Source organism: Sminthopsis crassicaudata, chromosome 2 (genome assembly GCF_048593235.1).
Source record: "Sminthopsis crassicaudata isolate SCR6 chromosome 2, ASM4859323v1, whole genome shotgun sequence".
NCBI classification, from domain to species: Eukaryota; Metazoa; Chordata; class Mammalia; order Dasyuromorphia; family Dasyuridae; genus Sminthopsis; species Sminthopsis crassicaudata.
The window spans coordinates 206,154,924-206,443,281 of NC_133618.1; the positions used below are offsets into that span (position 1 = coordinate 206,154,924).

At 35.2% G+C, this 288,358-nt stretch overlaps 7 protein-coding genes across 13 annotated transcripts; 3 read left to right on the top strand and 4 right to left on the bottom strand.

Moving 5' to 3' along the window:
- Window positions 1–5,138: 5,138 nt before the first annotated feature.
- On the bottom strand, window positions 5,139–7,000 carry LOC141555330 (vacuolar ATPase assembly integral membrane protein VMA21-like). 2 transcript variants are annotated; one of them, XM_074288107.1, is made up of 2 exons: window positions 6,861–7,000; window positions 5,139–6,228 (listed from the first exon to the last, which is right to left on the bottom strand). In XM_074288107.1, the coding sequence occupies exon 2, from the start codon at window positions 6,136–6,138 to the stop codon at window positions 5,845–5,847; it is 294 nt and encodes a 97-aa protein (XP_074144208.1). In that variant the 5' UTR covers window positions 6,139–6,228; window positions 6,861–7,000; the 3' UTR covers window positions 5,139–5,844. The 2 variants fall into 2 exon arrangements, with proteins under 2 accessions (XP_074144208.1, XP_074144207.1); XM_074288106.1 differs by lacking the exon at window positions 6,861–7,000 and adding an exon at window positions 6,463–6,682.
- Window positions 6,667–185,301, top strand: LOC141552709 (uncharacterized). The gene is made up of 3 exons (XM_074284734.1): window positions 6,667–6,679; window positions 6,868–8,953; window positions 185,012–185,301. The coding sequence occupies exons 1-2, from the start codon at window positions 6,667–6,669 to the stop codon at window positions 7,647–7,649; spliced, it is 795 nt and encodes a 264-aa protein (XP_074140835.1). The 3' UTR covers window positions 7,650–8,953; window positions 185,012–185,301.
- On the bottom strand, window positions 31,606–59,548 carry ITGB1BP1 (integrin subunit beta 1 binding protein 1). Of its 3 annotated transcripts, XM_074288103.1 has the most exons (8): window positions 59,344–59,548; window positions 55,218–55,358; window positions 53,412–53,513; window positions 49,093–49,171; window positions 38,313–38,449; window positions 33,628–33,720; window positions 32,299–32,448; window positions 31,606–32,022 (listed from the first exon to the last, which is right to left on the bottom strand). In XM_074288103.1, exons 3-8 carry the CDS (start codon window positions 53,481–53,483, stop codon window positions 31,951–31,953), a joined length of 603 nt encoding a protein of 200 aa, XP_074144204.1. In that variant the 5' UTR covers window positions 53,484–53,513; window positions 55,218–55,358; window positions 59,344–59,548; the 3' UTR covers window positions 31,606–31,950. The 3 variants fall into 3 exon arrangements, with proteins under 3 accessions (XP_074144204.1, XP_074144205.1, XP_074144206.1); XM_074288104.1 differs by lacking the exon at window positions 53,412–53,513 and having other exon boundaries at window positions 59,344–59,545; XM_074288105.1 differs by lacking the exons at window positions 49,093–49,171; window positions 53,412–53,513 and having other exon boundaries at window positions 59,344–59,545.
- Window positions 59,603–143,232, top strand: CPSF3 (cleavage and polyadenylation specific factor 3). 2 transcript variants are annotated; one of them, XM_074288101.1, is made up of 18 exons: window positions 59,603–59,813; window positions 64,239–64,302; window positions 65,699–65,796; window positions 69,605–69,733; window positions 74,362–74,539; window positions 75,556–75,645; window positions 77,347–77,497; window positions 84,569–84,744; window positions 86,256–86,414; window positions 87,388–87,534; window positions 92,141–92,293; window positions 94,906–95,014; window positions 96,367–96,465; window positions 99,964–100,058; window positions 102,158–102,245; window positions 104,315–104,384; window positions 107,208–107,304; window positions 108,035–108,208. In XM_074288101.1, exons 1-18 carry the CDS (start codon window positions 59,764–59,766, stop codon window positions 108,134–108,136), a joined length of 2,055 nt encoding a protein of 684 aa, XP_074144202.1. In that variant the 5' UTR covers window positions 59,603–59,763; the 3' UTR covers window positions 108,137–108,208. The 2 variants fall into 2 exon arrangements, 1 of the variants encoding a protein (XP_074144202.1); XR_012486158.1 differs by lacking the exons at window positions 102,158–102,245; window positions 104,315–104,384; window positions 107,208–107,304; window positions 108,035–108,208 and adding an exon at window positions 143,220–143,232 and having other exon boundaries at window positions 59,617–59,813; window positions 99,964–100,805.
- On the top strand, window positions 121,133–129,741 carry IAH1 (isoamyl acetate hydrolyzing esterase 1 (putative)). The gene is made up of 6 exons (XM_074288102.1): window positions 121,133–121,319; window positions 123,836–123,888; window positions 125,409–125,557; window positions 126,867–127,028; window positions 128,488–128,609; window positions 129,511–129,741. The coding sequence occupies exons 1-6, from the start codon at window positions 121,233–121,235 to the stop codon at window positions 129,691–129,693; spliced, it is 756 nt and encodes a 251-aa protein (XP_074144203.1). The 5' UTR covers window positions 121,133–121,232; the 3' UTR covers window positions 129,694–129,741.
- Window positions 129,818–173,804, bottom strand: ADAM17 (ADAM metallopeptidase domain 17). The gene is made up of 19 exons (XM_074288100.1): window positions 173,478–173,804; window positions 164,056–164,188; window positions 162,044–162,174; window positions 161,181–161,269; window positions 159,176–159,344; window positions 156,550–156,677; window positions 154,958–155,047; window positions 151,286–151,399; window positions 148,140–148,284; window positions 147,915–148,003; window positions 144,668–144,820; window positions 140,845–141,044; window positions 139,665–139,768; window positions 137,585–137,719; window positions 136,707–136,837; window positions 134,654–134,732; window positions 133,746–133,834; window positions 132,288–132,338; window positions 129,818–131,461 (listed from the first exon to the last, which is right to left on the bottom strand). Exons 1-19 carry the CDS (start codon window positions 173,572–173,574, stop codon window positions 131,117–131,119), a joined length of 2,472 nt encoding a protein of 823 aa, XP_074144201.1. The 5' UTR covers window positions 173,575–173,804; the 3' UTR covers window positions 129,818–131,116.
- A 28,807-nt stretch (window positions 185,302–214,108) lies between the features above and the next one.
- Window positions 214,109–245,693, bottom strand: YWHAQ (tyrosine 3-monooxygenase/tryptophan 5-monooxygenase activation protein theta). 3 transcript variants are annotated; one of them, XM_074288108.1, is made up of 6 exons: window positions 245,363–245,693; window positions 243,924–244,349; window positions 220,289–220,412; window positions 219,519–219,682; window positions 218,954–219,049; window positions 214,109–215,234 (listed from the first exon to the last, which is right to left on the bottom strand). In XM_074288108.1, the coding sequence occupies exons 2-6, from the start codon at window positions 244,215–244,217 to the stop codon at window positions 215,175–215,177; spliced, it is 738 nt and encodes a 245-aa protein (XP_074144209.1). In that variant the 5' UTR covers window positions 244,218–244,349; window positions 245,363–245,693; the 3' UTR covers window positions 214,109–215,174. The 3 variants fall into 3 exon arrangements, with proteins under 3 accessions (XP_074144209.1, XP_074144211.1, XP_074144210.1); XM_074288110.1 differs by having other exon boundaries at window positions 245,271–245,382; XM_074288109.1 differs by lacking the exon at window positions 245,363–245,693 and having other exon boundaries at window positions 243,924–244,350.
- Between the last annotated feature and the right edge of the window lie 42,665 nt (window positions 245,694–288,358).

The window sequence follows — 288,358 nt, forward strand, 5'->3', positions numbered from 1 at the left end:
GATCTGACTTCCAGGGAGGAGGGGCAAACATCTGGAGGACTCAACAACAACCCTGGGGGCAAATAGTCAGGGGAGGTGGCTTCAGGAACCTCAGGCCTGTGTATGGAGGTCTCACAGCTGAGTGGGATCTTGGACTGTGGCTATGGCTGAGAAGCAGTAAGGGTGGCAGAGGTTAGGAATGCTTCTGGCTGTGGGCACTTGCAGGAAAATGGAATTCCTGGTTTCAGTTTCTGGGCAGAAGAGAGAAATGAAGTTTGCAGCTGTCAGAGGGTCCAAAAGGCGCAAGAGCATTTTGGGGGCTTCATTATTGGGGACTCTAGCCACATCTTGGTGGGGGATAATAGTGAAGAAGTGCCTGAGATTGGGCCCTTGGACAGAGCTCAGAAAATAACCATAAGAATGGTTGAGGTTTAGGGCATCACTCCCCACACCTAGACACTAGAGCTGATTACAACAAGAAGTTCCTAAAAATGAAACAAAATAATGAAAAAGCAAAGGGGGAAGAAACCAACTATAAACAGCTACTATGGAAATAGAGAAGATCTGGTTTCTTATTCAGAGGAAGATAATGAAGTTTTAAAAACCACTTCTAATTCAAGGAGAACTGTCATAAACCCCAAAAGAATTCTTGGAAGGACTTTGAAAATCAAAGCATAGAGATTCTGAAAAAATTAAAGGGAAAAAAGTCATCAAAGAAAATCAAGGAAATTCTGAGAAGACAGTCAATCAATTAGACAGATCCAAAAACTTATAAGATCCTTGAAAATTAGAATTAAGCAAGGGGAAGGTAATGACATTATATAACAACAAGAAATAATAAAATCAAAGGAATGAAAAAATAGAAGAGATCATGAAATATCTTATTAAAAAACAACTGATCTTAAGAATAGATCAAAAAGAGACAGTATGAGAATTGTTGGATTACTTGTAAATTACAATCAGAAAAAGTCTTGATATATTACAAGAAGTTTAAAAAAAGTGGCCTGAAGTTTTACAACAAGAAAATGAATAAGAAAAAAATCCAACAACAATCCACCAACCACTACCTGAAAAAGATCCCAGGATGAAAACTTACAGGAATATCAGTCAAAACTCCAAGGATAAAAAGAAAATAATTCAAGCAAGAAGAAAAAACAATTTACCACAGAGCTGCAATTGGGGTCACACTGGAGCTAGCAGTTTTTACATTAAAATATCATAGGTCTTGAAACATGATTTCAAAGATTTCAAAGCAAGAGCTGAAATTGCAACCAAAAAAAATTTACCCAGCAAAGTTGAGTATAATCCCAAACAAACAAAAAAAGGGATATTCAATGAAGTAAAAGGGTTTTTAGATATTTGTGAGAAAAAGACTAGAACTCAATGAAAAATTTGACATATAAGATTCAGGAGAAATATCAAGCAAATATTAAAAACCACTTATAAGGGACTCAATTAGGTTGAACTGTTTACTTAGACATGAAAATATTATCAGTACTCTTGAGACTATCCTCATTACTTGAGTTGTTTGAAAAAAAGTCTTGGGCTGAGCTGATTAAAATGAGTTTATTCTAAAAGATAAAACTGGGGAGAGGCAAAAAATGAGCAATTATCTCATACAAATGAATCATGAAAGAAGAATTGATATCGAAGAAGCAAATGGGGACCAAGATATAAAGGGAGATGTCAAAAGAAAATTAGAGCCATTAGAGCATATATTATCTATGAAACTCATGGATAGAACAACTTATGAATAAATAAAAGATAGCTTTATACATTTGTGTAAAATGGATAACTTAGATTATTTTAAATCAAGAAGTTCTTGTATAAATAACAACATTATAAAGACTGGCATTTTTTTTTAAAAATTACCATCTATGATCTAAGGAATGACAGATGAAGCATGCTACTTACCTTGTGGTATTAAGGTGATAAGACAGGATATGACATGTTTTTTGGGAAAAGGCCATGTGGTTACTTGTTTTGCCTGAAAATACGTATTTGTTTTTACAAGTTTCATTTTGTTTTGTTTCAAATGGGTGAGTTGACAAGATAAATGCTTAATTGAATTTTTTAAAGTTCATAAATGTTTTTTGATTTAGTGCAAATTGCTTCTTCTCTCTGGGCACTCATTTAAGAAATACTCAAAAGTATGCTGGAGCCATCTTGCTAGCAAACTCTCAAGAATAGTTAGTTAAATTTTCATTGTATTTATTTACCCCTTGGAAATTTGCAAATGCTAATAAAGCAAAGCTTGATCTACTGTTCTGTTGTCTACAATTTGAAAAATAGAGAAAAAACTGATGGAACAATTTTCTTTCAAACCAAAAAGTTTTATTAAAATGTTTTCCATGAGGCACATAGATTGTGCAAAAGCTCTTTAGTCCTGTTTGCCACTGACCATCTGTAGAGTGCAGAACAGCCATGCAATAGGAGGCTCTGGCAGCTAGATGGCACAGTGAATAGTGCCAGTAACACTCATCTTCCTAAGTTCAAATTTGACCTGGATACTTACTTACTAGCTCTATGACCTTTGACAAGTCACTTAACCCCGTTTGCCTCAGTTTTCTCATTTATAAAATGATCCGGAGAAGGAAATGGAGTCTTGAGAGTTAGATATGACTGAAAACAACTGAACAAGAGGCTCTTCCATTGAAAAAGCAGTTGCACTATATACCAAGATAAGATCAAAATGGGTCCATGATTTAGGCATAAAGAATGAGATCATAAACAGATTAGAGGAACAGAGAATAGTCTACCTCTCAGACCTGTGGAGGAGGAAGGAATTTATGACCAGAGGAGAATTAGAGATCATTATTGATCACAAAATAGAAGATTTTGATTACATCAAACTAAAAAGTTTCTGTACAAACAATACTAATGCAAACAAGATTAGAAGGGAAGTAACAAATTGGGAAAATATTTTTAAAAGTAAAGGTTCTGACAAAGGTCTCATTTCCAAAATAGATAGAGAACTGACCCTGATTTATAGGAAACCAAACCATTCTCCAATTGATAAATGGTCAAGGGATATGAACAGACAATTCTCAGATGATGAAATTGAAACTATTTCCACTCATATGAAAAAGTGTTCCAAATCACTACTGATCAGAGAAATGCAAATTAAGACAACTCTGAGATACCACTACACACCTGTCAGATTGGCTAAGATGACAGGAACAAATAATGATGAATGTTGGAGGGGATGTGGGAAAACTGGGACACTTATACATTGTTGGTGGAGTTGTGAAAGAATCCAGCCATTCTGGAGAGCAATTTGGAACTATGCCCCAAAAGTTGTCAAACTGTGCATACCCTTTGACCCAGCATTGCTGTTATTGGGATTATATCCCAAAGAAATACTAAAGAGTGGAAAGGGACCTGTATGTGCCAAAATGTTTGTGGCAGCTCTTTTTATTGTGGCTAGAAACTGGAAGTTGAACGGATGTCCATCAATTGGAGAATGGTTGGGTAAATTGTGGTATATGAAGGTTATGGAATATTATTGTCCTGTAAGAAATGACCAGCAGGAGGAATACAGAGAGGCTTGGAGAGACTTAAATCAACTGTTGCTGAGTGAAATGAGCAGAACCAGAAGATCACTGTACACTTCAACTACAATACTGTATGAGGATGTATTCTGATGGAAGTGGAAATCTTCAACATAAAGAAGATCCAACTCACTTCCAGTTGATCAATGATGGACAGAAATAACTACACCCAGAGATGGAACACTGGGAAGTGAATGTAAATTGTTAGCACTACTGTCTATCTACCCAGGTTACTTATACCTTCGGAAGCTAATAATTAATGTGCAACAAGAAAAAGGTATTTACACACATATATTGTATCTAGGTTATATTGTAACACATGTAAAATGTATGGGATTACCTGCCATGGGGGGGGGGGGAGGGAGTGGAGAGAGGGAGGGGATAATTTGGAAAAATGAATAAAAAGAAAAAAAAAGAAAAAGCAGTTGCTTGGAAAATAAGATGATTTTGTATTTTTTATACAATTTTCAGGACCTCATTCTAACACTAGTGACTATGGAGGGGTTTGTTTCTATTTACCTACTAGTATGAATACAAATAGGGCAGAATTCATATTAGATGAACCCCTAAGAACTGCAAAGATTTAGATTAATCTCACAGTGGAAACTCATTTTACAAATAGGAAAAAGACACCTAAAAGCAATACCACCCCAATTACCAAGAACAATAGAAGGCTAGAAATTATGTAAAAAAGAAATTTAATAACTTATGTAGGTGATAAGAGCTCCAATTAAGCTAAAACAACTGATGTGAGGACTTCCAGAAGACAACCCTACACCAACCCTTTGCCTAAAAAGCTTTTGCAGGAGGAAGTCTAGGCTCTGCACTTTCACTTAGAAGCTGTCTGCATTGGCAGACCACACTGAAGGGGAAAAAAAGGGGCTGATAAATTCAGAAACTCCTATTTTATTACTTCTCAATCATATAAACTTCAATTCTTTCATTTGGTTTTTATCCTTAATCATGTCTTTTCATTCCCTTAGTCTATTTTTAAGTTATTTTAAATTCCATATAGAAAAACCAAGAACAAAGCAAAATTGAGTAGGTTCTCTTGCCTCCATATCTCAGAATTTTTACTACAAAGAAGCTGATACTGAAAACTGATTTCTAGTAAAAAGATTCATAGTGAGACTGACCTATAATAAAGTGACTTATATAAATATCCACCAGAAAAACTTAGAAATCAGAGGCAGTTTAAATATTCATTTGCTTAAATCAAGAATTTCTCTAAAATCAGGAAATGGCCACAAACACTGGACACTGCTGACTTCATTCAAATGGTTAGAAATAACACTAGACCAAGGTAGGACATCATTTTAAAATCTTCATATCCCCAGCAAAAACCACCCATGATTCCACTGGCACTTCAGAAATAGTTGCTTAACAGAACTTCTCATCCACAAGATAGTGGATTTTCAAAGACTGGTTTCTTGGGGATCTAAAATTACCTCATCCCAGAAAAATAGGATAGTTTTACTTGCTACATGGTGACTATGCAAACTATGGAATCATGCTGAATTAAAACTTGTTATTTCTCTTTCAACAGTCAATTCACTAGAGAAATAGGACCTCACTTTAACATATATACTCTTCAAAAAATCAAAAATGTTTCAATATGAATGCATGGGATTTATTCATTTTTGCTTAAACATTCAGAAAAACTTAGCACTGTTGAATAAATCTTAATGTGCAACATTTCCGGGAAAGATTTATTTCAGTGTCTAAAACCTGAGCACATTTTCATGTATCTACGTGAAATGAAAACAAAAAAACAGTCTAATGACCTGAGCAGTTTTTACTCATTTCCAGTATAAAGTGCAGTTTAATTTGCTAGTTAAGACCCGCATGTATCCTGAACAATTTTGCATGTAATACAGCAAAACATTGAGAAATCTATTTTTGTTTTAAAAGATTAATTTCAGTTTCTAAATCCTAAGCACTTATCTACATGAAAAGAAAATCAAAAGACAATCTATTGGCCTAAACAGTTTTTACATTTACATTTCCAGTGTAGAATGCAGTTTAATAGGCTTGATAACACCTGCAGGTATCATGGAAAATTTTACATATAATATAATTTTACATATAATACAACAAAACAACAAAATATTTTTTCTTCTTGAAAAGGTGGAATTTTTTGCCCATTAATTCCAACTAGCTGACTTTCTAAAGGTTTTTGAACCAGCACGAGTGACTGAGGAGCATGAGTCCTCAGTTGGAGAGCTTCCGCGTCTTCCTCAATCATAGCCTAACCCTAAATGCTCCCTGCACCCGTTTCCTTATTCTAACTATTATGGAGCCGGGCGCCGCTGCATCAGTCCTGTTTGCCTTCCCGCCACTGGCGGGAGCCTTCATTCCAGGCAAAGTACACGAAGAGGGCAAGTATCAGGTGGACAGACACGACGGCAACGATAGCTGCGTAGAAGTAGCTGTCTCTGTTGGACATTCCCAAAGTACCTTCGAACACGTAAGACTTGGACGAGAAATACAACCCAATGGGCAAGGTGATCATCAGAGCCGAGAAAACCAGGAGAGTCTTCAGGGTGGAAGTGAAAGAGCCCTCGTACCTCCGCTCGCTCAGCATGGCCTCCTTCTCCAGCTGTTCCATCCAGGTCTTTGAGGAAGGGCGCGAGGGGCTGTCAGTGACCGTGACTGAGACGGCCCACGCTCTGGCCGGTTCCCTCAGGGTCCACGAAGGCTAGGGATTAATGAGATTTTGAGGGTCAACCTATAGGTTCCCCCCCAAGCCCTGCCCCCAGTTAAAAGCCGGCCTCCGGACAGGGCCAGAAGGAAAATTAACAAGATTCCTCCCGGCCCACCCTTACCCCCACAGTGCCTCCCTGAGCTGCCTCACCCCTTAGACACCAAGACGCAACCACCGGGGGCGACCACCCCGACTGAGGAAGGCACGAGCCCCAGCTCGGCTACTTACACAGGGAGAGGCCGCTTCCTCTCCGTACCTCGGTTTCTTTTTCTGTAAAAATGAGAAGGTTGGGCCGGCCGGCTCCGGGGAGGCCTCTCCCAGCTCTGAATCAGGCGGCCACCGCCCTGATCCATAAAGAAAGGCAGTGCCCATTCTCCTAATTCGCCACTAGTATCTTCACCCCTTCATCACCTCTCTTTGCCGCTAGTCGCCATGGCAACCAAAGGCCTACTCACCCCCCCTCCCCCACCCTGAGCCAAGCCGCCGAGTCACGGCTCCAACCCAACTGAGGCTGGCACGTGGCTGCGGAGCTGGGCGCGGGAAAGCGAAGGTTCGTACAGAGTTGCGAACAGGCCAACTGAGGAAAGAAAAGAGGAACGGGGGGGACATGAAAAGTGGGTACTCACCTCACAGCCACCGGACTAGGAAGTGAAGTGTGGAGGCTCCTGGGTAGAACTCTTTTCGGGAGCAGAAAACCGGCTTTCTCCAGCAGAGGCAGCCACTCCCACTTCGCTTTTTTAAATTTCCCTTCCTTCCTTTCCCCGCTCGGCCGGGATTCCGTCACCAGTCCCACCCCGCAGGGACAGAACGCCTCTACTAGCCCCGCCCCGCGCGCTCCCCGGCTCCAAAGGAAGCCTCGAAACCTCCAGAGGTCGGGCCCGCACCGGAAGTTAGGTTGGGAGTGCTTCGGCGCGGGGCCGGCGACGCCGGAAGTGGTGCTGGTCGTCCTGCGGCAGGCGTGTCCGGGGTGCGTCTCCCGGTGTAGTGGCTTTGTCATGGCGCAGGCGACCTGTCGGCTCCCCACTTTCCTCATCCTTTCTCCTAACCCCAGAGATTATGGTCGAGGAGAGCTACAGATTGCTGATTCCGCCGCTGTAAGGAACCCGGGAAGGGAGAGCTGCGCGCCGCAGAGGCCAGGTTGGGAGGCCGCTGAAGCCCGCAGGGGCGGCCTCTGGCTGCGGGATTCAGCCGGGCTCCTACCGCTGGCGTCTGTGCGCTCAAGCTGTATTCCTTTAAATGTGTCTCCCCACCCCTATTTACTGCTACTCTCGGCGCCTTCTTCTGGAGTCCTTTCCTGGCCCCCTTCTTTCCTCCCCCTGGAGTCAGTGACCTTCCCTTCCCGCCCGCGCCCCTGTTTTGCATCGCTCCGGTGCACCGAGATCACTGGGTGGTTGTCGCCTCAGTCTCCTCTCTGAGGGCATATCTAATCTACTGTTCCGGTAGGTGGGAGAAACCCTTAACGTGCCTGTGATCTTCGAATAAAGGAAATGTCGGCCAAAGACTTCTCTAGAGTCTCCCTCACTCAGACAAGTTGGCTGACCTTTAATTCCCTTCTTAAAGCAAATATGTTCTAATTGCCCATCGCACAGGGTTGGCCTCTTAGGACTTGATTCTTTTGGAAAATCCGGAGAAAGAATTTACATGGAAAGAACTTACGTAAATATGCAAACAGTTATCACCTCACGCGTCCTTAAGTTTCTGGTAGGCATAGTTATATTACACTGAGCGGGTGACCGGAGCTCCAACGAGGGAAGCACAAGGAATGTTATTTGTGTGGCTTGGTGCTAGCCTTTGCCTTTATCCATAGGGAAATTGCAGTGTTGTTAGGAGAGATACAATACAAAACTAATGCTAGGTAAAATATGGTATGGAAGGGGGAAATGCCCGAAGTGCCAGAAGAAATTGTAGGTGAAATCCCATCTTGTTGGAAGGAGAAAAGCAGAAAGGAAAGTAAGGCAGCGATATAGCTAAAGTCAGGAAGACCTCAATTCAGAGGTAACATCAGACAGCTATGGGATTCCGGGCGTTTCACTTAACTTCTTATTTTCTCCTCTGTAAAATATGGATAATAATGCCAACTACTTCACAGTGTTAATGAAAATAAAGTTAGATCATGTTTGTAAAGTGTTTTGCAAACTCTGGGCATATGTACATGCCAGATATTAGTGGCACCTGCAGTAGCCTTGAAGAAAAATCAGCAATGGGAGTTTATTTCATACCTAGAGGTAAAATATGAAGCAGGAAAATGTAGGGAGAATAGGGAATTATAGAGGGAACTGAGGATGAATTATGGCTGGAAAAGTAAGTGGATCCAGTGTTTGAGGGGAAGGGGGCATTATACATTTACTCTGCAGTTCATAGAGATCACTTTTTTTAAAAGGGGAAAGAGGAAAAAACTGGGACAGTAGATGCTGGAACTCTGTCTTTCCAGAAATCAGCAGGAGTCAGGATCACTAAACGTCTTTATTCTAGATCTTTACCTTCGCCTCCAACGCCAGGTCACGAGTGCAAGTGAGCAAGTGAGCATGAGTTCCACCACCTAAGTTTCTCTTGCTCCTCCCACACAAGTCACTTCCCTCTCTTTGTCTCACCAATCAAGTCAGCACAGAACAGCTGGGGAGGGTCAACCTTAAACAAGTTAATAGGGAACCGTCCAATTGGCAATTAGTCTCACATGCTTCATCATCCAAGTGCATTGCTCAGTTCTAGCCCTTTACAAGTAGACTCAGATCTCTCCCAGAATCTTGGGACCACTATCTCATTGAATGTTGACTGCTGTTCTTAGAAGAAATTTTTTTTTTTAATTTTTATTTTATTTTATAATTATAACAATTTTTTTTGACAGTACATATGCATGGGTAATTTTTTACAACATTATCCCTTGCACTTATTCTATTCAGATTTTTTCCCTTCCTCCCCCAACCCCCTCCCCCAGATGGCAAGCAGTCTTATATATGTTAAATATATACAGTATATTCTAGATACAATATATGTGTGTAGAACCGAATTTTTTTTGTTGCACAGGAAGAATTGGATTCAGAAGGTAAAAATAACAGTTTACATTCATTTCCCAGTGTTCCTTTTCTGGATGTAGCTGGTTCTGTCTATCATTAATCAATTGGAATTGGATTAGCTCTTCTCTATGTTGAAGAAATCCACTTCCATCAGCATACATCCTCGTATAGTATCATTGTTGAAGTGTATAATGATCTTCTGGTTCTGCTCGTTTCACTCAGCATCAGTTGATGTAAGTCTCTCCAAGCCTCTCTGTATTTCTCCTGTTGGTCATTTCTTATAGAACAATAATATTCCATAACATTCATATACCATAGTTTACCCAACCATTCTCCAATTGATGGACATCCATTCATCTTCCAGCTTCTAGCCACTATGAAAAGGGCTGCCACAAACATTTTGGCACATACAGGTCCCTTTCCCTTCTTTAGTAGTTCCTTGGGGTATAAGCCCAGTAGTAGTATGGCTGGGTCAAAGGGTATGCACATTTTGATAACTTTTTGGGCATAATTCCAGATTGCTCTCCAGAATGGTTGGATTCTTTCACAACTCCACCAACAATGCATCAGTGTCCCAGTTTTCCCACAGCCCCTCCAACATTCATCGTTATTTGTTCCTGTCATCTTAGCCAATCTGACAGGTGTGTAATGATACCTCAGAGCTGTCTTAATTTGCATTTCTCTGATCAGTAGTGATTTGGAACACTCTTTCATATGAGTGGAAATAGTTTTAATTTCATCATCTGAAAATTGTCTGTCATATCCTTTGACCATTTATCAATTGGAGAATGGCTTGATTTCTTATAAATTAAAGTCAATTCTCTGTATATTTTGGAGATGAGGCCTTTATCAGAACCTTTAACTGTAAAAATTTTTTCCCAATTTGTTACTTCCCTTCTAATCTTGTTTGCATTAGTTTTGTTTGTGCAGAAACTTTTTAATTTGGTGTAATCAAAATGTTCTATTTTGTGATCAATAATGTTCTCTAGTTCTCCCTGGGACCCGAACTCCTTCCTCCTCCACAAGTCTGAGAGGTAAACCATCCCATGTTCCTCCAATTTATTTATGATTTCGTTCTTTATGCCTAAATCTTGGACCCATTTTGATCTAATCTTAGTATGTGGTGTTAAATGTGGGTCCATGCCTAGTTTCTGCCATACTAATTTCCAGTTTTCCCAGCAGTTTTTGTCAAATAATGAATTCTTATCCCAAAATTTGGGATCTTTGGGTTTGTCAAAGATTAGATTGCTATTTTTATTCACTATCTTGCCCTGTGAACCTAACCTATGCCACTGATCAACTAGTCTATTTCTTAGCCAATACCAAATGGTTTTGGTGACTGTTGCTTTATAATATAGCTTTAAATCAGGTACACTTAGACCACCTTCCTCTGACTTTTTTTCATTAGTTCCCTTGCAATTCTCGACCTTTTATTCTTCCATATGAATTTTGTTGTTATTTTTTCTAGGTCATTAAAATAGTTTCTTAGGAGTCTGATTGGTATAGCGCTAAATAGATAGATTAGTTTGGGGAGTATTGTCATCTTTATTGTATTCGCTCGGCCTATCCAAGAACACTGAATGTCTTTCCAATTATTTAAATCTGACTTTATTTTTGTGGCAAGTGTTTTGTAATTTTGCTCATATAATTCCTGACTCTCCTTTGGTAGATATATTCCCAAATATTTTATACTATCGACTGTTATTCTGAATGGAATTTCTCTTTGTATCTCTTGTTGTTGGATTGTGTTGGTAATGTATAAAAATCCTGAGGATTTATGTGGATTTATTTTGTATCCTGCGACTTTGCTAAAATTCTGAATTATTTCTAATAGCTTTTTAGCAGAGTCTTTGGGGTTCTCTAAGTGACAATTTGATTTCTTCATTTCCTACTCTAATTCCTTGGATCTCTTTCTCGGCTCTTATTGCCAAGGCTAGAGTTTCTAGTACTATATTGAATAGTAATGGTGATAGTGGGCAACCTTGTTTCACTCCTGATCTTACAGGGAAAGGTTCTAGTTTATCACCATTACATATGATGTTTACTGAAGGTTTTAAATATATGCTCCTTATTATTTTAAGGAATAGTCCATTTATTCCTATACTCTCAAGCGTTTTTAGTAGGAATGGATGTTGGATTTTATCAAATGCCTTTTCTGCATCTATTGAGATGATCATATGGTTTTTATTAATTTGATTATTAATATGGTCAATTATACTAATAGTTTTCCTAATATTAAACCAGCCCTGCATTCCTGGTATAAATCCCACTTGGTCATAGTGTATTATCCTGGGGATGATTTTCTGAAGTCTATTTGCTAATATCTTATTTAAGATTTTAGCATCAATATTCATTAAGGAGATTGGTCTATAGTTTTCTTTCTCAGTTTTCGATCTACCTGGTTTAGGTATCAGTACCATGTCTGTGTCATAGAAGGAATTTGGTAGGACTCCTTCAATCCCTATTTTTTCAAATAGTTTACATAGCATTGGAGTTAGTTGTTCTTTAAATGTTTGGTAGAATTCACCTGTAAATCCATCTGGTCCTGGGGACTTTTTCTTAGGAAGTTGGTTAATACCTTGTTCTATTTCTTTTTCTGAGATGGGACTATTTAGACTACTTACTTCTTCCTCTGTTAATCTGGGCAAGCTATATTTTTGAAGGTATTCTTCCATTTCATTTAAGTTATCGAATATATCGGCATAAAGTTGAGCAAAGTAGCTCCTAACTATTGTTCTAATTTCCTCTTCATTAGTGGTGAGTTCACCCTTTTCATTTTCAAGGCTATCAATTTGCTTTTTCTCTTTCCTTTTTTTAATCAGGTTTACTAAGGGTTTGTCTATTTTGTTGGTTTTTTCATAAAACCAACTCTTAGTTTTATTAATTAATTCAATAGTTTTTTTACTTTCAATTTTATTAATCTCACCTTTTATTTTTTGAATTTCAAGTTTTGTGTTTGTCTGGGGGTTTTTAATTTGTTCCTTTTCTAGCAATTTTAGTTGTAAGCCCAATTCGTTGGCTCTCTCTTTCTCTATTTTATGCAAGTAGGCCTGTAGAGATATACAACTTCCCCTTATTACTGCTTTGGCTGTATCCCACACATTTTGGTATGATGTCTCATTATTGTCATTTTCTTGGGTGAAGTTATTAATTATGTCTATGATTTGCTGTTTTACCCAATCATTCTTTAGTATAAGATTATTTAGTTTCCAATTATTTTTTGGTCTATTTTCCCCTGGCTTTTTATTAAATGTTATTTTGATTGAATTATGGTCTGAAAAGGATGCATTTACTATTTCTGCCTTACTGCATTTGATTTTGAGGTTTTTATGCCCTAGTATATGATCAATTTTTGTATAGGTTCCATGAACTGCTGAGAAGAAAGTATATTCCTTTCTGTCTCCATTTAGCTTTCGCCAAAGATCTATCATATCAAACTTTTCTAGTATTCTATTTACCTCTTTGACTTCTTTCTTATTTATTTTGTGGTTTGATTTATCTAATTCTGAGAGTGCAAGGTTGAGATCTCCCACTATTATAGTTTTGCTATCTATTTCCTCTTGCAGCTCTCTTAAGTTCTCTTTTAAGAATTTAGATGCTGCACCACTTGGTGCATACATGTTTAATATTGATACTGCTTCACTATTGATGCTGCCCTTTAGCAGGATATAATGCCCTTCCTTATCTCTTTTAATTAGATCAATTTTTGTTTTTGCTTGATCTGAGATGAGGATGGCTACCCCTGCTTTTTTGGTTTTGCCTGAAGCATAATAGATTCTGCTCCACCCTTTTACTTTTAGTTTGAATGTCTCACCCTGTTTCAGGTGTGTTTCCTGTAAACAACATATAGTAGGATTCTGACTTTTAATCCAGTCTGCTAACTGCTTCCTCTTTATGAGGCAGTTTGCCCCATTCACATTTATGGTTAGAAGGACTAATTCTATATTGCTTGCCATCCTATTAACCCCTGCTTATGCTTTTCCCCTTTCCTTCCCTTTTACCCTCCTATCCAGTATTAAACTGGTGAATTCCACTTGCTTTTCACAGCCCTCCCTTTTTAGGATCCCTCCCCCACCTTAAAGATCCTCCCCTTATTTTACCCCTTTTCCTCGAAATTACTGTATTCCCTTCCTCTTAGCTTACTCCTTCCCTTTCACTTTTCAATGAAGTGGAAGAAGTTTCACCATAAATCGAATATGTCTATTGATACACGCTATGTTCATCTCCCTCCTTTCTTTCTCTCAGATATAATAGGTTACCTTTGCCTCTTCATGAGATGTAGTACCACCACTTTATACTTTTTTATGATATAATCTCCTTTCCACCTCTAGTTTCTAAGACAAATTGTACATATGTTCTTTACATATTTTTTTGACAGAAGTATAGTTCTCAAGATTTCTTTTTACCTTTTTTAGAAGTCTCTTGAGTTCTGTATTTGAAGATCAAACCTTTTATGTAGGTCTGGTTTTTTCATCAAAAATAGATGGAATTCATTTATTTCGTTAAATGTCCATCTTCTTCCCTGGAAAACGATGCTCATTCTTGCTGGGTAAGTTATTCTTGGCTGCATACCAAGTTCCTTAGCCTTTCGGAATATCATGTTCCAGGCCCTGCGTTCTTTTAATGTGGACGCTGCTAGATCCTTGGTTATCCTTATTGTGGATCCTCCATATCTGAATTGTTTTTTTCTAGCAGCTTCCAATATCTTTTCCTTTGTCTGATGGTTCTTGAACTTGGCCACTATATTTCTTGGCGTTTTGATTTTAGGGTCCCTTTCAGTAGGTGATCGATGAATTTTTTCAATGTCTATTTTACCCTCTGTTTCCAGAATGTCTGGGCAGTTCTCTTTGATAATTTCCTCAAAAATAGTGTCCAAGCTCTTTTTTTCCTCACATTTTTCAGGGAGTCCGATTATTCTCAAATTGTCTCTCCTGGATCTGTTTTCCAGGTCTGTTGTCTTTCTGGTAAGGTACTTGACATTCTTTTCAATTGTTTCATTTCTCTGGTTTTGCTTGACTACCTCTTGGTTTCTCCTTGAGTCATTCATTTCTACTTGTTCCAGTCTAATTTTCAATGATGTATTTTCTTCACCCACTTTTTTTATATCTCTTTGTAATTGTCCAATTGCGTTTTTATCTTCTATGGAATTTTTTTCCATTTTATCCATTTTATTTTTTAGAGAGCTGATTTCTTTTTCCAGCTCACTAATCCTGTTTTCCTTGGAGTTGTTTACCTTGTCCAGCTCACTAATCTTGTTTCTCAATGATTTCATTTCTTTATCCACTCTTTCTTTGAATGCATGGGATGACTTCTCCAGGCTCTCTTGCCAAGCTTCCCTTTCCTTTTCCCATTTCTCTTCCAGCTCTCTTGTGAGAGCCTTTTTGATTTCCTCTATGAGGTTCTTTTGTATTGAGGAACAGCTTATATCCCTCCCAGGGGATACATCTGGGGACAGTCTGTTCCTAGTCTCCTCAGTATTTGAAGTCTGCTCCCTCTCCACACAGAAGCTGTCAATGGTTAGAGCCCTTTTGAATTTTTTGTTCATTTTGTCAGAGTAGGAATCAAAGAAAACAAACTGACAAGAGAAACAATTGGTCTGTTTTGCGGGGGATGGGGCTGGATGCTATTAATGGGCTTCCTCTACAGACTGGGGGTAGGGCAGCAGAGAGCCATTAACAGAACAGCAATGACTGTATTGAGTCTGCTGCTCTGAGGCTCCCGAGAACGCACGGAGTCAGTCCAGGTGGGGGTTGGGGGTGGTCGGGCTCTGAGAGACGCTGGCTTTCTGAGGTTTTAATCTTTACCTCCGGTGTTTACACCCTCTCCACTGCTCCTGGCTTGCTGCCAAGACCGAGCATCCACACTGGGGCAAAAGCCCTTTCACAGAAACGGCAGAGATCACACCCCTCCCCCTCCGGTCTGAGCTGTGTGAGCTGTCTGTCTTGCTCTGGCTGCCTGCCCTCAGTCTGCGCCCAGTCTGATTGACCCTCCCCAGAGCAAACACAGACCTTTTCTGGCGACTTTCAAGGATGTCTTCTCTTGGTGATTATTTGTGGATTTCTTTCTGGGTCAAGCATTAAGTCAGAGGCTTGTCATGAAGTAAGTTCTGAGAGAAAACGAGGAGCTCAAGCAGCTGTCTGCCTCCATGCCGCCATCTTGGCCGGAAGTCCTTAGGACAAATTTTATATCTCTAAATGGCCACATGAATAAAATAGAGAAAGATCAATGAATTGGACATGCAACTAAAAAAGCTAGAAAAAGAACAAATTAAACCCCCCATAATTAAATACCAAATTAGAAATTCTGAAACTCAAAGGAGAGATTAATAAATTGAAACTAAGAAAACTATTGAAGTAATAAGCTCAAAAGTTGGTTTTATGAAAAAAAAAGTCAAAATAGATAAACTTTGGCTAATTTGGTTAGAAAAAGGAAAAACAAATCACCATCAAAAATGAAAAGGGTGAACTTATTACCAATGAAAAAGAAATTAAAATAAGAGCTATTTTGCCCAACTGCAAGGCAGCAAGTTTAACAATCTAACCAAAATGGATGTATATTTACATAAACATAAATTGTCCAGATTAAAAGAAGAGAAATAAAAAGTAGTCCCATTTTGGAAAAAGAAATTGAACAAGCCAACTCTCTTAAGAAATTATCTCCAGGTCCACATGGATTCACAAGTGAATTTTACCAAACATTTGAAGAACAATTCCAATAGACCAATTTCTTAATGAATATTGATGCAAATTTTTGAAATAAAACATTAGCAAGAAGATTACAATTTATCAGCAGAATAGTACACTTATGACCAAATGAGATTTACATCAGGAATGCAGAGCTGGTTCAATATCAGGAAAACTATTACCACAATCGGCCACATCAATAACAAAATCAACAAAAATCATATAATCTCAATAGATTTAGAAAAAGCATTTGACAAAATATAGCACCCATTCCTTTTAAATACACTCGAGCATAGGGGATAAAAGAAGATTTTCTTAAAATAATTAGTATGGGGGCAGCTAGGTGGCTCAGTGGATAGAGCACCAGCCTGGAGTTCAAATCTGGTGTCAGACACTTAACACTTCCTAGCTGTGTGACCCTGGGCAAGTCACTTAATCCCAGCCTCAGGAAAAAAAAAATAATTAGTATCTTTCTAAAACCAATAGTAAGCATTATTTGTAATGAAGAGAAACTGGATGCATTCCCAGTAAGGTAATGGGTGATACAGGAATGCCCATTATCACCACTACAACATTGTATTAGAAATGTTGGCTTTAGTAATAAGAAAAGAAAAAAAAAATTAAAGGAATTAAAATAGGCAGTGAGGAAATAAAAACTATCACTTTTTGTAGATAATATGATAATATACTTAGAGAATCCTAGAAAATCATCCAAAAATCTGAATGTTAGCTGCTTCTAAATCCATACATTCAGAAGCCGGGGCTTACTTCAGATGATCCAGGTTTAAATAGTACAACAAAGTTTTTTTCATTGTTTCTATAATTGCATTTTACATTAAATCAGCTACAAAGCAAATAACTTTGCTTGTAATTGACCAGTTTTGACAAAGGAGATTTACATGTCACCAGAATAATCAAGAAAATCTAAACATTAAACATCTTGTCCCATTTAACAGAGGCATGAGCTAACCCAATACTCTCTTAGTCTGCAGGAGCCAGAACACGGCAATCAGAAACAATTGCTCAGGTGGACAGACGATGCAGAAAGAATAATTTCAGATATTTCATATACTTATCTGCTTCCTAAATAGCTTTTCTTGGACAATATGCTTTATTCTTAGGACAACTCAATAACAGAGGGTTCTGTTTCTGTGGTTCGAAATCTAGAGGTTATGACCCTTTTTAATAGTCACTTAAATTTGGTTCTTCATTTTTGAAATTTCAGAGAATTTCAGTTTATAAAACATTTGCTGTCTCTATCCTTACCTAAATCCTGTACCTGATATGTTTGATAGAATTCACTTGTAAATTTGTCCGGCATAGTGCTTTTTCCTACAAAATTCATTTATGGCTTGTACTTCAAAATTATTGGACAGATATTTTAAAAATAAAAAAGATAGTTTCACTTTCTGTATCATCAATACAAATTATGCAAATTTATGTGAAAAATCCAATAAATCTTTAAATAATTTTTTATATCGGCAATATATACTTCAAGCCTGAATTTCCATGACTGATAAATTTGGAGGCCAATTATATACATCTCTATGTAGTTTTTAGAGAAAATAGTCTGATCTTGTTGCTTTTTAAAAATTTACTGTTCCATTTAATTAGAAAATGTTTACACTCCATCTTTTGTCTTATTACCTTGTCGAATAATTTTCTCTTTTGGAGGATGTCATGCATATATTATAATTTGACCCATAAATATGTTAAAACTATAAGATATTCATACTTGCATCTATTATAATAAACTCAGAGATGTTCCAATATCAATCTATTACTTAATACCTTTAGTTTTGAACTTAGAAAACTTCTTAATTATGGAATTTTTCCATAAAGGAAAAAAGAACATAGTTACATCATAAGAAGGGGGAAATTCCCTTAACTGTTTGATTCCAGACATGAATTACATCTGACAGTCCATCTAGTAGTCACAGATTGTTAAAGGCAGCTCTTAAGATTAACCAAGTGGGGAATTTTCCTTTTCACAAGGAAATAGTATGGTGGGGAAATAGAAGATTCCTACTTAGGTCATTCCCCATAACTTTTCCCAGACATAAACATCCACTTTTCCACTTTTTAGCAGACCTCAGACTGCTGTACTACTATTGGCTTTATGATCATTCAAATAACTATCCTGGTAATCAAAGCTCAAACAACAGTAAATTTATAGTGCCAGAAATTTTTACCTAAAATAGCAAAATTTCACTAACCATAACTTATAGCTTGAATATCTTTCCTGATATTTCCCTAACAAACAGCATTTCATTTATCCTCTACTTATAAATTAAAATTACCCAAATTCTGCAGTTTCAAACATACAATAAATACTTGATTTTTGATTCATCATTAATATCTCTAAATCACCTTATACACTCATAATAACCAAGATTTTCAAATGGAAATTTGTGATTATAGTAAATATTGTTATTACTTGTTTTTTATAATGAAATATATCTCATTAAATATCTTAACAGTTTTCAAATATCCAGTTTTTTAATCATATCCTTTTAAAAGCCCAATTCATGTATAATATCATCCAGATTAAAAATTGCTTTGTCTAACAGTATTTCTGTTTTATAGTAGTATTCTTATTTTTCCTTAAAATAGATTCTATAGACTGGTACCTCAAACTTACTAAGATGTCTCAGAAGGGGATGAATTCTTGGAAAAGTCTCAGGAGTTCTTTCTTGAAATATTAAAATGACTAATTGTCAAACTCCTTAATGATTAATCTCAAAATCTCCAGAATCTGTTGAGATGTTTTTAGCAGTTCTAATCTAACTTTATTTCTATAGTCTCAGTTTAGCCAGTGTTGGGAGCACAGAAAAAGTCTCAGGCTTTTCTTCTTTTCTCATAACCTAATCTCCCATGGAAAGACTAAGGTAAGAATTAGGTTAATCTTTCCCCGTGTTCTAACTACATCCCTTAGAAATTCTTCTGACTGACTACATTTTCAATCTTTTAAGGTAACAAAATCTAGTTCACTGCACAAACATGGCATAAACGTTCTGTAAACACAACACAGACAAAATGAAAAGACAAATTTAAATAAAGCACACAGTTAAAATACTAGTTTCAACTGGTTCCAGCCACATAACTAATTCTTACACAAATAAAATTTACCATGTGCAAAAATTAAAAACTACAGTTCATAACCAGACATGCATTTTTTTTTATTATATATATATATATATATATATTTTATAATATTATCCCTTGTATTCATTTTTCCAAATTACCCCCCCTCCCTCTATTCCCTCCCCCCGACGACAGGCAATACCATACATTTTACATGTGTTACAATATAGTCTAGGTACAATACATGTGTGCGAATATCATTTTCTTGTTGCACAATAAACATTAGAATCCGAAGGTACATGCAACCTGGGCAGACAGATATTAGTGCTAACAATTTTCATTCCCCTCCCAGTGTTTCTTCTCTGGGTGTAGCTACCTCTGTCCATCATTGATCAACTGGAAGTGAGTTGGATCTTCTTTATGTTGAAGATTTCCACTTCCATCAGAATACATCCTCATACAGTATTGTTGTTGAAGTGTACAGTGATCTTCTGGTTCTGCTCATTTCACTCAGCATCAGTTGATTTAAGTCTCTCCAGGCCTCTCTATATTCCTCCTGCTGGTCATTTCTTACCGAGCAATAATATTCCATAACCTTCATATACCACAATTTACCCAACCATTCTCCAACTGATGGACATCCATTCATCTTCCAGTTTCTAGCTACAACAAAAAGAGCTGCCACAAACATTTTGGCACATATATGTCTCTTTCCGCTCTTTAGTATTTCTTTGGGATATAATCCCAGTAGTAGCGCTGCTGGGTCAAAGGGTATGCACAGTTTGATAACTTTTTGGGCATAATTCCAGATTGCTCTCCAGAATGGCCAGATTCTTTCACAACTCCACCAGCAATGTACCAGTGTCCCAATTTCCCCACATCCCCTCCAACATTTGTCATTATTTGTTCCTGTCATCTTAGCCAATCTGACAGGTGTGTAGTGGTATCTCAGAGTGGTCTTAATTTGCATTTCTCTGATCAGTAGTGATTTGGAACACTCTTTCATGTGAGTGGATATAGTTTCAATTTCTTCCTCTGAGAATTGTCTGTTCATATCCTTTGACCATTTATCAATTGGAGAATGGTTCGGTTTCTTATAAATTATGGTCAGTTCTCTATATATTTTGGAAATGAGACCTTTGTCAGAACCTTTGTTTTTAAAAATATTTTCCCAATTTGTTACTTCCCTTCTAATCTTGTTTGCATTAGTATTATTTGTACAGAAACTTTTTAGTTTGATGTAATCAAAATCTTCTATTTTGTGATCAATAATGATCTCTAGTTCTCCTCTGGTCATAAATTCCTTCCTCCTCCACAAGTCTGAGAGGTAGATTATCCTCTGTTCCTCTAATCTATTTATTATCTCCCTCTTTATGCCTAAATCATGGACCCATTTTGATCTTATCTTGGTATATGGTGTTAAGTGTGGATCCATATCTAATTTCTGCCATACTAATTTCCAGTTTTCCCAACAGTTTTTTCCGAATAATGAATTTTTATCCCTAATGTTGGAATCTTTGGGTTTGTCAAAGATTAGATTGCTATAGATGTACCCTTTTTTGTCCTTTGTATCTAATCTGTTCCACTGATCTACCGGTCTATTTCGTAGCCAATACCAAATGGTTTTGGTGACTGCTGCTATATAATATAGCTTTAGATCAGGTACACTTAGACCACCTTCCTCTGAGTTTGTTTTCATTAGTTCCCTTGCAATTCTTGACCTTTTATTCTTCCATATGAATTTTGTTGTTATTTTTTCTAGGTCATTAAAATAGTTTCTTGGGAGTCTGATTGGTATAGCACTAAATAAATAGATTAGTTTGGGGAGTATTGTCATCTTTATTATATTCGCTCGGCCTATCCAAGAGCACTGAATGTCTTTCCAATTATTTAAATCTGATTTTATTTTTGTGGCAAGTGTTTTGTAATTTTTCTCATATAATTCCTGACTTTTCTTTGGTAGATGGATTCCCAAATATTTTATACTCTCAACATTTGTTTGGAATGGAATTTCTCTTTGTATCTCTTGCTGTTGCATTTTGTTAGTGATATATAAAAATGCCGAGGATTTATGTGGATTTATTTTGTATCCTGCCACTTTGCTGAAATTTTGAATTATTTCTAGTAGCTTTTTAGCAGAGTCTTTGGGGTTCTCTAAGTATACCATCATGTCATCTGCAAAAAGTGATAGTTTAATTTCCTCATTTCCTACTCTAATTCCTTGAATCTCTTTCTCGGCTCTTATTGCAGAGGCTAGCGTTTCTAGTACTATATTGAATAGTAATGGTGATAGTGGGCAACCTTGTTTCACTCCTGATCTTACTGGGAAAGGTTGCAGTTTATTTCTATTGCATATTATGCTTACTGACGGTCTTAAATATATACTCCTGATTATTCTAAGGAATAATCCATTTATTCCTATACTCTCAAGAGTTTTTAGTAGGAATGGATGTTGGATTTTGTCAAATGCTTTTTCTGCATCTATTGAGATGATCATATGGTTCTTATTAATTTGATTATTAATATGGTCAATTATATTAATAGTTTTCCTAATATTAAACCAGCCCTGCATTCCTGGAATAAATCCTACTTGATCATAGTGTATTATCTTGGAGATGATTTTCTGAAGTCTTTTTGCTAATATCTTATTTAAGATTTTAGCATCAATATTCATTAAGGAGATTGGTCTATAATTTTCTTTCTCAGTTTTCGATCTACCAGGTTTAGGTATCAGTACCATGTCTGTGTCATAAAAGGAGTTTGGTAGGACTCCTTCATCCCCTATTTTTTCAAATAATTTATATAACATTGGGGCTAATTGTTCTTTAAATGTTTGGTAGAATTCACATGTGAATCCATCTGGCCCTGGGGATTTTTTCCTGGGGAGTTGATTAATAGCTTGTTCTATTTCTTTTTCTGAAATGGGACTATTTAAGCAATTTATCTCCTCCTCTGTTAATCTAGGGAGCCTATATTTTTGGAGAAAGTCATCCATTTCACTTAAGTTATCAAATTTATTGGCATAAAGTTGGGCAAAGTAACTCTTTATTATTTCTCTAATTTCCTCTTCATTGGTGGAAAGATCCCCCTTTTCATTTGTAAGACTATCAATTTGATTTTCCTCTTTCTTTTTTTTGATCAAATTTACCAAAGGTTTATCTATTTTATTGGCTTTTTCATAAAACCAACTCTTGGTTTTATTTATTAATTCAATAGTTTTTTTACTTTCAATTTTATTGATTTCTCCTTTTAATTTTTGTATTTCGAGTTTAATTTTTGGTTGGGGGTCAGACATGCATTTGTAAAAGAGAAAAGCCCACATTCCATAGATGGACGTGATGAGGTCTAGAATTGGGGTACTTAAATGAAATTAGGGTTTGATTGAGAACTAATGGCAGGTTCTGGGTATGGGGAGTCAAATGGAACTCCCCTGCAACCCTTTTGGATTTAGTGCAAGGATATGGAGTTAAATGAGGTCTGGTGGCAGCGCAAGAGTCCCTTGTAAAGGAATTTACAGACCCGAAAACCTAGACTGATATAATAGGTTTATTTTGGGGTTTGGAAGTAAGGTTACAATCTAGTTAGTAAAAGGTGAAGGTGGGGATAACAAGGCACCGGAAACAGTGTTCGAGTGGGCAGAGATCCTTGGCGTGCCAGGCATGAGACTGCTATGTTTGGAACCTCTGCAAAGAGAGGATTCCAGCTTGGCTCTTTTATAATGAGAGATTTAGCTAAAGGGGCTGTGGGTAGAATCCCAAATTGGCTCAGATTCTATGGGGGCTGGGAGAGCCTGGATCTTCTATTGGAATTCAAAGGGATGCTTTTGACCAGAATTTGTGAATCAAAGGTCCTAGTTTCTTGAATTGATAATGCATCAGCTAGGAGGGGTTGGGAATCAAAAAGGAATAAATCAATCTGAAAGGACTAATTTTTTAAAGGGAGCACAACCCACATCATTCCCCTCTCAAGCAGATAAAACTTAAATTCATTTAAGAAAAAAAGACTTTGGGCAGAGTCTCTTATTGAGGCAGAATTGAAGATTTTCTCCAAGGATCTTCAGAATTCCGGGGTCCCCGCTTCATTCCCTCCTCAAGCATTTACCTCAAATGCATGTGGGGGAAAAAGGGGCAATGATCTCCTCTTAACTGCTTCAAGCTGGCAAGGGTCATAGAGATTTGGGGGGGGGGTTCATGCCAGGAAGAGAAAGGTCACTGAATTGAGGTGAGCTTGGAGATATGTCTTTACCTATGACTGCTACTCCCTAGACAGGGGTGGGGCCATGTCCTTCAGGTCTTTCTCTTCCAGCAAAATTTGGGGGCTTAGATGAGCTACCCTGCCCTCAAGTTCCAGTACGGAATCACAAGAGGAGCCCTCACTATTTCATTCACAAATCCTGGTCAAAAGCACCCTTTTGAATTCCAAGAGGATATATCGGAGCCTGTCCCAGCCTCTATCGGATCTGAGCCAACTTGGGACTTCATCCACCGGCCCCTTTAGCTAAATCTCTCATTATAAAAGAGCCAAGCTGGAATCCTCTCTTTGCAGAGGTTCCAAACATAGCAGTCTCATGCCTGGCACGCCAAGGATCTCTGCCCACTCGAACACTGTTTCCGGTGCCTTGTTATCTCTACCTTCACCTTTTACTAACTAGACTGTAACCTTACTTCCAAACCCCAAAATAAACCTCATATCAATTTAGGTTTTTGGTTCTGTAAATTCCTTTACAAGGGACTCTTGCGCTGCCACCAAACCTCATTTAACTCCATATCCTTGCACCAAATCCAAAGGGGTTGCAGGGGAGTTCCATTTGACTCCCCATACCCAGAACCTGCCACTAGACCTCAATTAAACCCTAATTACATTTAAGTACCCCAATTCTAAACCTCATCAGGACATGCATTTACAAAAGAAAAAAGACACAATGTCAATTTGTGTGCAAAAACAGGCCCAACCAAAATGATCTGGATTAAGAAAAGGAGTCTGGAACTTTCCTCCCAAAGAAAGCCAAGCTCAATCAAGAGTCAGCCAGAGGATTTGAGCAGGAAAGGGCTATGGAGCTCAGACTGTGACCAGGGAGCTCAGACTTCGAAGAAACAAATCTTCCTGGTTCCTAGTCCACCCCTACTGGTACTGAAAGGTCCTTTGGGTCCAGTTCTGTCTCAGTTCTTCCTTCTGACAATGACAACTAAACTGGAACTGTCTTCTAACCTGTGAGCATCTGAACACACACCAACTAGGCTGGAGAGAGAAGAGTCAGGTCAACAGAAGTTTAATTTCAGAATAAGGAAAATGACATTTGCAGGCAGAAGCCCACTTCCTAAAGGGAGAATTTAATACTGCTCATGCTGGGAGCACTTATATGCCACAAGAGGTTGACCCACAACAATCATTCTTGGCTCTTGAGATAGTTCTCATGGCTAGCATTTCTTGGGATGATATAGGTATTCTTGGGTCTCAGGAGAGCAGCCATTGCCTTAAGTTTTAGGGGGCCATGGCCACCTTTCAAGGCATAGAACCAGAATTCTGTGATGGGAACAGGTTTGTACTACTTATCAATAATAGGGAAGAGGTATAGTGAACATATGATGGATGGTTCTGGGAAATAAGGGAAGTTAAATCCCTCAGTGAACACCTGGTGCTGATCTAAGCAATACACTTTGCCAGAGGGTGCTATCCAGAGTGTAAAGGATTATTGTTATGCCAGCCCCAGGAAACAGCCTGCTTGCTAGATCTTAGCTGTGGAAAACATATTTACAAAATATTTTGATAATTACCATAAAAAGAAATAGTAAAGTTGAAGTGGAAAGGTTCTGGTCAAAGAATTGGAGATGCAGGTGGGGTTATCTAGTGAGCTATTGGAAATGTAAAGCAAGCTTTCAGTATGAGGTGGAGATACAGCTTTGGAAAGCAGTAAATCAATTTATTTATTGAGCACCTACTATGTGTCAGGTGTCCACTTAAAGGTAATTACAGAAGTAGTGGGAATAGGTGAGTTGCTCTAGAGAGACTATAGAACAAGGGTTCGTAACTATTTTCATGACATGGATTCCCTGAGCAGACTAGTGAAATCTAGAGATTCCTCAAGCTAATGTTCTTAAGTACAAAACTTAAAAATAAAAAAAAATTAAAAAACCACAAGATTACTAAGAAAAGCAATTATATTGAAATATAGTCATCAAAATATTTTGTAAACCAGGTTCACAAACTCCATGTGAAAAAACCATAGGAGGAATGTCTACCCTTCCAACCATTGAGAGGAAGAGGATTCAGAAAAAAAAAAAAAAAACTAGAAAGAGTTATTGGAGAGGAAGAACTATCAAAGTTTAGTGTCTTGGAAGCCAAGGGAGAGGAGAATATCAAATTAAATCAGACAGTATTAAGAATCTCTCAAATGCTGAGTTTCTTATATTAAAATAGGACTGTATCCTTAAGCAATTTGGTGGCAATTTGGGAGAAGAGGAGAAAGGATACAATTTATATGGAAAAATTATATGAAAAGATAAGAGGTGATGGACGTCAGGAAGAAAACCAAAGTACTATAGGATAATTTGTAGAAAGAGTATGCTTTCATGTGGGTGAGTAAGGCCAGACTAGAAGATTGAGATGGGATATAAACTTATTTATGAAGGAAGAATTTAACAAGTAGAAATGAGAAGAGAACATATTCTAAGCATTAGAGACAACTTGTATAATGTGTGGAGGTAGAAAATGACTTATTAAATTTGAGTAGTCTAGTCTGATCAGAACATGGAGACTAATGTGAAACAAGGCTAGAAAGGGAGGTTAGAACTAATTTGCCAAGGACATGGAAGCTAAACTGATAAGGTTATATATAGTGAGCCATTGAAAATTTGAACTGGGAGAGGTGATCTAGTCAGTCAATAAACATTTTTTAAGCTCTGAGTTAGGCATTCTAAGTATTGGAGATACAAGGAAAAGCAAAAGACAGTTGCTATGCCCAAGGACCTCACAAGTTAATGTAGAAAAAACATATAACCACTATGTACAAAGAAAATAACCCAGATAAATTGGCAATAACAGACAAGGCAATAGAATTAAAATGGAATGGGAAAGGCTTCCTATAAAAGGTCAGATTTTATCTGGTACTTTATTAAGAAAGCAGAGAAGAAGAGGGAGAGGATTCCCAAGTATGAGGAAAAACTAGTGAAAATTCTGAGTCTCAAGATGTGTTCCTTGTTGAAGAAACAAAAAGTCGTCCACTGTCACTGAATCAGAATATATAGGGGGTGAGGAAGAGGGAAAGAATTAGATGTAAGAAGAGTAAAACTGTTGCTCCAAAGAGCATAAATGGAGGGATTAACTTTAGAATGAAGAAAGCAATTCCCTAAAAGAAAGGGAAAAAAAAAACAAAAAAACTTTAGAATGAAAGAAGGATTATTGTGGTCTGTCTATAATTTTATCATCTCCACTTTATATTCATAAATGGTCTTATTTATGGTCAAACCTATATGGTCTGATGGTTTTCTCTACTTTTTCCAATGTAAACCTAAATTTTACAATAAGAAACTTATGATCTGAGCCATAGTCAGCTCCAGGTCTTGTTTTAATTGACTGAATAGAACTTCTCATTTAGCTGCAAAATATATAGAGAGTCGATCTGATTTTTGTATTGACCATATGTTTTTTTGGGTAAAAATACTGGAATAGTTTGTCATTTCCTGCTCCAGTGGATCATCTTTTCTTAGCACTCTCCACTATGACTTGTCTATCTTAGTTAACCCTGCATGACATAACTCACAGCTTCATTGAGTGACACAAACCCTTTCACCAGAACAAGGCAATAATGGGGGTGGAGGGAGGGAGGAAATTGATATTGGACATCATTACTATAAATCAGAAGTAAATTGTTAAATATAAAAGTTCTCTTCTTAGGGAGGCAAATAAAGGTAGGTTTGTTTTATTTATTTTTTTTTTTTTTCTAAAAGCAACAAGAGATCATTTCTATAGTGCCCATTTTGTCTTTGTCTTTTATTGCTCATGGACCCTTTTAACAGTCTGGTAATTCTATAGACTCCTCTGAATAACTTTTTAAAATATATAACAAAAATACATAGAACTATAAAGGAATATAATAATTGAAATACAATTATCAATTTTTTGAAGTTACTTTTACTCTTATAATGTACTTTAATTACATAAACACAAAGAGGAAAAAACACCATGAAGAAAATTGCATCATATATGATATATCATATCGTTTGCTAGAGATAACAGAGACTTTAAAAAAAAAAATAAGTCCTTCAAACTGAATTAATACACAGTAGCATCCATGTAAAGTCCATAGAGGATGGCAGTGGAAAAATAAGATTCAGTATTAAGAAACAAATGAAACCAAGAACTTGTACATTACTCAAACTTCTTTCTCTTTTTCATGATTATTTTATCAGAGAAGAAAGTTTGAAGGGACTAAATTTGGCAAACACCAAATAATATTACAAATGAATTTGACCATAACTTGATAGCTCAGTTCTATTAGAGCATTAACTAGTTACAGGAAAGACAAGTCAGTACTGTTAGAAAGAAAAAGATGAGAAGAGCTGGTATGATACAGATGAAGCAGCTCAGTTTGGACCTATGGAAATAAGCTGACAAAATGATGGGAAATGGCTAGAGGAAAAGACATCAATGTGGACTGACTCCTTTTCTTACAGAAACTTTTTGAGTATAAAATTAGAAGCCCAAAAGAGCCAAGAAACCCACCTTAGCCAGTGAGTATTTAATCTCTTTGCTAAGTGAAGAAATTTCGCAGTAAAGGAAGATATTAGTTTACACTATAAATTTAAATTCATTTGCAAAACCTTATGAAGAAGTCTGGTGAAAAATTGTGAACATTTCTAATATTTTAACATTTCTGATTCTAATGTCATAATTTTCTGGAAAAAAAAAAAAGACATATGGATTAGCTCTTTTCAGCAATCAGATGATTCAGGGCAATTCTAAAAGATTTGTGATGAAGAAAGCCGTCTCCATCCAGAAGGCAGACTAAGGGACTGAATGTGGATCACAATATAATATTTTTACCTTTTTATTGTTGTTTGCTTGGTTTTTAAATTTTTCTTTCTCATTTTTTTCTTTTTCAAATGATTTTTCTTGTGCATCATGATAAATGTGGAAATATGTTTATATTGCATATGTTCAACATATATTGGATTATGTATTGTTTATGGAAGGGAGTAGGAAGAAAGGAGAAAAATTTGGAACACAAGATTTTGCAAGGGTGAATGTTGAAAACTACTTTTGCATATATTTTGAAAATAAAAACATTTTTTCTACATGTATATTTTATTTTTTACATGTATATTCACTTTTCAAATATACATTTCTTTATGAATCATTTTGGGACAGAAAAATCAGAACAAAAGGGAAAAACCATGACAAGAAAAAAAAAAAAAGTAAACATAAGATGTTGATTTACATTCAATCTCCATAGTTTTCTTTCTGGATGCACATGGTGTTTTCCATCCAAAGTTTATAGAGATTGCCTTGGATCACTGAAAAACCAAGTTTTTCATAGTTGATCATGGCAAGTCTTGCTGTTACTATGTACAATGTATTCCTGGTTCTGCTTAAGACTATTTTTTAATAACATCATGACATCACAGGTGATGACTTCCATGTGTATTAGATTTAAGTGAGATAGAATTGCACAGTCATCTTAAGTCCACTGGCAAGACAGAAATGAAGATGCAAAACTCAATTTAGCCAGATCATCCTAAAAACATTAAGAAGTGAGAACAAAGATGAAAAATAGCAGTTGATCCTTCAACGTTTCTATAATATCACAAATCTCCAGAATGTCTGGATGTATTCACAACTCCACCAACAATGCTATCAGTGTCCCAGTTTTCCCACATCCCCTCCAACATTCCGCATTATCTTTTCTTGTCATCTTAGCTAATCTGACAGGTGTGTAGTGGTATCTCAGAGTTGTCTTAATTTGCATTTCTCTGATTAATAATGAGATAAGTTATCTCTTTTAACATTAGTATTCTTGTTGAGCTCCACAGTTCTGAATCACATAGAACAGCATATTCACTGAATAAAGTATATAAAATTAAAAGAGGCAACTCAGTCATGTGTGTTGGTTGTTTTTAGACTACCATATTGTCACTAGTAACTCATGCATAAGAAATACTATCCAGAAAAAAGGTGCAGTGAGAAAGAAAACCTAGGAAACTATGAAAGACTTCTAAGATGGCCTCTAATATATTAGGTAGATCCTTAATAAAGGATATCTGGAAAGGTAGGGATAAAAATCCTCTAATCAGAAAGAGATCTGTACTATGGGAGAAAGTACCTCAATGAGATGACAGATTCATCTAAATATATTTATTGCTCTAGACAGGTTTGAGTCCTGACTTGGCCACTTAGTTTTTGACAGCAACCTTATCGGTAGACTGTCCTGTATAATGGGAAGTGGGAGGAAGCTCCATGGACCAAATGACCTGTAAGGTCATTATTTGTCTTTCCTTTTTGCAGAGGACCATATCAGGAAAGTGATCTAAGTGGCATGCAGGTGAATTGGATTTAAATGAAGGAGGCTGTGCAAGATCACCTGCCTCACTTTCTTAAGGCTAGGTTGCAATTAAGGCAAAGAATCAATTCTTTCTCTTAGTCCAAAAAAAATCTAAATAAATGAGTAAATGAATGAATCTGGGAGAAGACAGAGTTTCTGGCCAACGCAGAAATGACTACTATTTACATTCAATCTGAGTCAATCAGGTCGCAAACAATCATCAAGACCTATTAGTAATCAATTAGATTCAGATTTGTTTTGGCTTAAGGCCCAGTCCTTAAGAAAAAAATCTACCCAAGATATCTTGGGAGGGTTCAGAAGTACAAAAGAGGAAGAAAAAATTCTAATTACCATCATTATTTCAGCAACTTTTAAATGAATTCAGGTGTCAGGGATCATCATTGTTCTTTTAAAAAAATGTGTTCTATTAATAATTCCCTAGTAAAATTTCATTCTCCCTGTAGAAGGATGAGTAGCTAAAAATCAGTAACTAGAAAGAGTGATGATTTTTTTGTTGGTATTAATAGTTATAACAAGATTAGGAATGGTAATATAAATATAATCTAAATATAAAACTTGGGTTCAGATTTTTTTTTCCATTTATTTGTATGTCAACTTAAAAATATAAATTCGCTGCTCTAGTGTTCATGTTGATGCTATTAAGGTTTGGGATAGCTCTCATTGTCTGACCTGGTTATTGAAATAGCAAAAGAGAATTGTATTAAGATGTTTTTAACAGAGGTTTTTTTGTTTGTTTGGGTTTTTTTGTTTGTTTTTTTTTTAATAGAGAAGAGAATCTCTGAACTGGAGAAGCAAATCCACTAGAAGTTGCTCTGAAGCCCCACTCATTCCAGCATTGTTAAGAGATCTCCAGAAGACCACAGGACTGCTCAGAGAATATTTCTGAGCTTGGACAAGTCATATGACATAAAAAAAGTAACCACAACACTTTTGTTATCATTATCCTCTCCACAAACAATTCCTAATTCACTTGCTCCTAAACCTGTAGTGATTCAAATTTCAAATCCTCCTTTTCAGTCTCCTGCTTTGGCATTTGCTCCACTACTGATAACAATGCCTCACAATTCCTTTGTTTATAGAATTCAACCATTGTCCTCCACTCCAAAGTACAGTTATCTGTCTAGATGTTTGTGTGCCGCGACATTGCCTTTTATCACCATAACAGGATTGGCAGTTTGTCAAAATTGCATGAATCATTTTCATAAATTCAGAAGGCTTTTTGAAACATTCTTTGGTCCCTTGATTTACACATCTCACAGGGCATGTTTTACCAAGAGGTCCCTACTGTTCTTGATTGGTGAGAGTCACATTAGATATTTGATATTTTGAGTTAATGTTTAATCAAACAGAACGTAAATTTGATATGTTATGCCCATTTCCCTCTTCTCTCATGTCACCTTTGTGCCTCAATAAGGGAACTGATTGCCCATGGCAGACTGCCTTCCACCTATCCCTATCAATTTGATATGACTCCATAAGAGTGGTGATTATAACTCCTATATATTAGACTCTGGAGCTGTGAGCTGCAGTGTTAGTTCACTTGCTTAACCATAGAAAGTTAATTAGAGGCTCTCCATTTTTGTTTTTCCTTATCAGGATGATCAAGCCCATAGTGGGAGAGGTGAATTAATTATATGGAAAGCCCTCCAATTTATTTTTGTTCCTCTGGACTATTTTCTCTTGTGCAATACAAGCAGGTGACCATCTTGTGACTAGATAAGAGCAGATATTCCTTGCTTCACTTGTGACCCTACTGATAAACCATTTTTGCTTATGCCTTACATGTCAACCAATGAGATTCTGTATTTCACCATTCCTTTTTTCCATATTTTGAGTTTCAAACTTTATAAATACAAGTTTAAGGTCCACTTCATTAGAGACCCTTTAATCAAGTGTCATTGGCTCAGAGCTCTGCCTCGGTATTATATTGCAGGATGTACAATTTTAACCTCCACACAAACCTCCCTCCTGTTTTACCATATCATTTCAATAATAAATAGCTCTAGAATACATTCAACTTTGACAAGGTAAGCTAGGTTGCAATGTTTATTATACATTAAAATGTTTTTACACAGAATACTTTCTGGTCCTAAGCTGGGAGTAAAATTCAGCAAGCAGGCTTTTTATTATCCAAGGAGAAAGTTCATTTCAATGACAGCCATAACACTCAATTGGATTTTAGAAATGCTTTGGAGAGCTTAGAAAATTTTACATTTGCAGGGTTGAAATGATCAGTATTTTGAAAATGCATTTTCTTCTTTATGTACAGGAATGAGGATTCTTTATTCTTCAGGGGAGATAAAAGTTCACCTCCTGTTTCATTCTGAATGCTGGGTTCTTTCAAATGAAGTTATATATCTTCCATTCTAGCAGGAACTCATGATTTCTCAGATGTTAATACAGAATCAAAAGCTGTGGCTAAAACTTTGCAAATAGCTTGTGCTTGTTCCTGTGTTATGTAAAATCATAAAAAGACAAAAACTATGTTATCAAAAAGCATTCATTAGTTTAAAAAATATATACTGAGGATTATGATCTAATACAATAAAATTCTCAAAGGATTTCAGAAATGGATAGTTAACCCAGTCTCCAGAATTGTGCTTTCATGCCAGGCCTTGAAAAGCTACCAAAAAGTTTAGTTTTGCTTCTTGGTTTGGATTAGCTATTAAAAAATTGGGGATAAGAGCGAGGCATAGGGAGGAGGTAAAATCAGCCAAAACCTTACCAGACTATTACACTGGTACACCCACAGACTATACTCTTCATAGTTTGTATCTGTGGTCTTGAGTGCCAGTAAGCTTTTTCCTGCTCCTAGACCGTCATCATAACACACCATCCGGATGATTAAATACAGAGCATGTCTGTGTAAAACGTCCTGCAAAAGTGAGGGGGAAATCTAAAATGATCAAGGCTGTTATAAAAGTTGGCTGTGAAGGTACATGAAACTAAGTTTCACACAATCGCTCAACATAATAGACACATTTTGGCAAAGGGAAATTGTAATGCTTTTAAAAACCTTAAAATACCACCCTCAACTGGTCAATCTTTGTAGTTCACTTTAAACATATCAATAGATCACATCCCTATGAGCTCTGGGAAAATCAATCTAACTTTACTTCACGATGTATACTGATAATAAAAATGAAATAACCATCCTAAAAGGTTCCTTCCCTACTAAAGGCACAGCCATCTTTCTCATCTTGGTGAAAATACTCCAGGGATCCCTGTGAGTACAGTTGCTGATATGACTAGTCCCCTCTACCTAGAGAATGGCCCCTATTACTAACTCCTTCAAAGGCATCAGACAAGAAGGGAAAGTTTTCCTGATGTTCTTACCTAGTTTTAACAAATCTCCCTTAGCCCTACCAGAGCACTTTCCTTTGTACCTCTTTAATGCACTTCTAACACACAGCAATGGATATTTGTACATTTTGTTCCTCTCCCTAAAGTGTAAGCATTAAAAGGGCAGGGAACTGTGCATTATCTACACCAATAAAATCAATATTTTCAAGGAGGAGAGCTTTCTTTTAACAAGAAACAAAACTCATTGTCCTTAACACACTTATTGTGCTATTTGTTTCTAGCAATTGAAAAACTGACAAAAGCTTATTGCAAATTTGTTATTTTTATTTTACTAATGATAATAGCATGTTAATTTTAAAAAAATGATACTAGAAAGAAACACATATCTGTGTAAGACCTTCAATCCACAGAAGGTATGTACTGAGAAATTAGAACAGATCACTTGCATGTGGACACAGATCCCTCATAATGATCCCATGGCCCTTGAAAGGATATTACAAAATGGAGCAAATGAATCCAAAGAAATATTTTCCTACTACCAGGCAGAGAAATATCTGTTTAACAGGAATTTTTAGGTGTTTAGGTATTTTTAATTTATTTTATTTTTTTTTTTTAGTTTAATTTAGGTGTTTAACATGTTTGTTGAGTGAATGACGGAACATCTAAACATGTGATGGAACATCTAAACACAACAAGGTCTCTGGTAATTTTTTTCCTTTCAAAATATTTTTAAAAGCCATGATAAACTCACATATTGATCAGATGTTGATACTTTAATGCCATATTTAGAAACTCCCATGATAAACTCTTCTTCCAGAGGAACAAATGGTAACTTTCCATCTTGCTTTGAGTTCAAAGGAAAAACAAAAAGAAAAATAGTCACACTCAAAGTTCTACATGAAAAGTCCTGAGTCTCTAAGCTTCATTCCCCTCGTACAGTACTTAAAAGACCATCATGAAATAGTCTTGCAATCCAAATCCCAGAGAAAGCAGGATGTACAGTGAAAGTTTCCTGTGAATCAAAAATCTTAACTCATTTCACACTTAATATTTTTGTTAATTTGTTCTCTATTATTCCCAGATCTGTGGGGATAAAAGTTCATATTCCCACATTCTTTGTATCTATGATTTTTATCCACTGTTTTTTATTTCAACACTGTCTTTATTTTAACCGTTTTAATTATAAGAATGATTTATGCTCATGGAACCTTATGAATTTTATGGTGAATTAATTTTTTGGTCTAGTGGATTAAAAACCTTTCTGAAAAGAACTCTCAAAGGCTATGATTAACAATGAAATAATCAGAAAGTATGGTCAAACTTTGCCTCATATCAACAAAATTATATAAATTTCTATAAATTATATTAAATTTAAATTATAAATTTAAATCTGATATATTCAGTTCAGGTTGACAAATTGTTCACCTGAAAAAAGTTATTTTATCCTCCAAATTTATTTTTACAAACAAATATTCACCAATTCTTTGTTTTAATTTATCAAGAACAAGACAACAAATTTTTATTTTAGCTTCATCATTTTTCCTTCAGATTTATTTGTTACATTAGAGCAATGTTTAACGTCTTTTCTTTTTTGGGGGTGATTCTCTTTTCTATAATAATGGGGCATAATTCTCTGAAACAATTTCTATATTGATAACATCCAGCATCATTTCCATAAACCAGGAGTGGACTGTTTGATAACGAGTGTTACAGAAAAATTAGCTAAATCACATACACTGACTTCACTTTTTGATTTCAAAGTTTCACAAAACCTAAATTTCCCCAGGAAGAAGGTAGGGTTCCCATTGATCACAGCCAATATTTGACTTCTTAGTCACTAAAATTCTTTTGTATTTTTATGTAATAAAGCAACTTTTAAAAAGAATATAAAAAATACCTTTTATGTTACTGATATTTTAGGACACTAGCAGAAAAAATTCACATTGATGTAAGCAATTTAGAATATTTCATAGAAACATTTTTTTATACAAAAATTTTTACAGCAAGCATCTCTGATAAAAATCTCATATTCAAGTCAGGAATTATATGAGAAAAATTACAAAACACTTGCCACAAAAATAAAATCAGATTTAAATAATTGGAAAGACATTCAGTGCTCTTGGATAGGCCGAGCGAATACAATAAAGATGACAATACTCCCCAAACTAATCTATCTATTTAGCGCTATACCAATCAGACTCCCAAGAATCTATTTTAATGACCTAGAAAAAATAACAACAAAATTCATATGGAAGAATAAAAGGTCGAGAATTGCAAGGGAACTAATGAAAAAAAAAGTCAGAGGAAGGTGGTCTAAGTGTACCTGATTTAAAGCTATATTATATAGCAGCAGTCACCAAAACCATTTGGTATTGGCTAAGAAATAGACTGGTCGATCAGTGGGACAGATTAGATACAAAGGACAAAAAAAGGGTACATCTATAGCAATCTAATCTTTGACAAACCCAAAGATTCCAACATTAGGGATAAAAATTCATTATTTGGAAAAAACTGTTGGGAAAACTGGAAATTAGTATGGCAGAAATTAGATATGGATCCACACTTAACACCATATACCAAGATAAGATCAAAATGGGTCCATGACTTAGGCATAAAGAATGAGATCATAAATAGATTAGAGGAACAGAAGATAGTCTACCTTGTGGAGGAGGAAGGAATTTATGACCAGAGGAGACTAGAGATCATTATTGATCACAAAATAGAAGATTTTGACTACATCAAACTAAAAAGTTTCTGTACAAACAATACTAATGCAAACAAGATTAGAAGGGAAGTAACAAATTGGGAAAATATTTTTAAAGTTAAAGGTTCTGACAAAGGTCTCATTTCCAAAATATATAGAGAACTGACCCTAATTTATAAGAAATCAAACCATTCTCCAATTGATAAATGGTTAAAGGATATGAACAGACAATTCTCAGATGATGAAATTGAAACTATATCCACTCATATGAAAGAGTGTTCCAAATCACTACTGATTAGAGAAATGCAAATTAAGACAACTCTGAGATACCACTATACACCTGTCAGATTGGCTAAGATGACAGGAACAAATAATGATGAATGTTGGAGGGGATGTGGGAAAATTGGGACACTGATACATTGTTGGTGGAGTTGTGAAAGAATCCAGCCATTCTGGAGAGCAATTTGGAACTATGCCCCAAAAGTTGTCAAACTGTGCATACCCTTTGACCCAGCATTGCTGTTATTGGGATTATATCCCAAAGAAATACTAAAGAGTGGAAAGGGACCTGTATGTGCCAAAATGTTTGTGGCAGCTCTTTTTATTGTGGCTAGAAACTGGAAGTTGAACGGATGTCCATCAATTGGAGAATGGTTGGGTAAATTGTGGTATATGAAGGTTATGGAATATTATTGTCCTGTAAGAAATGACCAGCAGGAGGAATACAGAGAGGCTTGGAGAGACTTAAATCAACTGTTGCTGAGTGAAATGAGCAGAACCAGAAGATCACTGTACACTTCAACTACAATACTGTATGAGGATGTATTCTGATGGAAGTGGAAATCTTCAACATAAAGAAGATCCAACTCACTTCCAGTTGATCAATGATGGACAGAAATAACTACACCCAGAGATGGAACACTGGGAAGTGAATGTAAATTGTTAGCACTACTGTCTATCTACCCAGGTTACTTATACCTTCGGAATCTAATACTTAATGTGCAACAAGAAAATGGTATTTACACACATATATTGTATCTAGGTTTTACTGTAACATATGTAAAATGTATGGGATTGCCTGTCATCGGGGGGAGGAAATGCAGGGAGGGGGGGATAATTTGGAAAAATGAATACAAGGGATAATATTATTAAAAAAAATTACTCATGCATATATACTGTGAAAAAAATTCCAAAAAAAAAAATAATAATAAAAATCTCAATTCAAACATATTGAGAATGTAGTCAAATTTATAAGAAATTAAGTTATTCCCCAACTGAAAAACAGTCAAGGATGTGAACAGGTAGCTTTCACATGAAGTAATTAAAGCTATATACAATTTATGAAAAAAATGTTCTACATCACTATTTGTTAGGATTTTACTAGGTGCTAAGTCGGTTGTCTGATATTTAACAATTCTCTAGTTCAGAGTTCACACCTTTAAAAGTTTACACCTTTAAACTTCTGAAAGGAATTTACACCTTTAAAAGGAGTTAGCTCATTGGCCCCTTAAGGAGTACCCACAAGCACATTCTTTAGGAGGATATAAAGAGCCAGGATTCAGGAAGAAGGGTCATTCAAGATTCTACTGTGGTGCTGACTGGGGACACTTGGACAAGAGCAGATTCACAAGTCTAAAGGAAAGCCTGCTCATGAACTTCCGGGAGATTCACATCTAGGATTGAATTCTGGGAAGCCCACAATCCTACACTCTTGGATCAATATGGAAATAAATGGCTAAAGAAATCATAATCAGAAGTATCTCTTTCTATTGAGGTAACAGATTAATTCAGTTTCATAGATTATTTAAAAACTGATTTGCTTTACCATTGGCATATATTATATTTTCTTTTCCACTCACTTTCACTAATTGATATGTCAATAGCATTTTGGCTAAGTTTTAAGGAAATGAAAATTGTGATCAATTACCAAGACAAGAAATTTTATTTTTATATTAACAAGAATTTATTTTCTCTTTCCTCTCTCCTCCCTACTCCATTAAAAAAAAAACCCAAAAAACAAAAACAAGACACTTGTACAAATATGCACAGTTAAGAAAAAATAAGTCGGAACACTGGGAAATGAGTGTAAACTCATTTTTGCATTTTTGCTTTTTGGTTTTTTGCATTTTTGTTTTTCTTCCCAGGTTATTTTTACCTTCTGAATCCAATTCTTCCTGGGCAACAACAAATTCTTTAGGAAAAGAAAAATACTGCCAAGTAGGCAATGGTCAAAAAGTTACTGGTTACTAATAACTTAAAAAAAAAAAAAAAATGCTAGATGAGCAACTAGGTGATTCAGTGGACAGAGCACCAGTCCTCAAGTCAGGAGGATCTGAGTTCAAATCCGTGCCACTTACTAGCAGTGTGACCCTGGGCAACTCACCTAACGCCAATTGCTTCTCAGGTCCTCCTGACTTCAGGACTGGCGCTCTATCCACTGCATCATCTAGCTGCCCCAACCCCAATTGCTTCTCAAAAAATAAAACAAAACAAGAAAAGAGGAAAAAAAAACAAACAAAAAAACATTGGGGCCATGGTTTGAGAATTAACCCATAGAACTGACATTCCAAGAATACACCCCTTTCCCAAAGCCAAGAATTCATTATCTAAGATTACACAAAAACAAGGAGTTGAGATGTCAAGACCAACCATATGTATTACAAGTTGTGCCTCTAACACTAACAGCATATATATATATATATATATATATATATTTTTTTTTTTTTTTTTACCTGCGCCACATCAATGTAATTTATGAGATCCAGTGGCCCTTCAAGACTTTTCCCATCAGTGAGCTTCAGTTTCTCAATGGCACCAACATACTTAATTCGAAATTCTGCACAGGTATCAGAATTACTGTTGCTTTGGCCTATTAAGTGAAAATAATAAACATCAGTTAATTTTTAAAATGCTTATTAGCAGTAAGAACACTTGCTCTAAGTTTTCCTTCATTTTAGTCCCCTACTACTAGCTAATTGCTAGATATTCCCACCTAGTTATCTTGGGATCATTTAAAATTCAATCCATGCAAAATAGAATTCATTATTTTCCCCTCAAACCTGCCCCTCCTCCAAACTTCCTTCTTTTTATTGAGGATACCAGTGTCCTATGCATGGTTCTCATCATCTCGCACCTGCACTAATCATAATAGCTTCTCTCTCAGTCTCTCTCTAGGGTTCTCCAATTCACCTTCCCCAAAGCTGAGAAAATCATCAAAGGCTTTAACCTTGTTATTAAGTTGCTCACAAATCTTCAGGCTCCCACTGCCTCAGATAAAATACTAACTCCTCTGCCTGGCATTTCAAATCCTCTTTAACTGAGCCCCAATCTCCCTTCTAGACTTACTTTGGTATCACTTAATGCATATTGCATTCCAGACAAACCAGACAGTCAGTCCCTGAGCCTTCATAGAGAACAAGTGGTCTGACCAGCCTCTTTGAGCACTACTCTTTTTTTTTTTTTTTTTTAATTTTTTATTTTATTTTATAATTATAACATTTTTTGACAGTACATATGCATGGGTAATTTTTTACAACATTATCCCTTGCACTTACTTCTATTCAGATTTTTTCCCTTCCTCCCCCAACCCCCTCCCCCAGATGGCAAGCAGTCTTATATATGTTAAATATATTACAGTATAATTTAGATACAATATATGTGTGTAGAACCGAATTTTTTGTTGCACAGGAAGAATTGGATTCAGAAGGTAAAAATAACAGTTTACATTCATTTCCCAGTGTTCCTTTTCTGGATGTAGCTGGTTCTGTCCATCATTAATCAATTGGAATTGGATTAGCTCTTCTCTATGTTGAAGAAATCCACTTCCATCAGCATACATCCTCGTACAGTATCATTGTTGAAGTGTATAATGATCTTCTGGTTCAGCTCGTTTCACTCAGCATCAGTTGATGTAAGTCTCTCCAAGCCTCTCTGTATTTCTCCTGTTGGTCATTTCTTATAGAACAATAATATTCCATAACATTCATATACCATAGTTTACCCAACCATTCTCCAATTGATGGACATCCATTCATCTTCCAGCTTCTAGCCACTATGAAAAGGGCTGCCACAAACATTTTGGCACATACAGGACCCTTTCCCTTCTCTAGTAGTTCCTTGGGGTATAAGCCCAGTAGTAGTATGGCTGGGTCAAAGGGTATGCACATTTTGATAACTTTTTGGGCATAATTCCAGATTGCTCTCCAGAATGGTTGGATTCTTTCACAACTCCACCAACAATGCATCAGTGTCCCAGTTTTCCCACAGCCCCTCTAACATTCATCGTTATTTGTTCCTGTCATCTTAGCCAATCTGACAGGTGTGTAATGATACCTCAGAGCTGTCTTAATTTGCATTTCTCTGATCAATAGTGATTTGGAACACTCTTTCATATGAGTGGAAATAGTTTTAATTTCATCATCTTAAAATTGTCTGTTCATATCCTTTGACCATTTATCAATTGGAGAATGGCTTGATTTCTTATAAATTAAAGTCAATTCTCTGTATATTTTGGAGATGAGGCCTTTATCAGAACCTTTAACTGTAAAAATGTTTTCCCAATTTGTTACTTCCCTTCTAATCTTGTTTGCATTAGTTTTGTTTGTGCAGAAACTTTTTAATTTGGTGTAATCAAAATGTTCTATTTTGTGATCAATAATGTTCTCTAGTTCTCCCTGGGACCCGAACTCCTTCCTCCTCCACAAGTCTGAGAGGTAAACCATCCCATGTTCCTCCAATTTATTTATGATTTCGTTCTTTATGCCTAAATCTTGGACCCATTTTGATCTAATCTTAGTATGTGGTGTTAAATGTGGGTCCATGCCTAGTTTCTGCCATACTAATTTCCAGTTTTCCCAGCAGTTTTTGTCAAATAATGAATTCTTATCCCAAAATTTGGGATCTTTGGGTTTGTCAAAGATTAGATTGCTATTTTTATTCACTATCTTGCCCTGTGAACCTAACGTATGCCACTGATCAACTAGTCTATTTCTTAGCCAATACCAAATGGTTTTGGTGATTGTTGCTTTATAATATAGCTTTAAATCAGGTACACTTAGACCACCTTCCTCTGACTTTTTTTTTATTAGTTCCCTTGCAATTCTCGACCTTTTATTCTTCCATATGAATTTTGTTGTTATTTTTTCTAGGTCATTAAAATAGTTTCTTAGGAGTCTGATTGGTATAGCGCTAAATAGATAGATTAGTTTGGGGAGTATTGTCATCTTTATTGTATTCGCTCGGCCTATCCAAGAACACTGAATGTCTTTCCAATTATTTAAATCTGACTTTATTTTTGTGGCAAGTGTTTTGTAATTTTGCTCATATAATTCCTGACTCTCCTTTGGTAGATATATTCCCAAATATTTTATACTATCGACTGTTATTTTGAATGGAATTTCTCTTTGTATCTCTTGTTGTTGGATTGTGTTGGTAATGTATAAAAATCCTGAGGATTTATGTGGATTTATTTTGTATCCTGCGACTTTGCTAAAATTCTGAATTATTTCTAATAGCTTTTTAGCAGAGTCTTTGGGGTTCTCTAAGTATACCATCATGTCATCTGCGAAAAGTGACAATTTGATTTCTTCATTTCCTACTCTAATTCCTTGGATCTCTTTCTCGTCTCTTATTGCCAAGGCTAGAGTTTCTAGTACTATATTGAATAGTAATGGTGACAGTGGGCAACCTTGTTTCACTCCTGATCTTACAGGGAAAGGTTCTAGTTTATCACCATTACATATGATGTTTACTGAAGGTTTTAAATATATGCTCCTTATTATTTTAAGGAATAGTCCATTTATTCCTATACTCTCAAGCGTTTTTAGTAGGAATGGATGTTGGATTTTATCAAATGCCTTTTCTGCATCTATTGAGATGATCATATGGTTTTTATTAATTTGATTATTAATATGGTCAATTATATTAATAGTTTTCCTAATATTAAACCAGCCCTGCATTCCTGGTATAAATCCCACTTGGTCATAGTGTATTATCCTGGGGATGATTTTCTGAAGTCTATTTGCTAATATCTTATTTAAGATTTTAGCATCAATATTCATTAAGGAAATTGGTCTATAGTTTTCTTTCTCAGTTTTCGATCTACCTGGTTTAGGTATCAGTACCATGTCTGTGTCATAGAAGGAATTTGGTAGGACTCCTTCAATCCCTATTTTTTCAAATAGTTTACATAGCATTGGAGTTAGTTGTTCTTTAAATGTTTGGTAGAATTCACCTGTAAATCCATCTGGTCCTGGGGACTTTTTCTTAGGAAGTTGGTTAATAGCTTGGTCTATTTCTTTTTCTGAGATGGGACTATTTAGACTACTTACTTCTTCCTCTGTTAATCTGGGCAAGCTATATTTTTGAAGGTATTCTTCCATTTCATTTAAGTTATCGAATTTATCGGCATAAAGTTGAGCAAAGTAGCTCCTAACTATTGTTCTAATTTCCTCTTCATTAGTGGTGAGTTCACCCTTTTCATTTTCAAGACTATCAATTTGCTTTTTCTCTTTCCTTTTTTTAATCAGGTTTACTAAGGGTTTGTCTATTTTGTTGGTTTTTTCATAAAACCAACTCTTAGTTTTATTAATTAATTCAATAGTTTTTTTACTTTCAATTTTATTAATCTCACCTTTTATTTTTTGAATTTCAAGTTTTGTGTTTGTCTGGGGGTTTTTAATTTGTTCCTTTTCTAGCAATTTTAGTTGTAAACCCAATTCGTTGGCCCTCTCTTTCTCTATTTTATGCAAGTAGGCCTGTAGAGATATAAAACTTCCCCTTATTACTGCTTTGGCTGTATCCCACACATTTTGGTATGATGTCTCATTATTGTCATTTTCTTGGGTGAAGTTATTAATTATGTCTATGATTTGCTGTTTTACCCAATCATTCTTTAGTATAAGATTATTTAGTTTCCAATTATTTTTTGGTCTATTTTCCCCTGGCTTTTTATTAAATGTTATTTTGATTGAATTATGGTCTGAAAAGGATGCATTTACTATTTCTGCCTTACTGCATTTGATTTTGAGGTTTTTATGCCCTAGTATATGATCAATTTTTGTATAGGTTCCGTGAACTGCTGAGAAGAAAGTATATTCCTTTCTGTCTCCATTTAGCTTTCGCCAAAGATCTATCATATCAAACTTTTCTAGTATTCTATTTACCTCTTTGACTTCTTTCTTATTTATTTTGTGGTTTGATTTATCTAATTCTGAGAGTGCAAGGTTGAGATCTCCCACTATTATAGTTTTGCTATCTATTTCCTCTTGCAGCTCTCTTAAGTTCTCTTTTAAGAATTTAGATGCTGCACCACTTGGTGCATACATGTTTAATATTGATATTGCTTCACTATTGATGCTTCCCTTTAGCAGGATATAATGCCCTTCCTTATCTCTTTTAATTAGATCAATTTTTGTTTTTGTTTGATCTGAGATGAGGATGGCTACTCCTGCTTTTTTGGTTTTGCCTGAAGCATAGTAGATTCTGCTCCACCCTTTTACTTTTAGTTTGAATGTCTCATCCTGTTTCAGGTGTGTTTCCTGTAAACAACATATAGTAGGATTCTGACTTTTAATCCAGTCTGCTAACTGCTTCCTCTTTATGAGGCAGTTTGCCCCATTCACATTTATGGTTAGAAGGACTAATTCTATATTGCTTGCCATCCTATTAACCCCTGCTTATGCTTTTCCCCTTTCCTTCCCTTTTACCCTCCTATCCAGTATTCAACTGGTAAACACCACTTGCTTTTCACAGCCCTCCCTTTTTAGGATCCCTCCCCCACCTTAAAGATCCTCCCCTTATTTTACCCCTTTTCCTCGAAATTACTGTATTCCCTTCCCCTTAGCTTACTCCTTCCCTTTCACTTTTCAATGAAGTGGAAGAAGTTTCACCATAAATCGAATATGTCTATTGATACACGCTATGTTCATCTCCCTCCTTTCTTTCTCTCAGATATAATAGGTTACCTTTGCCTCTTCATGAGATGTAGTACCACCACTTTATACTTTTTTATGATATAATCTCCTTTCCACCTCTAGTTTCTAAGACAAATTGTACATATGTTCTTTACATATTTTTTTGACAGAAGTATAGTTCTCAAGATTTCTTTTTACCTTTTTTAGAAGTCTCTTGAGTTCTGTATTTGAAGATCAAACCTTTTATGTAGGTCTGGTTTTTTCATCAAAAATAGATGGAATTCATTTATTTCGTTAAATGTCCATCTTCTTCCCTGGAAAACGATGCTCATTCTTGCTGGGTAAGTTATTCTTGGCTGCATACCAAGTTCCTTAGCCTTTCGGAATATCATGTTCCAGGCCCTGCGTTCTTTTAATGTGGACGCTGCTAGATCCTGGGTTATCCTTATTGTGGATCCTCCATATCTGAATTGTTTTTTTCTAGCAGCTTCCAATATCTTTTCCTTTGTCTGATGGTTCTTGAACTTGGCCACTATATTTCTTGGCGTTTTGATTTTAGGGTCCCTTTCAGTAGGTGATCGATGAATTTTTTCAATGTCTATTTTACCCTCTGTTTCCAGAATGTCTGGGCAGTTCTCTTTGATAATTTCCTCAAAAATAGTGTCCAAGCTCTTTTTTTCCTCACATTTTTCAGGGAGTCCGATTATTCTCAAATTGTCTCTCCTGGATCTGTTTTCCAGGTCTGTTGTCTTTCTGGTAAGGTACTTGACAGTCTTTTCAATTGTTTCATTTCTCTGGTTTTGCTTGACTCCCTCTTGGTTTCTCCTTGAGTCATTCATTTCTACTTGTTCCAGTCTAATTTTCAATGATGTATTTTCTTCACTCACTTTTTTTATATCTCTTTGTAATTGTCCAATTGAGTTTTTATCTTCTATGGAATTTTTTTCCATTTTATCCATTTTATTTTTTAGAGAGCTGATTTCTTTTTCCAGCTCTCTAATCCTGTTTTCCTTGGAGTTGTTTACCTTTTCCAGCTCACTAATCCTGTTTTCCTTGGAGTTGTTTACCTTTTCCAGCTCACTAATCTTGTTTCTCAATGATTTGATTTCTATATCCACTCTGTCTTTGAATGCATGGGATGACTTCTCCAGGCTCTCTTGCCAAGCTTCCCTTTCCTTTTCCCATTTCTCTTCCAGCTCTCTTGTGAGAGCCTTTTTGATTTCCTCTATGAGGTTCTTCTGTATTGAGGAGCAGCTTATATCCCTCCCAGGGGATACATCTGGGGACAGTCTGTTCCTAGTCTCCTCAGCATTTGAAGTCTGCTCCCTCTCCACACAGAAGCTGTCAATGGTTAGAGCCCTTTTGAATTTTTTGTTCATTTTGTCAGAGTAGGAATCAAAGAAAACAAACTGACAAGAGAAACAATTGGTCTGTTTTGCGGGGGATAGGGCTGGATGGGATTAATGGGCTTCCTCTACAGACTGGAGGTAGGGCAGCAGAGAGCCACTAACAGAACAGCAATGACTGTACTGAGTCTGCTGCTCTGAGGCTCTGAGAACGCACCAAGTCAGTCCAGGTGGGGGTTGGGGGTGGCCAGGCTCTGAGAGACGCTGGCTTTCTGGGGTTTTAATCTTCACCTCCGGTGTTTACACCCTCTCCACCGCTCCTGGCTTGCTGCCAAGACGGAGCATCCACACTGGGGCAAAAGCCCTTTCACAGAAACGGCAGAGATCACACCCCTCCCCCTCCGGTCTGAGCTGTGTGAGCTGCCTGTCTTGCTCTGGCTGTCTGCCCTCAGTCTGCGCCCAGTCTGGTTGACCCTCCCCCGAACAAACACAGACCTTTTCTGGCGACTTTCAAGGATGTCTTTTCTTGGTGATAATTTGTGGGTTTCTTTCTGGGTCAAGCATTAAGTCAGAGGCTTGTCATGAAGTAAGTTCTGAGAGAAAACGAGGAGCTCAAACAGCTGTCTGCCTCCACACCGCCATCTTGGCCGGTATAAAACCTTGAGCACTACTCTTGATCTCTGTTTACAGGGGAGGCTCAGTCCAGGTGCCACCTCTTGTGGAAGGCCAGACCTGATTGTCCAATTGCTGATGCTCTCCCCTCTCCCAAAATTATGTTATTTACATTCCGCCCCTGCCCTTGCCCCAAACACATAAACTCCTTAAGGACAGGGACTGATCTAACTTAGTTGTTGCAACAACAGCTCCTAGTGCACCCTGAGCTTCATAGGCCCTTTATAAATAGAGGAATTCATTCACTGCCTCACCCTTAGTAGGCACTTCAGAAATGTGTGCTGAATAGAAATGGGAATTCTCAGTTTCATTTCATTCCTCCCTTCCCAAACAAAAACTAATTTATCACCATAACTTCATAGATAATCAGAAGGAAAAAAATTCTTTAAATGCAGGAATAGATTTAAATACTACTGAGCCAATTTATTTGTTAGTGACTCTTCTTGTGTTATCCTAAATAAAGATCACAAGAAGATAAATTAACTAAGGCCCTAAAATATATCTTCTATTTCAAAATTTAAAAAGAGAAGGAAAAAACTAACAAACTTTTAAAATAGTGACAAATTTAAATATCAGTCTTCTTCCCATACTTTACTACATTTAACGAGGTATAGATTTGGGGTACCCAAATGAAATTGAGGACTAGTGGCAGGTTTGGGGTTCAGGGAATCAAATGGAGCTCCCCTGCAACCTCTCAGGATTCGGCACAAGGATAGGGAGTTAAATGAGGTCTAGTAGCAAACAAGCAGTTCTCTGTAAAGGAATTTATAGACTGGAAAACCTAGATTGATAAAAGAGATTTATTATGGGGATTGGAAGTAAGGTTTAAGTCTAGTTAGTAAAAGGTATTAGGTAAAGAGAGGAGGGCACCAGAAACAGTGCACCCTTGGTGTGCCAGGCATAAGGCTGCTATGTTTGGAATCTCAGCAAAGAGAGGATTTTAGTCTGGCTCCTTTTATAATGAGAGATTTAGCTAAAGGGGCCAGTGGGTGAAGTCCCAAGTTGGCTCAGATCCCCTGGGGGCTGGGACAAGCTGGATCTCTCACTGGAATTCAAAGGGGTGCTTTTGAACAGGATTTGTGAATCAAAGGTCCTAACTTCTTGAATTGATAATGCATCAGCTAGGAGGGGTTGGGAATCAGAAAGGTATGAATCAATCTGAAAGGACTAGTTTCTTAAAGGGACCATGACCCGCTTCACATAGACTTAAAATTTTCTTTCCTGTAGTCAGAAACCACTATGATTTAAAAAAAAAAAAAAAAGAAAGAAAGAAAGAAATCTTTCTGATGTATCAGGATGTGAAATCCCATAAGAAAGCAAAGAACTTTTAGTTTTAGGCAGAACCACCTGGATCAATCCACCCAATCTTTTTGTGTCTCGATTTCTTCCTATATGAAAGTTGAACTAGATTGCCTTCCATATGCATGTACCTATAGTTTCTATTAAATGTCTACTTCTAACCATTTTGATTCACTGTGTGAACACTTTTGCTTTGTACTTACACAGAAAAACTATATTGTTAAAAAAATTTTTTTTAAAGACAACTGTTAGGGAAACAATGGAATTTAAGCAGAAAAATTCCTCTGAGATCCAGACCTTTGATAGAGTCCACAGTCAACAATGCTAATGGAAGGAGTTGAATGTGCTTTTCTCAAGTACTCACCTGAGATTTATTTAGGAGACTATGAAGTAGGGGGAAAAGGAAAATCAACATTTTGATCAACCACATTGTCCAATTAATAAATGGAAAAGGGAGATCAACAGTCAGTTTTTTTGATGATCAAAGCTATTATAATCATTTTTAAAAAATGCACTAATCACTATATTGGAAAAATGCAAGTTAAAACAATTTTGGGCTATTATCTCATACCTATCATAATGGCTGAAGTGATTTAATGGAAAAATGATAACTGTTGGAGAGAATGTGGAATAATGGGGGCACTAATACACTGTTAGAAGTGTGAACTTCTTCAGAACAATTTGGAATTTAGCCCAAAGAGTTAAAAAAACTATGTATACCCTTTAGCCCAGACAAACAGGTCTCTTTTCCATGTGATTAAGGAAAAAGGAAAATAAACTATATGTTCTATAATATTTACAGAAGCTCTCTTTGTGGTTGGTCAAAAAAAATTGGAAATTGAGGTTATGCCCATCAATTGGGAATGGCTAAATAGTGTTATATGGTCATGATGGAAAAACATAGAAAGAAACATGTGTGAAATAATGAAGAATGAAATAAGCAGAATCAAGAGAATATTGGATATAGTAATAGCAATATTGTCTGAAAAATAATTATGGATGACTAAGCTATTGTGGGTATTAAAATATTCAAATCAACTATAAAGGACCTATGAAGGAAGATGTTATTCATATTCATAGAGAGAAGTGCTAAAGAAATTTATGCATAGTATATTTTTACATATTTGTGTATAGATATAGATGTATCTGTGACAAATAGTGGCCTTTTAAAATTCAGGGTGGGAAGGGAATGAAGGAAGCCTGGAACTTGAAATATAATAATAAAAAAAAAACTAAATTAAATTTCAAAAGAAAAATAAAAAGGAAAATCAACCTTTAGACCCAATTTGCGACACAGAGATCAGGAAAAGTTTCAGATTTTTGCTGTGACTTGAAGGAAATCATGGAGGGGAGGAGAAAGAGGCAATGAAGGAGAGGATTCCAGAGATAGGGGATAGCCAAAGAAAATACCTGGAGTTGGAAGATGGAGTATACTGTTCAAGGAGTGGCAAGGAGGCCAGTGGTAGTCATGGAATTACAATCAGGGGGTAGTATGGAAAGGGAGGAAGTAAGTTACAAGGAGACTAGAAAAGAAGGAATAGCCATCCTACATTCCAGGAATGCCCTCTCTTCATCCCAGGAAACCCTTTCCCTTTAAAATGTAGCTCAAATACCATCTTCTACAAAAGTTCCTGATCCCTCCAACAACAAATGATTTCCCTCCCAAACCATGCTACAGTTATCATCTTTTACATATATTTGTTTTCCTTTCCTTCATATTATGTGTAAATGTTTTTATTGTACTTGTCCCCTCGATTAGAATGAGAGAAATTACTTCAGTCTTTGTACTTGTGTCCTAAACAGCTGGCATAGTGAGTAGCACTGAAGAAATTAATAACTACTGGTTGACTGATCCTTTCCTAACATTTCTATGTTTATTTTTATGGTACTCACTCCACCTGCATTTCCCAATCTTTTTTTATTCATGACATTCAGAACAGAGTTCTCCTCAACATTTACTCAAGCCCTCTGACAACCTAGTCATCTGATAATCAATATTCTATTTACATATTCTATGTAAATAAACAGGGCTTCTTCCCTGTTATCTTTATACCTAGTCAAAAGTTAAAAAAACATACAAAATAATGCAGGAATTCTGCACTATGCAACAAAAAACTACTGGGAAGTGCAATATTATACTGACATAATTTTTTAAAAAAATAAAATAAAAAAGACTGAGCAGGATCACAGATCTAGAAAAGGAAAGAACTTCATAAGCTATCTAGTCCAACGTTCTCAACCCCCTTTTCAACCAATGAAGAAACAAGTCAGTTTATACCTACCTGAGCTTTTGGTTGAATCTGTATCAAGGCTGGCTACAGTACTTGATCTTGAAAGTCCACCAAGACTAGAGTCTACAGACTGGGAAAAAAGGAATTTGGTTGGGGGTGGGGGTGAAATACAGTTAGGTAAAATACATTTTAAAAAACCCCAAAAACTTGTTAAATGTAATAATGAACATTTTGTTTATGTTACTTCAGGTAAATACATTCACTGGTTTCAGATAAAGGAAGGAAGATGCTAGCCATCTCCATAGAGATTATGGATAATCTTTTTAAAAAACCAGGTCAATTAAGACAAACTATAGTAATTAATTAATAAAATTCAAAATATCAACAATAATCTAAATAAATATTTAAAGAAGTGTTTGTCTCTACTAATCTAAATTATATAGATCCTTCCAAATTAGGCTATTGTAATTAAAATGAGGCCAACCACAATATTCTATCCACTCAAATATTTTAAAATACTTAACTATTAATATATAAACACAGAACTGAAACAACAAACTCTCTTATATTATATTTGATGTGGGCAAAAAAGACCTTTTTTTTTTTTTTTTTTTTTTTTTTAAAGGCAATTGGGATTAATTGACTTGCCCGAGGTCACATTAACTAGTGAGTACTAGGTATCTCAGGATACATTTGAAATCAGGTTCTCCTGACTCCAGGGCTAGTGTTCAATCCACTGCACAATCTAACTGCCCCTATATGAAAATATTTCATTGCATTTTAAAACATCTATTCTGAAGAATCCAACTTTCACTATGCACTTCAGTAGTTATTTCTTTGGGCACACGCCAACCACACAAAATCTGGAATTCTCAATGCATCCAGTCTCAAAATATACCTTCATGGGTCATAGCTGGTTACTATAAATGTCAAACTGCCTTCTAAGATGAATTCAATTCCTATGAGTAGAGTTAGACCTAGATGTGCTCTTCTTTTAATTCCTATAGTCTGGGGAGAAAACAGCCTGATTCTATCTTCACAAAGAAACCTCAAGAGACAAGGAAACCTTCTCTTCCTCTTTTACTTAGCAGAAAATACTGACTGCAGTCCTCAAGGCCAGCAGGGCTTCTTCCAGCTTCCACCCTGATTATTGTCAAAGCAAAACAAAGACAGCAACATCCAAATGTCAGTGGTCTGATAAAAACTGGTACTATGGAAACTGATGTTGGCAGCTGACATGGAACCCAAGAGTGAGGGAATACAGAGAATGTGAGGGCAGAATGTAAAGACCTGACTCTCCTCCTTTTCTCTTCCCTGAATTATAAGTATGTTTTCTCTCAGGGGAGGCAACTATAAAACATGAACACAATTCTAGCACAGGATTTTATACTTGAAAGATGCTTACTAAAAGCTGCTGAAGAGTCCTGAAGTCTTGAAAACATAGAAAACAGCCATTCTAAATTCTGAAGGTTTTTATTTATAATAAAATTGCTTCCTGATCAAACAGTTTTATATTAGGTAAACAATACACAGTAGTGAAAGGTTTCAATTACAGCACAAAATTTTACTAAACTCTCAAACTTAACACAGCTAGATATTTCTGTTTTTTCTTTAGCAATTTATTTTGGTCAAAGTAGAATAGGCTTTAAAAATACTAGGTTAGGAATTAGTATCTCTTTTGCTATTGGCTGCACAACTTGACGCAAGTCAGAAAATTAATCAATGTCAGAAAATTAAAGAATTGTAGATTGTTACAAATGGAAGAGATCTTAGACATCACATTAATTCAAGCCCTTCATTTTACAGATGTAGCTAAAGCTCATAAGCAACATGACTTTGCTCAAGGTCACAGAGGTATTCAGGGGCAGAATGAGGAGTTGAGCTTACCTAGGCTTCCAAATTCTAGAACTATTCTCATATCACTTCCTTAGCTCCTCTTTTTGAATTTAGTTTTCTCTTTTGTAAAAGGGGGGAAAAAACAAGATGACCTCTGAGGTTGTTATCAGCATTAACATTCTACAATTTGATTCTAGTTACAATGATCCTCTTATTTCACCACCAAAATATCATTCCTGAGTGTGAACACAGGGGACTGGGACACAGGAAACACTTAGTAAATTAATATTGATTAACTGCTTCATAGGATGAAAGCTAGACCAGGACCTACCTATCGTTTTTCACCTTGATCTATTTAAATTCTAAGAATCCTTTAAAGCCTAACAGGTCCCACTTCTTTCAGGAATGGCAAAATATTAATGTTAATTATTATGTGCCAAGCACTGTGCTGAGTGCTAGGAAGGCAAATTTTTAAAATGAGACAATCCCTGCTCTCCTGGAGCTAACATTCCAATGGGGGAAAACAACACATAAAGTAGTCCTCATAATGACAGAAGTTCATCATAGATATAAAGGCCAGGCAGTCTTAGATTCCAAGTCCTAGCAGGGAAATTAAGAGGGCAGGAAGGGACAAGAGCAAAACTGAGAAAGATCTGTATTATCTGTACTTTAACAGTTTATTATAATCTCCTAATCTATAGCTTTTATGTTAATTATAGCAACATCTTTTTACATATATTCACAATAGCACTAACATTCTATCATCTGTCTTACATCCTTCCTGAAATTCTCCCTTTTCTAGGTTTCACAGCATTTATGAGTTACTACAAATTTGGCACAAATTATTTAAATAAAAATATTTCTTCTTACAAAAACAAAGAAGTAACTAAATACAATGATTACATTTGACAATATATACAACATTCTGCTCCACTAGTTCTTTGGTTCTTCGTAATGAGGAATCAATATGTTTCATCTGTATATCTTCCGTATTAGTCACTCTTTCATGTTTTCTTTCTCCCTAGATCTGTTATAAACTACTTCTGGGAAGAGACCAATGGCAAGGACTTCTGCATATCCATAAGCATCAAGTATAGTGAAGAGTTTTTAATAATAGATGTTCAATCTGTTGATTTGAACTATGCCTGCAATGTAGTGACTAGAATGGAGGGTGTATTCTATTCCATATTTTTCTGTGCTTTCATAAACGGGATTTTCATATGTTAGAATCCAGAAGTCAAACTATTCTGGCTGAAAGGACAGGAGGAACATAGGGCAAGAGAGAGAATCAAGAGGTTTCATGGAGAAAGTGGAATTTGAGTTGAGCTTTGAAGGACAGGTAGAACATCAATAGATAAAAATGATGGAAGTTTCTCTACCACTAAGTGCACTTATCATAGCATGTCTTCCTGAAACTAAGATTCTCTACAAAGAGAATAATTTACTTTGAAAAACTGCCAATCGGGAAGGTCCATGAGAACAGGGTCCATATCTATTCATTCATTTTTACATATCTCTTAAATTCAGTGCTGGGCCATAAGTATTCATTGAATTGTTAAATCAATCTCCATAAACTGGGAATAGGAAAATGAAGTGGTTGGTTCAGGATTAGATGTTCTCATCTGCATCAATTAGATTTTGTCAAACAAAATCATAGGATAAGAAGTCTAAACCTGAAACATAGAGGTTACTTAATCCAGGCACCTCAGAGAATTGAAAGGGCTTGCCCAAGGTCACACTTGTGCTAAGTGGCAAAGTCAGCACTTGAACTCAAGTCTTCTGGCTCCAAATGCAGAGATCTTTCTTCCACATCACAACTCTATCAGAATTATTCATTTACTTTCTATTTCCTCTATTAATATGAGGGATAATATAGCTGTATATTTGAACTTGACCTACATACTGACAAATATCCAGCTCTGTATATGACCTTAACCCTGCTAGACTTCAGTTTCCCCATCTGTAAAATGAAGGAGCTGAACTAAGATCCCTTCTAGCTCTAAATTTATGATGTTATGTCAGGATGCTGGACTGTTTATTCTCCTCCCAGTCCAGTAAACAAAATTTCTCAAACCCCTAAGACTCAAGAGTCACTGTTCCTAGACCCCATCTCTCCTTAGGGGCATCTCCACCCCTAAGTTCACAGTTGAGGGGAGCTCCCATTGCTGTATGTGTATTATTTGGAAACTCCCATCACAGATGCAAAGTGACAATTCTACAATTTGGCATCTGAGAGAGACTAAGGGACTCCTAGAAGGAGTCTGGAAATTGTCAGCTCTCATTGCAAAGGACCCACTTGCATGCTATATCTGATTTAGTTTAATGGCTTCAATGACTTGAGAAAAAACAAAACAGAACATCATCCAAAGTGGAACTAGGTCCAATCCTTAAAATTATAAAATTAAATGTTCACAATACTTAAAGAATATCATGCAATGAGTCTATGATAAATATTTATGTGGAGTTTCTATTATGAATACAACAAATTAACTGGCTGCCTGGTGACTGAATTCTAAACTCCACCCCACCCTTACCTTGCTCTTAGTACTGATTTCACTACTTTGGGAACTGCTACTACTGTGTCGCTTTTTGCCTTTTCGAAACATTTTTCACCATAGTTGGATCCATAACCTCCCCTGGAAGAACAAAAATTGGTTACAACCAAATTAATGAAAAAGTGGCTTATTTAAATCACTTTTCCAAAAATGTTTACTTATGAAAATAAATCAAACAAATTATTTTCTTCTTGAGAAAATACAAGTTGAGATATATAGTTATCTTGTAGCTAAGACTGATTTCATTCCATGAAGCTCTATGTAGTCAGGACAAATGCAGAATCTTAAACTCACTGTGGTTGAAACTGTACAGAAACAAAATATTTCATTAAAATAAGTAACAGCAATTCTCATTCAAAATGGTCCAAAGGGAATATTGCTTTTCTGGAGTATGCTAAGATTCCTTCTTCCAACTAGGTTTCTGTGACTTTATGGACAAAAAAAAAATATATATATATATATATATGTTAATTTAAAAAAAAAAAAAAAAAAACAGAAATGGGAGGACAGAGAGTCCATGGAACATGAAGAAGAGAACATGCTTGTAAAGAGATGTATTCCCATGGAAATAAATGTTAACTGACAAAGTTAGAATACAGTATGGGAAAGAAAATAGAACAATTCTGACATCTGTGGATCCAATTTTCTTCACTGGAATTCAAAGATCTAAACATTTACCCTTTATCATAGAACTTGGAAGCTCTTCTACTTTGGGTTTTTTTTTTTTTAAGGCAAGCTAACTAACAATGCATAATGACTCAATTCTCTGAGTCAAGGGGGTCTTCTTTTTCTAAAAGAAAAAAGTTTATTCTAAATCAATAGTATATTACTTTTTCTAGCTTAAAGAAGTTCACATTACTGAAAAAGTTACTGAAGTTTATATTTGAGTTAAAAAAAAAAAAGGGTGGGCATGTCAATCTGTTTGCCATAGAATCATGGAACAGAATATAATTTTACATACGACTACTCTCCCCTTGCTTTGCATTGAGGGCTTCTTGTTGCCTACACATGTAATCAATTATTTTGAAGAAACCACTCTTTTGATAATGGAAAAAGGGATTAAGAAGTGGTCAGTAGGAAACTTCACTTCAGCTAAAAATCTTACAGTTATAAGAAAATGTTCACCCTATTCTTACTTCTACTACAAGGAGACCTTAACTGCTACCTCAAAAGAAAGGAAATAAAAATTCCTATAGACTTTGCAGAGGCGGAGGTAGATAAAGGATTCCCACTGCTCTCTACCCATTCAACTAAGACAACACAAATCTCTCTCTTAGGTGTCTCAAAGGGGCCTATTCTGTGTAATTCATTTACTGAAACAAGGATCACACAGGTCTTCAGGTGTCAAAGGGAAATTCAGAAGAGTCTTTCTCAAAGAGAAAAAAAATCTATTGATATTCATTTGAAAAATAAAATCTGATCATAAAATTAATTTTAGAAACAAATCTCTTAAAAATCCCTATAGCCAGTGAATCGAAAGAGCCTTAGCAATCTTAAAATCCTATTTACTTTACTAAATGGTCTTTCACAAGCTGTTGTTCTGTCTTTAGGTTCCTCCAAGCATAAAATACAAATTGAAAATAACTAGTGTCTCCCTCTATCTCAGCAAAATACTCTCAGAATTAAAGAAATGATATTCACGAAATGTCCGTGATTATCCTTATAAAAATGGTACTAAATAGGCACAGAACACAAAGTGATAATACATTCTTCAAGACTCATCCATGTTTACCCTTAGTACTAATCAACATGAAGATCATCTGGGTAAGCACTATGACTACTCACCTGTAGTAGAGAAATGCTTTTCTTCATGAGAACATAGAACTTGAGACATATGGATTATCCTGTAGTTAAAACAGATTTCATTCCAGGAAGCTCTAAGTAGTCAGAACAGATCCAGACTCTTACACTCAACTATGGTTAAAACTGTACAGAAATAAAATATTTAAGATAAATATTAGCCATGTTCATTCCAAATGTGGAGTATACTATGCTTTATGTCTACAACTAAGGTTCTGAATCTTGATAGTCAAAGAAAAACTGCTTAAGAAAACAAAAACAAAACAAAATCTAAAGTCAGGGAAAGGGGATAGTGGAAGAGAAAAAGTTTGTAAAGAGATGTATTCCCATGAAATGAAAAGTTAATTGACAAAATCAGAAGAGAGAGAGAACAAATACTCATTAGTGGATATGGATGATCTCACTGGATCAAAATTGTGTGCCATATTATACATTTAAACTTTTGTCAAGTAGCTACACTGCTATGGTCATTTGCTGGGTATTCTAAAGACTACAAGGTTCTTGAAACAGTAACTATTTCTAATTTAATAATTACATCTTCACTGCTTAGCATAAAACTTGTTACATGAGAAGGCAATTTAAATCTTTGTGTTAACTTAAAAGAACCTGGAGTTTCATATTATATCAGATATTACAATAAAAGTATAATCTTCTTGGATATACATAAATTGAATAGGTAATATATTCTACGTGCTTCTAATTTTCTTATGATATCTCCGTTTATATCTGGGTCACATAAACCTTTTGATCTTATCTTGATAAATGTCCTAAGATGTTGGATCACACTTTATTTTTGATGAGACTGCTTTCCAGTTTTCGCAACAATTTTTACAAAAGTCAATTCTTATTCCAAAATCTTGAATCTTTGGTTACTATCATTATTTACAACTGAGTATTATATGTTTACTCTCTTCTGCTCATCCACCTTTCTATTTCTTAGTCTTTTCCAGATTTCTTACTGCTTCATTACATTTAAACCTGGTACCACTTAAATCTTCTTTTAAATTTTTCTTTTATCAATTCCTTTGATATTCTTGACTTTTTATCCTTCCAAATGAATTTTATTTTTTTTATAGCTCAATAAAGTAATTATTTTTGTAATTTAGATGGGATGGCATTGACTAAGTATATTAGATAGAATTTTCATTTTTATTATATTGGTTCTACCTATGAGCAATTAACATTTTTCCAATTATTTAAATCTGATTTTATTTGTTTAAAAATTATTTTATATTTATGTTCATGTCTGGATATGTCTTGACATGTATGTTCCCAGGTATTTTATATTGTCTACAATTTTAAAAAGGGTTATCTCTTCTTACAGGGCTTTTTATAGCCTATATACATAAATTCTGAGGATTTATGTATTATTCCAAATTATATATTTAATATTGTTATTAGTTGATCTTCAAACGTTAGGTAGAATTCATTTGTAAATCCATCTCCTCCTGATTCTTTATTCTTATGAAACTCACTTATAGCCTGTTTGATTTTTCTAAAATAGGCTTGTTTATATGTTTTATTTCCTTTTTTTGTTTATCTAAGAAGTTTATATTTTTGTACATATCATTTCACCTAAATTATTAGATTAGCATGTAAATGGACAAAATAACTTTTAATGATTGCTTTGATTTCATCTTCTTTAGTGATATATTAACTTTTCATTTTTGATATTGGTAAATTAGTTTTCTTTTTTTGATATATTAACTATATATTTTGTAGAGGGATTTTATTTTTCAAAAAAAAAAAAAAGTAAATCCTAGTTCTATTTACCAATTCAATGGTTTTCTTACTATTTTATTAATTTCACCTTTAATTTTTAGGGTGTAATGTTTAGTTGGGATTTTTAATTTGTTTCTTTTTCTAGTTTTTTGAATTGCATATTCAATTTTTGGTTAAATTTATTGATTTTTTTGATATATATAGTGTCCAAGCTAGCTCTCTGGTGGGCCTCAGGATCAGTCAGAGTCAGGAGCCTGAATTCTCTCTCCTCCTCATCCTTCAGCACAGCAACTCTGACTCTGACTCTCTCCCTCAGTCCTCTATGATTACCTCACCACCACACATTCAGCAAGCACCAAAGATGAGGAGAGCCATTACATCGCCATCTCATCTAAATATATGTATATAGAATCATTATCTCTCATCAAATAGGTAATTAGCCTTAAGTGCTCTACTGTCTAATTCAAGTATACCTTTTCAAAGTTTCAGCCACCTACAGATATAAGCATTTAGAAATATAAATTTCTTGATTACTGTTTTTATTGTATTCCATAGGTTTTAGTATGCTGTCTTGGTATTGTCATTGTTTTTAACAAAATTACATAAGTGTTTCTATAACTTGTTCTTTAGCTCACTCATTCTATCAGATTAGGTTATTTGGTCTCCAAATAATTTTAAATCTGTTTCCACTGTCTCTTCTTAAATATATTTTTATTATGACTTGAAAAAGATGTGTTTAATGTTTGTTTTCCTGCATTTAATTATAAAGTTTTAATGGCCTCTATACATCATCAATTTTTATAAAAATACCATGTACCATTGAGAAAAAGATATATTCCTTTCTATTCCCATTCAATTCTCTCCAGATATCTATCATACTTTGCTTATCTAAGATTCTATTCATTTCCTTATTTTCTTCCTTATTTTTTGGTTAATTTTTCTAGTTCTGAGAAAGGAAGATTTAAAGTCTCCCACTACTATAGTTTTGCTAACTATCTCCATCTCTAATTTATTTACCTTTTTCTTTTAAAAACCAGATACTATAGTATTTTGTATATGTAGGTTTATTTTTTTATTACATATAGGTTTAATATTGATATTACAGACATATCTAGAATTCCTTTTATTATAATATAGCTTCCCTATCTCTCTCTTTTTTTTCCCCTGAGGCAATAGAGGTTAAGTGACTTGCCCAGGGTCACACAGCTAGGAAGTGTTAAATGTCTCAGACCACATTTGAGCTCAGGACCTTCTGACTTCAGAGATGATGTTCTATCAACTGCGCCACCTAGCTGCCTCTACATTTTCCTTTAAAGCAGAAGTAGCTGTTTAAACTTCATTACCTTCTGAGTGTGAACCCAGTTCTTGCCTATCAGCATAATATCTATCTATGGTCAAATTCCTCTTTTGTATGTGTAAAAGCATACATACTCACACACCTCCACATAAATATTTTTGCAAGGCAATTGAGGTTAAATGGTTTGTCCAGTGTCACAGAACTAGTAACGTCAAGAGTCTGAGGTTGGATTTGAGCTCAGATCCCAAATTCAGGATGGTACTTCAGAGTTGATACTTTATCCAGTATGCCACCTAGCTACCCTACATTTTTTTTTTAACAGCTTATTTCTTGGTTGCTAACTTTGTGTTAATTTGTTCTTTATTCCCCAACTATGGAGGATTCCAACTTCAGGTTTTTTCCTGCTGTTTTCTGAGCTTTATCTGGGGATCTGACCTCAGGTCCTACATCAGAGCCCTCAGCAACTGTCACCTCAAACACACTCCCTGAAGATTGCAAACTTCAACTCACAATTCTGCCTGGAATCCAACCTAGGAAATCCACTCTCTATCAAGATTCTTTCATGTTATGCTCTTACCCCATTCCGCTAGGCAATCCCCTCCCCCACCCCGGACAGTGCTAGAGCCCGTCTCGCACCCAGCCATGAAGACGCAGCTGAGACGCTGAACCCTCGGACCTGGGGGAGGCTCGAGGGCCCTGGGTACCAGGCGCGGCCTGGCTACTTAAACAGGCAGAGGCCGCTTCCCCGCCGTACCTCGGTTTCTTTATCTGTAAAAATGAGAGGGCCGGGTGGGCCGGCACTAGAGTCAGGCGGCCACCGCCCAGATCTATTACAGGGAAGGGCGGCGCCCATTCTTCTCATTCGCTCCCAGCATCTTTCCCTCTCCATCATTCCCCTCTGGTCCCTTCAGTCCCGGTCTTCGCTGCAACCCGAGGCTTCCTTCCCCTTCCCCCACTCAGGATACGCTGCCCAAACCTACAGAGACTGGCACATGGCCGCGGAGCTGGGCGCGGGAAACCGAAAGCTCCGCCTGAGTCGCGAAAACATACAAAGAAAAGAGAAACGGGGTGAAACGAGAGCAGGGTCCTCACCTCAGTGCCACTAGAAGAGTGGAGACTCCAGGGGAAACAGCTTACAACACCAGTAGAGGTGCCGGAGGCAGCCACTCCCACTCTGCTTTTTTTTTTAATTTCCTTTCCCTTTCCTTCCTTTCACCTCTCCGCTCGGAGTCAGTCGCCAGTCCCACCCGCAGGCGCAGAACGCTCTCTAAGTCCCGCCCCGCGCCCTCCCTGGCTCCAAAGGAAGCCGCGAAACCTCGTGGACCCAGCCCGTACCGGAAGTAAAGTTGGAGCGCCTCCGCGCCGCCCCGGCGACGCCGGAAGTGGTGCCGGTCGTGCTCTGACTACAGGGTTGGAGCTGCGTCTCTTCTTGAGAAAGCTGTAGCTGCATTGCCGTGGTGCTGGCGGCTCGTCGGTTCTCCTCTTACCTCGTCCCTTCCCTTGACCCCAGAGATGTCGGCGATCCCGGCGGAGGAGAGTGACCAGCTGCTGATCCGCCCGCTGTAAGTAGCCTGGGGAGGGAGAAGCTGCGCGCCGCCGAGTCCGAGGGGGAGGCCGTGGGAGCTCGTGAGGGGTAGCCTGGGAAGGGGGGCTCCCTAGCCCCGCACTGACTGCAAGACTTAGCCGCGCTCCTGCCGCTGGCGTCTGTGGGCTCAGGCTGTTGTCCGTGCTCTACCGTAAATGCATCTCCCATTCACCCCCATTCACCTGTGGGTCCCTGCCACTTTCTACGGGAATCCTCTCCTGACCCCCTTTTTTCCTCCCCCGGGGTCAGTGACCTTTCCCCTCACGCCCGCGCCCCTCTGTTTTGCATCGCCCTGGTGCACCGAGATCACTGTGTGGTCGTCGCCTTCGTTGGCGTCTCGGTCTCCTTACTAAGACTGAGCTCTCGGAGGGCATCTCTAACCTAGTACTTCCGTGGTAGGAGAAACTTAACGTATGTGTGATCGGCAAATGAACCAGTGAATAAAAGAACTGTGGGCCAAAGACCTCCTCTCCCCTCTCTCCGACCTTTGGTTTCCTCTCTGTAAAGCTGCCCATCGCACAGGGTTGGCTTCTTGATTAGGACCTTTTTTTTTTTTTTTTTTAAGAATCCAGAGAAAGTATATGGAAAGAACTTTTGTAAATATCCAAACAGTTACGACCTAACAAACGTCCATTAAGTTACTGTTAGGCGTAATTACATTGTATTGGGGGACCACAGCTTCCACGGAAATAAGTAAACACCAGGAACATTGTGTGTGTGGCGTGGTGTTAGCCTTTGCCTTTACCTGTAGGGAAATTTCAGAATTGTTAGGAGAGATAAAACACAAAACTAATGCTAGATAAAATATGGTATGGAAGAGGGAAACGTCGGGACAGAGTGCTAGAAGAAACTGGAGGAAGGGGAAATTCCATCCATTTGGAAGGAGCGAGTGAGCTAGAGTCAGGAAGAGCCAGTACAAATATAGCTGTGTGATTTCTAAAATGTGAATCGGAAAGCACCACTTGCCTCAGAGTACTATGAAAATAAGATGAAATAATTTTTGTAAAGTGCTTTGTAAACCCTAGAATTATACATAAATTCCAGATATAGATTTGGTGTACCTAAAGTTAGCCTTGGAAAAAGGGAGAGATTTTGGCAGGCAGATGACAAGGGCAGATATGGAGGAAAAAAGGTAGGAAAAACCCCTATGTAAAAAGTGAGATTTTAGCTGTTACTTGAAAGAAAGAGAGGTGAAGAGTGAGAACATTTCCATGCATGAAGCAAGGATAGCCAATGAAAATTTGTCTTGTTCAAAGAATTGAGAGTAGTGAATGTCATTGGATCAAACTGTCTGGGGCTAGGAGTGGAGTGTTAGGTGTAAGAAGACTAGACCCTATGAGCTAGAGAGAATAAATAGATGTATTCATTTTGGAACAAAGAAAGGCGGCTTTGTTATCTTTTGAGACTGGTGGGAAGGAGTTGGAGTTTAGAGAAGTGAAGTCACATTCATAGGAACATAGATTTGGAGTGGGAAATGATCAAAGAGATCACCTAACCTAAACCTAATCTTTTTTTTTTTTTTTTTTTTTTTTTTGCTGATGAGGAAACACATCCAGAGAGATTAAGGAATATGTTCAGTTTCACATATAAAATAAGTCACATAACAGATTCAAATCCAACTCTGTTGATTCCAAGTCCTCTAGTCTTTTTACACTGTAGCAAGTTGCAATAAAGGGATATCAGATGGCTTTAGAAATAATGGAGATTACTTTTGGAGATGGTAATTTGGAAATTCTCTATGTTAATTGGCTTCTTATAATTAAGCATCTGCCTTATTTATATTTGTCAGTTATTTACTATAAGCTAAGTGAAATATAAAAGAATGAATGAAGAAAAAAAGCATTTATTATATACTTGCTGTATGCCAAGCATATGCTAAGTGCTGCAGATTAAAAAAAGGGAGGTGAAGGGAATGATGACAGCCCCTGACTTCACAGACTTTATTTCCTAGTAGGGACAAACAGCACGTATAAGGGAGTAGCTTTGGTAGCCAGGAAGATTTGTTTTGGATTAAGAATTTGTTGAGTTGATGAGAGGAACTTTGGAGGAGTTGATTGACCCCAGTGATTGGCAAGAATGTAACCAAGGTAAAATATGAAGCAAGCCTGGGACTAGTTAAATATAGTAGGCCATGTAAATTTACCCTCACCCAATTAAGAATAGCATGAGTTGCACAGTGAAAGTTCCAGAGCTGAATGGACTATAGAACATTTAGACTGTAGAACCTTAGGACATTACAGCCTAAAGAGAAACAATAATTCTAATGGCTCATATTTACATTGAGCCCCTTCCTAGCAACCTTGCTATAGGACAAGTAAATATTATTATCTACTGTTTACAAATGAAATAAGAGACTTAGGAAGGTTTTTTTATTTGCATATAGCTAATAAGCTACAGAGACAAAAGTTGAATTCCAGTCTTTAACTCTCACTGGTACTTTTAATTATGTCAAGATGTACTACAGACATGCCCATGAAATTGATTAAATAACAAAAGGATCATTACAAACAGTAACTGCTATCACATTCAGAGCACTTGAACTGGTAAACTTCCTAGTGAATGCAGAGCTGTTCAGGATTAGAGGAAACCCAAGGTTTAGTAAAGGAGCCCTTTCACCTTCCTGGAGTTCACAAGTCTAGTAAGTAATAGGATATACCACTACAGATAATACTAATGTACAGTACCACATAATAAATAAGGCATGAAATAGCATAAAGTGCTGTTTGAGGTCTCTAGTAATTAGCTAGTAAAAGAATTGGGGTGAGCTTCACATATACTTGTAATATTTCATTTGGATTTTGAAGAATTCTAGAAATTCAACCAGAGATGAAGTAGGATCTGAGCCATATGAACATGATAAGCAGCATATTTACAGGACATTTATTATGTCATTGGATCATAGATTTAAAGCTGAAAAGAACTTTAAAGACCTTATTTTGAAAAGGAGAAAACCAAGGCCCCAGGATTTAAGCAATTTGTCTAATTTACCTGAAGTATAGGGAAAATAACTTAATATAGAAGTAACTGAGTTAGTGTTTCTTATTTAAATTATAATAATCACATTTTCATATTCATAGTATTTTAGAGCTACAAGATATCTTAGACATAACTAGTCCAACCTACTCATTTTACAAATTTGGAAGTAATTTGTCAATAATTTAATGGTAAGAGGTCAATGACAGAACAGAGAGTAGAATAATCTATTGATTCCAAGTCAAGTATTCCCCCACCACCACCACCACCATACTTCTGGGCCTCTCTAATTGTGGAATATAATTAAATGGTAGTAGAAATGAATAATAATATTCTTTAAACAAAGCACTTTGTAAACTAATTATTAGGGAAATGAAACCAAGATATCATATACTCTCTAATATGCAACATGTAATGAAAATAGAAGACATGATTTTTATCTTCATGGTAATGAAGATCTTATATTGAATGCAAAAATAAAAGGTACACACAATTACATGCTATAGAAGTTCAGTGTTGGAAGAAATTAACATCAGCTAGAAATTTTGGAAAGTCATAATGGAGGCAGTGGTACTTGAGCTGGACTTTAAAAGATGAGTCAACTTTAGCTACACACAGAAGCATTTTAGAAGAGCTTAAAAAGTATGGCTTATATATATATATAAATTTTTTTTTGGGGGGGGGAGAGGCTGGGATTAAGTGACTTGCCCAGGGTCACACAGCTAGGCAGTGTTAAGTGTCTGAGACGATATTTGAACTTGGGTCCTCCTGAATTCAAGGCTGGTGCTCTATCCACTGCACCACCTAGCTGCTCCTGGCTTATAATAAATTTAATAAGAATAGATAACTTTTAAGATTGACTAGCAAAGAGGAAAAATTTGAATAATTCAGAGGAAAAAGAAAGACATTTCAGTCATATTTTAATTTAAGCTTATTTGTTAAATTCCATTTGCTGTTTTATATTGGTTTATAAATTTTATTTTTCTGTATAATGCTGAAATATTTCTAGATCTTTATATATCACAATTCATTTAACTTAAAAAACAAATGATCAGTGTAACTTGGATATTTAATTACTCTGTCAAGATTTTCATTCAGATACTTTAATTTAACTTTAAACCTCTAGCTCTATAACATAACCTTCAGAAATTTAAACACATACATTCAAACAAACACAATCCGTGAACCTAAATTGTTCCCTTTTCTGGTAATTTTATGTTATTTGTTTTTCGTTCTTTTTTAAAGATTTTTAAGGATTCCTAAGGAGTTCTCACTCAGAACTCCCCAAAATATGTATTTTGCTTTTAAAAGGGAAAAGCATCGATTGATTTATTAGCATAGTTTTGTGCTGTTATTAAAGTTTTGCCTTAATATGTTTGCACAGATATTTGTTTCTTTTGATATTGTTATTGTTTTATTTTTTTTACAGGGGGGCTGGACAAGAAGTAGGAAGATCATGTATTATTCTGGAATTCAAAGGAAGAAAAATAATGGTAATCACTATAAACATATATATATATATATACATACACATGTAGTATAAATCTGTTACTGTCTAAAACAAATATCTTTGTAATGATCTTTGAATTTTCTACAAAAGCATTACTAGTTAATATAATTAAAGAGTTCATCAGTTTCACTGCTGTCTGTAAGTTAGAATATATGCAAAAGTTTCAATCAGGATTCTAGACACTTGATAAAAACATGCATTTATAATAGATAGTGTGACTAAATATTTAACTCCTTCTTCTATGAAACAAAAACATAGTTACTTTATTGTGCTTCATCTTTTTTTTTTTTTTAATTAATTTTATAATTATAACTTTTTTTTGACAGTACATATGCATAGGTAATTTTTTTTTTTTTAACAACATTATCCCTTGTACTCCCTTCTGTTCCGAATTTTTCCCCTCCTTCCCTCCACCCCCTCCCCTAGATGGCAGGCATTCCCATACATATTAAATATCTTATAGTATATCCTAGGTACAATATATATGTGCAGAACCGAATTTAGTTGTTGTCGTTGTTGTTGCAAAGGAAGAATTGTATTCGGAAGGTAAAAATAATCTGGGAAGAAAAACAAAAAACAAAAAAAAAATGCTCACAGTTTACACTCATTTCCCAGTGTTCCTTTTCTGGGTGTAGCTGATTCTGTCCATCATTGATCAGTTGGAATTGTATTAGCTCTTCTCTATGTTGAAGATATCCACTTCCATCAGAATACATCCTCATACAGTATCGTGCTTCATCTTAAAGAGAAACATGGTAGGGCAACTAGATGGCACATTGGGCAGAGCACTAGCCCTGAAATCAGGAGGACCCGAATTCAAATGTGGCTTCAGACCCTTAACACTTCTAGCTGTGTGATCTTGGGAAGTCATTTAACCCTAATTGCCTCGCAAAAACAAACAAACAAAAAGAAACAAGCAAGACAAACATGGTAAACTTAACTGTTGTTTTTAATGGCATAAGGGTAAATCCTCACATAAGATCAGAAATTCATAATAATATCTAAAATCCACGGAGAAAGGTTTTACCAAATTATTTTGGAAGAGTTCATTTACTTTGCTCTTAACAAGGCATTTGGGGAAAATAGGTTCAAGTTCTACCTTTGACACATCTCATGTCACCACAGACATGTCGCCCAATTTCTTGGTGCTTTCTTGAGGACTTATATCTTCATACTCTGTCATAAAAGGTTCAGATAGATTTGCATTTATTTCGAGAAGTCAGTGATATTAAGTAGGTAAGAGTGTCACCATTCTATTGTGTCCATCTTAAACATGATAAATTAAAGATAAATGTTTGTGAACTTTAATAGATTTTTTTCAGAAGCTATATTTGTACTAAAAATAATTTAATGAGTTTTTTCCCCCTATTCTTATACAGTTGGATTGTGGAATTCATCCTGGATTAGAAGGAATGGATGCTCTTCCTTACATTGATTTGATAGATCCTGCTGAGATTGATCTTCTCTTAATTAGTCAGTAAGTCTTTTCTTGAATAAAGATAATCATTTTTGAAACATGTTTTTCGTAATGATTATTCATGTTTTTAAAATAATTTTTATTTCACCACTGGAATGTCAATACTAGTGGAAAGTGGAAGCTGGCATATCGCTTAGGGATTTTTTAGTACTTTTGCATAATTGTATTTTTTTACTATCTTTGAAAAATGTTCTATTTCTTCTTACTTTTCATTAGTTCTACTTTTCTGTATTAACTGGCAAAAATTGATCATTTGATTACATCATTAATGGGTTACCAAGCACTTCATGTCAACCAGTAATATTGCTACCCCACTCAAAAGTCTTCAGTGTGTATTATTGTCTTTAGAATAAAATATATGCTCCTTAGTCTGATTTTTCCAACTCTTTAAAATTTAGCTTCAGCCTACCTTTCTAGGCTATTTTGTTTTAGTTCACCAACGCTACTTTTGAGCCAAACTAAACCACTTGCTGTTCCATGAACTACTCATTCCATCCTAGTCAGTGCCTTTACATAGACTTTAACCCCCTGCTTGGAATGTTCTTCTCATTTCTACCTCTTAGAATCTTTTATTATTAGCAACCTCCCATTTGAAATCTTTTCCCAATTGACTTCCCCAATTGATAATGCTTTCTCCATGATTATATTTACTTATTTATTGTAATATAATTTAACTAATAGGAGATAAGTTCCTTGAGAACAGGAATGATTTCATTTTCAACTTGATATACACAGTACCATGCACTTTTGAGAGAAATAGTTGTTATTTCTAGGAAACTAGCTGAAGCAGTAAGGCTCCCTGAGGAAGAAATAGGAGGCAGCAGATGTTAAGCCTCTTCCTTCAGGATTCAAGATCCTGAAGCCAGTGACCCCCATACCTACTTCCAGTCTAGTTCTCACAGCCACCACTGAGGGGAGAAATTGTTGAGAGAGGCCCATGCTGCTTATCATCTCCACCACCAACAATCAGAAGTGTAGAAGCCAGGGTGGCAGCAACCCAACCTCCCATCATCATTCCTGTTTCCAGTACACTTCTCAGAGTCATCATTTGGAGAAACATCTCCTTTGGAGAAAGGGATAGCTCAGCTAAACACCTTAGGAGAGATGGGAGGCAGATGTGCTAGGCAAATCAAATCACCACCTTGGCTACCATCACAACCTGATAGGAACGGTCTAAGACCCTGAATTAAGCTCATCCAAGAGTTCCAGGAATGTTAACATAAAGTAATATAAAAGAAAAAGCATTTACTTCTGCTTTGCCACTGTGCCTTAAGGACTTGCTGCTGTATCCTATATGTGTTGTTTCCTTCATTAGAATGAATGTGAACTTGAAAACAGGGATTGTCTTTTCTGTTTGTATCTTGCACACGATAAGAGTTTTATCAATGTTTCATTTATTCATTTCTCTTTTTTACATATGACTGTGATCCTACAATATTTTCTCATACTTCTATCTGTTCTCTTTTTGCATATGATTGCCTTTTTAATTTTACCTGAGTTTCCATAATTAAAGCTCTAAAACTGTTTTAGTCCATATTGCTGTTGTACAGTAAATTTTTGTAGAATGAAAATCAGAAGTATGATAAGAGTTGCTTGTAGAAAATGTTAGATGAGACTGAATGGTGGTGCTCTATACAATATAAAAAGAGCACATCACATTAATTAGTACTTGGTCCCTATTTTGTGCCTTTGTTATAGTTTGCCAGCATGTCTCAACTATTCCTTGATATGAATGGTTTGTAATTTCTTGTCATCTTAAAAAGATGGCCAAACGTTCATTGTTTGAAAATCTGGATTTATTTGTAACACTCTTTAAGTGTTGTCATAACTTGGAGATTTTTGTATCAATACAGGAATTTTTATACTTGTTTAGGGAAACAAGTGCTTTAAAGCAAAAATTCTCTAATAAGACTTTGAAATTGTAAAAGTAGTGTCATAACTTTCTTAATTATATATTGCTACAAATGACTTAGGCACACAATTTTAGTAAATAAATTCTAGTAAAGGTATAAAATTTAATTGATTATCTTTATAGTAACTTAATTGCATTATATTATTGTAAAACATAGAATCATTATACATTACCACAGACACTACAAAAATTCTTTTAGCGTTTACTTATTGACTTTATATTGCCCTTTTTCTCCAAAAAGTCTTGACTCATTTCAAAATTAATTTCCATTTTTCAAGTGGAAAAAAAAGTAATCTAAAGCACAAGTGTTCAAAAAACATTGACAAAAAGTTCCTTTTCCTATTGATCCAGTGAGCATTTGTTAAGTTCCTGCTGTTAAGTGCTACCCCTGGGGATACCAGCTAAAAGTGAAATAGTCCCTGACCCTATAAAACTAAGATTCAACCAATTGTAACAATATACATATAAGTTGGTATACACAAAAACAGTATAAAGTAGTTTGTAAGGGGAGGGCAGCAGCAACTGAGTTGATCAGGAAAAAGCCCCTTGTAGAAGGGAATAATTTTTTGAAGAAAACCAGGGATTCCAAGAGGAATGAGAGGAGGAAGAAGAGCACTGCAGTCTTGTAGGACAATTATTGTAAAGCACTAAGGTTGGAGTATCATGTGAGCAGCACCAACAAGAGCCAATATGAATAGAACATGGAATACACAAAAGGGAGTAATTGTGTAAGAAACTTGGAAAATTATGATGTCTGGGTTGTAAAATAATTTTATTTTTGAAAATTAAAGAGAACTGCTGAAGGTTAATTAAGGAGCTGACTTGATCAGCCTTGGACTTGAAATTGAGTGAATTTGGCTGTGTGGAACATAACATATAAGGAGACTTCCATGAGGCAAAGAATCTAGTAAGAATCAGTTAAAGTTAATCTAGTTGAGGGATGACAAGCTCATGAACTAGGATGGTGGCTATAATGAATTGGGAGAAAAATGCATCTGTGAGATGTGATAGAGATTTGGCAGCTGATAGAATATGTTGGATGGATAAGTGTGAGGAATTAGATGTCACTGAGTTTGCAAACCTGGAACACAAAAACAATAGTGGTATTGTTAACCAGAAAATGAAGACAGTTAGTGGGGGTTGAGATCCTGAATTCTTAGGCATGTTGAGTTTACAATATCTGTGGGCCATCAACTTGAAAAATCCAGCAAACTGTTAATTGGTACAAGATTAAAGTTCAGGGGAGATAATGGCTGGATAAATAGATCTGACAATCTAGCTACAGTAAATTTATTCTCTAGTTATTGCCAGACTAGCCATGTTAAGAATTCCTACTCTCTACCAAATTTAGTTGTGTTTTTTTACCTTCCCTGTGTTGTTGTTCTTTTCTCAATAACACCCAGAGATTAGATATTCTTAAAGGGATGTGAAATTTTGGATTTTATATTATTGCACATAAAAGAAAAGTTATGAATATTTTGTTTAATATTGATTTGACTAACCCAGAAAAGTACAGTATAATATTCACTCAGTAAACACAATTTGCCTCTTATATAACTGGTTGCCCTGGTTTCAAAGTGTATCAGACTTTGAAGTCCCAAATAATTCAACCAAAAACATCTGATTTTATTAAAGAGAAACTAAGCATGCACATATTTCCTGACTTTTTAAATTGTTTCCTACTTAAAATTTCACTGTTCCATGATTCATCATAGCAAAGAATGCTGGGGAAAAGAAGTTTGAGAACCACTGCAATAGATAAATAATTCCTGTCTGTGCCAGATTGCCATTTGTTTGGATCCTGTTATGGAAATATTATATCCTATGTATTATACTTTCAATTAACTATATTGAATAATACTGCAAGCATATCAACTGCATTTCTTTTATCTTAAGTTTCCATTTAGATCATTGTGGTGCCTTACCTTGGTTTCTTCAGAAGACAAGTTTCAAGGGAAGAACATTTATGACTCATGCTACAAAAGCTATTTATAGATGGCTTCTTTCTGATTATGTCAAAGTTAGGTGAGTTACTACCAAATTGTTTATAAATGACTTTTTTCATACATTGCCAGAAAGTGTTTGAATTTTCCTATTCCATTCACAATATTAATTCCCACACTGGTCTTATTTATCCCTCTAAATATGGTTTGTTATAATACCAGAGTGTAGGTTGTAATCACAGTTACAGACCAGTAGTTCCTTTCAAAATAAAGAAGGAATCAAATATTTATATCATTGTCATACTTCTAAGCCAATATTAAATAGTGGGAGAAATGCTTGGAATCAGGAAAATCTGGGAACAAATCTCACCTGATATGACCTGTATAACCCTGAACAAGTCATTTAACTTTTCTGAATCTCATGTTTCTCATCCACAAAATGGGAGTAAAATATACCTTTAGTTTCTCTTATGCAAGGTGGTTGTGTGGCTTACATGTGGTTTACATCTGAGGAACTTTTTATAAATTTTTTAATGTAATATAAATGTCAACAATAGTTAACTAAAATTGAAGTTCACATGATTTGTCAAAAAAAAATCACTCCTCTTTACTAAAAAGATTACAGATTTTTTTTTTTATTTGTAGCCTGAGTTATATGTTAAAAATTTAGAATTTTTATGCTTAATTACAGTGATCATGTCTTATAATGTATGTTAATATGTGTGTATGCTTGTATTTATATGTATATTCTCATAAAACATCAACATGATATAGTGGCTGGAGGGCTCACCATTGTGTGTGGAAGGTCTGGGTTCAAGTCTGACCTGTATCACACACTAACAAGTCACCATCCTCTCAATGTCCCAGGTGGTCCTCTAAGACTATAAGATACAGATAAATTGTTAATGTCTCTTGACAAAGGAAATGTTTCCCCCCAATGAAATGAACCAAAACATATACGATTGGATAATTGTATTCTAATGTTTAATTTTTAAAATTTCTTTTAGGAAAACATTTTCCCCCCGTAATATATACTATGTTTTTTCTCAAAGGTGTGCTTGTATAATTATCAGAAATGATTACATTCTGAAAGGATATGTTCTTTGAAATACTGACCTTTTTTTGTTCACATATTTGTTTTAGATAATTCTCTTTTCTCCACAACATGAAGTTCTTAAGAATTTCAAAAATGACAAAACAAGTTCTTTGGCATTTGCTCCTATTGATTCATTGTTATTCTCCAGCTACATCTAATCTTGTAGCTATTTTGATTACTCTCTAGATGTACTTTCACCAAAATGTGTAATTCACCAAAAAAACAAACAAACAAACAAAAAAACCCCAAACATTTCAAAATAATTTGCTAAGCTATAGCTATACAATTTATTTCATGAAGGTATACAATTTAAGATTTAAAGTAACAGAACATTATAAAATGCCAATAAGAATTCTATCTAGAATGTTAAAGAAATTCTCTGGTGTAGTGGAAAACCACTGGATTTGACATCAGAAGTCCTGAGTTCAAGTCTTGACAGTCAGTATGCTATCATTCCTATCCATTTTGAACATTGGAAATGACCATGCTTCTCTATAAGTAATAAAATAAGTGCCTTGAGTAACAGTTTGTTGTTGTTGAGTCATTTTTATACTCTCTAACTCCTTTATACCCCATTTGGGATTTTCTTTGCAAAGTGGTTTGCAATTTTTCTTCTCCAGCTCATTTTACAAATGAGGAAACTGAGGCAAACAGTGACGTGATTTGCCCAGGATCAAACAACTAATAAGTGTCTTAGGCCAGGTTTAGTTAGGGAGATTAGACTTCCTTCCTTCAAGCAAGACACTTTATCCACTATGCCACCTAGCAGCCCTAAAAGAAATAGTAGCTTTTATATATACAGTACTTTGTGGGTACAGAATAATTTTAATATATGATCTCATTTATTCTTAGAAGAATCCTGTGATGTAATCCAACTTGAATAATAAACTACCTTCTTCACCAGGACTTAAAAAAATCAAATATGATAATATGTGCAATAGAACTTTATGACCTAGAGTATAGCTATATGCTATTCCTTTCTTTTTTAAAATAAATGTTCAGTTCCAAATTTTCTTCCCTATTCTCCTTCGGCCATTGAGAAAGTAAAAAATTTGATATCATTAGACATATGAAGTCATGAAAAACATTTCCACCCTAACTATGTTCTGAAACAAAAAGACAAGAAAAATAAAGGGGGGAAAAATCTGTATTCTGAGTACATCAGTTTTTTATTTGGAGATGGATAAAATTTTTATATTATGGAATCTTTGGAGTTGTCACAGATCATTTAATTAATCATTATTTCATCCCATTCATATATCTTAACTTGATCAGATATTCTACAAATCGCAGTTTCCCATTTTTGCGAACAGAAATCAAAGGCTGTCATAAATATTTTTATACATATAGGATCTTTTCCCTTTTCTTTGAAATTTTGGGAGTTTAGACCTAGTAGCAGTATTATTGCATTAAAGAATATACCCAGTTTCATAGTCTTTAGGGAATAACTTTAAATTGTTCTCCAGAATAGTTGGACCAATTTACAACTTCACCAACAGTGTTGACTCACATCCGCTTGAGCATTTGGCACTTTTCTTTGCTGTCAATCCAATGGGTAGTAATTTAGAGCATTTTTTTTCATGTGATTGTCAATAGCTTTTATTTCTCTTCTGAAAACTGCCTGTTCATATCATTTGGTCCTTATCAGTTGGTTACTGACTCCTATTTTTATATATTTGATTCAGTTCTATATATATTTTAGAAGTAAAACCTTTATTGGAGAAACTTGCCATAAACATTTCTTCCTCTCCTCCCCCATTTCCTGCTTTTCTTCTAATTTTGACTGTACTTGGGGTTTTTTTTGTACAAAAACTCTAAAATTTTATGTAATCAAAACCATCCATTTGAACCTCTCTATCCTGTTTAGTCATGAATTCTTTCCCTATTCAAAGATCTAATGGGTAATTTCTTCTATGTTCCCCTAATTAATTAATTAGTTGATTCCCTTCTGATATCATCCTTTATGTATAACTCATGTATCCATTTTAAATATGTTTTGGTATATGATGTGAAATGTTGGTCACTCCCTAGTTTCTGCTATTCTGCTTTCTAAGTTTTCTAGCAGTTTTTGTCAAATAGGGAATTTTTGCCCCAATAGCTGGGATCATTGGGTTTATCAAACAGTAGGCTACTGTGTCTATTTGCTTCTTTATGTTGTATCTCTAATCTATTCCACTGATCATCCATTAACTCTAAACCATTTTCCTAGAATTCTAGCTCTGGAGCCGAAAGGAACCTCAGAGGTATCTAGGCCTTTAAACTATGCATTTTATAAATGAGAAAACTGGAGCCCTGAGAGGTTAATATGATTTGTCCAGGACTATACAAGTAGAAAGCTTCTGAGGGAGGATTTGAATCCAAATCCTCTGACTGGAACCAGTGCTTTTTCCATTTTACCACATATTGCCTATTATTCAGAATATTCCCTAGTCTTCAGAGACTCATGATTTCATTCAAATGGATCTCTCTCCCTCCATCAAATACAGATTTCAATTCTTCCCTACCTTAGAAAATTGTTTCATGAATTGTTTGGGCCAAAAACATTTTAGCACCTCTTGTTCAACCTCTTAGTGATAATAAGCCTATCCAAATTTGAGTAAGCTGGTTATTTAATAATAGTTTCTTCCCAGCCCCTTTTTCATTTTACTTCAGCAGACATTAAGTACCTCTTCTGTGTGAGGCACTTTATTAAGTCCTAGGGATAAAAACATAGTCGTGCAAGACTGAACTCAAGGTGTTTGAATGCTAGTGTTTAACATCTTGGAAAAATCTACCTTGCTTTCAGTGGTGATATTCTTTTTTTTTTTTTTTTTAATTAAAAAGTTAATCAGGACATTTATTTTATTTTTTTTTTTTTACTTAGTAACATAGAATTTTAATGGCATGTGGATTCTTAGAACATAGAATGTTTTTTTTTCTTTTTTTTTTTTCTTTTTTTTAATTTTTTATTTTATTTTATAATTATAACATTTTTTGACAGTACATATGCATGGGTAATTTTTTACAACATTATCCCTTGCACTTACTTCTATTCAGATTTTTTCCCTTCCTCCCCCAACCCCCTCCCCCAGATGGCAAGCAGTCTTACATATGTTAAATATATTACAGTATAATTTAGATACAATATATGTGTGTAGAACCGAATTTTTTGTTGCACAGGAAGAATTGGATTCAGAAAGTAAAAATAACAGTTTACATTCATTTCCCAGTGTTCCTTTTCTGGATGTAGCTGTTTCTGTCCATCATTAATCAATTGGAATTGGATTAGCTCTTCTCTATGTTGAAGAAATCCACTTCCATCAGCATACATCTTCGTACAGTATCATTGTTGAAGTGTATAATGATCTTCTGGTTCTGCTCATTTCACTCAGCATCAGTTGATGTCAGTGGTGATATTCTTGTAGATGCCAGTAACACCTTCCACATGAGGATGCAGCAAGGAATATTTTAGCATAAGCATTTGAAGTAATTATAACATAATCCACTTTCTTATATTTTCTATAAATAAAAAAAAGGAATAGCTTTATTAAAGTATTTTTCCTATTACTTTAAAACAAAAAAGGGAAAAATGTTTAATCTTATATTTCATGTTCTGTTGTTGTTTTTAATTTTAGTAACATATCAGCAGATGACATGCTATACACTGAAACAGATTTAGAAGAGAGCATGGACAAAATTGAAACGATAAACTTTCATGAAGTAAAGGAAGTTGCAGGAATCAAATTTTGGTGTTACCATGCAGGCCATGTTCTGGGAGCAGCCATGTTTATGATTGAGATTGCAGGTGTAAAGGTACTGTGAATCATCTTGTGAAGATAAATTGTAATAATAATGGAAAGAAGTAAAGAGTCAGGAGATATATGTTCAAATCCTGACTATACTTAACATCTGTGTGACTGTAAACAGGTCACTGAGCCTATTGGAGCCTCAGTTTTTTTGCCCTGAAAAGTGAGGTGGTTTTTTTGTGTGTTTTGTATTTTGGGGGAGAGGAGGAGGGTGTGTTAGTGTTTTGGATTTTGTTTTGTTTTGTCTTGGTTGGTTGGTTTCTTTTACTACCTACATTAGAGAATTATTGTGAAGAATTTTTCAGACTTGAATTGCCAGTCTTCTTTTGACCATCAGGTATATGATAAATGGAAAATACCATGATGCTTCACACCTCCACTATACTTGTTTATACATATATGTCTCTGTGTGTGTGTGTCTGTGTGTGTGTGTATATATATATATAAAATCATTGTTGATTTGCCCATTTTTATTTTCTTTAAATATTTTCTTTAATTGGGTTTGCTGCTTTGATTCAGTTGGGTATATTAATTCTAATCAATATTTGTAGTTCAAAACAATAAAATAAAATTTCAAAAGTTAAAAAATAAACTTAAGTAATCATAGTCTTCATCTGCTTAGGTAATTTAATAGGGAATAACCTCTGGTCTTATATTTTATATTAAGAAATAATTTGGCAGCTATGTCACTGTGCTCCCAAAAGAAAGAAAAAAGGAAGAGAAGATAAATAGGCTATTTATCCTGTTTGCAGCAATCTCTAATAAAATTATCTAGGAAAAAGTTGGGACAAATATTGAAATTACTAATTACAAGGTAGCATATTGATTTTGATATAGGCCATACTTTTTCCCCATCAGATCTAGCATATTTTGAAATCTGTCTGAAGTTTTATAACTTGATGATGATGGTAATGATACTTATGAATACATGTGTACACAAATCATTCCTAGATTTTATTGGCTTAATTATAAAATGTCCAAAATCCTAATTCCTTTCTCAACTAAATACTTTGTCTTTCATAGCTTTTATACACAGGTGATTTCTCAAGACAAGAAGATAGGCACTTAATGGCAGCTGAAATTCCTAATATTAAACCAGATATTCTTATTATTGTAAGTATTGGTGATTTATTTAATAGATTTTTAAAAAATTTTAAATTTGTTTTTAATATCCTCTTAAGTTTCCCTTTATACCTTTCTCATTGCCCCTTATAAAGACACACCCCTAATAATAAAGAATTTTTGTCTTGTGTTTATTGAATTAGTATAAAAGGTAATGTGAATTATGTAGAAATCGAATTGTATGTATTTTTAAATATAAAGAAATAGTTTTTTCCCTAGCTGTGGGGAAAAGTACTCAGCTCTCATGGATTAACCTGACCTTTGGAACTAAAAAAAATCAGGTATTGATTTATGTCTACCATTACAATGCAACTTCATCCTTTGGCTTCTAAAAGTGGTAACCCATAGGAAGGTTTATCTTGAAAGAAAGTAATGGAACTAGATGGAGCAAGTAATATGTATCTACCTGGCACTTTATCCCCAACATTTTAATCAAGGTGAAATTACTTTAAAGTCAACATTTGCCCCAATCTTGAAGAGAAAAAGAAAGTATTAATTGAAACCTGAGAGTCTTGTAGATGAGAGAAGAGAATCTTTGTTTTCTTTTTTGGCACTTAGCATATGATGCCTTATATTTTTAAATTTATTTTTCTATCTTATTTATCTTTATGTATTTTATATTTTATATTTAGTTTTAGGGAGATGTACATGACATGTCTCCCTAACTGGTTTATAAGTTCTTTGAGGGCAGAGAAGACATTATACCCTTCTTTGTATGGCCTTCTCCAATATAGTATCCTGTTTAGTAATGGTTTATTCAATTATGTCTGTAAAGTTCTAACCCCCTACTCTAATGTCATGGAGGTTACCACGGATTCTTGAAGATGTCAAATGAAATGTAAACTGTGGCAGGTTCTGTCAAATTGGGGAATCTTTTAATGTCACCCATTAATCTTCTGTTTGAGATCTCAACTAGAATAACTAAATTTTAAGAGACTAATGCTTAGTTGGCAGCAATTGTGATTCACATGGTAGGCGGGAATACCTGGTGAAATCCCAAGTCTTTTTGAAGTATATGCTTGCTGATTATGGTAAAATGTCAGCTCAGAGAAATTCAGTAATAGATTGTGTTACAAAACCTTTTTAAGCTCTAGTTAGTGATGGTCTTTCTCCACTAATGTCTGGCTCTTTGGGAGCAGTGGTAATTCTTTGAATGTTCATTTACTTGTTGATGGTTGTACTGATAAACATCAGGCATTGAGATTTATATAGAAGATTCAACTTCTTGGTTATAAGGCAAATAAATGATCTCAATTTCTGGAAAACATGCCTGAATCATTATCTTCTTGGCAAGTAGGTATCATAGCAGGCAAAAGCATCAGATTTGGAGTCTGGGATCAGACAGTCTTCAGTCTTAGTTCAAATACACCTTCAGACACCAACCATGTGACACTGGCAAAATCACTTAACCAGTGTTTGCTTCAGTTTCCTTGTGTGTAAATAATAACACCTATGTCTGAGAGTTTTGAGGATCAAATGAGATAACCTGTCCTATTGCACTTTGGAAATGTTAAAGCATTATATAAATACTAGCTGTTGTTATTATTAATCTCACCTAATGTTAAGTGTCTTAAGTCTGCAAACAAATTATTTTATGGTAGAGGGATAGATCATTTTATTTGAATGTCAATCTTTTTAAGACACTTGAGGTTGGATATATGTCTCATTATTCTGATATCCTACATTATTTAGGAATCTACATATGGGACTCACATTCATGAAAAACGAGAAGAGCGAGAGGCAAGATTCTGTAACACTGTTCATGACATTGTAAATCGAGGTGGCAGAGGTCTTATTCCCGTCTTTGCTCTGGGACGAGCTCAAGAACTTCTTTTAATTTTAGGTATGTTTCCTCCCCCTACTCTCCCAACTTTAAAAGGCATTTACAGAAAGTATCATTGAATAAATCGGCTGAGGAGACTTTGTATTTATATATAGCATCCTTAGTTTATCCTCTTACATTCCTATGAAGAAGTTACACTTACAGCCATGGGCAGCTTTACAGTTTTCAGAGTGCATTATCTCACTAGAGCAAGTATCATTATTTTCATTTTAACTGATAAGGAAATTAAGAACCAAGAAGATTAAGTGATTTGCCAGATAAAATAAGCTGCTGAAATACTATTTGGAAGTTGGATTTCCTTATACTGGTCCTACAGCTGTTTCATTCTCAACTCTTTAATCCTTCCCTCCTAAGGATAATTCCTCTTTCTCTGTTGTCATCACTCCTTTTTGGACCTCTATTTTGGATTACTTCCATATTCTATCTTATCTGCTCTTGTGTGAGTGCTGTTAAATGCTAAACAACTTCACAAAACCATGCTGATAGGGTCACTACAAATTTCTTATCTAATACCACTTTGGTTCTCACTGATAGCCTTTCCACCATTCCTTTTTGATTTTTATCAATTTTTCCCATAATGAGTCTTCAAACATCATTTTTCTTCTCAAGCCACCTATACTTCTGTTTCCTTCTAGGGTACAAACAGAATTTTTACCTCTCTAATCTTAACCACCCTGCCTCTTTTAATGCCACGTAGAATCACATTGACCTTTCTGGCTTATCAGCCAAATTCTGATTCTAATTCAAAGCTTCATTCTACTCAAACCCTCAGATCTTTTGCAGAACAGCTTGTGTTATCTAACCTCATGTTTCCCATTTTGCACTTGCTGAATCAGTTTTTGGACCCAAGTTTAAGATGTTAGATGATGGATTATAAATTTAGATCTGCAAGAGAGAGCAAAGATTATCTGGTCTAACCCTTTCATTTTATTCATGAGGAAACTGAGACCCAGACAGGCATAGGAACTAACCTAAAACAATAAATAAATCTCTACTTTTATTATTACACAGGTAATAAGTGACAGATCCTCTGACTGTGGAATGAATCAGTTTTCTATCATTTCAGATCAATATTATATTTCCCCTTTTAGTTCCTTGAAGGCAGGTCCTGTTTTGCTTTTGTCTTTTTTTATAGATATCTAGTTTAGCACTCAGCCTAGTTCATAGTGGGTGCTTTAAAAATGCTTTTTAATTCATTGGTGAATTGAATTCATTAAGGGCAGCTAGGTGCTATACTACTATCTCTTTAGTTATCAATGTTTTCTTTTTGGTCACAATTTTCTGGCAGGCCAGTTATTCCTGTATTTTCTCTTTATCTGTTCTCCAAATCTGTCGTTTTCCTTATGTTTCACATTCTTTTCTAGTTTTTCATTCTTTAGGTTCTTTTTGTTATTTCTTGGTCTCATAGTTTCACTGGCTTTCTCTTGCCCTATTATGATTTTCAAAGAATTATTTTCATCTTTTGAGATTCTGTATTTCCTTTTCTAGTTAATTAATTTTTTTCATAATCTTATATTTTTAGATGGTTTTTATTTTTTTATTTTTTCCAGAATGTCTCTTGATTTTTAAATTTTTTTTTTTTTTTTTTTTTTTTTTTTGGAGTTCTATAAATTCTTTCTGGACAGAGAGCCATTTCACTTTACTCTTTGGGGGTAGAAGCTTTTTTTACTTCAGCATCCTCTGAAGCGGAACCCTGGTCTTGTTCCTATAGTATGTTTCTATGGTAGGGTTCTTTCTTCTTTGCCAGTTCATTTTTTAATTTTTTTTTTTTAATAAGAAATATTAGTATAAGTACCACTGATGGAAGGGAGGGGAAGGGGGGAGAAGGGGACAGTGGTAGTGCCTCAAGCTTTCCTTCAGCTCTCCCCTCTGACCAGAACCCACACCAAGAGTTACACCCCTCCTGCAAGTGCCCACAGCCAGTAGTATCCCTGCTGCCCCTGCACTCACAGATACTGACTCCCTCTTGCCCAGGGCCCTATATCTGCAGCATAGCTAGGGCCTGATGTTCCCAATCAGCCAACGTTTAGTCAGTCTTCCGGGAATCAGACTTGACAAACAGTCAGGGAGGCTCCAGCCAGAACTAGCCTGGGGATGTTTGCACTTCACATAAATTCAACCTAGGGATTTTCTTCAGATCTTGTTGGATCCCCGTTCTGCTCCATATCTTTGATTTTTCTCCTTTCTTTGTTGACTCTGAGATACAAATTTGTTCTATATGTGGGTGAAATCTGGAGAGCTTAAAATTTACCTATTTACTCTGCCATCTTCCCAGAATCCTCCTCCTCCCTCCTTAGTTATCTTAGGTATCAACTTCCTAGTAGCCATTTTTGATCTATTCTTTCCAGCCTAAATATTGTAGGAAAAAAGTAGAAGCCAAATAAATAGGTTTGTATTTCTGCTTTCTCTGTGTCATCAGTTTTTGTCATCCCAACTATCCTGAGCAGAAGTCTTATTCCTTTTTTCTAATACAGCATTTATATAAAAATACTTTTTCTTATTCTTAGCATATTTTACCAGCTGTGGGTTATTCTAAGTTTTGGTATTCCTATTATTCTTCCAATTCCATGCTATACTGTTGTGCTTCTTAATTTAATATCTTAATTTAATTTCCTCTTAATACATACCTAGATGTGTGCCTCAGAAATCTAAAGTAGTACATCAGTGCATTTAAACTCATCTTTTTTGACTGCACTTCTTTTTCCCTTTTGCTATAATTTTTCTTTGTCTCCAAAATATTAACCTTTGGTGTTTCTCATTTTTCTTGGACTTACTTGAAGTCTGCTTTCCAAAATCTAGGCTGTATGTCACAGCATCTTATAATTCCTTCCTGTAATCTTTTATAAATTCCAAGATACACACACACACACACACACACACAGGTTCCATCACCGCTGTTTTAGCACAAAGTGGTTCAGAATGGCAGTTTCTCTCATTAGTTATTCTTCTTTAAAGATGAAATTATCATTAAGACAAACCAAGAAATTAATAGCTTTATCATCTTTATTAGAATGTCCAGGCCAGGCTTGTCATCTGTTTCTCTGACTTTTCATCTGTTCCCTTTTTCTATCTAGATTGTCTTTAAGCAGAGGGCTCAGACATGCAGCCTGAATACCTGCTGTTTTCCCAAGTGGCCATAACCAAATTTAAACTGTGACTGAGAATATTTAACAAAATAAGTGAAAATAAAATATATAGATAACATTACATTATAAAACTAAGTCAGTATATGACCTTCAAGAATCCTTATTTACAGATTAGTGGCCCCCATTTCTATTTGAATTTGACACCAATAGTATAATGTGTATTTTGATTTCAATTTTATTTCGGTTTCTGCCAACATTGTTTTTTACTAAAGTGAACCTCTCAAGGTATTTCCCTTCAGTATTGCTGGTTTCTCTTCATATTATATGCTTTTTCACTACCTTCCACCCCTCAACATCTGTCAACTTCGTGAGGCATATTTTTCTTTTTGAATTAAGATTTCTAATTCATGTTTTGAAAATCCTTGCTTTGTTCATTCCTGTATAAATATGTGAGGCCATGAGTTTTATTTCTGGCTCTTGTTTTTAGTCTCTTAAGAGTTTCTGCCCAACTGTATTACTCTTCTTCCTACATTGTAACTACATTAGGATATCTGGCATTGTGATACATATAGACATTTTTTTCCCCATCTCCTTTCTTTTTCAATTTAAAGCTTTTATTTGTTTTTTTGTTTGTTTTTGTTTTGTTTTGTTTTGTTTTTTGCTGAGGCAATTGGGATTAAGTGAATTGCCCAAGGTCACATAGCCAGGAAATATTAAGTGTCTGAGGCCATACTTGAACTCAGGGCCTCCTGACTTCAGGGCTTTATCCATTATACCAACTAGCTACCCCTTTTTTATTAGTTTTATAAGATCAACTTTTTATTAATCATTGCTAACTTCATTCTATCTCTGATATTTAAAAAAATACATTATTCTTATATTTTTAAACTCATGTCCAGAAATCCCAAATGCATTCCCAGATATCATCTTAACTAGCTGCTCTATGCTTTTGTTTTTGAAATCCTTGCATATGATATAGTCTTTTGCTATATTGATAAGACATGCCATATCTCTTAACTCTAATTTCTGTAGCATCTTGTTCATTTTGTCTGATTTATTTCTCTGTTGAAACTTATAAAAAATTTAGGATATTGAATTCTCCTCATTGTTTTTTTTTTTTATTCTGTATACCTTGTAATCAGATAATGTTTTTTTTTTTTTTTTAGTTAATAGTTTTTTAATTTTCAAAATAAATGCAAAGATAATTTTCAACATTCACCTTTGCAAAACCTTTTGTTTAAAATTTTTCTTTCTCCCTCTCCCCCTCTCTTGACAGCAAGTAATCCAATATAGGTTAAACACGTGTAATTCTTGTAAACATATTTCCACATGTATCAGATAAAGTTTTATTAATTTAAATGCTAGGGTATTAGCATATAAGTTTATTCTTGAAATGAGTTTGTTTATGATTCCTTTCAGCATAAGTTTTCAATACCTTTGAATTTTTTAAATTTTAAGTTCTATGATTATATATTGTAAAAACCTAAAAAAAAATAATCACCAGCATTTCAAATAAGAGCTATGTTGTATAGCCTTCCTATACATTTGAAAATTAAAAAGCTTTATCAATTATCCATAATTTTAAAGGGCAAGATTATCATTAATGTGAATGACCAAAATATAACATAATATGCCAACATTAATTTTATTTTTTTTTAAATTTTTTTTTTAATTTTTTTTTTTTTAATTAAAGCTTTTTATTTTCAAAACATTTGCATGGATAATTTTTCAATATTTACTTTTATAAAACCTTGAGTTCCTTCCTCCACTCCCTCTCCTAGATGGCAAGTAATCCAATATATATTAAACATTTTTTTCTTTTTTTATTAATTTTATAATTATAAAATTTTTTTGACAGTACATATGCATGAGTAATTTTTTTAAAAATAACATTATCCCTTGTATTCATTTTTCCAAATTTTCTCCTCCCTCCCCTAGAAAGCAGGCAATCCCATACATATTAAATATGTTACAGTATAACCTAGGTACAATATATGTGTGTAAATCCATTGCCAGCATTAATTTCAACCTCTTCCCCCTTATTCATTCTGTACAAGAACTTTTGGTAAGTAATGATTTTTATTTTTATTTTATTTTTTTAAGCTTTTTCATTTTTTTATCTTCTGCCTTCTAGTGAAAAAACTAATGAATGCTGAATAGGTTGCAAAGGGGAAAAAAAGGCAAAAACACAATCAAATGCATGGTTGAAAATTTACCCTTTATGTTTGCTTTTAATTAGATATTTTTGCATCTTTGTGTAAAATACATTGAATAGTGTTTTTTAAAGTATTATCAGAATGAAATTTGTTGACTCTGCTATGAAATTATAAAACAAAGACATGGGAATAGTCTTAAAAGTATCTGAAATACTTAGTAATGTAAATTGTTATCCCTCTGAGTTTCTAATTAATCAATTCAGTATGTAAAAGAATGGCGGTCAGGTTTTAGAAAGTTTATTTTTCTTGTTTTGATTTTATGTGTTTTTGTATTCAGAAATTACAGAATTAAAAATCGACACACAAATGGAGTAATTTGGTACATAAGTACTGCTATAATTGAGAGTCAGTGATATAGGAAAGAGGCATAGTTGCTGACTTTTGAATTAGAAATCTGAATTCACATTCTGCCCCTGGCTTATAATGGTTCTGTGATCCATGGTCAAGTTCCTTAATCTCTCAGGTCTCCTTAACCTCCTAACACTATAAGCTATAACTAAATTGCCAAAATCTGATATTTAGATGGAAAGGATTTCCATATTGAGAATTCTCTATACTGATGAAATCAGAGGTTCACTCCTTCTCATTGTGACCTTAAATTATTAAAGCACAGTGTTGTTTTTTTTTCCATTACATTAAGAGTGATTTGTTCAAATATAGTTTCTCAAAAAGTCTTACTACTGGTTTGTTTTAATAGTTTAAAACTGATCTAAGATTTTTAGGGCATTCTGTCCCCACATTGTCCACATTTTATGGATAAGTAAAATCAAGTTAAAAAGTCAACCCAGCATGACTCACTAGTAAATGGATATAGCTGATCATAAATAGGAAGTCATTAACTCTCAAGTCTTTTGCTCCTTCAACTATTTCACATAACTCCTAATAAGTCAGTAAATATTTATTAAATACCTACTTTGGGCTAAGTATTGTGTCAAAACACTAAGGACACATATACAAAAAACAACAAAAAAAGAATCACGAAGTTTACAACTTAATAGGGCAAAATAGCCCACTAAAGGAAACTAAAAAAGGTTGAGGAGGTATGGGGAAAAGTATCAAGGGCATAGTGGAAAAGTCAGAGAAGTCTCAAAAGTCATATAGTCAAATGAGAAATGAGAAAAGAAATTTAATTATTTTTTTAAAAGTTTTATTTTTTCCCCTTGCCATTCCTATTTTCATGATAGTTTTAGTAATTATCAAATGCTCATTATTTTCCTTAGTTACCAGTTTTTATAGAATATTAAGTTTTTAACAGTAAATATAAAGTACTCCTCGTTGGGGTGGGGGGAACTCCTTCTACCATTGCAAGTCAATACTTTCTCTGCAGCTAGGATACTAATGAGTTGTCCAGGATCCCATAGCTACTATGTTAGAATCATTTAATAATGTATTTTTTATTTTAAATTATGTTCAAATTTTAAACCTCTTCCTAACTAGTATTCATTATTCCTTCTAAAGATATCTACATTTATCTTTATCCTGTGTATTTTGTTGCTATGGTTCAATAATTTTAAGTTCTAGGTGGAGGGGGAGGTGTTAGGACTAAAGTTGAGGTTAATCTTCACTAGGACTAACTTAGTGAAGAAGTACTAGGTTAATTTTTCCTAAGCTATTTTTAGTTATGAAATTCTGTTTTGGCTTTATTCATAGTGCTTTGATCTTTTAAAGTTTCTTATAAGCATAAAAATCTAATGAAACCTTACTTTTAAATTTTGCTGCCTTCATTTAGAAGAGTGAAATTTTTACCTTTTAAATTTTTTTTTTTCTAGATGAATATTGGCAGAATCATCCAGAACTCCATGACATTCCAATATACTATGCATCATCTTTGGCTAAGAAGTGTATGGCAGTGTATCAGACCTATGTGAATGCCATGAATGATAAAATCCGTAAACAAATCAATATCAACAATCCTTTTGTCTTTAAACACATTAGTAATCTCAAGGTTAGTACCTCTGGGGAAAAAAAGAACATATATAGAGCATAAAAATTACCTCCATTTCACTTTGTCTTTTGTCATTTTTACTTGGAAGGTATTTATATTTCAATTTATTACTAAACTCTTGCCAGAGTTTATTTTAAGAGTATATATTTTTTTAAACTGAAATAATCATGGTATTTATAGCTAGAGGACACATTAAAATTCACCTAATACAATCTCATCTTATAGAAAAAGTAACAGAAACTCAAAAAAGATTTACCCCACACAGATAAGTAGCAAAACCATGATTTGAATACAAGTCTTCTGAATTCAGATCCATATATCTAAGCATTTCCTAAGTATCTGCTATTTCCCAGACACTATATTAGGTTGTAGGGATACAAAATTCTAGACTATGGGAGAAGTTTTTACTCAGCCCTCCAGTTAAGAAATTTTATCTGGCACAAAAGTCATGTAATGTAAAAGTAAGTAATGGAGATGTGAGTGGGATAGCCATACTATCCCCTATTAATGAATTTATTCAGAGTGAAACATGATGAAAATGTTAATGGAATTGAAAACAAGCAGATGAAGATTAGTGTTCTTTCAACTACACCACACTTTGAGAACTTGAAATAAATTGTGATTTTTTTCTTGACTTTAACAAATATGTTTAGTGAGAATAGTATTTAAATTTTTAGTAATAAGATAGTTCAAAAACATTTAAATTATTTCTAATTTCGAGTTCTTTGACTTTTCAGGGAAGAAATTAACCACTTTAACTATTCTCTTTATTCTATATTTCCTTTTCATAATTTCCAAGGCTTCCTTTCTACTTGTGAATGATCCAAAGGCTAGTGTCATCGTACCATTGTTATTATTGATCTAAAAAAATCACCTATTTTGTACTTGATAGATCTGAAGTTTTTAACTTGAAATGTACAAATATATAAAAGTATATGGATAAGATTTCAGAGCTCTGTGGACTTGAATAGGAAAAATATTACATATTTATTTTTGTTAACCTTTAGCCAAAATTTAGTGTTTTTATAAATTTAACTTATACATTTAAAAACAATTCTGAGAAGGGACTTCACTGATTGTCAAAGGGGTCTATGATACCAAAAAAAAAAAAAAAAAGTTTAAACACCCTGGCTGGACCATCTTTCTTGTTCTATTCTTGTTCTAAATTGTTCAGAAGCTGAAGAACTTAGATTTGTTATTTTACTAGTCATTCAGACTAATTAAGTATCTTTAAATGGTGATTCATTTCACCCAAAGTGATATTTGATACACTGGGAGGGATGGGATGTCGTGGAGGGTGGAGATACAGACATGGCAAGGGGCAAATGGGGTTACACAACTAGGAAGTGTTGAATATCTGAAGGTGGAGTTAAACTTAGGTTCTCCTGACTTCAGGGCCAATACTTTATTCACTGTGCCATCTAGCTACCATGATATTTGATATTGTCTTACAAAATAGCATCCTTTATCAAACACGTGATCAGTATACTTTTGTATCTCTCTTTTCCCAGAGCATGGATCATTTTGATGATATTGGTCCAAGTGTTGTGATGGCTTCACCAGGAATGATGCAAAGTGGCTTATCCAGAGAATTATTTGAAAGTTGGTGTACTGATAAAAGAAATGGTGTGATTATAGCAGGATACTGTGTTGAAGGAACACTTGCCAAGGTTTATCATCATGTTTAAGCTTTGTGATCATACTATATATTTATAATACATGTATAATTTTCTCTACTAGATTAAGTCTTATGCAGTTTCAACTCAGTTGGCTTTCCAATATAAAATATTTATCTAGTATGCAGATATTCATCTCTATAAAGTAATTAGCCATGCATGGTGGGGTAGTTATGAAAAATGTTTCATCATTCTAATCGTGACTTTTCAGAAGCATTGTTTTTCAACTCTGTCAACTCCTACAAAATGCATTTTATTTATGTAAATTAAAACTTTTCTTGAATTTCTAACTTTGCCAATAATTTATTATTATAAGAAATTTTGAAGTTAGAAACATTTTAAATGTGTAAATTCGGTTTATTTTTTTAAGATAGAAATAATTACTTTTCAGAACTAACATTATAAAAGATGTTTATTTGCCTGGATCACAATAAAAATCAGAAAAGATTTCTTTATTACATAATGGACCTAAAGTATGGCATTTGCTTTAGTCCTGGGCCCCAGAAACTTAGGGTTGATAAGTATAAAAGGAGAAAGGAATTTGCTCTTTTCCTGGGGAGAGACATGACTGAGGGGGTGGTGGGGAGGGATAAACTGGCAAAGATTTATCTTTAGTATAAATCCTACTCTGATATATCTTAAGTCAGGGAAGCCACTATGTAACCAGGTTTGAGCTGGCTATCAGTTTCTCTAAAATGTTCCTGCTCTTCATATTTTTGTCCCTTTTATTTCTGAAATGTAATATTTTTTTAACTCCAATGACAGCAAGCAGTTTTGGCCTTATAACTAGAATAGAAACTCTTTGTGAGTGAGGGACCAAATGCCTATCTGAGACAAGTAATTATTCAGCATTTATTCTATTGATGGTAATATAATATTAATGCAGAAGTTTATAAAAAGGGAAATGATGTTACACTCTTTCCAGAAATAATTTTTTAATATCATCTGTCTTCTTTTGGTTTAATAGCATATCATGTCTGAACCTGAAGAGATCACTACCATGTCTGGACAGAAGCTGCCCCTGAAAATGTCTGTAGATTATATTTCTTTCTCAGCTCACACAGATTATCAACAAACCAGCGAATTTATTCGAGCTTTGAAGCCACCCCATGTGGTTAGTGATAATTTCATTTGTGCCTAAATTTTTTTTTTAATTCATTAATGATTAAAGAATATAAATCTATTGGATAATATGGCAAAGCAGATTTAGGCTGAGATAAAGATAATTCATAAAAATAATGTTTAAGAGGTCTAAGATTTAGATGCTTGCAAAATAGTGTAAATAACATTTATTCTCCACAAACTCAGCTTATTTGGCACTATCTAAAAATATAAGTGTGTGTAGAATAAATATCCTCCAAAATCAGGTAGTTAAATACAAGATATTAATAGGGAGAGAAATGATGTTTAAATTGGCTTGAAGAATTAGTAGATAGAATGTGAGGCAGAGTTGGAGGGAAGAGTGCAAGAGATGACAGGTGCAGAAACATAGAGATGGGATTTGAAATGCTGTGTCAGGGTTGGCCTGAGCTACAGAATGTAGGGAGAAGAGTAATATGTAATGAGCACTGATAGAGATTGAAAACAAGTTGCAAAGTAAGAAAGTAAAATGATGAGATCATAATGAAAAATCATTGGCAGCTTTTGAATGACACGTAGAGTGGGAATAACTTGAGGCAGGGAAACCAACATCAGAGGCCTTTCCAGGAGTCCGGGCAAAAAGTCCTATGGATCTGTAGTAAGTTGATGATTGTATGAGTAAAGAAAAAAGTTGGATACAGAGATCTTGTGAAGATAAAAATGATAAGAGTTGGCATTTGATTGGATTTGTAGCATGAGAAAGACTGAAAAGTCAGTGCTAATAATGTACAAGTTATGAACTTGGAATTTGGCAGAATGTTTATGCATGCAGTAGAAATGGGTACCTTCACCAAAAATGGAATGTTAAATAGGAAAATGATGAATTCCGTTTTGGACATGTCGAGTTTGTCTTTAGGACATACAGTTTGAAATGTACATTAGGAATGATGCAGTATCGAAACTCAAAAGGCTCGGACCAGATATAGAGACCTAGGAGTCATCAGCATAATGATGATAATTAAATCTTTGTGAGCTAATGAGATCACTGAGGGAGCCCAGTGAAGTGTCTATGTATGTATTGGCAATGAGGTGATGTGATTGATAGGTATGGTAAAGGAGATGAGAATTGAGCAAAAGAGGCTGGTCAGGGAGGCAAGAGGGGACCCGAGAGGAAGTGCTGCCACAGATTCAGAGAGGAGAGGGCAGAGAGTTTGTAACAGTCTGAGTAAAGGGGGAAGGAGCATGAGAAAAGACCACCATAGATGACGGTACTTTTGGAGGTCAGACTTTCAGCTAAGTGAGGAGATTGAAGGCCAGTTTGTAAAAGGTTGAAGAATGCTTGAGAGAAGTAGAAATAGAGCCATGTTTTTTTAGGCATTTGGTTTGAAGAGAGGAAAAAGGGTGACAGCATGAGGGGGTGGGAGGAGCTTTAAAACCCTGTAAGGAGATGGTTTTTTAACAATTAACCTTCCCTCCATGATTGGTATGAGAATAAAATGAAGTAATATTTGTAAAGTACATTGCAAACTTTAAAGCATTAGATAAATACTATTATAGTCTCCTATTCTTCCAACTCTTCATCTACTTCATGCCTTTTTAATATAGTCTTCATTTTTATCTCCACTTCTTTCTGCTGTTACCACTAGAACACCTGCTCTGCCCTCACTTTCCTTTCTTCCCAACCTTAACCCCATAGCTAATCAGTTCTACTGAACATTGTTTTTATCTCTCTGCTTGTATTCCCTTGTCCTGTAAGAACATTGCCCTACTGTTTATCTTACCTTGCCATCTTCTGTCCCTGGAGCTTACTTATCCCAACTCTTCACCTTAACTGCTCCTACTCTTACTTAACACTATTGAATGAGGTTATAGAAGTCACCTACCCAGGCTGAGTATAAATGTCTTATATACACTTGTTACCTAATCTAAGTGGGTCCCTCAACACCACTAAGAAATCCTTTTCTTATTCCTACAGGGGCTGTTTCAAACTCCTTTTTTCAAGCTTTCTACACCTTCCTTGAGCAGCCTCCCAATCCTAGCAACAACTTCCACTTCCCTCCCTTCCTCCCTAACTTGCTTTTATCTCTTTTGTCTTCATTTTATGTGTACTTAAGAATGTTTTTGTGTATTTACATATATGTTATCTTCCCAAATAGAATGTCAGATTTTTTAAGAGCAGAAATTCTTTTCTTTCTTTTTTTCTTTTTATTTTTTTCTTTCTTTTTGGTCTTTTTTTTTTTCTTCATCACCTAACACAGTGTCTGAAAAATTGAAAAGTAGGACAAGAAAAAGGGAATATGTCAGTTACTAAGATTTTTACAAATATTATCTCCTTTGATCCTTTCAACAACCCAGAGAAATAGGTTGTATCACAACAAAATTTGTGGTGATACGGGAGCCACCTGTCAGTGGCTGCTGAAGGTCTAACTTAGACCTATAGAATGGATTTCTTCATGTGAGATGATAATGATGAAACAAGGAGACTGAGAGGCAGTTGCTGTTCTCTGATCTCTCCACTGAGAGGCAGTTTCATTGTCTGACCTCTCTCCTCTTCCCCTCTTGCCTCCAATTTATTTTATTCCCAGTCCACAAGGAACATCTGCATTAGTAAAAGCTACTTTGCAACTCCTTCAGATGTTATGATCCACAGCTGTGGAGGTTCTTGGAGAATTGATCTGCCCCTTCACATAGACATGGTCCTCAACAATTAATAGTCTTTGTGTAACATGATAACAATATAAAAAGTCTCACTATTAAAAAGTAAGAGGACAAGGGCAGTTGTTACAGGTGAATTCCTACCCTGGCATGGCATAGAGAAATTGTACAATTGGGCCTGTATCCCAAAGACATCATAAAAAAGGGGAAAGGACACACATGTACAAAACAGTAGCAGTCCTTTTTTTAAAGGCAAGGAATTGGAAATTAAGAGGATGTCCAACAACTGGAGAATGTCTGAATAAATCATGATATATGAATGTTATGGGATATTATTGTTCTGTAAGAAATCTTCAGCAGGATAATTTCAAAGAGACCTGAAGAAACTTAACATGAACTGATGCTAAGTGAAGTGAGCAGAATCAGGAGATCATTGTACATGGCCAACAGCAAGATTATATAATGATCAATTCTGATGGGTGTAGCTCTTTTTAACAGTGAGGTGATTCATACTAATTCCAATGTTTTTGTGATGGAGAGAGCCATGTGCACTCAGAGAGAGGACTATGAGACTGAGTGTGGATCACAACATAGTATTTTCACTTTTTTGTTGTTATTGTTTGCTTGCTTGCATTTTTTTTTCCTCCTTTATTTTCTTTTAAATCTGATTTTTCTTGTGTAACATGATAATTGTGGAAATATGTGGAGAAGAATTGCACATGTTTAACATATATTGGATTACTTGCTGTTTAGGGGAAGAGGATTGGGAAGAAGGAAGAGAGGGAAAAAATTTAAAACACAAGGTTTTTTGCAAGGGAGAATGTTGAAAATTATGCACGTTTTGAAAATAAAAGGCTTTAATTTAAAAAAAGAGGGAAATTGTACAAAACAAGAGATTGCTTGCATATAATACAAAATAAAATTACAAGGAAAACTTAACTTTGAAAGACTTATGAATTCTTATCAATACAATGATGTCACAATTCTGGAGTGCCAATCATGAAGTGTGATATCTTCCAATTGACAAGAGAAACCTAAAAGACTTATACATACTGATATTGAATAAAGTTAGCAGAACTAGGGGAACAATTTATACAGTAAAAATATTGTAGAGACAACTTTTAAACACTTAAAAACTGGGGGCAAGGGGGAGGAAGGGATAATTTGGAACAAAAGGCTTTGCAAGGGTCAGTGTTGAAAAATTACCCATGCACATGTTTTGTAAATAAAAAGCTTTAATAAAAAAAATAATTAAAAAAAAAGAAAAATTTAAGAATACAGATCAATTCCTGCAGCTCATCTCCTGACAGAGAGATGATGAACTCTAAATATAGATGGAAACTTTTTTTTTTGGACATTGCCAGTACAGGTGCTTGACTGTAGGTGTATGTAACAGATTTTGTTATTCTTTCTCACTCACTTGGGGAAGATTGGGGGGGGTGTAATAGAGGTAGAAGGGAAAGAAGGTAGATTTTCATTTATTTGAAAAAAAAAAAAGAGCATTTCAATTTTTTTTCATACTTTAAAGGATGATTACAGAAGGAAAGCAGAGGCCATAAAGAATCATAGATAGGGGGGCAGCTAGGTGGTACAGTGGATAGAGCACCAGCCCTGAAGTCAAGAGGACCTGAATTCAAATCTGACTTCAGACACTTAACACTTCCTGGTTATATGACTCTGGACAAGTCACTCAACCCCAATTGCCTCAGCCCAAAAAAAAAAAAAAAAAGTCAATAAGTAGGTTAGTTTTTAGTTTTTTAAGTTACATGTTGAAATTATTACTTATTTTTTAAAAAAAAGCAAACGTGGCATAAAAAGAGATTTATGAGATGGATTAGAAAAATTAGATGTTTATTTGTCTATGGAAACGCCCATTTTCTTTGCTGTTTATTAAATCAGTTTTTTAGGTATTTCTCTAATTTATATGAACTCATTAGCTGAATAAGTGAAGATTCTTTAATGTGTAATATTTTTTTTCTATATAGATACTAGTGCATGGAGAGCAGAATGAAATGGCAAGATTAAAAGCAGCATTGATAAGAGAATATGAAGACAATGATGAGGTTCACATAGAAGTTCACAATCCTCGAAATACCGAAGCAGTGACTTTAAATTTCCGAGGAGAAAAACTAGCCAAGGTATGAGGTTAGCATTCTTAATGAAAATTGAGGGGTTTCTTAATTAGGGTTATATATTTTTGTTAAGTAGTAATCAACTTTAAGTCCATTTGAGATTATTGCTTTAAGAGCCATTATATGTGCTGTCTGTGTAGGTCATTGCAGTGAGCTAGATGCTATGATAGACATTAGGGAGATACAAAGACAAAAATCTCTGCCCTCAAGGACCTTAAAATTATATCTGATATTAGAATTGCATTTTAAAATACTGCTATCTTGTATGCTCTTGGGCAAGTTAATTAATATTTCTGTGCATTGATAATTTTTAATGAGATAACAATCTTTGAAGGTTAAAAAGTAAAATATTCATTCACAAGCCATGGCTTTAAGGGCCACAGGAAATCTATCTTCAGTCAGCATCTCTTCTATAAGTATCTTTTTAGGCTACATTTCAGGCATATGATGTCAGTGATTTGTCTGACATTATAAAAGCCATCATCTCTGTGTTTCTCTAATTATTAGTAATTTGGAACAATTTTCATATGGCTGCTGAACTCTGTCCATATCCTTTGACTATTACTTGATAAATGTCTTTTGAGGCATAAATTTTCAAATATAACCAATACAACAATAATTTGTTTTGTTTGACGAAAATAATCCTTAAAACAAGGCTACCTAAACAATTTCCATTTGCTACTCCTCTTTACTTGAGAAATTTTTATGTGACCCCAGTTGTATAGGAATATAAAGTGGGTGTACAAATCAAACATTGACTGATGATAAATCATAATTTCCACAACCTTCCATATTCAGTTACAAGACCCCATATTAGGTCACAAGCATCTCTTAACCTACCCTAACCTTGTAGCTCCCCTTATAGCTACTCTAACTGCCTGTCCGTCGATAGTACAGCTAGGCCACATTTAACTCGTCTTTGGGCACCAACTTAGTTCCCACAAAGACAGACTGACCAAGAGGTAGGGGTGAAGTGAAAGAGAACTTTATTCTTAGACAGCATATATTTATACCCCCCTGAGCATCCAGGGGAAGGGGAAGTCTTCTAGGAACCTGGACGGGCAGGTCATAATGAGATTGGCCTGAGAAAAAGGAGGGAGGCATGCTAGGCTTTGAGAGCACTAAAGAGGGAGATGTGGTACCTGGGGTCAGACACCGCCTCTTGGGACTATGCCCCACCTCCACGTAGTACTCTCTTGCACCTTGTACCTTTCATCCCTCAGGTCTTCCCACATGCCTTGAACTTCATTCCTTCCTCCTAGAGGCTTTTTAACCCTTACAACAACCCTTACAAAGTTGAGTTCCAAACAGCAAGATTATATGATGATAAACTGATGGATTTGGATCTTAGTAATGCTATGATACAAAACAGTTCTAATGACTTAGAATATATAATGCCATCCACATCCAGAGAGGTAACTATAGAGACTGAATGTAGATCAAAGGATAGTGTTTTCACCTTTTGTTTGTTTGCTTTTTCTTTCTCATGGTTTTTTCCCTTCTAGTCTGTTTTTTCTTGCACTACATGACAAATATGGAAATACGTTTAAAAAGATTGCACATTTTTAATCTATATCAGATTGCTTTCTGTCTTGGGGAGAGGGGAAATAATTAAAGGAAGAAAAAAATTTTGGAGCACAAAGCCTTAGAAAAATGAATGTTGAAAACTCTTACATTTATTTGGAAAAATAAAATACTATTGAGGGGGAAAAACTGGGCTCTAATTCACTTTATCTTTAAAAATATTTATTATGAACTAGAAAACCATCAACATATATAAATGTTTCAATATACAAAGGCTAAATAAGAGGATTATAGATGAAACCATGAATCTCTTGTTACTTATTTTTAAAACATGTATTAAATTTAACATATTAAATTTTAAATTAGAATGCTCTGCTTTCCTGTTTTCTCCTGCATGTTTTCAGATGTTTCATTGTCACTTCACTTCCCCCCTTTATTATCATTAACTCTTGTCTAGCTTTCCCCTTCACCCAATAAAAGCACTACTTTATAATAAATTATTTTTGTCAAAGAAGACAGATTCTTGTTGTATTGGTTATGCTTGAAAATTTGTGCTCAAAAGACATTTTTCAAGTGATAATTAAAGGTATGAACAGAGAGTTCAGCAGCCATATGAAAACTGTTCCAAATTATTAGTAATTAGAAAAATACAAATTAAATTAATTATTAAGTTACACTTCATACTCATTAGATTGTCAAAAAGTGACAGTAATTGGAGGGGCTACAGAAAAAAAAAAAAGGCACCCTACCTAATGTGATGTTAGGAAGATCTGTGAATTGGTATTTAAAAATAAAAAAATCAGAGCTGTAACCAAAAAAGTTGCTAAAGTATGTGTACCTTTTGATCCAAATGTAGGATTACATTATACTTATATCTAAACATTATTGATGTGTTTGGTTTCTGGGCACCTTCTTTAGTGTCTAAGTAAGTCTGATGTTACCCTAATCTGATAACTTCATAATGTATTTTTGAGGTAAGCTTATTGTTTTCATGGTAAAAATTCCTTGAGATTAAAATTTTCAGCTTAAGTATTTGAGAATTGTTTGTCCTTTCCCAGATTACCTTCTAATTGTTATTTTCTTCCTAAAAATAGGTTATGGGTTTCTTAGCAGACAAGAAACCTGAACAAGGACAGCGTGTCTCAGGAATCTTGGTTAAAAGAAACTTTAATTATCACATTCTTTCACCTTGTGACCTCTCTAGTAAGTCTTTATTAAAGGGTCTGATCATAAATTAATTATGTATTTACTATATTGTTATACATTATATATAATTTCTATATTATGTTATATATTAAATGGTCATATTTATTAGAATTATAAATTTAAAGAAATAAAATATGTAAGAAAAATTATAAGATCCATAGTATCAGAAGATTCGAATCTGAAAATGTAGTTCTAATCCATTTATTTTATAAATTTTTTTTTAATTTTATAATTATAACATTGTTTGACAGTACATATGCATAGGTAATTTTTTACAACATTATCCCTTGTACTCCCTTCTGTTCCGAATTTTTCCCTCCTTCCCTCCACCCCCTCCCTTAGATGGCAAGCATTCCCATACATATTAAATATGTTATAGTATATCCTAGGTACAATATATATGTGCAGAACCGAATTTAGTTGTTGTCGTTGTTGTTGCAAATGAAGAATTGGATTCAGAAGTTAAAAATAACCTGGGGAGAAAAACAAAAAATGCTAACAGTTTACACTCATTTCCCAGTGTTTCTTCTGTGGGTTTAGCTGATTCTGTCCATCATTGATCAATTGGAATTGTATTAGCTCTTCTCTATGTTGAAGATATCCACTTCCATCAGAATACATCCTCATATAGTATTGTTGTTGAAGTGTATAATGATCTCCTAGTTCTGCTCATTTCACTCAGTATCAGTTGATGTAAGTCTCTCCAAGCCTCTCTGTATTCATCCTGCTGGTCATTTCTTACAGAACAATAATATTCCATAACATTCATATACCATAATTTATCCAACCATTCTCCAGTTGATGGGCATCCATTCATTTTCCAGTTTCTAGCCACTACAAAAAGGGCTGCCACAAACATTTTGGCATATACAAGTCCCTTTCCCTTCTTTAGTATTTCCTTGGGATATAAGCCCAGTAGTAGCACTGCTGGATCAAAGGGTATGTACAGTTTGATAACTTTTTGGGCATAATTCCAGATTACTCTCCAGAATGGCTGAATTCTTTCACAACTCCACCAACAATGCATCAGTGTCCCAGTTTTCCCACAGCCCCTCCAACATTCATCATTATTTGTTCCTGTCATCTTAGCCAATCTCACAGGTGTGTAGTGGTATCTCAGAGTTGTCTTAATTTGCATTTCTCTGATTAATAGTGATTTGGAACACTTTCATATGAGTGGACATTTATTTTATAAACAAAGAAACCTGCCCAAAGAGGGTAAATGATTTGACTGTAGTCCTACCCATAATAAGGACAATTTCCTTTTTAGTTTCTCTCTGGTTGGTATGTCTGATTGTAAACTATGTTCTGTGGAAATCATACAGAGTTTTTTTTTGTTGTTGTTTCAGATTATACAGATTTAGCAATGAGTACTGTAAAGCAGATTCAAGCCATTCCCTACACTGGTCCTTTTAGTTTGCTATTTTATCAGCTACAGAAACTGACAGGTGAGTATATAAATTGTGTTCTAATTACTGTATATGTCAGATAATGAATTATAAGAAAATATGTTTTAGTCTTTATTAGTGTGGATTTCATTGTTACTTTAATATAGCAAGAATTTACTGAGTGTCTACTAGATGCCATACACTTTGCTAGATACTAAGTATATCCAAACAAGGGACCAGTTCCCATCTTCAGGGAGTTTACATTGTATTGGGAAAAATAACAAATAGGTACATTAAAAAATAAATACAAAGTAAGATTTATTTTTGGTGGTTGGGGGTTCTAGGAAGAGTTCCTGATTTGATTTATTTGAACTGGCCTTTTTGAGTAACTAAATAATTTTCCTTTAGGAAAATACTTTGAAAAGAAGTAGATACCCCCAAAATTCCATGTTACCTCCTGATCTTTGATTACATTAATTTTTTACCTATTTTTTTCAATTAATAAAAATCTATTGTTTCTCCTTTTCCTATCCCTCTGCATCCACTTAAAAAAAAAAAACAAAAAAAAAACAAGCCTCCTCACAAATATGCATTGTCTTTCTAGACTTTTCTGAAATCAGCCTGCTATTTATTTCTCATAGAATAATAATAATCCATTACACTCATATATTTTAACTTATTTAGCCATTCACTGATTGATGGGCATCCACTCAATTTCTAATTACTTGCCACTACAAAAAGCTGCTATGTTTTTGCACATGTAGGTCTGTTTCCTTCCTCTGTGATCTCTCTGGGATGCAAGCCCAGTATTGGCACTGCTGGGTCAAAGAGTATGCAGAGTTTGATCACTCTTTGGGCATAGTTCCACAATGCTCCCCAGAAAATTAGATCATTTCATAATTCTACCAATACATTAGTATCCCAGTTTTCCTACATCTCCTAACATTGATTATTATCTTTTCCTGTCATCTGGTGTGAGATACTATTTCAAAGTTGTTTTAATTTGTATTTCTCTAATTGGTAGTGATTTAAAGCATTTTTTGTATGAACAGTAATAGCTTTAGTTCCATGGAGAAATTATCTATTCATATCCTTTGACCATTTATCAATTGGGAATGACTTGATTTCTTATAAATCTGAGTCAGTTCTCTGTATATTTGAGAAATGAGACCTTTATCAGAAACACTGCCTATAAAAATTCTTTCCTAGCTTTCTGCTTCCCTTTTAATCTTGATTGCATTGCTTTTGTTTGTGCAAAACCTTTTTAATTTAATGTAATCAGAATTATCCGTTTTGCATTTCATAATCTTCCTCAGTTCTTCTTTGGCTATAAATTTCTCCCTTCTTCAAAGATCTGACAGGTAGATTATTCCTTGCTCTCCTAATTTGCTAATAGTATAACCCTTTAAATCTAAGTACCCATTTTGATTTCATTGATATTAGGTGTTAGTTATTGGTCTATACCTAGTTTCTACCATACTATTTTCTAATTTTCTCAAGTTTTTGTCAAATAGTGAATTCTTATCCTAGAAGCTAGAGTCTTTGTATTTATCACACAGTAGATCACTATAATCATTGACTTGTCTTGTGTACCTGATTTATTCCACTCATCCACCACACACACACACACACACACACACACACACATACACACACACACACACACACACACTCTAAAGGCAATGATACTTTCTTAGAGTGATCTTCTAAAAGTCAGTGAAATAATGGTACAGTGTAAAGAGCACTAAATTTAGAGTCAGCAAATCTGCCTCTTTTTCTCTGTAAAGTAAGGAAATTGGACTGGATCAACTTGTTCTTTAGTGTAGCTTTAAGTCTAATCTAATAGCCTTTCTTCAACAAAAGGTAACAATTTGGTGCAAAGTTTTATTCTAAAGCAACATTATGGAAACTTTTATTTTGTTATTAAAAAGATTCTTCCAGGTTTTAGAGACCCTAATAAGGAAGAGACACAACCTTCAAATTTTAAAATATGCTTTCAAATCTTTTTCTAAGATTTTGTACCAAGACTGTTTTTTCAATGTTATGGGGAATTCCCAATAAGGAAACTTTCTCTGTCATTGGAAATTGTTTTTTGTCTTCAACTTACAGTTTTAATTGCCTAGTTGTTCTCAGACAATTTGTCCAGAGCCAAATTGCCAGTTTTTACCAGCAGTTAGTATAAATAAATCTTTCTGAGTCTGGTTTTCTATCCACTGTCCCACTTCAACTCTCTTATATGACAACTTTAATCAAGAAGTATTTGATAGGTGAACACAAAAAGTTAGGTGACACAAAAAGTGAAGTACCAGTATAAAACAGCACTTCCCAGTGAGTTTGGGCATAGAAGACGTTGGAGCATAAATTTTCTTTGGAGGTGGTTTGTTTAAGATATGAATGTAGGATTTTTTTTTATTTTTTATTTTTCCCCAGAATAGAGACATTTACGCTTTTCATCTTAAAAATGTGTTGTGGACAACGTTTTTTTTTTTTTTATTTCTATATTTTTCTTTATAATTATTTCTTCAACTGAAGCCTTACTCTAATACCCATTGATGATGTGGAGATGATCTTGGGTTCTCAAAGGCCTTGGTAGATTTTACTAAACTGGGAAAGCTTTTAATAAAGGCCTAGCAGTAGACTGTTCCTGCCATCTGAAGATCAGTTAAACAAAATTTGGAGAGATTTCTCAATGGAAGATTGACATACAAGTGATGCATTTTTTTTCTAGCTACTCATGGGGCTATATTGATAATGAGAGTGTCCATGTCATTGAAATTATAGTTCTTGATGTGCTGTTTGCAGTAATATTCACATTTTCTTAGGGAATCCTCATTCATGTTGCATGAAAAAACACCATATGTGTTTCATGCAACATATTTTTGGCAGCAGTAAGGAAACTAACATCCTGTACCATATGTCACAGCATTATCTAAATGGTAAATAGCTCAAATAGGAAAAATGACAGTGTAAAAAAAAAGTTAGAGAACAAAATTCACAGGTGTGGCTGGAGAAAGCATTTTTAATGAAATTAATGACCCAAGGAATTCAGTGACAAAAAGATGGATCTATACACACCAAAAAATTTAGAGTAGCATTTTTTGTGGTAGCAAAGAACTGCAAACAAAGTAGGTTGCCTATCAGTTGAGGAATGACCAATCTGGTACATGATATAATGGCATTACTAAGTTGTAAGAAACAATAAAAATACATTGAACAAACATAAAACCCCAAAGAAAAGATAGAAGATGCTTCCCCCCCCAAAACTCTTAACAGAATTGAGAAGTCCATAGATGTCAAACATTGTATATATTTTCACATTTTTTGATATACTAATCAATTTGCTAATTTTTTTCCTCTTCTGTTTCTTTATTAAATAATTTTTTTGTTGTTATATGGGATGGCTTTGAGAAGTGGAAAAGGAAGGAATACAAGAGCAAATTTAGGTGATAAGAAGTCAAGATAACAGATTGTAAAGTGTAAGCATAGAAATTAAACATCAGGAAACTGGTTAACATAAAATTTATGTGTACATTATAACCAAGTTTTCCTTTTTTCCAGGTGATGTCGAAGAAATTGACATTCAGCAAAAACCAGCTTTGAAAGTGTTCAAAAATATTACTGTAATACAGGAACCAGGCATGGTAGTATTAGAGGTATGCATGGTTTTTGTTTTTGTTTTTTTAAGGGTATTCATCTATAAAATTGGGAAGAAAATTAGACAATTCCATAAAATTAGAAAGAATTAAATTTCCTTACTCTTATCAGCTTTCAATCCCTGGCTCCTTTATATACAACTTTTTATAGTAATAACTTTAATAGGAGTGATTGTTGCACAAAATTTATTTAGTTCACACCTAGTTATACAGCACGTTTAAACTTTTACTTCCATTTACATTTTAATGCTACTTCATTGTGTATTCAGTTACCTCAGTCTATATTGAAAATCTCCAAATCTGAAAAGGATTTCATAGTTTTCTCATGGGCTAGTAAACTCCAGAACTACAAAGGTTCCTTTAATAGTCATCAGGCTGTTTCATTCACACTTTCTCAAGCATATATCTATCAGTTCAAATGAGGATAGAAGTCAACCAATTAAATTCTCTGAATTACTCTTCTGTGGTTGGATAAGTAGAAGATACCTTATGAAAAAATGTAGTCCTATGAGGTTCCCCCCCCCCCCCCCAACAGAATTGGTTACTGATACGATTGTGAATATTTTGTTGTTTAATTATATAAATGTCTTTGGAGAAAGGAACAAAAATTCAGTTAATGAATAGACCAAATTCTGAGGAATTGAAAGTTGGAAAGAGGGGCAGTTAGGTGGTATAGTGGATAGAGCACTACCCCTGAAGTCAGGAGGACTTTTAAATCTGGCTTCAGACACATAACACTTCCTAGCTGTGTGACCCTGGGCAAGTCACTTAACCTTAATGCCTTACACACCAGAAGAAAAAAAAAGTTGGAAAAGCATTTGGAAGATGTGAAAGAAATGCTGTCCTTAACATGGTACACTTAAATACTTGGACATAAAGCACCATAAATATAATTGCATGATTCATATATGTGTGTGTAATACACATGTATCTAAAATGGCTTTAATTGATAACAAATAACTTGAAGAGGTGTTGATTAAAGTGGAAAGGATCCTTTTTTATTGAAGTTTTTGATTGCATTTAAGATAAATGAGAGAGCAAAGTAAAGATAATAGTAGAGCTCATTCTGATACAAACAGCAATAATGTCCAAAATAGGGGAAGAACTTGGCTATTTTAGAAGTTTTTATTAAGTATTTTTCCCTATTTGTGTTATCCTACTTTGAAATAAAGATGTTTTTGATGGGATAATTAAAGAGAGTAGAGTGACACCAAAAGATGTTATGTTGACCCAGATCTGAAATAGTAAGTATTAGAAATAAATATTAAATTTTAAAAAGATTTTAAGTTTTTCAGTATTCCTTTGAGAACAAAAATAGTAAAGTGATTAAAATGAGAGTCTGGGGGGTAGATCATAGATAGAAAATTAGCATCAGAGTCATAGCAAACTGAACCCATATTTTCTTTGTGACCCTGAAAAGTGGCTTTATCTTCAGTGTACTGGACAAACTGATCTATCAGTTATAGAGAAAGTTGCAGTTTGCATTGGGCAGAAATGTTCCCTCCCTATACAAATATAATCACAGGTCCTGCCAGATCTCAAAATTAAACCTTTTTGAATATTAGAAGAATCTCAGTGTCATGAAGAGAGCCATCTACACCCATTTACTTTGGGAACTGAGTGTGGTTCACAATATAGCATTCTCACTCATTTTGTTGTTTGTTTGCATTGCATTTTGCTTCTCTTTTTCTCTTATGCAGCACGACAATTGTATAAATATGTATGCATGTATTGGACTTAACATATATTTCTACCATATTTAACATATATTGGACTACTTGATATCTAGGGGAAGGGGAGAAATTGGAACACAATGTTTTGCAAGGGCTAATATCAAAGGATTGTCCATGTATATGTTTTGAAAAATAAAAAGCTTTAATTAAAAAAAAAATAGAGAATCTAAAAGGATTGAGAAGTACTCTACATGATACCCAAATACTTTGCTCCCTAAAGAAACCAATTTTATTGGATAGAAGAATACCAATTGTATTACTGTATGGATTCATAAAGTCAGTAAAAAAAACATTAGAACCCCATAGTCCATTATTTTGTGTAGCAGTGATTCTAGAATTTTTTAATTCTACTCTTTTGTTTTACAGTGGTTAGCAAATCCTTCCAATGATATGTATGCAGATACAGTAACAACAGTGATCCTTGAAGTTCAGTCAAACCCTAAAATACAGAAAGGTACAAAGAAATTTTCACAAAGTTTTATCAAATATTTTTAAGTATATCATTTATGAGAAATGTAACATTTATTATAATATGCCAATATGTTAGACACTAGGATTTATTACTCACAATGCATAGTCCAATAATATGATCATGCATTTAAAACTAAAAGTGTCTTTAGAGGTTATGGCTCTTCATTTTGCAAATTGGGAAATCCATAATCCTGAGGTAAAGGAGACAGTTCTTCGAACTCTCTTATGATATACAAAACTGAAAAGGTTCTCAGTATAATCTCATCAAGTAGGGCAGAGCCAATATGGCAGAGTTACAATGCAAGACCTGACATCAAACTTTTAATTCATTTTGGCATCACAGAACTCACCAGAGGACAGGGTGAAACAGTTTTTTAGCTCAAGTCAACTCAGAATATTAATTGCTACATCCAAAGTCTTACAGAAAAATGTGAATTGGTCTCAGACTTTAAAAAAAATTACTGGAATAGTTCAAAAAAGAAGTTGGTCATAGGTGATTAGAGTATTAACTCCAGTTTGCCTGTTTTGTTGGGCTTGTATTCTTCAGAGTTCACTATATTGAGAAAGCCACAAGTTTTGTCCAGGTTCTAGGCATGTCCTTGCTATAGATTTACAGTCACTAGGGATTAAAATTTCATAAGCCAAATTCTCTAATAACATCTTAACATAAGATAACATAAAGAGTGTAAGTCTTTTTTAGGTCTTTGATGATTTCCAGATTAAAAGGAGTGTATCTTCTACTTTCTTGACCTGAAGAATCAAGGTGTTCAATCACAAGATACATTTCTATTCTCAAATCAGCTGTATTCTGCCCTTCCTCTTTGGCTTTAAGTAGTGCCTTTTGCAATCGAGTCATAGGAGGGGGTGATATAGGGGGAGGTGCTGGTGATTTCACTGTCTCTCCTACTCCTCCTCCCTCCACCCAGGAAGGTGAAGTAGGTGGGGGAGGGTCAAGGACCTGCTTGAGTATAGGTGGAGTTGAAGCTGTGAGAGTGAGAATCACATTCTTTATGTTCTCCATGCCCTCTGGAGATATTTCCATTACTCTCCCCAGTCTCTTCTTTTTCCTCACACTTCCTCATCTGGCTTAAAACTTCTTTTTTCTATAACTTGTGGGATTCTTTAAGTCTAGTTGTATTAAATTGTACACATAGAATGTTTCCTTGGAAATTGAATCAGGACCATTATCATTGTAATTTTCACATAGTTGATCTCCTACTAGTTTCCAATTATCTGCCTCTATTTCTTCTTCCTTGAAGAACCAAGGGGACATGCATTCTAATGTATCCACAAGTCCATCAATCTGCTCTCAGATTACAATCAAACCCTGTCTCTTTATTAATCTGAGTATGCTTTCTTTTTCTATTTTGTTTTTTCCTTATTTTGTATTTAGTTTAATATTAAAAAAAAAAAAAAAAGTAGAATTGTCCAAATGGGAAAAGAGGTATAAAAATTCACTCACAAAGATAATTCCTTAAAAAGTAAAATGTGTTAAGTTAAATGTAATGAATCTATGACATATAAAGAAGCATAAAACAAAATTAAAAGAATGAAAAAAGTTGAAGAAAATTTAATTATTTCATAGGGAAAATAACTGAGCTGGAAAAGATCTAGCAGATGTAAGTTAAGACTTACTGGGCTACTTTAAAGCCCTTACCAGAAAAAGAGCCTCATCTTTCAAGAACTGAGCAATGAAAACTGCCCTGATAGTCTGGAACCAAAGGATGAAATAAAAATTGAAAGAATCCACTAATCACCTCCTGAAAGAGATTTCAAAATGAAAACTCCCAACCATATTATAACCAAATTTCAGATCTTTCAGGTCAAAGAAAAAATATTAAACGCATCCAGAAAGAAACAATTCAAATATTTTAGAGCCATGTATAAATGTGGCTAATTTTTTAATTGTATACTAATTTTTTAAATGTGTAAAGTACATAGGAGTATAAAGTAATCTTATTATTAAAATATAATTATTTTTAAAAATTACTCTTATTCTTGCGTTTATTTGGAAAAGGAACTAAATCTTATTTTTAAAATTTTTCCTCCCAGGTGCAGTACCCAAGGTATCAAAAAAAATAGAAATGCACATTTACAGCAAGAGATTGGAGATTATGCTTCAGTAAGATTTTTATATCACTCAGTGTTTTTTGAATTGTTGAAATAGTGGCATTGTATCTAATCTCAATTCTTTCAGGTTTATGGGTTTGTTTGGCCATAAAAGTGTACTAGATTTGGAGTCAGAGGATTTGGGCTTTAATCATGGTTCTGCTACTTGTTACCTTAGACAAATCACTTCTCTGAACCTCAGTTTCCTTTATTAAATACCTACTGTGTGCCTGACACTGATAATACAGACTTAAGAACTAATCAGGCCCTGCCTTTAACAGCAGTAACTTTTATTAAGAGGGAAAATAAAATACACAGATATGTAAATGTTAAATTTCTAAAGGAAATGAGAGAAACTCCATGGTAAGACCTTATGCAGAATGTGGCATTTGAGCTGAAACTTAAAAGGACATTTCCAGGCATGGAGCAAAACCAGAAGCTGGAATTTCCTGGATTGGGGGAGGGGGGAACCATCTAATGGGATATTATAGGTAGAATGTAGAATGTATGAGGGGATAATGTGAAATTAATTTGGAAAGAGAAGTTAGAGCCAGATAGCCTGGAGGACTGTAAATGACAAGCAGAATTTTGTCCTAAAAAAAGGAAGTAACATGATATGTACTATAATTTAGGAATGTCAGTTTTAGTATCTGTGGAAAAGGAAATACAGTAATTAGAGATGGGAAGACTAAGGATACTAATGAAATAACTCAAGTAGGAGTTGATAAGGGTCTGAACTAGGGTGGAGAGATAAACTGGCAAAGATTTATCTCTAGTATAGTCCTACTCTGATATATCTATATCTGCTGAAATGACTTCCAACTCTAGAATTCTTTTATTCTATTAATATGTATTCATGAAACTATGGAAGACTCCTAAACTCTGCTTTTACTGTCTTTCTAGATGATCTTCTCAAATATCCACTGGTTTAATTATCACTTTGTAGATGATTCTCAAATCTAGATATTCAATTCCGTTTCTTTTATAAGTTTCAATCCTATGTTATATGTTACCAACTGTGTTGTATCTCTCTACCTGGAAATCTTATAAACATGTCTAATATAGAATTCACTATCTTCCCTCTGAAACCCACCTCTTTACCAAACCTTTCTTATTTTTGTTAAGGGTACAGCACCATCATTCTTTTCCTACCCTCACAACTCTCACACCCATTGTTTTTCTCTTCACTCACATGTCATGGCAGCACCTTTGCAATGTCATACTCCTCTTTAAGGGTGATGGACAAACAACAGCTCTTCACTCCTGAACACATATTCTTTTACCCAGAGACACTGGCCTTGTGAACAACTTGCTCAGAGCATTTTCTCTATCCATCTCCCATATTTGGAATGTTCTCCCTCTACTTGCTGGTTCCTTTAAATCCCAGCTGAATTCCTATCTTTTCCTGAAAGCCTTTTCCAACCCCTCAGTTCTAGAAAACTATTCACATTTTTGTTACTTATTTTCTGTTTATCCTGAATATAACTTGCTTGTATCTTTTTTTCACTATCAGATTGTAAGTTTGTTGAGGAAAGGAATGTCTTTTGCCTCTTTTTATTTCCTAGCCCCTCGCCTCTAGCACAGTTCCTGGTACATAGTTGGCTTTCAGTAAATGTTTATTGCTTGATGGATTATGCTTTATACTTCATTGTCAGATTTTTCTTAGTGGAATCAGTTTTAGATAAAATTATAATCTGTCTTCAAAGGACATATATTTGTTAAGGTTATGTTATACTTATCCTTTTCATTCTACTTATTTATTTTTTCCTAAGGCTGGGGTTAAGTGACTTGCCCAGGGTCACACAGCTAGGAAGTGCTAAGTGTCTGAGACCAGATTTGAACTCAGGTCCTCCTGAATTCAAGGCTGGTGCTCTATCCACTGCACCATCTAGCTGCTCCCATTCTACTTAATATAGAAGAAATATTTGTATTTGAATGAAAAGACTTTCAAATTAGTAATAATAGGACACCAGGTAATTGAAAATTTTTCCCAGTGGCATTTTAAAAATATATCTCTGAAAAATGGTTAGAATTTCCTGTACTTAAAATACTTTGTGTACTTGACTATTGATAGAAAATTCATTCATTGAAAAGCTATGGTCTTACCATCCTAATAATAGATCCTCTAAACTTTTCCAGCTTGAAGTCATAATTATTAGTAGTAGTTGTTTTCATTGTTGCTACATTTATATAATGCTTATGGTGTGCCAGGCCACTATGCAAATGCTTTTGAATTATTCTTTCATTTGATCCCCAAAATAAGGTACTATTATTATCCTTCTTTTGTAGATGAGTAAACTGAGGCAGTTCAGTTTACTGACTCAGGATAAATGACCCAGATTTAAACTCAGGTTTTCCTGATTAAAATACTCTAACCACTTAGCTGACCTGTATAAGCAGGTGCTTTCTTGACCTAGCAGCATTCTTTGCTTAGATAGAACCATGTCTCTTAAGGAATGGGAAGAACACTTCAAAGAAGGCATTAGACCACACCCACTTATGAGTATTTTTGGTTCTATCATTTTACTGCTTAACAAAAAAAAAAAAAAAACCACCATACTACTGATAGGTAACTTTGGACTTAACTCTGTTACTATAACTAAACTATTGTTACTATTGTTGTAATTGTTAGTATAACTAAACCAACTTGATAAAGCCCCACCCGATGGTTTAAGTATTTATTTAAATTCTGCTTTGAAAGTATAGCCAAGCACCAAATTTGTGACTTTTTCAGATTTTATGAGGGTGTAGTTTGATCAGATTACTTAAAGTTCTGCATTTTTTCTAATGTCTGAAATTTCTCAATTAAAAATTTTAACTTTTTTTTTGTTTGAAGGGACATATTTGGGGAAGATTGTGTAACTGTTAAAGAAGGATCCATTCTAAGTGTCACAGTGGATGGAAAGACTGCCAATATATCATTGGAGACAAGAGTATGTATATTTGTTGAAAGCAGCCAGCCTGCTGCAAGTGATATTCAAATAGTTTCTTAAGCTTAAGCACAAATAAGATCCTTTGGACATGTAGGTTTTCATGCTCTCTGCAAATTGAGAATAGATTCTAATCTATATATACATATGTGTGTGTATAGATATAGACATAAGCAATTCTGATGATTTAATGTATATTTGAGAGAAAGATATTCATTGCTTTATATGAACAGTGAAGTTTGAATTACTTTGTTAATCAGTGTCTTTTTTTTTTTTTTTTTTTTTCAGTAGCATCTGCATGGCTGTTACTGATTTTGAAATAAGATTTAGTAAAAACAGTTGTTGGTTGGATTATCACATCCATTTCCTACTAAAATTATTTGCTATCACCCTTGTAAAGGATACAAACTTAATCTCCAGGGTGCTGTTTGCCCAAAAGCCTTTGAAAAAGCCGTAGTTCTCATAAGTTTTTAGATTTATTATTTAGCTTTTCCAAAATTGATCTTTTTTGACATAAATTCATTGTTTAGTTTGTTATTTCTTAGAACTATTGTAAATCTCTTACTGAACCTCTCTATAAAGAATTCCCAAAAGTGTAGAGTGTAGCTGAAGTCTGTGTTGATACTTGGCCTTCATTTGTATAAGAAGTGTTTACCACTTAAGCTGATGTTGATATTTTTTCTTCTGTCAACTACAAAATTTAACTTAATGGTTTGTGTCCATTACCTTTCAGACAGTTGAATGTGAAGAAGGAAGTGAAGATGATGAGTCCCTTCGAGAAATGGTAGAACTTGCTGCACAAAGACTTTTTGAGGCCCTTACACCAGTTCATTAAAAACTATTCCCATGTATATTAAAATATTTTTAATACTTGATTCTGTTTCCATTATTGTAAAAAAAAAATAAAGTGCTTTAGTTTCCCTGGAGATGCATACATACTTTGAGAGAAGATTTTCATGTCTACTCTTTGAACATCAATAATATGTTATACTTCAAAGTGATATCAATGCAAATTGTAACCTCTCCATCTTATGTGATCATCCTGAATTTCTATTGCCATAAACAAATTTATTACCTTTTTGTCAGCCTTTTGATGGTACGTATTTTGGGAAAAATACAATAAGTTCTTTCAATCATGTAGCTTCTACTGAAGTTATTAGAATCTGCTTAGGTTCAAATGATTCCTCTAGGAAGGGAAATGTATATGTTTGTTTTGTTTTGTTTTGTTTTAAATAAGCATGCAAATCTTCTTTTGTTCTAGCACCTGTAAAGAATTTTTTATCTTGTTCATTCCCTCACCTCCCCTGGTCACTTTCCAAAGGTTCATAAGCTGGGTTATTGAACTTTAAAAAATATATATATTTTGATAACTATTTCAGTAAAAATTAGTCTCCTTTATTGAGCTTTCATTTGTTTTTTTTTTTTTTTTTTTTTTTTTTTGAAACATTGTTTTGAGAAGGGATCCATAGGATTCAGCTAAGCTCCCAAAGTCTCCATAACACAGAAAAACATTAAGAATCCTTATTCTAGGCAAATCTGAGGCAGCTAGATGGTACAGGGAACAAAGATCTGGGCTTGGTCGGGAAGACCCAAGTTCAAAACCTGCCTTCAGATACAAGCTTTGGGCCTCGGGCAGACATTTACTTTTGTCTTAGTTTCCTCAACTATAAAAATGAGAGTAATGGTAGCATCTATCTGCCAAGCTTATTTGTAGGATAAGATGTGATAATAATTGTAAGATGCTATATAATTGCTATTAATAATGATGAAACATGTTCATTTCAATGTGTATAAAATGGATATATTTAAACATCTCAAAGTGATGTTATAAAAATTGTTTAGCTCAGTAAAACAAATTAAAAAGAAATAAAATACAAATACTTCTATGGAGTTTAATATATTTACTAGTCAGTTTGCTTTATAGCAATGCTCTATATATTTGACACATAAAGCAAAAGCGCCAAAATACAAAGCATTTGCTGTGACCTTCATATTTTTAGGGTGCTTTGTATGTTAAGTAACAAACTGGTTTGTATTTTGTGCAAGCATATAGAAACCTGAATTCAGATCCAGCCTCTTAGCTATTTGATCCTGGGCCAGTCACAATCCCAATTCCCTGGGGGGGTGGGGGAGGGCGGGGAAGTACACTATATCTAGATGCTTTTCTTTGACATCTGAAACCAAAAAGACCTTGCTGATATTGGGCTATAGAACATTAATTTGGAAGAGATGGAAAAAAAAACCTGTAAGATCACCCTCTTCACAGTGTTCACCTCTCAGATGGACTTTAGGAAAATTTTGTTTCCAGTATGGTATGGTATTGTGAGCAATCAATTTAGGGAGTCTGGGTTCAGTTTTCAGCATTTCCATTTGGCAGCTTCATGATCTTGGAAAGGTCATTTCATTCAATAAGATTAAAAGTCAGACTACAAAAGCAGATATTTCAAGATCAAGTTGTTTTTATGAATGTTATTTCAGGGTTCTACTGACTATTAATGTGGTTTTAAAGAAGTGATAGATGGCCTTCTTGTACCTAACATTTCTGTATTATTCAGTAGAGGAAGTGCAAAAGTAGTCAGGAAGATCTGAGTTCAAATGCAAACTGATAGTAGCTGTGTGTTCCTAGATAGGACAGGAAGAAGGAAAGAAGCAAGCAGGAGTTTCCCAAACTAAATGATTAATTATTAATTATATAATCAAAAAAGCTTTAGGTGCCTACTATTTAGTACTGTGTATTAGGCACTAGCTACAACATAAAAGTTGATAGCATTTTCAAAAGCTTATACATCCTTTTCCCTCAAGGCTGTGTGAGCTATGTGGGATTTTGCTATATTTTATATAACATTTAATATTAGAGGTTTTTTTCATACCAAAACTAAGTGTGGTATAGTACAGAGGAAATAATAGTGAGTTTGTCACCAAAAAAAAAAAAAATCTAGTTTAAAATCTCATGCCCAAATGGTTAGTAATTAATGTGGCCAGTTACCAGTTACTTTTGCCTGTTCAGCTACATCTACAGTGAGAATTTGTAATAAAACATCTTAGGTCCATTCTAATTTTTTTAATCTGAATTTTTCCTAGAACGTCTTGTCTGAATTCTTTGTTTTTGGCTGTGTTCTCTCTCTCCCCCTGAAGAATGTGAAGTCTTTGGTGCTCTTTTTAGTTGTATAGCCCATGCACTGACTGAACTTTGTGGCTTCCATCTAAATGCATATATAGTTGTTATCCTTTCAACAATGAGGGAATTGGGGTTTGGAACCCATGAGACCTGGAAAATTCGTGTAAAATTTTTCATACCAGAAAAGAACTAAACTTTTTCTTTTATGCTAGGTTTACACAGTACTCTATTGTAAAATTTGGGTTTAATATTTCATCATAGGTCCTGTATCTTCTGCTGGCCTTCTAGTGTCATCTACAACTTCCAGCAAAACTCTCCCAAAATTCCATTTAATTTCTTTTGGTGACCTGAGATGGGGAAAGTCACAATATTTCTGCATGACATGAGAGATACTGGCACAGGACTGCTCAGCATGTCATGCCCTCCTCAGAGAAAGTGCTGGGCTTTATGAGCAAAGCAGAAAGTGGCTCAAAAGAAACAAGATTGCAGTTAGTTAGGGAACCCATCCTACATGTTCTTCTGGACTATCTGTGTCCAACTTGTGGTAGAACATTCTGAGCTCATGTGACTGATCAGCCACAGCCTGCCAGACACATTGCCATTTGATTAGCATAGTAATATCATTCTTGTCCTCTTAGAGTAGGAAGGACAACAACCAACCAATAGATGGATAACTGATTATTTGTGAGGGCTCAATCAGCAAGCGTATTAATTAAGCACTTGCTGTACTAGAGGGGCTATGCTAGAAGCTAAGGTGAGAACAACAAAAAACACAAGGACCTCACTTTAAGGATTAAGTTCCATGGGGAAAGAACATGTACATACAAGTAAATACAAAATATATGCAAATATATATAAATGAATATATATGTGTTTAGACACAAAGTAATGGGAAGGGGGGTTGGCTTAAGTTGCTGAGGAAAGTCTAGGAAAAGCTTCCTGAACGGAAATTAAAAGTGTGAATAGGCAATGTTTTAAGGAAGGGTTATAATATGTACATAGTATTAGAAAGGAGAGCTGGAACCTGGTTAGGAAAGGTTTGTAGTTTAACCTAGAGGCAGCTGGGAATCAATGGAACTGTTTGAGGAGGGAAATAACAAGATCAAACCTGCCTTACAGGGATATCACTTTGGCAACCTGCTGTGTGTGGAGGATGGATTGGAGAACAAAGCCATGAACCCTAGAAGCCTTCTAATTAGAATCCATTGAAGTTCTCAAGGAGATAGTGTCTATATATCATGACACAGATTCCTTATTTGAAATTTTATGAATACTCAGAAGCAAACAGGTTCTAAGCTTTTCCCAAATGGAAGGAACTTAAAGTACAGAAAGACTATTTTCGTGTGCCTTACATACTGTATTGTACCCAAAATTGGTGGGGAAGGTTTTGCTGAAATTGACAGATAAAGAAGATAGGTTTTTAAAATCAACTTTAACATTGATTCTATTGTTTAAAGGAATAGCTTACACTTACACTAAGCTCATAACGGAATGTTTTTATTTTTCAAGTCTGGTTATTTTAAGGTGTCATTTGTGATGCTATGTCAAAAGTTCTACCACTTAGCAATGCAAGAACTTCTAAGGGAAGTTTGTTAGATTTCTGGTTAACTGAAAATTCTCTGAAAGTGGTTATTTCAAATTCATTCAGCAAATTATCTAATAGTAAGTGTATCATGGTCTCATTGTTTAATGAATATGTTTTATGACTTTCTTGCTCCACAGGCACATGGGATAGATAGTTTAGGATAGGGGCATCTAGGTGGCACAGTGGATAGAGCACCAGCCTTGAATTCAGGAGGACCCAAGTTCAAATGTGGTCTCAGACACTTAACACTTCTAGCTGTGTGACCCTGGGCAAGTCACTTAACCCCAGCCTCAGGGAAAAAAAAAAAAAAAAAGATAGTTTAGGATTTAAAACCTGATTAGTGAAACTTGCTATTGACAAGAAATCTCTTGGGATTATGATTGATTATTATAGTTTTGAGTTTTGAATTTGGGAATGATTATCTAATGAATTATTAAGTTATTAACCCACCATTTGAGAGCTGAGTTGGCTAAAATGAGATTATTACTACGTGATTGGTTGTCAACTGTGCCCTCAGACCAAGGTCCTGAAGGATCAGTTTTGATGCTATTATAATCAGATTCCTTCTTGTTCTTCCTATAGCAAATTTCTATAGTCAGAGTAAGGGGGCAATAGAAGCCATAAGCACAGATCAAGTATGTAATATTTTGCTGATCTGAATTTTTGATCTGAAAATATGTAACCATTATATTTTATAATTAGGTAAATGTTGGTTTGGTCATCTATCTGTTGCCAGATGTATGTGTCTGTATGAAATAAGATCCTTTAAAAACCTTATATAAATATGAAAACAATTGATACCACTGTCTGTGGGACCTGTTATTTTACTAATTATTGAAACTGAAGCTGAAATATCTTTCATATGGTTTAGAAGAGAATTTTATCACGCTCAAATTTTCTTAGAGGAATGTAACTTATGGAACGTTTTGTTACAATAATGGGAAAGTCACTTTTTAACTATTTACAGAATCTTCAGAGAAGATATATACACACTTCCCAAGAATGAGGGTTCTGCTCTTTGTACTTGCTCTCTCTTTCTCTCTAGTTCTCTTTGGTTTGTTTTCCTCTAGGCTTTGAACAATTCACCTTCAAATGACTAGCACTAGACAGCTTATACTTATACAACATATACTTAGTACTTAGCATGATGATGTAATAGTTTTCTAGTTCACACATATTCAGTATGCTGTAATGCTGTAATTGTAATTGTATGTAATAGTAATTGTAATATGGTATATAAGAACTGGAGACAGGAAGTCAGACTGGCAGACTTCTGAAGGAGAGTGGGTCAAACTATGACAGACTGTGTAAGAAACAATAAAGAGTCAGGACTCTATTCTTGTCCGTTCTCATGGTGATTATCCTGCTAAGACCAAGGCCTTTCCGGAGGATCTCCAGAAAGCTAGCCCAGACATTATATTTTGGTGCCCAATGTGGGGAATAAGGATTTACATTCAGCAGTTCGACTGACACGATTGTGAGTTCAGTGGAGAGGTCCCCATGACCAAGAAATAGGGTGAGTACAAAAATAGACAAGCAGGAAACTTTAGTAAGGGCTAAACTAGTGTTTCAGCTGAAATGAGACAAATGCTTAGAAAAGAACCTTTCCCACACAAGGGAAGTATGTAGAATGCATAGATGAGCTAATAAAAAAACCAAGGTTTGATTGTAACTTGGAAGCAGATCATTGGACTCTTAGATACATTAGAATACACATTTTCTTGGTTCCCTAAGGAAGAAAAATTAGACCCAGAGAAGTGGAAACTAATGGGAGAGCAACTAATTAATATTACAATAATAATAGTCCTGATTCAATTCCAAAGGAAACATTCTATATATACAAAATAATACAATTGGCTTTAAGGAATCCCACAAATTTTAAAATAAGGAAAAAGGAGAAAAATCAGGAAGGGGATAGAACTAACAAAGCAGCTGAAAGGCATGGAGAATTGGCCAAAAACAGCACTGATGAACTTAAGGGCTGTGATGCTTCTCACTTTCACAGCTCAGTTACACTGGAGCAGGCTCCATTAGGGCATTCCCCAAATCTTGACCATCCTCCCTCAATTTCACACTCATGGGTGGAGAGAGGAGGAGGAAGGGAAAAGGCAGTGACACCATCAGCACCACCCAAGAAGCAGCTTTGTCCACCCCCTATGATACAATTACAGAGGGCACTAATTAAATCTAAAGAGGAAGAGCAAGACACATCTGATTTAAAAATAGAAGTATACTCTGTAATTGAATTCTTGACTCTTCAGGTCAAGAAAAAAGAAAATACACTCTGTTTAATTTGGAAATTATCAAAGATCTGAAAAAGGCTTGCATTCTTTATGGGTCCACATTGTCTTATGCTAAGATTATATTAGAGAATTTGGCTTTTGAAGTTTTAACAAGGAAGGTTTAGAACCTGGACAAAACTTGTTGTAGATTTCTGATTATAGTGAACTTTGTAGGATGCAAGCCCAATGAAATAGACAACCTGGAATTAATATACCAGTCGCCTTTGATCATTTAGCAGGTTTGGGTCTTTATGTAGATACTTTAGCACAGATTAATTACCCTAAGGCAGCATATGAGCAAATTGCTGCTTTCAAAGAATGGGGCATCCTACCAGGAAGACAAGATAGAAGGGAAGCCTTCATGAAAATAGCACAAGGTCCAAATGAACTCTTTGCTGATTTCATGGGATGTCTGCAGACAGCTATTATATGAACTATTGGTGAAAATGTAGCAACAGAAATTATAAAACAACTTTCAGGAGAAAATGCTAATGAGGTTTGTAGAAGAATTATACTAGGACTACACAAGGATGCTCCTTTAGAGGAGATCATAAGATTTTGTGCCACAGTGGGCACAAATACCTTTTATACCCAGGCTATGATGCAGACTTCTCAAGATTCAAACATGGGCAGACAGGGTCCCTTTTGACAAGGGACTTCCAGAGAAACTCACCAATGCTTTCAATGTGGTAAAGTAAGGCATCTGAAAGCTCAATGTTGGCATAGAAATAGAGTGAAAAAACAAGGTGGGAGAACAAGATCCAAAACCCTATATCCAAAATGCAATAGAGGCTTCCATTGGGTATCAGAATGTAGATTAACTCAGGGGAAACAGAAAACAGGGCCCAACTCCAGGGCCTCAGGCAAAAAACACTTGGAGCATGATGGCAGCCCATGTTACATCCAGAAAGTCTTTAGAAGTTCAGTATTTCGATGTGATCAATTATTTGAGAAGCAATCTGATGGGAGAAAGGGATTATAATTGGAGAGAATAGAGTTGTATGCAACTGGAACTACTGAAATATCCCCTGGAGAGGTGAAATCTGTTCCTCTTAGCCCTATGGATCCCTTGCCTTCAGGCACAATAAGCTTGACAATTTCACCTCTTGAGAGTGCCATCCATACACTGAGGTGGGAAACTGGGGAATGTGTAGGTAATATCCCAGTCACTAATACAGGTAGACAATGTGTGACTTATCAACTAGGAGAAGTAGTAGCATCAGGTTTATTGATACAGAATCATAATAAGCTATCTGGTGACAGTTGCCCAGATTTTGATTCCCAGCAAAAGAATCCAGGAATATTCTGGACTGCAGCAGTTATAGCTGACCTTCCTATGCTCATATCTATATAAATGGCATACCATTAGAAGGACTGGTAGACACAGGTGCAGATCATACAGTCATTAGAGGTTCCAGTTGGCCCAGTCATTGGCCAAAGATTAAGACAGACACCTATATGTCTGGCATAGGAGGATCAGTAGCAGCTGAAGTTAGTGCTACCACTTTGACATGGATATTTGAAGGTGAAATAGGAGTTTTTACTCCTTTTGTAGTTGAATCAATTTGTGGAGAAGAGACATTTTACAACAGTTAGGATTACAAATGAGTACTTCAAGGATATCTTCAACATAAAGAAGATCCAACTCACTTCCAGTTGATCAATGATGGACAGAAACAACTACACCCAGAGAAGGAACACTGGGAAGTGAATGTAAATTGTTAGCACTACTGTCTATCTACCCAGGTTACTTACACCTTCGGAATCTAATACTTAACATGCAACAAGAAAATGGGATTTACACACATATATTGTATCTAGGTTATATTGTAGCACATGTAAAATATATGGGATTGCCTGTCATCTAGGGGAGGGAGTAGAGGGAGGGAGGGGATAATTTGGAAAAGTGAATACAAGGGATAATGTTATTAAAAAAATCACTCATGCATATATACTGTCAAAAAATTATAATTATAAAATAAAATAAAATAACCAAAAACAAAAAACAAATGAGTACTTCAGCTTTTTAGGCAGGGCTGCTGTTGAAGGCCTGCCAACACTTTCACATGTTTCCATTCAATGGAAAACTGATATACCAGTGTGGGTAGAAGAGTGGTACTTAAGTAAAAAAAAGTCAGGTCTTATTAGATATAGTACAGGAGCAATTGACCAAGGACACTTACAACCTTCTCTAAGTCCTTGGAATTCCCCTGTATTTGTTGTAAAAAAGAAATCTGGAAAATGGAGCATGTTGACTGATTTGAGAAAAGTAAATGAACAGATGGAAACTGGAAACTCTTCAGTGTGAACTTCCATCTTCTATTCAATTGCCTAGAGAATGGCCTTTTTGGATTATAGACATTAAGGATTGTTTTTATTTTATCTCTCTTGATAAGGAGGAGATGAAAAGATTTGCCTTTTCAGTGCCCAGTGTTAACTTAGCTGAACCTTATAAAAGATGTGAATGGCCAGTTTTGCCACAGGGAATGAAAAACAGCCCTACTATATGTCAAATGTATGTTGCTGCTGCTCTTACTCCAGTAAGAAAAGCCTTTCCAAAAGTTATGTTGTTACATTATGGATGATATCTTGGGGTGCGCACCTGAGGAGCAAATGTTAGAAGTATGTCTACAAAAGACCATAAAAACTCTAAGGAACTCAAAATTGCATATAGCTCCAAAAAAAATTCAAAGGCATGGTCCTTTTCAATATTTAGGAAATGAAGTATATCCTAAGGTGTTTACAGTACAAAAGCTTTCTTTAAGAACAGAGAAGATGAACACCTTAAAGTCATTTAAATCACCTTAAATGACTTTCAGAAATCGATAGGAGATATCCAATGAATGCATCCAGTGTTAGGCTTAACTACTTATCAGTTACACCATTATATGACATTTTGAGGGGAGACAGTGCTTTAAACTCACCACGCCAGCTTACAAAAGAAGCTCAAGAGGCTTTGAGAGAAGTTGAACTGGCTTTATTCAATGTGGTTGAGTCACTCAAAAACCCTTGGCAATATCAGTTTTGCTATGAAAGAGAACCAATAAAAGTCTTTCATGAAGCAGATAGTGTGGTCCAGTGGGTGAACCTCCCAGTACAACCAGACCAAAGCCTTACTCCTTACCCAATGCTTGTGGCTAGAATTTTATTAAAGACCATTAAGAGAGCTGTACAATTATTTTGGATAAGACCTGACAAGGCACACTTTTTATTCCAATGCACAAATTAATGTATGCTGTGAAATCATACCAGAGTGGCACATTTTATTGACCACAATTCCAAATTTTACACATGGATCCCCTTTAAAGATAACCTGACTATTATGTAATTGGCAATGGATTTTTGAATAAAAAGTTTCTAAGGTTCCTCTTAAAGGACCAACTATATTTACAGGTGCATCCAAACATAACATTTGTGCTGTATAATTTCATGACTTAACTATAAAGAGACTAGTCAGAAATTCTTTTCAATCCACTCAGCAAAATGAATTGTATGCAATCATTCTATCTCTTACTTATTATCCAGGAGATTTAAATATGATATCTGATTCAGCCTATTCAGTAGAGGTGGTACAAAGAATAGCCACAGCCCAAATAAAATTTGTAGCCTCTAATATATATCAGCTCTTTAAGGAACTTCAAGAGCAAGTGAGAAAACAGCCAGGTGAGATTTATATCTTGCATGTCCACTCTCATAGTGGATTTCTAGGTTTTGGAAATTCAAAGCAGATAGCCTTCTAACCATGTTAGCCAATACTGCTTTATTTCAGGCAGTCCAAGAATCTCATTCTAAATATCATCAGGCTGCTTGAGCTTTATGTTTGCAATTTGGGATAACAAAGGAGGAAGCTAGGAGCACAGTAAAAGCCTGTACACAGCTTGCCTTTCTTTCCACTCTCCTACACTCCCTCCAGGGAAAAACTCTCATGGTTTGAAACCCAATGAAATTTGGCAAATGGATATGACCCATTATAAATCTTTTGGTCCTCTATCTTTTATCCATGTTGTGGATAACCTTTTCAAGATTCACTTTTGCAATATCAGCAGCAAAAGAGATAGCCCGAGTGGTCATTGAATTCCTTATACAAGCTTTTGTAATCATGGGTGTGCCACAAACAATAAAAACAGATAATGGACCTGCATATACTTCTAAACATTTTGCACACTTTTGTGCACAGTATAAGATTTTACATATTACTGGCATACCTTTTAATCTCAAGGACAGGCAACAGTAGAGAGGAGAAAGAGACATCAAGATGCTCTTCCAAAAACAAAAGAGGAAACCACAGGTAACCTGAGAGAACTTCTAAATTTAGCTCTTTATACTATTAACTTCTCAATTTTTGACAAAGATGCACTGGCTCCAGCAGACAGGTTTTATAACCTGTTGGAAGGGCAGTGTCCAGTGCGAGCAGCTCTATTATCTTTAGATAGTAGCCAGGTGATATGGAGAGACCCAGAAAGTGGTGAATGGAAGGGACCAGATAGATTAATTGCTTAGAGGAGAGGGTTTGCTTGTATTTCTACAGATAGAGAAGGAATCAGATGGGTGCCAACGAGCCTTATTCACCTTGTCCGTTGGAGAGAGGTGGAGCAGACCCTTGAAACGAAGGAGAAGACCCAAGAAACATCAAGTGGTAATTGACTCATGAATCTCAAAAATTGTTGATGAGACTACAACAGAACTTCAAAATCTGCAGGAATCATTGGATTCCCTGACCCATGATGAGACTATTGCAGGACTTCAAAACTTGCAGGAATCATTGGCTTCCCTGACACATGAAGTATTAAACAATAGATTGCTTTTGGATGGACTTATAGACATGTATAATTCCTCATGTTGACTCATGTTGTTACATCACTATTAGCCTGTGTTAAATTACTATGTACTTGTGTAATTTCTCCCATGATGATGGATTTATGTTTACCTGTTTCAGGTCATACCCTTCAGTCTAGAGGAAACCTGCTAACCATATTTGGTTTGGTGTTCTCACCTTCCTGAGAAGTCAGGGAGGATGTGAACACCTGTGTTCTAAAAGAAAAGAAAGCAGGAGATGTAAAGAGCCAGAACTCTGGAGAAGTATACTTGAAACAAGATATTAACTCAGAGGAATTGATGATGCAATGGTTATCTAGTTTCCATATACTTACTACTTAGCATGGTGATGTAATAGTTCTCTAGTTCACACATATTCAGTATGGTGTAATGATGTAATTGTAATAGGGTATGTAAGAACTGGGGAGAGGAAGACTGGCAGACTGCTGAGGGAGATGTGGTCAGACTATGACAGATACAGACTTTATCAGAGACAATAAAGACTTTGGACTCTATTCCTGTCCATTCTCGTGATGTCTATCTTACTGAGACCAAGGCCCTTATGGAGGACCTCCAGGAAGCTAGCCCAAACATTGCAGTTTAGGGCTACAATTCCAGGACACCCTTCCTTTCCCTCTTCTCCCTTCCTCCCCTCCACACACACCTTGTATCCTTGCCTAATGTGGCACAAATTGCTTTGTAATCTATGCTCTCCCTGTTCTTGTGCCCTGAGGGTGGAGTGGATCCCCAAGACAGATTTTGAGCCCTGATACTAATCAGGGACAACTGGGGCCCAAGATTTAGTATTGATGTAAATTGCATCCCCTTTAACCTTTGGGGAGGGGCCCTGAAACCGTGTCCCCCTTTGAGGGGAATTCCTCAGTCTCAACCCTGAGAGGAGGCACGTCCATTCATGACAAGTAATCTCATTTAATTGGAGATCTTGGCCAGGGGCATAATCACCTCCTCCTATTGAATTGGAGATTACTTCCTGGAACTGCTAAGGAGCAGCTCAGAGACCTGGGCAAACTCCGATAAAGCCTCAGAAGGCTAATAAAAGGCGACTCTTGATCTCGAATATTTGCTATGTCCTAACAGGATTTTAGCTACTGAAGAAGATAATTTCTTCTTAATGTTAAATTAAAGCACCTTTGCAAATTCCTAATCAGGAGCTATTTGCCCTTCGGGAATTAGCCCACTAATGAAGATAATTTCTTCTCAGTGTAAACAAACCTTTGCTAATTCCTAAACAGGACCTTGCCCTCTAGGAAAGCTTTCTTCTTAGCAAGCTTTTAGTGCAAATAAATTCCCTTTTGCCACAGATTTCTGGTTTGTGAATTCTTAATTCTCGCACCTCATCAGCATAAAGTCGTTTCAGGGAATAAAAAAACCTTTGCTTTGCTGCCTGTTTTGCCTCACTTCACTAGACTATACTAGTGGAGTCGAAGTTCTTTTTCCTGCATGAATTGAATAAACTGCTTTTTGCTTTGGTTCCGAGAAACGTCTGATTTGGGTTAGTGGTCGCTGTCTTATACTGTGTGATAGGACTGGAAGGAGGGGGGGGGGCCCTACGGGGGCAAGGTGGCCCTCACTCCGGCTCTGCCAGGAAGACCCTTCCCTCCTCAAGACCTCACGTGACACTAGCATTAGTGGAAAGAGAAATAGAGACCCAGAAATGGTCAAAACGATACAGCCCCAGGTTATAATATAGCAACAGAGGGAACGGAAACCTACGTCCTCTGAGTCACACAGAAGGGGTGAAAATTCAATCTCAGGGCAAAGCCCGAGAGGGCCTCGAAAGGGGCTCCTGGAAGTCGCGGGAGGTGACGCTCAACATAGATGGCGGCGGGACTAGTATCAAGACGAGATCTAAGATAGGATATTGGGAAGGAGGGGTGTCAGGACTCCATTAGGCGGGGACGGGGTTCAGAGCAGGCCTCAGATTGGGCGGATGTGGGGCTCTGAGTGGGCTTCGAATTGGGTGGGGTTCGGGGCGGGAGGGGGCGGGTCTAGGATCTGGCGGATGTGAGCGGGTTTCGGATTTGGCGGGGGCGGAGTTAAGAGTTTGGTCTAAAGCAGAGTGCAGCTCGAGCAGACGCACATCCGGGCGCTCGCATCTTGGACGAAAATCATGTCTGCGTCGGCTTCTCTGGTGGAGGCGGTCGCAAGTGCTGTGCCCTGGCCCCAGGTGCTGCTTTTCGGGGATTCCATCACCCAGGTACTGCCTCCCGCCCAGGACTACGCGGCCTTCCTAAGGCATTTTCCTCTCACTTTTTAGATCACCCCCATTTCTCGCGGCATCCCTCCCCCTACTCTGTCCCAGAAGCTACCCCTTTCCGAGAGTTAAAAAAGGAACTAAGCCATCCTGTGGAAAAGGTTTGAGGTCATCATTAGTTATTTACTCACGTCGACTGTGATTCCATTTAGGGTTTCCTGGCAGAGGTACTCGCAGTGGTTTGCTATTTTTCTTTTTACAATTTTTCGTCCTACAGTTGAGGAAACTGAGACAAACAGGGTTAAGTGCCTTGCCCAGGGTTATTCCTCCTGTTTTGAACTCAGGTCTGATGACTCCAGGCCTAGGCCGAAATCCCCAGTGACACTTCGCTGTCCATGGTCCTGCACTCCCACGTAGAGAGGGAGGAACGTACCGTGTCAAGTCTCTAACCAAAATTTTTCACCCTTCAGTATGGGTTTATCATTGTATCCTTCTCTCATCTTCTGGGTCCCATCTGTGACCTATCATCGCCTCCCTTTAACCCTCATGATCTTCGCTGAATACCCTCTCAACTTTTTCTCGTTCACTTTTTACTCACATAATTTTCCTATTCCATGGCTTTTTTTTTCTCTCCCCACTTTCTTCCCTAAGGCCTTTCAACATCTTGTTTTGACTATGATAATATCAGATTTATAGTTGGAAGGTACTTTAGAAATAAATGTTTAATATTTGTGTAGCATACAAGGTTTAGAAGGCTCTTCACAAACATTTCATGGAGGAGGGTAGATCCCATATTTTTATCCTTGTTTTACAGATGAGCAAACTGGTTCAGTTTGAAGTCTTACTCATAGACAAGTAGTGCATGGGCAGCATTTGAAGCCAGGTCTTCCCTGACTGCAAATGCAACATAAGTTCACATAAGTCATTTCCAATCCCCCACTCCCACCCCAGTTTTGTAGATAAAGATATAGGCTTGGAAACAGTGTCTTGCCAAAAGATACAAAGTTAACAAGTAGCCTAGCTAGGACTCTCATCTGATTCCAAGTTTTTCTTTCCCACTGTAGTTAGGAGCCTGTTTCCACCGTGTATCTTTATCTTCCTCGCCTTACTCCCCCCTTCCCCAAGACGCCCTCCTCATAACCTCACTCACAAGGCTCTATGATCTCATTCCATAGAACCAAACAATCCCTCCAGAGTCCCATGTGCCTCAGTTGTCCTTTTCTGCGTTGTTTTGGTTTTTTTTAACTGCTCCCAGTCTTTTTCTACCAGGGTCTGTCACTTGAACTTTATACCCCAGCAGTAATTTCTACATCTTTATCTAGAGGAGGGTTGTATTTCTGAGATACTTTCCTTCTCTTGGGTTGTACAATTTAGGAAGCAGAAATTACTTCAAATTAAGATGTTTGTCACCTGTAGGACTCAATTTTTATGTTCTTGATCAAATAACTCTGGTTCCTTCTAGTTGCCATAAAGATCAGCACAACTCCTTTTTCTTGAACACATTTAGTTTTTGGGACCATCAAAAGGTCTCAGACCTGATCGGACAAGCTTGTAGTTTATCAGCAATTCTACTGCCTTCTTTTTATACTTGTAATCATGTAGGCCAGCCTGAATTATTTTCCCTTATTACAACATTGTTTATAGTTTGACACAAATTTAACTTCTCACTTCCTACCTACTTGCTTTTCCTCCTTTATTTTCAGGTTAGGCCATTCCTCTCCTGGAACTTGGCAACTTTTATTTTTAAGTGTCTGTAGAAGCAATATATAGATTCTTGAATTTCTTTTAAAAGCCATAAGCCCTTGGGCTATCAATATTTCCCACCCATATTTGCATCCCCTGCATATACATACCCAATATGCTTAACAAGACCCTTTATAAGTAGAAAATAGTGAAGAATATGGAACAGAGAAATGATTGAAGGCTATCTGAACTATTTCTTGTAATATAATTTTCCATAGTGGATTCCTCTCACATTAGGAAAGATTTTGAACCTGTTTAGTTTGGAACATTCACTGATATTAAAGAATGCTGGGCCTGATTCAGGAAGACTTAATTCAGATCACCTCAGAAAGGTGATCCTGGGTAAGTCACTAAATCTTCTCAGCTGTTTCTTGTATGTTTGTTTGGACATAATAGCACCTACCTCTCAGTGTTGTTGTGAAGATCAAGTGAAATAAGTTTTAAAGTGTTTAGCACATAGTAAACATTATATAAATGTTAGTTGTTGTTATAGATATTTAATGATTATAGCCTGTTGCACTTGTTACACATTGTGACTTTCAAATAAATGGCCAAGAAGGAAATATACTTCTGAGATTTGTCAATTTTTATCCTAAATTTATGGAAAGTGAAAATTATAAGTTCTTTTTTATTTATATATTAAAACATTTACTAATATTCTCAAACTAGCAAGGGAAAGCAAGTTAGGCCCTAAGCACATTTGTTAAGCTTATGAGATTTAGCTATAGGAAGATCTTTTTATCATCCCTTCTTAATTCTAATGACTTCCCTTTCAGTTATCTTTCCAAAAGGGTGGATGGGGTGCATCGCTGGCTGACAAGCTAGTCAGGTAAGAGTAGTTTATATCTTGTTTATTACTTTAAAATATGATTACATTTTAGTGAAAGATAGCCTTTTCATTAAAGCAGTGGGTATGGTATAATAAAATATGTTTGCTTTGGAATTGTGTAGTATCAAGTTCAGACCATGGCTCAGTTAATATCTTTTATAAGAGGCAACATCACAGCACTTTTGCCAAGGCCCTGAGTGTCACTTAATGTCTCTGAGACAGGCAACTCACTGATACTATGAACTATGGAACAGTTTACAGCTGCAGATCTGCTTTGCTGGAGGAGCTTTCTAACCAGGGAATTCCTTTCACCCATGAAATTACATATTTTTAAAAAACTTCATAAAACCTTAGGTAGATCACTTCAGCTCTCTGAAGCTCACTTTGTTCCATAAAATGTAGAGATTGGACAAAATGACTCCCTTTTAGGTCTAAATTTATAATATTTTAACTTTGCTTGTTAAAATTATAAAGGATTCTGTGTAAAAAAGGGACAACTAGGTTTAGCAAAAGGTTTTTCTTGTTACTTTGAAACTAAAAAGTTTTGAAGTATAGATATTTAGACTATATGAGACAAAAAAAATGCAGTTTTAGTTAAAAAGAGAATTTGACGATTGTCTACCTAGAGAAGCTAAGAATTGACCTAATTTTTTGAATTACTTTTTGTTTAATAGTAATTTGATTAATCAGCTACATTTCAATATTACTATTTTTAAAAATCAGAAATCACTTTTTGTCATTTAAAATAATCCTCATTGTGGGCCAACTAGGTGGCGCAGTGGATAGAGCACCAGCCCTGAATTCAGGAGGACCCAAATTCAAATTTGGTCTCACACACTTAATACTTCCTAGCTTTATGACCCTGGGCAAGTCACTTAACCCCAGCCTCAGAGAAAGAAAAAAAAATAATAATCCTCATCTCAACTATTTAGAGGTAGTAGTAGTCGTCATCTTTAGTAGTTTAATATATTAGACATTTATGATTATGTTTATATTTATATAGTATTTTAACTTTACAAAGCATTTTCCTCACTCAGGTGAATTATGTAATAAACTTACATGCCCATGATTGCACTGTTGATAAATATCAGAATCAGGATTGAAATTCCTGTCTCAAGTATATAAACTGAAAGATTAAATGACTTTCCTAAGTTCATATCCAGGGCTAAGGAGCAGGGCTAAGATTCAGACCTCTGTTATCAATCTATTTTTAAAAATGCTCTTTCCACTAAATCACTGTTATTTATCTCCCTAAGGTATAGCTTGTTTAAAAAAAAAAAAAAAAAAAAATTTGTCCCTCAGTATATCCTAATGGGAATTTATTATATTTACCCTCACCATTAAACTGCTTTTAAAAATGCCATTTATTCACTTTATTACTCTGCGCATATTGAGGCATATCTAGCCAGATTATAGGATATAATATTATATTATAGATTATAGGATATCATACTGCAAGATTTGCTAAATGGATAGGTAATATTTTTTTTTCCTTTTCTTTTTAATTAACTTTATTTCAGAAAATGTGATGTTCTAAATCGTGGATTTTCAGGTTACAATACTAGATGGGCTAAAATCATCCTTCCAAGATTAATCAGGAAAAGTAGTAATGCTGACAATCTTGTTACAGTTACAATTTTCTTTGGTGCCAATGACAGTGCTTTAAAAGGTAATGACTTTTTTCTCTTCCACTTTTTTCCATGATCTTTTCAAAACTTATCGCACAGCAAAAATATGTAGTTTTTTTTTTTTTTTTTTGGGCAGAGCAGGGAGAGGGAGGGCAATGAAGTGGCTGCTTAGCACATGAATTAGTAAATGAATTTGTATGTAACTTATCATGGATTTCCCAATATCATTTTATACTTTTGGCTTTAGGGTGTTTTTTGTAATACATCTCTACCTATCCTGTTTGTTGACAGAACTGATATTTATTTCCCTACCTCAAATCCTTCTCTTCCAGTTCAACTGCCACTCAGCTGCCAAAGTAGTATTTTTAAAATTTATTTTTAAGAGTATCATTTTTTCCAAATACATGTAAAGATAGTTTTCAATATTCCCCTTTGCAAAACCTTGTGTTCCAAATTTTTCTCCTCTCCCCACTCCTCTACAGTTCTTCTAAACATATTTTCAAATTCATCATGTATATAAGTGACATTCTTAAGCTATAACTGATGCACATAAAGTACAGTATTATGCCAATAAAACGTCCAAAAGAACATTTTATAAATGTAAAAAATTATTTAGATCAATTATATCAAGGGTATATCAAGGCAGCCAGATGCAGTAGGCCTGAGTAAATAAGAAAGAGCAAATTCTCATGGTAAATAGGCAGCATTCAAAGAATCAAATATCATTTGAAATCCCCTAATCACTAATTGGACAAATGCAAATAAATCTAAAATTCTACTTCATATTCTATTAGATTGGCAAAGATGACAAAAGAATGACAGATGTTGAAGGGGTTGTAAAAATAGTAGGGTATGCAGTGCGGGATAGAGACTTGGTGACCAGATCTGATTGAGGGGAATGAGAAGGGATGAGGGCCATTTGTGGTCACTAACAAATTGAGTGAGTAGCAGATAGGGAGAGGAACTCGGTCTCTAAGGAGTGTCAGAGAGATGGGTATGGGTTTCTTTTTTAGTTTGGAGTTCAACTAATTGGGGTTAAAAGTGGAAGGGGTAAGTCATTGCATCTAGATCTAAGTTTGGCCAAGATCTTCATAGTAACAGGTGGCTGTTTCAGGGTGGTTGGAGTAGGACAAAGTAGTCCTACATCTAGCAATAGCCACCAGCAGGGTTTAGAGGTGGATTTGACCTTAGATGGCTTATCAAGTGCAAGGGTCTTCCAGCACTTGAGAGGATGATTTTGGGTGCATTTTTAGAGTGTTATATAGATCTTTTTGGTGACAGTAAATTAGTTATGGGCATGAAGAATAGTTTAGCCTTTGTCAATAATATTTTACCAATTTCCCTGAACAGATGAGAATCCCAAGCAACATATTCCATTGGAGGAGTATGCTGAGAATTTAAAGAACATGATACAATATCTAAAGTCTGTAGATGTTCCTGAAAGTAGAATTATTCTTATAACACCACCTCCTCTTAGTGAATCAGCTTGGGAAAAGGAGTGTATTGCTCAAGGTAAAAAATATATATCTTATTTGTTTTATATTTGGCAAGCTTTAAGTTACATCATGACTACAATGGATGTTTGACAACATGAAAATGTAAAGTGATTCATAAACTTACGCATCACTGTGACTTTTACTTATAGTCATCCAAAAAGTAGCTGAACCACTTTTTGCCACATCTTTTTGTGGCAAGGGAAAGGGATTTATTTAATAATGAGGTCTTTGGTCCGAGTTCATTTGGATTCTCTTGGTGAGGTTTTGGCTGTATATTTTAATCCAGTTTTGCCTGGAATAGGATCCCTCTTCTCTACTATAGCCTTTGATACTTCTAGTCATGGGACCATACTTTTTCATAAAAACAAACAAAAACCCCACAAAAACCTCCATTCTTGTTCTTCACTGACATAGGGCCATAGACTACATCTGAAATCAGGTTTGCATGCTAGCACTGAAGTAGAAAAATGAGCAGGAAAACACAAAACCCACCACCTGACCATAGAAACCTATGGCAAGAGGGAAGATAAGTAGCAAAGTTCAAGAATTCAAGTTTCTTCAACTTGTCTAGGAACACCATGTACTGCTTAAAAAAAAAAAAAAAATAAGGCAGTAACATGATTGCTAGATGAACAATAATGAGGCCCCCAAAAAAGTCAAAACCATAGAATCTGAAGCTGTTTTGTCTCATAAATATGTAATGCAGACTTGGAAAAGTGTGATACAGAAAATATGGTCTTGTAGAACTCAGGCTCAGAAGTCTCATATTGTTTTCTACCTTATTACATGAAGTAGAGATCCTACTGAGATCTCTCACATGGGGCCTCTTCTCCTTAGCTAATGTCTACTATCAGATACTTCCCTTACTGCCTCCTTTCAACATAGCTATCAACTAATTTGACAAGACTTTTTGTACTAAAGGGGAAAGCTACTGGACATACATAATGGCCTTCCTTCAGTTTCTACTTGACAAAAATAATGACTTTTCTGCCAACAAATAACACTAGTTCTATTGTACTGGATTAATTTGTATAAAATAAAAAATGTATACAGCATTTCAAAGGAGGCACGAATTGAAAAATTCTATGTGCCACTTGTGGGTGTCTTTTTTACTCTCACAGATGGTCTATAAAAATTGTCCTTGGAAAATTTATCATCCTGTATTTGGATGCTGAGCTTTATTGAGTATATTTTGAAAGCTTTTCTAGCTAGTTAAGTACTTGAGCAGGTGGACAATTGACACAGTCTTTAATAAGCCAGGGTTATCTTAATTATCAAAGCCTTGATTATTCACAAAGTAGGAACAATGTCCAAGTAATAGAGATTTAACTCTAAGAAAGTCACATTTGAACCTGCAGGAAAAAATAGCACTTTAGAAACTACTATCTTGATTTTTTGTAATTTATGTATACAAAAATGGTGGACACCACCATTTAAAAGGTGGTTTGAATGTTGATACCATTTTCTCACCTCAGGCTATAAATTAAATCGAATGAACCTGGTTGTTGGTGAATATGCCAAAGCCTGTCTGCAAGTGGGCCAAAGCTGTGGGACAGATGTCCTTGACCTGTGGACACTAATGCAAAAGGATAACGAGGTAGGATAATTTGTTTACACTTGTTTGGATTGATGTAAATTTAAATCATGTTCTCCATAATCTATTGAGACATCTGTGAGTCAGAAATGAAATCTAGCAGGAAAATTCATTAGAAGATCTAAGATATTATACAGAAAAGAGATGACCTAATTTCTTGGGGAAGCTTTAGTGGAAAGAGCCCTGGGTTTGAAGTCAAGAGTTAGGTTTGAGTTTCACTCTTATTGATTGCCCCTTGCAGTTTATTTTATTCCCTTATACCTTCTGTGTGTTTATGTTTGTGTGTGGGTGTGTGACTTTCTACATAAGTACTATGAAGTATGTATTTTCATCTAAAAACTGCTACTTTCCCTATCTACTTAGAAGTATGTTGGTCAGTGAAGGGCAGTGTGCCCTCAATTGTCCATATTTCAATGACAGACTCAGCAGGCCCAGAAACATGGTTAGATGTGTATGAATTAATACAGAATGAAGTGAACCTTCATTACAGTAAGGAATAGTGCAAAAACTTCAAGTGACTCAAACTCAAGCAACATGAATAAAAAAGACAGACCATCAATAGTACTCATTAACTGACATAAACGATTTGTTCTAGTGGTGTTCAGGCAATACAGAAAACAAGAAATTGGAAGGACCCACATTGATAGTCATATATCTAATGAATTTGTGATTGGGAAAAGATGAGAGGAACAAAGGAAAATTGGACTCAGAGCGTTTAATTTTCCCTGGCCCCACAGCTGCATGCTAGTCCCTAGTCCATGTTATCTCTAGAACACAAAAAAATAATCTGTCAGAATGAGTCTTATATTTATAAGTAAATAAAAAGCAAAACCATTTAAAAGCAGCAGCTTTTAAAATGTTAGCAATATAACCCAGTTTGTTTTTCCTCTTCTCATCATTACAGGACTTTTCTTCATATTTATCAGATGGCCTACATTTATCTCCAAAGGGAAATGAATTTCTATCATCACATCTCTGGCCTTTGCTAGAGAAGAAAGTAGCCTCACTGCCTTTGATCTTTCCTTATTGGCGGGATGTAGCTGAAGTGAAACCTGAACACAGTCTTCTAGGGGATGGTGATCATTAATTACATAAATAAAACTTTTTAATTTACATTAAAGTGATATTCTAGAAATATTAGTGCTCTGGTGATTATGGTTTTGGATAAAACTGCAATTTCTAGCTTTATGTGTAAATTACAAGATTAGATGTTTTGATGTTATTTAATATTTATTAACAATTTAAGGCAAGTAGAACCAGTTTCCATAGCATCTTTGTTAATTGAGAAAGGCAAAGACATTTTGTTTTTTAAAAAAGTCATAAAATTTTATAAAAAATGGTTATATTACATTTTTCTCTCACACTTTCGCACACACCCACACACCCCAGTGTTCAGATTTCAAAAGTTTAACTAAAAATATAACATGATGAATAGTTAACAATACCATAAGGCACAAGTTTCAAGTATTAGTGTAACAAGAATCCATGTAACAAATATATTCTTGAGAAAACACACTTTTGTCACAGGTTTGGTTAATTCCCGTCATTTCTATAAATATGAGCTGAATTAAATTATCTTGGCTGGTGATTTAACTCTATAATTCTGTGTAAATCAAAAACTGTACATTAACTTGACGTAGCAATTGGCGATTAAAAAAAAAATCTGTAACAATTCTGCTATTTCATAAGTTGATTGAAACCACATTTTAAAGTTACTTTGGCGAATTACTTTGTATTGCTACTGGTAATATTGAAGCAATACAGCATTTCTGCCTGATGGTATAGATTCCTTCAAATGACTTTTTAAAAAAGTTCTTGGCAACAGATATTCACAAAGATAGAACACGAAGACAGTAACCAGCAGATAAGGTCTAAATATTTGGAAGACTCCTATATAATACATATTTATGTATTATAATATATATTATACTTACATACTCCTTCTTGCAACTATTGCTCCATTTAAGGGCCATACTAGAATTGATCTGCCAAAGGCTCTTGGTAACACCTGAGACTAGAACCCACATTTAGATCACTTAAAATAAGATTTTGGTTCAGCATAATCTTCATTTGAAAACAAACATAAATGATGCTGATCATGATGATGATTTTATAACATAACTTCTATATCTCCCTATATTCAAAAAACCAAAATTAGTTTGTTTGTTTGTTTTTTAAATCTCACCTCTCTATCAGTGCTGTTATGAATAAAAAGTTAAATTACAAAAAATACAGTCTGATCCAGCTAGATTTTCTTTTTGCACCACAGGTTAAAGATTCAAAAAAACTAAATCAAATCAAAAAGCTTCAAGCTTTTTTCAAGCTCCCTTGGAAGGTAAAAAGGGTTAAGACTAAAGGATTTATTTCAGAAAAGGAAGGTCAAACATATGTCCAGCATCTGCTGTTAAGTCACTTCCTTATTTGTCTCATTTCCTACCTACCCCCTTGAAATATATAACCTATAAAAAAACTTTTATACCGGGAAGTCAAAAAAACTGGAAAACCCTAAACTAGCATTCTGTTTCTTTGCTGTCCACACGGCTTTGGCGTTGTAATTTAAAAGAGGATGCCTTTTCACTCCTTGTGACAGGATGATCTGTGAGATCCTCAAAAGACTTTGCAGCTGAGCTGCTATTTGGGAAAGGATCCTTCTCAAAGCCATCTTCATCAAGGATTGAATCAGTGCTTGGGTCTTCCTGAATGGTGTCCATCCTTTGGTGGTCCAACTTTGGAGCCACTGAGGGCATCACTGGAGTAGTTTGGAGTGGCTGAAGTCTCCCTGGGGGCTGAGGTACTGGAAATGGTTTGATGATTCGAACAGATGCTGAATCCATGCTACTCAGCATTTCCACATTCTGCAAAGATAGGTTTCACTGATATGAAAGATTTTCTTTTTAAAAGGTTTTATTTTTTCCTTCCTCTCCTTCAATGCTCCTTCCTCTTCTGCCCTTAAGCTAATGATGCAGTGGCCAGTTCTTTTTGTTGAGTTGCCTTTCAATGGGGGCACAGAGATAAGATCTAGACCTTTTACAGTGACAAGCAGTTCTCTTAAGAGAAAATGCCAAATTCCTCAAATCTGAAAATTCTTCTTCCATTCACTATTTTAACATTTTGAGGAAAAAACCCCAAAACATAGTTTCTTGCAAACAAAATCAGATAGAATCTCCCTCCACAAGGATGGGAGAGAGAAGAGAAATTAGAATCTTTTTAGATTCTTCAATCTCCCTGAAAGTTTAATAATCCCTGTATCATTAATTTTTTTCCTTCCAGTCAACTTTTCTTTCTTGCTATAGCAAAATGAAGTTATTGAGATAGACAATCTAAAAATGTAAGCATATGTTTATAAGCTAAATATCTGTCTCCAGGATAATCATATTATCAACATCTTGGCTTGTGCAACGCAGTGGATCTGAAGCTGTCACTGAGGTCACAGAAAAATTCTCATTATCACACATTTCAAATGTAATTACATTTAGTTAAATCCTTTATTTTATAGATAAGGAAACTGAAGAATTTCAACAGGCATAGATAGGGAGGTGGGAGAGAAGGGAAAATGGGATACATTTTAATCATAGGCATTATTGTAAGCAAGGGCACAGAGATACAAAAACTGGTCAACTCCAACAAATACTGTGTGAGTGCCAAAGATACAGTATCTCTCCATGTATATGACATACTTACACTGGGGTGAAACAAAGATAAAGATTCATACTGTTTATCCAATTTCTTGTCCTGGAAGATAAAAAATTTAAGCTAAGAAAACATTTCTTCAAACAAAATTAAGCAATATATGTAATCTCTCTAAACACCTCCAATTTAGGCCATTTCCATGACATTAAAAGGAATGTAAATCTGTAAAACCATCAGCATACCCAACAAGTGCATAACTCTTCAGGGAAAGGTTTAAATCCTTTGCCACTAGCAAATGTGAAGTATTTCAACAAGGAAGCTTTTGTACCATTTATCTTGCTCGAGATTTCACGGCATTATTTCAATCTGCCCTCTTATTCTCCATAAAGAAAATGAGAAAGGTCTCCAGAGGCTTTACTAACAGTTTGTCTTATTGTCTATACTAATACAGCCACATGGTCCCAACAGTGTTGGGACAGAGGGTGATGTAGAAAAGAGAGCTTTAGGCAATTCCTCAAGTATTTTTTCATTTTCAGTTCAACTGTAACAGCAAAAGCCATTTGCTTTTTGTAGATGTAGATGTAGAGATACATATTCTCAGTCACCAAAACGTAGCTATACCTGCAATACCTTCGCTTACTAATACTTCCCTCCCATTCCCATCTCTATATGTTCCTGTTTTTTTCTCTGTACCCTTTTCAATGAGCAGCCAGTCTTGTATAGAGTGGACCACACAGAAGTACTGGGCAAGACTAGTGCAAATGCCCAAATGTCTTTTCAAAACATAAGGCTCATGTGGGCTTCTGATAGAACTAAGAATCAGGAATCATGCTCTTACTGGTGATTGACAGAAACCTGTTTTATGGTTATAAAGTTATCTTTTCATATCTGCTCCACTAAGATGATCATAATATTAACTGAAAACTACTATATGAAGGATGAATATAAGAACAGCAGGAATTTTGGCATGGACTCAAGTCAGGAGATCTGGATCTCTGTGTTCTCAACAGCAATCCCCCAGAGAAATCTGAAAAGCAGTTTAATTTTCTCAAAGTTTTATTGCAAGAGGGATAAGATACATTAGATTGACTTAGTGAATCCACTAAAGGAATAACAACTTGGAGATGGTTGCTTGAGGTATTTCTGCTTATACTTAAGTATTCTTAAAAAGGTTGTTTGAACCACATAGGATCTGCTAGTACTTGAGGTTGTGTTTTAAAACTAAACTAAGATGTAAAATCACGTATTGTTAATATAGTACTCTTCTGCAAAGTTTAACTAGGTTCTTGCTAAGACATACTCTTAAAAGAAATTCATATTTTGACCAATAAGGTCAAAAAAGTAAGACACAATATCTCAGTAACATTCAAGGCTGTCTGGGGAAAAATTTTGCACAATATTTTGTCAAAATCAAATCTCACCAATCCTTCAAAAAATATGGATTAAAAAAAAATGGAGATTGTTGTATTCAAAATTAAATTCACAATCACTTAAAGATTTGTAACTTACCACACAATGGACAAGAATGCTGAGGGGAATCCACAAAATCAAAGAAAAGACAAGGACTGAACCAACAATGTTGTCTGCTAAAAACTTCCCTGTGAAAAATTTGAAAAAGTGTAAATGTCTTGTCAATGTCTGACAAAATACAAAAACAGTGTAAGCTAGTGATGCTTTTGTCAATAGTAGTATAATATCTATAATTCTTTTGTTATGGAAATATTTCACTAAAAAGATATGTGATACCAGCTAAGATAACATATGCAATAATTAAAGAGCTGATACTAATTCAGATCGTTACTGGTACCAGTTGATCAAGAAGCCAATCCTTATATGGACTGTTCAATGAGGATTACATGTAAATATAATGTCTCAGAAACTTTGGCTCCTGAAAAATAAGATAACATTTAGCATTAGTAAAATAAGTGGCTCTTGATTAGATTACATACTGTCTTCAAAACAGCAAGATTATATTATATTTGTAGGAATATATTCTTTTAGAAAGGAAAACAATGTTCTGGCCCTGAAAAACATGATTCCCACCCAAATAGAACGACAAATATAAATACTTCTATTTTATTAGAAGCAAACAAGATAAACTGATTTGTGATAAAGGTGTGTAAGAGGCTTCCACTTCTTTAATCTTATGATTCTAGTTATCAAGTCTGAAAAAAAAAATCCTACCTTTTCTGAATTATTCTACACATATAAATGATTTCCTAATCATCTACAAATAAATTTATTGAAAATAAAATCTTACTGCAAAATAGATGAATAATTCTTTGGCACTATATAGTGCATCTCTCTTATTTTTTTATTTTTAAAGCACTTAACCTTCTTCCCATAATTAGTCTTCTAAAAACAGTGAAAGTTCTCCAATGATCCACATGAATAAAAGGGTCTGGAAAAGAACCTACCAAAAGTATTGATGCTCAGCTGATCAATGAAATCCCAAAATCGCTCTATCACATCCTGCACTCGTTTCTCACATTTACCCTTTAAAGGAAAATGTTAGTATGAATAATTGATACCATAAATATTCAAAAGAGTCTCAAAGTCACTAGACAGTACAGTGGATAAAGTAAGCCTAGCATCAGGAAGACCCGAGTTAAAATGTGACCTAAAGCATTAGCTTTGTAATTAAGCAAGTCATTTTTTTTGCCTGATCTGTGAAAAGAAGATAATAATTGCAGTACCTACTTCTCAAGGTTATTCTGAAGATCGAATGAGATAGTAATTTTAAAGTGTTAGCACACTGTATGCTATATAAATTCATATTATTACTACTATACAAAAATCTAATTTCATAGACAATTTAAATTTAGTTTAGCACAATAAAATCAAACAACTAATTTGAAATGTCTTTTAGTGGGAATAATGATTCATGGGCTTACAGACAGGATCAAAAGCCAGAAGGAATGTTTTGTAAGAAAACCTAAGACAACATCCAAAGAAAAAGCATTATTTGGGAAATTTAGCAATTGCACTGCAAAGGACCATATTGCTAATACTAAGGAAATGTTTCCCAATCAATCTCCATGCATTTAAAAATTTGCTTCTATCACACACATAAGTATGTATAAGAGAGAGAAAGTGCGTGCGTGTGTGTGTGTGTGTGTGTGTGTGTATGCAAAAATGTCGATGGAAAATGAAGGGGTTTTCTTTTGGTTTAAGCAGACAAAATCTTGATTTCAGAGGACCAAGGATGAAGAACACAACTCCACTTTCTGACAATTAGATGACAGACTCAAGAGTGCAGAATGAGACATATTTTGGCCATGGCAAATGCAAGGAATTTGTTTTGCTCAACTATGAAGATATACTATAAAAGTTTTGTTTTTCTTTCTTTTTTAATGGGAACAAGAAAAGTGGAAGAGAGAAAAATAAGATTCTTGTTAAATGAAAAAAATTAAATTTATAAAAACAAAACTTAAGTTTATGGACACCACACTAATGAAAAAGGAAAAACGAAAATTAGACTAACCAATCTGCTTATGCTTTGCTTAAAGAAAAGTCATTTTATATTATGCTATACTATATAAAATGTGCAGCAGATAGTATGCATAAAGCAAATCGCAGGATACCACAGAATAGTCTGGTACATAATATATGGTACAGAATGATATATGGTAAAGCATAAAGTAACATTACTTATATAATCTATCATTGCAAAGTACTGTATTAAGCAAATTAAGTGATATCCTTTTGTCATGTTTTTATTCAGTCATTTTCAGTCATATCTGACTCTTTAAGACCCCATTTGGGATTTTCTTGGCAAATATACGAGTAGTTTGCCATTTCCTTCTCCAGCTTATTTTACAAATTAGGAAACTGAGACAACCAGGGTGAAGTGACTTGCCTAAAGTCACACAGCCAGTAAATGTCCAAGGCCAAATTTAAACTGAGAAGATGAAATCTTCCTGACTTCAGATCCAGGGCTCTATCTACTGTGACAGCTGACTATCATCACTTTGTAAAAATGAATGATTATTATATTGTATTTAACATATACTTTAACATATTTAACATATATTGGTCTATATGCCATCTGGGGGAGGGGGTGAGGGGAAGGAAGGAAAAATTGCAACAATAGGTTTGCAATCGTCAATGCTGAAAAATTACCCATGCGTATATCTTGTAAATAAAAAGTTATAATTAAAAAAAAAAAAAATGATTGTACCAGCTTAATGTTACTTACTTATCACACTATTGTTATATATCACTTAATTTGATAAAATGCTTAAAATATGACACATGTGATGAATAATAGAAAACAGAAAACAACAACAACAACAACAACAACAAAAAAAAAAAAAATATATATATATATATATATATATATGATAGAATAGGCAGAATAACTCAATTAGTATGCCAGTATAGTACATGACTTAGTACATTATTTCATATTTAAGAAATCAAAATTCCCAAGCTTGGGCCAACAGATTATTTAAGGACATACATACTTACATTCATGTCACAAAATCCCACCGTACAGGGTTTTCCTTTCCTCAAAAACAAGAAGTTATTGTCAGCATCAAGGTATGGAACACATTGACCAGATTCATCCCTACAGCACACTTTGCAAGAATGGTCAGTTTCTAAAAGAGAAGACATTGCATATAAGCAGTTCGAGTTTCCAAACAATACCAATATCTTCCTCCTTTCCCTTACCTTACTAGTAACACCAACATTCTCAGGAAGGGGAATTATTACAACTTCAAAAAACAATTAGGAATCAATCAATAGGCTAGCAAGATTATCTTTTGGTCCCCAGGCCAAAACTCTCACTACTAGGCTATACTGTTTCATTATAATGAATCCAGTAATCATTTATGATTTCTGTTTTCAGGAATGTTGGAAAAGGTTATAAGGAGTAATAACTGTAAATCCTCTTCTCCATTTTGGGGTTCTGTGAGGCCAAGTACTTTCAACCTGAAGACCTGATGACTTAATAGTGCTAGACATCCCTATCATAAGCAACCTAAATCCAGGGAATATGACTTGTCCCCTTGGCACTGAGCAGAGATCTGATACCACTTGCATTTTAGATTCAGTGCTCCTGCCACCATACCATGCTGCCTTTCAGATCAGTTACTTCATGATTTACTCTGACATGAAGCCTTGAAGTCAGAACTAGAAGATCTAATTAAGAAGAAAGTAGGGAAGTTCTGGAGAATGCTGCTACAATGCTATTTCATAATTAACAGGCTTTGAATTGCTAATCTTGTGAATTATACATTCTTGGTTTCTGAGTCAGAAAACCAATTTTTTTAATGTCAAGGAACACTTTTTAACACTTTTAGTGTCCCTTTTATGAGTGACAAGAAGTCTGTTATTTTGCTCACCATTACATGCACAAGACTGGAGATTCTTCTCCCTCTCACAGAAGGGAATGCACTCTCCATCTTTACACTTTCCTAAATCCAAGCAAACAGTATCATCTGCAGCATTTCCAGGAGGGGGACATTCACTGCTGTTACCTAGAACAAAAAGTTAGAGAGCAGATGATTACTATAATAAAATAATTCTTTCATCTTCCCAATCATCCTACAAGTATATGAACTATTAAGTGCATCATACATTCTCTTTCATGAAAAATGAAATCTCACAAAAACAATAACTTAGTTTATCAAATAATCTGGAACTTGCTCTTCATTTGAATTAAAAAAAAAAAAAAGAAAGAAAAGATATCTGCACTTCCTCTGCCTCATATAGGGTTACTATGGGGAAAGAATTTTGCAAACCTTAAAGTGTTAAAAAATGTGAACTTTTATTTCAAAAAGCTGATACGTGAAACGTGCAAAACAACAGCACAGAAAAATGAGCTTCTCATAATTCAGCATGAAGCACCATATAAACAATAGCTAACTATATAAAAAGAGATCAATTATACTATTCTCCGGGCTCAATTGGGACACATTTTCATTCTAACAGTAAACCAGTCAGGAATATTATCTGACAATGCTCTGTGGAAAGGTATCAGACTTTCATAAAACAGTCTCTGTTCCAAAGAAGAAAGTAAGGTTCATTTTTAAAGATTTTGAATGCCCATGGTGATTTCTCCTCCTTTCTGAACTGTATGTTCTACTATTCGGCACTTGGCAACACAAAGCTGCAAAGACTAATTTTTTTTTCCATAAGTGTTCTGCCTCCTCTTCAAGACAAACTCCTTGAGGGTTGAAGCTCTATCATGTCCATCACACCTAAGCATGGGGTCTTGTATATGGCAGGTACAAGATAAATGTTTGTTATAATTAAATCAAATGATCAACAGATCACAGATTCAGGCAGACATAAGACTCAAACAGCTATGAATGACCATGATCACAAGAATCACTTTAGGTTGTGTCATATTGCCTAGAGTGGCAAAAGGACTCACACCCCATTTTTGTAGAGGTTCTTAAAACCTTTTCTTAAAGCAATTCTGCCCAGAGATAGATGAGGAAATGTTATTTCATAGCCAGGAAATAGTAACTCCAAGAGGGTCAGAAGTTGATGTAACATCATTATATAGCAAGAAAGTGGGAGAGAGAACTAGAACCCAAGTTTCCTGATTCCAAATCAAATGCTTTTCCCACAATATGATATGGCTCTCTCACATATAAAGTAGAAATTAAAATGCCCAAATTAACCAAATTTAATTGTTACACTTGTTTGGTTTAGGATGTAATGATTTTCATTCACAGATCCCTTTTTGAAGAAGAAGTCCCTCATCATTAAGGATATGTATAACAGACTGACCTCCCTCAAAATCATAATCATGAACCTCATCCAGCTCAAATGATGAGCTTAGCACAGTGCTCTGTATATAGTAGGTGCTTGATATTTTATTGACTGACTGAAATGCCTTTTTATAAAATTTTTTCATTAATAAAGGGAAAAAATTCCTATCAAAATAATATGGGAATCCCAAGTCTCAAAAAACTATTCACAATTTGCCAAAAGTGGAAGCTCAATGAAAAGGTACAGAAGTTCAAAAAGTGGTTAAGTGACAATTCATCCTTCCAAAATGTATTCTCAAAATCTATTTATATACAGAGTAGACAAGAATGAAAATAGAAGAGCTCCAGATGGGGAATTCCATTTTACTCCAATGAAGTAGGCCTAGCAGTTTGGACCATTCATATAGTCCAAAATAAGATTTTCATATTTAGTGTTTTGCTATAAAGTTGAACTGTGATACATAAAGTTCATTAGAACGCTAAGAAGAAAGAATTGTTGCATGCTTCTATAGCCACAAATTCTTTTATAAAATCTGAATGAGGGTGGGAGGACATGCATATGATTTATAAAGTAAAATTGTCTTTTATAACAAAAGTGACAATAAATGATTTTTTCCCAAAGTTAAAAAAAAAAAAATAAAAAGAATTTTTGGCATAGATTGTTTGGTAATCAAACAGAAAGAAAACCAATGTGATAAAATACCTGTACAGTAGGATACACCTTTGCAGGTAGCGTTAATGGCCTCTTGGCATTTCTTCTCAGCTGTCTCAAAGTGACAGTCTTTACAGCAAGGACTATTTCTATCACTGGGAGAAGAGAATTTGATGGGAAAGTTAAAACATGAATAAAAGCACTTTTTCATTATTACTAAAAAAAATTTTTTGTTACCACAACTGAACATGCTATAGTCAATGTGCTCTATCTTTTACAGACTACCCCACCAAATCCTTGTTCTTCATTACTATATAATCATTTCTGCCTAGAGATCTGTTCAACTGTGGCTCCACCACTCTACACTTTTCTGTTAATGAAGAATGCAGCAAAGTATATAACTATGAAGCAGATAGCAGAATTTAAAGTCAACAAAATTTAGGTTCAAGTAATCCTCCACATCTTAGTTGTGTGACCCTAGAAAAATAACAACTCAAAGTACCCAGGCAAATCTTTACAACTATAAATTGCAGAAAATATTCTAATCTGGATCAATAAGAAGTTGTTCCTTACTGAGAGTCTTCTAAATAAAATCACAGATCCATCTGAAAAATATTCAGCAGAATCAAAAACATAACAGTACAGGAAAAGCATATTTAACATATAACAAATCTCTCCATTGTAGTTCAGCATTCTTACTTTTTATTGGCTTAACAAAATTATTAAAAGCCCAATTCTTACAAGATTCAATAGTAGCTACTCATGTATAAGTCTGCTTATCTGTAAGGTTGCTGATTTTTTATCAAAATGATTTATTTAGATTTCTCTTTATATGGTCAATCTTCAATTATCCACAAGTTTTGGGCTTTTTCCAAATTGACTCATTGTTTTAGGTTCCTTACACACCCCTTTAATTCTCAATTCTTCCCCCCCAATATCTGTCATGCTGTGAAAAAAAAAATCACCCTTTTATTCTTACATTAAAATAGATGATCTAGTAATTTAAATTAAGCCATATCTGCAAACTCTTATAAGAATTGTTACTTTACATAACAGAAATGTTATACAAATAAGTCATTATAATGAACCACATTTTAAAGATGAAAAAATCGAAAGGCAAAGTGGTTGGTTTACCTTTAATATTAGCATAAGGACACCACCATTTTCAGTCTCATTCATTTATAGTGAACTTTAGAATTCCTAATCAAACTTATGGTTTAACAATGCTTACCTACACTGAACTCCTTTTTTCAAGGTACAGTTTGCATTGCAACAGGTGTCATTATTCAAATACATAATGCCAGGATCACATTCTTCTCCTTCATCCACTCTGGAATTCCCACATACATTGTTGTTTCGTTCTTGAAAACATTCCCGAGCCTTACTTTCAATAGTCTTGAAGATGGATTGTTTACTGCAGTTTGAAAACATCTTAAAAAACACACACACACACAAAAAGCCACATAGGCTATATCATTCATAAAAGTTCATTCCCATCTTAAAATGCATCTGTTTCTTTTACTTAATGACAAGAAATAGACTTTACTATGAAATCTGTAATAAGATACTGTCCCTAGAAGTGCCAAGAGGCTACTAATGTTACTTCTAAGGGTCATCTGTTTAGAATTCCTTTCTTCCCCACAAAAAAGATGTTAAAAGGTTTAGGTTGGATATGGTAAGTGCTTTTTAAAGAGCTGCTGAGGTTCAAAAAATGTTATAATTATAAAATTAAAAAAAAAAAAAAAAAAAAAAAAAAAGTCCAACACACATACACACACCCTGCTGAGGAAGGCAAACTACCATTATGGAAAAATAAATTATCCACGCTAGTACATTAGATGAAAAACATCACCACCTGCAAAAGCCTCTGGAAAACAAATGTTAAAAGGGAAATAAACCATCTAGTCCAGAGGTTGTTTTGTGTTGTGGATTCCTTAGGTAGCCTGGTAAAGTCTATGGAGTCTTAGAATTATGTTTTTAAATACATAAGATTATAAAAGAAGGAAACCAAGCATATTGATACATAAAATATTACCAAAATTTAAAAAATATATTTCATGGATCTCAGATTTAGATACCTTGATCTAGTTACACCCATATCTGAACAAAGTACTTCCTTAGCTTGGTGTGGTTGTCCAGCAAGGGCAAGACCTTTTTATTTTTCCATAATGGTGCATATCTAAAAACTAATCTCAAATTACTGAAATCTTTAGTAACTCAATAAGATATGATCTTGGGCACTTAGGTGGTACAGTGGATAGAGCACCCGCCCTGAAGTCAGGAGCACTTGAGTTCAAATGTGGTCTCAGACACTTAACACTTCCTAGCTGAGTGATCCTGGGCAAGTTACTTAACTCCAATTGACTCAGGGGAAAAAAAAATAATAATAAGATATGATCTTCCTCCTTTTGCTAAGAAAAATCAGGCAGAATTTTTTTCCCCTTTCCTTTACTTCCTTAGAAACTTTTTATGTATGTCAATTAAAAGAAATTTTTTTCTTCTTTCTTCCCTCTTGCTTCCCAATAAATAAAAAGCAAAATAAAACTCTTTCTATACATACGTATGATCTGACTGTCTCACTGGCTAACTAAAAAAAAAATAAAAAAAAAAAAAAATAAAATAAAAGACCTTTCATTTTATACATTAAGTAAATGTTTACCTGTCTGTCTACTGACCAACCATAGTTCCAGAGGTCCAACATTGACGGATCACTGTTGGACCTCTGAAACTGTGCAGTGGATCCAACATAATTCTCAAGACTTTACTTCAGCTCAAACTATGTATTTTAACTGCACGAATCTTGACTTTTTAATGTTGCTTTATAAATACATTGGATTCTGCTTTCAAATTAATTCTGCAACCCTTTTTTCTTTTATGGGCAAATTTATGCTTTTTACATTTACAATTATGATAGCAAAGTATATTATTGTCCTCCATTCTATTCTTATGCTTTTTCTTCTCTACATCTGCTCATGATTCTCTTTTCTTTCACTCATCTAAAGCCCATTTCATAGGTTTTTATCCTTTCTTTTTTTTTAAACTCTTCTTTCTTAAGGAGGTAGCCCTCCTTGAGAGTTTTTTTAGCTGTAATTACCTCCCTTAAACTATTCTTCCCGTTTTACTCTCTTGTTTTTGTCCTTGTTCTCTGTTGAGTGAAATATAATTCTGTACCCAATTGTGTGTGAATCTTTTTTCTCTGACCTATTCAGATAAGAAAGTGAGACTCAAGATCAGCTGCTACCTGTTCTACTCCCTGTTTATGTAATCTTATATAAGATTGCCCTCCAATTATACGAGATTTCCCCCACTATGCCTCTTTTATCCTTCTTTTATTCCTTTTCTCTTTCCATTATTTTTTTGAGAGCATCAAAACATAATTTAATTGTGTCTGTGCCTTATCAGACTTCCTTTATGACACCTGATCATGTTGGGTTCTAAGAGGACAAGTATTATTAAAAGTAAACAGTTTTAGTTGCTTAAGTCCTCTTTTCATTAAAAATCCATTGGGGGGGGGGGGGGAAATGAAACTAGGTGGTAAAGTGAATACAGTGCTGGCCCTGGAATCAGGAGAATCTCAGTTCAAATCCAGCTTCAGATAGTTTCTAGCTGTGTGACCTGGATAAATTATTTAACCTGTTTATACCCCCACCCCAGCATTCTTCCCAAAATAATTTCCCCCCATTTATTTTATTATATTCAAATTTTTTCTGGGAAGTTTTATTTGCTGAGAAGACAATCTTTATCTACTGCCTTCTGGAATACATCATTCTATATTCCTTTATAATCATAGCTACTAAATTGTGTGCAATCCTGACTATAACTCCTTGGTATCTGAATTCTTTCTTTTTGATAGTTTATAGCATTTTCCCCTCCTTTATTTGGAAGCTCTATATTTTGGATATGATGTTTCTAGAGGGTGTGTGGTTTTTTTTTTCATTTTGAGGTTTCTTTCAAGTTATGATTTTTTTACTTTATTCACTAGTTCTAAGAAATCTGGGCAGTTTTCTTATATTTTAAAAAATATGATGTCAAAGGCTTTCAGGCAATCTAGTGATTCTTAAATTATCTTTCCTTGATCTGTTTTTGAAGTCAGTTATTTTTGTCATGAAGAACCTTATATTTTCCTTCTCTAGTTAATTTTGCAGATGAGGAGACTGAGACAAAAAAGCCACAAAGCCAGTGTCTGAGGCTGCATTTTAAGTCATGAAAATAAGTCTTCCTGATTCTAAGTACAGTGACCTGTCTACTGCTCTATCTAGCTATCCCTCTTCCCCTACCTTTACTGTTTAAAAGATCTTTTTATTAGATTTTCAAGAATACAGGCAAATACATTCTACTAGTTTTTTTTCAGGTACATTTCATCCCTGGCCAAGAGGCAGTCACTTTTATAATTTGAGGCATGATTCAAAAATCATGGGTCACTCAAATCAGTTTCAACATTGTTTTTGCAATTTTTCAACAGAAAGGAAGAGTGAACAATGATCAAGAACTGTATGTTTATGCTGTTTATAAAACGTATAAATTGTGTATTAGTAAAAAGTTATATATGGAGTGAATTTCAGGAATAACAGAGACTTCACAGAGGCTAGCTATTCTAAAAGTTAGAAGAAGCCTTGTTGGAACTCCTTAAATACTAAGCTAAGAAGTCTGTAGTTTATTCTAGAGACAATAGGAATTCATTGAAGATTATTGAGAAGGGCAGTAATATGATCAGATCTACTCATTAATAAAATTATTTTATATAGGAGATTCGTTGAAGATCACCGTATGACTGCTTCTCTATAGAACTAATGTATAAAAACAAGAACAGAAGAATCCAGAAAAATTTTTTTTAGTTCCTCAAACGATTCAAATGGTACCTTTAACTAGATAACTATATGTGATTACAAAATGCACTACTACTCTTTTTTTTTAAAGGTGGTAGGGAAGTTGAAAGGTTGTATCGTTACCTTTCCCCCTCTTTCCATTCTTAGACATGGAATACAGTTTTTGGATTCTTTCCTAATAATAAAGCAAGTTCTCTTCCCTCACTAGTCATATCAGGGGCCACATACCTTATTATTCTCATGGTCTCCACTCACAGCTATTGGATACATAACATATTTTCCTCCTTGATCTTCATTTGGGGCACATTCTGCTAAACCATCAGGATCATGTTCTGCTCCAAAATTGTGTCCCAGTTCATGAGTTGTAACCAAATCGGCTTCCTTAAGGATAGTGCAAAGAATATTTTATAATTTCCCAAAAATAGGTTGTATTTTGGCAGTAGGAGCCTAGATTTATTCATGAAGTCAGATTTTTGTCATAAATGCACTGAGATAGAATCATCATAGACTATAAATGCTGGTCACCATCGGTTACTGTACTCTGTTCCATTATTAGACAAACTAAAAAAAAACCAACCAAACAAACAAAAACCCCCCACAAAACCAAACAACAACAACAACAAAAAAAAAAACATCCAGGAAGAACAAGATTATATATATAAAAAAAAAGTTAGCCAATTAGAAAAGGAGAAACAGAGTCACAAAGATGAAAATAACTCTTTGAAAATTAGAATTGGGTAAGGGAAAGACAGTGAAACTATGAAAGATCAAGAAATAACAAAACAGATGATAAAAGAATGAAAAAACACAACAGAATGTGAAACATAAGAAAAATGACAGATCTGGAGGACAGAACAAGAAGAGAAAATATAATAATAATTGCACTGTCTGAAAGTTTGTGACCAAAAAAAGGACCTTGACACAATAATTCAAGAAAACTATCCTGGAGTGGTAGAACATGAGAGAAAAGTAGAAGCAGAAAAAAATCCACCTCTCACCATCTCAACAGAGCCTTTATGGAAACCATATAAGAATGTCATTGCCAAATTTTGAAACCCCCAGATCAAAGAGAAGATTTCTCAAGAAACAAGAAAAAACAATTAAATACACTAGAGCTACAATTAGAATTGTACAGGACTTTTTAGAAGCTACAATAAAAGATTGCAGGTCTTAGAATCCTATCTACCAACCTGTGGCCAAAAATATCATATCTAGCAAGATCATCTATAATACTGAATGAGAAAAAAAATGGATATTCAATGAACTTGCAGATTTTCAGAACTTTTTATCATCAACCAAACTTGAACTTAACAGAAAATTTAACATATAAGAGCCAATATAAAAAATAAATTTCAAGGAATTCAACATGAATAAATTGTCTGGTTTTTTAAAATGGGAAATTTATAACATATTTAAGATCAACAATATGACAGCTCAAAAGAAAGAGTGGGGTAGAGTTAAGGTAAAAATAGTAATTATGTCATACAAATGAAGTACAGAAAAAACAGGCACAGAAGCATTAGAGAGGGAGGAGAGTTCATAATTCTGAAAACTTATTCACATGGGTGAGAGAAAGAATAGGTTAAAAAGGCAACACATATATACTATAAAGGATATAGCAGCCTGCAAAACCTATAAAGAAATAAGGGGGGAGGGATGGTTGGACAGGAAAGCAAAGGGTGAGGGAAGAAGACAAGGGAAGGATGCATGGGTTGGGGGAAGTTATATAATAGCAAGTCAAGTTTTGGGGCAGAATTTTTAAAGAGTTAGCAGGGATTGGAAAGATTTGTGTGTGTGTATATAGACAGACAGACACACACACACACACAATATATATATATATATGTATAACAATAAAAGATAGCTTTTCTTAACTACAGCCTGCTTGGGAGTGGGAGGGCCAAAAGGAGGTAAAAAAGAAATAAAGTAAAAAAAAAGTGCATAGCAGCAAACAAAAGAACAATTTACAAGGATGTAAAGATGGACAGTCTTGAGTATAATTTCTTCATCCATCCATCCATACACACACACACACACACACACACACACACACACACACACACATTTTCTTGAACTGGTAATTATTGTTATATATTTTGAATCCTCCCTAATGTTCTGCTGGGCACATGACAATATTCTCTTTTGCTTTGTATTTCTCTTCTGTTCTGCTTTTTTCTTATTCTGTTTCTTTAAATAAAATAAATTTGGAAAACAAAACAAAATAAAGAAAACAAATTAAAGAACTTATAATCCCCCCCCATTTGTTTCATAGTGCAAAATCACAGGCAGATAATAATTACTTGTTCTATGCCAAACAAGAGTAAACTCAAAATTACTTTCAAATTTGTCTTTAAGTAATATCACTGCTAATTATGAGAAAAGGTGGATTAAATAACATACTAGTCTGAATATAAGCTAAAATTAAGTGTAGCTTATGACAGATGTCATTTTTTCAGTATAGAAAGTCTCAGTACAGTTCTAAGATACTAATAGTTTTATAAATTTAGTACAGTAGTAGGACAATTACTTAGATGCTTTCAAAGAGATTTCATTTTATGAGTATAATCTATTAATATGCCATTCAATTAATCTGATATATCCAAGCTGGAAAAGACATTGCAGTGGTCTCAAAATTGTACAATCTGATGAATCATTAACAAGACATATATTTAAAATAATCTCATTTCTTTCTCTTTTCACACTGATGCCATTTTTGATGTGATTTTTATAAAGAGTGGGCCATAATCACTCTAATAGAAATGATATGAAAAGACTATTAATTGAACAGTAACATATTCCTTTATGCCATAAAAAACTGAAAAACTAGAAAAGTGCTGTGCATATGACTAAGAAGAATTAGGATTACTTTTGCTATTCCTACTGACTACTGACTAGGAATCCCACCTCTTCAGAATATCCTCATAACCTTAAGTCTCCCTAAAGCAAAACTTAAAGATTGGAAAATCTGTAAACAAATTCACCTTCATTAATCATTAAAACAAGGAAAGTAATACTGGCAACCTCCCTTTGAAGGTATTCCTAAAACTTGAGTCACTACATGTTATAACCTTAAATTTTGAGGATTATTAGAATTTCAATACCTCTGCTACAATTCAGTAAGTATTTTCCCCCCAAGTATGTAATTTTCCGTTCATAAAATAGCAGGACTTTCAAATCAAATACATATGGCTTTCACCTTCACACTTAAAATTAAGTTAATGAATATTCTGTGATAGAATTACATAAGGCAATAGAAGATCTCAACGAAACTTCATACTAAAGACTAGAGGGATGTCAGGATGCATTACCTACAGGCCATTACTTAGAACTAGAAGAGAATCTGGAATACAAGCCAGGCTTTAGCACTTAAAAAAACCACAACTCAATGTGCTGTGTTTTAAGAATATCTGTGACCCATAAAGTATAGCACTTATCACAGACTAAAATGTTTTAAAAGAACCACCAAGAAACATACCTTTGTAAGGATGGTTTTACCATAATTTTTTGTGCTGGTCAAGCCACTATTCAGAAAGATGTTCTTTCTCCCAACTGAGCTATAATAAGCTAGAAGAGGGGGAAAAACAAATTGCTTAGGGAAAACATCTCTAAACACCTTTCTTCTCTCTCCCTTCCCCTTCCACTACCCTACCCTTTCCTTATTCATGAAGGGCTAGTGATACCAAAATCACAAAAATCTCACCTTTTGGACAAACACCTCCATGACTGTTTGTTCTGGGAGATCCAACATATGCTAATCCAAGAGTTCCCATGTCAAAATCTTGATATGTGAAAAGGTGTGCAAGACAAACTTTTGATGCATCTTCAGCTATATCAAAGCTGAATTGCTTTAAAAAATGAGATGCAAAATAATATCAGATAAAAGATTCTGTTACAATATTTCTTTACTACTTTATTATCACAGCCTAGCATTATAACTCACCAATTGCCCCAGTGCTCTTTAGCCAGATAACCTATGTACCTGTCTGGGCTTTAGCCAGATGTATGTGTCAATATGATGCCTGACTAGAAGAGATAATCAGGGTAAAATAGCTCAGCAACTTTTTATAGATATACAGGGCTGAAGCATAAGGCATGATGACAAAAAACACAGACCTGAAAGACACTGAAATGCTATATTTTAGAGTCTTTTAAAGTTGTCCCAGGGACTATGCTCAAAAAGTTATCAAACTGTGTATAACCTTTGAGCAGTGTTACTACTGGGCTTATATCCCAAAGAGATTTTAAAGAAGGGAAAGGGACCTGTATGTACAAAAATGTTTGTGGCAGCCCTCTTTGTAGTGGACAGAAACTGGAAACTGAGTGGATGCCCATCAATTGGAGAATGGCTGAATAAATTGTGGTATGTGAATATTATGGAATATTATTGTTCTGTAAGAAATGACCAACAGGATGATTGCAGAAAGGCCTGGAGAGACTTACATGAACTGATGCTGGGTGAAATAAGCAGAACCAGGAGATTATATACTTCAACAACAATACTATATGATGATCAATTCTGATGGATGTGGCCCTCTTCAACAATGAGATGAACCAAATCAGTTCCAATAGAGCAGTAATGAATTGAACCAGCTATACCCAAATGATAGAACTCTGGGAGATGACTATGAACCACTACATAGAATTCCCAATACCCCTATTTTTGTCCACCTGAATTTTTTATTTCCTTCACAGGCCAACTGTACACTATTTCAAAGTCTGATTCTTCTTGTACAACAAAATAACTGTTTGAACATGTACACATATATTGTATTTAATATATATTTTAACATATTTAACATATATTGGTCAACCTGTCATCTGGGGGAGGTGGTGGAGGAAAGGAGGGGAAAAATTGGAACAAAAGGTTTGGCAATTGTCAATGCTGTAAAATTACCCATGCATATATCTTGTAAATAAAAAGGTATTAAAAAAGTTGTCCTAGGGAACCTTTGCAAAAAAGCTTCATTGAAAAAAAAAAAATCTTACAAACTACTTTATCACTTTCAGGTGTGCTAGAAAACACTTAATACCAAGAGGGACATTCCACATGGGAAAAGAATAATACTAATAAATTTCGTAGTTATCAAAATATTTTTACAAAACCTGGCTTTTGGAACTGGAAAAATGAGTAGATGCCCATCAATTGGGGAATGGCTGAAAAAGTTATGTATATGGAAGTAATGGAATATTATTGTTCTGTAAAAAAATGATGAACAAGCCGATTTTAGAAAGGCCTGGCAAGATGTACATGAACTAATGCTGAGAGAAACAAGTAGAACCAGAAATTCATTGTACATAATAATAGCAAGAACATATGATGATCAACTATGTTTCTTCACAGCAGTTCAATGATCCAAAGCAATCACAATGAACTTTGGATAGAAAATGCCATTTGCAACCAGAGAGAGAGAGAGAGACCTATGGAGACTGAACATAAATCAACACATGCTATATTCACTTTTCCCCCTACTTTTTCATCTGTTTTATTTTCTCTCTTGGTGTTTCCCTTTTATTTTGATTTCTCTCCCAACATAATTCATAAAGAAATGTGCATATGTACTGTCAAAAAAAAAAAAGTTATAATTATAAAATTAATTAAAAAAAAATGTATGTATGTATATATATATATATATATATAAAATGAATGTGCATGTATAACCAGAAAAAAAAAAAAGACCTTCAGTGCCTCATTTCCTTTACAAATCAGTTGTGAAGTTTAGACTCTATAAATTCTTTCAAATTAAAATATTAAAACATACATATTCTAAAAAGAAAATACATTTTAAATCATCCTTGAGGAAGATCTTCTCCTAAAAATGATCAGCAAGATATATATGGCACTTCTTTATCTCTAATATCTCATAGTTATATAATACTTCAGAGTTTACAAAAAGCTTCATCACTCAATAACTTTGGGATAAATCATCAGCTATATAAATGGACTATGTATATGATTTTTGTATCAATCTTATAAAAAAGGCCAGACAGGCATTAAAATCTCCACTTCAATGATGAGAAAAACGAGGCTCAAATAGCTTACATCCATACTAGCCATTAAGTGGCTAGTAAAGGGAGAACTGAAACTAGGACTCAAGCCTTCAGATTTTAGGTTCATCCAATAATCTATCATAACATACAAGAACCAAGTAGACTTGAGGGAACAAGGAAGATGATGTTATAGAACAGTGGTCCTCAAACTTTTTAAATAGAGGGCCAGTTCACTATCCCTCAGACTGTTGGAGGGCCGGACTACAGTAAAAACAAAAACTCACACTCTGTCTCCGCCCCTCAATGCATTTGCCATAACCCGGCGGGGCGCATAAATATCCTCAGCGTGCCGCATATGGCCTGTGGGTTATAGTTTGAGAACCCCTGTTATAGAAGATCCCTAACCTTGAACTAGCTCAATCCATCAATAAACAAGAATTTCTTGAAGTACCTATTATGTGGGAGGCACCTAACTCTTGCCTGCCCTCAAGGAGCTAGCAGGGAGGGAAAATAGAAACAAATGTTAGTGCTATAGCTGTTTTCTAGGGCTCATATAAGATACTGAGGCTCCATCTACTGATTTGTGTCAGTATCACATGCCCAAACAACAGTAGAGCAAAAAGATGGTATTTCCTGAAAGCATTCTGTTCTCAGTGAAAAAACCATAAGGACTTGCAATGTTTTCCAAAGCTGCTTTTTCTGCCACACAATACAGGATTATTGTTTGAAAAAGCTAAATGAATTATTTCTAGTATTCAATTATCTATCCTGATATTATATTTCATCATTATGTATAACTCAGCTATATTCATGTAAAGAATCCTTAAATGAGTCACTGAATCTTGAATTATGACCTACCTCTAGTAACAACTTCACATCCCAAGCATCCTTCTCTTCACTGGGATAACTTTTTGCCATGTTAAAGTGCTTTTCACCAGGTTTTACCTCTTGAGGTGTCTTGAGGATACGAATCTATACTTAAAGAGAGGATATAATTAGAGTAAAGCCAAAGAAAGTAATCCAAACTCTAGCAATTTTATAAATGCCAAAACACTATGAGAGAATAGGGAAAATGTTTTAAAATTAAACCCTATAGATCTTTAAAATATAAAGGTAAGTCATTTTAAAAATAAATGGAGAGGCACAGTTAGAGTACAATCTAATAAAATTAAAAATGCACAAAGTTATTAATAAACTTAATTTTTTTACGCTTGTGGTTCTCCCGTAGAAGTTTCAGAAATTAAGACTTAGAAGATATAAGGTTAGAATGATTATTATAACTTAAAAGTTTCAAAAATATAAAAGTACAAGTAACAAAATCTTTCAAAATAGAGGTTTTACGGTCACTGTGGACCATAAAATGAAGACATCAGAAAAGATTATTAAAAATATGATCCTTCTACATAGTTCATGTAAATGTGCTGCCTTTACAACTTTCCATAAAAGATTTAGCAAAGATCAGATTTGTCTTACAAAAAGAAAAAAAAAAATTATCTAAACCCACAAATGTCTAAACATTAAGAATACAATATTTATTTTATTACTACTAATTTAGTTTAAGAATCTCTCTTCAGCCAAAACATCAACAAAGACAATGATGATGGCAATAACATCATCATCCTAGATTGTAGGAGAAGAATCTGGAAAGATATATAAAAGCAACAATTTCTATACCAAAATGTGTCAATTCATTGGGAGTACTATCAAATTTTGAGTATTATTTTCAAATAATTTTATCAAAATGACACGACACCAGCAATGGGTCATAATGTGACAATCGGTACATGCCAAGATAATATTTTATAAAATTTACCAAACATTTATTGAAAGTCTTCTCTCACAAAATTCCCTCTGTTATCAGTGCTTTCTTCTTTTTTCAAATTATTTTCCATTATAATTATTTGTTTGGATTTCCCAAGCAGGATACAAAATTCCTTAAGATTCTATTTTTTTTTTTTTGTCCAACACCTTCCATTAGGAGAATCTTAAGGAATTTTGTATGAAGTCTCTATGGGCTGAATACACAACTTAATATATGATTCCTGAATAAGATTTAGTTTTTGTTCACTGGTGTAGAAAAACTTTTCAACAATGCAACTCAACTGCTATAGAGCCAGATGAATTTCCCTGCTTTATTCTATGTACAAATGATAGATGTCATGGTTATCTGGACAATGGAGATTCTTCCATGGTTTAGAATTGTATTGCAACTGCTTAACCAGCTACCCAGGTAATAATTGACAGAGGCAGGTATCCTCTGATACTAAATTCAGTTCCTTAAACTATTATTGGTTTCTATTTTATTTTTTTTAATTGACTCCCATAAACACATTTTTTTCATATACTATTATATTAATTACCCAATAAAAAAATTTTATCCTCAGGTTCATCAAATTCCATGGGATGCAAGGATAGATTCCACAGAACCTACAAACACTGATGGAAAAAAATTCATCTTTAAATAAATCAATCTCTAATTGATATTCAAGATTTCCTTCAATTACTTAAAAACTGAGTTGTTCACAGACATCATTGAATTCTTTCTTCAAATTTTATTTCTAGTGATTTTTATTCACTATTCCTTTTGAGTTTTCATGTCAGTAGAGAACAGCACATTTTTATTAAAAAAACAACAACAACATATATATATATATATAATTTTACACCCACCCACCCACCCACATACACACCCACACCCCAGAGTGTGCTATCTTGCATACTTTTCACTATCCCAACCTCTCTATGATTTGAAGAATAAATCAATCAGAAAATCAATAAGCATTTATTTAAAACTTGCTTCATGCCAAGGATTGATAAGAATTGGGGACACAAAGGAAAAAAGATGTAGTACATATTTCCATGTAACTTACATTTTATTTGTAGATGGATAATTTGGGAAATTACAGATAGCTGAAAAATTTACTTCTACCTAGCTGTCTTGGTGATTAGTTAGCCATCTAGCAGCACCTACTGTATGCCAGATACTATGTTAAGTGCTGGGCATATAAAGGCCAAAAGCATTTATTTGCTGCTCTTCTGGTAGAGGTGAGAATTATAATGCAGAAGATAAAGATAGGAGAAAATGCAACTCTGAGATACCACTACATACCTGTCAGATTGGCTAAGATGACAGGAAAAGATAATGATGAATGTTGGAGGTGATGTGGGAAAACTGGGACACTGATGCATTGTTGGTGGAGTTGTGAAAGAATCTAGCCATTCTGGAGAGCAATTTGGAACTATACCCATAAAGTTATCAAACTGTGCATACCCTTTGATCTAGCAGTGCTACTATTGGGCTTATGTCCCAAAGAAATACTAAAGATGGGAAAGGGACCTGTATGTGCCAAAATGTTTGTGGCAGCTCTTTTGTAATGGCTAGAAACTGGAAAATGAATGGATGTCCACCAATTGGAGAATGGTTGGGTAAATTATGGTATATGAATGTTATGGAATATTATTGCTCTGTAAGAAATGACCAGCAGGATGAATACAGAGAGGCCTGGAGAGACTTACATGAACTAATGCTGAGTGAAATGAGCAGAACCAGGAGATCATTTTAACACTTCAACAACAATACTGTATGAAGATATATTCTGATTGAAGTGGTTATCTTCAACATAAAGAAGATCCAACTCACTTTCAGTTGAGCAATGATGGACAGAAACAGCTACATCCAGAGAAGGAAAACTGGGAACTGAATGTAAACTGTTTGCACTACTGTCTTTCTACCCAGGTTACTTATACCTTCAGAATCCAATTCTTACCGTGCAACAAGAAAATTGGATTTACACACATATATTGTATCTAGGCTATATTGTAACACATTTAATATGTATGGGATTGCCTGTCATCTAGGGGAAGGAGGGGAAAATTTGGAAAAATGAATACAAGGGATAATGTTGTAAAAAAAAAAAATTACTCATGCATATGTACTGTCAAAAAAATTTATAATTATAAAATTAATAAAAATTAAAAAAAAAAAAAAAAAAAAAAAAAAAAAAAAAAAGATAGGAGAAAATGGAGAAACCAATAGAGAAAAAGCATTTGAATTGAGGTTCAAATAAGCCTTCTTGTAAAAGATGTCATTTTAGCTGGCACTGAAGACAGTGATTCCAAGAGGTAGAGATGAAGAGGGGAAAACATTCCAGACCTCACAACAAGAACAAACCTAGAAACATTTTCTGTTTTGTTACAACGGACCAAAAAGAGAAGAACTTCTAATTCAAATGAAGAATCATTAGTATAAATATAATTCACTGATTTCACTAAATATGAAAAACAAGGTTTTAAAAAAAATTCTGATTACAATTCACATATGAATACAAAATAACCAGCCATTTCCAAAAAAATACTGTAGTGGAAACTGTAGGAAATACAAAAATTAAGTAAGGTAAGTCCCCTGCCCTCATAAAAATCATAGTCAAGGAACAGAGGGGAAGTGGGAGGAAGGAATATACCAGATAATAAATGTTCAAATAAAAGCACATTTTTGAGATAGAAAACATAAGCCACATCATTGATGAATACCTGCTCTATCTGTATGCCATAACCTTTAAAACCTGCATTGTCCCAAGATGTATTTCGATAGATGTCATCAACTCTGTCAATCAATTCAATCTGTGGATAAAAGAAAATGAAATCATGTAGATATTTACAAATCGATATAATGCAATATAAAACAGAGATTCCCTCTGGAAAGGATTTCAATAAAAAGTTTATACTAATCATTGGAAATAAAATGCAAGATGAAAATAACTGTAGACTACAACCTACTATTCCTACTATTACCAATGATGACTTGCTCATGAAAATAGCATAAAACATTATCAAGGACATGACTAGGAAAAAAAAGGCTACTATATAGCAAAAAAAAAAAAAAAAAAAAAAAAAAAAAAAAAAAAAGGATAATGATGAACAGTACAAGTTTTGTGTTAATATGAAATCTTAAAAGAACTAGAGGAAAACCTTGAGGGCAATGTGTACATTCTATATTAGAGGATTTTGGGGAGCCTGAGCACAAAAATGGCAGAGGATGAGAAGGAAGAATGGGCTATGATCTGCATCACTAGTTGGAATACCCACAACAGAGATAATGGCTCCATTGAAATAATGAAGTATCAATCTCTTATTTCATTAAAAATATCAAAAATTATCAGTAAATGAGTAATAAGAACAGCTTCCCAATTAAAAAAAAAAATATATCACTTTGCAATCTCACTAGAGACAAGAATTATAGTGAATTACTATTTCTCTTGGGATTTGGCATAATGATAGAATAACTTCTTGTCAATAGTCACTACTACACAATAAATCCATTCACTGGTCATGCAATAGTAGGTTGAGAGAATAAAGTCAGTAGGAGAGAAGGATGAAGGCAAGGCTGTGAGGACCATGTCTTTATTGAGTCAGGCTAACAATAAATATGAATAGCTTGCATTGTAGAAGCCTCAAAATGGTGAATGAGATCATCCTATGAAAAATGTCAATATAATATACCATTTGATTATAAAAATTAAATAGTCAGGAATTAAAAATTAATTTCCATTTTCAATGTTATATTAATTGTTCCTTCATGTCATTATCACCATTAAAAAAATAGTGATACAAACAGTGACATTCCAACATACAACTTTTTCTATACTGTTCTAACATGCAAAATTTCAAGGTCACAACTCTATCCACATATATTTATCCATACACACATAGCCATATCCATAAAGATAAGAATCTTTTCTTTTTCTGAACATACATATAGGTAGCAATTAATACTGTGAGTGCCCATCAATGCAATCTGTTATGATAATTTTAAAAAATTTTTAATAGGCAGCCTAGTTTCTACAAAAAAAAGCAAATTTTCTCTAAATTTAGTACAAAATTAAATAATTCATTAAAATATAATTTAACATTTCATATAATATACATTTTCATAAACCCAAAACTAAATCTTCCTAAATATTATAGGTGAATGTACTTCAAAGGGTAAAATAAATCATATAATGTCTAAATAGATTTTTATCTTATTAGGCTTCAGATTATAGCAGTTATTTTCTAAAAGGAGTCTACAACCCTGCATGAATTTTTCTCCCAGATAATTATCTTATCTACTATCAAATACTTACTAAGTAATTTGTAGTTGTGCTCTCTTCCCCTCTACCCATGTACTTGTAAAAACGATGGTCTGCTACCACCAGTAACTTGCATGTATTCTTCATTGGATTTGGAGGAGCTCTCTTCTCTCGAACATGTACTACATGAATTTTAAAAATTAAATGAATTCTTGACATTAATACTTTAAAAAATGCTTTAAAAACATATAAATTATAAAGGCACATTATTTGAACTTAATTTCTTCAAAGCTACCTAAACAATTTTTTTTTAAAGGTAAGGAAGTAGAGGGCTTATATCCCAAAGAGATCTTAAAGAAGGAAAAGGGACCTGTATGTGCAAAAATGTTTGTGGCAGCCCTCTTTGTAGTGGACAGAAACTGGAAACTGAGTGGATGCCCATCAAATGGCTGAATAAATTGTGATATATGAATATTATGGAATATTATTGTTCTGTAAGAAATGACCAACAGGATGATTTCAGAAAGGCCTGGAAAGACTTATATGAACTGATGCTGAGTGAAATAAGCAGAACCAGGAGATTATATACTTCAACAATAATACTATATGATGATCAATTCTGATGGATGTGGCCCTCTTCAACAATGAGATGAACCAAATCAGTTCCAATAGAGCAGTAATGAATTGAACCAGCTATACCCAAATGATAGAACTCTGGGAGATGACTATGAACCACTGCATAAAATTCCCAATACCCCTATTTTTGTCCACCTGCATTTTTGATTTCCTTCACAGGCCAACTGTACACTATTTCAAAGTCCGATTCTTTTTGTACAACAAAATAACTGTTTGGACATGTATACATATATTGTATTTAATTTATACTTTAACATGTATTGGTCAACCTGCCATCGGGGGAGGGGGGTGGGGGGAAGGAGGGGAAAAATTGGAACAAGAGGCTTAGCAATTGTCAGTGTTGTAAAATTACCCATGCATATATCTTGTATTAAAAAAAAAAAAAAAAGTAGACAGTAAAAAAACCTTAATAACTTCCTTTTGGATATCTCCTTTGTAACTAAATTATAAATCACATTATAGTTATTTGTATGTGTCTTAAACATTACCCTGCCTCGACTGTTAAGTTCCTCAAAAGCTGAGACTGTCTTCTTAAATCTTTGTATATTCAGTGCCTATTACAATACTTTGCACATAAATAACAAGGAACAAATACAGACAAATAAATGAATATATGTATAATAAAGTAAATGTTTGTGGAACGAAGCAACTTTACAGAAGTATACACGAAAATAATGGAAAACAGTATTTTAAAAAATCTTTGATAAAATTATCAAAGATTTTGAAAAATACTTAATTTGTACAATAACATTAGTGTTTATTTACTTTAGAAATATTTTCTTTGAAGTAAGCAAAGACAGGCATGAAACAAAACCCACAGTACTCCCTAATAGAACGTAATTCAGTCTAATCATCCCTGTGTTCAGAATAAAAGAGGTAACAATGTCACTCACTACACTCTGCTATTAAGAGCATATCTGGAAAATTGTGTTTTGCTCTATGTGCCATGATCCAAGAGTAATACTAAACCATTTCTTCAGACTTTGTTACTGAATTTCACAAGGATGAATTTAAAAAGCTAGGATGTCAGCCTGTGCGACCCTGGGCAAGTCACTTAACCCCAATTGCCTCAGCAAAAAAAAGCAAAAAAAACAAAACAAGTAATGTTTTAACATGGTAAAAAAAAAAAAAAAAAAAAAAAAAATTTCAGGAGAACTCAGAAATTTGTTTCAAATATGTGAAAGGCTACCACAGTGCCTTGAATAAAGTTTTCAATTAATAAATACTTAATTGATTGAAAATGAAGAAGAGGGATTTGTTCCAGATAGCTGAATTATCAAAGAACTGATTAATGAATGGAAATTAGAGAAAAAGATTTGGACAGATTAGAGGAATTTTAAAATAATTAAATTTGTTTAAAAATAAAAGTCCATTTCATGAAACAATGAACTCCCAAAAATAAACTCTTTAATCAGATTAGATCTGATAGAATAAATGGTGGGAATTTAAGCTTTTTTTTTTTTTTTTTTAAGCAACTTAATCATTTAGACTTTTTAATGCTTCTACAACTAATAAAAGCCATTAATATCTTCCTTTAATTTAATATATTCTCAAAAATCAGACTATTTTTCCTCAGACATAGCAATTTGATTTTTTTTCCAATACTGAATTGTACTGGCCAAACAGACCAACTTGCCAGCACTAGAATGACTGACACAAAGCATATACTTAATAAAATACTTGGTCAACTGAATTAAATGGTATATAGGAAAAGTACACTGAAGTGAAGAGTCAAGAGACATGGCTTTTAGTTCTGGCACTACTATGAACAATATATGTGACTTGACCAAGAGTTAGTCTGGATAGTGTATAAAAGGACTTTTCCAACATCAAGACTGTAATATAGAGTATCCATTGTCTTTACTAGTACTTTCAATATTAAGCAATATGATGCAAATGTAGTACTAATCCAATAATTCCTGTGTTAAAATTCTTTTCTAACAAGCAGCCCTAAGATGCTAAAATTACCTGGCAATCATTTTGTATTATTATTTTTTATTCAAATTCTAACACTAGATACAAAAAAATAAGCTTTAATTCCCACCTGTATGTTGTTCCCTATCTTCTAGTCCTTTAGGGAGCAGTTCTTCCTTTTCAATCTTCAAATAACCACATACTTTTGGAGACTGGAAACGTGAAACATTCTTGATATCTTCAGATTTATAAACCAACATCCTCTTGTCCTGGGTATCATTAATAAATCTCCAGAGTGGCTAAAATAACATAAAATGTGAATGTCTGAACACAATATAAATACTATTTGTAGATTAGAATATTCAGCAAACATTAAAATGCCCACATTTTGGGATATTTCCTTTCTCATGTATTCAGATCTGACTTTTTAGTTTAAGTATTCAAATCATTTTATGATGGAAATCTAAAGATACTTAATTTCATTTGGGGAAGATTCCTGTGTTGGCAAAATCAAATTTAAAAGTAAGAAATCTAAGGTCCAAACACGTAAAATGATCCGAAGGCTAGCAGGCTGGAGGCAAAGCAAGGACCAGAACTTGAACTTCCAGACTTCTGTTATGTTCTTTACCTTCTTTTCAGATCAAACCTTTCTAGAATCTTATCAATAATGTATTAATAAGTCTAGAAGATTTCTATTACATTAAAAAATGAATATCTTTCTCTATATACACAAAAATTACACATATATCTATTTCAAAGATAAAAGCACTCAAAGTTTTAAATATCTAATGATGAATTATTTTATATATATATGTTTTCCTGAATTAGAACCTAAGAGTATGCTTACTTACACATTTATGGGATTGGGTTTTTTTATAGTTAATATATGATTGATATACAAATCACTATTAGAGAAAATAATATGATGAAATATAGAAACTACCACTTTTAGAAGAAAAAAACATGACTTTACACTGGAAAGGTTGACAAGTCTCACAAATGACTCAATCCACAATTTAGATTTTCTTTATAAAGCATTTCAAAAGATGTCCCAATTGTCACCCAATGAAATGTTGACTACAGCCATATATGGAAAGTAGAATCTCTAATTTTATTTACTTAATGGCTAGTCTAAAAATGTGAAGAAAAAGAACTTTTTAAACATGAATCTAATTGTCATAAATTTTAGATTAAGCATCTATAATTCATTTCCTTTAGTTATAGAGACCATTATTTATTAAGCAACACCATATACTAACATAACATGTAACTTTTATGCAAACAAGTACCATTTATATATTCTTTCCTTAATTCAAAGACAAAGTTTAAAAAGGATTAACATTTTGTACAAAAATCTAGAATATAAATAGTCAGGATTCACTTTGAGGTAGCTTTATGTTTCAGTTTCATCACCTTTAAAAAAAAAACACTAGAATGATAACAAAATTAAAGATAACGAACTACAAAGGTAGAATTGTTTCAAAGTAAGATAACCATAAGAAGGAAAAGATAGACTTGCTCAGAAGAGGCATTACTAAGTTAAGTATTTGTTAATTTTATTCTGATTGGGCTTAATTTCAGTTTTTTAACTACAAGATTTTTGGAGATGACAACACTAATTATACAGGGCATTTTTGTATTTCTAAAATGGAACAACAATATGCAAATAAGAACAAATATTTGTATTCTTGGTAAATAAATAAGCTATTTATATCTTATGTGTTCTTAAATGTAATAGAAGTTCTTTCTTGACTTTTAAACAAACATACCTTTTCAATGAGGGAATAGAGAATGAGCTAGAAAAGGAAAGAGGAAGGCTACATTCTCTTGCCACATGCTCCACATGTGGAGTTTTCTCAAAGTATTGAGAAAAATTTGTAACATTATTTCTAAAATTCTAGATTCCAAAAATTTTATTCTTTAAAACAAAATTAAAATGCCTTCCAACTAATTCTGCTTCCTATCTTTATGAAAAAAAAAATTAAAATGTTAATTTTAGTTATATAATTATAGGGAAAAAAATAGCATAGGTAAAAATGACATTTCCGTCTATATTACTAAACAATCAGATGGAAGCTACCATTCTTAAAAGGCCAGAAGTATTTAATATTGAAAATAAGACCAAAAAAAATTACCTCTATGTTATATTCTGCCCCATCTGTGTTAATTCTTACTGTAAAGTCACCATCACCTATATGAGCCAGAACCCTGGAATTGTGTTCACCTTAAAGCCAAGAAAAAGAACAAAATTAACAATAAAATTATCAATATCAGAAAACACTCCAAATCAAAATTTAGTATTAAAAAAAATTAACATCAGAGGGCCCAAATGACAACTACTATTCTTCATCAGGATTTGCCTGGAAAGTATGTGAAAAATCTATAGGAAAGAAGATCTCAGAAAGAGCCAGGTTAATTCCCACCATCCAATAATTAGCCTGAAATTCAGGAATTTAAAATCGCACCCCATTTTTCCAAGCCAAATGAGAGGATCTTCACTGAGAAAGAATAAGTTCTGGTATTACCAGTTTTTTAAAAAGGCAATAAAGAGAAATATCGTTTCACGTATATTATGTCTATGCTAATAACTATTCATGTTCTGGAAATTTCATTGCACTTTCTTTTTCCCACTGCAAATGTATGTTCCCAAAGGAAAATTTGAATTAAGGTCCAAACTGAAATGGTCATCCTAACTCATCTATAATTTCATAAAACATGTTTAAAATGTACTAGCTGTATATGTAGAAGTGGAATTAACTTTACTTAAAAAAAAAAAGAAAATTCACTTTAATGAACATTCCCATACCCATTTTTATCACCTGCACTACTGATTTGTTAAATGTATCAATTTCAAAAACTAATTTCTATTTGAAGAAAATACAGAAAGAAATAAATGACATTTCTTTCCATGAAAAGGAGTTTACACATGAAATAAATCTTGATTTAGTCATCTTGGGCAAAGGCTCACAGCATGTGCAGCAGTTTTGCTCACACTCACCCACTACATGCCCCGTGAAAAAATCTTGCCATTTTACAGGATATTCTTGCTCTTCTTTCCCATCCACGACCAGCACTTTGAAATTTTGTGAAAAGCGTTCAGCACTTGACGTTAAATATACTTTAAAATGCCTAGGAAAATAATGGGTTTGTTTAATTCTAAGCAAACATCAAAATATAAATCTATAATACCCATCTAATAAGAAATGGACAAAAGTTAGAGTCACTGGGCTTGAAAATCAAGCATTTGTAGGTCATAAGTTATTGAAACTAGAAAAATTGACCAAAAGGTCTTGCAAACTTATATAACACCAAAAGTTTTGGGATAGTTTAAGTTCAAGTCTAATAAGCTGTCAGGTTGTTGTACACATATCAACTATATCCTGTAATGCTTCTTAAACCTGCATATATATATATATATATGCTTCCCTCTTCTTATAGAACTTTGTCTACTTCACTTTGAAATAAATCTATCACTGAGTAAATAAACAGATTTAAAATACTCAGTATAAATATTAAAGCAGGTGTGCCTGTGCTTTTGAACTGTCCCTTAACAATTTCAGTCCTCTCAGGAAAGTATATACAGGGTATAGATATCAAATTTTCAAAGGTTATCATTTGCAAAGCTCTATTAAAAGAAAGATAAAAACTAGAAAAATTAAAAGTCCCTTCACTTCCTCTTAATTGATAATAAGATATTACTTCTATATTGACTTACTTAAGCCTTTTAATTTCCAGGAAAAAAATGGACTAATATCAGTATAACAATAAGCATTTTTTAATTTTTGAAGCATAACAAGTTACAATTTTTCTTCTGGAAATGCTTTTGTGGTGAGAGGGAAAGAAAGACAACAGAATATTATTTTATAAAATCTATGAATATTTTCCCCTGCTCTTCTAAGCATATCTTCTTACACATTCATAATTAAGCTGTTTTTCCCCTTCAACTATGAGGAGCACAATGAAAATGAAAGGAAAAAAGTTATTCTCATTTGAAATAGTTTATTTAACATCTTACAGAATTTTCTAAGTGTTTTAAAGTCATTTTTATTCACTATTACTTGAACAATGGCAAAAAAAAAAAAAAAAAGTCCTCATTCTAGATGAAGACTGTGCTTTGGTAGCTAAAAATCTCTCAAAGCTACAAATTAAATTGGTGACAATTGGCATGCATACTTTCTGAGTTTCTAAACAGCCTTAGTCTGGCTGGATTATGTATCATTAAGAAACCATAATTTATGTTATATTTTAAATATTTTCTAATGTGTATAAGCCCTTCTATATACAATTATTCTACACACAGAAGCTTTCTGGCTATAGCGTTAATTTCTTTTCTACTCTTTGAAAATAGATTTCTTTTTTCCAATTCTATTTCCCAAACTTTTTTTTTTTGTCTATTCTCAAAGGTTTGATAGTTTATTTCAAGACTTCTTTGAAAAAATTTAAAAAATAAGACTTCTTTGGGAAGAAGCATTCAACTCTCTCCTTACAAGAAATAATTTGAAAATGTATCAGATGTGCATATACTTTACAAAGAATTATCAAAAAAATACTAAAAACTATGAAAGGCATTTCTATATCAGACTGGTTGTTTATGTGCCATGATGTTTGGTTTCTTATAAAGGTTACAGCTTCAAAAATTTAAAAAAGGAAATCTTCAAAATTTGTGAGATATTACAAGGAAACAGTGTTAACTCTTCAAATACAATAGAGTTCATCAGTTGATACTCTGAGGGAGACCTAATTTTACCTAAAATTCATAAAGGATGAAATGGAAAAAATGAGAGTATTACAACAGTAGCATTAGGAAATTTTTAGCTTCCTTTGCACCTAAGACTGAATTCAATTAAGCAAAAGCTTACTAGTATGAGTGACCTACTAAAGAAGAATCATTTAGGGCATATTACAATTATCTATGCCATGCCTTTAAAAAGATTAACATAACTTTTATTTTAACAAAAAAAAAAATGCAAAGACAAAACGAATTATTTTAATAAGAATAATTCTAATTACCTATTTAAAGCTGTAAAAGTCAATAATCTTTCTAAATGTGATGCTGCCTGTAGATCCCTTTTCCTCAGGGAGTGTTGCTGGATGTTTGATAAAGATAGAATGTCATAGTCTGATAACATGGAATCAAGCTTCTCTGAAATAAATAAATAAATAAAATTAATAGATTTTCAAAAGATAACTTTTTAAAAATCTGACAAGATTAAGTTAGAACACTCAGACTGTTAGTGATAGATATGTTTCCATATTGTTTGGAGTTTTCTTTATTCATTTCATCAAATCACAGACACAGAATTTAGATGGCCTATCCTGCCATCTAACAAAATATATACACAGAAGGAATCCCCACTATAACATATCTAACAAGTGAATGTCCCTTTGCTTGAAGACTGCCTAAGAAGCAAAACCATCACTTCTCTAGGTTGTACATTACTTTTGAACAGCTTTAACTATTAAGTTTTTCCTAATAGTATAAATTTGCCTCTTCACCTTCTATCCATTATTCTACATTAGATCCTCTGAGGCCAAATAAAACAAGTCTAATTCTTGACAACCCTTCAAATAACTGAAAGACAGCTATCATGTCCCCAAGTCTTCTTTTTCTCTAGGCTAAATATGCCCAATTCCTTTTACATATTTTTGTACGTCATTAAGACCCTTCACCACCTGGGTATCCTCCTTTGAATCTTCTTCAGCTTATCAATGTTCTCTTAAATTGTGGTGCCTAGAACTGAACACAATATACCAGATGGAGTCTGACCCAGGCAAAGAACAATGAGAGTATTATTTCCATGTTCCTAAAAATCTATTCCTGCTAGATGCTGCCCAAGACCACATTAGCTTTTTTTGGCTACTACTATTATGTCACATGCTGACTCGCATTGTGCCTGAAGACCACTTAAAAAAAAAAACAAAAAAACTCCAAGATTTTATTCACAACAATTGCCACCTATCCATGCCTCTTTCCATATTATACTTGTGTGAGACAGATTTATTTTTTTAAACACTCAAATTCAGACTTTTACACTTAACTACTGAGTTTCATTTTAGGAGATTTAACACAATGCTCCAGTTTGTTAAGATTCTTTATTTAGGATATTGACTGCATTGTTAGCTACTCTTCACAGATTTGTGACCTAAAAATAATTTTCATAGCATAGTTCCATTATACAAAAAGATGATTTGGCTGATTAATTCTAAAGATGATTCTAAAATCATCTAAAAAATATCTAAAGAGAATTCTAAATCTAGAGATGGTTCATTCTAAATTAAATGTGTCCTTCAAGAGAGTTGAAAAGGCAATGTTACAGAAAAATTAGAGACCAATTCTGTTCACTGCATCATTGGTGATCAAAAAATGATATAAACTAGAAAAATGGAAGAAAAATACTTTGCCTCTTTTAAAACAGCAACTTGCCAAAATCATCTTACACCAAGACCCTCTCAAACTACTCATCATTTCTTCCAATTTCTCTACTAATATTATTGACATTATCAATCAATCTTGTAGTCACTAGAGTTATTTTTCATATTTTTCTTACTCCAAAGCCATTAGATGCCAACTTCTGCCAATTCTTCTCCAAATCTGTTCCTTTTTTTTTTCCTTTCTTCCATTGCATCTATCTTCAATAGAGCTTTCCAATCTCATTTACTCTCCTCTCTGATTCTTTTATGCAAAGGTTTACTTCTCTGTTCAAATGTCTTCTTCCTAGTTATATGAATTCTATTCTAATTTCTCCAACTCATCACCTACTTTCAAGATTACAAATGAAACAAATTGAAAGGCTCTTCACATGACAGCCCTTCAAACATTTAGCTCTTACAGACCCCTAAGTCTTTTCTTGAAAAAAAAGAAAAAAACCCTGAAAATGTTTTAGAAACACCCCCATTCCTTTGGCCAATGACTATAATAATATATGATATAATAATAGGCATGGTGGACTTTTCAACAATGTAGGGGTAGAATGGGCCACAGGACAAGCCATTTTTATTTATAATTAAGAAGGGTAGGGGGAGAAACTAAGGGTAAAAGTCAGATGTTTAAGAGTTCCTACAATAGAGGGGGGGGGGGGGTCTGAGGCAAAAAGACAATGAGAGGCAAAGACAGGACCTAAAAAGCAGAGGAGGGACACCAAAGGTAAAACTTTTTAACACAAGGGACTGGACATGCAACTGCCCAAATTTGAACCTTCAAATTCACCTGAACTTTTTTTTTTTTTTTCAATAGACCCTGGGCAAATTATTCTATTTCCCTCAATTTCCTTAACTTTTAAAATGATGATAACAACACAAACTCCTTTTAGGTGTTTACATTTCTTTTCTAGAATGTTCTACACTTAGCAGATCTTAATATGGACTTTATGACTTTAAAAAGCAACTCTTTCAGGTCCTCCTGACTTCAGGGCTAGTGCTCTATCCACTGCACCAATTAGCTGCCCCAAGATCTACTTCTGACAGCATAAAGCTATCTTCTGAGGCTATGGATGGGATACTGCAGATGATTTTGCTTGTGTATTTAATATTCCTAAGTTTCACCAGTGATAAAAATGAAAACCATTTCTTTAGTATTTACTATGTGTCAGAAATATACAAGTACTGGATATAGAAATTCAAAAGGGAAAAAAGGCCCACCCAAAAGGAATTTACATTCTAATAAGAATAGACAACACAAATAGGGGACTAGAGCTACAAGGTTTCTGAAGTTTCCTCTGAGTGGATTTGATTATAGCTCCAGGAGAGGGAAGTGAGAAAGGGGGAAAATAAAGAGTAAGCACAAGGAATCTGGGCAGCTGGTAAGTGAGGGTGGGTGAAGCTCAGATAACCACTAATAAGCACAGGGAAATCTCAGGATGAGAGTTCTGGTTCTGAAAGGATAAAGTCCTCTAAGATATTAGGAAGAAGAAAGAAGGTGATGGCAGGATAACTGTTTAGACATGGATCTGGAAACAGACTCTGGTAGCAGAACAAGAATCATCAAAAAGATATGTAGGACAAAAGGGTTTGATGATATATATGGACAGGACAGAGGAAAAACCTGATGTGAGCAAATCCTGTCCCTTAGTAACTTAATATTAACCTAGTAACTTAATAAATACCTAGTATTTTTTGTATAAAATCTTAATCTAAATAAACTATAAGAATGCTATTCATTCTTCTCATTAATGTGTATCCTACTGTGTTGGTGTTATTCTTTCAGTCTACATACACCTACACACTCCAAATTTAGCAGTGTATTTACGGTTTTAGAGCTGACAGGAACTTTCTAAATCAGTTTGAAGGGCCAATATACTCTATTTATAGACAAAAAAACTAAGGAGCTAAGTAATTTGTTCAAAGCTAATTTTCTCCAATTGTACTTCAGAGACTTTCCTACATCCCAATATGAGAAAATTGTTTTAATCTATTGGCAGTACCAAAAAAAAAAATAATCCACATCTATATAGCTCATAAGATGAGCTATATACATGAGTAACTTACTTGGCCCTCACAATAATCTTGAAAAACAGTACTGTGGAGAGATATAACATGACATATTGTTGTTATTGTTTATTTGGTTCACAGTCTGTGATCCCATTTGGGGTTTTCTTGGTAAAGACACTGAAGTGATTTACCATTTCCTTTTCTAGTTCATTTTTACAGATGAGGAACTAAGACAAAATTAGGCAAAGTGACTTGCCCAGAGTCACTGCTAGTAAGTGTCTGAGACTAGATCTAACTCAGGAAGATTATTTCAGCATTCTATCCACCGGGCCATCTCACTGCCATAACATATGTGTTACAACCTAATTTTATAAATGAGAAAGTTTAAATTCTGGTTATGTTGAGTTAGTATTATTATTGGTAGGTCACCCTGATAATAAGTGCTATCACTGGAGAATTCAAAGTCCATCATCTTTCCTCTACAATATATTGGTTCCTTAAAGCATGTCTAGGTGAGTTTTCAATTTTGTGATGCTAACTTTAATCTATCTCCAGAGCTGCCCTGTTACAAGTTAGTACAAGATCTCAGTATCGTTCAAGATTATAATCAGTGCTACTAATATAAATTTATTCATAACATCAGTCCTATTTCTATCAATGAAATCTCACTCCAGTTATCCAACCAGTTGCCAAAACTTCTCATTTTCTTCTCTCTAACATTTCTCAATGCATTCTTCTCTTCAATCACACAGCCAACAAACATCCTGGGCTATGCCTATCACTTCTTGCTAGAACCATTGCAATTTATTTGCTTCAAATTTCTTCCTATTTCATTCCAACTATCACACAACTGTCAAAGTATTTCTCTAAATTGTAGGCTGGCACCCACTCAATAAATACCACTGGTTCCCTATTACTTCTAGGATCAAATATAAACCCCTCTGTTTGGTACTTAAGGTTTTTTTTGTTTGTTTTTGTTTTGTTTTGCTTTTTTAAACACCTTGGCCTTTCTAGTTTTCTTATATTCTACTCTTTTCATACAGCCATCTAGGAGTGTTAGCTCATTTCCCATTCATTGAATACAAACTTTTTATTTGCTTTTCTGTGCCTTTGTTATCAGCTGTTCCCCAAGCCAGACATATTCTCCCTCTTCTACACTACCTCTTAAAATCCCTGACTTCCTTTAAGATCCAGATCAAGTACCTTTTATATGTAGGAGGCCCTTCCCTAGTCTCTTCCTTGCTAGGGTCTTCCGTTCTAAAGCAACACAGTAATGACTTTTTATTATACATAATAAAGATACATATGTAAATATACATATTTTATTATCTACAAAAATAGTTTTATACATATACAGGTATTTAGAATATAAATTCTTTAAGGGAAAGTACTGCCTTTACTTTTTTACTTTTTTTTTTTTAATTACCAAAATTTAACATAGTATGACAATGATCAGTGATCAATAAATATTTTATGACTGATAAGTATAGATGAGCTATTGATTAAATTATGAAATAAAACATAGATGAATAATTTAAATACAAGAATTTACATTGAGAATCTACCAACTGATAAATGAAACCCAATCAAGTCAATTTCAAAACACATTTCCAATGCACACATTTTCATCCTTAATTTGTGAATTATACATTTTCCCTCATTGTCTTTTCTCCCCCCAAACAACAAAACCAATATAAAATCACAAGGTGAATTAGTATACCCCAGCTACACCCTTTACAAGATATCATATGACTAAGCTTGTATGACTCATAATTTTCCTAAATTATGCAATTCATTACAATTCAGTTGATTAAGCCTAGATGGAGATTCCATTCAGCTATATAATTCTACTTATGAGTTTTTCAGTGATAATCAATTTTGTACCAGTTTGCATACATATGTTAATGTATAAAGCACAAATAGATAAAGTTCTAGAGATACTAAAAAACAATGGGTCTTGAATCACCTCAAATCTGTATCATTTTGGTACGGTTAACACATTGTAAACTGAGCTAACCAAAAGAACAAATTATACTTTAAAAAAAAATCCACAGGATTTACATTCTTAGTGTACAATCTGAAGTACACTGATTATGTCTATATCATGAAAAGCTAAACATTACCATTCACTCATTATTTTATAAAATAGCTTAGAGTATTTTATATATTATGCTACTAAGATTCTTTCTTATAATGAAATCTGGATACTCATGGCTTAATGTAATGTGATGTCTTGACTTAGGAGGCAGTTTGAGAATTGAATTGCCAATCTAAAACTTCAGGTTTCAAGGAGAAAAAAGGAAAATAAGAAAGGGAGGGAAAGATAGAAGAGGCAATATGTTTAGATGGCATGGACAAGGTATTTCATTTCCAAGCTCACATTGATGGCCCCCACAATCAACATCAACCTTAACCACATCCGTGCTATATTCCTGAATAGAATAAAAGTTTCTGAGAGCAAGTACTTTTATCTTTGTATCTACTATAGGATCAGAGATTTTTGTTGGTCAGTTATTTTCCAGTCTTGTCTGACTTTTGATAACCCCATTTGGGGTTTTCTTGATAGAGATAATGAAGTAGTTTACTATTTCCTTCTCTAGCTCATTTTACAGAAGTGGAACTGAGACAGACAGTTCATTAAATGACTTGCCCAGGGTCACACAGTATCTGAGATCAGATTTAAACTCAGGAAGTCTTCCTGACTACAGGTCTGAGACTCTATCCATACTGTACCAGCCAACTGCCAGTACCTAGGAGAGTGTTTTCCAAATAATAAGTGCTTAATAAAGGTTCCTGGAATTGAACTAAGCTGACATGTCATTCCTTCAGTCCCTTTCTCAGGAAAGAATACAGAGTAGCTCTTAGTTAACTACAGGGAAGTTACAGCAGGAGATGTCAAAAGAAGCCAAAGAATCCTCAAAACACATTTCCACAGGGTCCTAAATAGCTACAATGCAGTGATTTAGTATTTTCAATTTACAGAGATAAAAGTATAACAAGAGATATGGGATTTAAGACAAAATTTGGAAGCAGAAAAAAATCTGAATGCTTGAAGTATAGGTAGGCTCAAACATGACCTCCATTAGAATCAGCAAAGAAAAATGCCTCAAGGCAAATTCCTCAGATTGCCCCCACCCCACACTCATCAAGAAAACAAGGAGGCAATTTTTGTCTAGCCTTTTTTTTTTTTGTTTATTTGTTTGTTTGTTTGTTTTTCAAGTCATATCTGACTCTTCCAGACCCCATTTGGGGTTTTCCTGGTAAAGATACAGAAGTGGAGTGACACTAAGTAAATCACTTCATCGTGTTTGCCTCAGTTTCCTCATCTGTAAAATGAGCTGGAGAAGATGATAAACCCACTCCAGTATCTTGGCCAAAAAAAACCTTAAAATGGAGTCATGAAGAGTCAGATAAGGCTGCATAACAAAGAAAATAAAGCAGTGTGTTCGACATTCAAGTACAAAGAATGGAAAATGGAGACTTCAGAAATGATCTAGGTTAGAAGAGAATTAGGGCCTGAACTAAGGTGGTAGTTAAGAGAAAGGAGTAGAATGAGAAAGGTGATGTCAAGTTAGAAACTGAAACAGTGGAAAGGCAGTAGTGAATTCAACAGAAAAAGAAGCTCAAGAGTGGAAATTTGGGGTGGGAAAGATAATGAATTCTGTTTTGGACATGCAAAGTTCAAGATGCCGTAGAATATAGTTAGAAATGTCTAACAGGAAACTGATGACACAGGATTCAAGAAGAGGGAAGACAAAGTGACATTCATATCTTTATGTCCTAGGTAGCTATAGATATGAAACTATTTTTGCATAGAAATCAAAGTTAAATCCATGCATTTTGGTCCTAGTAAATAAATGTGGATTGCACTCTTATGGATAACAGATCAAGTTTATGACTTATTTCATTAATATATTCCCTTCAGAGGGGGCAACTAAGTGCCACCAGTGAATAGAGCACCAATCCTGGAGTCAGGAAGATTCATCTTCTTAAATTCAAAATAACATTTTCTAGTTATATAACCCTAGGCAAATCAATTGATCCTCTTTGTTTCAGTTTCTTCATCCAGTCAGAAATGACAAACTTCTCTAGTATCTTTGCGAAAACAAACAAACAAATGGGGTCACAAAGAGTCTAGACATGACCGAAAAGTCTGAATAACATGCTCTTCCTTTGGGTAATAATAATAGCTAACATTTATATAACATTATATGTTTGCAAAGTGCTTTACAAATGTCATCTCATTTTATCTTTACAACCATGGAAAGCAGGTGCTTTTATTATATAGTCTCATTTTACACATGAGTAAATTGAGGAAGAATTGCCCAGGTTCATAAAGCTAAGGGTCTGAGGCCAGATTTGAACTCTTGTGTTGCTGACAGGAGAGGTCCGGCATAGCATGCCTTATACTCTCAATTATATTACTGACACAGTTATTGTTGTTGTTATTACCTCTCCCTCAGTATATAATCAATCTAAGTCCTTATGCCATTTCTTGTGGGTATGTCACTACTGGAAATAGGGTGTATAATTTATTTGTGTCTTCCACAGAATTCAAATGAACAAGGAACTTTTTATAATGAAGTATTCCAGATATTCCCAGATTATTACAGGTCTTCCTTACATTTGCTTACATTACAGGCTAACAACCCACAGCAAAAATTGAGAGGATGAAAAATAACTTTCTCAATTATAGAAGGCATTTCATTGTTGAAACTCATTCATTATTCATATCTAATTAAGAAATTATTCTAATAATAAGAATAAGAAAAATGACAGAATAAGAAATGAAAACCAAGGCATAAAAAGGCTTGCAAATATACACATGTGTGTATATACATATGTATATATCTCACAAGCTATATAGCTTCATGCCATAAATGAAGACATTTAAGAGCTTTTTGACTACACAAGGCAAAGGGAAAAGGTAAAGGAACCTATCATAAGTGTTTTGTTTTGTTTTTTTCAGATTATCTAATACACTGCATAGGATTCATACTAAACTGCCAACTACCAAAAAGCACTTCGTAGTTCACTTTATGAACTTCCATTCAAAACACACGTCTTACAGAAACTCTAAATAGAAATTCACTTCTTTCGATTCTAAACTCGTGATACCCTCTTTTTCATATCCTTTTTTTACAAGACCAAAAAAAAGATGCTCTCTTGTTTGCTTAAAATTAAGTCAGAATGACTCTCCAATCAGTTCAAATACTAAACAAGTTATTTAATCAAGAAATAAAGGGAAAAGCTACACCGAATTTTCCTCTCTCTAGCACTTCCAAATTGAAACAGGTAAGATTCCCTGCCACTCACTTTCCCAATGAGGACAAACAGACATAAAAACACCCCACCCGCACTCCCTCAGACACAGAGAGCTGCCCTTTCCCCTAAAACAAGGAAAGGAGAACATGCATACTCTGACATCCCTCTTCAGACAGGAATCCTATTCACACATTCCCCAGAGAGAGAAAAAAAATTCATCTTCAGTCAATTTCACGACTCCGGGATGAAATTCCCTGCCTCATCACACACTCAGTTTGGTGCTCTCGACTTACCGACTACAAAGTCCTCCCTCCGTCTTCCCATTACCCTTAGGGGCACTTCTCTGAGACAGACCCCTCCCCCAACAGCTACAGATTCTGCTCAAGCCCACCCTCTTAAACACTCAGGGACAGACTCCCTCCATGGGACACCTTTATACTGACTGTCAGACCACCGTTCTAGAGACCCCCTTACTGACCTCTTGCTCAGGCTCAACTTATAGACTTAACGCCCCCTTATTCAGCGACACACCCGCCCACCTCCTGCAATCACAGACCCGTCCCTACACCCAGTGAGATACCCCCTCAGACCCGCACTGACAAATCCCCCGGCAAGCACAGAGACAGCGCGCCCCAATCACCCGGCACAAACAAACCCGCCCCCCGCAGCGGTATTTCCCTCCCACCCCGGCCCTCGCCCCCAGCCCACGCTGACCCAGGCAGGCGGAATTCCGCCCTCACCGTTCGGAGGAAGAGAGCCAGAGTCGGGCTCGTCCGGGGGTCTCCGCGCCAGCGAGAGGGAGACCGAGACGCAGAGGGCGAGGATGCATAACTTCATGTTGGCGGCCCCGAAAGCGCCTCCCTGTGTCTGGCCTGGGGCCTGGGGCTCGGCTCCTACCCGAGACCCGGCCCCAAACTGCACAGCCTCCTCGCCGCCACCCCCTCCCGCCGCTCGCTAGCCGACCCCCGGAAGTCTGGGGTGAAGGGCGACTTCCCGCGAGGGCCGAGCGCTCCGCTCCCCAAGCTCCCCCGCGGCTCACGGCCGCCTACACCCGGAACTCCGAACTGGGGTGCGGCATGCCGGGAAGGCCGGACGGATCCCGCCCATCGCGCCGGGCGTCCAACCGCCGCGGCCTCCATCTTGTGACGCGATGGGGCTGGTACCGCCTCTCGGAGGGGTAGGGCCCGAAGCGCGTGCCCTGACGCGACCCCGACTCTGCTCCAGCTTCAGCCCCCGTCTTCGGGGCTCTGCCCTGGATGGCAGGTTCCTCTCAGCGTCTTTTTAGGTAACTGTCCTTGGGAAGTTTTACCCCAACAATCCAGAATAATCTCAGCTAGGTCCGTAAAACTCTTGGTTTACAAAGTACTGGACGTCTTTTGTTAGCGTCACCCTAGATGCTCACCACCCCGGGAGGTCAGTAGGTCGTAAGCCCCACTTTACGGAGGGGAAAACTGAGGCTCTAAAGACTTAAAAGTGTAAGAGAAAGAATGCAGGACTTGAATCCAAAAGACCCGAATTTAAGTCTCATCTCCGGCCAGACAAGCCAGCTAGCATTATTACGCGTTTACTGTTTCCAAGCATTTGTGCTAAATGGAGACACTAAAAAACCTCCCAAAAAACAAAATCCCTGCTCGCAAAGGAGCCCGGAGTCTGGGTGTGTGGGCTGAGTCAGTTTCCTCTTCTGTTAAAAGAGGGTCGGACTAGCTGAAACACCTCCGCGGATGTGGAGAGAGGGGCCAAGTAACTCTTTAATGTGCTGTGTGAAGGAGAAGCTGGCTTTGGGAGAGATAGCTACCCTTTGAGTTCCTGTGGTAGGCGCCTGCTAGAGAAATAGATTTATCCTAATGCAGGAATTACAGAAGCAAAAACCTAGATTTTATTACCTTTAGGCACAGGTTCAGGTCTTGGGGAAAAAAATAAGCCTGAACAAAAATTAGGATTCCAAAGGAAAAAAATTTTTTTTTTACACACTGCAATATCGTACATTCTTTTAGGTTTTAAAAGACATTGATAATCCCATTCTTTCTTCAATGTCACAAAATTGGACAAAGCTAAGCAGAGTCATAATTTCATACATACCCTAAGGAAACAAAGCTAATTTAATGGACTATCGGTAAACTAAAGTCAGGGTACAGATTAAACTACATTTAGAGGGTTCACAACGAACTGATTGGGAAGGGAGTGAAGATATTGGCGTTTCCAAGAGAAACAAGGAATGGGGTACAGTTGGGATTCTTCAAATAACATCGCTTTGACTCCCCATTGACTTCTTTCTGAGGCATGGATCGTGAGGCAGGTTTTGGTCAGGTAAGGTTAATGTTAACAGAAAATAGGCTTTCAGTTAATGGAAAGTTGTAGAGGAAATGGCCCTGAGTCCTAACAACAGTGAAAGGAAATCCCAAATCTCCATAACAATTGAAGAATTACCAAAATCATAACTTTACCTCAAAATTAGAAAATTAGGAAAAATGTAGAATAGGAAGAAAGGAAGATGGTCAAAGGATCTGGCTTCTGAATCTTGCCTCATCACTATAGTAGCTGTGGGGCCTTAGAAAAATCATGTGATCTCGAACTTCCTGGGTAAATTGAAGGTGCTGGGACAAGATAACTTCAGCCCTTCTCAGCTCTAACTCTATTTAGCTTCTCATTTGCCACTGTTTCCTATGGAAGTAAGTTGGGTAACCCTCTGTGAAATAATGCTGAATTTGGAATTGAGACCTGGGAAGAGATCACACATCAGACAACTGTAACCATCCTCAAGTTATATAGACCTTCAGATGTTTTGTAAAACATGATATTAATGTAATACTTGCACTCATTAAGGTTATGAGAAAAATATTCTACAATGAAAGAGGTAATATATAAATGTAAGTTATTATCATTAACAATGAAAAGCATCCAGCTTTAGTACTAAAGTATGTGGTATGTCAAATACCAGCTGGCTCTATTACATTACCTAGTGTGTACTAGCCCTATAGGTAGAGGAATGTAGGTAAGTAATTTAGGGGAAATGATTCCAAAGAACCTCCTTCCCCCCTCTTTCTCTCCCCACCAATCTTTTGCTCTTTTAATTTAGTTATGGTGTATTATACTGTTCAGATACTTTTATTCAGAGAATAGAATCATCCCTCTTCCCCCAAGCAATTAGTATCTTTCAGAACTTCCCAGTATGACTAAACCAGATTAAAATGTAATTGGAAAATGTTGAACAAAATAAATAAAAATGTAGTACAACACAGATATTGTTAATTTGTGGTTTTCTAAGTCAGTATGCAGCCAGCAGGGATCTTTTCTATTTCACTTTGACTCAAGTGTTCTTAATAAAATCAGCCATTTACAACTCTGAGATATCATTTCATACCTCTCAGATTGGCTAAGATGACAGCAAAAGATTATGTTGAATGTTGGAAGGGTTGTGAGAAAATTGGGACACTAATGCATTCTGGAACTATGCTCAAAGGGTTATCAAACTGTGTGATCCAGCAGTGCAAGTACTGGGTCTATATTCCAAAGAGATCATAAAAGAGGGAGAAAGACACATGTGCAAAAAATGTTTGTAGCAACCCTTTTTGTAGTGGCAAAGAACTGGAAATTGAGTGGATGCCCCTCAGTTGGGGTGTTACATCTCAAGTTATGTTATATGAAGGTAGTACTGTTCTGTAAGAAATGATGAGCAAGCTGATTTCTGAAAGGATTGTGAATCAGAATTCAGAAAAGGTTGGGAATACCTGCGGGAACTGATGCTGAGTGAAGTAAGCAGAATCAAGAAAACATTATATTCAGTAACTACAAGATTATGTGACCATCTGTGATGGTCTTGGATCTTTTCCAAGGGGGATACAAGGGGATACAAGGCAATTCCAATAGATTTGTGATGAAGAGGGCCATCTGGATCCAGAGAGAGAACTATGAAACTGAAGGGGGATCGAACCTTATTGCTGAAAGCATTATCATTACCATTTTGACAAGCTAGAATCCTAGGGTTAAATCATTGACATTATTCATGGCAAAATAGGAAAAGGAGACTCTCTACTGACAAAACTGTTGAGTGTTTGGTAGACTTAATCTAAGTTGGAAATTTCCCAGGAAGTTTTTATTTTCTAGTACTTAGTACAATTTCATAGTGATATAGTTCAGTGTTCCTCTTTATGTCACTAAATTAATAATCATGAAAGTAATACAGTATGAAAGAAAGATTCTTTAAATTCTAAATTAGGTATCTTTTCCTCAATTATAATGTATTATGTAACAAAACGATATGAGAACTAATGCTTTGTCATCTGCCTCATTAAATTACTCATGTAGATGTTTAATTTTAATATGCCTCAGTAAGACTTCAATTTCTTTTTTCCAGCAATTTTTATTTCCCACTAATGATTGAAATCATTAATAGTTGAAAACCATTGAAATCATAATGGTCCTTGACTTAAGGGCAACCAAATCATATTTGTTCATTTGCTTTTTCATCTGGGAAACGGTATAAAATTTGCTTGCTTTATTCAGGCATTACTGTAAAAAAAAAAATGAACAATAATAACACTTGTATGGTGGTAAGAATTTTAAGAGGTAGGAAATACAAATATTATGATCTCTATTTTACAAATGAGATTAGGTCACACAACTGGTAAAAGTCAGAACCAGGATTTGAATTCCTAGGTTCAGCATTTTCCAATATACCATAACAGAGGATTAAGAGAACAGGATTTGAAGACTGAAGTTAGATTTTAATTCAAGCTTTGCAACTTATTATCCATATGGTTATTATCTACATAATTGAGCAAGTAATGAGTTACTTACTGATTAGGTCTACATTTTCATCAAAAATGAATGCTTAAATATTTTTCCAGTTCAAAAATATACATCTGCAAACCAGATAACATTCAAAGAGATTGGGATTTTTTGCCTACTCTGGACCTCTAAGGTACATAATCTGACACAAATAGAATGTGGATTCTATTTGTTTGAAAAATCCTTGAAGGATTCTAGATCTAGAGATGGAAGAGACCTCTTGAGACAGCCATGTAGTCCAACACCTTAATTTTTCAGATGAAAAAATAAATCCCATGAGGTTGCAACTTGTCCAAAGTAGCAGAGAAATGTCAATTAACAAACAGAGTGACTTAAGTGCTTTTTATATCTCAGGCAAAGTTAGGCACTGAGGATACAAAGAATGAAACAATCCCTACTCTAAAGATGTCTTAGTCATGTATTCATTTGTTCGATCATTAGACAAGCCTGTTTTAAATGCTGAAGATAAAAAGATAAAAGACCTGAAACACTTTCTACCGTCAAAGAGCTCACTTTTTTTTTTTTTTTTTTGAAGGGAGGGGGGAAGAACACACTGTACACAGAAAAGTAAATACATAATAAATGAAAAATAATTTCTGGGAAAAAAGGAACTAACTGGGGAATTGGGATAAGCTTCTTGTAGGAGGAGGCATTTAAGTTGAGCTCTGAGTATTTAAGAAGGTTTGAGGTTCTGTGGTGATAAGTAGGGAGGGAGAGTATTCTAGGCATAGAGAATAATAGCTTTAACAAAAGTCCAAAGGTAGGAAATGGTGTGTATGGAGAATAGCAATTAGACCATTTTGACCAGAAAGGTAGTATTTGAAAGTGTAATATGCAAAAAAGTTTAAAAAGGCAAGTCTAGAGCCAGATTGAGAAAGGCCTTCCTTACAAAACTGAAGTTTGTATTTTTTCCTAAAGGCAGGGGGTATCTAATGTGTTTTTTTAAAGCATGGTCAGATTGTATTTTAGGAGCATCATTTTGGAACCTGGTAGAAGATGGATTGGAGAGGGGAAAGACTGGATTCAGGGAGACCATTTATAAAGTTAGGCAAGAGCTGATGAGGGCCTGAGCTAGGGTAGTGGCCATGTGAGTAGGAAGAAGACCTCAGATGGAAGAGATATTGAGGAAGTAGAAGTGACAAGACTCAGCAACTGATTAGATCTGAGCAATGAAGAGATGGAAGACTTGAAAGTGACTCATAAGTTACAAACAAGTGACTGGAAGGGTAGGAGAGTCCTCCACAGAAGCAGGGGAGTTTAAAGAGGATATGGGCTTAGGAAGAAATCTAATGCGTTCTGTTTTGAAATGCTAAATCTGAGATGACTATGAAACATTCATTTGGGGATATCCAGTAGGTATGTGACTAATTGAGAGAGACTAGTGCTGGATATACAGTTATGAGAATTTTCTACCTAGAGATATTGAACACATGGGAGCTAATGAGATCACAGAGAGACAAAGACAAAGAGAGACAGAGTGTGTACATAGAGAGATGAAAGAGTATAAGGACAGAGTTCTAGGATTCACATACAGAGCAGAATGTGGATGATGATCCAGCAAAAGAAATTGAGAAGCAGCTGCCAGATAGGGAGGAAGGAGAACCAGGAAATAGCAATGTCACAAAAATCTAGGAAGGAGAGAAGGTCTAGGAATTAGGAATCATTGGTAGGTAGTAGTGTGAAATGCAATGGTAAATAAGAAATGCCACAGAAAAATGACCACCAGACTTGGGAATTAAACCATTTGTAGTATTGGAGAGAGCAGTTTCATTTGAAAAACTTTGAACTGAAGTATACAATTTAAATCAATGAATCAGTAGCACTTCTGTAATGATACAAAGTATAAAGTCATCTATGTTTTCTCATTCTGAGCCATTTTTATGCATATCTCCTCATAAGTCATCTGTGGAGGATCTATGTAACTTGCTAGAAGCATGTTTTTTATATTCCATAGGAACCAATTCAGCACTTGGATTGAAAAATATTCTCTTAGTCTTATAACTTGCCTCATCTTTTTTTAAATTATTCATTTAAGTAGTCATGTTAATAGATCAAGTGATAACAGATGGACATTTTGCATGCTTCATTGGTATCCATCTAATGTTAGTAAATATAAAGGTCCCTATTATATTGTTGGATGGCCTATGGAAGAATTATAAGATACATGAAAAAATAAGAACTTAAGTCTTTTGGTTCTTCCTGATTAGTGAGGACTTAATATAAAATGACTTTTATCTATCACTATTCAAACTTCACTTTTGCACTACAGACATCTTTTTACCCTCCTTCCAGTACACTTCCTACTTTCTAGGTCTGGAACCATAATGAAATATAAACTATCATTGCTATTGGTCACTCTATTCCCCAGTGGTTCTACTAATCATTTGTGGAAACTGAATGAACCACACTGACTTCATCTTGTGATTCAATTTGGAATTTTGCTTTAAAAAATCCTGTTGTCTTGAAGACTATGTGTTAATAATTTTTCATGGTGTGTACCCTTACAAATATAACCTTGAATATTTTTTTCTTTCTTTTGGATGCTTTTTCTTTTGTTTCTTTAATGCAAGCTTTGTAGTCTGAGGTAATTGCTTAGAATTCCAAGGAATTCTCTTAGAAAAGCACTTACACTCCATATTTTCTCTGTAAAAGAGGTCTCTTGCTTGTTAAAGTCTTTTCTCAGTCAGTCAATCAACAAGCATTTATCAATACTAAACACAGATGGGATATAATGAAAAGCAAAAGATAGTCCCTGGAGTCAAGGAGCTCACAGTCTATTGTGGGAGACAACACACAAAACTATAAACAAGATACATATTGATAAATTGGAAATAACAAAGGGAAGATATTTGCATTAAGGAACTGTAGCTACAAAAGGAAAGAGAAATATAGGATGATAACCAGCAGAAACGAAGAAATTGAGAATATTTGGAGGATAGGAGAGATATGAGCATGTTTGTGAGTAATAAGGAAACATCCAGTAGATTGAGAGATTGAAGATGCATTAAGAAAGTAGGGAAGATAGTCATCTTAATAAACTGGAGAGGGTTTGACAAAGGGAAGGGTTCAGTCTTTATGTAAGACAAGGTTGAAGGAGGAGATAGTAGTGATTCTATATAGCTTTTAAGGGAAATATGACAGTAATCCTAAGGTCCCCTGACCTTAGAGTGCTATTGTTCTAACACTTCATCAATGATTCTAAAAAGTCTTCTGGCCTTAGAACTATAATATAGTTATATATTTCTTTCCCTAAATTTTAGGGAAATATAGCAGTAATCCTAACGTCCCCTGATCTTAGACTACTATTCTAATAATCTGTCTGTTGATGATTCTAAAGTCTTTTGGTCTTAGTTTGGTCCTACAAATGTTTGGTCCTACAAACATTTCTGTCTATCAGATAATTTGCTGGTCAGTGATAACCAAGTTTCTGAGACAATATGAATAGACCACCCCTCAAACCTACCTGTAAGTCCTAAAATTAGCAAATAAGTAATATGAAGATCTGGTCTCTCTAACTTTGTCCTATAAATTTATCTTCTTTCTTTTGTTTCTTGCTAAATCCTTTTGGAATTTAGCCCACTTCAATTGTCATTACAATTACAATAAATTTTGTCCTTTGACTTGGAGATAAGTTCAAACCTGCAAATTCTTTTGAGATATCTCGGGACACCAATCTGTGATTCCAACCTCTTGGGGTCTCCTTTTGAATCTCAAAAGTAGGGGAAGACATATAAGAAATGAGGAGAGAAGAGGGAACTCTTAAGTAAATGGTCTTGTTTTTTTCAGTGAATTTATAAGCCAAAGTTCTCAGATAAGGTGTGGTAGAGAGACTAATAGAAGGCTTCAGGAGGGATGAAAAGGTTTAGAAAAGCCTCTGTAGTCAGTGGAATAATGAATCAATTATGCAATTATTTTGCAAAGAATTGGAAATTGAGGGAATATCCATTAATTGGGGAATGTCATATACCATAAGTTATGGTATATGAATGTATTAAAATAGTATTTGTTTTATATAAAATATTATGATTAAGCAGATTTCAGAAAAACCTGGAAAAGACTTATATAAATGGATGCTAAGTGAAGTGTGCAGAACCAGGAGAAAATTATACACAGTAACAGTAACATTGATCAACTATGATAGTCTTAGCTTTTCTCAGCAATAAAATGATTGAAGACAATTCTAAAAGGTTCACAATGGAAAATACTATCCACATTCAGAGAAATAGCTATGGAGTCTGAATGTAGATCAAAGTATACTATTTTCACTTTTTTTGTTTGTTTCTTGTGGCTTTTCTCTTTTATTTAATTTCTTTTTCACATCATTAATGTGGAAATATATGATTGCATGTGTATATCCTATATAATATTGATTACCATCTTGGGGAGAGGAAAGGGGACAGAGAAAAAATTTGAATGTTAAAAACTATCTTTACACTTAATTGAAAATATATATATATACAAAAAGAGTATAGACAATCAACAAAGCAAAGAATAAAATAATGATTTGTAGGCCCCCCCCCAAAAAAAAGTATTGCCTTGCCAAAGTGAAGATCAAGTTGTGATTATGTAACATAAATTTGTAGTTGACCTAGCTATGTGATGTGGTAGCTAGGTGGTACAGTGGATAGGGTACTGGGCCTGGAGTCAAGAACACATCTTCCTAAGTTCAAATCCTCAGACACTTACTAGCTGTGTCATCCTGGGCAAGTGGCTTCACCCTGTTTTTCTCAGTTTTCTCATCTGTGAAATGAGCTGAAAAAGGAAATGGCAAACCACTTCAGTATCTTTGCCAAGAAAACCTTAAATGGGATCGTGAGGAGTCAAACATGACTGAACAACAAGGCTATGTGACCCTGAGTTCAAGTCACTTAGTTTCTATTTACCTCAATATCTATAACTATAAAATAGTAATAATAATAATAATACCTCTCTCAAAGGGTTATTGTGAGTATCAAGAAGATAATATTTATAAAAGCAAACAAACAAAATGTTTAATACAGTGTCTGCCACATAGTTGGGATTATTTAAATGCTTATTCCCTTCCTTAAATACATGGATCTCTTTCTATTCATCTGCTGCTTATAATCCCCAATTTTTTTTCTGAACCTTCCCAACCACCTAGAATTAGTTATGTTCCATCATTATAGCGCTAAGGAACATTTACATAAAATAGAATTCAAGAGTTAGAAAAAGATAGAAGAATTGAGAATACCTCTCTCAAAGGGTTATTGTGAGTATCAAGAAGATAATATTTATAAAAGCAAACAAACAAAATGTTTAATACAGTGTCTGCCACATAGTTGGGATTATTTAAATGCTTATTCCCTTCCTTAAATACATGGATCTCTTTCTATTCATCTGCTGCTTATAATCCCCAATTTTTTTTCTGAACCTTCCCAACCACCTAGAATTAGTTATGTTCCATCATTATAGCGCTAAGGAACATTTACATAAAATAGAATTCAAGAGTTAGAAAAAGATAGAAGAATTGAGAAATGAACACTTCCCTAGTCTTTTCTGAGTATAACAACCTCCCAAACTTTCAGGAAATGGAGGTGGTGAGCTCTCTTTGCTCCATTTACTGAGTTTTATCAGCCCCCATAAACAAAACTGAAAACTAATTTATGAGATCAGCACTTCTGGAGCTGCTGTATCAGTACACCATATCAACTAAGGGCAAGTGAACAATATCAACAACTTGTCCTACTAATAAAATCCAGGATCTTCTAAGCCTGAAAGGCTTTGCATTTCAAGATCTTCAAAGTATTGAAGTCTTTTAATCATGGTTCCTCGGGATTGAAATCACAACTGTCATTTTCAAAGGGATAAAAAAGATATTGTCTTGTGAGTGTCATTTAGACACCACTGTGGAACAAGCTCCTGCTTCTGTGCAAGAATAATACCATCTGGGCCAAACTCTGCTCAAGTTTGTGGAGGATGTAGTTTCCAAGAGAAACATTTCCTCCTATATTATATCATAATGGAGAAAGCAGAAATGTGCTTAATTTAATGATCAATGACACAATATAATGTCTCATATATAATAGGCACATCATATTTGATGAATTTATAATACCAAAAATATTTTCCCAGAACATTACTGGTTACCTTATTCATTACCCAAATCATGAGAATCTTGAGTGCCACAAGGGGGAGACAGAGCCAGAGGAACGTGATCCAAAGGCTAAGCAAATATTGTCCTTTACAGAGAAACTATTTTTTTATTTCAACCTAATAAGAATGAATAAGTTGCTGGAAACAAGAGCATACCTTCTCTTCATTTTTTTTTAAATCAGAATTAGTCCATCATCTTGATGTACAAGTAAAGAATCTTCTATCCATCATTTATTTCTCATTTGTTTTCCACAATTACAATTAATGGCACTTACTTGGTCCTTTAAGTTTGCATGTGGCAGCATGGCTAAGCAGAAAGAGAGCCAGGTTCAAAGTCATGAAGACCTCAGTTTAAGTTCTGCCTTGGACACATACAGAGATTTGACCCTGCAAGTCACAACCTCTCAGTGCTTCTAGACCAAAACTGTAGGTCATGACCACACATGGGACCATGTAACTAACTGAATGTTACTGAATTAACTGAATGTTTGGCAACAATAAAAGGTTTCTGAATGCAACAACCAAAAAAACACTCAAAATCAAACATAATGAATCTGAGGTGTTTCTGGCAGTGCTTGCTCAGATTGCATTGGAAGATTTCATAGCATCTTTGATTCTGAACACACAGCATACATATTTTGTACTGTGCATGCAAAAGCACTACCAGAAACACCTTGGCTTAGATTTGAAACAGGTTGTGTAAAAATTTCTTGTGAAAAGTGGTCACAAATAGAAAAAATTTAAGAAGCCCCCTGCTGTAGGCCAGAAGCAACAAACATTTGGCAGATACATAGGTCCTAATGCAACCAGAACAAGATCAAAATATATATGGGAAATATTTAACAAATAGATAAAAGTTCAAAAAAACATAGATAATATTACATTTTAAAACTTGATATGTGGCCCAAGGGATCTTTTTGTATGGATTAGTATTTCCAACTCTTTCTAATCGAGTTTGACACCTCTGCTCTAGGCAATTTTCTAAGACTAAAATGCAGAAGGGAAGTTCTTCTATGGGCTTCTACACTAAAAAAAAAAAAAAAAAACAGTTCTAACCTTTTATTCTCTTTAATGTTTACAAAATGCTTTACTTACATTGCTTGATAACCCTCACTTGAATATATCTTCAAAGTGCTTTCCTTTTCCAAAGTCTTCATTTTTCTTCAAAACTTGATTCTTACATTTTCAAATCCCCACTAGTCAGCTCCACCTTGATGTCCTATAAGCATATTAAAATCAACCAGAGTGGAACTCATTATCTCCCCCCTTAAACATGTCCCTTCTCCAAATGTCCTTATTTTAGTTGAGTTCAGGGAGTTGGACTTAAAATTATAAAGTCATCCTTAATTCCTTCTTCTCCCAACAAATAAAGTTGCTTATTGTTCTTGCCACAACATCACTTGTCTCCATCTCCGTTTCAGTTTATCCACTGTTACCTTCATTTCCCCTTGGAATTCTTGACAAAGAATTTCTCAGGAGGGGAGATGAAAGCACTAAAAAGGAGATAATCACGCCCTCCCTGACATCTCAGGAAGGAAGATAAAAAGCACCAAAGAGAAGTGGGGATTTGTTAGCGGGTTTCTGGGTTGAAGGGCCTTATTAGAGACAAGTATGCACAAACCCATCAGCATGAGAGTTATTTACACAAGCACATAGCAATAATTGGTCAATCTTTAGTCTTTCCCCTTTCCAAACCATCCTTCCCACAGCTACTAAAATAATTTTCTTAAGGCTGATCATATCATTCCCCTAAATAAAAAATAATAAGTGACTTCCTTTTGTTCCTTGGCTAAAACACGAAGTCCCCAACTGGCATTTAAAGCCCTTCACCTACCTTTCTGGCCTTACTTCACATTCTTTCCCCTCATGCACTCGATGTTCCAGCCAAACTGAACTGCAAGTTGTTCCCAGAATTGGACATTTCATTTTTTGTTAGGCATTTGTATGAGCCTTCCTTTATCTCTGGAATGCGTTTCCACTTCATCTCTTCTCAGAATCCTTACCTTCTTTTCATAATTCAATTTTTGTGTAATAACCTCCTTAAAGTTTGCCTTAGGATCATCCAGGTATTAATGTTCTTTTTCTCCTTTAATTTGCTTGCATTTTGCTTATCTGTATAGGATTGGATCCCTACAATAGAACACAAACTCCTTGAGGAAAAGGATTGTTTGGTTTTCATCTTTTGCAACCCAAGCACCTAACACATAGACACTTTTTAAGTATTTATTACAATACATACAACTATAGGATTTGAAATCTAACCTTGTTGTCTTCAGGATAAACAAACTATAGTCCAGAGAAAGAAAGTTACTTATCCAATATTATTCTTTTTTTCACCCTCCTGTCCACCTCTCCATCAGTTCAAGTGATGTTCTCAGATCTTGAGGTTCAATTCAAAATGACTTTTGTCTTAGGATTGCTTATTTGGAATTTAATTTGGATTCTGATATACAATATAGTATCATTTTAATGTTTAAATAATTCATACACATATTCAAATTTATTGTTTGTAATCACAGTATAGAAACTAAACACTTTAATCTGCGAATGTCATAATCACTTGTTTTGATCTTTGTCCAAATAACTAGAATATTACCTTGAATCCACTGAATTTTTATCTTTCAGGTATACCTGAATAAATATCATATACAAGACATTGTGCCAGACATTATATAAAATCATAGAATGCTGGAGCAGGAAGTTGGACTTTTAGATCTAATCCAACCTTCTCTGTTTTACAAAAGCCCAGAATAGTTCATTAGTTTATCTTAGTTCCATTGATTAAATGTAATAATGGTAACAGGACAAAGTGAAGGTTGGGTAGCATAATCAATCACTTTTCAAACTTTAATTTTATTAGACTTAACTCTAGTCATCCCCTATTGATAAGGGGACCCCAAAACTCTAAAGGTCCTTGAAGGAGAGATTCTCTTTGAAACCAGCCTCCGTGGGACCCACTCCAAGGAAACAAGATAAATAGCTTTATTCTGTTATCTAGGTGGGGCTAGTTGAGTCTGAAGCTGGAGAATGCCAACCCTATTGAATGAAAAGATTAGCCCAGAGTCTCATTCAATTCTATTAAAATTCCAGCTCAAGCTGACCAGTCACCATCAAGAGCAAACCCCAGCTTGTAGCCATAAAATGAGCCAACTTGGGGCTCAGTCCTTGCAGACCTAACATGCCATGCCATGCCATGCTATGCCAAGGAACCCTCTGCCCGCTGAAATGATATTCTCTTTCAACACTGCACTCTCTTTATTTTTCTTACTTATTTCCCTAACAAGACTTTATATCTGTTGGGATTTCTCTATTAGAAACTTTACTTCTCTGTCAGATCTTGTCACTAAGGAATTCAGTCTTTCTATTCATGCATAGCAAAGGCTGACTTCCCAATGCCAATGATAAACTTTTTATCAGTCTAGGTTTTGGGGTTTGTAAATTCCTTTACAAAGGACCTCTGTGCTGCCAGAAGGGGGTTCCCACAATTCTTCATTTGGTTCCCTGAACCCAGAGCCTGCCACTAACGTCATTATTTATTTATTTATTTTTCTCCTGAGGCTGGGGTTAAGTGACTTGCCCAGGGTCACACAGCTAGGAAGTGTTTAGTGTCTGAGATCAAATTTGAAGTCGGGCCCTCCTGAATTCAGGGCTGGTGCTCTACCCACTGTGCCACCTAGCTGCCCCCTAACGTCATTATTTAACTGCCCGACCACCAGGAACCCTAACCCTAATCTCATCACTGTGAGTCTTACAGAAGTGAAATGATTTATTCAGGCCACCCAGTTAGATAGTAACTAGCTAGTAGTAGTCAGAAGTCAGAAAGAACTTAGGTCTTCTGACTCACCATACTATACAGAGAGGTTTTCTGGGCCTAGACTTTCTTGCAGCAGCTAGTCTTTGCTCTAGATATGTCCCTTCATTTATCACATCCTTTCCTTGTTCTGGATTCTCTGATGCTATGCTGTCAACTACTAGTTTCATGCTGTATCCTATCAAATCTCCAGATCAATCCTTGATATCTCCCTGCCTCTGATATTGAAAGAAGGAAACCAATCAAATGAGATTGCTAGAAACATATATAAAACTATAAAACTATATATATATATATATATATATATAAAACCCTATAAAACTCTTGGCCTTTGCTCCTATTTTTGAAATGATCTGATAGTAAATATTCACATTATGATTGACAAAGGGTCAGAATTATCACAGAATCAATCATTGACCTTCCTCATTCTTCTTTGTCCCAATAATCATTGCACTTGAGGTATGTTAATGTCTCTCAACTGACTGAAATGCTATTTTATCCTTTTCTTTCTAGTGATGAAGATGCTTTATCTAAAACCATTTTCCCTTGTCCTTATATTCTAATCTGAGCATCTGGTTTTTCCTTTTTTCCTTCTCTCAAGTGAAGTAAAACATGTGTGCAATTAATATGTCTATTGCTTTTAAGCATCATTGGATGCTCTGCCTCTTCTGTGAAAGCTTCTAATTCCTGGAATAGTGACCCTTACATTATGTGCTCTGTTATCTATTTTACAACTAAATATTTAAATAGCTGTTAACATCTTCGGAAAAAATTTTATTGTAGGGATGTTCTATTTTAATAAGTAACAATATAAATCATTTGTGCACATTAGTACTGAATCCAACCAATAAAGCTCAACATTTTTTTTTCTTTTAGTCAAATCTGAAGTTTTTATACATATGGTATATCAATTGAGCTAATGGTTGCTATTTCTGGAAGATGACAGAAAGTAAAAAGGAGTTTTGTGATCTCAGTTCTAACTTTTCCTTTCCAAAAAAATTGTCTAAATTCTGCCCAGAAGCACAATTTTGAATTTTAAATTTAATTCTATTCTCTCCATTAATCCATCTTTGCAGTTGGTAAGAATAATGAAAAGTTGAGTATGCAATTGAGGTCATAATGGAAAAGCCATTCCTAGGAAGAAAATAAGGGACTAGAAATTAAATGAGGAACGAAAAAAACAATCTTTTATATTCCTGGGGTGGGGGGAGGGAAGCTTCTTATAACACTTAGACTTGTATATCAGTATTTAAAAGAACCATCTTCAAACTCTAGGTCCTTTTGATAAAACAAACAAACAAAACAAAACAAAAACTGGTGCTCAAAGCAAATATCCAGAGAGTGAAATAATTGGAAATAGACAATATACAACTTTTGCATAATTATAATAAAGGAATTATTTTTAAGAATATGAAACCAACTTTATGGTGGATTCATAGTCCTTAAAAAAAGAGGCAATAACATTGGATCAAGTTAACTTAGGAATAATTCAGGGAGTTGAGGGTGCATAGAAATTGAAAAGCACTGAGAAGAAAGAAGAGAGAGGAGGAAGAAGAAAAGGAATAAAAGAGAAAAAGGAGAAGACAAGGAGAAGAAGTGAATGAAATTTGATCATTACAAATTCATATAGAGTAAGGGACCAGAGATACTTTAGCATAATAGAAAACAAATTGTCATTGGCATTTGAGGACTTGTATGCTAATTCTGTCATATAACCTTTGTGACCTTAGATTTAATCTCTCTGGGCCTCAGGATTCTAAAATGTAAAATGAAGGGGTTGGACACTTCACACACTTCCATTTCAGATTATCCATAGTATCTGTTTTGCTCTGCCGTTCCATCTTACTATGGCTTATAGAAATTTCATCCTATTGTTAATATACTCTCTTTTATCCTAGAATTCTTCATTTCACACTCTTCTTTTGTTTTGGTGTCCACAGAAATCTAGTGATTCTTAAATTATTTCTCCCTGATCTGTTTCCCAGTCAGTTATTTTTATGTGAGAACTCTTATATTTTCCTCTATTTTTTCAAACTTTTGACTTTACCATCAGTTATTATACCATGGAAATAAACTTCTATTTAGGCCATTCTGATTTTCAGGCAGTTTATTACTCAAATAAGGCTTTCTATTGGGGCAGCTAGGTGGTGCAGTGGATAGAGCACCAGCCTTGAATTTAGGAGGATCAGAGTTCAAATCTGATCTCAGACACTTAACACTTCCTAGCTGTGCGACCTTGGGCAAGTCACTTAGCCTCAGAAAAAGAATAAGGTTTTCTATTTCTTGTGCTAAATTGTTAATTGTCTTTTCAATCCTTTCCACTATAGCATTCTCTCTCTCTCTCTCTCTCTCTCTCTCTCTCTCTCTCTCTCTCTCTCTCTCTCTCTCTCTCTCTCTCTCTCTTTTCTAAGTCTTTCTTCAAGCAAGCATTCTCATTTCTTTTATATCATTAAAATGTTTTTAAACCCTTAGTTTCTCTTAGGAATTCTGATTGATCTTGTAACCAAATTGTATTTTCTTTGAAGCTTTACCAGCTAGGTATTTGGGAGTTATTTTTCTCTTCTAGATCCCTGTCTTGGGCATCCCTAACAGCAAAATAACTCTTTTATTATTATAAATAAAAATGACTATTATTCATCCTTTCATCATTATATACTAAATTGGGACTTTTTATTAGGGCTAGGTTTGAGAATTTCTGGCAGGATTATAGTGGCCTGACATAATATTGGCCTGTCATATTGCTGGGATAAGAGTGACTGTTACATGTGGCACTTTTGCAACTAGTGTCTGACGTCAAGATTCCCTTTCTTGGTTTAGAGATTGAGCCCTGTGATTTTCTTCATCTCTCAAGGGTCCTGGTTTATAATGCACAGGCTTGAAGACTGTAAGCCCATTGAGGACAAGGGCTGTCTTTTGCCTCTTTCTGTATCTCCAACACTTAATACAGTACCTGGCACATAGTAGACAATAAATGTTTAAATGAATTTAATTTTGTCTGATTGTAGCCCTCCTTTCTTTCTAAGATATAGCTTTAAGATCCTTTCTCCTGGTTTAGAGCTATATAGCGTTACAATCCTATTCTGCTCATCCATCTGTCTCCAAGATTCCTTCTGTTTTAGTGATTGATTCTGTGGCTTTTTTCTCTGATCCCAAGGCCTGACTTTCCCTCTTTGGATTTGGAGTAAGACTCTGCTAAAAAGCTATTAGAAATAATTCAGAATTTTAGCAAAGTTGCAGGATACAAAATAAATCCACATAAATCATCAGCATTTTTATACATTAACAACACAATCCAACAGCAAGAGATACAAAGAGAAATTCCATTCAAAATAACGGTCAATAGTATAAAATATTTGGGAATATATCCACCAAAGGAGAGTCAGGAATTATATGAGCAAAATTACAAAACACTTGCCACAAAAATAAAGTCAGATTTAAATAATTGGAAAGACATTCAGTGCTCTTGGATAGGCCGAGCGAATATAATTAAGATGACAATACTCCCTAAACTAATCTATTTATTTAGTGCTATACCAATCAGACTTCCAAGAAACTATTTAAATAACCTAGAAAAAATAACAACAGAATTCATATGGAACAACAAAAGGTCGAGAATTTCAAGGGAAGTAATGAAAAAAAAAATTAAATGAAGGTAGTCTAGCTGTCCTTGATCTAGAACTATATTATAAACCAACAGTCACCAAAACCATTTGGTATTGGCTAAGAAATAGACTAGTTGATCAGTGGCATAGGTTAGGTTCACAGGGCAAGATAGTGAATAAAAATAGCAATCTAGTGTTTGACAAACCCAAAGATCCCAAATTTTGGGATAAGAATTATTTGACAAAAACTGCTGGGAAAACTGGAAATTAGTATGGCAGAAACTAGGCATGGACCCACATTTAACACCACATACTAAGATTAGATCAAAATGGGTCCAAGATTTAGGCATAAAGAACGAAATCATAAATAAATTGGAGGAACATGAGATGGTTTACCTCTCAGACTTGTGGAGGAGGAAGGAGTTTGTGTCCAAGGGAGAACTAGAGAGCATTATTGATCACAAAATAGAACATTTTGATTACACCAAATTAAAAAGTTTCTGCACAAACAAAACTAATGCAAACAAGATTAGAAGGAAAGTAACAAATTAGGAAAACATTTTTACAGTTAAAGGTTCTGATAAAGGCCTCATCTCCAAAATATACAGAGAATTGACTTTAATTTATAAGAAATCAAGCCATTTTCCAATTGATAAATGGTCAAAAGATATGAACAGACAATTTTCAGATGATGAAATTGAAACTATTTCCACTCATATAAAAGAGTGTTCCAAATCACTATTGATCAGAGAAATGCAAATTAAGACAACTCTGAGATATCATTACACACCTGTCAGATTGGCTTAGATGACAGGAACAAATAATGATGAATTTGGAGGGAATTGGAGGGGATGTGGGAAAACTGTGACATTGATGCATTATTGGTGGAGTTGTGAAAGAATCCAACCATTCTGGAGAGCAATCTCGAATTATGCCCCAAAAGTTATCAAACTGTGCATATCCTTTGATCCAGCAGTGTTACTACTGGGCTTATATCCCAAGGACATACTAAAGAAAGGATAGGGACCTGTATGTGCCAAAATGTTTGTGGCAGCCCTTTTTATAGGGATGTATGTCCATCAATTGGAGAATGGTTGGGTAAATTATGGTATATGAATGTTATGGAATATTATTGTTCTATAAGAAATGACCAACAGGAGAAATACAGAGAGGCTTGGAGAGACTTACATCAACTGATGCTGAGTGAAACGAGCAGAACCAGAAGATCATTATACACTTCAACAATGATACTGTACGAGGATGTATGTTGATGGAAGTGGATATCTTCAACATAGAGAAGAGCTAATCCAATTCCAATTGATTAATGATGGACAGAATCAGCTACATCCAGAAAAGGAACAATGGGAAATGAGTGTAAACTGTTATTTTTACCTTCTGAATCCAATTCTTCCTGTGCAACAAGAAATTCGGTTCTACACACATATATTGTATCTAGAATATACTGTAATATATTTAACATGTATAAGACTGCCTGCCATCTGGGGGAGGGGGTTGGGGGAGGAAGGGAAAAAATCTGAATAGAAGTAAGTGCAAGGGATAATGTTGTAAAAAATTTACCCATGCATATGTACTGTCAAAAAAAAAGTTATAATTATAAAATAAAATTAAAATTAAAAAAAAAAAAAAAAGATTTGGAGTAACAGTGATGTGGTCCTTGAGCTCCTAGAGTCTGGTTCTGGGATCCCTGCCCACTTCTGTTGCACAGTTAGTGTCATGGTTACTAGATAGTGAATTGACTTTATATTCTTATATTATAAAGATCATCCTCAGTTGCTTCTCCTTAGATTTTGGATCACTGAACCATCTGGCACTAAATTGAGATCTTCCTTGTAGCAGCTGGCTGGAGTGGGAGAGGGGTTTGGCTTCAGTGCTTCTTGCTTCTTGGCTGTCTAATCAGAAACTCTCCCTCTGACCCTTTATTCTTTATTTGTAACTCCCTAAGCTAACTTTTACTGTCCTTTATTCTCCTTTTCCCCCAAGAGTCCTTTTGTGTCATTCAGTTGTTAACCAAAATGGCACTTGTGTTATTTTAAAATTTCCTATATAATGCCTACTTTGAGCTAATGACTGTTAGTTGTAGAGAATCCATTGGTTTTGGTACTTGGCTTGATAATGTTGCTTTGCCTCAGTGCTCTTATTTTTAATTACCAAAAGCTGCTTTGAAGTTGGCCCCTTCTTGCCACAAATTTCTCAATTTCATATGAATTTTTAAATGACCACTTTTTGTCAAAGTTTGCTTAGCTCTCCTGGAAAGCCAATTTGAAAATGAATGTTTAGTATATCATTTTCCAGTGTAATGAAGACTTGACTGGGCATGTCCAGTTAGATAACATGAAGGCAGAAGTGAATGAAATTTGATCATTACAAATTCATATAGAGATATTTTAGCATAATAGAAAACAAATTGTCATTGGCATTTGAGGACTTGTATACTAATTCTGTCATATAACCTCTGTGACCTTAGGTTTAATCTCTCAAGGACTCAGGATTCTAAAATGTAAAATGAAGGGGTTGGACACTTCACACACAAATAAGTTGAAAAACCAGGATGATTTTACTGATGTATAGAGCCTTTGAAATATGTCCAAATTGCTACCATGGAGACCTCTTCACTTCCACTATGTGGGAGCCTTTTTGATTGACTGCCTTTGTCTTTAAAACTGGCGAGACTGAACTGCTCTCTCTCTTTTTTTTTCTTTTCTTTTTCAGCTACTTTTATCTATTGCATCCAGAGGGTAAAGATCTCAATTCACCCACAGCTTGGGCGCCATGAACTGAACTGTTGAAAGGAGAAGGATTTTCCTTCCCATGCTCCCTCTTTTACCCTAGCTTTGAGAAATTATAATGGGAGCATTTATTTCTGTTCTGTATTATTTATCTTCCTAAGTTTCAGATGACAGTGGTGATCTCCACAGAGCCAGGAGTTTGAGCAATGGTAACCTTTGGAGCCAGGATTGTGGACAGGATGGTACAGCCGCTACCCTACATTGGAAGCACTGAGAAGTCAGGGGACCTGAGACATGAGCCCAAGGGAGATTTTGGATTTGGAATTGGGGTTGTACTTTCTAGGAATTGGGCTAATAAGTGCCCAATTCCCAATGTGAGGCATCTAGCTAACCAAAGTTGGGAATTCAAACAAGAAAAAAAACATTTCTTGCTCTCAAGAAGTTTATAATCTAATGGGGGAACACAATACACAAAAAGAAACTGAAAGGCAGGCAATTGGGGGAGGCATTAGGAAGCATCTTCCTCAGAGATAAAACTAAGCAGATCTGCTGATGGAAAGTGGAAAATCAGTTGCAAAGTCAAGATCTTGCCCTCTATAGAAAAGGAAAGTGGACAGGGAGAGAAGATGAGGGAATAACAGGATAAAAAAGAGGTTTATGACTCTCATATATCTGGGAAATAAGTTTGTATACTTGTAATTTTACTTTTGAAGTAAATATTTCTATATAAAAGCTAACCTGATTGTTAATGGCTAATTGAACTGGGGTACAGGGGACCACTCATACAATTGGAAGAATCCCATTGTTGGGAGCTAAAGCCATTAGCAGAGATCCTAAATGTCCTTCCAAATGTCCTCATATGTATCAGAGAACTCTGTAGGTGGAGTGGTACTTTTTTTAAAAATTATTATTTCATGTTATTATAGAGGGTTTTTTTAACATCTTTTTTTAAAAGTTTTGTCATCTTATAAAGATTATCTTATTATTGCAGTTTTATAATTCTACAATTATGTGTCTAAGTAAATCGATTTGACACTCCTGTCAATATCTTCCAAATTCTATTGATTTGCAATCTTTTTTTAACACTTCTGAAAATTTTTATTGTGTGATTAACATAATAATGAAACAATGATAGCTAAATTTATTATTGAGGTTTACTATGTGCCAGTGCTAAGCATTTACAGCTATTGTCTCATTTGATCCTCACATCTGGGAGGTAGATGCTAATATCTGCATTTTACAGATAAAGAAACTGACGCAAACAGTTAAGTGACTTACCCGGGATAATATAGCTAGTTAAGTGTCTGAGGATGGATTTGAACTCAGGTCTTCCTGACGTCAGTTCTGGTGGCTTATCTACTATGCTACCTAGTTTTTTTTTTCCCTTTGCAGTTTTCCCACAACCTTAATATTACATTTTACTCTCCTTGATCTTCCCTCCAGAGCTGTCCCATGTTTGTGTAGTCTCTAAGTCGTTTTTGATTTGAAGAATTTTCTAGTTTAATTTTCCTATTGTTGATATTGTTTCTGCCATTCTATACATTAGTAAAATCATCCTGGTTTTTCAACTTATTTATAAATTGTTGAACTGCATCACCATCTCTACCTGGTGTTGTCTAGTGACTGATATGTTGACATATCACTAGAGGAACTCATACCGTTTCACTTGTGATCTCATCTGCTCCCATGAATTAAATTATCATCTCCATACTGATGATTCTCAGATCTATTTACCTAGTCCTTACTTTTCTGCTCACCCTCAGTCTCACTTCTCTAACTACCTATTGGACATCTTGAGCTGGAGATCCTATAGACATCTTCAATTCAACATGTTCAAAATTAAACTTCCCTATTACTATTTAGGTGACCACTATTCCCACCATAACCTAAATTCAAAACCTAGAGGTCATCCTTGACTTTTCTCTCTCATTTCTCATATTTATTTTTATCTTCAAAATATCTCTCATGTACACTTTCTTGTCTTCTCCACACTGCTACCACCCTGGTGCAGGTCCTCATTACCTCACATTTAGGTCTGTTGTAATAGCTTGCTGGTTGGCTGACCTCCCTCAAGTCCCTTCCCACTCTAATTCATCTTCCACTTAGCTGTCAAGGGTCTTTGGAAGGACATTTAAGATCTCTGCTAATGGCTTTAGCTCCCAACAGTGGGATTCTCCCAATTGGGTGAGTAATCCCCTGCAATCCAGTTCAATTAGCCATTAACAGTCAGATTAGCTTTTATACAGAACTATTTACTTCAAAGGTATAATCACAAATCACAAAGGCAAAGGTCTGCACAGATTTGACTATACCATTTCCTATTCAGCAAATTCCAGGATTTATCTGGATCTCTCAATTATCTCCAGGATCAAATATAAATTCTTCTATTTAGTATGCAAAATCTGGTCCTTTCTTATCTTTCTAGTCATCTCACTACTTTTTGCCTCCCTTCTCCCTCATGTAGGCTATGATCCCAGTAACACAATTCTCTTTACTGTTCTTCATATAAGACACTTCATCTCTGGATTCACCTAGGCATTATCACTGGATATTTCTATTCCTGAAAAGGTTTTTCTTATCTCAGTCTTCTGATTTCCTTAGCTCCCACTAAATTTCTAAACTAAACCTCATCTTCTTTTGGAAGCCTTTTTTGATTCTCCTTTTTTCTTTTCTTTTTCCAATTTATTTCCAATTTATCTTGGATATAGTTTTGTTTGTACATAGTATTTTACATATTTTCTCCCTTGTTAGGATGTGAGCTTCTTGAGAACAGGGATTGTCTTTTACTTTCCTTTGTCTTTCCAATGCTTAGTATAGTTCCTAAAACACAAGAGATGCTTTACTGATTACCACATTCTTAGCAGAAAAGAAATCAGAAGATATAAAAAAGTTGCAGCTTGGTAAAAGGATAATACATAGGGTATCCTATTTCATGTGCAGTCTGGAACTGAATTGTTTTCTTCTTAGACCCATTTCTTTCTTGAAATTGACTGAACAAATGGTACAAATGAATGCTTATGAAGCTCTGAAATGAACTTAAATTTGAATTTACCAAATCAATATTTTTGTGAAGGCAGATACAATCAACAATTCTCCTCAACTCATATAATTACTGGAGGCTTTAATCTGATAATTGGCCTTCATAGTACTCTGCAGAAAAGCTGAATGTTATAGTTACTGTGGAGTTGTTACTGGATTGTTTGGAAATCTATGAAGTGCCATCAGTGTCTAGTGCCAAGATGTAGACAACCACAGCAGAGTGCTTAACCCTGGAGGATCTTATTCCCAGTGCAACAAAATTTTGTTTTTTCTCCCTTCAACTCCCAAATAAAAACAGAACCCTTAAGTGGTAAAAAAAACTGTGGTGCTCTCTTCAGGGACTGGCTTCCAAGTCCATTTAACATCAGAGACTTTTTACAAAGGATATTTTCTTCAAAGACATAGCAAGAACAAATGTATAAACATTTCATTCAGTATTTCAGTCTCAGGTAAGTTACTTAAATTTTGTCTGCCCCAATTGAGGCAGCTAGGTAGTTTAGTGGTTAGATTCATCTGATCTCAAATACTTCCTAGCTGGGTGACCCTGGACAAATCACTTAATCTCTGTTTGCTTTAATCTACTGGAGAAGGAAATGGTAAACTATTCCAATATCTTTGTCAAGAAAACCTTATGGATAAATATGATCCATAGGGTCTCGAAGTATCAAACAAGACTGGACAATAACAAAAATGGGGATAACAATAGTAGCATCTAAATCCTGTCAGGGTTGTTGTGAAAATCAAATAAAATATTTGAGAAGTTTTTAGTGCCTAATAAATAGCAGGTATTTAATAAATGCTTGTTTTCTCACTCCCTCTTTTTCTTTCTTGGTCATTCCTTGCTCCTCTGGACATACATACATCCTTTCAGTGATTCTAGAAGATCTTTGGAAGATCAAGATGCTGGAGTGTCCTTATGCTCTTTTGAACTCACAAATTTGAAGATTTCAGTCTCCTTCCTAAAATGGAAGATATATACACAGATTGAGGACAGAAGTCTATTTCTTAGGACAATGTGGTGGCCAAGGGGAAAAGACCCCCAAATCTCTCCCCTGGCAAGGTCTTTTGCCTGAAACCATGAGCAGAATCACTGAAGGAATCAAAGAAGAGAAGGGTGCAACTGGCTTCTCCAACTACATAGCCAACTGAAAAAGTCTCCTTCCAACTTTGTAGCAAAAGCCAGTTATAGAATGTCTATACCTTCCTCTCACTTCCTTTACAAATTATATATATATCAATTTTTTTCATCAACCAAGTACTTTGCAAATGCTTTATCCTCAATAAATGGAAATGGAAACAGTCAATGTGGAAAGTTCAAATGCCATTACATTCAATAATAGCTAACATTAATATAGTGTTTTAAGTCTAATGAAGAGTGTAGTGATAATGATGAACCCCCTATTTTGAAAGAGGTCCACATATAAATGTTGTGAAGACTGAAGGGAGGCAGAATAGACATCTCTAGTCTCTTCTCCCTCCATCCTTCTCCAAGGAAGATTTTCATTTCTGCAAGAAGGGGGAGCAGGAGGCTGGACTGGAGACCATTCTGTGTAAAGGGCTAGAAACTGAGCAAATGCATTTGGATAATAGAGCACATGAGACTAATTGCCAATTGGACAATTCTCTATTAACATGCTTGAAGGATGACCCTCCCCGACTATTTGGTGCTGGCTGGATCAGTGGGTGTGGACATGAGTAGGTGGAGTAGGAGGAGGAAATTGAGGATTCTCCTGGGGTGGAGAGAGAGGAAGGAGGTGTGGAGAGAGAGGAAGGAGGTATGGAGAGAGAGGAAGGAGGTGTGGAGATTGCTACCGCAAAAGACCAAGAATACAGACTTTTGATTATCCTGACTCCAGCTGATTCTGGGAAGACAGGATCCCAACAATTCTGCTCTCCTCAGGGAGGAAGGTGCTAATGAGCAAGAATATCTTTTTGGTTTTGGGCCCTTAAACAGTGTTAATCTAGGAGATATAATCAGGTTCCATCTAACTTCTGATCACTTTGTTATTCTTTTGGTGGGGATGGAGGACCCCAAGACTTGAACTCTTTTCTTCCATGTACTATTTCCACAATAAACACACAGATTATGATGAGACTGTCCACTCCTTTCATATCTTTCAAACTCTTTTCCTTCAGCAATATGAAATGGGATTGGCCTCTTCCATCCTCCCTCTAGAAGTTGAAAGCCAGGGGTCAGGCATGCCAAAAATAATTTGAATGATCAAGATTCAAAACTTTGAGTCCTCAAAAGTGACTGCCCCTGCCAAGTCCAAGTGGGGCTGGTGAAGGTTCTCTCATCTTTCTCATTCCACCCCCTTGTCCCTCACACAGGATAGACCATTCATCTCCACCAACAAAGTACCATATCGATGGGCTTTGGAACAGGGGTTAAAAGAATTTGCTTTTCAAAATGCTTTACAAATATCTCATTATGTCCTCACAACAAACTGGGATGTAGGGGCTATTATTATTATTTTATAGATGAGAATACTGAGGCAGAGATTAAGTGAGTTGCTCAGGATCAGAACTCAATCTTTCCTCGCTGTAGGCACTGTGTCACCTAGCCTGTTAAATATTAATACTTATACAACATCTCTTAATAGCAAAAAATTAAATATTCAACAAATCCAAAATTTTGCAGAATTGTTTAAATGGATCTGACTAGCAAGAGAACATACAATGGAAAACTGACAGGTAGACATTTTAATCATGGAAATAGGAGGAAAAGGGAAGAAGGAAGAAGAGGGAATTTGAGAGAGAGTAGCTTAAGGAAGTCATGTAAGAAAAAATTTATGTAAGTAAAAAATTTATAGGTCTTTTAACAGTGGCAGAGAACTAAGAGTGTCCAATTAAAGAATGGCTGAATATGTTATGATATATAAATGTGATGGAATAGTACTATGCTGTAAGAACTGATAAAGGGGATAGTTTCAAAGAAGTATGGGAAGATGTATAAACTGATGTAAAGTGAAGTTAGCAGAACCAACAAAAAAATTTATATAAAGCCAACACTAAAGTCCTTAAACTCTTAAAATATGTCCAGACCTAAAATACTTAGGAATTCTGATCAGAGTAATAAATAACCATGATTCCAGAGAATTTATGATGAATCATGTTAACCTCCTCCTGACGAAATGTGAGAAGCTCAGAGTGCAAAATGAGATTTTGGTCAATATGGAAATTTGTTTTGCTTAATTATACCTCTTTGTTATTGTTGTAGGGGTTTTGTTTTTTTTGTTTTTTTTTTTTCTCATTTGAGAAGGGATGAGGGAAAGGAGAATTTTTTCTGATGATTAAAAAAATAAAATTACATTTTAAAAAGGGATTAGGTAGTAGTCTTCTGGTTCTTCTACCTATTGGCTATCACATCTTGGTGTATATAATTCAGGCAGGTTTCTCTTTGATCTCCATCCTTATCTTCAATCTTACCTCTACTTCATATCGATTATTGTTATAATTCAGGTTAATAAATACATATTGAACATGATCCAAAAGGAATGTGTCTCTGGACTAGGGGCTGAGTGAATCAAAAGTACCCTAGCTTGGCACTAGTAACTGTGGCTGACATTTTTATAGAATTCTTCATACAGTATCACATTTGATCATCTTAATACCCCTGTAATATAGGTGTGAACCCCAATTTACATATGAGCAAACAGTATTTAAATGGCTGAGCTTTTTTTGGGGGGGATTATTTTTATTCAGAACAAACACTAAATAAAATGGTCATTTTCATGTAGATAGTGGTAATATTGTCAGTTGTTTTTTAGTTGTATCTGACTCTTTGTAACCTCATCTGGGGTTTTCTTGGCAAAGATAACAGAATAGTTAGCCACTTTCTTCCTGCTCATTTTACAGATGAGGAAACTGAGTCAAATAGGAATAAGTGACTTGCCTCAGGTCACAGAGCTAGGAAGTATTTGAGGCTAGATTTGAACTCACAAAAATGAGTCTTCCTGATTCCTGCCCCAGTGCTCTGTCCACTGTACCATTTAGCCATTCCTCTATATACATATTTATTCTACATTATATAGATTTTTATATAGCTTTGCCCATGAAACTACAAGTCTCTGTCATGTACATTCTTTTTTCAAGTAAATTTAATCTGCAGCTTTATAAGCTATTTTGTAAATGACTAGTCCATAGACAAATTTATGATAAGCATTAGAAGTGAGATAAGAACATAATTTGTTTTTTAAAATAAGTGTTTATTGAAATCTTGGTGGTGATTGTTTTTTAACATCGTTATCCCAAGTATCTCTCTTTCCCCCAAAAACCATCCTACATAACAGTATTCTTTTAAAAACAAACAGAAATTTTAAAAGGGGGAAAAATTAGCACAACTGATTGAAAAATTGAAAAAGTCCAAAAACATGTGACCCTTTCAAATCCATGAAGGAGTGTGTTGGGGTGTCCTTTTCTTCTCTTTAATTGAATGCTTTGAGCTTTGTAATTTTGCAACATTCTTTTGATTTTTGTGTGTGTGGTTATTCTTTTCATTTACATTGTTTATACTTATTGTGTATATTATTTTCTTGCCTTTGTTTACTTTATTCTGTATCAGTTCATGGACTCTTGTTATACTTGTTAGCAGTCATCTCATATATCATTTCTTGGAGCACAGCTATATCCCATTATATTCATGTACCACAATTTGTTTAGCCATTTTCCAGTTGACAGGCATCTACTTTGTTTCCAATTCTTTTCTATCATAAAAAGTGCCATACCACTATAAATATTTTAATGGAAAATTTCTTCTTATTCATGGCTCCTTCAGATAAAGCCAGTAATGGAGTCTCTATATGGATATGTTAGCATGGATATTTTAGTTACTTTATTTGAATACTTCTGAATTGTTTTCTAAAATGGTCATACCATTTTACACTCCACCAAAAACATATTTGTGAACCTATCATCTCCTATCAATCCTAGTAGTATGCCTACCAACCCCTCCAACATTGACTATTGTCATTTTTGGTCATTTTTTTCAATTTACATGGTATGAAATAAAACTGTAGGGTTGTTCTCATGTGCATTTCACTTATCAGTGATTTAGGGCACTTTTTCATGTGATTATATATTCTTGGAAATTCTTTTGAGAACTGTTTTTCATATTCTGTTCTCACAGTCTATTTAGGAGATGGACATATGTATAGATAAGTAGCAGGAGACTGAAAAGGAGGAACCAAGATTTGGATGGCCCCTAGCTAATCAAGAATTGGTTGAAACTTGCTTTGCTAATGTTGGATGTTCCATCATACCTTAAGAACAACAAATACAAAACTGAATTCAATATTCCAGCCACTAAACTTACCCTTCTTCCAAACTTTTCCATTTCTGTTGAGGTTATTATTCTCTTATGCTGCCATGTTTTCTCAACTTATTTTATGGGTCACAGATTTAGAGCTAGAAGGGATGTCAGAAGCTCCCAGGTTCAACCCCTTTTTTCCAAAGAGGAACTGAGCCGTCTGAAACCAAGGTCTCCAGTGGCAAGTAGGATGTGGAGGATGGAGAGTTGATACCTCTCAAGGCAGTGTCCTTCTCCCTGCATCAGGTCACCTCAATTAAAGGACATTTGAGTTCTTGACCACTATCTTCATTAGTGAAATATTTATTTTAGCAATGGTCAATATTAAGAAGTGTTCTTGTGCCTACCAGAGAACTCTTGGCTAGTTAGTAGAGCTGAAGAGCACATGTCCTGTCTCCTAAGAAGGGAGAGAAATGCAAAACTTGAATCTATTTTGAATCTCTTGCTCTGGAATTTCACGCTTAAAGAGCCAACTTTTTTTTTTAAAAACTTTAAAATATTATATTTTCCTTTAGTGTTTTATTTTTCCCCATTTACATGTTAAAAACAATTTTAGGTGTTTTTAAAACTTTGACTTCCAGATTCTCTCCCTTCCTTTCCCTATACCACGTCATTGTAAGCAATTCAATATAGATTGTGCATGTATAGTCATGTAAAACATTTCCATAATAGCCATGTTGCATAAGTCTGCATTCAGATTCTATCAGTTCTTTTTCTACAGAGGGATAGTATTTTTCATCATCACTTCATTAGAGCTGTCTTAAGGGCTTGTTACTTCCTGGGAACGCCTGGAGTAAGCAATATTTCTCACTTAGGATTATATGATAAAATGATAGATTTAGAGCTGAAGGGGACCCTCAAGGTTAATTAGTACAACTCTCATTTTATAGATAATGAATCTGGACTCAGAAGGGTTACACAGGTAGTAATTGGAAGAGCCAACACATACACCCTGATCCTCCAACTCCAGATTGACTATTCTGAATACTCTATACTAAGATACCTCTTGATATGAAAAACTGTGTTTTCTCCAACAACTGAATAACTTGTTTACATAGTACTGGCTAACTGATGAAGACAGTAGGGACAAAGTAAATATAAGGTGAATTTGAAAAGGAAAATGAAAGGGCAATAGTGCAGTCAACACATCAAAATAATCTGACATTATATACAAGGGAATTACATTCTTCTAGGGAAAGGCAGTACATATATGGACATTTCTAGTGAAACAGAAATGGTGAATTGATCATTATACTCTCATGACAGAGACAAAGGTAATTTGTTAGTATTGATTTGGAGCCCAGAACAAAATAGTGAACAGATAGATGGGATATAAAGTGTGGTCTGATACGGATTTTGAGGGCCCATATATTGTGGGCTAATTGAGCTCACTAACACACACACTGATCTACCAATCAAAACAGGTCCCCTACCTATGTTTTTATCTTTACTGCAGTCACAGTACTTTGAACAATGTTTTATGTTGGAATTTTTGAGTTATGAACTTAAGAGAACTTATAATTTTTCTAATTTTTTCAACACAGGATCATAAAATTTTGCAACTGAAAGAGATTTTAGAGATTATCTACTCCAAGACTCTAATTCTTCAGATGAAGAAACTGGAGGCCTAGAAAGGTTAAAAAAGAAAATTCCCCAAATCACATAGGTTGTAAATGACAGAGCCAAATTTCAAGCCCACATTTCCTGATTCCAGTTTCAATGTTCTTTCCACTACACTTCTATCACATGGACTTCAATTTCTTCATCTATAAAATAGTATTTTTCTAACTGTCTCATAGTTGTAAGGAAAGCATCATGTATGTAAAGTGCTGTGTAAATATAAGCTGTGACTATTCTTATTACAATTTCACCTGAGATGGGGGAACCAATAGTTATATTGGGAGCTCCAAGTGATTTGATATACTACATGATAACCCTCAAACAAAGAGGGATTAATCTCAACCCTGATGCTGAGACATAGGAAGTGTACCTGCTTAGGTTTTATTCTTCATCCTCCTTGCTAAGCTTACCAAGCCGAGCTACTGGATCCCAGAGCAGAAGTTTCTAAACAAAGGAGAAAAGACTACTTGGAGAGACAAAGGTCCTGTTTCTGGTGGCACATCTATAAACAGAGGAACTAAGCCATGAGTGAAGATAAGGAATTCCTGATCTGGAACAGCTGGAATTGTGACTTCTGCTGGAAGATGGCCAATGGCTACATCAGAGCAAGAACCAGACACTGAGGGCACCAGAGATTGGGGAAGGGCAGCAGTGAATACTCTGGTTTGCTCATTGGAGAAAATAGGAGAATCACAAACTCTCAAGAGTTGGAGAGAACTGGCTTTTCTTAGACCTGAATAAGAATCTTCTCTACAATATATGTGAACTACCACCTAGTTTTTGCTTATGTGCCCCCAATTGAAGGGAATTCACTACTATTCCAGGACAGTTCATTTTATTCTAGAACTAGTTCTAATTATTGGGAAGATGCTCATTATTCCTAATAGAAATTTACTTCTTCATACCTTCCCATTGTTCAGTTCTTCCCTTTATGGCTAAGCACATCAAGTCTAATAATTGCTGTTCCATATGACAACTCTTCAAATGAATTAGAAATCCCTGAAGTATGGAAATTTGCTTTTCTGATCCATTTTGGGAATTATGCTTTCAAAAGAAATTAATTGGTGTTGGTCTATTAGGTTATCCAAAGTATTGTGGTAGCTGGGAGCTTGAGTCAACAAGAATATGGCAGCCCACAAAGTAATTTGTTTCTTTTTTTTTTTTTAATTTTAATTTTATTTTATAATTATAACATTTTTTTGACAGTACATATGCATGGGTAATTTTTTACAACATTATCCCTTGCACTTACTTCTATTCAGATTTTTTCCCTTCCTCCCCCAACCCCCTCCCCCAGATGGCAAGCAGTCTTATATATGTTAAATATATTACAGTATATTCTAGATACAATATATGTGTGTAGAACCGAATTTTTTGTTGCACAGGAAGAATTGGATTCAGAAGGTAAAAATAGCAGTTTACATTCATTTCCCAGTGTTCCTTTTCTGGATGTAGCTGGTTCTGTCCATCATTAATCAATTGGAATTGGATTAGCTCTTCTCTATGTTGAAGAAATCCACTTCCATCAGCATACATCCTCGTACAGTATCATTGTTGAAGTGTATAATGATCTTCTGGTTCTGCTCGTTTCACTCAGCATCAGTTGATGTAAGTCTCTCCAAGCCTCTCTGTATTCCTCCTGCTGGTCATTTCTTATAGAACAATAATATTCCATAACATTCATATACCATAGTTTACCCAACCATTCTCCAATTGATGGACATCCATTCATCTTCCAGCTTCTAGCCACTATGAAAAGGGCTGCCACAAACATTTTGGCACATACAGGTCCCTTTCCCTTCTTTAGTAGTTCCTTGGGGTATAAGCCCAGTAGTAGTATGGCTGGGTCAAAGGGTATGCACATTTTGATAACTTTTTGGGCATAATTCCAGATTGCTCTCCAGAATGGTTGGATTCTTTCACAACTCCACCAACAATGCATCAGTGTCCCAGTTTTCCCACAGCCCCTCCAACATTCATCGTTATTTGTTCCTGTCATCTTAGCCAATCTGACAGGTATGTAATGATACCTCAGAGTTGTCTTAATTTGCATTTCTCTGATCAATAGTGATTTGGAACACTCTTTCATGAGTGGAAATAGTTTTAATTTCATCATCTGAAAATTGTCTGTTCATATCTTTTGACCATTTATCAATTGGAGAATGGCTTGATTTCTTATAAATTAAAGTCAATTCTCTGTATATTTTGGAGATGAGGCCTTTATCAGAACCTTTAACTGTAAAAATGTTTTCCCAGTTTTGTTACTTCCCTTCTAATCTTGTTTGCATTAGTTTTGTTTGTGCAGAAACTTTTTAATTTGGTGTAATCAAAATGTTCTATTTTGTGATCAATAATGATCTCTAGTTCTCCCTTGGACACAAACTCCTTCCTCCTCCACAAGTCTGAGAGGTAAACCATCCCATGTTCCTCCAATTTATTTATGATTTCGTTCTTTATGCCTAAATCTTGGACCCATTTTGATCTAATCTTAGTATGTGGTGTTAAATGTGGGTCCATGCCTAGTTTCTGCCATACTAATTTCCAGTTTTCCCAGCAGTTTTTATCAAATAATGAATTCTTATCCCAAAATTTGGGATCTTTGGGTTTGTCAAAGATTAGATTGCTATTTTTATTCACTATCTTGCCCTGTGAACCTAACCTATGCCACTGATCAACTAGTCTATTTCTTAGCCAATACCAAATGGTTTTGGTGACTGTTGCTTTATAATATAGCTTTAAATCAGGTACACTTAGACCACCTTCCTCTGACTTTTTTTTCATTAGTTCCCTTGCAATTCTCGACCTTTTATTCTTCCATATGAATTTTGTTGTTATTTTTTCTAGGTCATTAAAATAGTTTCTTGGAAGTCTGATTGGTATAGCACTAAATAAATAGATTAGTTTAGGGAGTATTGTCATCTTAATTATATTCGCTCGGCCTATCCAAGAACACTGAATGTCTTTCCAATTATTTAAATCTGACTTTATTTTTGTGGCAAGTAATTTTGCTCATATAATTCCTGACTCTCCTTTGGTAGATATATTCCCAAATATTTTATACTATCGACTGTTATTTTGAATGGAATTTCTCTTTGTATCTCTTGCTGTTGGATTGTGTTGTTAATGTATAAAAATGCTGATGATTTATGTGGATTTATTTTGTATCCTGCAACTTTGCTAAAATTCTGAATTATTTCTAATAGCTTTTTAGCAGAGTCTTTGGGGTTCTCTAAGTATACCATCATGTCATCTGCGAAAAGTGACAATTTGATTTCTTCATTTCCTACTCTAATTCCTTGGATCTCTTTCTCGGCTCTTATTGCCAAGGCTAGAGTTTCTAGTACTATACTGAATAGTAATGGTGATAGTGGGCAACCTTGTTTCACTCCTTAATTTGTTTCTGATAGAGGCTATCTGATATGTTATATACAAGTTTCTAATTTTTAGTTTTGTTGGCATTTTCTGGGCATCACTGTCTTGAGTTATCATTTCCTCTCTCATACAGGAAGTCCTCTTTTGTAGCAAATAAAAAAAAGAAAAGAAAAAGCAGCTCGGCAAAATTATCCAACAAAACAGGATGTGACAATAAATGTAATGTTTCACACTAAATCTCTTCACCTCTGGAAAAAAAGGTTCTATATTTTTTTTTACAGAATCTTTCACTCTGTATTTGGACACAATCCGTTTGTTCTCTGGTATGTATAGGATTTTTCATCATAAGTCCTACAGAGTAGTGGAAAATTGTACTACTGTGAATAGCAAAGTCATTTACAGCTAGTCATCCCCAAACACTGCCACCACTTCGTACTGTGTTTATTTTTTAAAGATAATTTCAATGCCTTTTAAAAACTTATCACCTAATCAGGAAGATTTCCTGTCTGAAGGCTCGTAAGGACCAATTTATTTGTTCATTCCTTGGGAATGCATTTATGGATGTTGTAATACTTCTCTCGAGTGAGGCAGTCTTCCCAAACCAGAAAGGCTTTTTGAATTCTACCTACATTTTACTTTGGAATTTAGAATACTGTCTGAAATCTAATGACTTTGAAAGCATGTGTAGACCTTCAGACAGAAGAATAGCCTTGGCAGAATACAGGAACAGCCGCTCAGGAATGGGTCAGAATAGAACCTTTACATTTCAGTTTATTTTTCAAAAGCTCTGAAAACACACATTTCTGGTTTTGAGCAGAACTGGTTCAAGCAGAGATGTCCCTGCTCATTAAGGAAGCCATCTTTGACGTAAATTTTTCCAAATGAACTAAGTTTCACTCCTAAGACTTGATATTTGCCTCACCTAAGTATCTTTCCACTAAATCTCATTATTAACAATTACTTATATAAACTGATACAGAATGCAGAACCAGATCATTAACAATATTGAACTTCTGATCAAGATGACTTACCAACATTCATGCACCAATGATTTAAGCATTCTACCCACCTCTTGAGTGATGGATTTAAGATCTAGAATGAGGTCTACATTTTTGGGCATGATCACTGTGAGAATCTTTCTTGACTTTGCATATAGTCATTGTTTTAACGGGTGAGGAAAATGTGTGGCAACTGGAAACAATAAATTAAAAAATGACTGAGGGGAATAAAGGATTTGAAGGGTGTCATGGAAGAAAATTAACATTATTTTCCTGTCATATGACAAATGTAGGAGCAAACAAATGGGTAGATAATTAAAAGAAATTAATCTTGATAGGAAATTTAAAAAAACTTCCTAACAACTCAAAAGTGGAATGGGTTTTTTTTTGAAAACCAATACCAATATATTTCCCCTTACTTAAAAATTTTAGACTTTAAAGCTGGACGACCATTTATTTGCTGGGAATAGTATGGAGGGGATTCTTAGGCAGTGTTTTAATTGAATGGCATCTAAAGGCCCTTCCAATTCTGAGATCAATAATGTCAATCTACTATCTCATAAGCAGACTTTTCTACTTTTGGAATAGTAAGTTAATAAGTTCCTCTTATTCCAGCTTTCATATATCAAGCTGAAATCTGCCTTCCAATTCATTCCTCCTGGTTTGTCACTCTAGGTCCAACTTAAGTTTAATTCTTTTCTTTTTCTTTCACAAGTACTTGAAGGCTGATACCTCAATCATGCCATTCATACATCCCATCCATAAGTCTCCTCTGGATTAAAAACCACCAGTTTCTCGAATTCTCATACATTGACCTTCTACTTGCTAATGTCCTAGAATTCCAATTTAAGGTTCTTTATGGCTTTTAAGTTTTAATAAAACTTCTGTTCTTGGCATTCATGCTCATCTCCACATGCATTCTGCCATTTTAAAGTCTCCCATGCCCATTTATATAAGTATTAAAAGGAGCAGGCCCAGAAAAGTACAGAAGAATGGCTATTACTTTATAAGCCACTGAATCTAATACTACTTCTTGAAGCAGTTGCTGACTGCATCAACATGAGAGTTCTCTCAAGACCTTCTCTAAACACAAATTGTCACATTTCTGAAATGGACCCTACCCAATTGTAGTAGAGTTGCCTATTTTGAAATAATAGAAATCCAAATTTTTCTGTCAGAAAGCAGTCAATATTGTAATTCCTTGGATGTCATTGTTTCCTTCTTCCTAGGAGGTTGGGCTTCCATATGAAATGCTCAAACTGATTGCAGATCAATCAGCCAAATCAGCATGTCTGGTGAAATCTAAAAGAAATAAAGATCTTTATCTAATTATTTCCTAAATCTAGAAATCAGTTACAAGAGTAAAGTAGTATAATGAATACTAGCCCTGGAAACAGGAGGATCTGAATTTGAATTCTGCCTCAAACATTCGGTGTGATCTAGGAAAGACCACTTAACCCTCTGCTGCAGTTTCTTGATCTATATAATAATTTGCCTCACATGAATATCATATAAATCAAATTAGACAAGAAGTGTAAAGCATTGAGAACTTTAAACATATACATATGTGTGTGTATAGTATACATATATATAGCATACATATATATACATATTTGCTATTAAAAAGAATGGTTGGTCTGAGATACCACTACACACCTGTCAGATTGGCTAGAATGACAGGGAAAGGTAATGCAGAATGTTGGAGGGATGTGGGAAAACAGGTACACTGATACATTGTTGGTGGAATTGTGAATACATCCAGCCATTCTGGAGAGCAATTTAGAACTATGCTCAAAAAGTTATCAAACTATGCATACCCTTTGACCCAGCAATGTTGCTACTGGGTTTGTATCCCAAAGAGATCTTAAAGAAGGGAAAAGGACCTGTATGTGCAAGAATGTTTGTGGCAGCTCTCTTTATGGTGGCCAGAAACTGGAAACTATGTGGATGTTCATCAATTGGAGATTGGCTGAATAAATTGTGGTATATGAATAGTATGGAATATTATTCTGCAAGAAATGACCAACAGGACGATTTCAGAAAGGCCTGGAGAGACTTACATGAACTGATGCTGAGTGAAATGAGCTCCTGATCATTATATACTTCAACCACAATACTGTATGATGATTAATTCTGATGGCCGTGGCCCTCTCCAACAATGAGATGAACCAAATCAGTTCCAATAGAGCAGTAATGAACTGAACCAGCTACACCCAGCGAAAGAACTCTGGGAGATGACTATGAACCACTACATAGAATCCCCAATTCCTCTATTTTTGTCTGCCTGCATTTTTCATTTCCTTCACAGGCTAATTGTACACTATTTCAAAGTCTGATTCTTTTTGTACAGCAAAACAACTGTTTGGATATGGATACATATATTGTATTTAATTTATACTTTTAACATATTTATCATGTATTGGTCAACCTGCCATGGTGGGGGGGGGGGAAAGGAGGGGGAAAATTGGAACAAAAGTTTTGACAATTGTCAATGTTGTAAAATTACCCATGCAAATATCTGGTAAATAAAAACTATTATTTAAAAAAAAAATGTTTGGGTGGGAGGGGATGTGCAATCTCTGGTTAAATCATGGGGGGACGTTCTTTTGTTACATCAATGTCCTTTACCTTTAATGGAGAATTGCAAGGACCCAGGATTACTTTTACTTGCCAAGTTGTTTCAAGAGAATCAAGGGACTAATAATATTTATTTAGCACTTACTACATGCCAGGCATTGTGCTAAGCACAATTATTTCATTTAATTGTCAACCCTGGGATGGAGTTAATAATTTATCTCCACTTTATAGATGGGAAGTAACCTGTTCAGATGGTCAAGGAGCAGGGCTCCTGACTCCAAAGCTGTCTTCTAACTTGAAGTTTTAACAGTTTGCTAGACTTTTAATGGTTTCCAACTAGCATAGAGAAATGGGAAACCAAGCTGAAAGGAAAGACAGATAAACTGCTCATTTCTGTTACTGGCAGCACAAAGCCTACTTTTATTTGTCAAGTATCTCAGATATTTAGATTTGATCCCTCATAATTAAGGGGTGGGAGAGATAGACAATGAATCTAACCAATCAGCTGGCTATCTTCCAACTTAACAAATGGATGAAATTCTAAACTTCATCTTTAGAGCAAATCACACTGAGCTACCATTTCAAAACATGTTTAATTCAGGCCCACAATTTCCTGAAGAGCAGTGCTGGTCCACTTCAGCTAATCAAAATTTAGAGTCCAACAAACTTGAAAGATTGAATAGGAATATTTTTATATGACCTTTTAAAAAAAAGGCATAAAATGGGCAGATATGTTCGCTAAAGCTATTTTCTATTATAGGTTAACTGGCAAGATTCCAAATTGAAAAGGGATTCCCTACAGTGAAATATTCTAAATGCTACTGGTTGCAGATGACACTGCACTGACTTCATCAGATTCTTGAATGCAATCTAAGAGATCTATGTTCACTTAAAAAGAATTTAAACGAATCAAGCTCAGCATTATAGAACTGTGACTTAAAAAATGGATGGAACCTGAATTGGAGAATAGGCCTAGATTGTTTTGGGGAAATTATGGTGCTTTTAACCTTAAATTTCTCTCTAAAACAAAGACTATTATCTTTAATGCCATAGCATTCTAAGAACTAAAGTAGTGTTATACAAACAGTAATGAGGTCACATGGCAGTCAAGAATAGGTACAATATATCAAAAATGTAAAAAAAAAAAAAAGAGAGATGAACCAAGTGGGCCATTTACATCATGAGAATTCTAGTTAGTGTCAAGAGACTTGAAAGCAAGCCTTGAAAACAGTTAAGTTTTCTGGAGAATTTATGGGAAGAAATGGACTGAAGTCACAATGGGAAGTACAATCTATGCCACATACATTGTTATACATCCCAAGTATATTCACCAGCATAATCTGAGAATATATAGCTTAAGGGGCTTTGGATTTAATTACAGGATTTTGGTTACAAATCTGGTTATGCTACCTAGAGCTTTATCTTGGCAAAATCTACTAGGTCTCTAGACCGCTTTTCTCATTTATAAAATGAGAAGTTTAGCCTAGGTGACAGATTTCTAAAGTAATCAGCCTATTTCAAACCCTAAGATCTTATACTGTAATGTATTATCTCTGCTATCTTCCCTTTGGAATTGTTTTGTCATCAATGATATTTAAGGAAATTAAGGATAAGAAACTTTAATGACTTCTTCAAAATCACATTCCTTTGGGTATCTGAAGCAATAATCAAATGTACATCTTTTCTTTTATAAACGCTCAACAATTTAATAGTCTAAAATAAAAATTCAAGATAAGTATTTCAGATGGTGAAATGAATGCTACAACAAAAATGACTGGTTAAATATAAAAAGCCCTATGTCTATTTTTGGCAGTATTCAATGACCCCAAAAATTGCCGTTATAGCAAATTAGTTTTGAGTCCCAAAATAAATGTAAAACAAACACACGTTTAAAAAAAAAAAAAAATCAGCAATGGAATTAATTGCAAAATCTTAATCTGTTTTGGAAAGTTAATTTGAAATTAGCCAAAAAAATTGGATAAATCTTAGGAGGGTTGAGTTCCAGTTCCAAAGATTTAACCAATTTTTGGGCTAATTTCAAATTAACTTTCCAAAACAGATTACTAAAGTTCAAGTTCAATCCTAGTAACAGAATCACAGAACTTTAAGAGTTGGAAGGACCCCAGTGGCCATTCAGTTCCACTTCATGAAAAAGAATCCCTGGTAAATGTATCTGAGAAGTCATCTAGCCGTGATTAATGGGGAAAATGGGGTGGGTAGAATGGATCTTATTTGAATTGTGTGTGCTTTCAGGTCAATTTAAAATGTAATCAAATGGGCCACAATGACAAAAGCAAAATTAATTGAATTCCAAAAAGCTAAAAGTGAATTTTTAGTGAAACTAAGCCCTTATGAAGGAATGTATTTTACAGCTAAACTACTTAATTTAACCATTAATCTAAAAGTGTGGCATCATGTTAAAAATTTTCTATTTAAGATACCAAGATTTCATTCTGTATTAATCATATACTGCTCACATAGGAAGAAAAAAGATAGTCACTGAGAATTTTTAAACATGTTTCCCAGAAAAAGTCAAGAATTAATTAAAAACCAAGTATATGTCAGATATATTGCTAAGAAGGATAAAAAGGGGCCAAAAGGAATGAAGAAAGTTTTTCTCTTTAGGAACATTCTCAAACAGGTAACCAAAAACATAATTATGATGTTAATTATGTTAAAACTATGTAGGTGGCATACATCTGTATTGAGTACAGTGGGCTCAAGTATTTTGAAATGTTCTTTCCGTGATCAATGGGGAAAATGGGGTGGGTAGAGTGGATCTTACTTGAATTGTGTGTGCTTTCAGGTCAATTTAAAATGTAATCAAATGGGCCACAATGACAAAAGCAAAATTAATTGAATTCCAAAAAGCTAAAAGTGAATTTTTAGTGAAACTAAGCCCTTATGAAGGAATGTATTTTACAGCTAAACTACTTAATTTAACCATTAATCTAAAAGTGTGGCATCATGTTAAAATTTTTCTATTTAAGATACCAAGATTTCATTCTGTATTAATCATATACTGCTCACATAGGAAGAAAAAAGATAGTCACTGAGAATTTTTAAACATGTTTCCCAGAAAAAGTCAAGAATTAATTAAAAACCAAGTATATGTCAGATATATTGCTAAGAAGGATAGAAAGGGGCCAAAAGGAATGAAGAAAAAATCCCTTTCTTTCAAAATTCCATGTTGTACATTTCCAAAGCTATAATTTCTGTCAGTTCCACAAAGATGGTCTTCTATTGGGAAAGAGTCACAAAAGGCAGATATATGGGTTCAGTTTTTACATACAAAGCAATATTCTGAGGTCAACTACATTTAAAGGTGAAAGTACTCTATCAGATAATTTGACTTTTAAAATAATCATATGTAATTCTTACGAAGCAAGAGTAAATGGTTTATAAAATGTAATTTTATTTTATGTTACTTTGCTGTTACATAGGGCATAACATTTTCACAAGGCTTTTTTGGGACTACAATCAATGATTAGCAACACACAATAGTGGTCCAAACTTTCTAAGTAACAATCACTGGACAAACGTGACACCCTCTCACATGTGCACAAATCTGCATGGAAAAGTACTAAAAAATGTTAGGCCTGGACTGGTGTATTCCAATGGTTTCCCCCATTCTAGTGTATTAAGAAATGACATGCACTTTAATTTGCCAAAAGTAACATTTGTATTCTGGTAGTTACATGCTACTTCTATTACATAGTAAAGTGGACACCGGAACTACAAAGGCAGGAGTGTGAGTGAATTTTTATTGAGAGGGAAATTGTCAAATGAAACAGCAGCAACTGAAGATTAAGAAAACTTTGTGCTGTCACAGGACTTATCTTACAGTAGGCATATTTTAGCAAGTGATCCCTAACTCGAAAATGCCAAACATGTTTCCATTTGACCCAATACTTCCAGATTCCTCCTTAAAAGGAATATATAAAAAGAGCATGTTTGCTGGGAAAAAAACAAAAACAAAACCAACCAAACAAAACAAAACAAAACAAAAAACCCAACCCACCCTGAAAAATAAGGTGGGGATATGGGGATTGGGGGGGAAAGGGGGAGGAAGCTATGTAAAACACTTGAGGTGTATTTAACTACATTTTCATATCTTCACTGTAATACAAAACACAGTCACTTGCAGAACTGGTTCAGATTTTTAAATACCAGATACACTTTAGTCCTCTACATAAGTGTTCGGAAATTACTTATGTTTATATGAAATGAAGCTATTAATACTTTTCTACAGCAGTAACCGCACACCAGGAAGGTCAGGACAAACACAAATCAAGGAATGGAGTTTTCCCAAAGCTGCAGTGTGAAAAGACTATAAACGATTGATTTCCATACACATGGATGGGTTCTCTTTTGCTATAGGAAATCCAAGTGGAGCTATAAGGAATGGAGACGTGTAAAAAGGTTTCTTGAGAGAAAGGAAGATGATACCCTGTATGAATTTTAATTTTCTGCACCTTCTGCAGCATCACATTCTTCTCCTGCACTGTCTGATGTCCATAACTAAAAAGAAAAGAACCACAATGAATTGTTATTTTTAGATACATTTAATTATCATGCCATGTCTCTTAATAAAATATAATTAAGTTATTTCACTAAACATGTTCTAAATTTAATAAATTTCTTTGTATAGCACTATATAAACATCCTGAAAATATCAATCTTTTGGCTTAAAAGTTATGCTCTGATGATTACAGAAATGTTCAGAATAATTACATACATTTAACCTATATCAAACTGTTTGCTGTCTTGGGGAGAGAGGAGAAAAAGAAAAATTTGGAACATAAGGTTTTATGAAAGTTGAAACTGATCTTTGCATGTATTTGGAAAAATAAAATACCATTTTAAAAAAAAAGGGTGAAAAAAGTTATGCTCAACTATAAGCATGAAATCACTTTGGTATCCTTTGAAACAATGTTCTTACCCAGCTAAGAAACTTGAACCGTTTGCCTTAAAAATAATTATTTGAAAAAAAATTTAATTAGGCTAAACAAAACTTTTAAAATAGTAATTAGTGCTATAGCTGTATTCAAATAGTTAAAGGTCTGTTGTGTTATACAGAAGAGGATGTGGCCTTGTTTTGTGTAGTGCCAGAACTAAAAAAAAATAAAAAAATAAAAATTAAAAAAAAAAAAAAAAGTATTTATATAAAAACTAAGCTATCTTATAAAAGAGCTCTCTGACTCAACATAACCAAGTGAAAACCTAATGACCATTTACATCAAGGATGACACATAGAATAAAATCCTTATCCATATGGGAGTGTCAGAAGATGGATGATCACCTCTAAGATGTTTCTTAACTTTTTTTTTTTTTTGCTAATCAGTTGGGTTGCCCAGGGTCACGCAGCTAGAAAGTGTTAAATATCTGAGGCCAGATTTGAACTCAGGTTCTCCTGACTTTAAGGCTGGTGCTCTATTCACTGTGCCACCTTAGCTGCCCCCATTCAATGTATTTTTTTTTAAATGTAACTAAGATTTTATTAGTTGTTGAGAAACAGGCAAAACTTACTGATACAAATATTTCTTTAAGCTTTGAAGGTGTTTTGGGGATATGAGGGCTTCTGCCCTTTTACCTTCAAACCAAACATAAGTAGAGATCCACTTTTAAAACATTTATAAGGATATACTATTGTAGTTCTTTCTCTGAAATAAAGATTCTTCTGTTTCTCGCAATAGTTTACCTTCTTCCTCTTGGTCCTCTAACCATAGAAATGGAAAATTTCTCAGTCTTGGGGTATTTTCTAATTATTCCTTCTAGTATTGTCTAACATTTAATTACTTCTTTTTTTCTGTAACATCATTTATTTCATGTGATTGTCTCCTCAGCTAATTAATTAGCCCCCTGAAGGGAGCAACCAAGTCTTATGCTTACCTCTGTATTCCCTAAAACATCTAGCATTAGGGCAAAAATTAATCATCAAATAACTGTGATTAAACAAGAAGACTATTGCCACTCAATCAAATTAACATTATGAAGACCTATGTGCAAAGCAATACAAACACATGTGCTAGTATATGTGTTATGTGTGCACACATGCCCACACATGCTATAGCCACAAGAAAGGTATATTCTTTTTCCTGTAGAAAAAGAGATTGAAAACTTTTACTCCAAGGAGGACTTAATGTTCACAAAACACATTTTCCACACTTTTGGCAGAGAGCTAATAATATTCTACATTTTCAGACATAGTCAATGTGTGGATGGATATGTTCTGCTTGGTAATACCTATATGTTTGTTTTTGGGGGAGAGATAGAGATGTTAGGGAGGTGAGGAATGGGGAAAAGTGAAATAAAAGTGAAACAAAAATGAAAAGAGCATCAATAAAAATCAGAAGAAATCAGAACGAAATCAAAAGGGACAATATGGGTAATTTAGTACTACCAATGTTAATTTTTCATATAATCTTTTTGCTTTTTGTTCATGAAAACATTTTCAATTTGATCAACAACAAAAAAGACTAATATTTGGACTTAGGGCACATCTTGGTAGCAATAAGTCTTCAGTAACTACTTTTACCTTGTAACAACATCTGATAAGATTTTCTCTACACTGGAACCCTCTGTCCAAATAATTACAGATATCTTCTGTATTTGGAGAATAATGACTATATACCCATTTACTCTGCTCCTTTTCACTTTATCAAACTGAACAGAATTATTGATGAAGTTGAGACAAATGTCATTTTACCTAAGTACCATTACCTAATACAAGATTACTCAGAGCTTGGGGGGAAAAAAAAAAAAAGGTCTTAATTTTAGGGTTTTGGTAACACAAAACAAAGTTTCTATACTTTATGTCTTTGTATAGAAATAAAATTGCTTAGCAAGTCTGCTCAATGATCAACTATGATAGAGACTTAATTCTTCTTAAGGATTCAGTAATCGAAGGTAATCCCAATAAACAATGGAAAATGACATCTGCATCCAGAGAGCCAGCTATGGAGAACTGAATGTAAATTAATACATGCTTTGTTCACTTTTTTCCCCCTCCCAACATGATTTATAAGAAAATTGACAAAAAAAAAAAAAAAAAAAAAAAGTACATATATAATCCTCTCTTCCCATGTTTTTTACATGTAACTTTACATGTAACTGGGGAAAACAGAAATTAAGCAGAAAAAAAATAAAGTTGATCTCTTAAGTTTTAAATACCACATATATCATAAGTTAATTGTAAAAGAATCTACTACTGAAATTAACTAGCTAAATTAAGTTTGAGATGGTATTAACAAATGTTATTAAGCATATCATTTTACTCTAGGACCCCTTAGATACTTTTGTATCAAAGTGTTTGTCATTTTCATTTTGCCTCTAATATAAGGAATAGAAACAATTTAGCCCATAGTTATTTATATCCCAATTGCATATACTTATTTAACCAAAATATACCTACGATTAAGATTTTGGTCTATGTATCAGATTGTCCCCTCAAAACCACACCAATATCATATCATTTATTATTTCTACTTTCATCCAGATATGCTGATGTATAAAATTATACCTTTAATTGTAAAATCCCTTAAGCTCTCAATTTATACTCTCTCTGGAGCAACCCTCAAATAAATGAATAATTTTCTATCTTGCTAACAAGTCCCCATTCTCTTAGTCTGTTTCAAAATTAGCATATAAAAATACAGATAAAATTATAAGTGAGGGAAGGATGATAAGGACTAGACAGACTATGATCAAGATAAGGGAACATCCTTCACTGATGATATAAGCCAGCATCTTCTCTGCAATTTATGGGCCACTGAAAAGTCCCAGTTCTCTATGTACTATACCACACTGCTTCCCCTATACCCTCTTCAAGTGCCCAATGCCATGAGAGAATATAGCCTTCTATAAAAATATTACAGACAAAATCCTAAAATAATTAGTTACTATTTATCAAGCTATTAGAGATAGTTATAATACCATCCCAGAGACATCAATCACTGAGGAAGGAATTTTAATAATCTTACCCTAGTACAAAGTCTTGTAGGATACAGGGAGATGAAAAATCTATCCCTATTTACACTGAAGTATATAATACTCAAATGTTCAGTTCACTTTCCCTCCCAGTTTAGTTTCTATTCTAGTTCTATCCCTTTTTCCCCTCAAAACTAACCCACCTACCTAAATCAGCATGATACCTTCAAAAACTATGAAAAGTTTCAGATGTTTCCTTAATACTTTTATTTTGACTACAGAAAGATAAGCAATATTAAAAAACAACTTACTGTTAGGTTGTCTCTAAGCAACTGCATGATAAGGGTACTGTCTTTGTAGGAGTCTTCATTCAGTGTATCAAGTTCTGCAATAGCCTCGTCAAAAGCCTGGTAAAAAACATAGCAGTCATTTGTATTTATAAACATTTTTCAAGTTGTAAATTTCAGATGTCTTTAAAAAAATAATGTCCTGATTATTTTATTTTAAAATACTCCCAATGTACACAAAATATTATTCCGAGATTATGGATAGTACTGAACTCACAGAATTAACTTAGAGATATTTAAGAAATTACTTCAACATTTTAAAACTCAAATTCAAATCAAGAAGAACATCTGAAAATTTGATCACGAACTGTTTAATAATCAAAAGAAAACTGGGAATAGGAAAGAAAAGAAATAGTTTTAAAAATTGATGGATTGTGTGTGTAAGAGGAGGGGGGTTTTGGGGAGGTTTGTATGTATGAGAGATGAAGGGAAGAAGAAATGGAACAAAAAGCCCATTAAAACATTTCTATGAAACACCTGGAATTAACTTTTATAAACATTTCAAAAGATTCACATTTCTAATACTTACTGTTTTAGCCAATGTGCAGGCAAGCTCTGGGTTATTAAGGATCTCATAGTAAAATACAGAAAAATTAAGAGCTAGCCCCAGGCGAATTGGATGTGTAGGTTGCATCTCTTTCTTGCTAATGTCAAATGCTTCTTGATAAGCTCCTTGGGAATTATCTATTGTTTCTGTAAAGGGAGAAAAAAAAAAAAAATACAAGACTAACAATTCTTACCCAGATTATTTATTTAGCATCTTCTGACATGTGAGCCAAAGTTTTGGTGAAAGAAACTTTTCTTTTAGGAGATTTATTACTTTAGTTTTCATTCAGAACTCTTATTTAACAACATGATAGAAATAACAAAAATTAATCTACTTAGCATTTATTATATATAAAGATCAGCTTAGTCTTGTGTTTGATTTAGTTTGGTGAAAGGCAGAAAAAAAAAATTAAGATTTAAATTACAGTGATCCTATAGCCCCTCAATTTCTGAAAGGGTCTTTTAAATGTCACAATATTGCTTGCTGCACAGCAATTCTCTGAAACAAATTCTGCATTCTGTAAGGTGAAAGAAATACCCACAATGGATGAAATCAGATCCCTGAACTTGTTATATTCAAAAGAGAAGAAAAGATTATTTTTCCTTCACAGATTCCAGAACACATTTTTATGCCCTTCTTATATATATAAAATCTCTTCCCATTATTTGGGGGTATTAGGGAATCTAGATCTTTGCCTGAGTAGCTGCTTAGAAAACCTAGTTCATAGCTAACTGCATCAGGAATATGCTTACGTTTTCGGTCATCGCCACAGGCTACTTCAGCAAGGTATCGGAAGTAGTCTCCCTTCATTTTCAGATAGAAGACCTTGCTCTCAGGATTAGTCGCATTGGCTATTAAAAACTTATCCAACAATTCCTGAAAGAAAAATATCATACAATACAGCTAGATATAACTAAAAGTTATTTAATTATATGCAACAATTTATAATTATACACATTTCTATGTGGTGGTGTATATTTTACCTACTAATTGAATGGTAACACTACACCAATCACTATACAGCAAATATTTAGAAGACAGGAATCAGTTTGCTTCTGCATTTACTTTATTTGTGGGGATAGTAGGAGAGGAGAGAAATCTTAGTACTAATTTGCCTGTGGCAAAAATCTGGTTCCAAAGCCAACATTATAACATATTACACTTTGTAGAAATTAGAGATGCTGTAAAACACCCTCCTGATGATCCAGGAGGTAGAAAGTACAGAAAGATAAATCTCCTTTAAAAAAAAGAGAAGACATGGCAACATATGTACCTCTTTTTATTTTTTTTTGGGGGGGGAGGAGGAGAGAAAAGTGTATGATTAGTTTAAAAACAACATCATCATACAAATGAAACTCCGAGTCTCCAGATAAAACCTTTTAAAAAATTAATCGTCCTTGAAGTCAAAAGCATTTGAAGTTGATGCTCTAGGCAAAAGAGAGTAAAAATAATGTAATATCAAAGCTGGGACCTGACAGGATAACCAGATCAAAACTGCTAAGAGGTTGATTTAAGTGAGTTTCTTTGTATTCTAATGAATTCTATTGAGAAAAATTAACTTCCAGTATTCTTTGGAAGGAGACTAACTTTTGGCTTTAGGAATACTTAGGAATTAAAGTTGTAGTTTTTATTCTGATTCAGGCCCACATGATTTCTAGGCAGGATAACTAGAAAAATTTTAAGAGTTACTTTCTAGGTGTGTCACATGATAAATTGAAAGGTATTCAAATACTAATGCTACTATTGAAGGTTATTCCCAATATATTTAAGATGATGTCAGTTTAAAAAGGAAAGTTGTTAAGTAACTGTAATGGTACTAAATCTTTCTTTAGAATTGTTATCATATTTAATCATTTCCCGCCCTTGTTGTGGATTTTAAAAAAATAGGGATCTACATATATATAGATTTTTACTATACTCTGTTGTGTATTCAGTATCTTTCATGTCTTCAATATTGACCAGAGAGCCACTAACATACAATCAAGCAGAAACAAAACTTGTTAAATGAGTTGAAGAAATATGCTATTATCACTCATCCACCAAATTCTACACCAGTATAAATAACAAGACAATTTCCATATGATTAAAATTTTATAAAGTATGTTGGTAAAATTTCAAAGCCCAAATGATTAGCAACTCTTAGGAGAAAGGTAAAATAAAACAGCTCCTTGGGACTGATAGAATTTGACCTACAGTAGTCAAGATGTAGCCAATATTTGTAGAATACAACTCGGGTTAAGAACACAGCAAAAACTCATTAATCCATTTCCACTAATTTGGAATTTATTTATAGAAGGGTTTATACATATAAAGATGTATAAAAGTCAGGGAAAAGTATTTTAATTACTTAAAAATAGCTTAAACATTCAAGAAAACCAAATTCTAATTATATAATCCTTAATGCTTACTAACAACTTCTACCCCACAAACTTATACCATAAATTTGTAAGTGCTAAAAGTAAAAAGTTATATGAAAGATATTCACATCTCATAAAAAATAGTGGCAGTTAAAAAAAAAAAAAAAAAACCCGCCAAACCCTGGGTTCAATTCCTATCTTAAATCTACTTTTGTGATTCTAGGTAAATCACTTTACTTTTCTGTGCCTTAGGCAACTCAGATTTATCTAAGTTGATTTCTTTTAGCTCTTGAGGACTACTCAAAGAGCTTCTGTTTATATGAATTAAATCTATTAATATTTACCATATCAAAAATGTAAAGTTCTCACTTGTTATGAAAATAAATTTTGATCAAATGAATCCATTAAATTACAAATGGTAATTTGAATTGATAGAGCGCAATTGATTGTGCACTAAGACTGTGAATTTCTTTTATTAAGATGAGGTAACTAAGATTAAGGAGTTAAAATGACTTGCCAAAAATCTGGCAGCAATCTCACAGAAACAAAAAACCAGGACCATGGTATAATCTCCTGAATCTTGATCTTTCTAAAGTAAGATAAAATACTTCAAATAAAAACCTAAAATTATCTAAGAAATTGATATTACTTGGTAAATTAGTGTTTTTACTTCTGTGATACCATCAGTACCTTTGGCACCATTAAACGGTATAATCTATCAAAGGTTTTATAAATCTTAAATTAGTTTGGTTCACTAGAGATACTTTCACCAACATACCAATTAGTGATAAAGCTTTTGAGTATTTGCACAACAATGTAATTTTAGTAGATCTATTTGTTGGAAATAACTAAGCAGAAACTTGTGTTGTTATTTTAAAATCAGTAATTATAATGAAGTACCTGACAAGCACAAAGCATGCTACAATCTAAAGTCAATTGTACTTATTACAAGATGGTTTAGCTAAAAAGGCTGCATGTTCTGCTATTTTCTAGCAAAAAAAGTTTTAAATATATCCTATATTATCTAGTACACACATATACTAGTAGATCAATATTGAATAACCACCTGAGATTTCTGGCTATAAAGCCAAAGTCTGGGCAAAATTTCAACCCAATTGGTGACATAAAAGTATGTTCTTTTCATTTAAATGTAGAAGATTACAGGTGAGAGCAACTATCAAAGATGTAACTCTCAGATCAGATTTGGAGATATATACTTGAATCGACATTACATTTTGAGAATAATTCAGTTAAATGCCAGTTCTCACAGACTTGACAAGAATTATCAATGAATAATTATTTTATGTAAATAATGAAATCAAAATTAAAAATGTGTAGCCTTTTACATAAAATTGATTAAACTTGTTTTTAGCATAACTGCTTTAAAAATATGTTCAATGGGTAGAAAGCATGTTTAAATACTGTTTTAAAATGTCCACAATTTTTAGAATTCATGGTTAAAAATTTTAGATTTTAAAACTTTTTAATCATAGTTGATGTTATTGTCCCCTTTACTTCTTTCCAAAAAAAAAAAAAAAAAAAAAAAAGAACATTCAAGAAATTCAAGAAATGTGCTTCACGCTTATTTTTAGAACTCCACAAGAATTTCATTAACAAACATTTAAATAAAGAATTTGATAAAGCATCAACAGATGTATATACTGAAATGGGAAATATCTCTCTACAAGTTTCTGCCAGCTGAAATACCAATCATCAGAAGTTAACTTAGTGGGCAGCCAAACCCAGCCACTAGGGGGAAATGTCAGCAACTTCAGAATTTATTTGGGGATCACCACACAATAATTACACTATCAGAACTGTTATCTTATGAAATCACTGGATAAGTGTTAACTATAGTCTTAGTTATATGCAAATTCATCTTGTCCATAACCCAAATTATTGTCACAAATTCAGTTTTTAACTTTTAGCTTCACTAATCTATGACAACAACCCAGAATAAGAGATTAACATTTTATATCATTTTTTCAGTTTATATCTCAGAGCTTTTTTTTCATATCCATATTAGCCAACATGAATGACAGCCAGAAAAGATTTTATCAAGTAGACTTCTCTGGAAAAATGTTCATCACTAAATATATACATATATTTTTTAAAAGCTTTTGATTAGAAACTTATAGCTTTATACTTTTAAGGTGCAATCTAATGAGGAACGTGGTGATTAATAGATGAAAAATAATAACATAGACTTGCACAGAAAGATATTATAACTATTGTTTTCCCCTCCCCCACTAATCATTTTATACTTCTGTGGGATCTGTACTACTGCTTACTCCTCTGCCTTCTGTTGGTTCTAATGATATGTGAAATAGCTACTTCATTAGTAACTACTAGGCCACAAAGGCCAAATAAAGATTTTTTTTCTAAAAATATTAACTTTCACTACTAGTTTGCATATAGCTGTTACGTACGATTTACAGTGTTGGGCTTTTATAAAGTGACTTGTGCATTACTTCCATCCTGGAGTTTCAGCCAGGTATCATGGTTCTTTGTCAGATGCCACTAGCTCTCTGTGAAGGAAACAACAGGTACAGAATAATTCTTCTGTCTCTCTATATGCTATCAATAGCAGAGATTTACATATTAGCCCAATTAAAAAAACTACAAAAGCAATTATGGGTTCTACTAGATGGCTCACCAATGTGATCAAAGCATGCTAGCAGATTAATAATAGTTACATAGGATACAGCTACTTCAGATACATAACTTCAGAATTAGGCTTTTCAAAAATTATGAAAAACATAATACATAACAGGGGCAAGTGACTGCTTGATTAAGAAAAAAAACTTCCAGATAAGAAAGCTAATTGAAAGTCTGTACAGAGAATATTTGATTTGGCATTTTTATTAGTCAGGGGCCTTCCCTAGTCTTAGTTAAAAATCTGGCATGAGTCCCGTTATCCCCCATATTTCCAAATCAGTACATTCTTATAAATTACATAATAGCTCCTCCTTAAAAACTTCCTTAAGCTATTTCACTGATGCTTGAAGGCTCAGAGGATTAATGGAAGGTCCCCCCCCCATTCTTTTCCTTAGAATTTCTATTTACATAAGGTGCTTAACAGAGTACTTCAAATAGGACAGATCATAACTGAGGAAAAAAGGGGAAGGGGGAGAAGCTTTTCCTTCAGGAACATTTTACCTTTAGAGTTCCTTTAGGAAGGAAATAAGGCACGTTATACAGATGGTATAAGAACTAGATCAAAAAAATTTTTTCTCAAAATATGTCATAATTATGACGTGATAATACTTACAATGTAATGACAAATTTTCAAATTAATGAACATGTATGGTGATAAGACTAATAAATATGCACAATAAACATACATCTTATTCTAAATAATTTCCTTTCAAAACAAAGGTATCAGTATATTTTTGATAAGGTTTCCCCAGGATACCTATGTAGTACCAGACAACCCCCCCCCCCAATATTAATTCTAGGACAGAATTATTTTTTTTTTTAACTGACACAAGCTCTTTACATCAATGTAGGTGTCAAATAGGCATTTTAGCTTCTGAAAAACACTTTTAAGTCTTCAATCAATGATCAACCATCAGGTTCTAAGCAAATTCCACACCCCACCCAAGGAAATACTAAAGAAGGGAAAGGGACCTGTATGTGACAAAATGTTTGTGGCAGCCCTTTTCATAGTGGCTAGAAACTGGAAAATGAATGGATGTCCATCAATTGGAGAATGGTTGGGTAAACTATGGTATATGAATGTTACGGAATATTATTGTTCTGTAAGAAATGACCAACAGAAGGAATACAGAGAGGCTTGGAAAGACTTGCATCAACTGATGCAGAGTGAAACGAAGTAGAAGACCATTATACACTTCAACAATGATACTGTATGAGGATGTATTCTGATGGAAGTGGATATCTTCAACATAGAAGAGTTAATCCAATTCCAATTGAACAATGATGGACAGAATCAGCTACACCCAGAAAAGGAACACTGGGAAATGAGTGTAAACTGTGAGCATTGTTTTTTGTTTTGTTTTGTTTCTCTTCCCAGATTATTTTTACCTTTCGAATACAATCCTTCCTTTGCAACAACAACAACAAAATTCGGTTCTGCACATATATATTGTATCTAGGATACACTATAAGGTATTTAATATGTATGGGAATGCCTGCCATCTAGGGGAGGGGGTGGAGGGAAGGAGGGGACAAGGGATAATGTAAAAAAAAAATATTACTTATGCATATGTACTGTCAAAAAAAATTGATAAAAAAAAGGAAAAAAATTCCATATCCTACCTACTTCTATTTTGCCCACAAGGGACTATATATTTAGAGTTCAGTATAGTGAAGAGCACTTGATTTAAAAATAATTAGGAGAGATCAGATTCCTGCCTCTGACTACTGTATCCAATGATTTAACAAATACTTGAAGTAAGGAAAGTCAGGAAAACAATATACAAAATAACTATCACAAATATATATCACAAAATAACGGAAGCTAAATGCTGAAAAATTCTGAAGACCATGCTGTGCTCCAAACATAAAAAAAAAAGAAAAAATTCATAAAAACATAAAAATCTTGCTAAATGAAACCTTATTTTACAATGGATAAAAAAGATCTTACTACTGACTGGTAAAATGTTTCTGGAAAGTTAATGTTTGTTGTATACTATATTTATAAAAATATCAAACTGGAATTGGAGGCTGGTCAGAAAGTCATTTGTTATAAGAAATCCTTTTACCTATCTCAAAATAGTGCTGGTACTATGGAGTAAACAGTATTTTCATTAAATCCTCTCCTATTTTTAACTCCATGAAGGTAACATTAAGATCTCAATAAAATATTTTCTTTTTTTGAAAATAAGAGTTTGGGAGAACATTAATGAAATTGACTATCAAGGGGAAAATGTTGGTACTCAAGGATATAGGCTTCAAACAAATTTATGGTATTTCACTTGGTACTCAAAGCTTACTTTACTTCAAGTATCTGAATGTTCTAAGCTCCAAACCTCTTGGAGGTAGGTAACACAGGAGATTAAAACTAGGGAATCCTAGTTGAATTTCCTGAAAACCGTTGTCAAGCAGTAAAGAGGTGGGACAACTTCATTCAAGTCAAAAGTCTTGGATCCCCCCTTTAGTGGTATTATTCTGTCTTTATTTTCCCTTCAAAATAATTCACAAAAATTAGAAGATCTTGTAGCAGTATATTCAGGAATACTGGGGGGGGGGATCAAAACACCCCAGATTATTTATAAAGTCATCTACCCCCAAAACATAAAAATCAAAGTTAGAAGCCTGGACATAATTTAATAATATAACAGATTCCACTTTATCACAATGACCTTATCCCCCTTAATTTAAGCTACAATAACCAGTCAAGAGTCAAGAGTTTAAATAGAATTCTAAGCTCTAAGACCCCCCAGTTCTCAAGTGGATGACAGTATTTTTATTTTTAAGCACTGCTGGGTTCCTCCTCTTAAAAATAAAAATACTGTCATCTTTTTTTCTTTTCAACAATCTCCTTGGGGTACAAAGAATACAAATGATTTTTATAAACTTGTCACATAATTTCAACTTTAAAAAGCTGTTTTATCTAGGCCTTTTGCAATCCCGTTAACTGTTCTGGGGGAAAGGGGGGGGGGGGAAGAGCGTATTTCCTCCAGATTGAATCCTTCCTTGTTACAAAGGAAGACAATTAAGCAAAAACACAAAAATTATGATCTCATGGACAGTGCAACACTCAATAGCAAGGAAATAGGTTTCATTATGTTTTCCAAGACCACAACTGGCTTTTCATTTATTCAAGCTTCACCTTCCTTTTCAAATACTCTGTTAAGAGCCACTGTAAAGTGTTCTGGTTGTTTATTTCACTCTACCTAAATTGTCTTCAAAAATGGTTGGACCAATTCACAGCTCTCCCAACAGTGAATTAATTAGCATGCCTGCTTTCCCACAGTCGTTAACATTCAATTTTCCTATCATTTAACATGGTTGTCAATTTAATGGCCATAAGGTGATACTTCTAGAGTTTCTAAGTCTGAATTTTATAAACCTTTTTAGATGATCACATTCAAAAGACGAAATAGAAACTATTTAAATACACTATTTATTATTCACAGAATATATTTTATATTCACATCAGAACAGCACTAATATGCTAACCACAATATGGAAATCAACTAATTATACTGAACTGATGCTTAAAGAAGCTGTAGTTTTGTAAGCCTTAATTTAAGATTAGATGCTAAAAGAAATGTTGTTAAATTCTGGAGAATGAGAACAAGTGAAACTATAAAAGGCAATTAGTGGATATAGAATTGATCTGGGTGTCAGAAAGCACAAAGTTCAAATCTAGCCAATACATTTACTATCTGTAATCCTGGAGCAAATCACTTAAACCTCTTTGTGCCTCAGTTTACTTATATATAAGATGGAAATAAATGCTGGGTATTATTGGATAGTACTTTATCTGAACTTTTGATCATAAAGATCTGTTTTTTGCATTCAGCCTAAGAACTTTACTAGATATGTAACTTTGCTCTGCTTCAGTTTCTTCAACTCTAAAATGGAAATAATAAAAGCCGCTACACTAAAAAAGGTTCTTGTGAGCACAGATGAGATAAAAAAAACTTAAAGCCCTAAATAAAGCTAGTTATTAAGTTGTATGACCTCTGTCAAGTGACCCTTTCTAAGCCTCAATTTCTTCATCTGTGTAACAACTTGTTTGAAGAACTCAAAATAAAACTAACCTCAAAAATATGATCTTACTTAAATAACTTACTTAGACAACCCAAAAATCTTAACATGACATCTTTATCACTGGCACTGGATAACAGAATTGACAGCTATTTAGGACAAAAGGTCATCCAGTCATATTTATATTACAAAAAAAAGATTGAAAGGTTTACAAATATTTTCTGTCAATACTGAAGTTGATGATGCAGATTAGAAACCGGCTCAGAAGAGATTTGCCAAGGATCACAAAGTTAGTAAGCTGAAACCTGGACATTTTAATACTAGGATTCTGTCATGATATTTGCATTTAAAAAGTACACATGTACACAAAGGCATTTCAATAGACAAAGAACTCTTTTTAACAGAGATTGGACAAACCTATAGTGGTCAACTGTTGTTAAAAATCATGCTCTTTAGGAAATGGAAAAGTAGGCTGAAAAAGATCTCTGTATGCAGACCTAAGAGAAACAGACCACAAACCTAAATAGAATAGAGCTATACGGAGAGGAGGAAAGACCTGGCAGAGGCAGCTCAAAAGTACCACTTCATCACTGCTATTAATAGCAAAGATGGAAAATTCCAGAAATGCTAGCAAAAAAGCCATGTAAATGGCAGAGGTCTAAGTAGCTAAGAGATATCATTTTAAGTCCATGTATTAATAAAAGCTCACATGCTTTTACTCAAGAAACCTGATTCAGGAATATTTAGTTACTTTATACCCAATTCTTACAAACTTGGTAATCTTATTTACAAACTCACAGAAAATTAAAAGATCAAAAAAGTTGTTATTTATAGGGACAAAGATAGGAAGGAGCAAAAAGATAACACTGATAGCAAGAGTGAGAATTATAAAAAGATGAATAATTTAAAAAGCACAACAGTGTGGGGCTAGTCAATAATCCCACATCTTAATAACCCCCAGAGTTACCTGTTCCACAGGGCAAAGCCATGGAAATTATATTTATAATGATACCCTTGCAATATTTTAGACTTAAGTATAACCTGATTCCTTCAGGTCTTTATTTTTACAATTTTGAGATGATGGAACTTGCCACCTGTATGACCTTTGGATAGGCCACTTCCCTTCTCTGGGCCTCAATTTCCCTACCTGAATCATGAGAAGACCAGAAAAGATCACTGAGGATCCTTTTTGATAAGTTGATTTCAAAGTACTTACTTTCCTTTGTCATCTTATATATTTTATTTTATGCAAGTAAAAACATTATAGGAAGGGGTCCATAGGCTTTACCTCATCATTGAAATAGATGACACAAAAAAGATCAAAAACCCAGGAGTATATGTGAAATTGTAATGCAGTTATGTGGATGGAGCACACAAAGCTTGCTAATCTGGATAATGTTTTGAGTGTTTACATAGAACAGGCAAAATAGATTCAGAATATTTGCACAAGTGGGAGGATTCCAAATCAGTATTGAACCCCCTTCTCCCTTTTTTTTAGGGAACTACTACCACTGGGTGGATTTTTAGCCTTGGGAGGATCATATGGCATAGGTAAATTGGGGGAACTTTTAAAGATTTGGTGAAAGTGAATGGGAAAAAGGGGAGTAGATGTTAGAATGAAATAATCAATTGTCTAATAGTAAGTAACACTAGTGGAGAAAATGCAATTTAGGGATTAGACTAGCCCCATCTCTGGAAGAAAGCCAAACAGATTCAGGGACCAATAACATTAGTAGGCTTATTATAGTGTTTCAACTTTGGGTTTTAATCAACTAAATTTAGAAAACAGTAGTGAAAGAAATTCCTGTGCCCCAAGACAAAGCATACTGAGAAAAGCTGGAATTCTCAGGAAGGAAGCTAACCACAATCAGTAAGGTCCATGGTTCAGCTCCTTCAGCGACCCCAAAGCCAACAACAAAAGGTTTTATTTCTAGGGGACAACCTTTTTTTAATAAAGCAAGTACACCTGTGATATATTTTATAAAGCTTTTTTTTTTTTTAAAATCAAAAATGGTTAAAATAAATCAAACATATGTTAAGAAAATATTAAATAATTCTTAATAGTAGCACACAACAGTTCCCTGTAAAGTGCTAAATTCCTGTGGTAGTTGAAATTGCTATAGTGTTCTGTCATTCTATGACATATTATTTCCCGTTTCTTGCTACTTCAGCTAGAAGTCATATCATAAGATAGCTCTCCACCACAAAATATGAAAATGCTGCTGTTTATTGATGTTGTTGAGGGTGGGAGAAGGGGAAGTATATATTAAAAAAAGGACTACAGTAACATACAAGGCGTAGAACTACCCTCTATTGTTCCATCTTAAACAAAACAGGTAGGCAATGAACCTAAAGATAGTTAAAGTGAAAAAGTTAAAGTTAAAGAAGAGTCTCATCTTTGTTTCATAATGAATGGAGTTCTGAAAAAAAGCTTCCAGCTTTACTCTAATATCTCTGTAGCATTTGGGTGAAAATAAGATGGCAAAAGCCAAGGGTGATGGACCTTCTCTCTCTGATTCAGAACCAGAAATTCAGGACCAGAGCATAACCAAATAAAAACATATTGGTGTTTCCAGTATCTTTTTTTCAGAATTTATTGGTACACATCAAAAACAATCCAAAACTCCAAAATTTTCTCTGCCAGTATTAAAAATCGATTGTTCCAAAGAATAAATGTAATGGGCAAATAATGGAATAGTTTATCATTGTACAGTTGACATTTAAAAGCTCTTTTATTTTTAAAAGCCATTCAAGAATTCAGTACCTAGCTATTGCAAAGGAAAGGGAAAAAACTAGTGAGGAAATAAAAATGTTCATTTTCCTTAAAAGGGAAAAAAAAGCTGCAAAGGAAGTCACACACTTGTTTAGTCATGAGTAATCTTAAATTGGACAGACATCCTGAAGTCATAGTGAGGATGTTATTAGAATTAAAAATAGGTCAACAATGTTTTGTTAACCCTAGTATATATGGGTCAAGTTTTGCTGGACCCCCCCCAAGAAAAGACTACATAAGAATAATTAATTTATAAATGTTTATTGAGAAGCTATTACATGACTGGCACTAGAAAAACAGACAAAAATGAAACTGTTTCTGGTCTCTAGTTGTTACAACCTATTGTGCGCCCAAGTGAATATAAATCTAATGAAAGCAAATACAAAATAATTGTGGGGAGACACAATCAGGAAAGCGTCTTTCAGAAGAAGATGGCACTTAAGCTAAGGACTCTAAGATAATGTTCCCAAGTGTATAAGTGATTACCTTTTAAAATAAAGTCTAAAGTAGCATTGCAATTATAGAAAGCAGCATTTTAACATCTTAACTATCAGGGGGCTGATTTTCCAGATAATCATGTAAATAAGATGTTCCACTATATTTGCAATAAAATTCCAATCTTAAGAACCTTTACTTGCTCTATGTAGATTACTAAGAATAGAATACAAAAATACCGTTATTACAGAGAAACACTAGATCGAAAACAGTTATAGAGCATTCTATGTTATCCAGTTTGTGAGAAGTACCATAAAAGAAGTCAATCCATATGGAAAGACTAGTTATTATAGCTTATTTTTGTCAGAAACTGACTCCCAGGATTTTTTCTAGTCTCATCCACAAAGGCAGTCCTACAAGTAGAAACAATGTGGTCTAAGAGACTGGTTTCTAGGTCAGCAAGGCCTTGGTACAAGTTCTACCTCTACCTATCCTGGCTGTGAAATAAATAGGAATTTTAAAAACTAGATATGGATAGTTGATGAAAATAATATGCTTTAAAAAGAATCTCTTCCTAGCCCTACTAAGACTGAAGGAAAAATCCAAAAACATTTAAGTTTTGCTATATTTTTCTGTAAAGAGTTTTTCTCAAGTTACTCTTCAGTTTCTTATTTCTTTAAACATTTTAAGAGTTTGATGTTAATTCCTAAAATACAAAAAGTAACCTTAAGTAAAACTAAATTAATAAAATCACTTTATTAAAATATTCCACAGGCAGAAATATTCTTATTTTTCTTTAGGAGAGAGCAGGAGGGAAATTACTCCCCACTGTGCTTAGGGATTAAGCATGGACATATATTCCTGGTCTATCAATCTCGGATCTGATTTAACAAATATTTGAAATGTCTGTTATGTTCAAAGTACTAGGAAGGAAGCAAAGATGAGTTAAGACATAGTCTCTACTTAAGGAATTAGCTATCTAACAAATGAGAAAATGTCATTCCTACCTCTGAACTCACAGCACCCTGTACTTTTTTTGCACTTTCACATTTCAATTTGTATTTGTTAAATTGTATATATTCTTTAAGTTCTTTATTAGACCACAAACTCCACAACATTTATTGAAACTCAGGTCTTATTAGTCTCTGATAATACCTAAAAAGGTGTCTTGCAGGGCAATACCAATAAAAGTCAACAATAGAGCATGCCTTTGTTCATAACTTAAGGGAATGAATAGGTGAGATAGCTTGCTTATGGACACACACACACACACACACACACACACACACACACACACACACACACACACAATCATATAGATAGGCAGACTATCAGGAATCATGATACAGGAGAAACAAAAAAAAAAAAAAAAACAAAAAAAAAAAAAAAAAAGGAAAAGTTTTCATAAGTAAGTTGTTATTTGATTTGAACCTTAAAGGGCAAGCAAGATTGATAGGAGAGTGGGGAAGGGCAAAGTCTAGTTTGGCAACATAGTACGGAGTTTAAATTCTTCTAATAGACTAGAAAAGAATGCTACTGTATGGAAAAGTATTCAATTGGTTGTGTACACTTTAAATTCAACAGGTGCTAAAATATTATATAATATTAAGTTTGTGGTTTAACACGAGACTTAAGATCTTCTGATCTAGTAGGAGGAAGCAGCTCTGATGACTGAAACAAGGTTTTCTTTCATGCAAGCACTTCCACATATTTTGATAAACTAAACACTTCCCCAAAAGATAAATGAGGCACTGGATGTCTTCAGATGTTTAGATTAAGAACATTCCAATTCTTTCAACTTTTAGTCAGAGGCACCATTAAAAAGTAAGAAGATCTTATTTACTCTTTACTACCATTTCCTATGTATTATTCAATTTTCTCAAAACACCATTTTCTGCAACGTACAAATTGGATTGATTGTCAATTAATTCAGCCTTACAAATCAAGTTAAGACTTAATTTGAGAATCGAAAATGAAAGAATTCTACCAAAAGCTAAATACAAAAGATTGCTGTAATCCAAGTTTCCTTTTTGAGATACATCTGCGATAATTATACCACCACTATTACTGAACATCATCATCTACTTTTCGTACACTTCTCTTACTTTGAATCTTGTTGTGTACACAGGGCAGTGAAGTTCTAAAAATAGTTTACTTCATCCTCAAACAACCACACCACCGAGCCAATGGCCAATAGTTTTTTTAAAAATTAAAACACACTGCTAACTGTGTTCTTCTTATCCTTCTCCAAATCTGTCAGACCATACTCCGAAAGACATATTTATAATACTACCACAAACCCTGGTGATTTTTCTTCTTTATAATCCTTTGTAACTTTTATATCTATTCTACCATTCACTTTAAAGTTGGCTCTGAATATCTACCTCCAAACTCTTAACCTTCACTGGTAAATTCTCTTGGCAAGTAAGTTCATGAACATTTCCAATCTCTTAATGACAGGACTGTTTCTGCAGCTTGACTTCAAATAGTCAAGAGATGCAGATTACAGATAATTAGCACAATTTTTCCAACATAAACCAGCTAGAATTAAGAGACACACTATAATAAAAATATCTGGAAAGTTTGTTCCCACAGAAAAATGTGGAAGCAGTTCTATGCTGATAGTTCAGAACACCTGGTAAACTAACTATTCAATTGGCATTAACTAGGAGGCCATAGTATACAATGGAAAGAACATTGGATTCGTGGTCAGCAACATGGGGCCAAATCCTACTTTTGCTATCTGTGTGACCTAACCTCTCAAATCCTGTTTTCCTTTCTAGAAAGCAGCAACTTTCTTCTAGCTTTAAATTCCCAAACTTACTCATTTATTAGGGTTGCATATGAGTAAAGAGCTTTCAGCAGGTTACCAACTTTGGTGAGTAATATATTTCAGTTCTTCAGGGATCTGTGATTTGATCACTGTGGGTATTCTCTTCACTGATACAGGCCCCAGTACTAGCACATATATTCCCTTCACAAACTGCTATGGGCAAAACCCAAAAACCCCACCCCATGCATGAGAAAAGTGGAGAATAGAACCACCATTTCTAAGTAAGGATTGAAAATTAATAGTTTTCCAGATTAAAGAAAAGTATTTTAAAATATCCTAATTAGAAGATTATTTGGAATGCTTCTCATGAAAAATGGAAAGCATCTCTAGCTATTGAAGTAAAAAAATCAACTAATAAGTGAATTCTTGGTATATATATTAACCAATACAAATCTCCTTAAAACTGCACTATTCCTAGTTCAGTTAACTTTTAACATGGTAATCATAGAAATGTCTGATTTGAATCACATGTTCTGAATAAATCTTAACGATAGGAAAGGTCTGGGTGACAAAGAAAAGGTGGAAAACTAAACATTTGGACAGAATTCTTAATAGCTGGGATAAAAATGCAATTGGGAAATGTTTAACAAAATAAATAAAAATATAATAGAACATAGATGATGTTGATGTGTGATATTCTAATATGCAGACTGCAGGGATCCATTTCTATATGAATTTTACAACTGTCTTACACAATATTTTGACCAATGTCGACCAGACTTTAGCCTCAAACTAAGAATTTCTCAAATCTTATAGTTCAGATTACTTTTCATTCATATAATCAATTAAAGTGATGATTCTAGTCACTGTACTTAAGAATTCTGAGTAGAAAGGAAATTGGGATAATTCTATACAATTTGAGAAAAAAATTTATTTTAGTGTCTACCAGTTCATCGAAAAAAAAAAAGGACTAAGAGATTTCTCATTCATCCATCCTCTTTGGTCAACCCATATCACTATTACCTCCCTACCCTACACACCTAGATTTACAAAAAAAAAAAAAAAAAAAAAAAAAAAAAAAAAAAAAAAAAAGACTATCTTCTTTAATGTGGGATAGCATCTGCACAGAAAGGAAACTTTGTGTTCATCTATTAGCACAGTAACTTGTTAGAAAGGTAGTACTACTGTGTCATAATATAGAATCTCTAACAGTGGTCCTCAAACTTTTTAAATAGGGGGCCAGTTCACTGCCCCTCAGACTATTGGAGGGCCAGACTATAGTAAAAACAAAAGCTCACACTGTCTGCACCCCTCAGCCCATTTGCCATAACCCCTCAGGAGGTATAAACGTCCTCAGCAGCCCCTGCTGCAGAGACAGAAACTGACACACAGCATCCATACTAACATCACTGTAAAAAAATAAGTTCTGTAAGTTGTAGGCTTTTGTCTATGCCTTCAATGTGGCCTATTAGTTGGTACTAAGAATTTTCCAGGTTTTCATGATGACTTTAAACTTGGATAACCACTAGTTTTTACTACATTTTCTTCAGAGTATTGGCAGCATTTCGTGATGTCTATCATGAATTATCAGAATAAAAAGTATACCCTCCCAATATACCCAAACCCAGTATACCCAAAAGATACTTCCATACCAATGAAGGGGAGAGGTTAGGTCTAGATCTGGTCAAAATAAAGTTAACATTCACCAATCAAAGCTCAAAGTCCCTAGTGAGAAGTTTTGAGTTCCCAAAATGAGAGTATGGTAATAGATTTCTAACTTTTTGGTGATAAGGTACTTTAAAATGAATCTAGACTGATATCTGGTGATACAATCTTTTAAAACCCAAGTTCATTTCCACAGAGGCACCCAGAAATCTTACATCCTATATTCTTATTAAAACATTCAGTTTGACAGTACTGAACCATAGAAATTCAGATAAAAACAACTGGAGCTCAAATTTACTGTTTTATCCCAAGATTGATAGTCAAGAAAGGAATATTGTATAACCACAGATAAAGAATTTGGCTCCTTTGAAAACAAAAACAAACAAACTCAGCATTACCTACATCTGCTTATCATCATGCTATCTTTTTTGGGGAGAGTGAAGTGACTGAACTGGAAAAGGGGTGAACCCAATAAAAGTCTGCAACTCCTCCCTAGCCTACTGTCTGGTTTAGACATTTGGCAGGATGAAATTGACCAAAATATTAGCATCAGGAACAGGAGCTGAACTTAAGTTTTCTCTGACTCTTAAGACCCACCCTCAACCTACTATGTCCCATTGATTTTTATGGTAATTTAAAAGAATTAATGTGACCAAGTACACATCTCCTGACTAAATCATTTTTTATCAATGGAAGTACAATACATAAGTACACAGCATACTCACTATAGTACCTTTACAGGAGGAGATCCATGTTTCAAATACCATCTTCTAAATGAAACCACTCTACAAGAAGGCTAGTCTAGTCCTTTTTATATTTAGATTTCTTTATTTTGGGGTCTAAGACAAACATACATTGATTTCCACAAAATGGAATTGGTTCCAATACAGCTGCATTTTCTACTACTTTGATTGTCCAGTTTTGTATCTTCATGACCCTCTTGACAATTTACAAATTTAAACTGCTAATGAATTCTTAGTAAGACAAAAACATGATTTGGTCAACCTGTGATTTTCTGTTTAAATTATAAACAAAAATAAATAAAAAACCATGACAAAGGATATTTGCACCTATGCTGAAATAATCATTTTCCTTAGATCTGTGCACCAGGGATAAATGATAGAACACGAAAAATAGCAATTTTAAAAGTTCTATTAAAAAAAGGCTAAAATGCCAGCAAAGATCTAGTAGAAAACAACGAAAAGAGTTCAGTATAATTGAAAACTGTCCCCTTTTGATTAAAATAATTGACACTTTGAATGCCTGTAAAGGGTAATATTAATATATTTTAGGACAACAAAGAATTAAACATAACTTCAAGGAGCTTAAAAATCTAAAACAAAAACGGTCAGGAGACTTTTATTATTGTGCTTTGTACACAGTAGGAACTATTAGATCACTCTACCAGATTAGTAGTAATAGTAGATTAGTCTACTCTACCAGTCTATATATTTTCCTCCCAAATTCTAGAGATAAGGTTCTCTATTAATATAGAGGTTCTCATTAATTATTCTAGAAAGTTATGTACTTCTCTTCTTTTTGCTGAAGCAATTGGGGTTAAGTGACTTGCCTAAGGTCACACAGCTAGGAAGAGTTAATTGTCAGAGTTCACATTTGAACTCAGGTCCTCCAGACATCAGGGCTGCTATTTTTATCCACTGTACCATGAAGCTGCCCCCAGAATGTACTTTTAAGACATATTTTTAAAATTAGAGGACTGTGAATTATCAAGTTTAACATAACCTTTGTTTTAATGTTTGTCTATATGAATTGCTTGTTAAACTTGAGCAACATGAACCATGTGAAAACAGTTTATCATACCTAAGCCATAATGTATTGAATAATGAAAATCATAAGGAATTCCAATCGCAACAAATTAAATGTATTCAGAATGAAAAGGCTTCTTAAAACAGCACATAGGCAATGATATTTTAGGAAACAAAGGTATTCTGGTTCTAAGTCACTGATTTTTAAAGAATTTTGGCTAGAGCATGCAACTGCAGGGTTTTGCATTTCCAAAATGTAGAAGATAATCTTGTCCCCAAAGCTTTTGATGTTTCTCTCTCATTTATCATTATGAAACGTACTCAAGACCCTCTCATTTCTTTACCACATCCCTCAAGCCAAAATTCTGGAAATTTTATTTGCATTTTACCAATTGACCTTATCCAATCAAACCACAAAAAATATTGGATGGATCATCTCAGACTAAGTAAGACCTTAAATTTAAAAGTCTATTACCTGTTATTAGTAAATTGCAGCCTTAAAAAAAATTACATCCAATAGGCAAAGCATCATGCACACATATAAGAAAACATAAAAGAAATACAAAGTAATTGGAGGGGAGTCAGAGACTTCATGTAGAAGGTAGCACTTGAATACAGCTTTTAAAGAACCTTCTGTTGAAGACTCAGAATTGAAAAGATAAAATATTTGTGAATAGAAGTCAGTATGTAAAGCACAGAATATGTAAAGAAGTGATATAAGCCTACAAGTCTTATAGATAGGCAGAAAGAAGCATAACTGAGAAGGGCTTTAAATATCAGAGGAATTCTGAGCAAGGAAGTGCCATGGTCAGATGTGTTTTAAGAATGTAACTTACAAATAGAATTGAAAAAGGAAAAACTGGATGCGAGAAAACCAAGTGGGAGGCTACTGCAGTACTGTGGGAGTTAATAAAGGTCCAAAATAGGGTGATGGACATGTGAATTGGGATAAGGGTTAGAAATACAGAATCAAATGTAATATGGCAATTGATTTTATATGTGAGGTGAGGGACAGTGAAGGAGTAGAAGAAACAGTAGAAGAGTGAAGGAGAGGTTTACTCCCAGGTTGCAAAACTAGGTAGCTGGTTAAAAGAATGGCAGTACCTTAAAGGGAAATAACAAAGTTCTAATAGGTAAGATAGGGAAAAGGGCAGCTAGTGGCACAGTAATTAGAGCTATTTGGAAATCAGGAAGACTCCTCTTCATCAAAGTTCTTCATGACACTTTACTAGCTTAGCTGTGTGACCCTGAAGTTTCTTTACCCTATTTGCTTCAGTTCCTCTTCTGTAAAATGAGCTGGGAAAGGAAATGGCAAACCAATCCAGTATCTTTGCCAAGAAAACCCCAAGTAGAGCCATGCAAAGGAAACAACAAAATAACAAATAGAAGGAAAGAGTTTAAGAGACTAGAACTACTCGTAGAGATCTAGGGGCCATCTCAATAGATTATTAACTCTGAGGAATAAATGAGATGAGAGTGATCTAAAACACAGCCTCCAGGTCTACTCACAGCCAGGGGACAAGATATTGATAATCCAACAAAGGACAGAGGGATATTCAGGAAAAAGAGGATTCCCAGAGGTTAGTTACTAGAATCAGGAGAAATCAAGGTTGTATTTGTTGATTAAAGAATCATTAATAGCCTAGAAGAGAGTTCATTTCATTTGGGTGATGAAATCAGAAGCTATAATGCAAGCAGCTGAAATGTGGGAAGAGAGAAGAAATAGGGGCAATAAGAATAGATAGCTTTTTCTAAAAGTTTAGCTTGTCAAAGGGAAGCAAGATATAGGATGATAGCTTAAGATGTTATGGCCAAGTGAAGATTTAAGAAAGGGGCAAGACTTGGGGATATTGGTAGGCAACAAACAAGCCATTTATTTTAAGCACCATGAGTGCCAGATACTGTCAGGTGCTCACAGACAAAAGTGTAAGTTGTTGCTCTAGAGTTTACAATCTAACCAGATTGTAGAAAATAAGTATATATAGTTAGAAAATAAGTATGTATGGTTATCTATAATTATATATGTATAAAGTATAAATATATATTATCATATATACATACATATATATATAGTCTAGAAACTAAGTATATATAGTTATATACAAAATATACAACAAAATAGATTTGGGATAATTTTGGGTGAAAGGCACAAAAAACTAAGGACTTAAAAGAAGAGTGATGATGGCAAAGAAAAGCTTCATCTAGAAGGTTTAACTTGAGCTAAACATTGAAGGAAGCTAAAGATTTTAAGAGGTAGAGAAGTGAGAAAGGAGCCCATTCCAGGTACAAGATGATCAGTACAAAAGGAAGAATTCAGTCCAGTTAGAATATAAAAAAAAGAATGATTTAAGGGCAACTCTGCTTAGGGAAGGAATGGGATTGGGGTATAGAGTAGGTTGGCCTTAGAAGAGAAACCTTTTCAAAGACTGAAATAGAGAACAATATCAAGGAGTTTTGAGTTACAGAATAGGATAAAAGAGCTGAAAGAAAAAATACACTTTTTTTTTTTTTTTTTTCAGAAAAGTATGTGGTTTTGGAAATTTTCAGTGTAGGATGGGAAGTTTGAAGAGAAAAGCTTTGGAATGGTTGGGATAAAAGTAGATTAGGGGAGGGCTCAAGTGAAGCCACTCTTCCCCCTTCTCCCCCCCCAACCAAGGTTGAACAGCTTGGTTGTGATTTCCTCAGCAATAAATGAGCAAACCAAAAGCCTTTTTAATCACTTTACTCCAAATGGACTACATTAATTCCTGAAATTATCCAGACCCACTTTTACCAACTGATTTGATCCTAATCCTTCCTAAATTTATTCATCTTCAACTATTTCACATAATTATAATCTACTTCAAATCTTTCATTAACTTCCCATTAATTCTAGGAAACATCTTACTATGCTTTTTAAAATAGGAACATTTAGGCAGTGATAATATTTGGAATACTACTAGAACCAAAAAGAACTAGAGAGAACCCAAAGATTTAGATTAACTAGTACAATCCCTTATTTTTCAGATGAGGCAACTAAAGGTCTCTGATAGAAGAAGTAACTAGCTAATTTTTAAGGTCCTTCCAGTTCTAAATCCTATGTTCTCATACGGTTGCCTCATTTTATAGATATTAAGGAAGTTTCACAAGAGTTCCCTCATACTATAATAAACACTAATATCATCTAGATTATACTCTCCATTTTACCTTTTTTCATGCATAAACTTGAAACCATTTTCATGTCACTTCTACATTCATGATATAAACCTCCCTTAGCCAATTTACTAACATCTGCATTATTTTACTAGTCTACTCAGCTCATACATAAATTTAATAAAATTATTTCTGAACTACAGCATAAAACATATGCATGTTTTCTTTCTTTTTTTTTCCCCTGAGGCTGGGGTTAAGTGACTTGCCCAGGGTCAACAGCTAGGAAGTGTTAAGTGTCTGAGACCAGAATTGAACTTGGGTCCTCCTGAATTCAGGGCTGGTGCTCTATCCACTGCGCCACCTAGCTGCTCCATATCAATGTTTTCAATAAAAATCTTTACCAGTTTACAATTAAGTCATTACCTCACAATCTCAGCAACCATATACTTTTCTTTCATTCTTTCTTTCTCTGTTGTCTCTGTCTCTCCCTCTTTGTCTCTCTCTGACTCTCTCTGGGTGTTTGTCTTTCCCTCTTTTTTCTGTCTCTCCTCTCTTTCCTCCCTCTCTCTTTTCTTTCTCTCTCTTTCTTCTCTTTTCTTAACTCCCTTATATGTAATCATCTCCTTCAATTCCAAGCCTTTCCAGCAGAACTGGGCACAAAGAACTATTACACTCTAAAGCTAATTTAAGACACTTAACTCTCTTTCAAATCACACTAACCCATAAAAACAAGACATAAATGAGGAATATATGCATGACCCCATTCTAATTACTTTTGACGAATCACCATCCCTCAAAAAAGTTACTCATATTCATATCAGATCCAGAGTTTTTAATGAAAACAAGCCTGTGAGATAAGTCATACAAATATCACCCTCAATTTACACAGGAGGAAACTAAGAATTACAGAGGCAAAACAATTTGTCTCAGCTTTATTAGGCTCTCTCTCAGGTGCCAATCAAACCTTGATTCTGATTTCAAGTCTGGTGTTCTATCCACTGTACCATTTTCTCTACAACTCTTAAGTGCCAAAATTTCAAGAGCTATACATATACAGTTCATTGGACTTTAATTTAATTTAATTTAGTTTAATTTAATTTAATTTAATTTAGCACAGCTATTGTCTCAACTTTCTGAGTAATCAGGATTATAAGAAGAGTGTATAAATGTGCTAAATCCTCAAAAATAGTTAAGTTATTAAGACTTTATTAGAGCTAAAAAGTGTCAATCAGCAATTATTTAAAATATCCACAAAGTGGCATGGATTAATCATTTAGTTCAACATCTTCATTTTATAGATTTGGAACTGGAGGCCTAGCAAGGTGATTTGATGAAGATCACATAGCTTAACAAATGGAAGGACTAAGATGTGAACACCAATTTCTTAAGTCCCAAACCAGTAATATATCAGAGCACACCAAGTTCTTGAACTCAGTCAATATCCATGCCTACTTTCAACATGCATTGGTGGATGCCCAAAGTCCAGAACCATTTTTGCTTTGAAAAAGCAAATACATTAAGGAGAGCTAAGTAGAAGAATGAAAAACATAAGTCAAAAAGCAGCAAAAAACACAAAATCAAATGTGTAAAAAAATACAAATAAAAAGCTTATAGATTTTTGCCTCACAAATTAGCAGGCATCTTAGAAGGATTTTATAATATACAATGTTATACTAACTTAAAAAAACATACCTTAGTGATCAAGAGTAAAATTCTGTACATGCAATGACAAAGCTAAAAATGTTATCTGTCAGTAGCTGAATCACAGTAGTCACCCACTCCACCCAACATATCCACTCTAAAGCAGAACAGTTTAAAAGTTTGGAAAGCTTCCCTTAATCTACTGCTTGCCAGAAGTGATTCCATTTTAGCAGATCACAGTTAAATTAAGGCAACTGCATGAAAATGTTAGTAAACTGCTAAAACTGATACCGCCCAAAATAAAATTTGTTGCTTTGCTTCTATGGCATTAAATGTATTTTTTCCATCTTTGTTGAACTTCAAAATTCAGTTTTATATATTAAACTCTTATTTTTAAAATGTGTCAAGAGCAAAACTTTAGATTCCTTTAATAAAATGTAAACAGTTTGAAAAGTCAAAGTTTTATGAAGTTTATTTAACTGGTGTCGTTTTTGTGTGTGTGTGTGCACACACTGTAAAATAGATCTCTTCACCCTCATCAAAAACCCCAGTGTTTGTATTCTACATTTACACATTTTGTTGAAGTCATTTTAGAATTTGCAAATTGTGCCAATTATTCCTTTCCTTCACAGCAGAAATATAACACTGAGAACTGTGAAACTTCTATATTTGAAAGGCCTCTATTTCAGAGAAAAATCTTCAAACTGCACTTAGATTAAATCGGTACACTGGTATTAGGCTTGAGTGATGGGTTTTTATATTGTTATTTTTAATAACAACTCTTGCTTATTTTTTAAAGTATGCTACCAAGCCAAGGAGTCATTTAGACATGTAAAAAGGAAATCCTAATTGTTTTTAAATCTTTTCCACAGAGGAACACTTTAGTAGGTACATTGTATAAAAGTTTGTTAAAAATCAATTTGAGTTTAAGTACTGACATATATTAGGGAACCAGAAATGAGCCACCTAGCATAAATTCCAAATCCACCAGCAGGAGGACTTTGCTCAGAGTTAGTAAATGCAGGCTTCCATTTTCCTTTTAGAAGGCGGTACTATGTTTCTCATTTAAGGAATGGGGAATGAGGCAAGAGGATCAGCCCTGGCTTCTAACAGCCCCTCTTCTGCCCCACCCCCCCCTCGCTAAGGCAGAGGAGCCGGACTCACCAGTACGGTGGTGCAGATGGACCTTAGCTCACACTCCACTTTCTCCCGATAGTCCTTGACCAGCTGCATCTTCTTGTCAGTGGTGTCGGTTTTCTGCTCGATGCTGGAAATGACCCTCCAGGCTGACCTTCGCCCCCCCACGACGTTCTTGTAGGCCACAGAGAGCAGGTTGCGCTCCTCGTTGGACAGCTCGGCCCCCTGCTCGGTCACCGCCTTCATGCAGGTGGCCATGTCGTCATAGCGCTCGGCCTGCTCGGCCAGCTTGGCCTTCTGGATCATCTCGGTCTTCTCCATCGCGGGCAGGTTTCAGGTGGGAGTGAGGGCAGTGGCGGCGGCGGCAGCAGGACTCTCGAGGAGTGGGAGAAGGGGCAACGAGGGTGAGGGCAGGAGGAGATTCGACCCCGACCAGGAAGAGTCCTCAAAAGCCTACAAGGTGGAGGGAGGAGATGGAGAAGGAAAGGCTGCTTGAGAGAGCCAGAGAAAAGGGAGGGGAGGGGGGGAAAGAGGAGCAAAAGAGGAGGCGCCGACAGTTCCAGACAATCCGTCCTCCTCCCCGTCCAGCACCTCGGGCATCCAACCTGGGCTGCTCCAGCCGCCTTTTGTCTCTGAAGCGCTTTCCCAGCCCCCTTCCCGGGCCGGTAACCGAAGCCCCGCCCTTCCTAGCCCGCCCCGGCCACACCCACCGCCCAAGCACCTAGGAAGGGGCGGGGGTGTGGGTGGGTGTGTGACCCAGACTGCCCGAGCTGCAGGGGGGCCCCTGGAGGGGAAACCCCGACTTCTCCGAGGCCCCCAGCCCCGCCCTTCTCCCCTGTAAGGAGGAAATGCTCTCTCGGGACCTGCTCCATTGGTTCCCCTAGAAAAATCCAAGGGGTGGGATAAGGAGGCCGGGGAAGGAGGGACGCAACTAATGGGTGGAGGGGGGGAACTCCCCGAGGGCAGGGGCCGTATTTGTATTCCCCCAAAGCGAGCTCGGGGAGCGCGGAGAGATTGAATTGAAAAATGGGGGGGGGGGGGAGGAAAGCAGAAGGCGGCAACGGAACGGGAGGAGGGGAGGGCGGGCCGAGGGAGGGGGCGGGGAAGGACGCGCGCGCGGGCGGGCGAGCGGACCGGGAAGGGTCCGGGGCGGCGGCCACCCTCCCGGACACCGAGGTTGAGCTGATGTGCCCCGCCCGCTAGGTGGGAAAGGGCCAGTCATGCCGCTACCTTAGGGGGCTCCCTGGTCCCCGGGCTCAGCCTCGGTTCCTTTCCAGGAAGCACAAAATGGATGCGGTGGCGGTTAGTGCCGCACCCCACCCCTACCCCCCACCTCCCTACCCTCCAGAGAAGACCTAGAGGATACTCCCTGACCTCCCTGCCGGTCTCGGTCACCCCTTCCCACGGACGGAGACCTGGAAAAGGGTCCCGGCCGGGAGCGGCCATTCCCGCCCACCAGCTCTCACCTTCACCTTCACCGCCTCCGATCGCCCCTACTTTGATCCGCTTTAGGCTTTGGCGAAGGAGCCTCCCCGTCTCACCCTACCCCCGAGCGCTGAGAGGCGGGCGGGCGCGGAGGCAAGCCCACTGCCCGCGGCGGCCCAATGCGGCGCGGCCATTCCGCTGCCCGTTCCGCCTCCTTTCCAGCTGCTGACCAATCGAGCTGGAGCGCGCGGAAGGAGGGGGGGGTGGATGGGGGAGTGGGCGGGGTGGGGTTGGGTGGGGAAGGAGTGGAGGGAAGGAGGGTGGGTCAGGCCCCGCAAGTTTGGTTGGCCGGTAGGCTGCGGCTTCGGCCACGGGGTTTCCTCCAATTAGATCCAGGGTAAAATCACGTCACTGTTGCCATGGCGATGAAGTTACAACCCCCTCCTTTCTCTCACTCAGCTTGGGTGCGGCACGAGACCGCGTTGGGCTCTCTGGACCTCTACTTGGGGCGACTAATAACGTATGCTTCCCTTGCAGCTGCTCTTGCTGCATTGGGCCGTTCGGCTCCACTGCGGCTTTAGCTGGTCCTGGAGCGGCTGCGACTTGTGCTGTGCAGCTCTGGGATGAGGTGACATAATCGGCTGCTTTCCGCCCACCCTCCCTTAGTCTTGACAAAGGCTACCCCGGGTTCCGTGCGGCCTCAGCCACTCCGTCCCCAAGCCCCCATCCCATCCTCCCACCGAAGAATGCGATTGGGGCTGCGAATTAGGAATAATCGCATCCCTATTATGAAAGCAATTAGTTACCAGAAAACCGAAGCAAAATGGCTTAAGAGAGGCTTTTACCGGTTAAACTCTAGCTTTAAAAAGTTCCACACGCCCTCCGCAAGCTAGAGAAGGATACTAGTTTTTGGTTTCTCAAACATTCTCATCTCAAAAGATAGCGTAATAAAAACCTTTGGCACGCGCTAGCGGTGGAACCCTGGGCAAGTCACTTCCCCCTGTTTGCCTCGGTTTCCCCATCTGTGAAAGGAGCCGGAGAAAGAAAAGGCCAACTACTGTAGAAGCTTTGTCCAAAAAGGAAGGGTCAGACTAAAAGCCACAGAGCGCAGCAATCTGCGTGACCTTTGCCTTTGAGCCTTGATTCTTGGCAGATAAAACGAGGGAGGTTGGAATAGCTGATGGCCAAGGTCTCTTTCATCAATAAGCATCTAGTAAATGGCTAACTTCTTGGGCCCGGCAGGGATGCCCAGAAGGAAGCAATCTCTCCTCTTCAGGTGTTTACATTCTAATAGGGAAACCAGTACGTTGGTCATCAAAGAAAATAACCCAGGGCAGCCTGAAAGGAAAGGCACTAGCAGGGGAGACAGAGGAAAGACAAAAAGTCCCTGAGCAGGACTTTTGCCAATCACTGAATTTTAAGTTAGAAAGAATCTTACACGTGATGTCATTCCCTCCCCCCCAATCCACACCTGCCTTTTGCAAAAGGGGAAACTGGCACTCAAAGAAATCCCCATAACCAAGACCTAGGTTGTCTACTATTTTCCACAGTTTTTGAGCTGGAATTTCAGAGACCACCCCTCCATTTCCCCCTTCCTTCTCCTGGGCTCTCTGGGTTTCCACCTCTGATCACCTCTTGTGGATAGCAGAAAGAACACCACCAAAATTCAAGAACCTCTCACTGTTAGGAACCACCTATCTGTGACCTTGGAGGGCATTTCCCTCTGAGCCCTAGTGTCTTCATCTTTTTAAAACTTTTCTAATTCAATGCAACAAACATTTATTAACCACATATTCCAAGAACTGTGATGAATGATAGGGGCACAAATAAGAACGACAGTCCCTACTCTCAAGCAATTTACAATCTAATAGGGGAAGAAGACATAGAAAAATATATTTCCTTCACTTCCTAAGTAAGGAACATTATGCAGCAAGGTGCCTTTGCAAGTTGCTTGGGCTGGAAAATGCCTGTTAGTTAGTTAGAATTCCCTAATGAGTGGGTTATTAAAGGCCAAGGAATAGGAAGGAACTTTAAATTCCCAAAACAGAATGCAACATATTTGGAGAATCTCTAGAATGAAAGGGCTGAATCCAGGAAGGGATGGGAATATGTCCAAACCCTTTCCAGAAATAAGCACAGCCTTATAATAAGCACACGATTCCTTACCTATACTAAATCCTCAAAAATGTAAGAATTTCATTTGAGAAAAAAGTTCCTATTTTGATAAGAAATAGAGACTTAGTTTATGGAGGCATAGTGCATGACTTCATGTAAAAATGTCCTGACCTTCCGAACATAAGGCCCCTGGTGTTATTCCTGGAATCCCTGGGGCAGGGCTTCAGACACAAGTGTTTATAGTTGTATAGACTAGGCAAGAACAGGACCCTGAGAAATCCCAGTGGAAAGAATTTGCATGCGGAAGGGGACATGATAGGTCAGATAAAATGCTTTCTGTGTAACCATTGCATTTCAACAAGGCTAACATAAGAGCTAGATTGGACTAGTAAAAACACTGAAAGCCTGAGCCTGTGTCAGAGGTTGTTAAGCAAGTGTTAGGAGGCTGAACCAGAGGCAGTCATAGTGGGTGTGCTGGCTTCATAGGATTCCAGAGGTATTTATGTGATAGAGGGCCTGCTGCTCAAGCAGAGGGAGGCAGTATATTGTAGTAAAAAGGGCATAAGACTGGAGGTCAGGAAGCCTTTCTGTGAAAAATTAGAAAGTAATATGGAAGGAACAGAGGATTTGGTGGCAAAAGTCCTGGGTCCTAACTCTATCACATAATTATGCGGTTTGAGATCTAAAATGTGCTTAAAAACAAAGATATTCATAAATATCTGAGTAGTATTTTTCATTCAGAATGCCCAGATATTATCTGTATATTTGTCAATAAGAACTAATTAAACACCTACTATGTGCCAGACCTTCAATATCAAAAGAGGGGCCCCCCAAAATGGTTCTTGAACTTAAGGAACACACATTTTAATGGGGGAGACAACAAATAAACAGATGTTACCTACAGCCCTTTCCTTTCTTCCTAGTATTCTTATATTTAATCCCTTCCATATACTCTGTGATCTCACTAAATCACTGACCTTTTCCCTGTTGTTCTTTGCATATATTTCATGACTTCCTTTGTTTTTTATTTTTTTTAATGGACTGCTCCCAATGAGAGGAATACTCTTCTTTCACATTTATGCCTCTTGGTTTTTGTACATACAGGTTTTACACACACACATACACATATTCCTATATATTCATAGAGAGGAGGTGTCTATATATACCTACATATTGTCATATATATATGCATATATGTATGCACAAGTACCTAATACTTTTAATAGTACTATGTGCCCTGCACTGGGCACTGAGCTTTTTAAAATTATCTCATTTGATCCTCACAGACAATCTAGGAGGTAAGTGCTGTTAGCACACCAATTTTATAGATGAGGAAACTGAGACAAACAGATGTTAAGTGAATTGCTGATCACACACATGGGCATATAAATATATGTATATATGCAGTGCAGATGGGAGATGATTTCAGACAAAAGGCCTTGAGAGGCTGGAGAGGATAGGAAATTGGGAAAGCCCTCTAGCAGAAAGTAACATCTGAGATGAGAGTTGAAAAAAACCAAGAGACAGATGAAAGGAGGGTGTTTCTCACATTGGGGGTAGTTCATGAAAAGGAACTGAATAAGAATTGGAATCATTATATATAAAGAACAGAGAGGTCATGATCTAGTGAGATCACAGAGAATACAGAAGGGATTAAGTATGGGAAGGAAGGGGACAGCTTAAAGCCAAAGAGAAGATTTTTATATTTGATCTTGGAGGTAATGGGAGCCACTGGAGTATATTAGGTGTGTTACTGAGGGAAACAAAGAAAAGGGGAAGGGACAACCATTTAGTAAATGCCTACTATGTGCCACACATTGTGCCAATTACTTTATAAATACCTCATTTGGTGGTCAGAGCTGCATTATCATTTAATCTCAGTTTTTGTTTTCTTATCTGTAAAATGGACATAATACTAAGGTACCATTTACCCTACAAATCTAAGAAGCAAGTGAAATATTTGGGAAAGTACTTTGTAAACCATGAAGCACTATGCAAATGTCAGCTATTACTTATGACCTTTGGCCAGTTTATGGTTTACCCTGTACCTCAGTTTCTTCTATCATAAAATTGAGATACTTTTTATCAACTTACTCTTCTACTGGGTTATAAAGATGCCAAACAATCATGGAAAAAATGAAGAGGAGAGTAGTTTATTAATGTTTAGGAAAAGTAGTTTGGAGCCATTTTGGGTAAGTTATTTTACTTACCTGTCCTTCAAGACATGATTTTTTAAAATTTTTGGTTTATTCATTTATTCAACAAACATTTTTTAATGTAACAGGTTGATACACAGCACAGTACCCTGGAAAAGCTCTGAAGGTGAAACAAAGCATGGGCTTTGAGAGATGACACAAACATAGATAAATATACACAATATAACACAGTAAATGCATTACAGTAGAGGATCTTAACCTTTTTTGGGGAGCCATGGACTCTTGATAACCTGTTGAAACTCTTCTCAGAATAATATTTTAAATGCATGAAATAAAATAGATAGTATTATGAAGTAATTATGTTGAAATATTTATCAATATTTTTTCTTAGATAGATAAGTTCACCCACTCTGAGTCAAGAACTCCTTGAGGTTGTTATTCAATTGTATCCAACTCTTTGTGACCCAACCTGGAAGGTTTTTTTTGGCAAAAATATTGGAGTGTTTTGCTATTTCCTGCTTCAATACATTTTATAGATGAGGAAACTGAGGCAAACAGAGTAAAGTGACTTGACTAGGATCACACATCTAGTAAGTGTCTGATGCCAGATTTCAACTGGAGAAGATGAGTCTCCCCTACCCCATACGGAAAACTTTATTCACTGGGCCACCTTGCTGCTGAAGAACTGCATTAGAGAAATGAAAACCAAAAAAAAAACTCTTGAAGTCCAATAATCTTGAATCCAGTTTTCAGTACCTAGGAGAACCTTGTGAAGAAAAGAAAAAGGATTACAGTTTTGAAAATTTAGAGCTGAAAGTCACTTTCTATCATTTAACCAAACCCCCATTTTACAAATGAAAAAACTGAGATCCCAAAAATGTTTAATGCCTCCTAATTGATCAATTGTGAATACTTATTACTTTGTACCTGGGCTGCCCTGGCGGGGAAGACATACCTAGTGACATCATCCCTGCTTTCAAGAAGCACGCAGTCCTAATATGAAATAGGAGCATGCTCAAAGTCCGCATCCATAATTTGGAGGAAGATTACTGGGTGCTTGTAACAAAGCAAGGACAGAGTTTTCTAATAATCCCTGCCAGCCTTCTCGTTCTCTTTCTGGGCTCCCTCCTCCCCCTGGTCCAGGGAGGTAACGTAAGGGTGTGGTGCGAGAAAATGTGAGGGAGAGATAAAGGCTGTCTCACAGTGTCGTTCTTGTAACTGGGGGAGCTCCGCTCCGCCGAGTATCTACCTTAGGTCTATATTGCAAAGAAGAATAAGCTGGTTCTCTGAGAACCAGAAGTCTTACGCGCTGTTCATTTTCCACCATCGGGATCAAGTCGGGGAACATTCTCCTCCTCACATCTGGCATTTAATTTACAGACATCTGAGCAGAGCTGTTATTCAGAATCCTAATATACTTATCACCATCTTTATTTGATCATTTCCTGTGATTCAAGATCTTTTCTCTCACGGAGTTAGGTACATACATACACACGTGCTCACAAACACACATGGAAGAACCAAAAGTACACTGGTGGACACCCAAGTCTCCCATGCAGAAATATAACCAAAGCACTTCGGGGGGAGGGGGGAGGGGGGCAGACGTAGGCATGGCTGCTTGGGAAAAGTACCTTGTAGGAAGAAAGGGACCCGTGTTCAAGTCCTAGCTTCCCAACTAGCTACTTTTGTGATCGTACTCTCTGGGTCTGCTTCTTTCTCAGTAAAATAAAGGGGAATGGATTGCATGACCTGTAATTCTAGCTCCTAATTCATCTTAGTCCTTAATTAATTTAGCATTCTATGCAATTATGGCAAAAAGCTAAGGTTCATTATTTAATCTTTTTTGTCCTCTTCTTAGATCTTTATCAAACTCTTTACACTCCATTCTCCTCATAGTGATCCACTGTCCTCTTTCAAAATCTGCTCCTTGTAAGGAAATTGATAGAAGCAGTTACTTATTTCTATACTTAGATGTACTTCATCACTGGATTTCTTCCACTTGTGCAAACTATAATCCTTTCCCCACCCCCCACCTTCTTGTCTTGTATAATTCTCCTTAAAGGCCTCCTTATAAATCCATCATAAAGGCTCCTCATCTTGGCTAACATCTATATAGCTCTTGTTGTGTGCCAGGCATCTACTAAGTACTTTATAATTATTATCTCAAGAAAAATTTATTAAGTACTCACTATGTGCCCAGCTCTGTGCTAAATGCTGCACAAATATATTTGATAGACAGCTAGGCAACACAGTGGATAGAGCACTAGGCCCGAATTCAGGCAGACAAGCCCAAATCTGGAGCCAACGACCTGTTCAAGGTCATGTAGCTAGTTAGTAATGTAACTAAGATGTCTGGAGATAGTGTGGACGTCAATGAATTTGGAGGCAGAAGATCTGTGTTGGAAACCTACTTTATTTAAACTGTTCATCTACGAATGAGGATGCAGATAATGCACACTTGTCTTGCCTACTTGTGAGAAATAAATGAGAAAGCACATGAACATGCTTTCTAAATTATAAAATACTATATGTTATCATATATAATGTGTGTGTATTATCATTAACCCAGGCCTTCTAATTCCACACATTGCTCTTCCCCAAATTCTGCATTGCCATTCCTTATTGTCTCTGACTTCTGAATCATAGGCTTCAGTATTGAGGGTGAGGTTTGGATAGTGGGGAAGGTTTTTAGAGAGCTTCTTGACCAACTTCTCTTTTTAAAAAGTCTTTTGGCTCTATTTTAATATTTCTGTTATGCCATTGATTCATTAATTTCTATTTGGTCCATTCTAATCTTCTTGTTCTTGTTCTCCTCCTTCTCCTTCTTCTTTTGCTTTTATGAGACAATTAGGGTTAAATAACTTACCCAGAGTCACACAACTAGTAAATGTTAAGTGTCTGAGGTCATATTTGAAGGTCCTCTTGACTTCAGAGCCTCTGCTCTATCCACTTTGCCATCTAGCTGCCCAATTTCTTAATTTTTTAAGTTATGAGGAAAATAAGAACTCCCCAAATTAAATAACTTTCCTGAGGCAGTAAGTGGCAAAGCCAAAACTTGATCATAAGTCTTTTAAATGCAGTGCTTTTTAAAATTGAATCACATTGTTAGTTCTAGTCTGAATTGATCCAAACAATACATACAGATCAAATTTGCCAGGCTGGATTCTAAATCACATCTTCCATCTTTTTATTATGTATTTGTAAAATACACATTGAATGCAATGCTGTGTATTACAATTAGCAATGTTTGTACTGTATTTATTGGTATGCTTTATGAGGACAAGGACATATCTTATATAAATGCTATATTTTCCTTAACAGCAGTCTTTACATATAGTCAACAGTCTAGTTAACCTGAATGAATTTGGGGCTTATGACTAGGAGATGAATTATATTTCTAAGTTATAGATAAGAATAAATATATGTAAATAGGCATCATGACTTAGTACAAACCCTCACAAAATAACATAAGATAACTTGCTTAAAGAATATATATTTCTCTGTGCCTTATTTTCTTCACGTATGAAATGGGGCACAGAGAAATTAAGATCCTTACCATTATACTTACTGGTCTTTAATCAGAAAGTATTCATTAACTTCTTACTGTGTAAAAAGTGTGGTGTAAGGAACTGTGATATTCAGAAATGAGACACTTCTGGATAAGCCATAGGAATTGACCTTGAGTAGTTTAAAATATTGTATCTGGCATAGGAGATAGAAGATGGCTTTTTGCCCAGGAAAACCTGGGTTCATATCATGCCTCTGACCTTTATTACCCATGTGTTTCCTATCAAGTTATTTAACCTCTTGATTAACCATTCGGATTGCAATGTAATGAATTTATAAATCCTTGACATATTGATCTGCCAGAGCTTTTGCTCCACTCATGTAGCCTCAGAGAACCCTGAGTCTTTGGAGGAGGACCATAGCAGAGGGAAAAGGTAATTTAAATGAGTGTTTCTTCAGAGTAGAGCAAGAGTAAAGACAGAAAAACAGAAGTTTAACTTGTAAAATTTGAAAATTAAGAACAGGGAATATACAGCCTAATCTAATACATAAAACAACAATGATGACCACAAGGATAAATCCTTCTATTATATATTTGGGCTAGAATAGAAAGAGAAAAAAAAATTGTTTGTTTTGTTTTTCTATGTGTCCCCAGCACCTAACATGGTGCCTGACACATTTTGTTGTCCGATTTTGTCTGACTCAGCCTGGTATATCTTTCTCCACTTCATTTTACAGGCAAGGAAACTGAGGCAAACAGGGTGAAGTGACTTACCCAAGATCACACAGCTAGTAAGTGTCTAAGATTGAATTTAAACTCAGGAAGATGAATCTTCCTGACTCCAGCTTTAGCAACCTATACACTGCATAACATACCTGCTCCTCTGACATATAGTATATAGTAATTGATAGATTGATAAGAAAAAATAATACCTCCATATATACTGGAAGGAATATAGAGCATGGATGTTGTCTAGTGCAATCCCATCATTTGATTCTTCCTTTTTCTCCCCCAATACTGAATTCCCATATTGAGGATAGAGAAAGTGCATATAAATGTCAAAATTATTATTAAGCAATACTCTCTGAGCAGCTTGGCTCACAAATATTTTAGTAGTGACACTGTAATAAAGGCCATGGGATCTCTTTGCTTTAGTGTTAATTAGAATAAGGTCTGCGATACATCTTTGGGTCATTTTTGTTCATTATTAGCTTTTGATCAGCTTCATTAGAAAAAAAAAAAAAAAAGACATCTACTCAGAGCAGCTTGTGATCATAACTGGGAGAAATCAAAGATCTTCCCAAGATCTTCAAAGCAGTTTCTGCCTTAGGTAAAGTTACTGGAACTTTAAAGTTGAGCTGGTTGGACATGCCTCTGTGCTTTAGCCAGTTGTTGACAGAACTTGACAAATAGTGAGCCTGTTTTTTTTTTTTTTTTCCCCACTCTTTTTTGGTTTTCTTTTTAAATGATTTGCTTTGAAGATCTTACAACATTGTTGCACTCCCATAAGAAAAATCAGAGTTGACAATCTCAGGCAAAGAAATCATAAGAGATTTGAAAATTCTCCTCTCCTTTCTTAAAACCTTTCCTAGTCCCTTTCCTCTCTTTCTCTGTACCAGCTAGCCTATCTTTTATCATTTCCTTATAGCTCCATGCAGAACTACATCTACCAAGTGCTATTTTTGTCTTAGTTTTTATAAATTCTTAAGATGGTAGAGATGAAGATGTTAGTAAGTTACCCAGAATGTGCCATTTTACTATATAATTGGGAGATGTCTTAATAATACATATTCTTATTAACTGTAATCAAAAAAATTCTATTGTGATATTCAGTTAACTGCCAACACTTACACAATAGTTATGCCATATATTTTGAATGCCATTTGATAAAGTTTAATAATTTTTTTTTTTTTTTGGCTAAGGCAATTGGAATTAAATGACTTGCTCAGGATCACACAGCCAGGAAGTGTTAAGTATCTGAGATCAAATTTGAACGCAGGTCCTCCTGACATCAAGGCTGGTGCTTTAGCCACTATACCAACTAGTTGCCCCTAAGAATAATAATTTTTATATGACATGACTTTTTATAAATTCTTCACTCTATGATGGAATGCTATGTTATAGTCACAAAGTGATCATAGCAAGTTACTTTATTTTTCTGAACTCACTTTACCTCATGTGTACACTGAAGGGCTTGGATCAGATGATCTCTAAGATTTCTTGCAGCTCATTGACTATTCTGGGAAGAAAAAGCAAGGACAAAAATCAACAGATGTTATATTTATTGTGCTTTTATTTAAAAAGTTAGGAGTAAGTGGCGCAGTGGATAGAACATCAGCTCTGAAGTCAGGAGGACCTGAGTTCAAATCTGGCCTCAGACACATAACACTTCCTAGCTGTGTGGTCCTGGGCAAGTCACTTAATTCCAATTGCCTCAGCAAAAAAAAAAAAAGGGATAGAAGAAATATTGAGATAATGTACCATCTAGTTTTCTGCTCCTGCTTAGTACTCTAATAATATACTTTTCTTCAAGACTCAATCTAAAGCCACCTTATTCATGAAGCCTCTGATTCCTCACTCTACAGTTGAGAGTGATCTCTCCATTCTCAAATTTTTTTTTTTTTTTAAAGGATAACTGGTTTCCTTTTGGGGAGGCAATTGGGGTTAAGTGACTTGCCCAGTGTCACACATTCAGCAAGTGTTAGAGACCAGGAGATTCCAGGGCCAGTTGTTCTATCCACTGATGTACTACCTAACTGTTCCTCTCTTCAAATTTTTAATAGTAGTTTGTCTAAATTTCTACTTTGCACTTATTTCACTCTTCCTTGCACCACCTTAAAGTCCACATGCTTCCCAACAGCCCTCTGAAATTTATTTCTTATTCATTAGAAACAGAAGTAAGGCCTAAAATACTTCAAAGGGCAAAGAAATCAAGGCTGTCTTTTAAGATTCAGAAAATCTATAGAACCTGTGATTTGTTGATCAGACCTTTCCACTTGCATAAACTCAATTCTTAAAAAAAAAAAAAAATACCAATTCAAAACTGGCACTTATAAGACCTGGTGCATTTATACATGTTCCCATAGAAACCTATCCTTTTTAGTATGTCAATAGTTCGATAATTGTTTATTCCATCTTTGAAAATACCACTTTGAAGTGTTGATTACTTTTCTGATGTTCTCCACAGCATTATATTTTCTCTACTTAGTTGCACAGGAGTCACTTCTGTGCATTTTCACTGACTTTGTAAATGCAATTAATTTGTTAACATTCTATGCAGGTAACATTTAATTCATTTATTTAAACTGCAAATGAATTACTTGATAAATGGGGAGATAAGTAACTATTAATTATTGGGTTTTTATAAGAAGGAGAATAAAAAAACAGGTATTCAAAATACTTTCAAAAACATGGACATGAATGTTGTCCATTTTCTTTTTTGGAAGTGTGAGTTTACATAGTCAGACACAATAAGGTAATAAATAATGTTTAGGAAAATAATAATTCACTTTAGTGATACTCTGTCAGAATCCTGAGGATCCTCTAAATCACTCAAGCTCTATACAAATTCACCTCAAAAGAAAAGGAACAAATAACTTAGAAAGTGCTATCAAAAACACAGGGTTTTGGGTTTTTTTTGGGTTTTTTTGCTGACTTTGTTAGTTTTTTGTCAGTTAAAATCTTTTGTCGTCCACTGAGACCAAGACCTTGGGCAGAGAACGCTCCAGAAAACTATTCACAGTAAAAGGCAAAAGATTCCCATAGAAACAAGGAGAAAGACAGCCAGGAATATGTCATTATTTCATTATCACAGCTATGTTGCAATCAGGTCCTACCTGTCTCCTTCTCTCCCCTTACTATAAGTCTGTAAGGTTCTGCAGAGGCAGTTTTACAGACTGGTTTCTAAACACCAATAGTGAAAACCCTAGTTCCTGCTTCTACAAACAGGATAGGACATCTTGGGTGCACATCTTGGGACTATTGGCTGTGGCTGTGCCTTCTCATACCACCGATCAGCAATTCTGTCTTTGCTGTATTAGCACTCCCCTGGGAGAAAGTACTTGGTCTCTTTGATATAATATTATATGAACAGCATAGAGGCTTTTGAATTGGAAAAGACTTTAGACAAATTTCTTTCGTTACAGATGAAGGAAATAAGCCATAGACACCTGGTTGTTAGAGCTGGAAACTTTGTTGGCACAAATGGAGCTAGCCCCTGATTTTACAGATGATGAATCTATCTAAGAGAAGGAAGTGTGTTGCCCAGAAAGGATGTGGCTTTATGATGAACTATTCATAATTCCCATACTATCCCAGAGTGGTATAATCCCAGAGACAGAATATCCAAGAGAAAAAGATGGTTGATGATGTCAAATGCAGAAAAGAAATCCAAAAAGGTTGAAGTTTTCCCAGAGTGGTCCGATTCGGAAAATGCAGATTTGGGGTTGGTTAAAATTCTAGCTCAGCTATTTACTTACTTACTGGGTCACTTCCTTAGTCTTTGGATGGTATGGGTTCAAATTCTAGCTCAGCTATTTTGAGTCATTTCCTTAGCCTTTGGATGGTAGGACTTTTGAGGTCCTCTCCAGATGAAATTTCTGACCTCTTTATAACTGTGTGGGCTTTAAAAACCAGCTGGTTCTCTGACACAAGACATGGTTTAGATAGGAGTGGGGTGATTTGAGAGGAGCAGCAAAGATTTCCTGTTTCCTCCCATTAAAGACTTCCTCAACACCTGAACTTCTATGGATTCATTCTTTTGATTTAAGATTTCCTGACCTTTTAAAATTGACTCCTCCCCTGCCCTTCCTGCTTAGACTTAACACTATTATTATCAGGCATGATATATACTTCATTATAAATTATCATAAGATCCTAATTCAATTCATTTCAGTGGGCAGCTATTAAACACCTACTATATGGAAGAAACTTGATAATTAGAGATATGAGGACCAAATCAAAACCATATCTACCCTCAAGAAGCTTAGAATCTACTTGAGGGTTACAACTTAGACACAAATAAGTCTCTACAAAATAATTTCAAGAGTGAGAAAGCATTGTTAATTTGGGGTTTGGGAGAGGCTTCTTGTGAGGTATGATACCCCAACTAGGAAGCATTCCAGACAAGTGTAATACTTATGATAATGCAAGACTAGAAAAGACCTTAGTGATCAAGTCTAATCCCCTCTTTTTTACAGATGAGGAAACTGAAGCTCAGAGAAGTTAAATGATTTGCCCAGTCACACAGGTATCACAAAATCATGAAGCTGAAAAGGACCTGAGAAGATATCTCTAGCTATACCAATCCCTATTCAAGTTATTGTCCGTCCCTTTCCCAAGAAATTCCCAAGAAGGCTCACTGTATTGCTCTCCTTTCCAACTCCTACCCTTAGGTCAGGGGACTTCCATATTATTCACATCAATGTTCCCTCAAGCTCCATAATGTTCCAATTCCTCAGCCTTCTTATATCTCATAACATATTCTCTCTTTCCATCTCAACCACACATTAATTGGCACATATTAGATCTTGACATTGGTCATAAATATTTCACTTCCTTGATTAAAAACTCTTTACATTCCTTTACTGGATCACAACCTCCTTTCATTACACTTCCAAAGTGTTACTCCTCCTTATCTTTCACTTTCATCTAAATCTCTTTACCCCTTAATCCTTTCTCAAGTCTGCCCTAATATCATTTTTTCCCCTTTCCAATTTCAACCCTAAAGTTAGCAATTTCAGCTTTACACTGTTCTCTATTTTTGAATCCTCCTTTTTCCTCTGATCTCAAATCCCATGACCACTTGTAAATGATGAGGTTAGAAGCCATATTGCAAAAATGTTGAGGAGTGAATGAGAAGAGAAGTGGAGACAGGAAATAATCATAGGTTTTTTAAGAAGTCAGGCTAAGAAGGAGGAGAAAGATGCAAGACACTAGCTTGAAAGGAAAGTAGGATTAAAAAAAAAAACAACCTTTTTTTAAAGTTAAAGATAGGAAGGAATTAATAATTATAAGAAGTTGAAAATTTTAGTGGGGGTGAGCTGAAATGGTGATTAATAATATAATCTGTTTAAGAAAGCAAAGAATGCTCATTTTTGTTGTATCTCACTCTTTATGACTTCATTTGGGGATTTCTTGGCAAAGATATTGGAGTGTTTTGACATTTTCTTCTCCAAAGTTGTAACAGTTTCTTACTTGCCAAATTTGGCCTTTTTTAGACTTCAACCTTTTTGGATTTCTTTTCTGCATTTGACATCATCAACCATCTTTTTCTCTTGGATATTCTGTCTCTGGGATTTTATACTATTAGTACTTCCTGATTTTCTTCCTGACTTTCTGATTGCTTATTCTTGTTCTTTTTATTTTATTTTATTTTTATTTTTTCTGGATCATCATACATTTCACACACTATAATTCTGGGTGTTCTCAAAAGGTTTTTCCTAGTCCCTCTTCTCTGCTTAATCTGCCCTCTTTCTGTATAATCCCATCAGCTCTCATGGATTTAATGGTCATTTCTATGTAGATGACTCACCAATCTCTATACAAGCCCCAGTCTTTAGCCTGAGCTTCAATCCTTGTTTAGCCTGTCTGCAGTAATATTTGTGTGTGGTCACCCTGATACTACAGCTACAGCTACAGCTACAGCTACAGCTACAATTTCTTAGAACTACAGATGAGAGTTGGGTACTAAGGATACCAAAAGTGGATGAGCAAGCAGTCCTGAAAAGAGCTCACAACAGAGGTGCTAGTTCTGCTGAACACCCCAGGCACCCACTGATCAATCCCAATCCATCTCTTATCAAAGATCTCTACAATATCCTTAAGGAGCAGTCACCCAAATTTGGCTAGAGTAGAAAGAAGAGGGATAGAGGAGAGGAAAACTGGGGAACAACTTGTGTCTGAGAAAACTTTTCACTTGGGATACCTAATTGTTTGAAAGTTGTTCTTTTCATCAAAGTTTAACTCTGCCTCTTAGTGACTTCCACTCATTTCTAGTTCTGCCTTCTTCAACCTACCAGGACAAGGCTAGTTTCTTTAACAAATGACAGTAAGTAGTGAATTTGGAATTCAAACCCATACCTGCAAATTCCAAATTCAGAGTTCTTTGTAGAAAGAGTTTACTGATCTTTTCTTTAGAACAAGCTTTGATAGTGGAGGGAAAAAACCTATCTGGGCAGGTCAAGGAAAGGAGGAAAGGATAAGTAGCAGAGTGAGGAGATTGAAGAAGTCTGGGATATTTTAATTTGGGTTAGATGCTCCAGAGGGATAGAGGGTCTAAGCCAAATTGAGAATAACCAATAGGCCTCAAACCTTTTGGTGAGTTAGGGGAAGCCTATCCCAAGCATGTAAGTTTTCCCTAGTAGAATGGGTGAATGAGAATGATGTGTTCCCAAAGCCATGAAAATGGGTGAAGAAGGAGATGAGGAATTTCAACTGATATTTATATGACATGAGTTCAAGGCCCTTTACCAGTCTGGTTGCCTTTATCCTCCAGATACTCTTCACTATAATCCTTGAGAAGCTAGGAATACCTCTACTTCAAAGTGAGACATCAGAAGAAGACTTTGTTAGAGGAATTCATTAATAAGGGGGAAAGAAAAGATATTAGTATTTTAGGATTTCATAGGAGGTGACCTCAGAGTTCATTTAATCCAAGCCCACCATTTTACATACGAAGAAACAGAAGACCAGCAAACTCCTTTGTGCAGGCTCCTCTATCAGATGGCTTTCTTTCTCTAGCTATCTCTGTCCACATTTGTCCATGTTTGCATCTGTTTATCCTCAATGAATTTCCCTTTGTTCTTTGCTGGATGAGCTGTGTCCCAATATTTGAGGGGGGGAAGAGAGCAAGACAAAAGGCAGAACGTACAGCAACTTCTACTACTGCAGAACATTTTTTTTAGTTCCTATTCCTTCTCAGTCTCACTTCAGTTTCTCCTTTTAATTTTCTCCTATCAGTTTGTTACTTTCATACTACTAATTTTTTCCAGTGGACTTGAAGTTCAGAAGGGCTGAGTACTTTTATGAATAATGATATGCAATCATTGGCTAGGTTTCTGTCCCTTCATCCCCACCCTTTTCCTTCAGATCTTGAGGTCTTGTTAATTGGTGCTTTTGCAGAAATGTGTGGTAACATTGGCAAGTAGAAATACCATTTTAATTTGTAAAAGCATTTAACTTTTTGAAGAGTTTTTATTTCTATAATCTCATTTGCTCTTTATAAAACCTCTGTCAGACAGGAATATTAGGCTTCATGTGGCACCCGAAATGAGATTTGAAGAAACCAAGAATTCTGAGATTAAAAAGGTAACATAGTCTATTTATGGTGGAACTACCTATGATCTTAAGAGTCAGACTTGGAAGGGACTTTAAAGATGTCCTGACCCAGTTTCCCTAATTGTCCTATTCAGTTACTCTGCCTCAGGTTATAACCATTCCCTTTTAATATTGGGGTAAAGGTTTTATATCTTAGACCTTAGGCTATACTTATTCCCGCTTAATGTTTGATGGGGTAAAGGTCTTTATCCATTTTAGACCTTATTAGAATGTGGGGAGCCTCTCTAGTACCTCCCATTAAGTCATCCTATGTGCCTCCCCCTCATTAGATCATGCTCATCCAGATACCTCCCCCATTATGTCATTGTTCTTGTTACCCCATAAAAGAATGCTGTATTTGATATTCAGGGCTGGATTCTTTGAGACAATAGTCTCATTCAGCTCTAGGATCAATCATGAATCCATTGGTCCCAGTAAATCTCTCCATTTAATAAATTCTGTATTGAATACTTGCTAATCTCTGTCTTGCTCAATTTCTTGGGCATTATGAATTTGAAAGATGAAGAAAAGAAGCTAAGAGAGGTTAAAGAACTTGCCAAAGACCTCACATTTATCATGGAATTGTAAAATCTTGAATGTTGAGTATTTCTCATTCAAATCCTATCCATCCTTTAAGGCCTGTTTCATCTCATCCTTCAGGAAGTCTTTCTGGGTTTTGACTACTATTCCAAATGTAGCTGCTTCTCTTTTGAGAGACTGAGAAGGTCAACTCAGCACCATTTGTGATAGCAGTCCATCAAGAAGATCAAGAAAATAGGACCAGCTCTTACTGCCCTAGTGTAAAATCTCCCCAAAATTGCCCCCCAAAAATGCATGACAAATCATGATGGTGAACACTAATGTGACTCAGTTAGTACTCTACTATGAGGCAGGAAGTATGAAATAGTAGTAAATTAATGGATTTGGGGTCAAAAGACTTGTGTTCCTATTCTACCTCTGCTACTTGACTATCTCTGTGGCCTTAAATAAGTTCTTCTTGAATTTAGGTTCTTTGTAAAGAGGAGGAGGGGTAGGGGGGACTAATGTCCCTTCCACTCAATAGCAACTCGAGTGAAGACTCTCCTTCATTCTCCCCCTTGCCCCTCTATAATGCTCTCCTAGGTTCTCTTCCTCAGGAAGCTGTTTTATACCTCTCATGTAAATGTTCCATTTATCAAGTAAAATGTGCCATATCTGCATTTGTTTCTAATCTTCTATGGTAAAATCCATGAAGGCAGGAATGGACTGGGAGGGCCGGACTATAGTAAAAACAAAAGCTCACACTCTGTCTCCACTCCTCAGCCCATTTGCCATAACCTGGTGGGGCCGCATAAACGTACTTAGAGAACCCCTGATTCTAGAATATAGTAGGCAGTTGGTAAGTGTTTGAATCTGTGCTTTGAGCCTTTATGCTCAGTAAGTGAATCCAGGGATGCAAAATATCAGGAAGTATTTATATAGCCCCTGTTATGTAGTGGGCACGAATATGCTTTACAAATATTATCACATTTATAACCTTACAATACCTAGAGGAAAAAGTGCTGTTTTTATCCTTATTTTAAACTAGAGGAAATGAGGCAAATAGATGTTAAATAACTTGCCCAAAGTCATACAGGTAGTAAATGTTTGAGACTGGATTTGAACTTGGGTCTTATAGACTCTGAGTCCAGCACTGTATTCACTGTACAACTTAGGTATTTCACAGGTGAGTCTGTAGGGAGTGAGAGGTGTTATCCTTAGAATATGAATAATAAAAGATAGGGATATTCTGTCTACTAGTCACTGCTTAGTCAAAAGCAATATTGTTAGCATGAGTGAGATGAAAAACAAAATGAAATTGGTCAACTACCACTACTTACTAGGATATCTCTAGGAAGGCTCTTCCATTGGGTTATAGGACCAGTATCAATCTAATATTCCAAATATATTTTCTATCCCAGTTTTTCCATTTGAATTTGTGAATAATTTTCACTGTTAGCATAAAGCTCTAGAATTTTCCAAGTCAGCCACCTGGCTACATCCACACCCTCAGTCTTTCTCCAACAGAAAATATTGATGAATAAAAGGAAGACCCCCCAAAAAGTGTTTTCCTCTTCCCTAATGACCCTTTCTTTCCCCCTTCTTTTTCCTTTTTAGAGAATTATAAAATCTTACATTGGGAAGAAACCTCAGAGGGTCAATTAATTCTTTACCCACACACTTGACACATGAATCATCACTTTTCTCCCCATCTGCTTCTTTTCTTGCCAATTATTACTTTATTCCACTCATACTACCCCATATTCTTATGTTTCACAGGCAAATACCACTTAGATGATGTCACTTATTCTTTTAGCTGAGACTATATAGTTCAAGCACTGAGCTGCTAATGGAAATGAATATAATATTAACATATGTACTCGCTCTGGCAAGATCCAGTGTTCTGCTATGGGGGTGTAAAGCTGAAAATTATTGCTCCTGCTTTCAAGGAAGGATACCTCTGTAGACCTTCTTTACATTTCAGCATTTCTGTCTTTAAGCCCTCTGGGCTATCTACTGGGATCCTGCCTACCCACCATCCTTATTCCTCACCCTCCATAATTCCTCTTACACTTTGTTTTGTAGTTACTTTGTCTTTTTTGTATTGTTTAGATAGGTGGTACAGTAAGTGGATAGAGTGCCTGGCCCAGAGTCAGAAAGATGAATCTTCCTAAATTAAAATCTGGTCTCAGACAATACTTGTGACCCTGGGCAAGTCATTTAATCCTGTTTACATCAGTTTCCTCATCTGTAAAATAAGCTGGAAAAAGAAATGGCAAACCTTACAGTATATTTGCCGAGAAAAACCCCAATGGAATCATGAAGAGCTAGACAAGACTGAACAATGAAAGTATTTTGTATTTGCCCTACTGAGTACATGTCCTTCACACACAAACACATCCCTCCCTCCCCCCAATCTTATGTTGTTTACTTAACCTTTTGAGAGACTATGTCCCTGGATAAATTACTTGAGACTAAATTTCCCTAAGTATAAAAGTGAGCTTTTCTAGGTCATAAATCTAAGCTGCTATAATCCTAAAGAAAGAAGGAATTCTGAAAGGAGATGGAGATGTTAGGGAATCTGGGATACTGTTTAAGTTGAGAATGTATTCCGTAGAAGATAGGCAAAACAACACTACTCCAAATTTGGCTAGCATATGGAATGGTTAAAAGGGGTTAGAGAAAAGAAAATCCGGAATGATAGGCTGGTACTTGATTGTGAAGACTCTTAAATATTAGGTTAGAGATAATCACTTATTTTCTAGGAAATGAGAACTTTGGAGCAGAGAAGTTTTGTAGTTAAATTTATATTTCAGGAAGGTAGTAGGACAGGTATATTAGAAGAAACTGGATGCAGAGAATGATTGTAGCCTAAGGTCTAAGATCTAAGACCTTTATCCTAACATTAAAAGGGAATGGTTATAACCTGAGGCAGAGTAACTGAATAGGACAATTAGGGAAACTGGGTCAGGACATTAAAAGGGAACTGTGGCACAACACATGTATTTTGAAAATTAAAAGCTATTATTAAAAAAATTTTTTAAAAGGGAGGTTAAATAAATATGAGTGAATAAACAAATAAATGAATAATTGAAAAACAATTGAAAAATCATAAATAGCATGGAAGCATATTATTTTCACTTTTTTTTTTTAATGGCTTTTCCCTTTTGTTCAATTTCTTCTTTTACAACAGGACTAATTAATATAGATTTGTTAGACATGATTTTACATGTATAAAATATACAAGATTGCTATTTTGGGAGGGGTGGAAGGAAGGGAACTCAAAAATCTTATTAAAAAATGATCAAAGATGATCAATTATGATGGACGTGGTTCTTCAACAATGAGAAGATTCAGGCCAACTTCAGTGGTCTTGTGATGAAGAGAGCTATCTGCACCCAGAAAGAGAACTGTGGGAACTGAGTGTGGATCACAACATAATAGCATTTTGCTTTCTTTCCCATTTTTTTCTTTTTCATCTGATTTTTCTTGTGCAATATGATATTTGTGGAAATATGTATAGAAAAATTGCACATGGTTAACATATTGCTTGCCGTCTAGGGAAGGAAGTAGGAGGAAGACAGAAAAAATTTGTAACATGAGGTTTTGCAAGGGTGAATATTAAAAATTACCTGTGCCTATGTTTTGAAAATAAAAAAAAAAACAAACAAAAAAAGAAAAAATAAATGTTGAAAACTATCTTTGCATGTAAGTGAAAAAAAATACTATTTATTATTAATAAATACAAAGGACCTTTTTCTATCAAATCTCTAGTACAGAAGGGTTTTTAGCTTTTATAGACTTTCTTGCTGAATTTCTAAATTTGCCTTGGCCATTTGTGACTAGTAAAGTCTTTGATGCTATTTAATTAGTGCTATTTCCCTCACATTGCTGCTCTAGGGAAGGCCTCCAATTCATTGGATTTAAAAAAAAAAAAAAAAAAAAAGGTGGGGGGACATAGGATTGGATCTGGATTTTTTTTTCTTTTTTTAGAAAATATATTTGCTCAGACTCTGAAACACTTCAGGCTTGATATTAGAATTCTGCCAAACTTTGCTTACTAGCCTTTCCTAGGATGAATGATGGGAAACTCCAAGATATTTGATTTTCTTCTGCTGCTTGAACAGAATGAATTTAAAAGAGCACAGATTTTGGAGTAAGGAGTTGTGGGTTCACATCCCAGATTTGTCACTTGTTAATTGTGGGGAAAGTCACGTGGCCTTACTGGTCCTTAGTTCCATTATCTTTAAGATGAGAGAGTTTGACTAGATCGATTGGTAAGTTCTAGAATCCTTTCAGCTTTGGAATCCCTATGATGTTACAACTGACTGGTAAATTGCCTCAGTGATGACAGATGGCAGACTCTGAAACCAGCTTCCTGACTTACTATACTTCTATTAAGGGGTGAGGGATCCTGAAGCTAGAAACTCTTTTGCTAGCTAGAAGACAGAATAGAGTGTGATCCAAGCTTCTCAGATATGATATACACAGGGCCAGCTTTAGGGGAGGTAGCTCCCAGGGAGCAAATCACAAAGTGTTCCTTCCCTCCCTGACTCTCCATCTTCTCCCACATACACATTTGTATCCAAATTCAATCAGGCCAAAATGAACTTCAAGGCCAGCCTTGAAGGGGAAACCATCTCAAAAAAGGCTATCAAAGTCCGGAGGAGACCTTTGAGACTACCATAGCCAAGGACAATGATTACCAGTGAATTGGAGTATGGGAACTTTTTTTCAGTTAGAAAATTTGGATTCCAAAATGATAGTAATTGTATTGTTATTATCTGTTGAATGAAACAGTATATGATAACAAAAAAGTTACTATGAATTCCGCAAGACTTTTAAATAAACTTGTATTTTATTAATCACAACAGCCTTTACATATGTCTCAAAAATGGTAATGAGTATGTGTGAAGTGTTTTGCTTATTCAATCTCTAGAAGATATATTTGCTTACTGTACTGAGTAATTGAATATTTAAGTTTTATTGATATCTTTAGTTTCTTTTTATTTTACAAATGACATCTCTCAATATTCTCTTTCTCCAATTAATTTTCCTCTAAAACAAAGAAAAATAATTAAGCAAAATATAATAACCACATATAGGATCAAATGTGATGTTCTGAACCTGTATGCTACCATCTTTCTTTGGAGAAGAATGAGAGGAATGTGTTTCATCAGCTGTTCTTTGAGACTGAATTTGTTCATAGAAATGTTATTGGAGCAAATAATAAAAATGACAATAGCTGTAACACATTTGTACCACAGTCCACAGGCTCTTGTAATAGCTATGGCACTTCCTCTAGGGGTGCAACTGCATGGCTGAGAATCTCCTCTCGAAAGAAAAATTCAGAAAATAGTATTTTATTTTTCCAAATACATGCAAGGATAGTTTTCAACATTCACCTTTGCACAACCTTGTGTTCCAAATTTTTATCCCTCTCCTGTGCCTTTCATCTCCCCATACAGCAAGCAAATCACGTGCAATTCTTCTAAACATATTTCCACATTTCTCATACTGCACACACAAAAAATCAGAATAAAAAAATAAGAAGGAAAAAACAGACAACAACAACAAAAAGGTGAAAATACAATGCTTGGATCCACATTCAATCTTCGTGGTTTTCTCTCTGAATGTAGATAATACTTACCATCACAAATCTACTGAATTGCCTTGAATCACTTCATTGTTAAAAAAAGCCAAATCTATCACAGTTGATCATTATGTAATCTTGTTGTTGCTGTGTACCATGTTCTCTTGCTTCTGCTCATGTCATTGAGCAGAAATGTCATAAGAATTGAGCATGTAAGTCTTTCCAGGTTTTTCTGAAATCATCCTGCTCATCATTTCTTACAGAACAATAATATTCCATTACATTCATATACCATAACTTGTTCAACTATTCTCCAACTGATGGGGCATCCATTCAATCAGAAAATAACTTAGGAATCCCACCTTGGGACAATCATCACCCTCAAACCTTCAGTGTTTTCTATCTGTGTCTAACATCTCAGGTAGCTTGCTGTATAGCCAGATTTAAAAGACTTTCTTAAGATAAACACCTATCATTTAAGGAACATAAATACACGTATATTATGTGGGAACACATATGTGGGAATATATGCAAGGAAGCTACTTAGGAACACCAGAAACCTGGAATTACACTGCTCTATCAGTGTAGGATCAAATAAAATAATATTTGTAAAGCACTTAGTGAAGCCTGGTCAATCACATTGTAGACATGCAGTCAATGTCCTCCCCTACTCTTTATTTCCCCATAGTGAAATAGATCTAGAGTCTGAATAGTTTAGTTCAAGTTTTGGCTCTGATACCTTCTAGCTATTGATATTGTACAAATCACTTCATTTTTATGGCCATAATTTCCTTATCTTGGAAGATCTCTAAGGTCCTTCCAAGTCCTTACATTTTGATTCTAGTAAATCAGGTCTCATTTGGTTTTCTTGTATTTCTTCCTGTCAGTACAGTCAACTCTGCAGCTAGAACATAAAGTCCTTATTAGGACCTTAGACCTTTTCTGATCCACTGTTTTAATTTGCTGTCTGCTGGGAGTCTCAGAGTAAGAAAGTTTGAGGTGTCTTCATTAGCCATACTGAAACAATCACTAATTTCCAGTTGACAAAGCTTAGCCTTTTTAAGGGGAGTCCCTTCTGCTGAGTAGAAATGGTGTTTATGAACCATTGGTATGTATGTTGAACTATAGATGTTTTTTTTTTTTTTAACATTAACAGATAAAATCGTCTCTTCCTCTCCATTTCTCATTTTTTAAAAATGGGCCTAGATTTGTAGGGCCCTAGGCACAGCTTTGAATATATGGTGTAGTCAAAAGAGTTATGATTGAGAACAATTTCCATTCTCCCTCAGAATAATCTCTGGCTGCTGAATTTTAATAGGCAGATTAGGGAAGGTAGTGGGAGTAGGCAGAACAGGATTGGCATTTCTCAAACAAGGGCAGAATTGGAAGTGACTTTTAAACATAAAATGTCAGAGCAGGAAATCACTTAAGCCAATCACTCCCTTATCTTCTAGGTGAGGAAACTAAGATGAAGAGAAGGGAGTGATCTTAGTAAAAGAATTGTACAGTTTTAGAGCTGAAAGGTTCTTCAGAAAATAATCAATTCAATCCCTTCTAAATGTCTGAATTTCCACTCTCTGAACATCTAGTCCATAAGTATCTTTTTTGTTTCTAGTTCTTTGTGGTTACTTGGTACATATCTTGTTATTTAGCTATTATATTCTGTCTCTCCCTATTAAAATGTAAGTTCTTTGAAGGTCTTTCTAGTGCCTAGAACATAATAAGTACTTAATAAACATTTGTTGCTTGATTGATTGAAGTCTTTTTTATGACTGACCTCCCTGGGGTAAATATCTGGGATCTCTGAGTCAAAGAGTATGAAAATTTTAAGTCATTTTCCTTTGAATAATTCCAAATTCCTTTCCAGAATTTTTAGACCAACTCATAGCTCTGCTATTAATGTATTAATGTTCCTGTTTTTCCACTTCTCCAATATTAACTATTTCCATTTTTTGCCATCTTTGCCAAATTTTCAGGCATGAGATGAAACTAATTTGTTTTCATTAGGCCAAAAAAAAAAAAAAATCAAGTTTTGTTAGGTATCCTTCTGAGGGACATCTTCAGTCACTCAGATCTCTAATTTGCCACTGGATCTAGATGGTTCTAGAGGAAAAAGTAAGGCAGGTGACTTTGCAGTCCTCCCTCATTAAATCGAATTTACTTGCATGTCATGTCATCATCTCCCTGATGTCTTCTTTGAGAACAAAGGACAAACAACAGCAACATTCCTCTATTTAAGTGATGATCTAGAAATACAAATACAAATACAAATACAAATCCCATTCTCATCTATTACGTGCCCTCTTAGCCACCTGTTTATATCCCAAATCATTTTTTCCTTGCCTTCTTCAACTGGTATCCCCAAGGAACACATAAGCTTTGACCCTATGTTCAAAGTTTCAGTTTCCTGACCAAGATTTTATAATCTTTGACTATATATTGGATTCTTTCTAGCAGCATTCTTTTTTTATTATTAATTTTATAATTATACATTTTTTTGACAGTATATATGCATGAGTAATTTTTTTTAATAACATTATCCCTTGTATTCATTTTTCCAAATTTTCCCCTCCCTTCCTCTACTCCCTCCCCTAGATGACAGGCAATCCCATACATTTTACATGTGTTACAGTATAACCTAGATACAATATATGTGTGTAAATCCAATTTTCTTGTTGCATGTTAAGTATTGGATTCCGAAGGTTTAAATAACCTGGGTAGATAGACAATAGTGCTAACAGTTTACATTCAATTCCCAGTGTTCCTTCTCTGGGTGTAGTTGTTTCTGTCCATCATTGATCAACTGGAAGTGAGTTGGATCTTCTTTATGTTGAAGATATTTAATTCCATCAGAATATATCTTCATACAGTATTGTCGTTGAAGTGTATAGTGATCTTCTGGTTATGCTCATTTCACTCAGCATCAGTTCATGTAAGTCTCTCCAAACCTTTCTGAATTCATCTTGCTGGTCATTTCTTACAGAACAATAATATTCCATAACCTTCATATACCATAATTTACCCAACCATTCTCCAATTGATGGGCATCTATTCATTTTCCAGTTTCTAGCTACTACGAAAAGAGCTACCACAAACATTTTGGCACATACAGGTCCCTTTCCCCTCTTTAGTATTTCTTTGGGATATAAGCCCAATAGCAGCAATGCTGGATCAAAGGGTATGCACAGTTTGATAACTTTTTGGGCATAGTTCCAAATTGCTCTCCAGAATGGCTGGATTCTTTCACAACTCCACCAACAATGTATTAGTGCCCCAGTTTTCCCACATTCCCTCCAACATTCATCATTATTTGTTCCTGTCATCTTAGCCAATCTGACAGGTATCTCAGAATTGTCCTAATTTGCATTTTTCTGATCAGTAGTGATTTGGAACACTCTTTCATACGAGTGGATATAATTTCAATTTCATATGATCTCATTCTTTATGCCTAAATCATGGACCCATTTTGATCTTATCTTGGTATATGGTGTTAAGTGTGAGTCCAAGCCTAATTTCTGCCATACTAATTTCCACTTTTCCCAACAGTTTTTTTTCAAATAATGAATTCTTATCCCTAATGTTGGTATCTTTGGGTTTGTCAAACACTAGATTGCTATAGATGTACCCTTTTTTGTCCTTTGTACCTAACCTGTTCCACTGATCGATTGGTCTATTTCTTAGCCAATACCAAATGGCTTTGGTGACTCCTGCTATATAATATAGCTTTAGATCAAGTATACCTAGACCACCTTCATCTGATTTTTTTTTTTTTTCATTAATTCCCTTGAAATTCTCTACCTTTTATTCTTCCATATGAATTTTGTTGTTATTTTTTCTAGGTCATTAAAATAGTTTCTTGGGAGTCTGATTGGTATAGCACTAAATAAATAGATTAGTTTGGGGACTATTGTCATCTTTATTATATTCGCTCGGCCTATCCACGAGCACTGAATGTCTTTCCAATTATTTAAATCTGACTTTATTTTTGCGGCAAATGTTTTGTAATTTTGCTCATATAATCCCTGACTATTCTTTGGTAGATGGATTCCCAAATATTTTATACTCTTGACATTTATTTGGAATGAAATTTCTCTTTGTATTTCTTGCTGTTGCATTTTGTTGGTGATATATAAAAATGCTGAGAATTTATGTGGATTTATTTTGTATCCTGCAACTTTGCTAAAGTTGTGAATTACTTTTAATAACTTTTTATTAGAATCTCTGGGGTTTTCTAAGTATACCATCATATCATCTGCAAAGAGTGACAATTTGATTTCCTCATTACCTACTCTTATTCCTTTAATCTCTTTCTCGACTCTTATTGCCGAGGCTAGCATTTCTAATACAATACTGAATAGTAATGGTGATAATGGGCAACCTTGTTTTACTCCTGATCTTACTGGGAAAGGTTCCAATTTATCTCCATTACATATTATGCTTACCGATAGTCTTAAATATATGCTCCTGACTATTCTAAGGAATAGTCCATTTATTCTTATACTCTCAAGCTTTTTTAGTAGGAATGGATGCTGGATTTTATCAAATGCTTTTTCTGCATCTATTGAGATGATCATATGGTTTTTATTAATTTGATTATTAACATGGTCAATTATACTAATAGTTTTCCTAATATTAAACCAGCCCTGCATTCCTAGTATAAATCCTACTTGATCATAGTGTATTATCCTGGGGATGATTTTCTGAAGTCTTTTTGCTAATATCTTATTTAAGATTTTAGCATCAATATTCATTAAGGAAATTGGTCTATAGTTTTCTTTCTCATTTTTCGATCTACCTGGTTTAAGTATCAGTATCATGTCTGTGTCATAAAAGGAGTTTGGTAGGACTTCTTCATCCCCTATTTTTTCAAATAGTTTATATAACATTGGGGCTAATTGTTCTTTAAATGTTTGGTAGAATTCACATGTAAATCCCTCTAGTCCTGGGGATTTTTTCCTGGGGAGTTGATTAATAGCTTGTTCTATTTCTTTTTCTGAAATGGGACTATTTAAGCAATTCATCTATTTTGCTAAGTCTTCAGACATTATCTTTTAAATTTTGATACTTGCTGGGGAAGGCAATAGAACTCTCCATTGTTAGCCACATTCAACTTTCTGACAGGATATGATTTCTCTTTTCTACTTGATGTCCTTCTTTTCACCCTACCCTGAATTGAATCCCATTTTTATTTTTTAAAAGAATATTTAATTGCCCCTGATTACTTGTAATATCTTTCTTTAGTCTTCTCACCTTTTTTTTTTTTTTTTTTTTGGAATAGAGATCAGTGTGAACTTTGAACACAGATGATATCCAGTTTCTTGTGGCAAAAATATAAACACTGAATAGTCAGTTCAAATTGCTGCAAAATTCCCTGTTGGACATGTTTCTCAGCCCTTTATAAAACAATTTATAGGTTTTATATCTTTCTCCTTAGTTCTTCCTTCAGGTCTTTACAACCTACAACTTTTTATTAACATGGTAGCCACACCCAAGTTTCATTTCTAGGTCATAGTAATTCCACAGTTCCACAATCCACCCCTTGCTCCTACTATTCACATCAACTTCAGTGGTTTTACACACTCACCCCACCCACTAATTCCATCTGCTAATTTGCTTTACCTACCAATTTGTTCCATTTACCCTGCCAACCACCTTCTCCTTTTCCTTCTTTTTAGATCCTTCTCCTTGAGTCCTTTTCTACAGGGCATCTTAATCTTTCTTGATCCTACTCCTGTCTCACAGAATGCCAGAAATATGGGATGATGAAAAGAGCACTGGGTTTGGAACCAGAGGATTCCCATTTATTAACTGTTACCTAGATCTAAGGATTATTCCTTCCTTCTTCCCTCTCTCCCTCCCTCCCCTTTTCCACCTCTCTCTTTCTTTCCTCATTTCTCATAGAATTCAGAAGTAGGAGATGAAGCAAAGAATCTAGCATAATATACCAACCAGATACATTCTGACCACAGCAAAGAATAGTGGCATCTTCATTTTATTTTTCTTGGTGATAATGCCTTCCTTAAATCTGCAAAATTGCATTATTTCTCTTGTCTTTTATATCTTATATTATAATATATAATATGTAATTATATATTATATATAATTAAAGAGCAATTATATATAACAGAATATATATTATATTATAATACAATATATATGCATATATATATTATATTACATATTTCTCAGCTCTGAGTATTTTTTCTGGTGGTCCCTCATGCCTGGAATACTCTTCTTCTACTGCAACGACTGACCTCCCTGGTTCACTTTAAGTCCCAAATAAAATGTCACTTCCCATAACTCTCCAACCCTATTTATATATTCCAGTACCTTCTCTCTATTAATTATTTCCTATTTATCCTGTAGTTAATTTGCTTCATATATATTTATTAGCATATTGTCTCCTCCATTAGATTATAAGCTCCATTAGGCCAGGGACAATTTTTTTCCTTTTTTTTTTTTTTTTTTTTTTTTTTTTTTGTATTTCTAGCATATGGCACAGTGCCTGGCATGTAATAGATACTTAATCTATGTTTTTTCCTATTTGAATTTATTGAATATCACATTGTTGATTCATATTGAGCTTAATTCTTGCCAATTAATTGACATTTAATTCTTTTATCCTATAACTTTATTTTTTGTTTATTTTTTCTCTCTCTCTGTCTCTGTCTCTCTGTATCTCTCTGTCTCTGTCTTTCTCCCTGTCTCTGTCTCTCCCTCTTTCTGTCTCTGTCTCTGTTTTTGTCTCTGTCTCTGTCTTTCTCACTCTCTCTCCACCCTCTTTCAGTTGGGTGACATTGGGCAAATTATTTAACCCTTTCTGTCACACTTTCCTCATTGGTAATACGAGCTGGAGAGGGAAATGGCAAATCATCCTAGTATCTTTGCCAGGAAAACTTCTCTTGAGGTCATGAAGAGTTGGACACAACTAAAATGACTCAACAAACTTTAACTGAAGGCACTTTAGTAATTATTATTAGAGATGTTTGTGATTCAATAAAAGCTTAGAATTGGTTAGGGTCTACCCTAAGCAAGAAGCAAGTAGCTGAACAATCCTTCTTCCAGTTACACTTGTGTTTTTAACAGGGGACTTCTGAAAACCAAGTCTTTGAGAGCAAAAGGAATAAATTTATAATAGTGGAATTTCATGACTTTCTTGGGGATCAGCTTGCTTTCCTGCCCCACCCTTACCTCATGCTACCTAGTTATAAAATATGGAAATTGAAAATACTTAATATTAACCTAACCCTTTAGGAAAGCTTCTAGTGCATTTCTGATTTATATTTAGAAAAGAATAACATAATGTGTTTCAAATTTGCATGCACACAGTGGCATGCCTTGAAAACATGTTTTGCAAAACATTTTTTTTTAAATGAGTAATCCCAGTGGAGTTTGAAGTATTGTGGAGTCAGTCAAACATCTGGGTCTTCGCTTAGTCAGTGTATTCACTTATGTTCATTTGTGGCTTCTCCTGTGAGGTTTTTGGCAGTTGTTATTGTTGTTTCTAAAGAAGAGTTACTTAATGTCTGTGTGACACTGAACAAACAATTTCTCCTCTCTGGACCTCAGTTTCCCTGAGTATAATATGAAGGATTGGACTAGATGCTAACCCTCTGATTCTGAGATAATGGAGTTGAGTTAGGAAGAGGGAAGAAAGATTAAGAAATGATTAAGGAGCAAAGGTAGAAGTTAAGTTTGAGAGTTTCTTGAGCAGTTGTGCAGAAGGTAGCAAAGGTCTCTGTCTCTCTGTGTCTCTGTCTGTCTGTCTCTCCTTCCCTCTTTCCTTCTTTTCCTCCCTCTCTCTCTCTTCCCTCCTCTCTTTTTCTCTCTCCCCCCTCAGAGTCACATGTTCTTTCTTAGGAAAGACTGCTGCCCAGCACATCCCAATAAATCTGGGGGTCTGTGATCTTTCATTTCCAAGCTCTCAGAAACTTCCTGATCTGAAGATGTTTGGAGTTCATTCTTCTGTGGCCTCTGTTTTTTAGCTTGTTGTTTCTCAGAGCCTGCCCCTGTTTGGCAAAGAAACTGGGTCTTGATGATAGCAACAGGAAGCTAGAGTGGGGGGTGGGGTGGGACCAAAGAGCAATTAGGAAGACTAAATGCTTTTGTAGATACAAAAATGTTAAGATGTAGTCCCTGCCAACGAGGAGCTGAATCTCTAAGTAAGATATATTCATCAGTAGAATGAGCAAACTAGAATAAAACTGCATAAATATTTGTTTTGCACATTTGTAGTAAGGTGGAATATATGTATGATGATATTACATAAATATATTTCTACACATATATGCCACATTATTACATATACTATATTTTTATATATATATACACATACATATACATGTTTATGCAATAAATTCCCTCCCTGCCATATGTAGCATGAGGAGTATTATATGTGGATTTTAGGAAGGCCAGAATATATCTCTATCATCTCCTCCTTCCACCATTCTTCAAGGGAGGCTTTGAGTCTTGCTAGGAAGGGAAGAAGGAGACTGGAGCCAGAAGCTGGTCCCTCTGTTCCCCTTCGAGAAAAGGAGTACTATGTTAAAAATTCTATTTACCTGTTCTCTTAAATATATTCTAAAGGATTCTAATTATTAGCTTTGTTAAGCTAAATTCCTGGTTGCTGTTTCTTAATGGTAAAAAGAGGGTCTTAACTCTCAACCCAAAACTTGACATCCTTCCTACAAAATCAGTTCCACAATGAACACATCTAGCAAGTAAATCCATTATTCAAGTTGACATCAAAACAAATTAGAAAAAGCATACACTTAAGAATGTGTGTGTGGTGTGTGTGTGTGTGTGTGTGTGTGTGTGTGTGTGTGTACAAGACAATACAATACAGATTGAAGGAGCTCTCCCATTGGGAGCAAGGTGATTTAGCTCAGCCAAAAAGAAGAGTATCAGATCTCACCCAAAAGGAAATTCCCCAGAGTCTCTGGTGTAGCAAGCTGAGGACAGATACATAATGAAAAATGCCTGCTGCTCTCATGATGGCTTTTTTCCAGAATCTTTTTTTCCTTTCAGCAACCTGAAGGGTGGTTGATATTGTTCATCATCTCTCTTGAAGATGGAAGCCAGAAGACTGAAAAGACTGAAGAGCACTGAAGAAGCTGACAAGCAAATCTCTTTTCTATTTCTCCAATTTCACCCTTTCCTTCAAATAGGCAAATTTCTCCTCTAATGAGGAGAGTCCCATACAATGGGCTTTGGGACTTGGGTTACATGAATATGTATATACCTATAGAGAAAATTGTACTTATCTATAGTTTTATAATATATATATATGTGTGTGTGTGTGTGTGTGTGTGTGTGTGTATGTAAGTAGGTATGTAGGTATCTATCTACTCCAGACCTTGTTTGCTTTGTTAGTCTTGGTCTGGCAACTGATTATATTTCTTTTCAAATCTTTTTAATTAAAAAAGTTCAAAGTACAATAACTCATTTATGCTAAACCACCAATCAACTCCAAACCCAACCCTACCAACTATATAAAGGGACTTTTAAAAATATCATTAAAAAATATCTCTCTAAAACCAAAAGTAAAGATCATGAGTAATAGATTTACACTAGAATCTTTCCCAAAAAATTCAAGAATAAAGCAGGGATGCCTAATTTCTCCACTATTTTTTTTTTACATAGTTTTAGAAATGTTAGAAAAATCAATAAGACAAGAGAATGAAATTAAAGTTGTAAGGATAGGTGAAGTGGATATAAATATCCCTAGCTGCAGATGATATGATTATTTATTTGGATAATCAAATGGAATCAGCAAAGATACTAATGAAGATGATAACTTTAGCAAAGTTGTAGGTTACAGGATAAGTCCTCAAAAACAACATTTCTATGTAATAATAACAAAATCTAAGGGGACAGTAATAGAAAGGGAAATTCCATATCAAATAACTCCAAAATTCATAAAGTATCTTGGGCTCATTCTGTTAAAGCCAACAAAGGACTTGTATAGATTCCATTATAAAGTGCTCCTTAAAAGAAAATAAAGAGCAACTTAAATAGCTGGAGGAATATTCAGTGCCCACTGCTAAATGATACCAATATGGTAAAAATGACGCACAGTTAATTTCCATTTTTAATTCTATATCAATAAAATTGCTATAAGGTTTCTTTACAAAACTTGCTAAAATAATAAAATTTATATGGAAAAATGAAAGATCTAGTATATCAAGGGAAATAATTAAAATAGATATGGAAGAGGGGAAATAGTACTTCCACACTTCAAACTATATTATAAAATAGCAGTGTTCGAAACCTTTTGGTATTTGTTTAAAAAAAACAGTAGATCAGTGGGACAGAGAATCTGAAACCATGAAACTTAATAAACTAGTGTTGATAAAATGGAAAACAAATTACTTAGGAAAAAACTCCCTATTTGATAAGAACTTCTGGGAAACTGGAAAGCAGTCTGTCCAAAACTAGGCTTAGATTATCATTTTATGCCATATTATCTAATACATTCTAGATAGATATATGATTTTAATTACTAAATATCATACTATTAAAAAACTAGAAGTGAAATAGATCATATATCTTTCACAGTTATAAGTAGAAGTTATATTTTTAACCAAAGGAAAAACAAAAGATAAAATAATTTTAATTGTATGAGATTGAAAAGCTATGAAAAGGAAAGCATTTGAATGGGAAAAATAACTCTTATTTTTATATCATCTTCCTTTTTAAAAAATATCCTTCCTTTGTCCCCTACTCAGTTAGTCACCATCCCTGGAAACAGAGATTAAAAAAGCAACAAGACGAAACAAAAAGTTGACTTCTCTCTTTCTGGAAATTTGTCCAGATATCAAAAGCACCCTACTTCTTCTCTGTTTGTTTTTGGGGGTCTACATGTCTCTTTGCTCACCAATTGAACAGGCTTATTCCTTTCCTTGATCCTAGGAAGTCTTTATTTTGTTTATTTTTATGTAGAGGGATATAGCAAGGGAAGGCTGCACTAGTGGTGGTTTCCTGCAATTTCTATGGGTAGCTAAGTAGCACAGTGAATAGAGAGCTAAAAGTGAGGTTGAGAGGACCCAAGTTCAAATTTAGTCTCAGACACTAAGTGAGTGACTTCTCAATTCCTTAGTTTTCTCATCTAATAAGGAGATAATAATCCCATCTGCTTAACAGGGTATATGAGGACCCAATGAGGTAACATATGGAATAAACTTTATACACATAAAAGTACTATATAAGCTATTAATAGAGGAGTCGGTGAGGATAACCAAGCACAATCTTCTTCATTTTGCATATAAGAAAATTTCAGGCCAAAGATATTCAAGTGACTTGTCAATAAGTGTTGGAGCCAGGACTCAAATCCAGGTCTTTTCACCCCAAGTCAAATGCTTTTTCTATTATATCACTTTAATGCCCTCAAAGGTAATTGTTGTCCCTGACTCTTTGGTACTATGAAGCCTCAACTCAAAGCCATTTCCAAGGGTGTCAATCTGGGGTCCAACACAAATCAGTACATGGCTCTCTCTGTTCTATTTGATTCATCCTCATAAGCTTTCAGTGGATACCTCTAATTGATATGAGACATATCTATCTGAGGAAAAACAAAACAAAACATACAAAATATTTCTTTAGCAAAATTTTAATTTAATGATTGGCAATGTGGCTCACTAGATAGATGCCAGTCTCAGAGTAATTGGGATTCAAGTCGGTCTGACATATACAACTCTCCTCTTAGTGCTGGACTTTACACATGAAGGACCATGTTCAATCTTAGCCTCAAAAATGAGTTCTTACTTGAACTCTGGCTCCTTACCTCTTTACGACATACCTGTGGGTAAAAATCCATTTAAAACTTAGGTTTACCTCATATCTAAGGTCTTTCTCAAAGGAAAGAATAGAGGGGACTCATGTACATTGTAAATCAGTCCAGGGCAGCTATTTATTTCCTCCACAAAGAAAAAATGCTTAACATAAAAGACTACTACATTACTTTAACTCCCGTGGGAGATTGAGATTTTAAAAATTAAAATTTGAAATATTTTTCTGAACTGTTGAATGGGTCTTTCACCTTCACCTTGACTCTGTACTGACCAAATAGTTTTTCTCTTTTAGCAAACTAGCCTGGGTTTTGAGTATATTCTCCTTCCTGCTGTTCTGAGGAGCTCCAAAAGACAGACTCAGGATCTCTCCATCATTTGAATTTGTGAGGTTTCTTCCTAGGTTGGATTTATCTATTTCAGGATTTCTATTCTCTTTAGCCAATTGTTTAGGGAAGGAACACAAAAGCAGGTAGAGGCCCACAGTCAGACTCAGGCTTCCCTAGGCAGGACTTGCTCCTTCCCCACAGCTCACAAAGAGTTGCAGACTAAAATCTATTTGCCACATATTCTGGAGGGGAAGGAAGAAAGAGGAAGAGGAAGCTTGGAAAAGACAGCTTCCTCTCCTTTGAAGTCTACTGAGTGGGCAGATCACTTGCTTAATGGCAAATCGTCTTAATGTGAATATTTCTTGGATCCATCATGGAACCAAGGAATCAATAAAGGATTCCTTTGTCATCTTTTCAGTAACGACACACATTCTTGTCCAGAAGCAGTCAGGGAAGTTGAGCGTATGCTACACTTCCCCCAGTTTAAATATTTGCTGTTCCTAGAAAATAAACTGGGGAACAATTGGCACATTTGTTCATATTCCCCTTTCTGAAAAGTTCCTTGGGGAATTGAAATGGCTCAGGCATTTCTTTTTCAAGTGCCTACCTTAATGTCTTGAATTAAATTAAATTATGAAGTCCACGAGGCACATTTCTTATTGGCCCTCCCCACTATGAATCACATAAAAAATCCCAAACAATTCATTCAGCAGAATATTTAGAGGATAGTCAAATTAGTTTACTCTAAAGAGGGCCTAGGACTACCATAGCTATAGACCTGGATATTACAATTACCCCCAAAATAAGGTTATGAAAATTCAACAAATGAAATCTTACAAAATTTTCATTGATTACTGATTGCTTAAAAGGGCTTTTTTCAACTAAGCAATGAGAAAAAAAATGTAACATGGATTTTGTGCATGAATATAAGGTTCTCTCCCCAAATGGAGAGATTAAAGAATCTGCTTCTAATAGAGTTGTGATGACATGGAATGTAAATGCCTTGGGGAAGCTGTGGAGCATGTGTAGACATTCTGTAATCAGTTAAAGTCTGCTAACCATGTGGTTCAGAGAAGACTTTTTTAGATTGATTGTGTAGTTAGAAAGGAAGGTGTCTTCAAAAAGTGTTAATTGCCCTTGATCATACTCTTGGCTTCATTCTCACTTGTGCTCTTGTCGTTTGACTCCATTCACAGTGTACAGAGAGAGACTACGTTGTAAGGTAAGAGGCTTTGGGGTCTTCTCCCTACCATGGCTAAGTGACCCCATTAATCTGTTTTTGTTTCTTGACCTCGTGTTTGTCCTTTTCCATTCTAGATGAAGGTGGGAGCCTTTGCTCTTGTGCACTTTGAAAGGTCAAGTCCACGCTACTGGACATCCCAATGTACATCAGCATGTGTTCAGAAGAACAAGGACTGAATTTAGGACCTGGTCCAGCAATGACTGAAACGAAGTTTCCTCTGACAGTAATACCACATCTGGATGTGAATTTGATGGGACCAATGCCATCAAGAAACTGCTGAGTGAATTTATTTTCTTTAGGACTATTGGGGTAAAAGGGAAAATATGTACCTCATGTGTTGAGGGAAACATTTAGACTTTTATTCTTGCCCTAATTGTTGAAGTAAATATTTCCTTGTAAAAGTTAATTGATGTTAAATGATTACACTTAAAATGGGGGAGGGAACCCCTAAATCCTTGGGGTACATCCAACATCCAAAGGGACAGGTATAGCAGCGTGAGGTTCTGGGAGAGTGAGTGGGAAGCATACTTGTTACAACAAAATCAAATTAAAAACATTTAACAAAAGTGAAAAAATAGAGAAAAGAAAAAGAAAAACAGAAGTGTCCCTTTCCAGAAGAAAACTCTACTCCCAAATAAACTCTCAGAACATGTGAAAATTTTCCCACAGAAATTAGTAACATAAGGTTAACTGGCAGTTCCCCTCTAACCCTCAGGCTAGAAGCCAAACTGTTCTGTGTACAAGTATGACTCCCTACAAACCAAAGGGTAATCCATATGGTCTCATAGCACAACTCATGCCAGTGTTTAGGGCAATACTACTAGAGATCAGAAAAAATCTCTCCAGAGCATCTCTGAAACACATAAGATTTGCCTAATGGAAATCTGAATTCAGGACAAGCAGATTAAATTTTAAAAAGAAATGAAAACAAACTAAGATGTTTAGGGTTCTAAACACAAGTAGAGATTCCCAAAAAAGGACTAGACACTTGGGATTAATTGGAATCAGTTCCTCACACCCTCAATGAATTTTCACATAAAGCACTTTCTGTTAATGTATGAATGTGATTTTAGAAGTGAATGATATAGACAGAAGGTAAAGGGTTAGTAAACAGGAGAAGTAGCTACTTCCTTTTAGGTGGCCCCTATTTTTGGTAAAAAGCCATCCCCTCAAGATTCTTAACTTATTCTTTCAAGTATGGGTTTCTCTCTAGCCAACACTCTCATTTTTGCTCCTGAGAAGTAAGGATTTTGTTAAATTTGCTCATAGACTGAAGTAATTGACCTTAGAAGAGCTAACTCCAACTCTTCCTCACTAGATATTTAACTAGAGATGGGCTCATATTATACTAAGATTTTTTTTTTTTTTTTCTGATTACGGTTTACTTGGTCCTTTTCTGCTCATAGGAAGTTATAAAATATAAATGAATTAAAATCTCTTTCTTATGTATCTTTGATCCCCCCCATTTCAAGAATGTTCCCAGCAGTGATGACAATCTACCTGTCTCTTTCTCTGGATTCCTTGACATATGCTTGAAGTTATTTAAACACAGAGATTGTGGTAGTGCCAGGAGCAGTCTCTGCTCTCTCCCACAATTTCCTCTGCTTTTTGTTTAGGCAATGCCTCCTTTTTCCCATACAGCAGTGCTTCTCTTTTTCCCTTTACAGCTCTTGTTTACTTTTCAACTCTTTAGAAATTTCAGTTGTCCTCTCTCCTTTAGGATAAATGGGACAGAGACCAGGCTTTCATATAGTCATAGCTTCTTTAGTCTTTAAGTCAGGATACAATAGGGATTTTTATCCTGACTCTCAAGTTTCTATCTATCTGAAATGTCTACTCTAAATTCCTTGGTCACTCTCAAAGAGGAGACTACAAACATTATCTCAGGGTCCCAAGTAACTCTTGAAATATAACTCTTGATATGAATTGGAGAAAAGAATGTTTATACCAAGAATTCCAAAACTAATGCAATCTTAGGTCGGAAGAAAAAAAAAAAGATTAGCAATTCCCTTTAAATTTCTTTGATTTTTATATTATTTATAATTTCATTTAGTTTATAATAAGAACATTTTAAAAATTTTTTCTGAATTTAAAATTTTCCCTATAACATTACAAGACTTTTGTAATAATGTAACAGTACAAACAAATTATGAGATTTAGGGCTGGAACAGACCTTAAAACCCTTATCTAGACCAACCTCCTTATTTCACAGATGAATACACTGACACTCAGAGAGCGGACATGATGGGTTCAGGGCCTATGTGTAACAGTGCTGGGATTTACTTATATTACTCCAAATGTAATGTGCTTACCAAAATGCCAAATTGCCTTGAATTGAATTTATGGTTTATATTTCTATATTGATTTAAAAATCTGAATCAAAATTCTGGAAACACATCATAAAGAAAAACAATAAATCAATGAAATGACTTTATCTTAGGTGATATAGACTCATATCAAAGAGCAAATTCACAAGTTAAGAAAAACCTGAGAGTATTTCAATGATCATGTTTTCCATTATTAATTCAGTTATTTTTTGTTGTGTGCTCTTTAATCTTTCTATCCCTCAATTTTTTTCTCAGGTTATTATCTCTGCTTTCACTTTACCTCCTCTTTTACCAGTCCTAACTACAGTTAACCAATTTATCCCCACAATGTCTTTAATTATTAAGTTCCCTACCTCCTCGTCCTATCATTTCTCATCCTTTCAATCTTGGAGCACTCTCACCATTGGCTTCTTCTGCTCCTAGTCTCATGCTATTAATGGAGCTGGAGAAAATCTTACTACTATAGTGATTAGGAACATCATAATTTCATGTTATCTAACTTCAACTGGACCTCCATTGTAATAAGGCAGTCACTTTATTCCTCTCCAATTAATTTCCTATCTCATTCCCATAAAATTAATTCCAAACTCAAACGTCTCATACTTCTTTCCTTCCCCCTACCTCTCAGTTGAGCACTTTGTCTCTTTACTGAGAAAATAAAGGATACTCGATGTGATGTTTTCTGTTTCCTTGACACCATCCCCTACCTACTCTCTCCCTTCCTCTAGTCTCTGACAAAGAGTTGGCTCTTTTCTTTTCAAATCACATCTCTTAAATATATATTTCCTCCTTCTCTACCATCTGTAAATATTCTCAGGTCTTTCCTAACTTATGAATTTGGTCTTTGATGCCAGTCTAGATCACCTAAGATGAAGACACCAGTGTGAGAGATACCAGGGACCTTCTGGTAGAAGACATCCTTCCCTGGCCTGCCACAGTAATGGGGGCACCTTCTCTCCATTGGGGGCATAGATGAAACTGGGCTTTAAAACTACCATATTGGAACAGTCTCTTTTTCTGATGGTGTCCAGGATTGAAGGCTTTGTTCATCCACATCAGGTGTGCACCATGTATTAATGGGAAGGGCTCTCCCCTTATGCTGTGGCTCCAAAGAATGGGTGAAGGGTTTGGGTTTGTTTTATTTGTTCTTTTCAGTTTTACGTGCAGGAAGTGAAGTCCTGGATCTGGGAATGGGACATATGTGAACTTTGGAGCCTAGGATTCCAGGCATAATATTGCAAAAGCCAGAATAATGAGAGTGGGGTGTGGTGAGTAAGTGGACTCTGAACCTGGAATTTAATGGAACTGATGTTATATAGGAACTAAATTTAAATGTGAATCTAATCCTCCTCTCTTTTTAGAGATTGAGTGGGATAGGGGGAAACATGTCCCTGAGATATTGAGGGGAAAGGTTTGTATATTTGTAGTTGCCAAACCTTAGTTAGTATACCTTGATAAAAGCTAATCTGATTGCTGAGTAATTGAGTTAGACTTGGACTCCTTTGGGCTTATAAATTATTGAGAACACAATAGATAGATGTTTAATTAAATTGTTATTTTATTTAATATTTGTCCATTACATTAATGATTTTTGAGTCTTCTCCTGTCCTCTCTACAATTAAGAAACCAATATGTAATGTTATGCAAAACATTTTTATAGAAATCAAATTGTGAAAGAAAACATAGATCTCTTACCCTAATGAAAATAAAAACCCTCAAGAAAAATTAAGTTAAAAAGAAAGAGATAGAGTGAGAGAAAGAGAGAGAAAGAGAGACAGAGAGACAGAGAGACAGAGAGAGAGAGACAGAGAGAGAGAGAGAGATAGAGAGAGAGAGACACACACACACACACAGAAAGAGAGAGAGAGAGAGAGAGAGAGAGAGAGAGAGAGAGAGAGAGAGAGACAGAGACAGAGAAAGAGATAGAGAGAGAGAGAGACACACACACACACACACACACACACACACAGAGAGAGAGAGAGAGAGAGAGAGAGAGAGAGAGAGAGAGAGAGAGAGAGAGAGAGAGAGAATTCTTCAATCTGTATTCAGACACAATCAGTTCTTTCTCTGGATATGGATAGGATTTTTCTTAAGTCCTTCAGAGTAGTTGTGGATGAATGTACTACTGAGAATAGCAAAGTTATTTTACAGTTCATCATCTCAGAACATTTCTGTTACTTTGTATACATTTCACTTTGCTCATGGAGGACTTTCCAGTTTTTGTTTTTGTTTTTTCCTGAGAGCATCCTGCTCATTATTTCCCAGAGAAAGGTAATATTCCATCATAAACACATTTGGTAAGTATTTAAACCAGTGACAAAGAGATTCCCTCTCCTCCAGCCCTCTAAGGGTACCTGAGAAATCCTAGGGTTAGAGTTAAAATGTAACACACCGGACTATTAGGCAGTGTGGCCACAATAGGCACTGTTATACTTAAGAAACTTATCATTATTAGTCCTTATCATCCTCCCTAATTATTGTCCTATGTCTTTTGCTTTTTTTCTCAGCTAAATGCCAAACTCAAGCACAATTTTCTTTATAAATCCCTTCCAGATCTTCCTCATCCCCAACTTCTAAGAAACTCTCCTAGCCCAAGTCTTCTTAAACTTTTTCCAATGACCACCTCTTTTCACCTGAGAGATTTTTAAATGAGCCCAAGTATATAGAACAGGTGTACAAATCCAACATTTAATAAGAATAAATCATAATTTTGCCATTTCCACATTCAGTTTTGAGATCCCATATGGGATTGAGAACCAATTTTAAGAAGCTGGATCCTACACTACCTTGTATTTATTAACTTATATATTTTACATATACTTGTCTCTTTCAAAATGTTAGCTTCTTGGTAGGGTTATTAGTTTCATTCTTTGGAAACTAAGGGTGAGAGAAATTAAGTTAAGGGTCACACAGCTAATAAATAGCTGATGCTAGATTTGAATTCGGGTCTTCCTAACTCTGACCACCAGCTGCTTCTGAACCATCACAGTATGATAGCAAGAGGGCTGACCTTGAAGTCTGGAAGACTTTGAGTTTAAGTCTTGCCACTTACACAAACTGATTATGTGATATTGGGCAAGACTTTTTATTTTTCAGTGCTGTAAGCGACAAAGAGTGTAAGTAGCAGAGAAGATTACAACTTGCATTGTTAGAGGGAATTTCTTTGTTAGAAAGTTTTCTATATCATTGAATTATAGATCCAGTTCCAATCCCCATTCCTTCACCTATCCTATTGAAAAAAAATTTCATAGAGAAATTTTTATTGTGAGGTTAGAGCAAATACAGTACAAAAATTCCCCTTTCCCCAACTAAATACCTAAGGGCAGACTCTCCTCAATATAACCTCTGGGAGAGTGAGTTCAGACTTGACACAGTTTCTGAATAATACCGACTGACCAATTGACTCCCAAATTTGTGATGTTTGATGATTCTACATCTTTACTGCTGGATTGGGTGGGCAGTTCTCTTGGGAACATGTTCCTCATCATCTAGATTCCAGCAAATTTGGGCATGAATTCCAGATCCTAGATGCTGATATATATACTGTCCTTTCAAAGACCACAAAGTCTAGACCATCTCCAATCTCCTTCACCTAAAATAGGAACAAGAACAAACAAAGATACCAAGAATGGAAACCTGCATTGATAGGCCCTATGATGGCTTTAGAATGGGGAGTGGAGACCACCCCCTTACATCATTTCCTTTTTCACTTGAATTGTAGCAAGGCTAGAAAAAGGCCAACCAAAGTCCAGGCTCTGGCTGCCTAGTGCCTTCTGAATGCGACCTAGAATTCTAGTTCCATAGTCAAACAAGATGGTTCCTTTTTCACTATGTGGTTAGTGGATCAGAGCCAATTGCTGAACATTTGTGATTGTGGAGATTGCATCACTGAGCACTTGCTTGTCTCATAAAGACTGGGTTTATTGGTCAGTATCCCAGTACACTTGGCTCCCATTAGAAATCTTTGCCATCTTTGGCAAATAGACAAGGGTATGTTTTAAATCTCGTCCAAGTCCTCAATCTCTTCATTATTCATCTTCTTTTTCTGTTTACTCTAGATTCACATTCTTTGATTTATGACTTTGAGACTTATCTGATCTCTCTTTTCTCTGTATTCTTCATGCGAATAAAACTTCCAAGGCATCCATTCTAGATTCTCTCTTCTAGGTGCTTCTTTACCTGTAGATTCCCTTTTCCTTTGTGCCTCACTGCAGAACAATTCTAATTTTTGCAGGCATCAGAAGGGACACCACTCCAAGGTAGGGTCCCTTCCCTATTTTCTTACTGTCCTTCTGTTGTCACTGTATTGCTATTGCTATTCTAGCCTGCTGCATTTATTCACTCCTTCTGAATCTCTGTTATTTGATAATAGTATTTTATTTTTCCAAATATATGAAAAGATAGCTTTCAATATTGACCTTTGCAAAATCTTGTGTTCCAAAATTTCTCCCTCTTTTTCCCCTTCTTTCTCTCCAAGATAGCAAATAATTCAGTATAGGCTGAACATGTGCAATTCTTCTAAACATAATTTTTGTTATTTGAAAAATAAATAATCTCTTCAGTTTTAGTTTTTTTTTTTCTTCCTAAAGATGTTTCAAACTCTCATATTATTATACATTTATCTTTGGTCTTCTATGGTTAAGCTCAGATTTGCATGATAGTCACTTGTGGGGTGCTTCTTGCACTCCATTATTTTTCATTCCCTTTTCCTCTTATAGTGGGTTCAGAATAGCTTTGTGTTGTTCAAATGTCCTTTCCTTTGTATTTGTAAGTTTTCTCTTGATGGCTTAAAGAATGTAAGCAACAGTTCCTTTTTTTTTTTTTTTTTTTCTTTTTTGCTGATTTTTTTGTTTTTGTTTTTGTTTTTTTTTTTAAACACAATTTTTAAATTGTGAGTATTCCTCTGACATATTTAACATGTATTGTTCAACCTGCCATCTGGGGGGGGGGGAAGGAGGGGAAAAATTAGAACAAAAGGTTTGGCAATTGTCAATGTTGTAAAATTACCCATGCATATATCTGGTAAATAAAAACTATTAAAATATAAAAAAAAATTGTGAGTATTCTAGATATTGGAGACAGCTGAAGCTGCTTAATCTTTGGCATACAATTCTTTCTTTGGAAAAATTTGAAAGCATCAGAGAA

Coding starts and splice junctions, on each gene's coding strand:
- LOC141555330 (XM_074288106.1), bottom strand. CDS start 6,606: ATGGGCACTGCCTTTCTTTATGGATCAGGGCGGTGGCCGCCTGATTCA. Junction 6,229..6,462: donor AGGAAGCGGCCTCTCCCTGT/GTAAGTAGCCGA, acceptor ATTAATCCCTAG/CCTTCGTGGACCCTGAGGGA.
- ITGB1BP1 (XM_074288103.1), bottom strand. CDS start 53,483: ATGTTTCGAAAAGGCAAAAAGCGACACAGTAGTAGCAGTTCCCAAAGT. Junction 33,721..38,312: donor ATTACATTGATGTGGCGCAG/GTAAAAAAAAAA, acceptor TTGAACTCAAAG/CAAGATGGAAAGTTACCATT. Junction 32,449..33,627: donor TATCAACATCTGATCAATAT/GTGAGTTTATCA, acceptor TCACTTTTGCAG/GACGTTTTACACAGACATGC.
- CPSF3 (XM_074288101.1), top strand. CDS start 59,764: ATGTCGGCGATCCCGGCGGAGGAGAGTGACCAGCTGCTGATCCGCCCG. Junction 59,814..64,238: donor CAGCTGCTGATCCGCCCGCT/GTAAGTAGCCTG, acceptor TTTTTTTTACAG/GGGGGCTGGACAAGAAGTAG. Junction 95,015..96,366: donor TTCACCTTGTGACCTCTCTA/GTAAGTCTTTAT, acceptor TTGTTGTTTCAG/ATTATACAGATTTAGCAATG.
- IAH1 (XM_074288102.1), top strand. CDS start 121,233: ATGTCTGCGTCGGCTTCTCTGGTGGAGGCGGTCGCAAGTGCTGTGCCC. Junction 123,889..125,408: donor CTGGCTGACAAGCTAGTCAG/GTAAGAGTAGTT, acceptor ACTTTATTTCAG/AAAATGTGATGTTCTAAATC. Junction 128,610..129,510: donor TAATGCAAAAGGATAACGAG/GTAGGATAATTT, acceptor TCATCATTACAG/GACTTTTCTTCATATTTATC.
- ADAM17 (XM_074288100.1), bottom strand. CDS start 173,574: ATGAAGTTATGCATCCTCGCCCTCTGCGTCTCGGTCTCCCTCTCGCTG. Junction 164,189..173,477: donor TGGCTCTCTTCCTCCGAACG/GTGAGGGCGGAA, acceptor TATTTATTTCAG/AGAAGCTTGATTCCATGTTA. Junction 162,175..164,055: donor ACTTTTACAGCTTTAAATAG/GTAATTAGAATT, acceptor TTATTTTCCTAG/GCATTTTAAAGTATATTTAA.
- YWHAQ (XM_074288108.1), bottom strand. CDS start 244,217: ATGGAGAAGACCGAGATGATCCAGAAGGCCAAGCTGGCCGAGCAGGCC. Junction 219,683..220,288: donor CTGTGGCGATGACCGAAAAC/GTAAGCATATTC, acceptor CTCCCTTTACAG/AAACAATAGATAATTCCCAA. Junction 219,050..219,518: donor CCTGCACATTGGCTAAAACA/GTAAGTATTAGA, acceptor GTTTTTTACCAG/GCTTTTGACGAGGCTATTGC.